Genomic DNA, 241663 nt, shown 5'->3' on the forward strand with positions numbered 1-241663 from the left:
GCGAAGGCAGGTGGCCCCGTGCCTGGTGGCTCCCCGGCCAGGCACCTAACCTTCTTCACAAAACTCCATGGACACCCACAGGCAAAATCGCTTTTCTCAGAGAAAAATGCCTGTTTTGCCTGCTTCCTTTGGACCAATGAAGTCTGGGTTCTTTGGCTGTCCACAGTTGGTACAAATATCTCGTTAACTAGTCCACTGGCAATAATAATACTATGAATAGCTAATGTTTACGGAGAACAGGCTACATGCCAGGCACATTGTTAAGTGGTCACCCACGTCATTTCAAACTGTCCTCGCAAACCCTGTGAAGGGGTTACTGTTATCTCCACCCTGCAGATAAGAAAGAGGGACCGCTCACAGAGAGACTGAGACACTTATGCAAGGTCACTTAGTCACAAGTCACCTAGTCGAGTCACACACTCTGACACCAAGCCCAAGGCCAAGTTCATAATTCTCAGAAAACACTCCGGTCTGCACGGTTTTCATCTCCTTCCTCCCCATGAACCCTGCATCGATGTTGAAAGACCTGGGCTCTTGAAGGGCTCCAAAAGGCTTTTCTTATTAAAAATAACTTTCCCCATTACCAGATGCACACACAGTATAGAAATGGTGTTGCATATATTAAAGCAGAATGGGAAAAAGCGTTAATAGTTCCACCACCACAACATGAGAGGAGTTGATGTTTTGATACATTTCCTTCCGGTTCCGTCCAGAACATCATCTTTGCTGTTGCCTCTCTGTAGTTATCAACTGCACACACACTCCACTGTGCCCTAACCGTCACCCAGATTGTCACGCAAGCATCATTTATGACGGCTGCGTAATATTCCATTGAGTGGAATGGTGCTGAATGTACTGGCCTTCCTTTTGTTGGGACAATTAAGCTGTTTTCAGTTTTCTGCATTTACAAGCACCACTGCAGCTTCTATCTATGAAGCTTTTATCTCCTGTTTAGGATTCTTTCATGAAGAAAGAATCTCCAAAGTGCAATGACTGCCACAAAAGTCATAAACAATTTAAAGACTCTGGGTATCCGCCTGCCCGCCCGCCCGCCCTGCTGCCAGCAGGGGTCCGCATCGGTCCGAGGGCCTCTGGCAACGGAGGAGTCCGGTGGCGTGTTTTCCCCTTTATTTTATTTTTTCACACAAGTAAAACACGTTCATCACAGAACAGCAGTGCGAGTTTTTAATAAACCCAAATAGAGATTTCTTCCCTGAGGTCATGCGGTCCATTTTCCTTTCAAATACATCCAATTTGATCTGCTGCCTTCTCCTGGGGTCTCACGTCCATGGACTCAACGGGCTACCACAGCAGCCCGGGAAACTTCCGGTGATTATTAGCGCTCACGAGCTCAGCCTTGTGAGACAAGAGGAAGTCTTGGGGCACCCACCTAATCAGGGCCAGGCTTTAGACTTTTTCCACGAGAGCCTCCTACTGGCTGCTCCCACTAGAACATTCTTCCATCTCGCATGGTTGGCTGTTGCAATGGCAGTGGATGCACAGAGACGCGCCAGCCCTCCTGGGGATCGACCAAGCCTACCTCGGTGCCACGAAGTCCCTGCAGACAGACCTCCAGCTTTGGTGGCTGTCAGTGCATTCATTCTTTTTAATCCTCAGTTGAAGGTATGATTATTGATTTGAAAGAGAGAGAGAGAAACATCGATGTGAGAGAGAAACATGGGTCAGTTGCCTCCCATATGCACCCTGACTGGGGATCGAACCCTCAACCTGGATAGGTGCCCTGACCGCAGGTTGAACCCACAACCTTGTGGTGCCAGGACGACACTCAAAGCAGCTGAACCACCCGGTCAAGGCCATTGTATTCACTCTTGAACCCCTACCCCCTTCCTTGCTTCCAATTCTGACCTCAGGACTAGTTTCCAGTGTATAGACCTGCCCATCTGAGGTCACAGCCCGGCCCAGAGGCCCCATCGGAGTCCTGACTCATCCCCGGACCCAAGAGAGAACTTACCCACAGCCAGCGGTTGGCCCGTCTCCTCTCACGCACATCCCTCGGAGCTGCCCCGCTGCTTCACCTGCACCTCCACGCTTGCACGCCAGCTCACCATCATCTCTCACCTGTGCCTGAGCAATAACTTCCTAATTGGCCTCCCTGCCTCTGCCTGTCTCCCTCTAGTCCATTCTGCGGGAGAGTTATCTTTTTAATGAAGTTGGGGTCAGCTCTTCAAAATAAGATTCTCTCGTCGTCATGAATCTGGTTTGCGGCCCTCCAATAATTTCCCCCTGGACTTCGAATACCGGTAAAGACTCTGGTCTTCCCTGCCTCTCCCACCGCGCCCCCTGCCATGCCACAGACACCCCGCCACCCGCAGCGGGCTCTTCCCAAGCTGCTCGCTCTGCCTGGGGTGCGCCAACTCCTCCCCGCCAAAGTCTTAGCTTCGATGTCACCACTTCAGGAAAGCCCTCCCAGACCACTCATCCAGCGGGACCCGAAGCCCCCGCTGGATCTGGTCACAGCCCCCTCTGCTTTTCCCACCTGGCACTAGCTCAAGTTTAAAACCGTGGCTTCGGGTAATTTTTAAAACTTGTAGTAAAACACACTAATATATGAAATCCTAAAAGTGATCTAAAATAACCGTGTTGAAGTGTACTTCTCAGTAGTGTCAAGGACATTCACGTTTTCCTGTAACTATTGCCAATATTCACTTCTAGAATTCCTTTTGTCTTGCAAAATTAAAACCCTACACCAATTTTAAAAACTCCCCCATTTCCCCCTCCGCCAGCCCCTGATGACCGCAAGTCTACTTCCTGTGTCTGAATTTGACTACGCTGGGTACCTCACGTAAGCAGAACCCTACCATATTCTTCTTCCTGTGCCTGGCTTACTCACATTGCCCTTACATTACGTTCCCGCCAACAGTGCACAAGGGCTCCAGCTTCTCCACGTCCCTGCTGTCGCCTGTTCTCTGGTGTTTTGCTAGCTGCCATCCTAATGGGTGCGAGGCGGCGTCTCCCCATGGGTTTGATGAGCATTTCCCAAATGACCATGGATGTCGAACACCTTGCATGTGCTCACTGGCCACGTGTGTTTCATCTTTGGAGAAGCACCTGTGCAAGTCCTCTGCCTGCTTCTTAATGAGGTTTGCTTTGGTGGTGGTGTTGACTTGTGCAAGTTGTTTGTCTAGGAACCTGTTATAAGATGGACCATTAGCCAACATTTCCTCCCGTTCCCTGGGCTGCTGGGTAGTTTTCTACTCTGTGTTTGCATCCCACAAGTTCACCAGGGCAGGGAGCATGGCGGCTCCGCTCGTCAGTGTACTGCAAGCACCTAGCGCAGCGCCTGCAGCGTAAAAGATGATCCACGCATAATGAATGAGTGAGTGGGTGGGTTGATGAGTGAGTGAATGAATGTGCTACTGTTCGGAGACCCGTCTCCTGGACTGCCTCTCAGCCCTGTGCCCTTCTTAGCCTCTGTTCTTGACAAGCCGCTGGTGGCCAGACTCCAGTTAGACTCCTAGAGGTGAGTGGAAAGCATGTCACCACAAGAGTTAAAAGTTCTTTCCTCCACTCCTCACCCTAGCTTTTCCCTGATGACTAAAAACCCTGTGTTGTGGGAAGCTGCAGTCCTTACTTTGCTGGGATTTCCACCCCCACCCCCTGCAATGAATAACATTTCAGTTCACTGCAAAGCTAGCAACGGTGCCAGGAACAAAACCTTGAGAGAATAAGAGGGAAAAATCAGCTTGGTCAGGCAGAAAGAAAGCCGGAGTCCCTGGGTAGTTGCCTGGAGCCTGAGTTTCTGCAGGGGAGCAGGGCAGGGAGCTGCTCGCTGGCTTGGCTGGGAGGCCGGCCTGATGTTTGAATGGTGTGCTCGGAATGGGGGCTGGGGTGAGCCTCGGCTGCGGCAACAAGCATTGTGGGAGAGGCATGGTACCCCAGGCCAGGCTTGGAGGGCTGACCAGGATGCCAGCAGGAGAGGGGTGGGCTGCATATGTATCCTGACAGTGCCTGAGAAGTGGAAATATCCTCACGTGTGAGGCTGAAGGTGAAACCTCTCAGAGAAGGGAAAAGGTGCAGCCCCTGAGACTGCTAGGAGTGAGCACAGGGAGTGGGGCGGTGTGGCCTTGACCTCAGTGAGCAGAGGTGCCCTGATGCTCACGGGTGGCCACAGAGCCTGCGCAGGGAGAATACAGTTGAAGACGGGATCCTGGCAGCTGGTGGATGCAGCCCCACCCTCATCCCCACCGTCAGCTCCTCAGGTGACCCCTGGCGCCTGTCTGTCTCCTCACCTGAAATGGTCTCTCTCCTTCTGACCCCTGATCCCCCAAAGCCCCTACCACGGAGGTGAGTCTGCAAGGCGCTCACAGGGCCAGGACCATATCTGTCTCACTCACCGCTGGCCCCCCAGCCCCTGGCACTGGGCAGGCACTGAATAGCCTCCCAATAAGTATTTGTCGATAAATAAGGGAGTCATGTAGCAGATGCTCAGTGAGCATTTGCTGAATGAAGGGATGTGGCTCTGGGGTCGGCTTGGTGTCTAGCACAGAACCAAGGGTAGGAGCCAGAAATTTGATGAATGAATGTGTGTGTAAACAAATGGATCACTCAGGGAGGGGGACACATAGTAAGTGGTCAATTGAAGCAGATACCGGCCTGCAGGATCCATGTGTTGTGGTTGTGAGACTGACACACACGGACTACAGAAATCCTGTGGAGAAAAAGGGACAGCATGGCCGCTCTCAGAGAGAAAGAGAGAGGGTGAGAGGGCAAGAGAGCCCCGGCCCGGACAGGCTTTTACTGCTTGTCTGGGCCCATTACATGGAGGGCAGTTCTCATTTATTATGCACAGGTTCACTGCAGGGGACTACCTTTTACAGATCACAAAGGAAGGAATGCTGCTAATTACTTCAAAGAGAAGAATGCTGTAGATCAGGGGGAAAGTGGTCCAACCGGTCACACTCCACACTGGGGAGCTTTAGCACAGACTTTAGGAAGTTACAGTAAGCGCCTGCCGCCTCAATTCAGGGTAAGGGAGTTTTAGCAAAAGCAAGTCTCACAGCGGCCTAGGTACAATGCAGCCCTGGTTCCCCACGGGAAAACCTCTCTGTGGGCATGGTCCTGCATGCCACTGACTCCCCACTGGTCTTCCATGCAGAGGCTGAGCTGCATTTCCATGCCATGCAAAGTGGTTCCCTACAGTCAATGAGTATTTGTTGAGTGAATGGATATGAATCTGTTATGGTAGCCTCAGTATCTTATACAGAACCGCAGGGAGGTAGTCAGAAATTGGATGCATGAGCGAGTGAATCTCTCTTTCATATTCGCTGCTGTGTCTCCCGCACCTACCCCACGGCCTGGTAAAGCACAGGGGCTCCGTGAGGGTTCGCCAGTGATGCACCACCTCCAGGGTACAGAAATGTGTGCAAGCCACCAGCGGGAAGTGTAGTCCTTGACATAAAAATGTATGTTTACTACTCTTTCACTCCCTAACTTGGGCGTTAATAGGCCATAAATAATTAAAGACTATTGCAGTTAAGAGATAAAAAATCTTTTAGCATATTTTTTTTGCTCTACCACTGGCCCACCCATCCTTGAGATCAATCACGCCCACCACAGAAAGGGTTAACCAGCTTTTGCGTGCGTGCGCACGCACACACACACACACACTCACACTCACTCACTCTAGCACTATGCTCCCTGACATAAAAATCCCGCAGTGCACGCATTAACCTTGTTCTCAGGTTTAATGGGCTTCTTGCTAAGGGCCGAGTTCATGAAAAGAACCGCATGTTAGGCCAGCGAGAGTGAGAGGCTGAGGCGGCTAGAATAGCCCCTTCCCCACATCTCTTTGTATGTTCCAACTTTTTAAAAAAAATGTTTATTGATTGATTTGAGAGAGAGAGAGAGAGAGAAACTTCAATTTGTTGTCCCACTTCCCTATGCATTCATTGGTTGATTCTTGTATGTGCCCTGACTGGCCATCGAACCCTCAACAGTGGTGTGTCGGGTCGATGCTCTCACCAACGGAGTTACCTGCCAGGGCTGTCCTAACTCTTACCATCCACAGCCACGGAGCTGGCTCTGGCGTGAACCCGGATGGAAGCCTGCTCTGTAGAAGTCACTGTTCCCACGCCACACTCACTCACACACACACAGGTACGTACTCCCACATTCATACACACTTCCACATTCTCACTTACCCACACTCTCAGCCACACGCTTTGGCTCACACCTGCATACTCACACTTGCTCAGAGTCATACATACTCACAAGCTCATACTTCCTTGCATGCACACACAATCATACACTCACTCATATACCCTGGATACTCACACATACCATGTCGCACTCACTCACAGAATCACACTCAAACACACGCACACACACTCATGCTCACACATTCTCATACTCTCATGCACTCACACTGGCTGCACCTTTGACCTCGAGCAAGTCATTAACTTCGCCATATTCATTTTCCCTTCCATGAATCAGTGAGTAGTCTCAGGTTCAAGACACACTTCCGGAGCGCCCACGGTAGGCCGTGTTCTCCACTGGTTCCCGGGGACACGCAAGTATAAGGTCCGGCCTGACCTCCAGCAGCGTGCGTCTCTCATCAGGATGGCAAGCCCATGTGCAAAACTGTTACAGGTTGAACTGTGCCCCCTAAAATCCCTATGAAGAAGTCTTAACCCCCAGGACCTCAGAATGTGACCCTATTTGGAAGTAGGGTTCTTGCAGATGTTATTACTTAAGACGAGGTTGCTAGGGTGAGCCCATCCTTAAAAAATAAAAAGGGGCGATCTGAACACAGACATTCACACAGGGAGAATGTCTTGTGAAGATGAAGGCAGAGATCAAGGTGATGCTTCTACAAGCCGAGCAACACCAAAGATTGCGCGCCTGTCACCAGAAGCTAGGGGGAGGCCTGGAACAGACTTCCTTCCCAGCTCCGAAGGAACCGGCCCTGCTGACACTTTGATCTTGGCCTTCCAGCCTTCAGAGCTGCGGGACACTAAATTCCCACTGTTTAATCCACCCAGTCTACACGGCGGCCTAGCAAACAAACACCATAACCAAGGGATGCGCACTAAGAATTTGCTCATTCACTCCCCAAGGCTATGCAATGGGTCTGTTTGCCAGCTCCCTGAGGGAAGCGGCCACCTCTGGTTAACCCACCCCTGGGTCCCTAATTCAGAGCGCAGGTGCCAGAGGTGCTGCCGAGGCGCAGACAAATCAATGACCGAGAGGATGAATGAAAAACTGGCACCAGGCCTCTAAAAATAATAAAGTCTGGGGGCGTCTTTTCACAGTTTAGCGATGCAGGGTGATGGATGGATGGATGAAAACACCCTTGGAAAGTCAGATGGCAGCCGCAGATGAGTGAACAGCCCCGGAAACATCAGAGAAGGTGCACAGCTTGCGTGTGTACGTGGTCATTTTCTCATATGGAGATAGAATCTTTTTTTGCTTGCCGATGTTATACCTTATTCTGACCGTAACCTTAGCAGTGTACTATTGATATTGAAAACTATATTTATATTCAAGGCTTTGTACCTGCTTCCCTCTCCCTGTCTTCCTAACAAAGGTGAGCAATCTGATCAGACCCTCTTCAGGGGAGGGAGGCAAAAAAAAAAAAAAAGACTCAGGAATCAAAGTATCGGCTTTTGAATTCTGAGGCACATTTTTGAGAATCTATCACAAAAACCACGGTATTGAAAGCCACGGATTTCAATGGAAAATGTCAAATGCTTGAACAGGGGAAAAAAAATGCCCTTGTTTTTTTTTTTTTTTTTGGAAAGCCCAAACGCTGGGTTCTAATATCAAGAGCCCAGAAAATAAGCCAGAGTGCGGAAGTGTGGGTGCAGACAAGACATCCGGTTCTCCATGGCCATGGTCTGGGGGGAGAAAACCAGCCAGGAGCCCAGGGTCCCGATCTTGAGGCAGGGGAAGAGGCAGGGGCCGCTGCAACCTCCCTAAGTTGAGACGTGTAGCCCAGGGCCCCTGGGTTCCCAGGTAAGCCAGAAGCTCCTCCCGGTGGCCCCTGGACCATAGAGTACCCATGGCCGAGGGATGTCCAGACCGGAGGCAGCCGCTCAGAGCTCCCCATGGTGCAATAACGTCACTGTCTGGAGTCCCCTCAAGAGGAGGGAACGAGAGTCTAAAGAACAATAGAAGCAACACAGAAAACAGTGACGGACCCACAGATGCACGGATACAGGGAACAGACTGATGGCAGCCAGAGCAGGGGGGAGGGGAGGGGGCTGAAAAGGGTGAAAGGATTGAGAAGGACAGACGGGCGGTTACAAACTAGTCGTGGGGACGCAAAGTCCAGCACAGGGAGCATCGTCAGGGATAGTGTAACAACTATGTAGGGTGCCAGCTGGGTGCTGGAGGTCTCAGGGCCACACCGTGAAGTGTTCTAACCACTCTGCCGTACACCTGAAACTAATACAAAATATTAAATGTCAACTGTAATTGAAAAATAAATTTTAAAAAAGAATGGCACATGGACCTGACACCTTCAGGCCTGGTCCGCTTTGGGCATCAGTGAGGGGAAGTTTGACCCCTGAGACGTGGCAGGGGTCAGCAGAGGTCAGCCAAGACAGAAGCTTTCTCTGGGTGCAGATGGCACGTGGGGATAAGGACGGGGCGAGGGAGGAATGTGCAAAATTGACCAGGTAATTGCCCCAAAAGACAGGGAACGGCCCCCACCAGCCCCCAGAAGTGGCTCAGCTGCCTTGACTTAGCAAAGCCAATGCCTGTTGTGAGCAAGGCAGCCACAGAAATCTGGGGCCAGCCCTGACTGTATCAGCTGTGCTGCCTTCGAGATTACAGCAAGCTGCCGGCAAGATATCCGTGGAATCTCTTGAGTTTGCAGCTCTTGTAAACAGATGAGCCAATAAAAACACAGGATACCCCTATTTTATCTGGCAACTCCAAGCTCTTTTTTAAAAAAACTTTTAAAGATGTTATTTTTATTTAATTTTAGAGAGACAGGAACGGAGGGAGAAAAAGAGGGAGAGAAACATCAATGCGTGGTTGCCTCTTGTGCGCCCCCCCCCGTGGGGACCTCACCTGCAGCCCAGGCATGTGCCCTGACTGGGAATCGAACCTGTGACCTCTTGGTTCAGAGGCTGGCAGTCAGTCCACTGACCCATACCAGCCAGGGCTGGCAACCTCTAAGTTCTTGACTCCCCTGCCCCCACTTTGCTGAGTGCTCAAGTGGAAGCAACATGATCTTTGGAATAAGGGATTGGGGTTCCTTTCAGGGATCTCAGGGAGCCCCTGGTTTGGGATTTGCAAATGCATAGCACAAAAATAGCTTCTGAACCCACCTACCCCACCCCATGCAGTGACAGACATCACAAATCGATTGCCAAGCCTCACAATTTTTTTCAGTACAACCCTCTAGTCAGCAACGACCGAGCAGTCGGAGTTGGCAAACACGTTGGAAAACGTTGCTTTCCTTGCCCGAACTGAATTCAGGCTCAAAGAAGAAAGGGTAACCAGCAAGAGACAGCGCCGAGAATAGAAGTAGGCACTGCTGCTCCCCACCAGGGCACTTCCTGCAGGAGCAACGCCTTTCCGTTTTGCTGTATCTACAGCTCCTCTGTGACCAGCTCCTCCGTGTCCTGGGTGTGCAGGAAAGAGGGTGCCAAAGTTTCACCCCTCTGGGCAAGTCATAGAAAGGAGAGGTGGCTGCCATGCTGGCTGACATTCGGGGACAACAGGAATCCGTTCCAAAGCCACAATCCTGAGTTCAAATCCCAGCCCCTGCATTTCCTGACTGCATGACCTTGAGCCAGCTACTTTTCCTCTCTGAGTCTCAGTTTCTGCATCTGCAAAGTGGGGACTGTTAGCATTTACCTCACTGGGTGGTGGGAGGATGAAATGAAATGGTTCATGGGAAGCCCAGCCCCTGACACATATTATTAGATGCTCACAGAATGGTCATGGGCACCATTCAAAACCCTGCAGGATAACTCTAGTGCCACTGAAATCCTTGCCTATTGCTGTGTTGTTTTTTTCCCCCTTTGCATGCAGCTCTCCAAGGAAGCATTATATTTGGAGTTTGTTAAGGAGTCATTTGCACCTCAGAGAAAACAAGAAAAAAAATGGCATAGGAGGAAAGTCAATCAGCACTGGAAGGGACCTGGAATTAAACCCCAGTTGTCCATGTTCACTCTGGGATGTTCTGCCAGCAAATTTGCCTGTCCAAGCATCCGTTTTCCCATTTGCACAGTGGCCACACTGTCAGAGTAGGTGCCCCTAGGGGCCCAGGGATGGCGGGGGTGGGGAGCAGCGTGTGGGCGCACCTGCTCCGCTGGGGCCCATGAGCTTCGGTTCCACGCAGCATCTGCTTCTATGCCAACAGTGCTCTGGCCTGGCACCTAGCCCACGGCGGGCTAGGCTCCCTGGACGAGAAGAAATGAAGTTTGACTCAGGCTTCCGTTAACGCTCCGCTGCAGCTGGCCCCTCGGCTGGGGTTTGAGACGGGGCTGAGCCTCGCTGGGCGCTGGGGGTGAAGGGAAGCGGGCTGTGCCAGGCAGTGGGCGGGAGATTCTAAGTCCCACGTCACTGCAGTCAGCGGTGGAGCCCGTCCAAAGGGAGAAAAGCCGAGATGCGGGATCCAGACGCTGCTTCCCCATCTCTCATTCCCGCTCTTCCAGACCAGGGGATGAATAGAACACAAAGTGAAAACTGCCCTCGGCTGCCCTCCAGCCTTCAGCTCCTGAGGCAGGGGGCGGGGCGGGAGGACGAGCTACCTGCCCCGGGTCTCCCAGCTAAAAACAGGAGGAGCCTGGGCTCGAAGCCAGGTCTGTTAGATTTCCAAACACAAGCTGTTCGCCAGCTACCTCCCCTCTCTGAGAAACGGAGAGGTGTGCCCCGAGGAGAAGGAGGGAAATATATTTCAGTTTGGGCACATACAATGGGTCCGGCAATGTACTGGCACCTTAGAGATTTTTTTAAAAACTTTTGACGCCAGCTGATTCTCCGATTCTCTGATCCTCCAGAACCAAGTGGGGGTCCTGCGGTTCAACTCACTTCTGACACTAGCTCCCCCACCCCAGGTTTAAGGGCTCCATCTCATCAGACTGCCATCCCTTCAGGTGCCCGTCACAAGTATTAGGTCCCCAGGTCAGGTAAGCACCCTTCTGCCCACTTCCCTACAAATTTGGGGTGGGGAAGTCCTACAACCCCCACCCCCAAGGTTTGATGATCTGTTAGAATGACTCACAGAACTCAAAGAGAGTGTCTAACAACTACTGGTTTCTATAAAGGATGTAACTCGGGAAATGCCAAATGAACGAGATGCACAGGGCAAGGGATGTGGGAAGGGGCGGAGCTGCCGTCACACCCCGCCCTCCCACCACACCCTCTCCAGGCGCACCAGCCTCCCAGCACCTCCCTGTGCTCAGCACCCTAGAACCCCACCGTTTAAGGGTTCTGTGGAGGTTTCATTATGCGGGCATGACTGATTATATCGTTGGCCAATGATGATTCTGCAGCCCCTCCCTCTCAGAAGCTGAGAGGTGGGGCTGAAAGTCCCCTCAGCTTCTAAACTTCTCCTCAAGGGTCCGTCTTTCTGCCACCAGCCCCCATCCTGAAGCTCTCCAGGGGCCCACGAAGAGTCAGTCACCTCTTAGAACAAAAGATGCCCCCAACATGCTTACCAGTCAGGGAAGTCCAAGGGTTTGGGGGGCTCTATGCCGGGAACCCAGCACAAAGACTAAACAGCTTTCTAGGCTCCCTTGTCCAGTGCATTTAGACACTAGTCCCTGGTCATTTTTTTTTAAAGATTTTATTTATTTATTTTTAGAGAGGGAAGGGAGAGAGAAAGAGAGAGAGAGAAACATCAATGTGCGGTTGCTGGGGGCCGTGGCCTGCAACCCAGGCATGTGCCCTGACTGGGAATCGAACGTGCGATGCTTTGGTTCGCAGCCCATGCTCAATCCACTGAGCTATGCCAGCCAGGGCTCCCTGGTCATTTTAACTCTAAAAATTTCCCTGGGATATCCTAAGACCAAACAATTTTATGAACATAAAGTACTTAGAACAGTGCTTAGCACAGAGAAAAACCTCCGCAAGTATTTATTAGTGCCATTATTATGATTGTTTCTGATATTAATAGTATTATTAACCAAGGCCAAATTGCTACAAAGTTGCATATAAAGCCCGGTCCATATCATTTTCCCCCATCCTCATATGCTGGCTACCAGCAATTCCCAGGCATGTGGACATCCCCTGTCAATCAAAAAAAGTAAAAACGTAGTCATAAAAAATAAAATAAAGATGGATGAATGGATGTCGTGTGTTCCATTTTCTATTTTGCCAAATAAGACATTTTATAAAAATGACTACCTTCTTTCACGGCCGTCATTTCATCAAGCAAGGACATTTTAACACCTAAAAGGGGAAAAAACAGAATCACAGCAGAGAGGAGAGCCCTTTAAATTAAATCAATGTGGCTTTCTGAAGGCTTTCTCGACAGTATTCTTCTCGCTTCTCCCATAGATCAGTGGGAAGCCCGGCAGATGTCAGCCCAGGTTTGCAGGCCAGTGTTTTGAAAGTGCTGCCTGCTCCGCCCCCCAGGAAGCCTTGGAGGGGGTGTCACAAGGAGGTTGGAGGGGTTAGAGCACATTTCAAAGATGCTGTTTCCAGAAAAAAAGTCAGCTGATAAATACCTGGAGGAAACAAATCTATATATATGTTAATATTCCATATTAAAATGTATTTTATACACCATATGATATATGGTATATAATTATTATATTATATTAATTATATATGAACTATATTCCATATTAAACTATATATATATTTGTGCTATTCCATATTAAAATATATATATAAGAAAAAATATATCATTTCTTCCCCAGGTAACAGCACAAATTCAGCAAACCTAAAAGAGGATTTATAACAATAACGTCTTAAGAGACTCGGATGGGCTTATCACACAGTTTAAAGGGGAGCCATTCAGTGGAATCCCGGAAACTGCTGGTTGGAAGACCGGGCTGAGAATAAGCCCCCAGGACTCAGATACACCTCAGTGGGCACTGATTTCCTTCTGTATCAGCCTTTCCTTCTGCATCAGCCTTGCAGAGGCGGCCAGTGAGGAGCAGGTCTTTCTGTACAGCCAGGATGAGGCAGCAAACCTGCAGGCCAAGCCAGCCCCCAGAGGGTCTGAGGGTGGGGCAAGGCTCACTGGTGACCGGAGAGAAGAGCCAGGCCCGAGCTTCCAGGGAGAAATGGAGGCAGCCACGTGCAGCTCCTTGGGCTTGCGGGACAGACCAACGTGAGTGTGATTTCCGCCACCTTTTACCTCTTACAGGTCTCAGCTTTCCCATCTGTAAGATGCAGTGACAATTGTAAATGGAATCATATGAAATGCCATTTTAATGGGTCAAAAAGCAGTTCAACATCAAAAAGATCATCGCTAGCACTGGTGAGGACGGAAAGAAATGGGACTCTTGTTCACGGCTGGTGGGGGTGAACATGGCACGGCCGCTTTGCAAAACAGCCTGGCCGTTCCTCGGAAACTTACCATATCACCCACCAGCTCGACTCCTCGCAGGCTGGCCGTATAGCCCAGCAGTTTGACGCCTAAGAATGGAGCCAAGAGAAATAGAAGCATTGCTACACTCAAGAACTTGCACACAAGTATTCATAGCAGCATTAATCATAATTGCCAAAAAGTGGAAACAAGTCGTATGCCCATCGTCGAAACAGACGGAGAAAGATGCTGTAACGTATCCCCTCAGTGGAATGCTATTCAACCATAAAAGGAAATGAAGTCCTGATCTCTGCTGCAACGTGGATGAGCCTCAAAAATAGCATGCTGCCCTGGCTGGCGTAGCTCAGTGGATTGAGCGCGGGCTGCGAACCAAAGTGTCACAGGTTCAATTCCCAGTCAGGGCACATGCCTGGGTTGCAGGCCATGACCCCCAGCAACCGCACATTGATGTTTCTCTCTCTGTCTTTCTCCCTCCCTTCCCTCTCTAAAAAATAAATAAATAAAATCTTAAAAAAAAGAAGTCAAGCTAGATTTAAAAAAAATATATCATGCCAAGTGAAAGAATGCAAAAGGCCACAGGTCCTGTGATTCCATTGATATGAAACGCCCAGGAAAGGCCAGTCTCTAGAGTGAGGGAGCAGAGGACTATTCCGTAGAGCTGAGGGTGGGAACAGGAGGTTGAGTGCAAACAGGCAACAGGCACCTTCTGGGGTGCCAGAAATATTTTAAAACTGAGTTGTGATGGGGGTGGTCCAAGACAATAAACTTCCTAAAAGTCATTGAATTGCACACGTAAAAGGGATGAATTTTATACTACGCAGATTATACCTCAACAAAGCTGTTTTAAAAATTCAAGTACAGACTTTAAAATATCCGAACCAAAACCTGATAGAACTAAAAGACAAAAAAAAAAAAAGATACATCCACAATCACAGCCAGAGATTTCAACGTCTCTGTCTCCGTCGGTGATGGAGCAGCAGACATAAAACCAAAGAGGGTATCAATACCTGCAGAACAAAACCAACCGACTTAATCTAATTGGCATTTACGGAACGCCAGCACGACCGCAGCAAACGTGCTTTTCCAGGGCGCATGGAATATTTTACCCACACAGACCATATGATCAGCCATAAAGCAAGTCTCAGTCAATATAAAATGATTCAAATGATAAGAAGTGTGTTATCTAATTACAATGGAATTAGATTAGAAATCAATAACAGATATCTGGAAAATTCGCAAATACTTAGAAACTAAAAGCACACTTCTAAATAACCCACAGGGCAAAGGAGAAATCGGAAGAGAAATGAAAATGCATTTGAACTGAATTTGTAAAACTGACAACATACGAAAATTTGAACGCAACCGAAGCAGTCCCGAGAGGGAGATTTATGACGTCAGCTGCTTACGTCAGAAAAGGAGTGAATCACCGCAGTCGCTGCCTCCCCAGACTGGAAGCACAAAATCGTGTTAAGTGTAAGTAGAAAAGGGGAAATAATAAAGACCAGAACAGAAATCAATGAAATGGAAAAAAAATAGATTTAATGGAAGGAAAGCTGGTTCTTTGCTAAAAAAAAATCAATAAAAGTAATAAACCTCTAGACAGAATGATCAGGAAGAAAAAAAAGAGAAGACACAAACTGTTAATATCAGAAGTGAGAGGGGTGGCGTTGCGACAGATACTAAAAATACTACAGATGTTAAAAAGCTAACTGGGGGATATTATTAACAATGTTCTACTAATCAATTCAACAGCTTAGGTAAAAGTGACAGATTCCTTGTGAAATGCCAAGGCTCACGCAAGAAAAAAATAGATTTCCTGAATAGCTCTGTATCTATCAAAGAACTTGAATTTGTGTTTAAAAACCTTCATAAAAAAATAATAAACTCCAGGTCCAGGTGACTTGGTTGGTGAATTCCATCAAATATTTAAAGAAAAAATAATAGTATAATTAAACACAAATATTTTTTAGGAAAATGGGAACATCCCAGTTCATTCAATGAGGTCAGCATTATCTTCATACCAGAACCAGACCATGAGATTACAGAAAACTTCAGATCAATAACCCTCATGAACGTAGACTCAAAGTTTTTTTAACAAAGTGTTAGCAAACCAGCTAACAAATCAAGTGCTGGCAATAATTTATGAAAAGAATAATAACATTGTGACTAAGTGTGGCTTATGCCGGAAATGCATGCTCGATTTAAAATTTGGAAGTTAAATGGGATTTACTATATCAAGAGTCTCAAGAAAGAAAATGAAATGACTTCTATAGATGCAGAAAGAGCATTTGACGAAATTTAACATCCACTCCTGATAAAAATCTTCATCGAATTTGGAATAGAAAGAAACTTTTTTTGATGTGATAAAGGGCACCTCCAAAAAACCTGCAGCTGACCCATCCTTAATGGTGGCAGACAGATGAGAGATGGAGCCAGGCTCTCCATTCTCGTCACGTCTGCTCAGCGTCATGCCTGATGTTCTGGTCAAGGAAACGGAGCAAAGAGGGGGAAAAAATGAGAGGTGTACAGACTGGAAAGGAAGAATGGAAATTAACATCATTTTCAGAAGGCATGATTGTCTTTGTAGAAAAGCTCAAGGATTTTACAAAGAAAGAATCCCAAGGAATCTACAAAGAAGTTACTGGTAGTAACAAGCGAGTTTAGCAAGGCCAACGTGCAAAAAAAAAAAAAAAAAAGAATTGTATTCCTACAAACCAGCAACAACCCCTCAGAAGCTGAGGTTAATACTCCTGCAATAGCATGAGGAATAGGAGCTACTTAGTGACAAATCTGACAGGAGATGTGCAAGACCGATCCTCTCAGATCTATAAAATATTGAGAGAAATGAAAGGAGGCCTAAGTAAGTGGGAAGATTCACGGGTCAGAACATTCGAGATTGCTGACCACCATGCCGGTGCTGCCCATGCTGACCTACACGGCCAGTGCCCTCCCACCCAAAGCAGCCCTTTCTGCGGAAATTCACAAGAAGATTATGTACTTCATGTGGAAGGCCAAAGAACCTAGAAGAGCAAAACTAATTTTGGAAAAGAGAAACAAAGTTGGAGGACCTACGCTGCTTGACTTTAAATGTACTATACGGCCATGATCATCATGCCAGTATCAGTGTGGTATCGGCAGAGTGATAGATGCATAGATCGGTGGAACAGAAGAGAGTTGAGAAATGGACCAGCATATATATGGCCAATTGATTTTCAATAAAGCTGCCAAGACCAGTCTTTTATTTACTGGTGCTGAGGCAATTGGCTAGCTATATGCAACAAACAGACCAAAAAAGGACCTTGACTCCTACCTCAAACCGTACATCAAAATGACTCAGAATGAATCATAATTCTAAATGTAAGAGCTAAAATTATAAAACTTCTGAGAGCAAATCTTTGTGGCCTTGGGTTTGACAGAGGGTTTTTAGAAGTAGGACACAAAAGGACAAACTATTTAAAAAATGCCACTTAGCTGAACGAGATCAATATATAAATATTTTGCCCTTTAGGCTATACTTATGAAAATTAAAAGGCAAACCAGAAGTTAAGAGAAAATATTAATAGAACACATAGCCAACAAATGTTGGTCTCTTTCGCTCTGGCTGGTGTAGCTCAGTGGATTGAGCATGGGCCTGCTAACCAAAGGGGTGCTGGTTTGATTCCCAGTCAGGGTACATGCCTGGGTTGCAGACCAGCTCTCCAGTGGGGGGTATGCAAGAGGCACCCACACATTGAGTTTCTCTCCCTCTCTTTCTCCTTCCCTTCCCCTCTCTCTAAAAGTATCACATTAGTAAAATAAGTAAAAAAAAGTAAATAAATAAAATCTTTCAAAAAGTTTGTCTCTCTCTCTATAAAGAACCCTTACAACTCAATAATTAAAAATTACCCCCAAAATGAGTAAAAGATTTGAATATATACTTTATCAAACAAGATATTACAAATGACAAATAAGCCTGTAAGAAGATACTCACCTTCACTGGCTATTAAAAAAAATAAGAAAATTAAAATCACAATGAGGTACCCCTAGACACCCACCAGGATGGCGTGAACTAGTGAAACAGACCATACCAAGTGTCCACAAGGCTGTTAAGTGTCAAGGACTCGATACTCATGGACATGAAAAGTGTTACCCCCAGTCTAGAAACCCGTTCGGTGGTTACCTAAGTAGTTAAATATACACCCACCATGCGATGGAGCCATTTCACTCCTAGTGTCCGCCTAAGAGAAATGAAAACGTCCACTCTCACTGTGACTTCCACACAAAGCTTTGCAGCCACTTTATTTGTTTTCAACAAAAAGTGGAAACCACCTGAACACCAACCGACGGGCGAGTGGGAAGACAAATGTGACACATCCATGCGACGGAAGCTTCTGATGGCTCGAGCCTTCCGATCACCTGCTTCCAAGCACGTGCTTCGGCCCGTTTCCTTCACAGCACCAGACTGTTATAGGGGAGGTCAGCCGAAGAGCGGAGTCTGAACTAGAGCTCTCTGAGGATATATTCTAATTTCCTTCCAGATCCACCCAGACCTTTGGACCCTCCTTACCTGGAACCCATATCTTCATCCTGATTAAAGGATCTAGGTCCATTTCCGTCAAGTCATGTAGTTGGATTTGTTCCTATCCTATCCTAGTCCCCAAGAACATAAGCATAATTACGTCTTTGTACCTTTGCAAGCTGAAAGAGCAGTGCTCTTTTTCTAAGCACACATAGGAAGTTTGGCATGGGCAATACGGGCATCAAGCTGGGCTTGGGTTCCTACCCCACCTTCTCTTGGTGTGTCCTGTCTCTCATTTCAGCTCCCCTGAGTCACGGTGCTGTCTCCTCCACTTGTATCTGTTGGGAAGAGGTAGCACATTATCATCTTATACAAAAATGCGGATGCAAAACCTGTTTCTTTTCCTTACTAGCTGTGTGACCTTGGGCAGATTACTTAGCCTCTCTGTGCCTCAGTTTTCACACTTGGAGAATGACAATGACCAGGTGTTGGGGACCGCTCTGTGTGGTTCCAGAGACTGTAGCCCTGTGAGAGCAAGCTGTGAAAGAGGCCGATAAGTCTCCCTGGAAAACCAGGTCATAACGCAGGTGGCAGGCATGACTCGATTCTAACACAGAGGGTCCCGTGGGAATCAGGCCTAAAATGTACATTTTTGTCCTTTGAAGCCGGCTCTGCCCAGCAATAAGCCCTGTCGGTATAACCCAGATGCTTGAGTTCAAGGCATACGGAGTGAAACCCCCCACTTCATGATATACGCCTTTACAGCCATCTGGCTCCTGCATGTCTCCCAGACCCCAACCTGAAAAGATTTCTGTGCTTCTTCAGTTGTCATCTATAGACAGTGTTAGTTTTTTATGACTATAGCCTGCTGGACATTGATGGATAAGCTATGCACGTGTGCTGTGTCCCCCTGCACTTCCCAACCCTAATAAAAGCCGTGTGGGAGAAGGGCTCAGGGCATTCTCTGCTAGAGGGAATCGCCACTCCTTTTCCCCACCGGGAGCAGCAGGATTACCTCCAGGATGGCACTTTGTTATCTGCTGCAGCCAGCACCCCTCAGCCAGGGTGCTGCCTCCTGGGGTTGCTGAGAGCACGTTAGCCCCAGGCCCGTGATAAGTGGTCAATGAATCTTTGCTGTTCTGAGTACGTGCAACCAGTTTGAGGTCAGGCTCTCCAGGTCCGATTCATCTCATCACACTGTCCGGAAACGATTAGTCTCAATAGACCATCTCCCAGGCAGAGACTGCGTTTTGACGTGATCTTGTTATAGAAAATAGATTCTAAGTGGGCTTTCAGACCTGAGCAAATTGGGCTGGGTGAAGAGGGGCTCCGGGCGAGCATTAGATCAAACTGGGTTCTAATCACAATGAGATCAGAACTACAGGAGAAACCTGAAACTCATTGGAGTGAGCATTGCCAAGGGGCAGGCCTGGGAATCTGCATTCCACAAAGCCCTTCAGGTACTTCTCCTTCCACTAGCTCTTGCTATTTCATTTACATGTTTTTTTCTCTTCAGTTTTTTTTTTTTTCTTTTTTGGAGAAGGGGAGAATGATGCTTAAAAAAAACAAAACTTAATTACTTAGAAATTCTTTTTTTTCTTCTTATTTTGTTCTCCTCAGCACTTGCTTAGTTGCATTTTTAAAATTTTTATACATCTACAGGAATGTATATGAAGAATGTTGTATCTGCATCCAATGAACCTTATACCATATGTCTTATTCCACCCTGCTGCATTTTTTCCTCGTTCCTTCTCACAGGCACCCCTTGCTTCTCTGTCCAGGTGATCAGACTAGACAGGTAGGTGCCGTGCCCACGCTCACGTTATCTTACTTAAGTATATAATTATGTACTTGAGTTTAGGGAGCTCCATTTATCTTTGGTTTCTCTTACAGTGTGGATTATATAAGCATTCTGAATTATTTTTTTTCTGAAAGCTAAATGAAAAAAAACAAGAAAACTTTAAAGGATGTGGTTAGGCCGTGCGAAGTCTGAAAGTTTCACATAAGATCTCTATAGCAGAGACGTTTGAGTTACATTAATGAGAATCATATTTACTCTGTAAGTCTCACCTGCAATTATTGGGTGAGCTGAGGTCTCCTTAGTTCATTACCACAATTAGTGCCTGTCAATAACAGGAAGTGTGCCTGAAATGCACAAATACCCGGGGAGCCTCATCTTTGCTAGCAGAGGGCAGCTCTGGCCTTCCAGGTGGAGGGCTTGGGTTTCGATCTAGGAGTCATTGCAACTTGGGCCTCTCCCTGGGCCTCGGGTGTCCTGTCTGAAACAGACGGCTGTTAGGTTAAAGCCGTGCTGCTCTCGGTGCGCCCTGTAGACTGCCTGTTTCAGAATCACTCATGCAGCAGTTACAATGCAGGTGGCTCCCCAGGCCTCACCCTAGGCCCACTGAACCCCACCTCCCACTGGGTGGGGTCCAGGAGTCTGAAAGTTGGCAAAGTCTCATAAAATATTAAAGCTGGAAACCACAGATCTTCCATTAAACATCCTGCGTAACTTCCAAATTCCTCTTTGTTCTTTCTCAGGCAAGAAAGAGTCAATCCTGCTAGCCAATGGGGCGGTCCTTACCTCACCTGCAGAAGCTACATCATGCTGCTGTGGGAAGGGGACTCACCGACACCTGAATCCCTACTTAGCTGCTGTGCAGCCTCCCACAGGTCACGGGCAGAAGCCCAGGTGGCCACAGCTGGCCTGCCCTCTATTAGCTCAGACTTCAGGATGCTACTCCGGCACCGGCTGGGCCTCCGATCTACAAAGGGGAGACTGACACCTGCTCAGGTTTCTCTTGGGGTCTCTATGAGGTCTTGTCTTGCTGCCCAGAGCCTGAGATTAAGGCTGAAATCCTAAAGCCCAGCACCTATCCAGAGCACAGTGCAAGCTTGACGAGTGAATGGAATTGTGAGTGGATAATATAAAGAGTGGGAGATGGGATCTTAAGGCAAAGCAGATAGTGGTGGACAGTAAATATTTTTAGGGCAAGTATTTGTCACTTAGCGACATTTGTATACTGGTGCATAGTAGGTATTTTAAAGGCTATTCTGGTAGATGCACTTGGTGGCCTCCCCTTCCCCATATCTAACACTCATTGTGCGGGCCCCCAGCCATTAGCACGTGCACCACTGTGCTGGTGGGCTTTCCCTGCTGGTATAAGCAGAGCAGGCCCGAAGTCCCAGGGAGTGCCCCCATGACCTCCAGCAGTCCCGGAAACAGCACCAATGGAAGTTGGTTTACAAAACCCTCAGTTCCCTCACCTCTCAGGGAAATAACTTCCAGAGGTAGGTCTCCCTCCCAGGTCCCCAATGAGATAGAGCCCCACTTGCCCACAGTAGTCATTTGCTTGGTGACTCACGCTTTTGGGGGAGGTCCCTTTCCCTTCCCTCTTTCACTTCTCCACTCTACTACTGATATTTCCCAGGATCACCCGCCAAGTCAACTATACTTCCATTCATATTCTTGCCTCAGCCTCCACTCCTGAGGGACCCCGCACTAGGATGGCTGTGGAATGGATGAATGGCACCATATTTAGTAAATCAAGGTAGAGTGCTAAACTACTATACACTTAAAAGATAGTAAGCCTTTGTAGGTGGTTGCTGAGTGACTGGCATTCAATAAAGGGACATCATTCAAGGTAGACCCTTACCCCTGTAGTACTTCAATTTCTGGTACAAGAGTGCCCTTGAAAGAGTGAATGAACGAACGAATGAGTGATCATTGAATGCAGTCAAGAGCTGGAAGTCTATATCCTGGGCCGTAGTTGGTGCTCAGTGAGTGCTTTCTGTAAGCACGGGAGGGAGGAGGAAGGCAGGGAGGATGGCTGCTCAGAGGCGTGGAGCAGCCCGGCACTGAGCAATCCTGAAGGGCCTGTGAGCTCCCACGCGGTCTGGCCCCAGCTCAGCCATCAGCCTCACCCTGCAGCACTCGGTCCCCGTTTCATAACACTCTGTCTCTGCCTCCTTTCGGCTCTGGGTCTCTGCGAGTGTTGGTCCCTTAGCCAGGAATCATCTCCTCTTAATGATCTCCTGCCTCCGGAACTGCTGAGATTCTTAATGTCTCAGCTAAGAGTTTGCCTCCTTAGAGAAGCCTCCCAGGCTCCATGTGTATATAACCAGAATAGCTCTCATTCATATCACCTGGTGTTTCTCACTTATGTCATCAGTTATTTAATGACAGACTCATCCAGTGGAATGGGAACTTGCATCCGTATTCCCAGTGCTCATCATAGGCCCTGGCACGTAGTAAGTGCTCAATAAATGTTTAATAAATGACACAGACATGGCACCTGACCCAGCCTTAACCTTAGAATGAAGGCTTTCTTGGGCACAGTCAGCATTCCAGGAGCTATCGTCACCCCCACCCACACTATTCCCATCCCTATAGCACCCCAAACCAGCCAAATGGCAAAATCTACCCCAAATCTGGGAAAAGCCTTCAACAAGTCATCTTAGAATAGTAACAGCTTCTGTCCCAGCCAGCACTGTCACAGGCAGCTTAATTATGGTAATTAGGACCAACATTAAAACATGATTATAACATAAAATTGGAATTAGCCATCTAACACATTCAAATTTTTCGGTATGCTTATTGATTTTCCTTCCCTGTTAATCAGAGGGCTACAGTAGATTCAGATAGATCTGCTATAATTAAAGCTGAACCTGTAAATGCTAGTGAAAATTCTAATTAGCATCTGTCTTTTGTTCAGGAGAGCGACGTGGGGGCGTATATTTTTACGGGGAATATAATCAGGCATTCATGCTTCTTTTCTGGATCTTAGGTGGGGCAGGACATTCTGTTCTCATTCCTTTTTAAGAACTGTTTTGAAAAATGATGCAAGTGGTGGAGAGATCTAAGAAATGCCCAAACAAGAAGTGGTGAGTTTAAAGAAAAATAGTCAGTCAAACTTGGTCGTTGGAGGTGTGTAGACAAAACAACAAATCGAATTGAATCGTTCTCTTTGTGGTGGAGCAGCTTCGAAATCAGGTACAGTTCACATTGAGTGCACATTTTCACTCTGCTATTTACTAGCTGTGGGATCTTGAAAAGTTTTGTTTTGTCTCTCTGAGCCTCGGTTTCCTCATCTGTGTAATGGGGATAATGGTAGAGCCTATCTCATAGGGCGAGTGGGGTTAACATGGAATAATACCCTAATAAATAGGAGTTTCTAGCATCTTCATCATCATCATCATCATCACCATCATCGTTTTTATTACAGCAAACATCATCATTATTATCATCATCCAGTGAGGAGAAGGCTTTCACAATGCCTTGCATGGCTCTGACAAGCTTCGAGGTGTAGTGGAAGCACCGTCACTTTGGATTCAGGTAGCCATCCTACCTATGCCACTCATTAAGTGTGCCACCTCAGACAAGTCATTATATTCTTCTTGGTTTGTTGTCCCATCTGTGATGTGAACATGATTTTCAAGGGAATGTTGGGGGGCGTGGTGAGGGGTGTGGATCATGACTGGCCTGGAGATAGACGTTTAAGCAACATTGATTCTCCATCTCCGGGATTTAGTCTCATCTCCTCAGCATAGCGCCTTGGTGGTGGTCTATCTCAGGCATACAGAATATAAAGTAAAAAATGTCCAGGTTTCTAATCACCAGCCTTCACCCAGAGGCTTTTCTGTGCTTCCTCCTCCAAGGCCGTGTCCTGCCGTCATCACTTTAGTTGCTGGGAAGTGTTTCAGTCATCTCTCTGAGCAAAGCTTGTGAAATACCTCATGTGCTCCCCTGCATTTCCCAGCATCCCTTGCAGTTAGAGTGAAGCCATGTGACTCCTTCTGACCAGTAGACTGTGAACAGAAAGAAGTTGCTTCCATTTGCCAGGAAAGCACATGTAAAGATAGCAAAACTGCAAGATCGAAGTGACCTAGATAATCAAGTCCTGAAAGGAGGATGCCTGTCCGGGAGAGCAACTGCATCCTTTTGTGAATGAAAAATAAATGGTCGTTGCATTAAACCACTGACGTTTTAAAGTGTCTTTGTTATAGCAGTGTAACCGAACCTATACTGATTAAGACAGTGATCGGTGTCTATAAGCAGGTCTACCTTTTTGTTTGCCCCTCTTCCTCTGAACACACTAGTGGCTTGTTGGCTCTTGGTCATTCCCAGACTGATGGACCGTCTTCCAGAATGGATTTTCGGGTAGACTGGAGGGAAACTGGGACTTCTGAGTCTAGAGAAGTGCCATGATGTTCAAACCCTTCTATGAAACCTGCTGCTGGTCCCTCACAGTTCAGATGGCTCAGATGGCCGGAAGGAAGAGACATGGAAAACCCATGATGTTAGGGTCCTTGCATGGCTCATTCACAGCCACGCAGCCCTCTACAAACATGAGGGAGCCCAATGTAATTGATATGTCAAATATCGGGCATCTGTTGTTTTCCCCGACCAGAACCCACACGCATCTTTATTTTAGAACCAACACCATAGTTTTGTTCTGAGAGCCACTCATTGAACACAAGCCTGGTGGGCTTGTCAACCGAAAAGCTCCACACTCCTCTGTCCAGGAGGTGGGCATGTGACCCAGAGTGATTCATACCAACCGCAGCCTCGTGGGTCTCTGGGAAGGGCTGGACAGGGCTCTGCTTCCTAGATCCCTGGGATGGCTACGGTGCTGCCCTCAGACCTGCTTTCCCAGTTCTTTTTTTGGTCTGTGAGATATTCCTGTCCTTCCAACAAAGCCCTCCCACCTTTTTCTGGCGGAATTTAGCCAGCATCAGCTCCTTTTCATCAAAGAGTCCTACGTGGTATGTGGTAATGGATTCCATCCACTATTGGCAAAGTCCCAGGCCTGTGCTGGGTGCCGTGCTGGACTCTGCTGCAGCGCTATTCTAAATCTGAAGTGAGTCCGATGATGGATGGACTGAGACAACAGCCGGGGGGTTAAGTAAAATGTGCACCCACTTATTCACTCAATAAACATGCCGCGAGTTCCAATTATGGGCAAATGCACTTTCAGGGGCTGGGGATACAGGCGTGAGTGAAACAGACTCAAATCTCCACCCCCACGATACTGATTTTCTCGCCGGAGGAGGCAGACATAAAAATAACACAAATTATACAAATAGAGAGTAGTAGTCAGGTGCTCAGAAGGGCAACGGGGAGAAATAAAGCAAGGCAGGAGGATATGGAGCACGTGGTATAAAGACAAAGAGATAAAGAGGGCTTGCAATTTTAAACCCATTCATCAGAGGAGAACTCACTGAGATTTGAGCAAAACCTGGAAGTAGAATTGTGTGTTCTCTTGTCCTTGTTTCAAATGCTATTTGGCTGGTGACTTTGTTTATAGAGCTGGTGAGGGGACAGGACCCGACACCTAAACAATACACAATAAACACCAGCTGCAGAACACGTGTGAAGGAGCCACTGGAACCCCGAGTCAGCGCTGGGGGTGTGGGGAGCCCGAGCACTCACCCTCCAATCCTGAGCCACCGTCTCCCTGGGGCTGCTGTGTCCCTGTGAAGCCAGGCGAAGCCCTGCCTCCTTCAGGCCCTGATGCTGCTGAGGCCGTGGCCTCACTGAGTGGTCTGCTGTCATCAGACTTCCAGTCCCCCTGGCTGCTCTAATCAGGGGCCTCAGACAGCACCACTACTGGCTGACTCAGCACAAAAGAGAAAGGAGGGAGGAGGGAGAAGGGGAAACAGAAACAGAGGCACAGAGATACAGACACAGAGAGATAGAAAGATGATGCACAGAGAGAGAAAGACAGAGGGAGGTAGAGAGAAGGGGAAGAGGAAACAGGGCACAGAGAGGGAGGAACATTCATAATGGAGTGAGGCAGGGGACCTCCCCTAAACTAGGTTTCATCCCCGGTGGACAGGGTGGCTCCTCCTTGCTGCCCCGTTCCACCTGTAGGAGGTCCGTCCGGAAAGAGTCCAGCCACTGTTAATATAATGAGAATGGTTTGTGTGACATCGATGTAACCTGGCAGCCCAGGCGAGTGGGCTGGAATGCCCAGGTGTGAACAATGACGACTTCACTGTACTAGGCAGTGGGGGGCAGTTGATGCCACTGAGTGAGCACGTGTGCTTCAAATCACCCAGAGACTCAGCCCCGCTGCAGCCCAGATTTGGCGCCCTGCGACTTCCAGCTTTTCCCCAAACTAAACTCACCTTTGAAAGAGAAGAGATGTCAGACCCTCAGTGAGATTCACAAAAATGTGACAGGACAGCTGATGGTGACTGGGAGACCTGTGTGGAGTCCCAAGGTGCCTACTTTGAAGGGGACTGAGGTGTCACTCTCCTATGTACAATGTTTCTTGCATCTTGTATCTTCTTCAATAAATGTTTCTATTTCTCATATTACATGGCTCGATACCTTCTGGACAGACCTCGTATATTTGAGAAATGCCCAAGGCCATAGGCTCCAGACACAGGTGGACTGGGTTCAAATCCTGCCTCTGCCGCTGCTTGGCCCTGTGAGCAGGGGTGAGCTCACCTCTCTCTGTGTCTCCACTTCATGGTGCCCGCTTCATAGCTGAAGGGAGGGTTGTGACAGAAGGCACAAAAAGCAGGCTATTGTGAGCCAAGCACTTGGTGCAGGGGTCTTTGCTCGGTCTTGCCTCTGGGTCCTTGAACTCAGCCCCCAGAAGACTCTGGTCCCACACTTTCACCCACGGTCAGGGCTCTGAATGGAGACCTTGAGCCCAGTGGCTCGCCACCCCCAGCTGCACACTGGGACCCGCCTGGGAAACTTTAAAGAAAACAGATGTCTGGGCTCACTCCCAGAGAGAGTCTGATGTCATTGACTTGGGGTGCAGCCTGGGCATCAACATTTCTACAAGTTCCCGGTGGGTCCAAGGTGCAGCCAAGGTCGAGAAGCGCTGCTTTGGCCCTGACCTTTGACTTGGGCCCCCATCCTTTATGAGAATGAGACTGAGCACTCAGACACCCCACACTGAGGCAGCCTCTCAGACCCTCTGGTTTTTCTTCCAATTTGATTCCATAAGCATTTATTGAGCACCTACTGTGTTCCTGACACATTTTTGACCCCAAATAAAGCCTGGGGGGACCATAGCACAGGTAAATGCTTTGCTTAAGGGGGTCGTCATGGGAACCAGAAAGAAAGGAATCTCACACAGATAAGGGGGTGAGTGGGAAAGATGGGGGGACTGCAGAATCACACTTAAACTTCAACTTGAAAAACTGAGTAGTGGGTGGCCCGACAGAGACACGGAAGGAAGAAGGGTGGCCCCAGTGGCAGGAACATCAGGAGCAAATGTGTAGAGGTGTGAGACCCCAAGGGTGCAAGGGTGCAAGGGTGCAAGAACGGGAGAGGCATCCAGAGAGTACAGACCTCACAGCAATGCTGAGACCCTGGGTCTTCAAATTACAGACACTGGGGAGCCTCGGGAAGCTAGACCCTAAGAAGCAGCCTTCATCTTGTGCATAAGAATTCAGGGTGAGATGCGGCTGCTTTTAAGTGCTGGGAGGTGGGGCATCCAGACAAGGAAAAGCTTTTGTTGGGCAATTTTCCCCCAAGCAATTTTATTCCATTCCCTCCCGTCACACGGAGAAACCTGAAGTTAACGGGAAAGCATCACTGCCATGGAAACAGTGAGAGAAACAAACGGTGCACGAGCTGTATAAAATGGTCCATAAAGGCTGTTTATTTTTCATACCATTATTTTAATAGGTGGGGATGGCAGGGATGGGATGGAGAACAGCAGGCTCTAATGGTGCCACTAACGTCGCCTTTTCTCCCAACGACTTGAAATGCTCGCAGACATTTAGACATTAGCGCTTAGATCATGTCTCTGGCTGGGAACTCCCGCTGGTTTGGGATCTCGCTGCTGGGAAGCCTCGCCTGCTCCCCATCACCCGGGCAGCGTGGTCCAGCGGCCACAGACTTCCGCGGGAGGTCAGCGAGCCCTGGGTCTGAGTCTCCGTTCTGTCACACTTCCTGATGGGCGAGTGTTGGCCAGTTCCATCCCCTCTCTGAGCCCTTGTGTAAGGCATCATTCATTCACTCATTCATTCATTCATTCATTCATTCAGTACTAAGCTAGACTGCATCGAAAACCTCCTATGTGCTTTGTGCTGATAAAGGTCCTTGCATCCATGAAGCTTAGACGCAAGGAGAACTCAGATAATGCATACACCTGCTAACCTGCAGTCAATGAGAAAGACAGTGTTAGGTAGTGATACTTGCTGGGAAGGATTTAAACCTGAGGGAGCTGTCTCTCTAGCTAACCACGACGAAGAGCCAGCTGTGTGTCCATCAGGAGGGCAGCGACAGCAAAGGCCTGGCGGGCAGACCTGAGTCTGGAATGTGTGCAGCTGGGGACCGCATAAAGGGACGCACAGGTGAGGTCAGAGAGGAAGGAAGGACCAGACCCTCAGGGCCCTAAAGACGGGGCTAGGAGCTGGGGTTATCATGACACAACATCCACGGCAGGGTGTGAGGATTAAAGGAGACATCCAAATGGCAAACCGTAAGCAGCTGCTTAAAAATATCAGCTTTTCTTCTCACCAGGAGAGCGGTGGAACCTGTCATCTCTTGGGTGGGTGGGAGCTGACGCCATAGGGTGATCGGATTTCAAAACAAGAGATCATGTTTCCAATTCTAGTCCCTTTTTGTGTGCGTGAATTAAAAATCAGAGAGGGCAAAGGGACACACAGACATCACACAGGAGTTCGCGGGGAAGCCTCCGGGCTCACTGACTTCTACCCAGTGTGCCTTGGGCTCCTGAGACCAGGCCCGCCCACGAGTCTAAGAGGAAATCGCTTAGCCACTGTTCCTGCTGATGCTGGGCGAGACCTGCTCCTGGGGACCAGTGTGGGGTGACGGATAAACACAGAACCGCTGAGCCTGGGGGGCACCTCCGACATTAGTCCTCCTCTTCCTGCCCAATTCTGTCCTCGGGGACCGTGGCTGGGGAGCTGGGACAAAGGACAGGCTATCAGTCAGCAGGGGCCTGACGCTGCCTGGCCTTTTCAGTATTCCACACTGAAGAGACGGATGAGGCTGGAGCAGAGGGAGAAGGGCGGAGGGTGTTTCTGCAATCGACCAGGACAGGGCTGCCTCGGTTAATTTCCAGTGAGGCGGCACACGAGAAATGGTTTGGTTGGCCCAGTCCCTGATGGGCTTGGGAGTTCTCCTTATTCTGCATCCTAAACCCCCGCTGGGCTTTCCTCTGGGTCTAGACATAAACAAATACACTTGATGAACCCTACTGCGGAAGAGTTGCTTATGGCACCTGGGCTGTGTTTCTCTCTCAGAATCTGTATAACGCAGTATAATTGCCTCTGTTTATTGAGCATCTACTACAGGGTGGGCAGTTAGTTCAGCATAAGACACGAATCCCCTCTTACCATTCCAGGAGCCCTGAGAAGTAGTTACTAATATCCCTCGCTTCGTACAGACTAAGAAACTGAGGCTTACAGGGGATACATCTAGGAGGGGGCTCTGAGTCAAACTCGGGCATGTCCGACTCCAAATAAACCTGCTGACTCCAAAGGGCACGGGTGCTCATGAACGTCTTACCAAAGCCCCTGGGTCTTTTGTGCTGATAGGCTATTCTTTGTGGTCTGGAAAATGTGCATGCCACCATTTAAGCCAACTGAGTGTGCAAATATACACAGTTTCTTTCATTGATTTGCTTGTTGCTGCTGAGGCCCAAAAACATAAACCCAGGGAGCTCTCCCAGCTGGGTTCGCAGGGACTCGGCAGCGGGGTCCCATTAGACCCCGCGTGTTTGTCCCCGTCCTCCAGCCCCCCGTGCGTTTCCAACAGCGCACGGGTTTTCTCCTCGACCGGCCAGGCCAGCCTCTGCAGAATGCAAATCCATCATGCAGGCTCACTTTGTGTTCTGTAAACTTTCCATTTGAAAGTAAAGGCATTGTCTCCCTGTCAGATTCAGGTGTTTCTCAAGAGCCAGGGCAGGTGGTAGAGATAGATCGCGCATCTCCAAGGAAACCAAAGAAGCCTAATTACTTCTGTCCAGGTGATGTGAGTGCAGCGGACAGGGGCGGCCATGTCAAAGTTGATCGTTCCCTCGTTAGCACCTGGCCAGAGCGACATCACGGCCTCGGGCTTCCTGCACAGGACTCCGTGGGCCAGGCGGGCCTGCAAGTTCTGAAGGGCAGGCTGCAAACACCATGGCGAGGTGCTGTTTCCGTGCTCTGCCTGCCCTTCAAAGACCCCGGGTGGAATCCTCCTGGGCTGTCCTGTTGCTGGGACAGTTTAAAGAAAAAACCAAAAAGTCTGTCCTTCTCTTTTAAGATGTCTCCTTTTGGATTTCATTTTTACTCCAAGACAAAAGATTCCCCCCCGCTCTTTTTCCCCCAGTGATATAAACCTTCCCGGCACCCGATGCTCCTGGGAGAGAACTGGGGTGCTGGCTTGGGTGGGGCAGGAGTGTGGATCAAATAGAAACTTCCAGCATTGTAGGCTGACGGATGAAGAGCATAATTCCTGAGTACAGACTTCCTGGGGAGCTCAAGATCAGGCCCTGGCTAATTATGATCTGCGGAGACAGAGGACGGCATAAGGGATACACAATGACAATGGCCACCGTTTAGTGCAGCCTGGCACCCAGAACGCGCTCTGCCCCAGCTCGTCACCTGGTTACCCCTGTCTCACCTTTCCCTTCTCTGTTTAAACATCTCCTAGTCTGAGATGCCATCTCTGGTCATTCATAAACAGCCTGCCTCTTTTACTCTCAAAGCATCCTAAAGCTCTCTGAAATTCTTATTTGCTACAGAGTTCACTGTGTATCTCTCACCTGTGCAAAGGAAGTTCCAGAGAGCAAGGACTTCATCTTGTTCACTTGTGTGTCCCCAGTGCCCAGAACAGTGCCTGGCACGGGACAGGTGCCCCCCAAAATATTTGTGGAAAGGATGGATGAATAGATGGGTAGATGGATAGATGTTTGGATGGATGGACAAACGGATGGAGTTTACTATATGCTATGGACACTATCCTACATGCATATAATAATTGTCTTCTTTAATCTAAATGACAGCCTCTCATTAAGACAGTTTCAGAGAGGTTAAGTCAGTTGTTCAAGGTCACACAGCTATTTGGAGAGAAACAATTCAAATTCAAGTCTGGCAGGTTTCAAAGTCTGCCTTTAATCATTGTGCTAGACTGCATCCCTGATGTGGAACATTAATCTCGGGAAGGATTTGGGCACTCGTGTTGCCAGACTTCGCTGGACTTTCAGGTCTAGAGAGCAAGAGATACAGTCTGCTGCATGCACAGCACCTGGCACAGAGTTTGGCACCCAGTGGCCATGTGATAAATAGTAGCTGCTCAAACAATATTTGTAGATTGGTTGGATAGAAGAATGAGTAGGTAGGTGGGTAGGTTAGTGGATGGATGGGTGGATGGGTGGATGGGTGGATGGGTGGATGGGTGGATGTGTGGATGGATGGAGGGAGGGAGGAAGGGAGGGATGGATAAGAAAAAAGCCCAACAGACCTGGTGATAGCCCAGCAGCATAAGAGGGATCACACGCACAAGCCCCAACCAGGGACCAGACCACAACCCAGTCATGTGCCCTGACCGGGAATAGAACCAGTGACCTTTCACTTCATGGGACAATGGTCAACCACCTGAGCCACGCTGGTCAGGGCAGCCCCCTCTTTCTAAAATGCTGTTGGCCTTACTGCCAGGAATAGAAACTTCTTGGAGCCAAGCAGTGGTTTTTGACTGGGGGCTCTCTGTCCCCCAGAACCTAACGCAAGTCCGGACTTGCAGGGAGCACCCTGTGAAAGAGCATTGAGTGAATACATGGGTGAGGAGGCTGTGGGTGGGGGTGAGGAGATCTTTCCATCCTCTGGTCCAAGGTGCTTCCTCTCCTCCCTGTCCTCCTGCACCCCACCTCACCTCCCCCGCCCGGTCTTTACAAACACTCGCAGCTCCACCACTCCCAGCCTAAGACGGCTGCTGCTGCTGCACCCCGCTCTCCATCTGCTCCCTCTGCCTGCTCAGGCTGCAGTGTGTATGTGGTGTGGCAAGGTAGCTGGGGGGTGGGGAGAAAGAGGGAAGCCTTCTAATTGGGAGGAGTGGCCTGGGAAGCTGGCTGGGGTAGGGTGGGGGGCAAAGGTGCCCACACAGTCAGTCTCCAAGCCCTTCCCCTCTAGCTCTTGGCTGGTGCCTGTCCCCATCTAGCCCTTGGCTAAAGCCTGTCCCCAAGCATCTGCCTGTCTCCTTCATCTGCTGTACCCCCATGCCCGCCACCACTGCTGCCATTTGTGGAGAAAAGTTGCTGACAATCAAGCTGGGCACTGGCACTGCTGAGGAGGGTGGGCCTTGAACTCCAGCTCAGATGGGGGGAAGGGGTGTAGCAGGCAGGGGCCAGGGGCCCAGAGGAGAGGAAGCCTTGGCGGCCTCCGGTGCCCTGTGGTTAGCAGGGATGTGAAAGATGGCTCTCAGATTGAAACATGGATACACTCTCACTCACAGTGTCTGGCCGGGCTTCTGAGAGGTGAGCAGCCCTCAGCTTCTGGATGCACAATCTTGTGGCCATTTGTATCGTTCTAGGGAGATCGACAGTCCTTGTGCGATCCACAGAGTTTGAGATTTTCTAGGTTATGGGGACTCGCTTCAGCAACACGGGAAAGCTGGCGGGGAAGACGGCAGGGAAGGGGCCCGAAAGGGCCTGGGGAGGCTGAAATGCAGCGGCGAGAGCTGGACTTGGGTCCGTCCGGAAGGCTGGACAGTGGTCAGCTCTAGGCCGCTCACAGGCTGAAGGATGCGCTGGGCGTTGAGGCCTTCATCTCACCGTCTGCAAAATGGTCCGGACGCTCTCCAGCCTCGCCTCACCAGCGCGGGGCTTCCGTGAGCATCCGCTCAGCAGCCGCGCTCGGCCCCCAGAACGCAGGGGAAATTAGCGTTAAACTTTGCGGGGCCAGCGGGCCCGCGGCCAGAGGCGGAGGCGGGCACCCAGGGCGGCGGCCCCTCTCTCTCTCTCTCTCTCTCTCTCTCTCTCGTTGCCCGCCAGCCCCCTCCCTCCCTGCGCTCGCTCGGTCCCAGCCCCCTCCCTCCTCCCGCTAGCTCCCCGCTCGTTCGTTCGCTCGCTCGCCGGCTCCTCCTCACTCGCCCGCCCGCGCCCAGCGCAGCTCGGCCGGAACGATCGCGGGGCTGAGCACGCGTCCGCCCGGGGGCTCCGGCGGCTGCCCCGGCCCACAGCCCCCTCCCTTGCTCCCGCCTTCCCCGCCTCGCTCGCAGCCTCCCTCCCTCCCTCCCTTCCTGCCCGGCTCCCGCGCTGTCCGCCCGCCCTGCAGCCCGCGGCTCCGCACCCCCGGCAGCCACGATGCCAGCGGCCCGGCCGCCCGCGGCGGGACTCAGCGGGATCTCCCTGCTCCTGGCTCTGCTCCTCGCGAGCCCCGCGGCTGCTCTGCAGGGAGGTAAGCCCCAGGAGGGGTGGGGCTGGGGAGGGGGCAAAGTTGTGGTGAGTACCGGGCGGCTGGGGGTCCCGGCTGCCCCGGGCCACTCACGCACTACCCACGACCCGCCGGGATGAGCAGCGGGGGGCAGCTGCCTGAATTCGGGGCACGGAACCGCGTCCCCTTGGCCCGGCCGACGGGAGCGTGGAGGTGGGTTGTGTCTGCAGGACTCCGGCGCTCCCCCGCTCCGGGTGCCGGCTCCGGGCTTCCGGGCTGTGGGGCTGACTCGCCTTTGCAGCCCCAGAGAACCTCCTCGGAGCAGGGCAGCCTCCCAGCCCCAGGTTCCCGGAGCTCCCCGCAACTGCACCCGGGGCTGGGTGCCAGACAGTTCTCGCCCTTTCTGGGAGAGGGTGAGGAGGGGCAGCAGGTCCGCCCCGAAACTGAGGACCGGACTCCAGCCGCGCGTCTGGGGGGCAGCGCAGCGCAGCTCCCTCCCGCCCTAGGGCCTCTTGCCTTCTGTGGGTTCGGGTCGCCCCCGGGACCCGGTTTTAGGACGGATCTCAGCCAAGTGTCTGGAAGCCCGACTTGGGTGTGGCTTTTGCCTAGAGGCCATTTGAGGGGGCTCGGGCTTCTCAGAACTGGTTGCGGGGAGGGTCGGCGGTGGGGACGGGGGACGTTAGGTCAGAGTGGAGAGCCTGGGCGAGCTCCCCACTTCTTGCTCCCCCTGACCGACTAGCGTCTTTAAACACTGGTAAGAATTGTGTGTTGGGAGGGGGTGCTAGTTTCACCCACCACGTGCTTGGCGGTCCGGAAGGGGGATCCACATTCAGTGGAGGATAGTGGCGGCTTCTTCCCAGACCTGGCACAGGACCCTCTCCTCCACCCCGCTGAGGTACCCCAGAAAATATCGGGGAGGGGCGTCGAGATGGAGAGATGAGCGCCTAATTCATCCTGAGCTAAACCCATGAGCTTGGAGGGTTTGATCGGGTCACTAGGAGACTCAGGAGTAGGGGACAACGCTGGCAGACCACCCGGTCTCCCCTTCCGAAGGGTCCGACTCCCTGTGTCAGAGAAGTGCTCCTCACGTGGGGCAAAGCGGGCGGTGGCAGGGGCTGCCCAGGCTGAGGACAGGCGGAGAGCGCGCCGCGCTCTGCCTCGTCTCCCGTTTGGACCGCCTTGACCCGGAGTTGGGGGACAGGTGGTGCCCCCTCTCCCTGGGCAGGTCCGGCCCCCTGGCGCGCGCACCTGCTTTCAGCACCAAAGGCCACGGACAGCTCCCGGCTCCCTGGGAAGGCCCCGGCTCTGGGTCCCTCTCTCTCTCTTCAACTCTTCCCCAAGGCCTGGAGTGCCCTCCACAGCATAAATCAGGCATTTTATCCCCCACCCCCTTCTCTTCAAACGTGGAGGCCGGAATGCAGAGTGAAGAAAAGAATTCACCACCTTTTGTTCAACAGAGTGTATCATTAGAGCACCCCGACCCCCAACTTATGAGACAGTCATATCCACAGTTTACACAAGGTCCGGACAGTTTCCCTGGGAAAGACGAGAGTAGTGAATTGGCTTGAATAAGTCGTTCCCACCGCAGCATGCCCTTCCTTAATTAGCTGTCTCTTCCCAACCACGGCCCAGTGGCCTTGAACAGAGTCCACACCCCCCTCCCACCTCGCTCCCCCCCCTTTTGAATCCGTGTTGTGACTGACACACCCTGAAAGCACCTAAAGCTAGCCAGTGGCTTGCTGGCTTTTTTTTCTAAAGCAATTCTGTGTCCGAGGACCCCACTCTCCAAAACACCACCCTTCAGGAAACATGTCTGCATGGCCCACACTGGTTTGGCATCCATGAAAAGGATCTCACTATCCCGTCACTGGCCTCAAACACAAAATGTGTGTGTGCTCATTTTTAAGACAGTTTATGTTGTTTCTCCAACTCTGCTCTACGGCCACCAAGCATCTTTCTTAATAAACTTCAGGCCACCACCACATTGGAGTCAACTCGTGCACTGCTTCCGAGGGTGCGTTAATAACCATGTTGTTCTGCCTCTGAGGCTCTGAGTCATCAGGAGGGAGCGAGGGCGGCCAGTGAGCATTGCCAGTTCTGACAGTGCATTTGGAAGCAACTGACCTTCCACAGTAATTCTATTTTTACCGTGGGGCCCAGTTCCACTGGTGTCAGATGGAGAGCCATCCTTCGGATTCTTTCCCGGAAGCTAGCCCTCCCGTTCGCCGCCCGTGCAGTAAGGGAATTTGTAAATACTTGAAAGGGACTTGTTGCTACATTCTCATGCAGGTCACGTGACTCCCCGGGCCATTTTGCTGTAAGGCATGAATAAGTATAAAGTGTAACTTGTTTTTGAAGAGGCTTCTTATTGTCTGAGATATGCACATGGGGAATAATTGCAACTGCGTGCTAAGACTGCAGAGCCTGCGTGTAATTTCTTTTCTTTTTCTCTTGAATTAATAAAGCAAATTGAATAGCGCGCATATTTGCTGTTTCCTCCCGTCTCTAATGTGCACTGTTGTTAGATTCACTTAAAGACCAGTTTCATTAGGGATTGGCATTCTTTTCCGCGGTGCTTTGGCTGCCCCTGCCGGGGACCACCTTACATCTAAGCTTCAGGGATTCTCCTTGTGTTCGCATGGCTAGGTTAAACATCAGAAAAATAACGTATTCCTTCCCTCTCTCTTCCAAGGCACGAGGATGTGACTACTTGATCAGAGTGGCTTGTTTTCTGGCTTTGCTCACAAGTTCATCCCTGCTATTTGAAAAGCTCCTCAAAAGGGCTCCATGTGCGGGTCCTCATATCTGGTTCACGATTTCTGCAACACGCCAGTAGTGCAGTCCTCCACTAGGGGCGCTCAAAGCTATCTTTGGTGAGGGCGGGCAGAAGAGGTGAACTCTGACCTCCGGAGCCACCGGGCGTGTGTGCAATGCCCTAGGTGAGCAGAACAGAGCTCTGACAGCTTGGAGGTGGCCCCGCCGTTGCGTCCACCCTCCCTCTCTCTGCTCAACACAACCAGCTCCTATTTCTCTGAGAGAAATTACGGATGATAGGACGCTTGCAGTGAAAAAGAGGAAGGAGAGGTGGAGGGCGGGCAGGAGGACGCGCCGAGAAAGGCATCGTTGGAATACAGAGTTCAACGGCCCTTTTTCTACTGGTGTGTGTTTCCTTCATGGAGCCAAACTCCTAAACCCCAGAGAGGACTTACAAGGCTGTTCCAGGGAGCTTGGCTGAGCTGGCCACTAGAATTGGACTTATAGGGTTCTGGTGCAGACGGTCAAGGTTTCGGAATCGGCATGGTCTGAGCCTGGGTCCAGCTCCCCTGTTTCTGAGTGTGGGGTGTTTGGCGAGACTACATCCTCTGAGCTTACAGGTCACCACCTGTGGCACGGGGGTGGGGGTGAGTGGGGGTCCCGGCCTGGAGGGAAGGTTGTGATGATTACCTGATGCTTCCTTGCAAGGTGCCTGGCACGTTGCAGATGCTCGAGTATCATTTACTCCCATTGGGCCCCTGCTTTTCAAAGAACAAATCTCCCCTCTTCATAGGTGCCAGGGAAGGAGATCCCCGAAATTAGTGTGAACCAGATGTTGCCATGGACATCTGGATGATTTAAGCCAAAGTAGAAGGGGAGGCGGTGGGGTGAGTGAGCAGCTCCAGCCCCCTCTGCTGCCTGTGGCCAGTGAGAAGTTTTCATTGCCTGGTGCAGACTCTTCCTTTCCAAACCCTCACCCTGTATCTCTTTGAGCCTCACTGTTACCATCAGGAGGCAGAGGTCACGGTACTAGAGATGGAGGATGGAAGGTTAGTGGTTGGAAAGAAGATGTAAGCAAAGAGACTTCTGGAAAAAAACATCTACTCTTCATTCATTCATTTAACCTCGGCTGAGCAGGCCACAGGCCCCGTGTGGGGTGTTGGGGACACAGAGTAATATAACAAGGTCCGTGTCACAGTCACGGCAGCCTAGCAAGAGAGGGCTGCAGGTGAGCCACCAGTGTCCATGCTGCGTGATCCGTGCTTGGGAAGCAGATGACAGAGTGCCGTGGGGTCCCACGGGTGGGTGTGTTCAGTTCCGGCCAGAGGTGGTCAGTGAAGGCAGGACTCCCTGAGTGGGTAGCATTTGGGCCGGCCCTGAGGGAGGTGACAGGGACCAGCCGCCAGAGGGGGGATTTCCACAGCAGTGAAGATCCTGAAGAAGGCTTCACTTTCAGGACACATCGCACACCCGCAGAATCGAGAGAGGGGAGCAGGAGTGGGTGGGAGGGGACAGTAGGCAGGCACACACGGTCACACCTGAGAGAGATCTCCAGCCCTGCCCGCTCTCCTTGCGCCCCCTGGACATCGTGGGCTCGGAGCTGGAACAGAGCCCTGTGAGCCGCGGTGTCGCTGTTGTCCACTAGAGGTTGCGATGACACCGAGGGAGTCCTCTCCAGGACCGCCAGGCCCAGCGGCTGAGTACAGGCTGCAGCGAGCTGCCCTGCGTAAACACCGCTTTACTGGATTTGCATATTTGCATAATCCTCTGGTTACTGTAGCTCCTCAGAAGCAGCCCCCTGGTGCTGGGGAAGGTAGGGGATGGGGAAGAACTGGGCTGCTTTTAGGGGACCATAAAAGGACTCGGAGTTCCCAGGAGGTCAGTGGACCACGTGCCATAACTTACTGTTGCCCACTGAACCACACGGAGGTTAGGGGGACTGACCTCCCCACCCCGCTGCGGTCAAAAATCCAAACATAACTTTTAACTGCCCCCAAACTTAACCGCTAAGAGTCAACTGGTGATCGATAACATACACAGTCGATTAACACATATTTTGTTTATGTGTTATATGCTGTATTCTTCCAATAATGTTATAGAAAAGAAAACATTATTAAGAAGATAATAAGGAAGAGAAAATCCGTTTACAGTACTATACATATTTACCTTAAAAATCCACATATAGATGGACCCTCCCAGCTCAAACTTCGGGGAGGTAGGTGCCAACGTGGAAGGCTGGCCCCCCAAACACCCCCAAGTGTCTCTTCTGGGTTTGTGAGGAGAGTGACAAAATGTGGCATCAGTCTTCGCCATTTCATGGGGCCTACGCTGTGCCAGGGGGTGTCCCTATGCCCACCCTGTATTCACTCATGTGGTCCTCACCCGACCTCTCAGGCAGTGTCCCTGGACCATCCGGACGAGGGAGCAGAGCCTGAGAAAGGCGTCCCGGCCTGTAGGCTGATGGAGTCAGGACTCCAACCCAAGTGCGACTGCCGCGTCTGGACACCAGGGCACGCGCACGCAGGTGTCCCATAGTGACGGCCGGAGGGAGAGCGGGCACACGCTGGGGAATCAGGGCACTGTGACTGGACTCTGAGAGGGGAAGTGTTTTCTCCTCCGGGGCAAAGGCCAAGTGTCACAGGTCAGCTCCCTGCTCAGAAAAACCGGGCATCCCCACCTTCCACACCCACTCCAGAAGACGTCTGGGCGAAACATCCTTCTCGTCTTACTCACGCTGTTCCTTCAGCCTGTGTCATCGTCCTAAGGGGCTGTACGTGGGAAGGAGTTCAGAGAGCCCTGGACTAGATTCCCAGCGGGCTGATTTCAGCAGCGCCCTCTTGCGGGACGTGCTTCGGCTCCCTGAACCTCTTTCATCCTTGTTGCCGGGGGAAGGGTCCTGTCGCCCTGGCGAGATGCCTACGACTGACTAGTCAGTGTGTGTCAACGATGTGCGTAGCTCACAGCACACACTCAGTAAAAATGTGCCATTATTGCCACTATGACTCATTGGGTGAACGTCAAAACCCAGTCCTTAACTGTCTTTTTCTGGGAGACCATCCCTGGCCTCTTTCCTCTCTGGGTCAGTTATGTGTGACCCGCCGGGCTCTCCGTCACATTTTCTCTCCCCATTATGGGTCACTTACGCCCTGAGAATACATGAGTTACTGGTTATATGCTCCCCTCCCCCCAGACAATGAACTCTTCAGAAATCTCCATTGCATCTTAGTGATCCGCGTCTTTCTTAGCCTGTGTCTCACCCAGCCTAAGCACTCAACCCGTTTGTGAGACCATGTTAAATTGCTTTTCATCTTAAGCAAAGTTGTGAGGAGGTTTAACCAGTGTCCTAAGATGCACATTTCATGTCCAGCTCTTTCTCCGACAACTCTGTAGTCTTGGGCAGCCTGCGTGAGCCCAGGTCCTCATCTGAAAAAGGGAAATGATGATAGTGTTGCTGTGAGAAACAGCCATGAGATCAGAGAGGTGAAATCACTGAAGAATTCTACCCCAAAAAGAGAGGAGAAAGAAAAATTAGAAGATGAAGAAGGAGAGAAGTACCCTTTGAAAGAGAAAGAACACACATTTGTGCAAACACAGAGCCACAAGACGGGCCATTTAACGGGTCCTTGCGAAGTCATCTTTCTTTCCAAAGGAATGTTGGCGGCACGTATTTACCCTGTGGCTTAGCTCTTTCCAAAATAGAAACTTTCTGGGCACAACCAAGTGGTAGAATCCTCCTTCTCTTGGGTCGCTGGCAGCTGCCAACAGGGCAAATGCACAGCTGAGAACTGAGAAAGTTCAGCAAAGTGAGTAAAAGCTCAGGCTTCAGAGTCGGAACAACCTGAGTTTAAATCTGTTGCTTTCCGTTAGAGGCGTGACCTTGGCAAACCACCTCGTCTCCGGGACCTAGATCTTAAATCTTGCAGGGGCAGGGGATGGTCTGTGCTCCATCCACTCCCCGGGGCTCTTGTAAGTGGGCAGGGGAGGCATTGTTACAGACAGGCTTTGCAAAAAGAGGAAGAAAGAAAGGAAGGAAGGAAGGAAGAAAAGGGAGGGGAGGGAAAGGAAAGGAAAGGAAAGGAAAAAAGAAAAGAAAAAAAGAAAAAAGAAAAGAAATAATGTACCCTTCCTGGTGCCTGTAATATTAATCAGATTGCAGTAGTTCTTCAAGTTCTTCAAGGTCCCCGGCTGCCTTGGTCCTCTCCCTGATATTTTTATTTTGTTGAGGAAAGAGACCCAAAGACAGGAAGGCACTTACTCAAGGTCCTGTTGAAACCGAGTAGCAGAGCAAGGACTCAAGCCACTGACTCCTGGCTTCTGACTTCCATTCTAAAGTGAGCCCCCTCCTCGTTTAAGAACAATGGAATCTTTGCTTTCTTTGAGGATTTCTGCATGAAACCCAAAGAGGTGTGGCAACAAAAGCCTCAAGGGCGTCTGTCTCCATGAAAGCCGCGGCATCCGTTACCACATCGGGTGCATGCGTGACGTGGCCGTGGCAGAGTGACTACGTAAAAGGAGCTTTAGCAGAGGCCCAAGTCAAGCCATAGCTCCCTCCCCTCCTGACTGGGCACCTGAATTTCTGAGGCACCAGTGAACCAGCTTGCACCTGGGAAAGGTGCCATCCAAGCAGATGGCTCAAGTCAAGCAAGCAAGAGTAAACCATGGAGGCTGGGGGAGGTGCAGGTCCCAGGCCAGGTGCCCCTCCTGTGCTTCCTTGCTCTCACGTGGGTCAGGAGAGCGGCTGATTGAGAAACGCAGCAGGAATACAGGGTGTGACAGCCAGGGAAGGATCGCGTGAGGCGTAGACGGTGTGCTCAGGGCCAGCCTTGGGCAGGAGTGGCCGGACACCAGGGCTGACCCAGGGGCTGGAGATGAGAGCAAAGTGGGTGGTTGCAGTCTAATGCATGGGATCTGGAGCTTCAGACCAGTCTTCCAGGGGAGAGAAACGGCTGTGAGGTTCCAGGTGACAGTTTCCTCATCTGGTCTCACCCCTTGCCAGCTTGGAGGTGGACACGAGCCAAAGCTTAGCATCATACACCGGTGAGTTCAGGATGCCGAAACGGAACCTTGGTCCAGGACCAAGCACCCAGCTTGGCGAGGCAGTGCAGCTTCATAAAGAACACAGGCGCTGGAGCCAGAGAGATGCCAGTCCCAGCCTAAGTGTGTGACCTCAGACAAGCCTCTTCACTCTGAGATGATGGTGGTGGAGGGTGACGGGGATGACGGAGATGATTTCCTGTTACGGTTGGTACTCTGAGCCCATGTCCCAATTCTCAGATCACTGCTGGCTTCCAAGAGAGGAACCGTGATGCCTTTTGGTTGTGTAGAGCAAAGACCCCCTCAGAATCATAGTTCAGACATAAGAAGGCTCGCTCAAAGATACCCCAAATGTTGGGTCAAGGATGCTCCAGGGACTGGTTCCTCTCGTTGTTTCCATTTCGTGGCATCGATTGCTCCGTCATCAGTTGCTTCTGGCTGCCTCGCCACTGCCAGCCTTCGGCTCACTCACCCTGAATCCCCCTCATCACCCACAGGTGGGCTGTCCCGCTTCTCCAGCGCAAACTCTGCACGTGGGCGGCCTAACACGGGAGCCATGAGTCACAGGTGGCTATTCCGTTTTAAATCTGAATTCATTAAAATTAAATGAAATTAGAATTAGAGTTGTTCGGTCCCACTAACCACATTTCAAGTACTCAGTTGCCACGCAGGGGGCAGCCCAGAAAAAGCACATTTCCCTATGGACAGGAAGTCCTCTCGAGCAGCACTGCAGTGCGACACGCCTCCCGACACGCCTCCCGACGCGCGACGTCTTCCTCGTTCACATTCCTGGGGGGTCTGTTCCGCTCAGGTAACAGGTTGGCTGTTCGTGCTGAGTCCGATCATCTGCGTGGTGCGCGTGCCACGGGGCGCAGTAGGGGCCACTCAGGTCTGTGCTCTGGGTGAGTAATCACCGCTAATGACATTTCACACGCTTGCTCTGCCGGCCTCGGTCGTTGCTTGCTCAACCCTTTTAATTTGCTAGGAGGTGGCTCCGGAACCCTTTTGCCGGTCCATCCATATTCATCAGGGCGCCTCACTGATAAACACAACCAGGAGAGCTGAGAGGAATCACAATGTGTCGTGACTGTGGGTTTTGTCCGCCTTCCACACAGCGCAGTGAGATGCCTGGGGTCAGGGGTTGACTCTTATTTCCTCTCTGTTCTCAGCGGTTTTGTTGAATGGACGAGTGAATGAACGAATGAAGGGAATGCATTCTTTGGCCATGTATGACTCAAATTTGAGGGAGGGGCACAAGACACAAAAGCATTTCCAGAAACTGCATAGTCTTTACATCATTTGGGTTAACTTGACTTAGGAGAAAATAACTTATGGTAAGGGTATGTGAGAGGGGTTGCCCTAAACTGGTATATTTAGTAGTAAAAAGGGATCCATCCTCTGTGAAAATCAGGAAGGAAAGAGGGAAGAGAAGTTTCGAGACAGGGTCCCAGGAGCCCTCCCCCCGCTGTGAATGGTCCATCTGGGAGAACAATGCGTTTAGGGGCAATGGTGGGGATCGGTGGGGGAACTGGATGTGCATTTTCACACCCACAGTTCCGGTGTGATTTTAGTCACACAGCTATTGTGTAACATTGTGGTTTCTCGAAGCTTTATTATTATGGAGACTGGGGAGGAGGTGTTTGAAAGAATGTGATTGGGAGTCCACTTGCTGAGCGGAATGAGGCAGGCCCGATGGCGGGTCCCAGCCGAGCTGTCGGTGTGCTGTGTCGTGCTCGCAGAAGTCCCCTAGCCAGCTCGAGCCTCAGCTTCCCCGTGCACAAGGAGAAGCCCATGCTCCCTCTGCCTGGCTGCACGGGGTGGGTGGCAAGGATGCAATGCACAGGCCGCCTCCCTGCACAGCTCCAGGAGGAGCCATGTTTACACGGCAGGGTGTGTGAGCGGCTGCCCCAGAAGGTAAGCAGTGTACAACCTATGCGGCCCTCTGTGGCAGCCCTGGATGGGGAAGTGTCCCCCGCCCCCACACACTCAACTGTGAGGTGATTAACAAAGCGGGGGGAGGGAGCACCTTCGACTGCTCATTCCCCGAAGTCGCCTGATCAAGCCTCCACCTCTGCACCCCCCTCTAAAGTAGGTTTACCAAGTTGTAAAGTTAATTTGGGCCAATCACCTCGGAAATTAATGCAAAAAAAAAAAATCAGGTCTCGTTTTCCAGGGCTTCAGGAAGGGAAATTTGCCTAATTTATGGCATAAATAAAAAATGATATGTTGAGTCTAATTTGCATACTTTTACTTCCATGGGGGTAAAAACACAACATTTTCTTGTTGCCTCTGCTTCTAAGGCAAGTCTCAGATCTCTTTTGTTAATCCAAATATGTACGTTTAAGCAAGTCCCTTAACCCCGCTAGGCCTCGATGCTCTCAGCTGTGACGTGAGAATGATGAATGGCCCCCCGTCACAGGACTGTAGTCAGGAGCCACGGGCTGACCTCGCGAAACTCACGGCATGGTGGGTGGGGCAGAGTAGGAGCTCCGTAATGACAGGAACGTACATAACATGATCAAATACATCATCATCATTCATTCAGCATGTGTCTAGCCCTACACTGGCTGTCATTGGCGAGTCTGAAGGGTGTGATATCACCACGCACCCAGCCCAGGACCCAGCCGCAGCCCAGCGCATTGCAGGTATCCAGTCCTGGGATGCACGAACAAAGGGCTTGTCGTCACCACGCAGCCCTTTCCCGCAGACGCAGGTATGAGAGGCCTTTCTCCCCTTCTAGGCTCTGACGCCCTCCCAGGGGGGGGGGGGGGGGGGGGGGTGGCGTATGTCTTACTTGGCTCTCAACCCCCGCCGCTCAACAAACAGTACATCTAACAGGAGCTCAGTAAATGCGGAGCGGTTGAATAAATGAATGCTGAAATGTAATTATTATTAATCCGTGTGCAGGAAATGCTTGTTCATAACGTGCCTGGTTGTCTTCCTCACAGACGAAGAACTCCTCACGTCTGTGTCCCCAACATGTGGCTCAGAGCACGGCAGTCGGCAGGTGCTCCTTGGCATAGGGCCATGGCCGAGAGCCCAGAACTCAGAGTCCCAGAGACCTGACTCCGACTCCCAGCTTTGCCCCTTACAGGCTGCCTAACGTGGGCAACTTGCATGTGCTTTCCGGGAAAAGGATGGGCAGGGAAGATGCCTGTACTTTCCTCATCTGGTCGATAGGAGACGCCAACAAGGAAGTTTCCACCAAGAGCTTAGCCCCATACCTGACACACATTAGATCCTCAATGTAGATATTACTACGAATGAATGAATGAGTGACCTTTCCCAAGGGTCTTGAGAGAGGAAGAGGGACTTGGTGTACAGGAACGAGCTGGAACAGAATTCACAACTACGGGAGCCCCACAGCTTCACATGTTCTGTGGGAGTCTGGGGAGGAGCACTGATGTTACAGCAGCCACATCTAGAAGCTGCTTCCCAAGTTAAGGTATTTTATTATCTTGGTTGGTCAAATGGAGGTTCCAAGAAAAAGGCAGGGATTTGGATGGGTGAGTCCATCCGTCACTGGCTGGTGTTTTAAGCCCCAGGTTCATCTCGGATCAGCCACAGAACCCTGGATGGGGAGCCGGGTGGGCGTGGCCTGGTCTTCCAGGGAGCCCTCTCGCTGTCAGCGGCTTCTAGAAGACAATGTGTGTTTATCTGTCTCTCTCCCGTGCTCCTTCCTGCTCCCAAAGACAGTAGACAGCTGGAAAGGCTGAGACGGAAACAAATGCCTATAATGCTCGAGAATCTCTGCGTGGCTTCATTTACAGAATCTCGCTTAATCTATGAGCAGGACTACAAAGGTGACTATTATAGTCATTTGATCATAGATAACGAAGTCGAGGCTCAGATGGCTAAACAGTCGAGGCTCAGATGGCTTAGGATCATTCATTCATTCATTCATTCAAGAGTTCATTTTTCTTCCTTCGAGAACTTCTACTTTACTTAAGGCACTTGGTAGGAGCTAGAGATAACAGAGAAGAATAAAATGTATCCTTGCTCTCAAAGAGTTTAACATCTAACTTTTCTTCAAACTCAGGTGTGACTCAAAAATGCAAATTCTCTCTCCCTCTCCCTCCCTTCCCCACTGTTCTCCTCCTTCCTCTACCCGCCCCCACCGCGCCCCCTCGCAGGGGGCACCTCTCTCCCCGCGCCCAGGGCTGTGTGTGGTGAGTGCCCAGGGCCGCTGCCTATAGTCCGGGCTGATGCCTACACGCAGCAAACTGGTTTGGTCTTACCCACCCTCATTTCTGCGGGGGGAAAAAGTGACAGTCTTCAAATAGGCCTAACAGATAGATCACTTAAAGAGAACCTTCAATGACCACCTCCGACTTCACAGGGACAGACAAGGGACACCAGCAGCGCCTGCTGAGAGCAGTGCGACTGACTGTACTTGTGGCCACCGAGTGTGGGTGCCTCCTCCTCTTTGGCCCCTGGGAAAACGCACCCGGAGCAGCACGTGGAGGGTTATGTAGAAGCACCTGAATGTGTGTGTATGGACGTGATTCATCTGCCCCCTAGTCCCACAAAGCAAAACCTTGGACAATCAGTTAACGAGGTTTGGCCCAAAACCAATGAATTCTTTCGGGTCCTGGGGTGGTTTTACTCAAGTAGTCACGAGAACCGAACTGCGCAGCCTGTGACAGAGGACACCCATTACCGCGTCAGATTGCCGCAAACGACTCCGAGGGGCTGGGGATATGGAAAATTCGTCCTGTTTTTCAGATGCGGAAACTGAGGGTCAGAGGGGTTTTGCGATGAAACGGTCCCTTGGCCTTGACTTTTCCTGCCATTGGCACTTTCTGAAGTTATTTATTTTGTGGTATCCCCCTCAATCTGGACCCATATCCTTTGAATTCTCACAGAATGGCACCACGCCATCTACACTGGTCTGTAACTTGCTCTTCTCCTTCTTCGGCCTTTTTTTCTGTGATTGGAACGCCGTCTCAGAATTTTCCCAGTTAGGCTCTCTTCCCTGGCCCTCTCTCCCTCCCCAGTCTCCAACACCTGGTACCCCTCTGGGGTCCCTTCCCAAAAGCCACTCCTCGCTCCTGTCCCTGGTGTCGGTTCTGTGGGCCTAGGCCGGCTCCCCTGCTATGGTAACGAGGCTGAGCTAATCTTTGTTTTTGTTTATGCAAGTCTTTCCCCGCAGCTCGGGAAATGGACTAATTCAACCACAGGCAGCAAATATTTAATGAGTGTCTACGGGCAGGCTGTGCTGTGGGCCCAGGAACAGACACCAGCAGGGCCAGCCCTCAAGGAACTTACACTCTCGGTGATCTTCCATCCGTTCCCCCATTCAGCTCACTCATTCACTCAACAAATACTCATTAATAAGCCATGTGCTGGGCTGGGCGTTTGCCCACAGCGTGCTGATCACTCAGTATTTGCATAATGGGGTGGGAAGAGCAGCCCACCCTTGTAAGGAGAGAGGGAGAGAAAAGGTGAAGCTTGTTAATCTGAGAGTAAACAATTGAAAGAGTTTCCTCGGAACTTCAGATGTTCTTGGAGGAGTGGAGAAGAGAGCTGGAGGGCTCTGAGAGCTGCACCGACCTCAGAGAGCGTAGGCTGAGTGCGGATTGCTCACACCACCCCGGGGGCTCCGCCAGGTCCAAGCACCTCGGTCTGACCTCGTATGACTCCTTGGTGTGGACTAGCAGAGAGATCATCTGACCGAGAGTCCTGCATGGCACAGCTGTCGAAGGTGTGCTGTGTGACCTTGGGCCCATCTCTGCCCCTCTCTGGGTCTTAGCTTTTCCCTCTCCACGTGCAGTGGCTTGTGCTGAATCAGTAGTTTCCAAAATGAACTGTGAGTGAAAATCCCACGGGGAACTTTTAAAAACACAGACACTCAGGGGCCATCTCTGCCTACAGCCTAGGGAGCTCCAGACATGCCTAGCAGGGATTTGTGATGCATCACTGAACTGTGCCTGGGCTGTTTGACCCCTAAACCGTTATCTTTTATGATTCCTTTGCTCCTGATAATTATGTTTACCTGACAACACATGCAGGCAGATGTTGAGCCCTTTGCTCACATTATCTCATTTAAGCCACATGCATAAGAGTCCTGTGGGATGCGGACAATTATTCCCATTTTACAGCAGTAGCCACTGAGGCTTGGAGATATTCAATGACTTGCTCAAGGACACACAGCTCTGGTAAGACCCAGAGCTGTGATTTGCGAGTCTCACTTGAAAAGAATTCACCACCTCCCTGTGTATGGGTGGGGGTGGAAGCCTACTCACCGTGTTCCCTACTTGGGGACAATCCGGGTCTCCCAGCACCTCTTGTCCTTGGAAATCTAATTAACTCGCCCCGCTCCCAAAATTATAAGAGAAAAGTTTATTTAGAAAGTCACAGAGTAGAAAAGGTGAGCCAGCCGGGCTGCGCGGGCCCAGGAAACGAGTTATGGAGGCAAAAGGAGGGCCCTGGAAGCTTAGGGGAAAGGCAGAGAAAATGTGTCTGGGGGAAGGCTAGGGGGAAAGAGTTGGGCACAAGAGAGAGAGAGAGAGAGAGAGAGAGAGAGGGAGAGAGAGAGAGGGAGGGAGAGGAAGAGAGGGAGAGAGAGAGAGAAATCCACCCCATGAAGTGTGAAATGGATCACATGCAGTTTTCTGTGAACTGGGCAGGGGTTGGCCAGGTACCAAGACCCGCACCCCCACTCCCCGACATGACGGATGGCTGCCATCAGCCCTCTGCTCTGCTCCTATGCAGGCAAAGCACAGGCTGACCCAGGGACGTGTTAGCACTCTGGTTCCAACTCTCAGCTTGGCCGAGGATAGGTCGCCAGAGCTTGGGGCACGTGAAGACCTAACAACCAGCCTTTGTGGCGAGAGTATCAAGAAAAGAGAAGAGAGTGGGCAGAATGAAGTCAGTCAACAGGTGGTTGAGCCAGATCCCTTAGGGCAGGGAGGCTGCCGGAAGGTGCTGAGTTTATGCTCAGGTGCTTAGAAGCCACAGTAAGCTGGGAAGTGGCTGGTTCTGGTTTGATGACAATGACTGTAAAGTAGACGGACATTATTTAGGAGGCTCTGGCAGACAGGACTGAAGGAGTTAATCCCCTCCCCTCACCTGCCTCCTGCCTCCCAGCTAGTGTCTGGAACCACTGAGTTCCAGTCGGCCCAGCCCCCCACCCCCGGCACAGCCTCCTCCCAACTGCACGGAAGGGGGGTCTGTGCTGTGAGCCTGCTCAGAAGTCCACAGTACTCTCGTCCCTTGACCCCTGGGCTATTTTTAAAACCTCCAACTTCTCCACTGACTTGCTTCCTCAAACCTGGCCCAGTGCTTTGAAAGGCTTTCTTTGTCCTTTCTGCCAGGCTAGAACACAGAGGAAGCAGCGGAGAGGAGAGGTAAAGAATATAAATTTGGACAAACGATGATTAAATCCACCCTTCCCCTCCTCCCAAACCCTGATCAGACTGTACCAAATGGATCTTATATATATTACTACTGACTCTCAGTTTAATGTAGGCCTGACATTGCTGGGTAAATTAAATGACATTTATAATACGGCTTAACTATAAAAATGTGCTTGGGGCAGAAATTAGAGACACCAAGCCTTCTCCAGCAACAGACAGCTTTATAAATGCATGAGCAACCTGAACCAATTTGGAGGCCCTGCCGCGTTGATTTAGAGCAGGGGAAGTGGGGCTGATCCCAAAGGAGAAGAAACAATTATCCGGGTGAGAAAGACTGAAAAATTCTGGTTCTTATCATGAACCTGCCTTGGACTCAGAAGCATCATGTAGAGAAGAAGGCTGGCTCGTGAGTAAGAGCTGGGACCCTGGCTCCCCTGCATAGCCCCTAAACCCCACACGCTCTCCTTCCAGGCAGCTTTCCCGGCCTCTCTAAGCTGGGTTGGGAACATTGCGTTGGAGCACTCAGATTCACTTTGTTTCAGTTAGCTATTGCTGCATAACAAACCACCCCCAAAACTGAGTGGCTTAAAATAATAACCATCTGTTCATTATTTCACATGATGCTGTGATTTGTCTGGGTTCAGCCTGGAGTTTCCTCTGGTCCCTGTGGTGTGGAACTGGGTGGGAAGGGCCAAGGGCCTCACCTGTATGTGTAGCAGCTGGAGCTGCTTATCACCTGAGCGTCTCAGTTTTCCCTCCCATGGCCTGTCCATGGGACTTGGGCCTCTGCCAGCCTGACAGCTGGATTCTTGGAGGGAGTTTTCCAAGAACCAAGGCAAAAGCTGAAAGTCTTTTAAAGGCCAGCTTCGGAGGTTGCACATTGTGTGGCATTGGTCAAAATTCATCACGGGGCCAGCTCTGATTTAAGGGGAGAGAAAACAGACCCTGCTGTGGATGGGGAGCAGGGGAGCGGCCGAGTCTTGGCAGCCACTGTGCTCCACCTCCCTCTCGTACTGACGCAGGATCTAGAACGAATTGTGCCATTATCATGCGCTTTGCAGCTGCCGTGGTGGGCACTCACCACTCTGTACTCAGTTGTTGGCTTACGCCTGTGTCTCCTTCTGCAAAGGGACCCGTGTCTAATTCATTTCAGGTGAAAGGAGGGGTTATTGGCTCAGGTTCGATAAAGAGGCCACAGTCTGTGTGGTCATTCCTAACCCAGGAAATTCTTGTGAAATACTGGAGACACCTAAGGCCCAACATTATCTTCTTCTATGATGGCAGCAGGAATCGTAATAGCAGTAGTCACGATGCTAATCCACAGTAGTATTAACAACAGTGTAATTCCTGCTGCTCTGGCACTAAAAACTATGCTACTCCCTTACACGTAAGCAGCGTCTGGCCATTATAAAGCATTTTCACTTCACCAGATCTTACTATTATCTGACAATCTTGTGAAAGGCTCCAGGAGGACTTTCGCTATAATGTCAAGTCTGTAAATGAGGACACTAAGCCTGAGAAGAGATTTTTTAAAAACTTACCATTGGCCAATTGATATGGATGCCATTTATTGAAGACCTACTATGTGTCTGGCAGTTTACATCAATGATTTAATTTCCCTCTCACAGCAATGGTGTAAGGTAGATACTGTTGTTGCCACACGATACAGGTGAGGAAACTGAGGTTCAGAGAGATGATGTTCTTTATTTGCCAGTTTCATGGCTGGGATTTGCTTGTGGACCAGTCTAACTCTTGAGTCAATGACTCCTTCCACAATGCTACACTGACTTCCTCCCAGATCTCTCCGTTTTCTGATCACAGTGAGCTGTGAAAAGTCCTGGAGCCCTGGCTGGGTAGCTCCATTGGTTAGAATGCTGTTCCAGTGCACCAGGGTTGTGGGTTTCACCCCCAGTCAGGGCACACACGAGGGTCAGCCGATGAATGTGGATAGATGGAACAACAAGCCAATCTCTCTCTCTCTCTCTCTCTCTCTCTCCCTCTCAAATCAATTTTTTAAGTAAAAAAAAAGTCGTATAATATCGTGTGCAAAATCAGAATGAGGAATTCTTCTATGGATAACTTCTAACCAGCCTCGAAGCCTACCCTTTGCAGCATTTTGACCTTGGAAGCTTTCATTCTTCATTCTGTTCTTCCTTCTTTGTAGCTCCCACACAGCTGAGGCTGCCAGGAAGTGAATGGGCAGATAAGGAAGGTGTTGTATGTATGAAGTGATATGAGGTCACTGAGATATGTAGAGGAAGTTAATTCTCACAGGGATTAAGACATTTTGAAGTTGTAAGTCAAGCACTTAATGATAGCCAACATACAGTGTTCAGCATCTGTGATAAAAGTCATTGGCTGGAGCCCTGGCTGGTGTGGCTCAGTGGACTGAGCGCCAGCCTGTGAACCAAAGGGTCGCCAGTTTGATTCCCAGTCTAAGACACACACCTGGGATGTGGGCTAGGTCCCCAGTAGGGGGTGTGTGAGAGACAACCATGCATTGATGCTTCTCTTCCTCTCTTTCTCCCTCTCTAAAAAAATTAATAAAGTCTTTTTTAAAAAGCCATCAGCTGGTATTTTCTCAAATACTAACAGGTACAATAGTGCAGGGTTAAGCATGCTGGCTTGAAGTCAAGTCACCTGGGTTCAGATCTCATCTCTGCCATATCAGCTATATAATCTTGAGCAAGATGTTTAACCTCTCTATGCCTCGGTTCCCCCATCTTTAAAAGAGAGTTATAATAGTGCATATTTCACAGGGTTGTGGAGAGGACTGAGCAGGCTAATTTACATGCCTTATAATCAGAGTTGGTTCATGGGTTCATCTCTGAACTAATCATTGGGGTGGAGTGATGTGGGACCTGTTTGGCTAGCCCTGCGTCCCCCCAACACATGACTTGACAGTGAGGAATGGGTGCTTCCCAAAGGAGAACCAGAACGCTGTCACCAAGAGAAAAGCCACAGAGAAGTCCAATGTGTTAGGGGTCCTTTTTTTTTCGGCCATGTCTGACCCTAAACCTAAAGGACTCCGGGAGGGGCGGAGTGTGTGCTAAGAATGACATGACATGAAGTGAACTAAGCAGACATGTTTCCCCACGGCAGGGTTTACCAAGCAGCTTGAGCCCAGACCCAACACGGCCATTCACCACTCTGCCTTCTTCAGGAGAGAGCAGGGAGAGAATGTGAGAAAGGCCCCGGGGCTCAGCAAGGCAGAGACCTGTGGGTTTTGCAGCGAGCTGTCATCAGCGGTGGGACACTATTCTACAGATATGGAGGGCGTCTGAGAAATGTGCCAGGGGTCTCCAAGAGGCAGGCATTTAAGCAACACCTCCCGTTTGATGAGAATAAAGGAAACGTGCCATCAGCTAAGTCCCTTCCTTCTCCTGACCCTCAGATTTTTCATCTGTAAAATGAGCAAATTGTACTAGATGATCTCTTCTGGTCTCTGTACTCAAGGTGTTGTGACAACATTTATTTTTTTAAAAGATTTTATTTATTTATTTTTAGAAAAGGGAAGGAAGAGAGGAAGAGAGAGAGAGAAACATCAATGTGTGGTTGCCTCTCATACACCCTGTACTAGAGACTTGGGCCACAGCCCAGGCATATGACCTGACTGGGAATTGAACTGGTGACCCTTTGGTTCGCAGTCCAGCATTCAATCCAGTGAGCCACACCAGCCAGGGCAGAATTGTGGCAAAATTTAGAAGGCTTTATAACATCTTGAAAGTGAGGAGTCAGGGCCCATCTGCTAACTCAGGGAGTTATATTGAGCAAGTAACTTCATCCATCCATAGCTATCCATCCATCCACCTATCCATCCACCCATCTACCTATTTGTCTCTCTGTCCATCCATCCATCTGTCCTTCCATTGGTCTGTGCACTCATCCATCTCTTCCATCTATTCATGAATCCATCCATCCCCCCAACCTGTCTACTCATCCAACCATCTTTTTATTCTTTCACCTGTTGATGAAGCCATCCATTCATCTGTCTACCTATCCACTCATCTGACATCTTTTCATTTTGCAATCAACCTGTCCATTCATCATCTCACCCTATGCAAGGCCATTTTATGACCTTGGTTTGCCCTAAGCAATCTTATTTTGGAGCCCCAAACTCATGTTATGTCATACAAACTAAATGCATTTTTATTGTAACATTTTATAGGAAATATTAAAGTTATGCCTTTGAAATTACTTTGTTACCACAGTAACTTCCTCAATTTATATTCATCTGTAATTTCTTGAAAAATGATGAAGTATACTTGGGAAGTCTTGTGAAATGAGACTCTAACCCACCAACTCTTTTCAAATATAATGAAACTTTTATGAACACTAAATTTAAAGAACACTAAGTTTGACATAATGGTATGTTATAGAGGCATTTAATTTAAGCCCTTATTGATTTTGCTTGTGCAGTTTTCTTTTACTATTTTGGAGTCAATATATTGTTCTGAGCTCTCAGATATTTTCCTGGGCTCTTTAAAAACTTGTAGGCCTCAGGCTCTAATGGGTAAAATAAGGCCACTTTCTAAGTCCTTTACTACCTTTCCTGCATTGTTTGGCTCCTAGTTGAATGAAATAAAGGAGGTCATGCAAATGAGTTATCTGGTCAACCCAAGATTACATGCTGCATGAAGGAAATGCATCATGAAACATAAAACATCACAACAAAAAATTTTCTTCACGTTTACCCTCCACCCCTTTAGGCATTTCTGTTCCAAATAGAAACAATAATTCTGGACAGATGAGAGGGAAAACTAAAGGCAGTTTCAAGCACTCATCATAAATTATAATGAATACATACTCTAGAAAGGAGCATTTTGATTACTTTCTGAAATGTGAAATAGCAGATTTATCTTTACTGATCACATCAGGAACATTTTTTTCCACATAAAAAGAGGTTTCAAGAAATGCTGAAAGGTTTAGGATAATGAAGGCAAATTGCTCTTACAACAGCAGGGAGTTGTGAGTAGTTTGTGTGTCTTTGAACATGGAAAATGATAGAATTTCCCGGGGTGGGGAAAGCCCTCAATTTGTCATCAGAAAATCCATGTGAGAAAAACATGGCTCGATGCCTTGGCGTGCATATGAATCAGAACCCTTGGTCAATGGTCTAGTCCTCTCCCTCACTTAAAAATGAAGCAAGTACAACTCAGAGAGAGGAAATAACTTACCCAAGGTCACAGAGCAAGTTTCATGTCAAGGCCAAGAGCTGACCCTGGCTTGACCTTCTTTTTCCATCATATTATAACACATCGCCTTAAAATAGTGAGAAATACATGAATTAAAAAGGTACTCTTTTGCCCTAGCTGGGCAAGCTCAGTTGGGTAGAGCATTGTCCCAATACACCAAGGTTGTGGGTTTGATCCCCGGTCAGGGCACAGGGCACATACAAGAAGGAACCAATGAATGCATCAGTAAGTGGAACAACAAACCAATGTCTCTCTCTCTCTCTCTCCCCCCTCCCTCTCCCCCTCCCTCTCTCCCTCCCTCCCTCTTTCTCCCTCCCTCTACCTCTCTCCCTCTAAAGTCAATTTTTAAAAGAGGTACTCTTTTCACAATTTCATTTTTTCTTTGACATTTTTGAACATTTAGGAGATGTGGAGAGAAAGTTAATTATCCCATCCCCACCCCACTGCACCAACCAAACCTATGTTAACAGTCAATGTGAATCTTTTTTTCCCTTTGTTACAGTTTTGAAAAGCAATTTTCTCTTTATGTTTCTATATGCTTCTTGAGTCTCTGTAATGTTTAGATTTTCTATGGCATTGAATTTTACTCAACTCCCTGTAGCTATTTGGGTCAAATTCTTTCAGGAATACTTACCATTCTGGAGATCATGGAGCTGTGTGTGCAAGTGTACCCAAGTTGGGTGTCCTTTTTGTGACAGGAACTGTGGCGGGTGTAGATGGAAAGAAGTCATCTAGAACAGAATCCCTGCCCCCAAGAGACTCAGAGGTTGATGGAAAGAATGGTTGTATAACCAGACAATTTTGACAAATAGCTATGTGGCCTGTGATAGGAATACACTACACAAGTCCAAGGATGTACCACTCTAGACCGGGGTGTAAGGAAGGAAGACTTCCTGGAGGAAGTGATTCCTGAGCTGAATTCCAAAGGATGGCTAACACTTGGGAAAATGAAGACGGGAGAGAGTAGCAAGGCAGGCTCAGAGAAGAGCAAGCTCAAAGGTTGGAGGCAAGAACTTTGGGGCTGAAAGCAACCTTAGATGCAACTGGATCATACTCCCACATTTTCTATTTCACAGATGGAAAAACCAAGGCCTCTTTGAGGCTCTGGTGCTATTACACAGGCTAGCTTGTGTTCTTGGCCTTCACAGAAGCAAATACTATTGTCTAAGATGACTATCATGGGGACTTTTGTTATAGCAAGTGCATCCTGAGGCTAAGGAGATGTGCATTAAATGTGCACAGGAACCTCTCTGCCCACCCCTGACTTCAGAAATCCTTAGCTTGCATTTGCCAGTTGGCAAGATTGGACTGCAACTCACCGACTGATCCAGTCACTTTCATCCAGGCCAAGTGCTGATATTTGAGAATCGGAACATGAATCAACCATTGTACAAAGCGATAGTTCTTAGAAAAGGGTTGGGGAATTATTATGGGGCGGGTGACCTGATGGTGGTTTGTAGGAAATAGAACACAATTTCTCAGCACTTGCACTCTGGATCTTTACCTCTCCTATGGCGTTCCAGCTCTACCACTTACAAGCTGTGCCACCTGGACCGAATGACCACATCACCCTGGTAACCCACAGAGACAGGGGTGGGGATAAGAGGAGTTTGCATCTGGAGGGACTTTGTGTGGGTGCCAATCCACGTAAAGATCTTGAACAAGTGCTCCACACATCCTAGTGCCCAACAAATGGTGCCTGTTGGCATTCTCTTATTTTAACACAAACGAAGTTCCCTCAGGCCCCCCACAATTGTTTGGGGCCCGCTACAGCCAATGACATTCCATTGAACCAAGGGCTGTGCTGGGCGTAACGCCACAGGGAGATGCCCCATGCTAGAGAACGCCTCACATGCCCTGCACAGCCTCCCGGGCACAGTCAGGAATGACTCAGTGTGGAGTTATTTTGGTTCACCCTCTGTCTGCCCTGCTCTGCTTGTCCGGATAACTGGCCTGGGTCTGGCTTTGCAAGACCAGCCAGACTGGTGTGTCTCCTCTAGTACGACCTCGAGCTCTCAAGCTGTCTCCGACATCCCTGCTGCCTGTGGGTGAAATCTCCCTCGTACCACCAAAGCTGGGAAGGCTGAGGAAGTGCTACCAAACTCCCCGAGGTATGAGGATGTCTGCCGTGCTATGAAAGCCCGGCTCTGGGAGCCCAAGTGAGCTTTGTTCAGATTCCAGCCTGGCTGCTGCCCCAGTCTCCTCGGCTCCTCTCGCTGAGCCTCGGTTTGCTCATCTCTAAGATGGGGATAGCAATGCCCACCTCTTCGGGTTATCGTGCAGGTTAAACGAGGCCAGAATATGTTGAGTGTTTGGCACCGAATTGGGATGTTTGTAAGCTCTTAGTGATGCCTAGCTATTTTACTTTTATATGTATTCATTCCTTCTGACAAAAAGAAATATCTAAACATTGTCTACCTATGCCGTGACCCTGGGTACATGCTGGTGATATCGTGGCAAACAAATAGATGTGATCTCTGCCCTTGTGAAGCTCAGCCCCCATCGGGGAAACACAATGAGCAAGTTAAATATATATAATCACAAACAGGAGTAAAACTACCGTAGGACCATCAACCAGGGGGCTGGGATCAGGGAATCCGTTGGTCCGGGAGGGTCTTCCTGAGGGGCTCACCTTTGCAGTAAGACCCAATGGAGGCAAAGGGGTTCCTCAGGCCAAGAACGAAGGTGACAACACGTGCAAAGGCCCTGAGGAGGGAGTGAGCCTGTCCTGCTGGAGTGAGAACCAAGGCCACCGTGGCTGGAGCGTGGTCAGGGAGGGCAGGTGCGGTCAGAGATGGAGGAGAGAAGTGGCGAGGCTCTAGAACACACCAGGCCCTGCGGTACGTGATTGGAGGCAATCCAAGAACAGAGGGAGGGGAACTTCGTGCGGTGTGACGCAGAGAAGCGAGGGATGGGGTCTGCGTTCCGAGGGGAACACTCCCTTAGGCTGCTGGGTGGAGAACGAGCGGTGAAGGAAGAACAGTGGGGGGGGGGGGGGGCTAGCTATTGTAGTCGCCTTGTCACGTGAACGGAAGCCGTAGCGATGGAAATGGCAGGTTCAAGGTCTATTTTGAAATTGAAGTCCATAGATTGGTTGATAGAAAAAAAGGTGGGGGAAAGGGAGCGAGCGGAATCAAGGATGTCCCCCAGGTCAGCACTGGAGTGACGGCTGCCTCAGGTGGCGCCATTTGCGGGGATGGGAAGGACTTTGGAGATGGATCGAGAGCAGCTCGAGGGCTCTTGCAGCCGCAGCACTGAATGGAAGGCGGCTATCAGCAGCAACCCCGTGCGTGCAGCTTCCGGACGCATCTTATACACGCACATCCCTGGCTGTCAATCCGGAGACACACCCCCACACACTCACTTATACTCAGGCTCCTTCTGTTACCTCCCCTTATTTTATGCCTTCAACGCACTTAGGACAGGTAGAATGATCTTGTTTAGTTCTTTCTTTTCCTAGGTACCTCCATGTCCCCAACTAGACTATAAGGTGCACGAGGGCAGGGCACTGGACTTCCTTGTCCATCCCCAGTGCCCAACGCTGGGTCTGACACAGAGTTGTCGCTCCATGAATCCTCGTTGAGCAAGTAAGCATAGGTATCGACACGGCGATGCGTGCATTTAGCTTCTATGGTTTGCCAGGTGTTCTTTTCATGCATCTTAAATGGCCAAATGGATTCTCAATGGGTTCTCTCCATGGGTCGGGGAAAGCCTAAGGCTGCCGGTCTTCCTAGGCAAGCTGCATCCTAGTGCCCATTGTCCCCTTGCAGGGGGGAGAGGACTGCGGTTCTGGCAAGGAGACAGCCAGGAGGGGTCCGAGTGTAGGGACAAATGAATGTCATGAGCTTTCTGTTATGAAAACCGGGTGGCCGGTGGCCTTCCAGGAAGACGTGACAATGTCAATTGACTGCAGGAAGAGTTAATATCTACTTCCAGCCCTGCCAACTGGACTCAGTTGCTAAGCAACTGCCTCCCTGGAGTTATATAATATGTACGAGAAACACTTTTTTTTTCCTTTGCAAATGGAACACAGGCTTTCTAGGTGACAGGGGCTGTTCACCTTGATGTTTCTGATCTCCGGTTAACTCGGGCGCATTAGACATGAGAGTCGCCATGCGGTGGCTTCCGAGCCGCCCGGACCAAAGAGGCTGGCCACCTCCGAGAAGGGACGGATCCTGGGAGAGGGGGAGAAGGGTGACCTGTTCGGTTCTTCTTTATGCCCACGGAATTCCTGGGGAGCTCTGGCGCAGTCCAGTCCCCCTCGGTGTATCCTTCAGAGGGTTTTGGTGACGGCACATCCCCCTCAACATCTGACCAAACTTACCGATGGGTTTGGGCGAAAAGGACGAAGCTACTTGGCTGGCCGGGGTCCATTCACTCGAGGATTATCCCTCTTACCGGGCTTGGAGAGTACAAGCATGTATTGAGAGTAAATGAATAAGCGACTCGTTCAGCGCTCACAAGGCGGAGGGAGAGGGGCGGAGGGGACGGCAGTGAATCACAGGCTTTGAAATCAGACTGAACTTAGCTCGAATCTGAATTCCCGTTGGGTCCATTACTTAACCACTTGGATGCCCTCGTTTTTCACCTGCAACATGGAGATGATGATGATGATGATGATGCTGATGAAACCAGCCTTAAGTGCTTTTCAGGGCTGTGGCCAAGATCTGGTGAGATAATATATGTGAAAATGCCCCAGAAAGCCCAGAAAGCTATTAATTATTACTAGAACGATGTTAAGACTACAACTCAGATTCAGGGGTTCCTCTGGAAGCTCGGTGTGAACGGTGGAGTGGAGACCCACAGGTACACACAGATGATGGGGGTGGTTAGAAGTCAAAGTATGAACGAGAAGGGGTGAGGGCAAGCGCAGGTCCTCCTGAAGGTGTGACTGTGAACTTGCACGAGAAGTGTGTCTGGTGTGTGTGACACGGGGAGTGGGTCTGCAGAGAGCCCTTCCGCTGGCAGTGCTCAGCGACTAGTTCTAAAATGCAGAGAGGCCAGGACCCCCTGCGGATGGACAGAGCCAGGGTCGGTGCCGCTGGGTTCGGGAACATTTATTGTTTTACTTCCCGGAGAATTCCATCGAATATGTATGGGGTGCTTTACCGCATACCAGGCACTCTGTGAAAGGCTTTGCATTCAGGACGTCAATTCATGTTCACAAAAATTTCATGGGGTGAGTGCAAACACCCCCATTTCTCATCAATGAAGAAAACAGACGCACAGAGAAGGTAAATGACTTGCCCAAGGCCACACAGATAGTAGTGGAACTGGACCTTGTTTTGAGCCCCCACACCCCACTCTGAACCCTACCGACATGTTGCTTCCGTGGGCACGTTAAAGATGCGTCTTAAGGCGCAATAATTCCACATACTCACACATTTCCAGAATGTTACTATTGGGTAAAGAGAGGCTCACTTTTGCATGTTGTATTAGTTATTAGTGATGTTGGGTCAGCTGCTGTAGCAGAGAAATCAAAATACAATTGTGGCTTAACCAACATGGGATCCGTTTCTCTGTCAATGAGTCCAGAGCTAACGAGGCTGATTGGAATCATGGGAGACTTCGGCCCCCTCCCAACTCATGGCCCTGACAAGCCTGACGTGGCTTCCTCCCCTTCATCAGAGAGAGAGCTGTCTGGCTCCTCGCACCAGCCTATGTGCCAGCCAGTGGGGGAAGGTGCAGAGAGGGGTGGGCACTTCTTTCAGAGGGCATTTGGTGGGAGTCTGACTCATCACTTCCCCCAGGCCAGGACGTAGCCAACTATAAGAGAGGCTAAGATTTGTGGCATATCTTAGGTGGCCATGTCTCCAGCTAAAATGTGGAGATTTTATGATTAAAGAAAAATGGAGAAAAAAGTCTATTAGGGGAGTCTCAGCTGCCCAAGCCCTAGGGGAAAATTTTGTACCGAGTCTGGACCACGGAAGGGAGCGAGGGCACAGGCCCTTCCAATAAGGTGCTCTGGCCATTGGGAGTGAGACCACTGATTCCTAGAGAAGAGAGAAGGCTGGTCCAGGTCACTTGCAAATTAGCCCTGGAGAAAAATGAAACCATTGCCAATCACCCATCAACCTTTCACCCCGGTCACTGTGTTAGAGCCTGAGCTATAAAAGATGCAGACAAAGAACCACACCCAACCCTCAGATTGCTCAGGGCCTGGTGCTGAGTAGCGACTGTGCCTCGCTCCCAACATCCGGGTATCCTGATGTGGGCATCCTGACATCACCTTCCGGGCTCATTTCAAGCCTCCTCTCCCCAGAACAGGCAGCCTTGGGCGGGAGGGGGATGTCTGGGAACTATTTAATTCGTATCTATTCATCCGAGAGGAAACGCACAGTTTGATGGGGGCGGATGCTACTTAATACAAAACGATAACTTTAGCGAGAGGCAAAGCAATCTCTTTAATTACATTGGTTTGATTCGCCAGCATGATGCTTTTTGGGAGAGGTTAATTTAGTTGGTTCTCCTAGACGCGCAGTCCCATTACCTCTGGAAGTTCCCAACACATATTTATGCAGCCAAACAAGAGAAGAGCGATACAGCCGAGGCCCGAGGCAAGGATTAATTCCAAATTGCCCGTGCAGCCTTTTAGCAGTTCGGTAAGTTTCCTGCCGCTAATCTGTACTCTCAGCAAATGGGTCAAGGCCCCTTTCAGCACACCAGGGGTGGAAGCTGTAACTTCAGAAGCCCCATGGGTCTTTACAGAATTAACTAAATGTAGGAAGAGAAGGAAAGGAAGCTGGCCCCTGTGGGGCGCCTCCCAGGCCAGGAGGTGAGCCTGACACTTCTCTTAGGTGACCTCCTTGAGACCTCACCATAGCCCTCTGAACTTGGAACTGCTCTCTCCATTTTACAGGTGAATCACTGAGTTCCAGGGGTTCGGTTACTCAGCAAAGATCACACCGAAGAAGCGCTGGGTGAGACGCTTCTCCTTCCTTCTCCCGGCCGCCAATGATCCCCTCCTCCTCACGGACTCAATTCCTTTTATCTCCCCTCCTTCCCTCTAGTATTAAGACTCTGGATGTGTGTCCTTTTGCATACGTAGTCTGCCCTCCACATCCATGAGCTCCGAGTCTGCAGACCCAACCAATGACAGACTGACAATCTCCAGAAAACAATTGTGACATGGTTGCTTACGTGTGCTGTGCAGCTAGGCTTACAATGGTTGCTTCTGTACTGAACGCATATAGTCAGTTTTCTTGTTATTATTCCCTAAGCTATACTCTGAAACAACTACTTACACAGTATGTACGTCGCATTAGTTACTATAAGTAACCGAGAGATGATTTAGTGTCTATGGGAGGATGTGCGCAGGTGACATGCACACACCACGCCATTTACATAAGGGACTTGAGCATCCGTGGACTTTGGTCTCTGCAGAGGTCCTGGAACCAATCCCCTGAGGACACCAAGGGGCAACTATCTGTGTGCACGTGCACGTGTGTGCGCATGCGTGTGTGTCTGAGCCACCCTCTCGATAATTTAGTGGAGGGCTGATGATGTGCCAGGGTTGATGGGTGGTGCTGGACTAACAGCCTCTGACTTCATGGGGCGCAGAGGCTAACGGGGAGTCAGGGTCCTTCTTCTGTCTTCTGTCTCCTGACCAGCCCTGCAGGTCAGCTGTCAGGGCTTGTGACCTCCCCATTGGCCACCACCTTCCCCATGTCACCTTCCTTGGCCTGGGTCTCCCTGAGTCTGCACCGAGGAAGCGGCCTCCTATGCAACAGGCAGCGGAAGAAAGTGAGGCAGGCGGGGTGGTGCCGTGGGCACAGCCCCGCATCTGAACGTTGCTGTGACTTTGGCAGCCAGTGTGGCACCCAGTGCCTGGACTCCTGCCGTCTTCCCAGACTCTCGTCAGTTGCTGGATTTCTCATTCTAAAAGACCTCTCTGATCCTGTCTGTCCCATGATTCAGCAGACTCTGTGCCTCTGTCAGGGTTTGAGGTAAAGTGAGTGCAGCCTTCCCGGTTTCCACCGCCTGGCCCTTGGCAACATCTGACCTCCTCTGACAGCGGCTTCCTGCTGGCGCCAAAGCGGAGGGCTCGCCATCGTCTCCAGAACCCGCTCCCGGCCCCTCCGCCTGTGTGCAGGCAGGATTCTCCTCCTCGCTTGCCGTCAGCCAGTCGGAACTCCACCCACCATCTGAGTCCCATTCAACTATGTCCCAACCTCCTGTGACCCCCCAACAGGGCCCAAGAGCCCTCCTTCTCGAAGCCCCAAGGCTCCTTGCACTTCTGTCCGTATCTCATCCGGGTTTCCCTCCATGCTGGCAAACCTGCCTTTCCTCCCTGCTGACCTGCAAGCTCTCCCAGAGGTGAGAGAGAGTGCGCTCTATTCCATCCTGAGCCCAGGCCCCTGGCAGAAAGCCCGGCATACAGTAGGCACTCAATAAAAGCTAACACAATCGATTTAAATGCCTCTGGAGGTGGTAATGGAACGTTATGTTTTTAAAAAACCACAAACAAACTCACAGATACAAAGAACAAGCTGATGGTTGCCAGATGGGAGGGGGCTGGGATACAGAGGCGAAGGGGGTTGAGGAGTACACACTGCTAGTTGTAAAATTAGTCATGGGATGTGGAGGGCAGCATAGGGAACGTGGTAAAAAAAAAAAACAACCCACTGTAGAACTGTGCCTGGTGCCCGAGGGTCGCGAGACTCACCGGGGTGATCACTTCGTAAAGCACAGAGACATCTGATCCCTGGGCGGCACATCTATCATAATGTATCATAATGTATGTCATCTATCTTTAAAAATAAATTTAAAAAATACAATGAAAACATAGGCTTTGGCAATGGCTGTGTTCAAAGCCTGCGCTGCCCCTGCTTGTGGCTGCCACCTAAATTTTTCCAAGTCCCCGGTAGCTCATCTTTAAAATGGGGAGCACCGTGTCTGCCTTGCAGGACTGTTGATGATGCGTACATGAGCTAATGCATGCAAAGCATTTTCAAAGCCCCGAGCCGGAGCAGAAACCCAGTGTACGGGGGCTGCCAGTGTCATACAGCATTGTTACGACTCCTATCAATTCCTAGAGAAGGCAAAAGCTGAGAAGTCCAATTTTCTATCTGCCCTCACACCTCTGTCTATATCCACAGGTATCCCCCTTTTTATATTGTACGTAGTGGGGTAACCTCGGTTAATCATGTTGGACACATTTCAGGTGTACAACTCTATGGCACGTGTCCGTTTCAACAAATGGTGAGTGCGGTGATTCCAGAAAGAGAATGGGGAGGTCACGGCCGCCCAGCCTCCTTAGCCACAGGATGGTGCGTCTGCACAGACACAAGGGTGCCCACGAGTTTCCATAAATTCACGATGGCACATTCTGTAACAGGCAGTGAAGGAGGCAGGGGCCGGCTGGGGAGTGTTGCTGACCTTTGAGGTTGATGGATGAGAGCGCTGCCCCGCCTCCTCCCCTCAACTGTCCCTGGAGGCCGCTGTCAGACAGAGAATCCTGAGCTGGAGGGACAGGGGGTGACTGGGGTTAACTCCGATATTCTTCTGCCAGTAAACAATTCATCAGTTTTATGTCTTACTTTTTTCTGATGAGGTTAGTGGCGGAGGAGAGGGAGCGTTTAATGACGGTGTGGGCGGAAGGGCAGATCTGCTTATTCAATCACAGCCGCCCAAAAATAGAGACCTTTCAGATGAGCGATCGGCCCCCGGGTGATTCAGAACACTCTCCGCGAACCGTACTACCGAGCTTGCGTGCGGCGGCTCGTTAATCATCATTAACTAACGTTTAATAGAAATAATTTTTAAAAAATTAACACTGGGATGCAGTAATGTTCCTTAATTGTCGTACTTTACAAAGCACTATTTAATTTCCGAGTTTGTAGGAGAGGTTCTTTATAGACCCCTTTTGTTCTTCCGCTCCAACCGCTGGACAGGTTGTCCGCGCAGCTCCCCCTGGTGGAGCAATTCCTCCAGCGGCCCACGTGGGGAGCCTCTGCCCTTGAGGTTGCTCTACAAACAGGCAAGGGGTCAGCGTCTAGATCACCCCCCTAGGACCTAGAACGCTGTGGGGAGCATCAGAAACCCCCCGAGACATCTGTTGAAGGAATAAACAAAGCTGGCGGTCACAATTTGCTCCCCGTCACCTCTCTGTCATCCACCTTTGCCGGAAATGCCCCCACCCATCTCTCACCATCACGGAGGTGGCCCAGCCTTACATCCCTGTGACACTTTCCCTGGAACCCTCCAGACTCGGTTAGGTGAGACCCGTATGCTCCCTTCGTTCCAGCATGCTGTGTAGCCACTAGTCTCTGAGGCCCTTGCAGTGGTAGAAGCTTCTGGCTCGTCTCCTAGATAGGGCAGTACATACACAGAAGGTGTTGGGGCAGGCCTCCAGGATGGATGATTCAAGTCACTTACATTTGCATCCCTTCTGTTGCCTCCCTCCCCTCTCTGGCACTGGTTTCCCTCCCTAGTGTAAGGACGTAATGACCACGGAACACTTACTAAGCACATACTCAGTACTGTGTTCTGGGCAGCATTTCCTCATCTAAACCCACCACAATGCTGGGATGTGGCCACTTTATCACGCCCATGCTCATTGCAAACCTGTGTGACCTGTGACAACCAGCACCCTGTGCCAAACAGACCCGTGGCATGTAGCCAACCAAGAGCCACGAGACCTGGTTCCCTTCCACCTTTCTTTCCCTTTCTGTTATTTCTTTCCATTGACACCATTGGCAAAGCAATCTCCGTGCCCCATCTAAAGAGAGGGGGGCGTTCGTTTATTTGGTGGGTTTCCCTGCCTCTCCTTGTTCGGGAATAGGCAAGGCCACCCTTGGCACATCCCGTAGTGTCAACGCTGCCTACCCCCGCTGCTTCGCTGGCGTTCAGGGCCCTTTCAAGTCTGGTTTCTTTTTGCTTCTCAAGGTTCTTTTCAATGGCTTCACATTGAAGGTCTTCTTGGATGGTCTTCTTGTGGCTGGTGAATAGGCACCAGTCCTGACCATGCCCCGAACTGCTCACCTGAAAAGCGTTCCCCACTCCTCTGCTTCCCCTTGAAGAATCAACTTGCACTTGACCTTCTTCCTGAAGTAGTCCTCTCTGGCTCACCCAACCAAGCCTTTGTTTCCGTCCACCCTCGCGTGGCTTTCTGAGAACTCCCTGCCTGGAGTTCTTCTTTCCTTCGACCACTGTTTCTCAGGGCAGGAGCCCTGGACCGCCTTTATCAGAACCGCCTCGGGGACCTGTTAAACATGTGGTCCCTGGTTCCCCGTCCTAGACTCTCTGCACCAGGGTCTCTGGGGAGGGGGCCTGGAACTGGCATTTTAACAGCTCCTCCAAACCAGTCACTTTGGCGTCAAAGAACCACTGTTCTGACCAAATTGCTTTCTTCTTGAATTAATTTTAATCCTCGTGAGAGTCTCTTCAAGAATCAATTTAGCAGAACCTCTTTCTCCTGAAGAAAATGAATCGAGCCTTCTTTCTTTGGGGGCATTTTTCAGTGGCTGGTTAGTACTGTCTGGAAGGATAGGAGACTCCGCCCTGTCTTCTCAACCCCCGAGGCCACTCCCCCGCCCAGGCCACCATTTATGTTCCTGGGGACCCGTGCACCTAGCCTTCCAATCTCTGTCACACCAGTAGTCCATGCCTCTAGACTCCATCTCCTGCCGTCCTGCTGGAGTGATGCCCCCTAAGATGTGTCACCAAGTATCTTGGTGGCCTCTCCTATGGAGTGAGCACTCCGTCCACAACTATGAGCCTTCACCGCTCTGCCATATCATAAGTTTCCAGCTTTATTCCCACCACTCCAGCCAGCGTTTCAGCATGTAAGTCTTTGGGAACGCTGTTACTACTGTCTGGGGGAATCTCTTTACCCCACCCACTTACTACTCACCCTTTACGGCCCAACTCAAACTGTCTTTCCTTCACGTTGACTTCCAGAACCGTCTCCCTTCCCTCAATTCTTCCCTTAGGGTAGAGATAAGAGCTCTTTCCTCAGTGGCCTGTGGCCTGCATAGCATATGATATTTAAAAACACCTAAAAGTGCTTTCTATACACCAGTCACTTTGTATTCTTTACATATATTTTCTTACCTCACCATCCAAAAATTCTGTGTAATAGGTACTACGAGTATCATCCCCATTTTGGAAATGAGGACACTAAAACCCAGAAACATGAAGTCACTTCTCCAAGGTTGCACAGCTAATAAGACGAAGAGTCCAGATTCAAAACTATAGCCGTCTGAGTAACACTAAGCTGCCACCAATAACATGCAAAAACTCAAAAACCCAGGAAGGACCAGTGGGCTCTTCTCTGTGTCCGAACGACAGGGTGGCCTGGCCATGCGCATTGCCTTGTGTCTACAGATGGGGGTAATCAGAGCACTCTAACAGACGGGAAGCAGCCCCCATCAGAGGTGCTATCCCATGACCTAGAGAGACTAGTTTCAAGCTAAACTGTCAGAGGAAGGCGGAAGCGCCCAGGGAAGCTAAGCCATCTCTTTCTGAATGGAAAATTGAAAATGGCACTGAAGCATTGGACTTAAAGCTAATCTTCTATGCCTGGTGAAGCCACAGTGATTTATTTTGAAAGCTTCAGGGACCATTTATTCCTAAAAGGGATCTCTGGAATAAGCCAGTGTTTTTTGAACCCTGACAACCCTCATTTCATTCTTAATGCATCAAAAATTTTGTTTCCAGCAAAAAGCATACACTTCCGTCTTAGCTGTATGAAGGGTTGGCGTATGAGGTCACTCCTGCTGAGGTAGACATTGGGACAGGTATTTCTCTCTTGGTGCTCATTTTTGTCTTTTTCAAGTCACTTGCACCTGCTATAGTTGTTACGGGATGGTGGGGAAGAGGGTGCATACAGTACTTCTTTCCTCTTGCTCTGATACCACAGGACAGGCAGAATGCGATAGAATTATTATAAGCTTCACAGTCAACCCTAAAATCTTGTTTCTATTAATTATTAACTTTATCATCTTAGGCAGTACTGTTGACCTCCCTGACCCTCACTTTCTTCATCATAATGAAAATGAATATTTATCTCATGAAGTTGTTATTAAGACAATGCAGGTGAAACATGGCACATAGTAGATCCTCAGGAGGTGAAACCTGGCACATAGTAGGTCCTCAGGAGTAGCTACCATCATCATATTAACATTTAATATATGTATTAATATGGGTAGATTTAAATCTTTCATCTAACTTTGAAAATTTTTTTCTCTTTTTTTTTCGTCTTCTGTCCCTCCTTTTCAGCATTCTTTTAAATTACTGGAATTTTTTACAAGTATATTTTAACTTATCTATTGATGTTCTAGTTATCTATCAATGCATTTGGGTGATTATTCTAAGGATTGCAATGCACGTCCTTGAATTTTCATTCGAGTTAATATTGTACCACTTCATATACAATTTAGAAGCCTTGCAGACATCAACCCTTGCATTGCTCATGTATGGTAGGAGGTGCTCACTTCCTCAGATGACCAAACTATGGCCTCCACTTGAATTGCCTTGTCTGTGAATTGTCCCAGAGGATGCTCCATACGGAGCAGACACCCCTTAGATCCAGGGTTGAGACTCTGAAGTCAGCTCGTGAGATAAAAATCACACAGCACAGGACCACAGCAGAGAGCTGCCTGCCTCCTCTCTGTCAGTCCAACATGGCCAGACTTGAATCCAGTCTGGCAGCCGAGGGTCAGTTCTTCATTCGGTGAAGGAGCTGATGTGTTAGTTAAGTCACGCTAAGATGTTGTGATAAACATACCCCCCAAAACCTCAGTGACTTAGAGCAGTAGAAGTATTTATCTTTCGCTCATGAAATATCTCTTCCAGACATCCTAAGTCAACAGGAAGTTTTCCTCACGGACAGTCAGGCATGCAAATTCCTTCTGTCTGCAGCATCTACCATCCTTGGGCGCTGGGGTTCGTGGGCGGGTCTTCGGCAGAGTGCACGTGGAGGGGAACTGAATGGGTTGGGCCTCGAGGTGGCGCAACCACAGACAGAGCTGAGTACCTAACTGCCAGGGAGGCTGGCATGTGTCCATCGTGCCCAGGAGGAAAGAGAAGTAAGTTTTAGTGAAAACCCAGAATCCTCTGCCATATTGTCTTACTGCCACATTTGTCTTACTTACACTGTGAGCTATATTCACTCAGCGGAGCAAGATGCTCACACCTGCAGGGGTATCAGAGCACAGACTGGCTGAGGGAGCAGCACGCCCTCACGGCCTATTGCTTGGTAAATACTCGCCTTGGAAAAGGTTCAGCCAGATCACTTAAATTCGCTTTCTTATCTGAAATTGTGTAGGTGCCTGAGAGGGAAAGGATGCTCAGGAAACGCTTACTGAATAAAGAAATGGATGGAGGAGGAGGAAGGGAGGGAGGGAAGGAGCAAGTAAGGAAGAAGGAAGGAGCGCCAATGGAAACACATGACCTGTGAAGCTGCAGGTACCGCACACCTGTGTCAGCAGAAGATATCATTTGTCCGTGAAGTAAGGAGAGAAGGAGGGAGGATAACACAGTCCCACCACCTGGAAAGACTCTCAATAAATATAAGCCATTACCCTCCCCCCACCCCCACCCCAGTGGCCGCCTTTCCCATGGGTTCTCATCCGAGATCTATCAGGACATTTCCGTTCAAGGAGAGATAAAGCAACAATACAAGCAAGAACCAAAACAAAGCCAAAAAAACCCACCCCACTTTTGTGTGGACTCATCAAAACCCTCAACCGATTCTCCGATTTCTCTCTCTGCCCCCAGAGAGCAGATTGGAGGGCTTCCATTCAGAGAGCTCATTTTCCTGAGTGGGCTCTGAAAAGGGACGGAACATTAGGTTTTTGCCTTTAAGGGAACATAGCGCTCCTTTTAGAAATTCACCGGGACATTTTGGAACACAAACAGCAGCGGAAGGCACCCGTGTGGTGATAATTTGATGTAATTCCAATGTCCGAGACTCACCACCACGCAGGTCTTACTCAGCTCCCTGGGGGCCTTCCTTTTGTGTTGCCGGCCCGGGAGAGTGGGTGGGCGCACACTCCTCCTCCCCAGCCCAGCACCCTCAGGCTCTCTCCCCCTTCCCCCATCTCCATTCTCACAGCATTTTCTGACTCCAATCCAAAGGCCCGCTGGGGAGACAAAAGAAGCTGGAAAATTGTCCAGACTCTTCATCAGAAAAGAATCCATAAGCTAAGACAAACCCACATGCATTTGAGGGTTTGGCCTGGAAATCTTTTACAACGTTTTCAATGAATTATGCCAACATTGAAAACAAAAGGGTTTTTTTTTTTCATGGTTTTAATTTTATTCCTCAAGTACAGTTTACATTCAATATTATTTTGCATTACTTTTATGTGGGCAGCAGAATGGTGAGACGGTCATACACTTTGCAAAGTGCTCCCACCGACACTTCCAGTGCCCAACTGGCTTCGAGCAGAGTGGTTACAATGTCATGGACTGTGTTCCCCGTGCTGCACTCCACAGCCCTGTCACCATTCTGAAACTGCCAGTTTGTAGTTCTTCATCCCTCCCCCTTTTCTCCCAGTTCCCTAATCCCCTCCCCTCCCGCAACCGTCGGTCTGTTCTCTGCGTCTTTGAGTCTGTCTCCATTTCATTTGTTCACTTATTTTGTTCTTTAGATCCCACATGTAAATGAAGCCATATGGTGTTTGTCTTTCTCTGACTGTCTTATTTCACTCAGAACAATACCTTCTGAGTCTGTCCATGCTGTCGCAAGTTATAAGATTTCGGGATTTTTTTTTTTAAATGGCCAAGTAATGTTTCATTGTATCTATGAACCAGACGTTTTTTTATTCACTTGTCTATGGATGGATACTTGCATTGCTTCCTCATCCTGGCTATTATAAATAATGCCACCATGAACACAGAGGTGCCTACAGTCTTTCAAATTAGTACTTTGGGTTTCTTAGGGTATATTCCCAGAAGTGGCATCGCTGGGCCAAAGGGTAGTTCGATTATTCATTTTTTGAGGAACTTTCACATTGTTTTAAAACAGAAAATTTTTGCATGGACATCCAAAGATGAGGTACCCCTAGAAAAGTCAAAAAGGTGTACGACCCAGGACCCACATCCCGGATGGGGCCCCTGTGACAAGCCTAGCACGGCGCAGGGCTCAGAGACAGGTCAGGGACGGTGGGATGACCGCCCGCCCAGGCGTGGCTGGAATCAAGTTGTGCTCACGGCAGTGTTATGAGGACCCAGAAAAGAAACTGCATGAGAACCTCATGACTTTGTGGAGATCGTCGAGGAGAGGGGAAGCTGTAAGGTCTGGTGCTTAAGAAGAAAGCCTTGGAGTAACCTGTGTTTGGAACTCAGCTGTGTGTCCTTGAGGAGCTCACTTCACCTCTCTGAGCCCAGTGCCGTCATCTGCAGAATGCAAGTAGCGATAGCGCCTCTCTCACCGAGCTGCTCCGAGGATTCCACATGCCAATGTGTGTGGAGTGCTTCCTACAGGCCCTGGCACACGGGAAGGAGTCAGTGCATTTCAGCCGTTCTTAGCTATTCACATCAAGACACGTTTTCCCAGATACGACATTTTGCAGGACCCTGGATCCAAGGTTACGGATTCCCTGATAAAAAGAAGAGGGGAATAAAAACTTTAAAGGCCTGAGGGAGCCAGAACTATCTATACAAAGCAGAAATATCATGCGGAGCATTCTTATATAGGAGACTTTGCTGGCCGGAGCTCAGACGAAATTGCAGGAAGGAAGCAGCTTGCCCAGAGGAAAGGCGTGAACAGACAGACAGCAACACCTTGCTTTTTTAACAAGCCTGAACAAAAGAAACTGGGAGCCGGCCTGCCTGGATCTGGAGGGGAGGGAGAAGTAGAGTGGGCAGCCTGCGGTGAGGAAGAGATGGAAAGGAGAGATCAAAGTGGGACATAGGATTGTGATTGGGGGAATAGACAGCGGTAGGGGGGCTGGAAATAAACCTCAGCATTGGTGTACGGAGTCACATGCCCGGAGGCCCTGAGGCTGGCTCCTAGGCCCACTTTTCTCTCCATCCTTTGCTGTGTGCCATTTGGCTGGTCACTTTTGCCTTTCTGGGCCTCAGCTGGAAGAGGAAGGGGTTAAGCTAGGTCACCTACAAGTTCATTGTGCTAGACTGTCATGAGTCGAACGCTCTAGACAGGACTAGTTGCCAACGATCTAGACAGGATCTAGGCAGGATCTGTTGACCTCCGTGTCAAGGGGATGGACACAGAGGTGGCTACAACCCGGAGAGTGGCTGAGGGCCTGGAGTCATGGGATCAAATCCTGACACTGCCGCTTTCTGGTTACGTAGCTTCACTGCCTGAGCCTCAGTTTCCCCCAAATGGTAAAGCATTTAATCAGCTCTAAGATGGCATGACAATCAGAAATGTGATATTTTATGGGTCACCACGGAAGGAAAAGTGCTGCCAATGATAGGATGCGTTCCAATTCCAGCGATGCCGCAAACGGGAATCTCTCTGCATCTGAGAACCCGTGAGATGCAGCAAGGCCTGCTCCATAGGGATGCCTTGGTGTTGAGTGATGTGATGCATTTAGAATCCCTGGCATAGCCCTTGCGGAGTAGCTCCATCAGTTAGAGCTTTGCCCTGTTACACTAAGGTTGCAGGTTCGATCCCTGGTCTGAGCACATACAGGAATCAACCAGTGAATGCAGAAGTAAGTGGAACAACAAATCTCTCTCCCTCTCCTCTCTCTCTCCTCCCTAAAAAATATTAAATAAAAAGTTTAAAAAATAGACATAGAATGCCTGGCATAAAGCAAATGCTCCAAGCAAGTTACTAGGTATTACTTAGGCAGGCACTCACAAAGTGCTTACATTGAACTAAAGACATGATTAGAAGGTGGGACTTGATTTTTAAAGGAGAAGGGCAAAGTGTTTCGAGAAGAGTGTTTCTCAGAACCGGCCTTCCCTCCATTTCGACATGGGTGGCCTTTGGTTAGAAGGGAGACCGGAACTGCCTATGTGCAAGTAACCTTTGCCATGTTTCACCCATAGCTTTAAAGTTACAGTGTTAAATGAGATGGTTGGGCAATTCACGTTTGGCCTAAGGCACCATCTTGTGTTCTTGGCAAGGCCCTGGCTTTCCTTTCCCTGCTTGGAGAACTTTCTGGATGGGCCCCTTCCTCCGCCTTGGCCATTCCTCTCTTCACAAAAGAAAATTAGCCCCTAATGGAGACGCCGGAGGAGAGGAAAGGAAGGAAGAGGAGAAGAGACGGGGTCTACAAGGAAATTGGAAAGCAGAGCTCTGAGAGTGGGGAGGAAAAGGGAACAAAAAAGAAACCCAGAAAGACGTAAATGGACGAGGAAGAATTCTTAGGCCTTTGTTTCTTCGCCTGAAGCTTACGCCTCAGCAGCCTGGGTTGGGCTTTGGATCAAGTTTCCGATTCTGGTACCTTGTCAGGGATCATTTCAAAGGCGTTCACCCCGGGGAAGAAGGGCTGACCCGAGGCTGTGAGCAGGGATTTGAGGCAGGCGGAGGCGTCTTGTCTGATTAGCCGGGCCTTATCTGCCCGGCCCAGCGAACGGCCTAATGCGATGAGCTAGCTTTGCAAAGCACTGAACCATCCCGACTTCTCGCTGATGGAAGCTGAGCTGAGGTCCCGGCAGCTCCTTATCAAGCGACAGGAGCACTTGGTGAAGCCACGGAAATTGGATGTGAGTGATTTCCATCCTCCTCTCGCCCTGCCCCCAGCCCAGAGCGTTCCGATCGGCCAGCGAGTTAAAGGGACAGCTCCCAGGGGACCTCTGCCTAGAGAACAGGAAACAGAACCGAACCGGGGAGCAGGGTGCGCTGGGGCCTGGCGGAGGCTGCTGGGTCAGTGGGTGGGGGGCAGCGCGGGAAATGGAGTCCCGTTCTTTCAGCTACACCCGTTTTCCGTCTTTCCGCTGAGTTGTCTTAGAATTTTTTCCGAGCAATCGCTCTGCACCCACAGTGCCCAAGGCAGTGGAATATTTAGTTTATTGTCCAAAAAAGATTATCTGGCAGGTAGAGGCGTTATCTTTAATGTGAATAAAATCCATGTGGCAATAATAATAATAGCTGGAATATATTGGGCGTTGTGCTATTAATTTTTATTAAATTCAAACACCACTCCCTCATAAGGCTGTTCCCCTTTGGTCCCCCAGTTTGCAGATGGGAAAACTGAGGCTTAGTGGGGGAAAGACACTCACTCGAGGCCCACAGCTGCGTGTGACAGGGGAAGTGGCGGGGCTTGTCTTGGGCGCCAGCTGCCTTAACCACTGGGCTGTCCTACCTGCCCAGAGGGCTGTGTGGGCAGAGCCAGGATTGAACCGGTGACTCCTGACTCAGCCCAGTGCTCTTGTGACTGATGATGGTGACAGTAAGTCGTTCATTATTATCCCATTTATTTCACTCAACAGTTCTAGGAACTGGTATGACACCCTGCGCTCACCCGGGGTCACGCCGCTAGCAATTTGCAAAGCTGGGACTCAAAAACTCCTCATCCTTCCCTTCCCAGCCACCCCTGTGATATTTCAAAACCCAGCCTGATCCTGTCAGCCCACTGCTCACAACCCCCTCACTCTTAAAACCAAACCTGAACTTGAACTTGGGACATACAGGATGTGCGTGATGCGGCCTTAGTGTCTTTCGTCTACATTTCTAACCTCCTCATTTCACTCTTGGTGCTTTGGCCACGCTGGCCTTTCATGGCTCCTCTCACCACAGGGCCTTTGCACATGCTGGTTCCTCTTTCTGAACGTCCTCTTTGTGCCCCCCTCCCTGTCTTGGGGCCTCATTCACTTCTCCTTCCGATCTCAGCACAAGTGTCGCATCCGCAGGCAGCTCCCTCTTTTCCTCTGGGGCGTCGATGCATTTGTCGTTCCGCATTAATGATGTGAATATTTAATGATGTAATTAGTTAAGTTCCCACCCAGCCGATTCCTGCCTGTGAGGCCTCTGCCCTCTCTGGGCCTTGCTCTCCTGACCTGTGAAATGGACCACAAGGCTCCAGGGCTCATCCACAATAGACGCCTGGGGCCCCGAGCGGGCCAGCCGAGTGCAGTGGGGTCTTCCTGCTTCTGTGGGACTTCTGCTCCCCTGGGGACTTCCCCTTGGTCCTGCCGTAGGAGCGGCTTCCAAAATCCCCTTGGCAGCGCTGTGATGGAAGGCGAGGTGAACTGAATCCTGAATGCAGAAGGCATTCTGAGGCTGGTGACGCCAAGAAGTGAACACGGACGTTCCCTTCTCCAAGCAGATCTGGGGACCCTTCTCTGTCCAGTCTCCTGGATGCTGGGGTCAGAGGTCAATCAGGCACACCGCCTGACTTTCACGAGCACAGCATCGAATAGAGAAACAGACACAGGTGTGTGTGTGTGTGTGTGTGTGTGTGTAACCGTCAGGGAGAGAGCGGGAGAACCAGCAGCAGTATCTCCCATTTATCAAGGGCATGCCGTTTCAGGCAGGGCTAAGCACTTCAGAAATACCGTTTCATTATCTCCTTTCAACCCTACCAAAGCCTTCTGAGGTGTTAGTAATAGCCTCATTTTGTAAAAGCAACATCTGAGGCTCAAGGAGGTGAAATTAGTGTCCCGGCTCCATGAGGGGCAGTGGGCTTTGCTCTGTTTCTTTGCCAGAGGATTATCCCTGGCCTTAGCCAGAATCTTCACGTGTCTTGAGGGAGGCATCGTGCTGTAATACTGGAAAGTCCTGGGTTCAAGTTCTGGTTCTGACCCCATTTAGGACATGACTTCTCTAAGCCTGAGGTCCCTTGGGTGGTGGAGTAGAAACAGCATCACCTTCCTTGCAGAGTATTTCTAGTGTTTACACGTAACAAATCTTGTGAGCTCGCTCCTGGAAAACCTCGGTAAGACAGCAGGTGGGGTGTGACATCTGCCATGGAAACGGAAGTGAGACCATTTGAGCTCAGAGTGCCTTTTTCACAAAATGTGTCCTCTATGTGGACAGCCTGAAAGAATTAAAAAATTAGAAGTTGTCTCCGAGCAAATGACCAGCTGCTGTAATTTCCATGTAGGCTCTCTCTCGGACACCGAGAACCTTTCTGACGTGACCCTACATTCGGAACCTACGTGAGCCAGTAAATTCACCACTTTCTAAACACATTTTTCTTAATCCCATGTCATGAGAAAAAAAAACAATAAAAATAATCAAGCAGAAGCCCGAGGAGGGCTTAATGGCTGTGGGAATAGGGCAGACTTAACCTTGGCAATGAAGAATGACTTGCAAAGCTCAATGCCAGCAATTATAATAAAGAGAACAGTATCTACCCAGCAAGGCGCCAGGTGGGCAATCCACTGAGATGTGATGATGAAATTAAGCCACAGGAGTTCAGCCAACAGGAAGTGGAAGGGGCACAGGTGCTGGAGAGTAATGGCTCTGGCCAGAACCCTGGGCCTTCCACCGGCTGACCGTGGGTTAGTGGCTCCACCTTTCTGGGCCACAGGTGCTGTACCTGCAAAATGGAAAGCATCCTACACGTACTCATTCATCAGACATTCACTGAGCACCTACTATGCACAAGGCACTGTTCTGGGCACTGGAGTTACAGCAGTACCCAAGGCTGGCAAGCCCCTGTAAGCGGAGCTGAATTTATATGGAACAGGAAGTCAGAAACAGTAATAATAATGAACCCACCACTGATCCCGTCTTCCTCCATCCCTCACACCGTCTGAGGCAGATGGAGCAGTTGTCGCATCCCCACTACACAGACGCGGAGACCAGGGTCCAAGAGCACACCCAGCATGAGGTTGCATGCAGGCCACCTGGCTCTTTCTACTGTACCCGCTGCCTTCGGTGAACCAGAGCTTATTGCCAAGCGACACCGCAGGACAGACACCGCACAGGCTCTGCCTCAGCCTGTCATTCATCCCTTGATGCCGCCGATGCAGCATTTGCAGAATCTGTTGTGGGAATTTCCATCCAGTCCCTCAGTCGTCTGCCTCTCTTGCCCCTATATGATTGTGAGCTCTTCCAGGACAGAGGCCATTGTGTCCCCAGGGGTTGGCATGGGGCCTAGCACCTAAGAAGTGCTCGGAGACCCCATGTCGAGTAAAAGAAGGGATGAATCAGGAGGGAAGGAAGAGAGAGAGGGAGGGAGAGAAGGAAAAAGGGGAGAGGCGGGGAACTAGGGAGGGCAGATGTCTGGCTTGCATCACACAACAGATATTGGGTGGGTGAGTGGATGGATGGATGGAAGGAAGGAAGTGTGGATGGGTGGGCAGAAGAAGAAAGAAAAGAAGGAAGGCAAGATAGAAAGAGTAGGGATGGCAGAGGGGGAAATAAGCCTTCTTTGGAAGAATCGGTGAATACTGAACAGGTGAACTAACAAAGGAAATGCAACTCCAGCTCCTCCTCCTCCTCGCCCACAGCTGACGCCCTTGCCCATCGGACTCTGCACGTGACCTTCAAGGCCCACTAAACCTCGCCTCGCCTGTCTGTTCCTGACGACAGAGACTGGTCTCTTTCTAACCTTGTGGTGTTCCCATTGTCTGGTTGCCAGTTAGCATCCTGGTTGCTCGCTCTCCCTTCCCCGGACTGAAACCAACCACAGCACTTGGTGACATCGAGCAGCGGTGAACTCACCGGGCTGTTGGAGGAAGGCTGGCTGTGACAGTTGGGACTCTGTCACCTCCTAACAAAGTGACTGAGAAAGCTTCGCTGTCCTGCATGTGAAATAGAGACACTCACCGCCTCTTGGAGGTGCTAAGAAGACTGCCCATGAGGAATTACACAACAAGCTTTTTGAGCGGGGCGGTGCATGGCAAGCGCTCACTCAAGTCATTTGCTACTATTGTTATTGTTTGGCTTTCGAACGACTGGTCTACCCAGCAACACGGGAAGGTTTTAAGAGACAGCCGCCCTCTCCTCTCCAGGGGACACACACACTCAGCCCTAACAGAAGACTAGGTTTCCGGAATGCTTCTTGGGTGAGCCCTGCATCAACCCAAGTCCAGGAAGCTCCATTTCTAAACACCTCTAGTAGGTGAGATTTAATTTGCCAGGGATTTTACTCAAGCCAACTTTTCAGAAATGTGTTTAGTACAGCAAACACTGAAAAGAATGCAATGACAGTCTTGGGGCGTGTTCCCGACAAGCCTGTGGGGCCTCTGATCCCCTCGGGTGATCAGTGGGTGAGGATGCTATTCCCAGGGCAGGGAGCCAGTACCCCTTCCGCCTGAGTCAGCCTCGGTGGGCTGGGGCCTGGGTAAAATGAAGATTTCCAGGATCCAGCCCTGTCTTACCAAATCAGAAACTCTTAAGAGCAGGGCTTGGGAGTCTGTGTTTAACCAGTTGCTTAGATGATTTCAGTACATGTTTAGTTAGGGAACTACTGCCATGCACAGCCTTGCAGAAACCTGGAGTTCAGTCCCTGGGGAGCTTTGAGAGTTCTAGTCCAACCTCCTCACTTTAGAGACCGGAGAATGTGAGAGGGTAAATGACTTATACAAGGTCACACGGCAAGACAGCCACAGGGCTGGGACACAAACCAAGGACCCCATCTCACTGCCCTTCTGGCTTCACTCCATGGCACCACCGACCACTTCCTCTGGAAGGAGTCCTTGCTGGCCGCACAAAGGGGAGAAGGCAGTGAGCATCTATTGAGCCCTTACTGTATACCAGGAACTTGACATAGGACTTTCCGGCGATCCTAAGGGCTGGGTGTTACCCTGCCCATCATTCTCGAGAAGGGAGCTGAGAATTCAAGAGAGAAAGCATTGTATTATAGTTGCTGAGAGACAAAGCCTGCTGCTGTGTAAGACACATGCCGATGTTACAGGGAAAATCAAGGGGGAGCCCTTTCATCCCATGTGGTGAAACTGATTTGAAACTGGCTTAATGTGAAAAATATCTTTCTTCACTCATGTAAACAGAATATGCTCTGGCCTGGAACCCGTTAGGAATCCCTAATAACACCGGCCCACGACTTTTCTCTCGGTTAGAATTCTACCCCTAATTGATTCTCAACTGTGAGCAATTCTGTACCCTTCCGCCGTCCCCCTCCCCCCAAAACATCTGGCAGTGTCTGCAGACATTTTTGGTTTTCACAACAGGAAAGATACCACTGGCCTCTAGTGGGTAGAGGCCAGCGATGCTGCTAAACATCTTATGATGTGTGTGACAGCCCCCCAACAACAAAGGGTTATGTGACCCCAAATGTTAACAGTGCTGAGGCTGAGAAACCCTGGCCTTGGAGCTGGGAAACTCTTTTTCCATGTGACGTCTTGTGGCCGCCTCCACCCCGGGAGGCTGGATGACTGCACCTCCCGGCCGCTCGCCCCAGACATGATAGTCCCATGACTCGGGGCCCTTCCAGTTTTCACACCCAAAATGGGCATGACGTGAGGGGGTGGCAGAAAGACAGAACAGGGTACACGGGAATGAAGTCTCTGCCAGACATCGAGGCACCGCTAAGAAGTGGGACTTCAACTCCAGGTCCGTCTAATTCCAACATCTATGATAGTTCCAGCGCTGTCCCTGGCCTCTCGGCTTTCTCACTGAAAGCCGCGAGAACCAAGATTTTGCAGCAGAAGCCACTGAATTCCTTTGCATCAAACACAGCCTGTTTTTAATTGCATTGTAGACTAAATTGAGTTTCCTCAGTTTAAGGTCAAGCATAACCTATGACGTAGGTTATCTGCTCCTCGGTTGGTCTCTGGCTCGGGGGCAGGAAACAGCTGAAGGATTAAAAATGCAGACTTAATGGGCAGCCTGCATGCGCGTCCTGGCCCTGCCGGTCCACTGGTTCACTGGGGGACCTTGGGGAAGTCCCCTCATTTCTCTGGGACTCTATTTCCTCACGTGTATTGGGGGGTCAGAACAGAACCCCCCTGGAAAGAGTGCTGTGAATTTTAACCCAGATAAAGCTTGAAAAGTGCTTAGCATAGTGCCTGACCCACGGAAGACACTCAATAAGTGTCGACAATCATACTTATTACCATTGCCACGGTCATTGTAATGAAGGTCTCTGGAGAAGGAGACGGTGGAAAATTGAAAGTCTGGGAAATGCCCGGCGTTTGTAAAGCGGAGCTGATCCAATCTGGGTCTGACAGTTTATAGCTCACTAAATCTGACCTGTCGTTTCTGCTTTTAATGAAAATATACTCGATATTGGAATTAATTACTATTAAAGTGGCCTTGTTATTAGGCATCGAGGGATTAATGGCACACTCAGTGGGTTATAATCATGGAGTAAAAGATCTCAAGGGAGAAAAAAAACAGAATGAAGGCGCCAATCCCGAATCCAATTGGAAAATCCCTGACAACACCGGCTGCTTTTGATGACCTCAGGAGGCTGAATGTTACGGGAGAGCGTTGGGGGCAGAAACGAAGGTGGGAGGGAAAGTGAAAATTTTGACTTATTCTAGCTCTCATGGACATTTCTAAACGGGTGACTCTGATCAAGGAGGATGGAGGGAGACGTGAGACACTCGCTACCCCAGCAAGGGAGGGGTTGCCCTCTGGAGCAGAAGGATCCTGGGAGTCAGGGTGGCCAGGTAGGGTGGCAGAGGGAGCGGGACAGGCGATGTCGGTGAGAGATGGGAGAACCCATCTGTCCATCATCAGGGAGAGATGACCTAGTGCCTGTGAAGCCGTGGCAAAGAGTTGGGTTGCTTTCAAGGGTGGGGATTTAAAGCAGGACTGAGATTAATATGATTGTAACTCATTCTGGCCGCTAGCTGGGGAACAGACCAAAGAAGGGTGAAGTGAGAGACTAGTAAGAAGCTATTGCTGCCACCTGGATAAAAGTTGACACAGGCTTGACAGAGGATTGGGGTGGCGGCAGTGGTGATGGCGAGAGTGCTCAGGTACTTGTACAAGATACGTTTTGAAGGTCAAGTTGGCAAGAGGTGCTGATGTTTGGATGTGGAAAGCAAGGGGCAAAGGAGGCACCCAAGGATAACTCTCCTGGGTTGGAGCTTTCGTAGCCAGGTGCACATCAGTATGTGTATCAGTCAGCTATCACTCTGGCAGTGCTGCGTAACAGGTCACCCCCAACAGAGGGACTTAGAACTACAGTGGCACGAGTCTGCAGTCATCAGCCAATCAGCAGGGCTCAAATTAAGAAATCTGTTTTAGACCTGTCATCAGGGATTTTATTACACAGCATCTTATTATTTTATTTTGAATATTTTTATTATATAACATCATATCACTTTGACATAACACCAGGGGTATTATCACAAAGGTTCTACAATGAACATATTTTACTATAGAAGCTGGGAAAAAGTTACTTAAAAATTAAGCTATTCTGACAAATGGACACCTCAATGGCTTGAAGAATTTGAGGTGGAGGGGTTCTAAAACCACCTGAAAAGATCGGTCCCGGTGACCCTACAACTCAGAGCATGGAGAGAGAGGAGGATGCTCCAATTTATCCCAGGCTTAAGCCATCTCAGATTTCTGATTAGCTCTGCACAGCTAGCGGGGACTCAGGCGGGCAGATAGCTTGTCATGCCAGACACAGGATGAGCCTGTCACCGGTCAAGAAGGTGACTCAGTCAGAAAGACTGGCTCGCCTCCCCGCAATCAATGCCATCCACGTAACACTAAGAATCACAGCCACCGCCAGGCCAGCGCCTGTCCCTCCATTACCGGTCTCACGCAGCAGGATCACTCAGCTTGTCAAGAAGCCATTAGACTCCAGGGCTGGCTGATTTTGAGCAGGAGGGTGGGGGGTCTTTTCAAGGACAAGCTGAACACATGGAAGGGAAAACAAACAGTGGCCCCAGCCCAGCATCCGTGTCTGAGGACGCGACGCCAAGAAGGAAGCGAACCGACAAGACAATGCTCTGAGCCCTGTTGGGGTCATGCGTCTTGCCTCCTACGGAGAAAGAACGATTAGGGATGTGCTTGAAGAAAATTGTCGCCATCCCAAATGGCAATTTGCAATCTGGACAGGAAGTAAGTCAATGGGACTCCGTGAGACACGCGGAGCAGCTGCCTTTCGAAACAGACAGGGCTAGCTGGGGCTGTCTGAAAGATGAAGGGCTTTGCAAAGAAAGGGTGGCTTCCAACTCCACACAACGGCAAACGCGAGCTTGGCTGGCACTCCTCTGGCCCCAATTTCCCCCATGTCTGGTCCTCCTGTAGCGGTGTCTGCTGGCTCGGTGAATGGAGCCGCCATATGCGCACTTGAGCAAGACAAAAACTTGGAAGTCACCCATTACTCCTTAGTCTCCCCCATTCCCCTTACCCAACCCGTCCCCGAGTCCCGTTAACTGTGCCTCCTACATAGCTGTCAGAGCAACTCCCTTTTTCTGCACCCCTGTGGCCATCACCGTCGTTATGAGGGACCATGAGGTATCCCCCGGCCAACTGCAGCAGCGTCCTTGCTGGTCTGGCTTCCAGCTTTGCCCGCTTCCTTTCCGTCCCTCACACGGCAGCCACAGACATCTTTTCAACTTGCAGATCTGCCAATGCCACCACCACCACCCCCGTTTTGAAACCCTGCTGTGGCTCCCTATTGCTTTCAGAATAAAGACCAAAATCATGAATCTGATGTGCCGCTCCCAGCATGGTCTGGGTCCCTGCCCACCTCTCACCGCTGCACAAGCTGTTGCACTGGCCTGGAACACGCTTCCTCCAACTTCCACCGAGTTTACCCTGTCGTTCCTCAGATTCCATCTCAGTCATCCATCAGGGAATGTGGTTGTCCTTTGCCCACTGCTCACAGTTGAGATCGGAAATGAAATTATATACGCAGAGAACTATATTCCTTTCCTTCAGAGCCCTTATCACAGCTAGCAATTATGTCTTCATTTTTCTGTGAATATCAGTTAAAATCTGCCTCCCTGTGAGCTTATGGGTGAAACTATGGATGAAGGTACTGAATGCCCAAACCACTCCCATCCTCTCTAGCCTTTCTCTACTATGGCTGAATTCCCAGGCTCCCTTGCAACTAGGAAGGGCCATGCGACACTGCCTGGCCAGTGAGCTGTAAGCAGAAGGTGCCGACTGGGAGTTCTGGGAAGGATTTTTAAAAGAGGACAGATTTGGCTTGGATGCCGTTGGTGTTTCTGCCTACAAAGCCAATGAAGACTAGCACAGTGGACACCTTTTGACCATGAAAGTAATACCACAAAGGATGGCAGAGCAGAAAGAAAAGGAACTAAGGGCTTTGCTGTCTCTACTGAGTGGCTGGCTAAGCCCTGGTTCACTTGCCACCAACCTCTTATTGCCACTGGGTTAGGGTTGTGTGTGACTCTCAGCTGCTGAGTTAACCGATACACTTCCATGGGACTTACATCTTGTTCCATGAGAGTCTCACTGGATACAGGCTCCAGTAGATGTGCCTGTGCACATTTTTGCTCTGCACACATCCCCAGCATGGTTCCTGGCACACGGCACATGCCCCACAAACATCTATCGAATGGGTGGATGGAGAGAGCCCCGCCTTTGGAGTCCAGCAGGTCTGGGCTCTGGTTCCTACTCTGTCCGTCATGGCTGTGTACCCACTTGACCTCCCTGAGCTGCGATTTCCTCAAGGGCCAAACCAAACTAATGACCTCATTTTCCGGGGGTCATTCGGAGGGCCTAAGAAGCGATGTGTAGAGAGTGCCAGCCCTTGACTCAATAAATAGTAGCTGTCGATATTCTGCGTGATTGGCTCTGTCGCCTCCAGCCACCACTCTGAGCACTGCCTGTGATGTACAAGGCTCTGTGATTGGCACTTGGGGACGAAGGTCTACTGAGCGCACTTGGCAGCTCAGCTGGTGAGAAAGGATTTGCACAAATGCAGGGAACACGCACAGTGCCTCTCACTAAAAATGTGCTGATGGCCTTGGGAGGGACACAGACCCTTGGCGGGAGTGGAGACCAGGGAGAAACCATCTGCACTGATAAAGGTGTCCCAGCGAACAGCACAGGGACAGGGAGCCTGCTGCCCCTCCATTCGCTTCGTTGGCAAGCACGTATCGAGGCTCCTCCCACGGCACCGAGTGCTGGGATAGCACAGGCGAGCTCCAGCAGAGGTGCAGAAACAACCACGTGAAGGGTCTGTCCTGCCTGAACAATGGACTCAGTGAGCAAAAGTGTGAGCAAAGGAACCTCTGAAGAGAAACGAATGAGCTAGATTAAAATAAGCATCCTTGTCCCCGAGGACATAACCGTGCTCGGAGAAGTGACAGCGTCTGGGAAGATGGAGGGCCAGGCTGCAGACGCGTGACCCTAATCAGAGGTGGGGGTGGGGGTGTGGTCAGGAGAGCAGGTGGATGAAGGTGGGCATGGAAGCGCGGGGAAGATAAGGCTTTACAACCGCCCACTGCCACCCCAGTGTCCTGTAGGTGCTGGACAATACGTCATTTGTCGCTCTGCCCATTTCCTTTGAAAGCCAAGTACGTGCCAGCATGGGGCCGGGCAAGGGGCACCCAACGGAGAAGAAGACGAGACTGTCAGTCCTTTGCAGCCCTCCGTCTCCCCAAGCACTTCTCTGTCCTTCCCGGTTCTGCGCCCTCCCCTCGGCCCACCGTGAGGACAGCGGAGGTGGCGGTGGGCCTACTGTTCACGGCAGCTGCTGCCCGCGGGGGCTTGCTCTGAGCAAGGTGCTCTGCAAACATCTCCTCTGATGCTCCTCAAAATATGGCGAGTTTGGGACCATGACAATGAAGAAACTGAGGCTCAGAGAGGGGACGTGGCTGCCCAGCAGTCCCACAGCTGACACATAGCAGCACTGGGATAGGGACCCAGGTCTCCGAAGCCAAAGGTGGGCCTCTTAAGTACTGTGCTGGGCAACTTGTGCTTTTCTCCTAAGCCAGCGAAGCTCAAAGTTTAAGGTGCGTTGGAGGAAACTTCAGGGTGGTGGATGGAGAGTCCAGTCTCCACTGTTTTGACTGCAGTGATGGTTTCCTGAATGTTTATGTATCAAAACCTATCAAACTGTGCTCTTTATAAATGCAGTTTATTGTATGTCAGTGAGACCTCCGTAAAGCTGCTTCTTACAAAGCAATCAAAATAATTAACATGCATAACAATCACCCGGGTTGCTTATTAGAAGACGTGGACTGTTAGGCCCCACCCACTGCCCACAGAGATGTTGATTCGGCCGGTCTGGGGTGATACCTGGCGATCGGTGACCTAACAGGTACCTTCCTGGTGACCCAGACTGAGCTGTCCAAGTTTCTATAACCAGTGGTCCTTAACCGCCGCTGTACCTCCGTGTAACTTGGGGGACTCTTACAGAAGACCAAGGCTGGGGGTCTCACCCCAGATCAGTCTAAACAGGCTCTGGGAATGGGGAGTAGGGAACACCAGGAAGTGATGCAGGTGACTCAAGGGTGCAGCCAGGGCTGAGAACCACTGAGCCACGAAGCTGCTTCTCCCACACACACCAGGCCAGGGTGATAATCAGCGCGCCCAGCTCTGCCAGTAAAGGCGAGTCAGGCCCTGCACACACAGGGAAGGCAAGAGTGGGCTCACAGCTGTGTGAATGGAAGAAGACACGCAGGTCATGCTTATCACAACAGCTTTAGTAACTCGGAAGCATGTCACAGTGCAGCTGTAAACCCACTTTGGCCCATCCCTATATTTTGGCTTAAACAATGTTGGTAAATTGAGCCCCCTCTCTGCGCCCTGAAATTGTTAATACACACAGCATCGCATTGGGTTCTAGTTTGCCAGGTGATGTCCCTGAAAGGCCCTCAGCTGCCACGAGGGCTTCTGTAGTATAAGAGCCAGGCTGAGCCATGGCCTTGGCAATTGGTGTCCCCAGAGCAGCTCACAGGCCGTGGGGCCAAGGACAATGTGATACAAGAGGAACCTGCCATTTCATAGAACCCCAAGTCAGAGCTGGTGGGGCTATGAGAATAGTTTCATCGACCCCCTGCTTACAACTGGGGAAACTGAGGGAGGGAAAAGGTAAACCACCTGAGGGTAATTCCTTGATCATAAGGGAGAAGAGAGAGAAATGGGGTTTTCCTCCATGCAGCCTGCCCTGATTGCACCATCTCTCACATGCTGTGGGACCTGGGGCCAGTTGTTCACTCATTCAACAGATATCTGTTGAGCATCAACTCTGTGTTGGGCACAGGAGCTAAGTGGTGGGAAAACGCGGTGAACAACACCGGCGAGATGTCTTTGTGGCCCTTATATGCTAGCAGGATAAATCCGATACTAAACAGTCAGCATGCAGCCAGAGGAACAGAAGATACAGCTGGGACTTTGGAGAAAATGCCTCAGGGAAATGAAGAGGAAACTGACCCTGGTGACCCCTGACCAGAGTGGCCAGGCGAGGCTTCCGAGAGGAGAGGACATTTAAGCAGAGGCCTGAGTAAAGGGAGGGAGGGAGCCCCGGAGAGAACTGGGGAGAATGTTCCCGGGAAGGGAGCCGTGTCCACAGAGGTCCTAAGGAGGAGACGAGTTTGGGGTGTTTGAGGAGTCAGAAGGCAGCCAGTGCCACGAAAGGGGAGGCCAGTCATCTGTGGGAAAGCCACCCGTGGGAGGCACGGGCTTGCTGTCTACGTGCCGTGGGAAGCTTGAAGGAGACCAGCTTTGGTACTGACCAGGGCAGCACCAGAGAGCATAGCCCCTCAGTTTACTGAGCAGCCAGGAGAGGGGAGAAACCACGTGGTGGGGGCATCTCAGGCAGGAGGGAAGTGTGGGATGGTGGACACTGTTGTCTGGGGTCAGGAGCAGCTCTGGGTAGAGCAAGTTGTTTAGGGGAACAGACCACCCTATTCTTAGGAGTGTTTCTCTCTCTCGTTCTCCTTCTCTCTCTCATCTTACCACAGATAACATCAAACCACTGGGGACTGGGGACAGAGTACCCTAGCAATTGAGAAATGAGGTTTCTCGGTCACGACCTCCTGGGTTTGAGTCCCAGCTTCACCACTTACTACCTGGGTGACCCTATGCAAATGACCTAACCTCTCTGACCCTCAGTTTGTCTTTCTGTGAAATAGGAGTAAAACATCATTGACTTCATAGGGGTGTTTTAGCAGCTTTACTGAGGTATAACGGGCATTCAGTTAAGTGCACATGTTTAAAATGTGCAATTTGATAAGTTTCGGGATATATATACACCCGTGAAGCCATCACCGCTATCAAGATAATGAACACAAACATCACCCTAAAAGAGTTTGTGTGCCCTTTTGTAAAAATTTATTTCTCTTATTTCTTCCCACTTCCCCCACCTTCCCCAGACTACCTTTCTCACTATATATTATTTTTTTGCATTTTCCTAGAATTTTCTATAAATGGGATTGTGTAATAGGTACTCTATTTTTTTTTAATCTGGCTTATTTTACTCAGCATGCATTTTCTTTGAGATTCCTCATGCTGTTGTGGGTATCATAAGCTCCTCCCTCTTTCTTGCTGGACAGCCTTGCATTGTACATGTGTGCCTCGTTTCATTCATCCAGTCACTCTTGACAGACACTTCCAGTCGGGTCTGCTGCAGACGTGTGCACGTCTATCCTCGGACACGTGTTCTCATTCTCTCAGGTAAACACCTAGGGGCGGAATTGTTGGATCTCATGGTGGGTGAAGGTTTAACTTTCTAAGAAACTTTCTAATTGTTTTCCAACATGGTGGCACCATTTTATATCCCACCTCATACAAATAAAAGCTCCAGATCCTTCCCATCCTTGTCAACACTTGAGACTGTCTGTCTTTTTAATTTTGGCCATTCTAATAGGTGTGTCAGGGTATCTCTCTGGGGTTTTTAATTTTCATTTCCCTCATGACTAGCGATGTTGAACATATTTTCACATGCTTATTTGCCATTCACATATCTTGTGGGGGATAGTGCCTGTTCAAATGTGTTGCCCACTTTGGGAGGTTGCTTATTTTATTACTGTTGAGTTTTGAGAATTATTTATATGTTCTGGATATATTTCCTTATCACATGAGATTTTCAAATAGTTTCTCCCCATCTGCAGTTTGTCTTTATTTTCTTTTTTAAATTATATTTTATTGATTACACTATTAGAGCTATCCTGATTTTTTCCCTTTTTCTCCCTTCACCCAGCACCCACTACACCCTCAGACCATCCCCCCCCCCACCCTCGTTCATGCCCACGGGTCATACGTATAAGTTCTTTGGCTTACTCCCTTTCCCATATTGTACTTTACAACCCCATGGCTACTCTGTAACTACCTATTTGTATTTCTTAATCCCCTCGCCTCTCACCCATTCTCCCACACCCAATCTCCCATTTCTTTATCTTTAACCTTTGGCATCTTAATTATGATGTGCCTTGGGGTGGTCCTCTTTACAGCCACCTTGTTTGGGACTCTCTGTGCTTCCTGGACTTGCATGTCTATTTCTTTCACCAAATTAGGGAGGTTTTCTTTCATTATTTTTTCAAATACATTTCTAATTTCTTGCTCTTTCTCTTCTGCTTCTGGCACCCACATGAAGTGAGTGTTGGATTGTTTAAAGTTGTCCCATAGGCTGCTTACGCTATCCTCATTTTTTTGGATTCTCTTTTCTTCTTGTTCTGATTAGTTGTTTTTTGCTTCCTTATGTTCCAAATCATTGATTTGATTCTCAACTTCATCCACTCTGCTGTTGTTTCCCTGTAAATTGTTCTTTATTTCTATTAGTATATCCTTTGTTTCTGACTGGATCTTTTATATGCTGCCGAGGTCCTCACTAAGTTCCTTGAGCATCCTTATAATTGGTGTTTTGAACTCTGCTTCTGATAGATTACTTATCTCTATTTCGTTTAGCTCTTTTTCTGGAGTGTTGATCCGTTCTTTCATTTGGGCCATGTTTCTCTGTTTCCTCATTTTGGCATCCTCCCTGTGTTTATTTCTATGTATTAGGTAGAGCTGCTTTGACTCCGTGTCTTTCCAGTGTGGCCTAATGTAGTAGGTGTCCTGAAGGATCCAGTGGCACAGCCTCCCCTATCATGCAAGCTGGGTACTCAAGGTGCGCCATTTGTATGGCTGAGTATACCCTCCTCCTGTAGTTGAGCCTTGGCTGGTGTTGGCAGGTCAATGGGAGGGATTTACCCAGGCCATTCAGCTGCAAGTCTTGGCTGTGACCACTTACCACCAACCTCAGACCTCCATGAAGGGTTAGCTGTGCATGGGCAGGATGGTGGTGCTCTGATGTTGTCTGTAGCTACCCACTAGGTGCACTGGCCCTGGGGTTTCCTGGGTGGTGCAGGTCAAGGTCAGCCCCCACCTGTGCTTTGCCCAGGGCCACCCTGCCTGAGTTATAAAGCAATCTGAGATGGCTGCTACTTGTGCTGGGCTTGGAGATTTCTAGGTGAAGCCCAGCTGTGAATCTGGGCTGCTAGTTCCAGGCCTGGGACTCACTGATGCCAGCTATTTGAAAAGATTTAGGAAGTTGTGAAGCTTGAGTCAATATCCTTCATCTGGAGATGCAGCTTGGGTGGGCTGTAAACTGGGTGGGGCGGAGTCTCTGCGGATCTCTAAGGCAGGTCAAACAGTGTTAGCTGGGTTGATGGAATCTTAGATACAGCACCAGGCTGCTGGCTTTTTGGGGAGAGGGACCAGAAAAGGGACAGTGGCCTCTGCCTGCTTTGATGCCAGACTCCTCAGCCACCCTCCGCACACCACTGGTGCCCAAGCTGCGCCATCTCACTGGAACCCAGAGGGAGTGATCCTGAGTAGGTGAGTCCACGTGTGGGTTCTTTAAGAGGAACTGCTTAGGGCTCCAGCAGTTTCTTCCACAGACTTCGGTCTCCACTGGTTTTTGCAGCCAGAAGTTGTGGGGAACTTATCTTCCTGGCACTGGAACCCTGGGCTGGGGTGTCTGGTGGGGAGCTGGGACTTCTCACTTCAGATTTATCCCTCTCAAATTTTTAATCCACCACAGGTGGGTGTGGGACCAGCCTGTTCTGCGTCTGTGCCCCTCCTACCAGTCTGGATGGATGTGGTTTCTTTAATTCCATTGTTGTTAGACTTTTATTCAACTTGATTTCTCTTGGTTCTCTGCAATGATTGCTTTATATTTTTGCTATAATTTTGATGTGGTTGTGCAAAGAGGTGAGCCGTGTCAGGCTACGCCGCCATCTTGACCAAAAGTCTTCATTTTCTTAATGGTGTCTTTCGAAGAGCAAAAACTCTTCATTTTATGAGGCGCAATTGATCATTTTTTTCCTTTATGGATATTTTCCCCTGTAGAGTGTTAAGATAATTCAGTGCCCGGCACATGATTAAGCACTTAATAAATGGTAGATGCCATTGTTATTAATACGAAGGAGAAAATGCAACACACTGAGTGAGGCCGGGAGGCCCCGTGCCTCTGCAGCCCTCCCTCCCCCTCTCTGGGCCTCAGTTTCCTCGTGAGGGCAGTGGGGGGACTGCATGGCTAAGTGATGACTGAGGCTGCTTATCCTGGACAGGCCAGAGCGTTCCTATTCTCTAAAGACTGGGGAATGGAAGCCAGGAATGGGGAAGCTCCCTTCCAAGGATCCGAAGCCCTGCCTCCCTTTGGAACTAAGCATCCTTCAGGTGGTTTTAGATCCTCGGTGGGCACTTGGGTGACACTGGCACGGACAGCCGCAAAGTCTACGTGCTTCCCGGAACTGCTCAGAAGTTAGGATTCTAAGGTGGGGAACTGAGGCTCAGAGAGACAAGGTTACAAAGTGGCAGACCACAGCCAGGTCTGCATGACCCCGAAGCCCACGCGCCCTCGGCTCCCAGCAGGCTGTGCAGGCTGCACCCTGCGGGAGGGAAATGACCAGGCAGGCGGCGAGAGGGGAACTTCAGCCAAAGAAATGTTCCATCTGAAAGTCACAGTGCATTCCCTCCGAAGCAGCTGTGAGAAAAAAATAGAGTGGGTCAGAATTAGCAGATCTTTTTTTTCCTCCTTTTTAATTCATAGCTTGTGAGTTGACGTGCTCATGGGGAGAACGTCTTGCTCTCTGGCTTGGCAGCAAAGTCAATGGCAAAGTACTGACAGCCCGGAACGGCCTTCCTCCTCCACGTCGGGTCGTGACTGGGGGGTGGGAGCTCTCCGTGCCCGTGAGCATCTCGGCACTAGTGGTCCATACACGGGTGTCCCCCAGGCTCCGGAAGGTGGGAAAACCCCGCTGCTGGCTCCATGGCTGCAATAGTCCCGTTTCGGGTTTTTATTTCCCCAGACATTTAATGAAACATTCATTCCCCAAGCACTGGAGAAATAAAGGCAGTTAGGACTCCACTCCTGTCCTCAGACTGGAGGGGAGACAGTCGCATATACAAATAATGGTAGGACAGTGTGATGGAAATTGTAGAAGCAGAGAGAAGGCACAGATGGAGCCTGGATTGGGGCATCATGGAAGGCTACCTGGAGGAGGCACTATCTAAGCTGGGTCTTGAGGGACGAGTAGAAGTTCAACAGGGCAAAGATATCCCCCCATGCCTGATAGTGTGTGTGATGAGGGAGGGGGGCGCCTTCATAAATGTTCCTGTTCTGTTTTCCAGCAGTTTCTCAGCTATTGCTCTTATGTGCCTTGCCAGGTTATAAACTTACTGGGGAAATTAGGCCTTTGCATTGTAGAATATTTGATAGCATCCCTGGCCCCTCTGTGCACTAGATGATGCCAGTAGTACTCCCTGCATCCTCCCCTCAGGTCATGACAAACAAAAAAAGGGCTCCAGACATTGCCACATGTCTCCCGGGGGCAAAATCAAACTTGGTTGAGAGCCACTGTCACAGGACATCCATGCATGCGTTCATTTATTCGTGTAATTTTTCATTTATGTCTTCAACAGACAGTTACTGAATACTGGCCATGGGCCGGGCACTTTGGTAGGCATTAGGAACACAAGGGCACTCAAGGCACAGCCAGAGCCACTGCCCTCAGGGAGCTGCCAGGCCAGAGAGGAAAGGAGACAAGCGGATGAGATGTGATAGGAACATGATGGCAGGGCAGGCGTACAAACAGCTGAATATATCCCAGGAAGGCTCCCTGGAAGAGGTAACATCTGTACTGAACATCAAAGATAAACTGACATTAGCCAGGTGAAAGGGATGGAAGGCATTCTAAATCAAGGAAGAGAGAGAAGACATTCTTAACCAAGAACATGGGGTAGGCAAAGGCCTGGCGGATGAGCCAGGCTGGCCCTCTGGGGGATTGTAGCAGTTCTCTCTGCGTGGAGCCCAGATCTCCAGGGTGGCCAGGGCTGCAGAGCAGAGGGCCACTCCTGTCACTGAAAGCATCTGTATTTATCCTAAGGCCTTGTGGGGGCCATGGGAAGATTCCGAGCACAGAAAGAAGAGACAGTCAGATTAAGAGAAAGACTGTCTGGTCGCCAAGTAACAGAGAAGCCCCACAGTGATGCTGAATGGCTGAGCGTGTGGCCCAGGCTATGCTCCTGTCGCTGCAGAGGCGCCACTGGTCCCGGCCCTCCCTGCCTCCTGCCCTCCGGGTTCGCCTTGCAGATGGCTCAGTCTCCATCTCCTCCTGGCTGCCGCCCACCAGGGCCTCCGCCCACCCAGCAGTTTCTCAGTGATGACAATCCCTTCCAGTGGACGTGGGAAAGGGTTTTCTCTACCTCTGCCGTTAAAGCTGTCACGGAGCGCCCTGATTACATTTGGAGTTTGAAGACAGCCTGCGGCACAACGGCTGGCCCATTAGGCCCCTGGGGCTGAGCCGGCCCTCGGATGGCTTGCGAACGTCGGTGTTGTTGAGGCTCCCTCCAGCCTAAATGATGTACAATCTTCGGTGTGGCTTGGGCACTTCCAGCAGCTCTCCAGGACAGATGACATTTTGTTTCTTAGACTATTTGTGTATGTATTTGGTTGGTCTGGGAAGGGAGATTTATTAAACATCGGGAAGGAGAATGGAAATGGGAGGTGGTCAGACCTTTAGAGACTGCAGACTTGATTAATTTCAGTTGTGACATTTATTTCAAAAAGGTCGTTACAGTAGTCCCTCCCCCCTCGTCTGCAGTTTTGCTTCCTGTGGTTTCAGTTCCCCACGGTCGACTGGGGTTCAAAGACGTTGCAGTCACGCACCACATAGCAATGCTTTGGTCTGTGACGGACTGCAAATACAGCAGTGGCCCCGTGGATTACAATGAGGCTAAGACAATTCTATTGCCCGGTGACGCTGTAATCATCCTAGTGTTGTGGCATAAAGATTGCAAAAAAACAATCCCAAAACACTCATTTGAAAGACTGTATGTACCCCACGTTCATTGTAGCATTATTTACAGTAGCTAAGCTATGGGAGTAACCCAAGTGTCCATCAGCAGACGAGTGGATAAAAGAGTTGTGGAGCATTTGTACAGTGGAGTGTTACTGGCCGTAAGAAAGAGTGAAATGTTACCACTTGCAACAGCACGGACCTAGGAGGGACCCAGGGCGTTACGTGCAGTAAGTGAAATAAGCCAGACTGAGAGATATATGCCCGATGACGTCACGTGTAGGTGGGATCTAAAATAAATGAACAAACACAATAGAAACGGGCTCATAGATACAGAGCACAGATTGATGGTAGCCAGAGGGGAGGGGCGTTGGGGACTGGGTAAAAAAAAAAGGCGGTGGGATTAAGAAGTGCTGATTAGTAGTTACAAGATGGGCATGGAGGATACAGTTAACCGTACTGTAACAACTATACATTTTATAAATGTAGTGTAGCCTACGTACACAGTGCTTATGACGTCTACAGTCGGGAATGGTGATGCCCTAGGCCTTCGCTCTCACTCCCCCTCCCTCCCTCCCTGACTCACCCAGCGCAGCTTCTAGTCCTGCAGCTCTGCTTATGGTAAGCGCTCAGGGGTTCCATTTTTATCTTTCCTCTGTATTGTTACTGTACTATTTCTATGTTTAGAGATGTTTGGATACACAAGTACTTACCATTGCGCTATAATCGCCTACAGGACTCAGTACAGTAGCATGCTGGACAGGCTTGTGACATAGGAGCACACCAGCGCCCCCTGCACACCATGAAGCCTGGGTGTGCGGTAGGCGGTACCACCCGGGGTTTGTGGAAGTGCACTATGTGATTCTAGCACAACGACGAATTCACCCACTAATGCATTTCCCAGGACATAGCCCGGCAGGTAAACGACTCATGACTGTAAATGGAAAATTCCAAGTGTAAACAATTCATAAGTTTTCAGTCATGCACCGTTCTCAGGGGTGTGGTGAAAGTTCACACTGTCCCGCTCTATCCCGCCTGGGGCGTGAACCGTCCCTTTGTCCAGCATGTCCGCGCTCACCCTCCTGTTTGTCACTTAGCAGCTGCCTTAGTTATCAGACCGGCTGTCACAGTGCTCGTGTGCAAACCACCTTTATTTTACTCAATAATGGACACCAAATGCAGGAGTAGTGATGCTGGCCCTTTGGATACACCAGAGCAAAGCCGTGAAGCGCTTCCTCTAGGTGAAAAGGCGTGTACAGGAAAAAGCACAGCATCTGTGGAGTTCGGTACTCTCCGGGGTTTTGGCCATCCACTGCGGGTCTTGGAACTCATCTCCCATGGACAGGAGGGACTACGGTACAAACTGCCAGTTCCCAGTCTTTGAAGGGCATGATGGGAGGGTCTGAGAGATAGGATACGCATTTTGAAACCCTAGTGGGAACTCTGTACTTAGCAAAAGTACAGCTGAACCTGCAAGCTAAAAGGTCAGGTTTCTCCAGCTTAAAATTTGTTGACACCGCCTGCAGGACTCCATACTAACCATGACCCCTGAGGCCTGGCTCGGCATATCTACCGCCAGCCACATCCTCACTATCACCACGTCCCTTTCATGTTCCTCCTCCTCTCCCTCCTGTGCAGAAGCCCATACACACCAGTCCCCTATACACACCAATCCCCCATGACACACCAGTCCCCCAGGCAACACTGGTCCCCCATGCACTCCAGTCCCCCATACACATTAGTCCTCCATGAATATTAGTCCCCCATGACCTCAGGTCCCCCATGCACACCAGGCCCCCATGACACATCAGTCCCCATGCACACCAGACCACATGTACTCCAGCCCCCCCACCACCACATATGCCAGTCCCCCATGCACACCAGGCCCCCATGCACATTGGTCCTCCATGCACATTAGTCCCCCATGAACTCTGGTCCCCCATGCACACCAGGCCTCATGCACAGCAGTTCCTCTCACATCCAGGTTCTACCAGTGACCCTGTCCCCCTTCATCTCCTGCCTCAGCCAGGACTCAGCACACTATGTGTCCCCCCAGAAACCGCCACCAACCACTCAGGCTATCTCTGGCCTGTGGCCTGTGCTCCCAGGGGCCCTCTAGAAGCCCTCTAGGTAATGTGATCTTGAGTTACCCAGACCTGGGTTCAAATCCTGGCTTGGCCACTTACTTAAAGCATGACTTCATCTCCCTGAGCCTTAGTTTCCCCACATGTCAAACGAAGATAACCAAGTTCCTTCCTCATAGGGTTGTCACGGGGATCAAACGGAATTACCATTATAAAGGTGTCAGGAGGGGTACTGGGGCCACTCACCAGCTGGTGAACCTGGGCAGGTCATTTTCCTTCTCTGGGCCTCCGTGTCCTCATCTGTAAAATGGCTATGGTGACGGTCCTTGCCCTGCAGTGTCACTGGGAGGATAAAATGAGTTAATACTTGTAAAGCATTCAGCACAAAGTAAACACTACTTACGTGTTACTCGTATTGTTTAGTTAATACAACCAGGCAAGCGAATGATTTATTCCTCGGCCAGGATGACCGACTGTGGCTGCTGAGGCGGCCCCATGTGCCCCCCGCCCCGCCCCATCTGCTCCCAAGCCTCCAAGCCGGGGGCCTCAGGGAATAAGGATTTGGAATTTTTTTAATCAGCACAGTGCAGGCATGCTATTTCACACGCCGGCTGTTTAAGTGTCTACCTAGTTACAGCTGGCTGCCTTGGATGATTGGTTGAGGGGGCTGAGTTCCCGTTTGTCCCCGATCAATCTGGAAACTGAAAAGCAGCCAGAATATTCATTTTGCACCACCAGGCCCGCCGTCTGGGGTAATTCTTGATGGAGGGGCTGGTGGGCCCGAGTGCCTGGGAGGAAGCAGAAGAGGTGGTTCTGCCTGCCTGAGGAACAGACAGGGGCTTGAGGAACCTGGGTCCCTGTCACCCAGGGCACCATTCAGAGGGGCAGGAGGGCTAAGGTGGCTTAGGAGGGGCTCTCTGAGCCCCGAGCTGTGGATGTCAAGGTCGTTTCGTTGGCACCGTTTAGCCTAAAATGAGGTGCAAGCACACAGGCTCGTGTTGCATAAGCACCTACGATGAGCTTCCGCGGGGCAGCGCCCACGAGAGAGGGAACCCGGCGGGAGGATCGGAACTAAAAATACGGGTCCCATCTGGAAGAAGCGAGAAGTCGGGGAGCCGTGTTTGCAAAGACGGCCCTGTACCAGGATGGCACGTGTGCAGTCACTCTTTCGTTTACTTCCAAACTGCGCGCTCGCACCTACGGCGAGCCAGGCGCCACCGTCCTGGTGGCTTTCAGACGCCTCGGAGAGTGAAACGCGGGCCCTGCTTCCCAACAATCGCAGCGAAAATAGTGGCGCCGGCTGTTCGCGGGGCACCGATAGTGAGCCAGGCTTCGCAGAAGCTATTCCGTTTGATTCTCGCAGGAGCGCAAGGAGCTGGATCCTATTTTTACCCTTGGTTTGCAGATGGTGAGCCAGAAGCTCCGACAGGGGTGAGTGCCCCGATGGAGGCCCATGCGGTTAGGAAGGAATCGAGATCCAGACCGGTCTCATCGGCCGGAACTCCTGTTGCTAACCATGAGGATACCCTGCTTCTCAAAAGGGCCAGACCGTTATGTTTTAACAGCTGGGTACAAAGTACAGAAAGGCCAGTGGAACTTTCTAGAAGTGGAAGTGCCTACCAACCAGGGGGTGGGGATACTGGGCAGTGAGCCCTTGGCAGTGACATTAGGATTCCCATCCCCAGCACGTACCTTAATGTCTTGCACGCAGTAGGTAGCCAATAAGTACTTGTTGGTTCACCAGGTTCACGCAAAGCCTTTCTGAGCACTGTCGGGCAGGCTTCTGCCCCTGGTTTCTTTATTGTCATTCACAAAGCATCATTTCATGCACAAGCCCATGTAGAAGGGCTTTGGTAATCCCTACTGTGCAGAGGAAGAGACTGAGGCTAGTAGGGAGTGGGTCTAGACTTGACCCCCAAGCCCTCAGGATTCTCGAACTCCAGTTCTTTCCCTCAGCCTTGGAGCCACTCAGGGGACTGACTCAGGATGAGACCTGGACCCCAGACCCCAGATCCTTCCAATGCAAGGGGCTGCTTCCTTCTCAGACCCAAGGGGCAATTTATCCCACCAAAGTGCAACACTTTTCTCTCTTGCCACCTTCCACACTGGGAAAATGCACCCCCAACCTGCTGGCGTGACCGTGGGCCTGTGCGTGCAGGCCCTCGCAGGAAGCCATCCATGTCAGGGTCATTATCTCCCCTCTCCTCCCCAACCTCCAACGGCGCCCCCAGCCCCGAAATTCAGCTCAGCTTCAGCTTCACCCAGGGGGGTGGGGTTCCCTCAGCCAGCTTGGGCTGGGATTTCTTGAGCTGAAAATATCATTGAATCATGGAAGTTATTCTACTCCTTCCTTTATTGTTTGCTGGTGTCTCCCGAGTGCTGTCCCTCCCCCGTCCCGCGGCAGCAGGGATGGGTCTCCTTTCAGAGCCTCCAGTGGGTAGGTAGGCTGGGCCCGCAGCAGACACACAGAACACACCCCTGGGCGACCCCACGCCTTTGCTCACCCTGTTCCCTCTGCCTCGTGGGTCCTCTCTCCTTCCTCGTGTGTGGCCCCTTCTTTGCAAAGGCTGCAACCAAACAGCCCTTCCTTCTTAGTGAGAAGAAAGCCCCGTTCGTTGGGTGTGTCCTACATCAGGCGCCTGGAAGACAGGACTGGTCCTGAAAAGCAAACTTGGAGCTCAGCCAAGGCAGTGTGGACTCGGTTCGTGTCCGCTGAGTGAGTGAGGGCGGGTCGCCTCACCTCCCCGAGCTTCTGTCCGATGGGAGTGACGATAGCACCTGCCTTACTTGGTGGTCCCAGGGACAGGAGATAATGCATTTAAAAAGCATCTGGTCTCGTACCCGGGAGACAGCAGACACTTCATGTGAAAATGCTTTGCTTGGAGCAATTTAAACAATAATGTATATGCTGCCAACTACTGAGCTAGTGCTCTGTCATGGGCACTAGGCATGGTATCCCTCAGACCTCATTCCTTCGACATCGATTGAGCACTTACTGTGTGCCAGGTGTTGTTCTGGGCATTGGGGATGCATCAGTGAAAGGGAAAACTGGGGCCCTACATCCTTGCCCTCATGGAGCTTGGTGGTCAGGGGGGAACCTCGTGAGGATGGTGACGTTTGACTCCGTGTCCCCCAATTCTCCAGCAAAAAGGACCCTGCCGGACGCAGACAGGGAAGGGTAGGTAGCCCGGTGTCTACACACCCGAGGGAGGGAGCAAGCCCTGGGGACACTTCAGAGAGGAGCACCCAGCCCTGCTCCCTCAGTCCATCCCCACGAGGGCACTGGGTCCTGTTGTCCCCGTGGAGAGATGATGAGGCTGATGCTCAGAGAGGCTGAGGTCCCACACGAGGGTCGCGGAGCTAGGAGGAGACATCCCTGGCTTGTCCCAAGTTCATGCACAATGGAAGGCCTGGGCCTCCTGTGGGTGGCAGCAGATGCAGAGAGGACGCTGTGAAGGCCCTAGCACGCTGCCAGACTGCAAGGCGGTGGGTGCTGCCCGCCCACCCCCGCATGCCCACAGACGCTCCACTCCGCATGCGCATCTTCGCGCTTCATTACGTCACCAAGTCCCGCTTCTGGTACTTCATGTCTCAGCTGAAGAAGATGAAGAAATCTTCAGGGGAAAGCATTTACTGTGTGCAGGTGTGCGAGGAATTCCCGGGGGTGAAGAACTTTGGCCTCTGGCTGCGGCATGACTCCCGCGGCGACACCCCCGTGGACCGCGAGTACCGGACCTGACCGCTGGGGGCGCCGTCACCCATTGCTGCAGAGACTCGGGGCTCCCACCGCGCCCACCGCCACTCCGTCCAGGCCGTGAAGGCGGAGGAGATCGCTGCCAGCAAGTGCCCCCATCCTTTCCACAGCTCCAAGATCAAGTTCTTCCGTCCACTGATTCCTTCCTCAACACAAACCACTTTCTTAAAAAATTTGCTGATTTGAGAGAGAAAGAGAAACATCGATTTGTTGTTCTACGTATTAACGCATTTATGGGTTGATTCTTGTCTGTGCCCTGACCAAGGATAGAACCCTCTCCCTTGAGGTATCAGGATGGTGCTGCAACCAACTGAGCTACCTACCCAGCCAGCGTCCCCACTACGTTCTTTTAGATGCAGAGCCTCCTGTCCCCTGGTCTGCCCAAATAGACACCCTGGGAAAACAACAAGAACAAAAAAAAGTAAGGCTTTGTTATGATCCAGAGATCGGTGCCTCACCTGATGACTAGGGGGCGCTCTTGCGCCCCTCTCCTTGCTGCCCCACCTGGTTTTGAGGCGGCCTGTGGGCTCTGTCTCCAAGAAGCTAGCGGCCGATTGTGCTGCGCGCACGTGGCTGTGCCTTATGTCCTCCAAGGGAACAGCACTGGATGGAGGAGCGGGAAAGGGACGCATCACCTTCTCCTTCTGGGCTCGACTCCCCCGTCTTGGAAAGCCAGTCTCAGAACATCTGCTCCGATGAGCCCCAGCATATTAAACAGCCGCCGAAAATGCATTGTTGTCTCCTTCAATACATAGCAATTACATGGTGTGTTTTGCTCATTAGCAAGAAATTGACACAGAGGCAATCCTGCTTTTTAAATTACCGCTAATCTCACTGCACCTGTTGGAGAAAAAGGCAGGAGGAGAAAAACAAGGTTGGTAATAACCATTTCATGATATTTTTAAAACAAACACTTTCAGAACTCCCTTAAAAATAGCTTTAGGGGCTTTCGGGCTCCCGTCTCACTTCAAGAGGGGCCCTGGTGCCTCCCGCCGCAGGTCGGCGTTGCTCTGTCAGCGTCACGGGCTCGAATGCCGCCCGTGCCTGGGCACAAGGAATGAGGGAGGCCCCGGGGGGAGCCCAGCTTCCTCGAGTTCTTCAGAGTGAGATGTCACGGTTAGCCATGTGTTAAGAGACTTGGTGCGCATCAGTGACAACCATCACACCTAAGAGGCTCGTGGAAAACTGACTTCTCTTGGCGGGGTGGCGATAAGGGGTGCTCACGCCTCCCCAGGGCTCAGAGATGGGGAGCCACTTGCTGAAATCACACAGCTCTCCCTGGAGCTGGCGTTCAGACACGCTGCCCAGGCTGGTTGGTGGGATCGTGGTGCTGCATGGTCCCACTTCTGTCTCTGTGCACAGGCCCCGTGTCCTGCCCAGGGTGAAAGCTTGCTGCACCAGCAGGCACTCCACAAATACATGTTTATGCTGCCGCCACGCTGCTTCCTGACACCGTCCTTCCAGGATCACCACCAGGCCCTGGGGTGGGTCTCATTCTGGGGCCAAGCCCCTCCCTGGCTGGGGGGTCTTGGGCAAACCTCTCCACCCCTCCAAGTCTTCGCTCTCTCGTTTAGGGAACCAAGATGTTGATTGCGTACATCTCCAGCTTGCTGGTTGGTTGGCAAGGGCCGTGGGCGATCCTGAGGCAGAAGGTGCTCACGGAACTGGGAAGCAGTTCAGGAATTAAAACTGTGACTCTGCAGTTGGTCCCTTCTTGGAGCACATGCTGGGCATAGCCTGGAGTTAATGAGAACTTCCAGGCTTAGCACCGTGCTAAGTTCTATAGGTTCTTGACGAAGAATTCATTCATTCAAGCAGGAATAAAATGCTGAGAGAATGCCTAGTCTTGGCAGACACCGGTGTAGGGGTGGGGTCACAGCAGGAAACAAACACCGAGTCCCGTCCTCAGGGAGCTGATACTCTAACAGAGGGCCCCTGTGACAAAGTACCGCAACCCGTGGGGCTGAAGACAATAGACATGTACCCTCCCCTGGCACAGAAATCTGCAGGCAGGTGTGGGAAGGCCGGCTCCCTCTGGGAGCTCTGATGGAGAGTCTGTTCCACGCCCTTCTCCTAGCTTCCAGTGGTTGGGACACTCCTTGATGTCCCTGGCTTATAGATGTGTCACTCCAGTCTCTGCCTTTGTTGTCACATGGCACTCTCCTCTCTGTGTGGGTGTCCAAGTGACTCTCTTCCCATAGGAGCACCAGGCATTGAATTAGGGTACCCCTAACCCAGTGTGACCTCACCTTAATGCGATTACATCTGCAAAGACCCCATTTCCAAGTAGGGTCACCTTCACAGGTACCAGGGGTTACGGCTTGAACATATCTTGCCAGTGGACTCAGTTTAACCGACTACAAGGAGCTAAGAGGTAAATCAATGTGCACAGATTGTATCTGAGAGTGCTGGGTGCCAGGGAGACAATGAAGCAGGGTGAGGAGGATTGCAAGCGATGAGCGGTCAGTGGAGACCTCTGGGAAAAGCTGACATTGAGCTGAGAGCACTGAATGCATGAGGGCACGAGCCAGGCAGATACCTCTGGGAAGAGCATTTGGATTGAGAGACAAGCAAGTGCAAAGGCCCTGAGGTGGGGCCGCACTCGGGCTGTGCAAGAGACAGCAAGAAGCCTGCAGGTGGGGAAGGAGATGAGAGTGGCCAGATGGGGCAGCTGGTCATCTTGGAGACCCAGGGCTTTGGCTGTTACTCGGGATAATGGGGGTGGGAGGGATGGGGGTGGCGGGCATCGGGGGCGCTTGAGCCATGCAGTGACCTAGTCGTGCTTTAGGTCATCGGGGTCCCAGTAGCTGATTGTGAAGATAGTAAAGGGGCAAAGGCAGAGGAAGCGCAACAAAAAGCTGAGGAGCGAACCCACACGTTCAAAGGACTTAGTCTGATGCTTCCGTTAGCCCCCTCCCCCCACCCCCAGAGAAGAAAAATCAGCCGAGTGGCCCCCACCCAAACTGCGGGTGTATCGCAGCTGTGAACCTTTCCGTACCACGACGTGGGTTAAGAAGCCCTGGGATGGCAGAGAATCACAATGGCCTTTGAGACAAATAAATTCAAACCATGTTTGCTTTCCAAGCACCTCATGGTATTGTGTTATTGGGGTTCCCCTACCAGGAAGCCCAGGGAGGAAGAATGCAGGCTCCCCAATGCTCAAAGGACTGACAGAGGAGGGGGCCACGCTCTGCACACCCAGGGCCCACCACAGTGAGCTCTGGACTGGAGCTGCATTTGCTCTGAATGGGGCATCAGGGAAGTCTCCCTGGAGGAGGCGGCGGCTGAGCTGAGCCTTCCAAAGATGGGTAGGGCTTGAGCAGAAAGCGTTGTGGTGTGGACCTGCCTGGCCTTGGAGGAGGAACTTTGAGGAAGGTGTTGACTTTCTTAAATTTGTTTTTCCATCACAGTTGATGGTCAATACTGTTTTGTATTTGTTTCGGGTGTGCCGTGTAGTGGTTAGACAATCCCATCCTTTACAAAGGGCCCCCTGATAGTATATCTCAGTTTGTCTCGGGGACGACTGAATCAGGGAGCCAGCCGAGGGCAGGATCAGCTGACCCCATGCCCTTTGCATTCCTCCCTCCTTTGCTTCTCCTTCCCAAGCACCCGCTGGAAGCCCGGAGTCATGCTGGGCAGCAGGGAAGCAACAATGAGCAGACAGTCCTGGTCCCTCTTGGAGCCCACGGGCTGGTGGGATTTTAATCCTCATGCGCAGCTGTATTGTGGAGAGGGTGGAGGGGGTTAAGCACCACCACAAACAGTTCGGTCTTGCTCCTTCCAGCACTGGGGAGCCATGGCGGGTTTCAAGCAGGGGAATATGATATGATTGGAACTGAACAAGAGATAATCATCTGGGCAGCAGGTACAGGAGGGATTTGAAGCATCACACCCTGCCTTTATCTGGGGCTCTGTGGTCCACCCTCTTCCTGTGTGGGGGCGAGGTAGGGGATGGAGCGTCAGGGGAGGGAGAACGGGAAGCAGGTCTGGAAAGGGATGGAGGGTTTCCATGGCAACCTTGGCTTGCCCGTCGCCAAGGTAGCTCTGCAAATTCCCCAGGCATCATTCCCATGGACCTTGAAGCCGGCATCCCTGGCAGCTGAAAGCCTGACTTTAGAAAGACTGGGATGCGGTGCATTCGGGAAGGGAGGGGGCGAGAGAGGCGAGGCCAAGCTGTTCTGCTGGAACCAGGGTGCAGGCTCCTGGGAATCCCTCAAAACGCCCCTGAACCGCTTCTGCAGGTCTCCCCCTCGCCCCCCCCCATGAGGCAGGGACCCTCCCAAGCCCACCTTTCCCCCTTGCTTTGCATTCTACACAACGGGGCCTCGGGGGCACCTGGAAAATGAGCCGATGTGGCCCCCCTCCGGGTCCCTGAGATGACTGGCAGTTCTGTTTGCCAAGGTCGCCGCACCGCGCCTGCTCCAGGGGAGGCAAGTCAGCGTGCCAGTGGTCATCATTTCCTTCAGGTGTCAGGGCGCCAGGTCCCCTCTCAGGCCGCCGCTGCCTGGCGTGTGACCTTGAGGAAGTCCCTTCCCTTCTTCTCATCCTCCCACTCCTTGCGTGCCGTGTGGGCACGCTGGCCCATTTCCTATGCTCCCCCGGTTCTTTCGCCTGATTATTATTATTATTGTTATTGTTGCCGCTGCTGTTACCATAATCACTGCTATTATTAGTAGTATTCTACTGTTCTGTAGAACCCCTATGCTGTTGATCCCCGATGCCAAGGCAAGGATAATGTGTCCCATAAATATTCCACTTAGTTGAGAATATGAAATCATTATACCAAAGTGGACAGCGTAATACTGTTTTATCTTCTCTTACATAAACATGTATGAAGAGAGATCGTGGGAATTAAACACTATATCACCCATATGCGAAGACAGGATCGCTGGAGGATGTTGAGACTTCTTAAGCAAGTTAATCCTTAAATAATATTCATTTATCTTCCTCTCAGTAACTGACCCAAATCTCCGATCACTGAGCTCCCACACCAGGCCTGGGTGGTGTGTCCGTTCCCACCCTGGGATTGAGAATCCTTGTAAGATGGAACCCCTCCTCCTGTAGCAAAGCACACACATTCCTAGGCCGGGTGTAGTCCGTGGCTGCATTCCCGCCCCCTACGCAGCTATTGGGCGCAGGGCTGACACATAGGCTGGATGGAGGGAGGGGGAGGGGGGAGGGAGCAGAGTGGGCAGGTGCAGGGAGGATGCTTTCCCGGCCACTCGCCCAGAGAAGAGGGCAGAGGCAGGCCCTCCCGTATCTCTCAGTGACAACGCCAATCTTTTCCTTCCGGCCCCAGGGTTTCTCTTCTCTGCTTCACTCCCCAACACCCGGAGGGAGAAAACACTTATCTGTGAGATGCAACAGCACCCAAGTTCCAAACCTGCTAGTGCCCCTCCTCACATCCCTCAGCGAATCCCACGATATTTCTTCTGGCCTGTTGTCATTAATTGCGTTAAATGAGATAATATTTGTTGCATTCTTAGCACCGTGCCTGGAAATGTTTATTGCGCAGAACTGAATCTGTAATGGGTAGCGCGTGTTAGCATTGTTGTGGCTGCTCTTAATTAGGATATCAATAAGCCCCTTTGTCAGCACAGCACGTTGGGACTTCCGACCCATTTTCCAGTGTGGTGCCTTGTGACACCGTCTGGGTGTCGATTTTTCCATCAGACAAATGGGGGGGGCAGTGACCATGCTAACCATGTGCAGTTATTGGAAGGCTGTGCGCTCGGTGCTGAGGGTCAATGCATGTGGCAGACTCAGGAGGGCTGTGCAAGCATCGAGAGCCTGGTATTTTGTGTTGTCTGAGTGGAAAGGCGGAGACAACTCTGTGTCACATCGGTGGGAAGACCCCGGCTCTCATCCCAGTGTGAAATGACTGCTTGCCATGCCCTTTGTGTCCCGGACCAGGTGTGCACGGGGCCCAAGTGTAGGTGGTGCACTTGCAGGGCGGAGAGGTCTCACTTATGTCATCCGTGGGCTAGCCAGGAGCACAGACTTGGGGGGTCACAGCATCTGGGTTCACCTCTGGGCTCTGCTACTTGCTCAGACAAGTCGCTCCTCTCTCCTGGATTAACAAGTCCCCTCCCCCCCCCCCCCCCCCAAAAAATAATTCATGTCTACCGGAACCTCACAATATGACCTTGTTTGGAAATTGGTTAAGGTGAGATCTTATGGGATTAGAGGAGGCCGAGATGGGATTGGTGGGACATTGGCACACCGAATGCCCAGAAAGCCGTCTGGGCTCCGTGACACTGGCTACGTCGTCCCTAAGCCACCAAGTTCTCCTCCGTAAGACGGGAATGGTGACATTCGTACCTCGGAGACATGAAGCCTTAAGTCCTTAATTAAGTGGAAACCACTATTGGTGTTTAGATTGTTGTAATCACCTCTTTTTCGCAGTTGAGAAAGTGAGGCACAGAGAGGTACAGTAACTCGCCCAAGGTTGCCCAGCACGTGGAGCACTTGATCTGGGTCCTGGATGTGGGACTCGGACTCTTACCTCATGCGTCTCAGGCCCCTCCTGGAGAAGCAACTTGCTTGCTGCTGCTAGAAGGAGATGGGATGATTGGCACTGGGGGCGGGGCTCGCAGAGCGGAAAACCATTCCGTTGAAAGTGCATAAAACGCCGATTCCCTTTTCCTTGGTGTCGGTGAGCAAGTGAAAGAGGAAACTGGTTTTTAGGCCAAGAACCCCACGTGGTAGGCCTGGCTGCAGACTCGGCACAAACAGCCCAGCGGCAGAAGCTGCTGGGCCAGGCCGCCCTGCCCGTGGCCCTGAGCCCTGCTGATGCCTTTGCGTTTCTTGCTCAGCGCTGGGCCCCAGAGGCTGCCCCAGGGCCTGCGGCGAGTGGAGGAGAGTCAGGCATCGTGAGCTGGCAGTCTGGGGGGCCGACGAGGGGGGAGGCTTGGAGTCAGCTCCGCATTCAAGCCCCACCTCTGCCGCGTCTAATTTTAGATCCACACGCTTTGCCTTCTCAAGGCTAAGTTTTCTCCGCTGTAAAGCGGGGTGTGACAGTTGCCAGCTTACCTCGGGGCTCCTCGGAAGCTTCTCCCTAAGACAGCAAAAGTGCCTGAACAGAGTCCGAGTCCCCTGCAAAGGGGCTGTCATCTCAGGGGCCACCCAGAGGCATCTGTGGAGTTGAAAGCCCACCCCAGGTCCAGGGAGACTCCAAACCGCACTTTCATTTCTGGCCTGTGGGAGCAGCGGGCCAGGTCTGCGTGAAGCCCCTCGTGCCCTGTACCAGTGGGGGTCTGTGCTCCACTCCCCTCCCCCACCACCTATCTCCTGGATGCCTTCAGAGTCCCGAGAGCACCCCCGTCAAAAAAAACCCATTTGCATCCAAAGAGATTGCCCACGCCATTGAGACCCATCGAGGCAGCGCAACTCCAGGGGGGTCTGCAGACCCACGGCAGCTTCCCGTGGGGACTGGTTAGGCATGCAGAGCCTTGGCCCCCATCCCAGGCCTCCTGAGTCTGAATCGGCATTTTAGCAAAATCCCAAGGGACCGGTGTACACGTAGAAGCTCAAGAAGCACCAAGCCAGAGAAGGAGGGCAGGGGGAGGCTGGGGAGAAAGGAACCCAGGAAAGGGGGTGATTGAGTTTTTTAGTGGTTTTTGTACTTATTTTAGGTTTTGCACCTGAAGGCCACATTCTCCCTGAGACCCTTGAAGGCCTTTGCGGGGTCAGAACCACTCCTGCCCCCCAGATGTCTGACCCCCTACAGATGGTGTTCTGGAAACGAGCGTGGCATTGGCAATGATGTCAGTCTGAGGCCCGACTCTGGGCCAGGCACCGTGCTAAGGGTTCAGGGAGCACGATCTCATTGCCTTGTTGCACCCACCAGGAGGGGCGGGTCTTGCTGTTCACCCTTACTTTATGGATTTGGAACCTGAGGTCACGTGGCTGGCCCAGCTCACAGGGCTGGCTGTAATTTACAACAAGTAAATTACAAGTTGGGCTTTGAGCCAGGTCCTTGTGCTCCTAGGCCCCTCTGACCACTAGACCACCCGGCCTTATTGGAATCCTAGGCTCCGCCTTCTGCTCTTGCTCACAAGCCTCTCACCTGCATCATTGTTTTTGCTGCTGCTGCTGTTGTCATCTGTCTATCTGGTTTTGCTTTCCCCAGACCTCACTGCGGGCAGACCCTCCCACCTCCCACTCACCATGCCCTTTCTCAACCTCCTCATCCATTTGCGTTAAAAATGGCAGAAGGCGCCAGAGGCCTGGACTTCTTGGTTTTGGAATCCACAGCAACTAGCTCATTGCTCGTATGGAATAGATGCCCAGCAAATGATTGTGGAGTTTGTGTATTTAGTGGAATCATGACTTAGTTCACGATTGTGAGCTCGGTATCACTTCGTGGAACTCTTGAATGGAATTTAACTCATTGCACACATTTTCAAGGAGGTCAGCATTGCCCCCACGGGGACGAGAATCGGTTCCTGGGCTCCTGGGTGCGTATAAAGCACCCAGGCAGGCACACGGTACATCGTGCACAGGCTGATATATCTGCAGGGTTAAATTTTCAGGGAAAAAATTATCTGGAAAGGTTGCTGGCATGGATGGTAAAGAAGAATAAAAGATTTGAGAAACAGGTTTATGATATAGTTCATTCAACATTATCATTGAAAAATCGGGTCAGGTGAATGCCTTGGAGGGCCACACTGCCCTGACTGAGTCAGCTTCACACGTCTATCCAGGGCTGTCCAACCCGAGGCCCAGGGGCTGCACGTGGCTCGGGGTGGCTCTGAGTGCAGCCCAACACAAAATTGTAAGTTTACTTAAAACATTATGAGATTTTCCGTGTGTGGGTTTGTTACTGTTTGTGTATTTAACGTGTGGCCCAAGACAACTCTTGTTCTTCCAATGTGGCCCAGAGACGCCAAAAATTTGGCCACCCTGGTGCCAGTCAGAGTAGGCGCTGGCAAGGCTGCTGTAACATGGGTGAGCTCGGATGTTGTGTCATTTGAAAGACCCCTCGGGAAAGCAATATGGCAACTCCGTTCGGCCAGGGCTATACAAATCCTCATGCCCTCTGACGAACGAATTTCATCCCAGGGAATTTGTCCTTAGACGTGGATTCCACCGTAGCCCAAGTGGTCTGCATGAAGACGCTCATTATTAGCTACAGCTAGCACTGAAGGGAAGCAAGAAGGAAGGGGTGAGGGCAGGGGAGGGAGGGCAGGAGGGAGGGGAGGAGGGAGGGGTGTACAATAAAAACAATGCATGTCAGGCAACACCAAACGGAGTGCTGCGCACGTGGCCAGCACGTCAGAGACAGAGGCACCCCGTGCATCCCCACTCCCAGCCAGCAGGAAGGTAGGAAGAAGGGAGCACCTGCCCTATCTGCGGGGATCGGGGAAGGAGGGGCGGGGCTGGGGTTACATTTCAGAAGGTCAGGAATCCAGCAAGCTAAGACCATGGCCAGCTGCTAAGTCAGCGAGCATCCTGTATGGGTGTTTAGTTTAGTTTAGTTTAGTTTGGTTTACTTAGCACTAAACTTAGCATAGCCTTCTCTCCCACTGCCCATTTGCCTCTGGCCTAGGGCAGGCATGGGAAGGCATTATCTATCTAAGGCCCCATCATCTGCATGTACACAGTTCTCCTCTGCTCCTTGCAGGACCCTGGCGCATGCTTTGGGAAGCCTGCCAGTCCCCAGTAGCCACGCCCCCCCCACCATCCCCAGGAGGCCTGAGAGAGACCTACAACCCCCTGTGATGTATAAATATCAGAAGGCTTAGGTTTTCCAAGTGTGAGGGGCGCCCCTAACAAAGACAATGAGCCACACAACCCTCCCGGCCTCTCGAACGTGGATGAGAAGGACTTCCTGTGGGTTTTGTAAACTGAGACCAAAACACAGCACTCGAGACCAGTTTGAGAAATGACCACTGACCACCAAAGGAAGCTTTTGCCATAGCGGCAGGGACTAGGCTTGTCTCCGTCTTCCTAGATGACCTCACCGTCGTCTAGGCCCCCAGGTGTTGGGAAGAGAGGTCAATCCCCAGCACCAAGGACCTTGCCAGAGGCAGACGCAGGGCGACCCGTGGCAGGTGTCCCAGCCCCCCGTGTTCACTCAGCACCGGGGCGGGCGCCCAGCTGAGCACTGGAGCCCAAGGAAGGCAACCCAGACGGGGCCCCTGCCCTACGGAGCCAAGTGAGGCAGATGAACAGGGGTCCCGTGATTTAAAAATTTAAAGACCACTGTGAAGCGACACCGGGGATTTCTGTGCCATTGTGAGACCACGCAAGGGGGGTTCGAGATAAAGGAAGTGATGGTGAAGCTGAAGCCTCAAGGAGAATCAGGGGGAGAGAGGGGAGGGGAAGAGGAGGGGGAGAGGAGGAGGAGAGGAGGGGAGGGGAGGGGAGGGGAGGGAGCACTCTGTGGGCAAAGGCCTGCTGTCTTAGTCATCCTTCTCCCGCCCTCCCCGGTCACAAAGCAAGACAGGCAAATAAATGAGCAGAGACAAAAATCGGGAGGAGAGTGAGCAAAAACGTGGAAAAAAAGGGGGGGGATGAGTATCAGACTAGGTGAAGAGTGAGAAGCAGGTAAGTGGTGGGGTACTGAGAGGTGAGAGGGAGGTGCGGGTAAAAGAATAACCGAGGCACATGGGGGCACGGAGATAGGCTGACGAGTGAGCAAACGAAGTGGGTAAGAGGCCAGCTGGGTGAGGAGGAGACCCACGGGTGAATGAAAAGCAGGTTTCCTCCCTTCCAGCATCCCCGAGGCCCAAGTGGTCCAAGGGCTCTGTCTGAGCAAAGGGAATGTAGCAAACACGGAAGAGGTGCCCACGGCTTGCTCTGCTCCACGGGGCAGAAGGTCTCAGCCTTGTCTGCAACTTTGGAATCTCCTGAGAGCTTTAAAAAAAAACGCAGGTGCCTTGGTGCCATCCCAAAGGTGCTGAGGCAGCGGGTTTGGATGTGGCCTGGGGGTACAGCTCCCCAGGCGGCTTTGATGTACTCGCCGGGGTCAGGGCCTGGACCAGCAGCATCAGCAGCACTGGGGACCCTGGGAGAAATGCCACGTTGGGGGCCCTTCCCCAGACCTGCTGAATCAGGGCCCCTGGGACCAGAGCGCAGCACTCTGTGCCTTCACAAGCCCTCCCGGGGCATCCTGATGCTGAGTCCGGTCTGAGATCCATGGCGGTGGAGGCAGTTTGTCACCTGCTGAGAGTCCTTCAAGGAGAAACCTGCTCCTGTTCCAGCAGGAAAGGCTTAGGGTAGATGCTCAGAAGGACAGGGTCTGGACTCTCAGCATGACAATCAGGGCCACCGTGGCCTGGGCCAGAGGTTCCCCGTGAGGGTGGGGAGCATCTTTTCTCCTCGAGGGCCATATGACAATGTCCATGGTCATGTTTGGTTGTCACCACTGATGGGGGGGAGGGGGGGGCTGCTGTTGGCACCTAAGGGGCAGAGGCCAGGGAGGCTGGTAAACATTCCACCGTGTGCTGGACAACACCCCACCCCCCACAGACAATGGTCTAGTCCACAATGCAACGGTGTCAAGGCCAAGAAACCCTGATCCAGGTGAATGTGCTAAGCAAGGATCTAGTTTCCCAGGAGAGGCACCCAATGTGAAGTGGGTTCTTCCTAATCCCACTCCTGTAAGTTTATAATCCGAAAACAATGTAACACTCACCTGAGGATATGTTCATTGACATTAGAGAGCAAGGAAGAAGAGAGAAAGATATCGAAGTGAGAGAGAAACATCGATTGCCTCCCATATAGACCTGAGCAGGAATTGAACCTGCAACCCAGGTAGGTGCCCTGACTGGGGATCGAACCCACAATCGTCTGGTGTAGGAGACAACGCTCCAACCACCTGAGCCTCCTGGCCAGGGCACTCCTGTGAGTTTCTAGACAACGGGCCTGGAAGAAGCCTTCCATATCCTATTCTACTTTCTCACCTTGCAGGGGAGGAAACAAGCTGAGAACAGCTGCCAGAGGCTCATGGCGCTCCATTAAGCCATCCCGTCGGTATCCGGTGAGGATTTACTATGCACGAGGTGCTGTGTGGCACAAGGGAGACAGTGGTAGACCAGGCAGGGATGACTCCTGTGCCCATGGACCTCACAGTAAACGGGACACCAGTGAAATGGTGAGGACTTCTTAATTCCTGGTGGCTGGAGAAGGCCCATTGGAGGAGATAGTGTTCATGCTGGGACTGAAGACTGAGCAGGGGCAGCCACGGGGAGGGGGACCAGGTGGCGCAGAGGGTCCCCGTCTCAGATGGTCGAGCTTGCAAAGACAGGCTGGCTTCTCCCTGCAGCTGCCTGTCTGCAGCTCGCCGATCTGGAGGGAGTTGCTGGGACTCGGACGAGAGTAGCCATTTAACCTCCAAGCAGCATTCGGAGTCTTATGTAACCCCCGGGGAGTTTATCACGTCTAAGACCCTGATAACATCTGTATTAGAAACAAGAATCCAACCGGACTGCTTGTGAAAGATTAGCTTTAGTTCTTCCAGGGGAATAAATGGCTTATCCCAACTCGGGCCTGTTTTATCCGTGTGCAGCTGCCAGCCAGCCACCCTCCGTCCCCGTCAAGATGGGCACTCGAGGGCTCCTGAAACGAGCCCGTCATCCCCAACTCAGTCCAGCTGAGAAGTCTTTTGTGAGCACCCACTGTGCCCGGGTCTGGGTGGGTAGTTGTGGGAGGGGGGCCAGCACAGAAGGTGCAGCCTCCACTTTTGAAATACAGTCAGCCTTTTGTACCTGTGGGTTCTGCGTCCATGGATTCACCCAACTGGGGATCAAAACTATTCGGGGAAAAGGGTACGTCATTGGTGATGTGTGCTGTGTGGGGAGGACTGCAATGGTTGCATCCGTATTGAGTATGTGCAGACTTCTTTTCTCATCGTTATCCCCAAGCAATGCAGTATAGCACCCGTTCACTTAACATTTACGTCGTAGAGACATTTAGCGAGGCATCTAGTAAGGAATCCAGAGATAAAGTGTATGGAGGATGTGTGTAGGTTATATGCAAATACAACTACAACATTTGCTATAAGCTACTCAAGCATCTGCAGCATTGGGCATCCGAGGGGAGTCCTGGAACCAATCCCCCATGGGTACTGAAGTAGACATCCCTATATATTTTTTTTCTATTTTAAGTGAGGAAATTTGGGTATAAGGACATGCCATGCAGCTATAAAATTGCAGAACTGGATTCAAACCCAGGCAATCTGGCTGTTGGGCTGATCTAACTAATCACTATGCGTATACCACGGATAAATGTATCTAGAAATGTATATATAGTTCTGTATATTTGGATTATTGAATTGCAAAGGATCTGGGGTGGGAACTCGGGGAGTCAAGGCTGTAAATGCCAAATTGAAGGGGTTTATACACAGTCTGTGAGGGAGTCGGACCCCAGCCTGAGGGTTAGGTCTGAAGGACTTTAAGCAAAGGGGTAATATGGTCATAGTGGAATTTTAGAAAAGTCACCATGAAAGGAGAATCTTTTGGAGGGAGAGCCTGGGGTGAGGGCAGCCAGTAGGAAGCTGTCTTAATCAGCCAGGCAAGAGATGGCGGTAGTCTGGGTGGCCAGGTGGGGGTGGAGGAGTGGTGAAGTTGAGCAAATGAAGAACCCTAAGACTTTGTGACTGATTGAATATGAAGGGGCGGAAATGGAAGACTTCCTGATTTCTAGCTTGAGCTAGGACCACCACAAGAGCTGAAGTGAGAGGAAAATGATACTTTTGTGAGGATGAAATGGGCTGGCACCAAGAAGGGCGGGAGAGTCGTTCTTGATGTGTCCCTCCATCCTTGATGATCTTGGGGAGAACTGGGGGCAACTCTCCTAAGTCCACAGGAATGGTGGTCAAACTAGAGTTGTCTTGAGGTACAGGTGAAGGTGAGGAACCCATGGGATCTCAGCAGCAAGTCCACTCTGTTCTAACTAAGAAAGGCCTACAAAGTAGGCAAAGCCTACTCAGAAAGCCTGCCAAGAAAGACTGAAACACAGATCCATAGGGGTTAGGAAAAGGCAGAAATGAGTGGAGCAGAAGAGTGCATGGCAAAAAGGAAAAAAAAAGGAACCAAGTGGGTAGAAAGAAGACTGGACTTACAGAAATACGATGAAGTGCCTTAACACAGATATAGGAGCTCTTAAGGGCTACAAGAGCCACTTCAGGAATAGTTCCTGCACTTAGGAAAGGCGCCCAAGTGGGCTGCTGTCCATTGTCCTGAAACATCATTCTATGACAGGTGTATACAGTGTACGGTGCCTTCGTCTCCTCCTGGAAGGCTGATTGTGTCTGCCATTTCTCTCCTTGTGCTCATAGTTTCTCTTAATTTCTTTATGGAAAGTTTGTGATTCCCATGCTACTGAAGAAGAGCAAATGAACCATGAGTTATGCCTGGCCGACTAGGCATCTAATCTTATGAATGTTTGATTATCTTCTGAAGGGTTACAAAATAGTTTCCCCCCCCTGGGAATTTGGGTGGGGAACTCATCCTCCCCCCTGTATCATGATTTATCATCTTAGAGATCTAAAAGAGGAATTAGATATTCACAGTGCAGAGATAAACATCAGTTGGAGACATGTATTTTGTGTCTTCATCAAAAAAACACTTACTGGTCACTCAGTCTACTGCGAGGAATCAGGAAGTAGGGTGTATGGAAACGAATCGGGTTCCTGCCCCTGTGACATGTACAATCTAATGGGGAAGATGGACATTAAACAAATAGTTCAGGTGATAGGGGCTAAGCAGTGTGGACAAAAAGAGAGAGGGTTCTGTAGAAGGTAACTTCACAGGGTGATCTGATCATAAATCCCTAAATGAGCAGGTCATGGTGGGTAGTCATGCCCCAGACATATAACTTCTTAGTGAAAGGTTTACCTTTGCCTTAAGCAAGCCCTGTCCACAGCTTCTATGCATCTAGGTTAACACACCTTTGAAATAAGACATAACCACCCTCCAGAGAGCACATAATCTTGTTAAGTATCCTGTAATCCAAACTCCAATTTGCTTCCTCCCACCTCCATTTGATTTTCCTTACATGCCCTGCTTAATTTCAAATATATAAAAGATGCTTTGAGACTATTATTCTCTGGAGCATTTGAGATCTTGTTCCCTGACATATGTCATCAGTTTGGCTCAAATAAAGTCATAAAAATTCTCTACAGGTTTGGACATTTCTTACATTGACTGTAGCATGTGCTTATGAAGCATGCAGCACTAGGTGCTGCAAGAATACAAAGTCGGCCAGCCCTGGCTGGGTGGCTCAGTTGATTGGAGCATCGTCCTGTGCACCAAAAGGTTATAGGTTCGATTCCCAGTCAGGATAGATGCAGGTTTGATCCCTAGTTAGGGCACGTACAGGAGGCAACAGATCAATGTTCCTTTCTCACATCAATGATCATCTCTCTCATTCATGTTTCTCTTTCTCTCCTTTCTTCTCTCTCTAAAACCAATAAACAACATGTCTTCAGTGAAGATTTAAAAAAAATTTTTTTAAAGACTACAAAGTCAGCCAAAGTAAAGCCTCTCCTTTCAAAGAATATAGTTGGGATGGTGGAGGAGACGCAGATAAAAACAGGTTACAACGACAAAAGAAGACACAGGCATCTCAGAGAAGTGAGCTGGAACTGGAGAGACTGGGGATGGCTTTGAGGAAGAGGTGGACTGGATCAAAGAGAAACAGCAGAGGTCACGGAAGGACTTAGATCATCCGAGTCTTCCAGGGTGGGGAGGGGGCAGCCTGAATGATTCGGAGTCAGAAGGAGATAAAATTGGGGAGCTCTGTTTGGCCCAGCCCCTGAGTGTCTTGAAAGCCTAGTGAAACCATTGGATTTTCTTCCAGGGGTAGGGAGCTAGGTTGTACTGGGATGAAAGGGAAATTCCAGGAATAGTAAACTGGTGACCAAAGAGAGAATGCTGGACAGGGAAAAAAAAAAAGGAATCCACAACCCACTAGGAGGAGAGGAAGAAGGTATGGTCGGCAGGAGGCTCAGCCACGCAGATCCGCACGGCCATCTATAGAAACTCTGGGAGTGGGGGGAATATGTTCATCTAGACGTGGCCCAGGAACCAGGAGGCAGCAGCAAAGCCCTTCCTTTATTTGTTTATTCAAGAATTTACTTAGCCTCCTGTATGTGCCTGTCTCGGGGCTGCTGGTACTAACTTTATAAAAGCAGATATCATTCACACACTCTAGCTTCTTTCCTAGGGGGAAGGACAAACGTTGGAGAAGTAATTAGAAGCACAGGGAGCTCAGGGAGCACATAATGGGGACTGACCTAGTCCAGAAATCTGCAGGGGTGATGCTTAAGCAAACAGCCTCAACTCCTAGTGAGAAAGGGTAGGATGGGGACAGGAGGACCCGCACGTGCACAATTTGATGGGAGGCTGCTGAAAGCCCAAGATGGGAAGCCCAAATTATTTCCCATGAGAAAGGCCAGTCTCTAAAGAGATAACCAGCATGAGGTCATGAGAATCCAAAAGCATCAAAAAAGTCAAGGAATTGTTGAACATAAAACAGAGGACTTTGGTTCCACTACAACCTGCAAAATGACTAAGGTCATATTTTAGATCTTTGACACCTGTCTTCCCTTCTCCCCAAAGTGTTCTCCTGCTAGACTGACGACTACTCAGTCTCAGATCTAATGCCACCTCCTCCAGGAAGCCTTCCAGAACACCCAGCCCTGGCTCCCCTGAACTCGTATGGGAAGGACTCACTACCTATCAGTACTTTCCTGCTGCCCATGGTCTCCTGGGTGCCAGACACCGTATCTGTCCTTCTCTTGGTCTCACTCTCACCACCCCCCAGGAGGTAAACATTGGCACCTGGGTACATGTCACTGCAGAGCCCACAGCCCAGGTTGCCAAGTTCCAGTCTACGGCTTAGTGTGTAACCTAGAGCGGGCACACCCTCCTCCCTGAGCCTCATTGTCCTCGCCTGGACCCCAAAGCTGATAGCAGTAACCCCGACTTGCGAGTGCACGATTGAGGGTCAAGGGTGACATGCGTGTCGGTCACTGAGCACTGTGCCTGCCCATCCACGTCTCCACGCCACCAGATCCACGTCTCCACCACCAGACGAGGAGCCAAGACTCAGGGCAGTGAAATGAGTCATCCAAGGTCACTTGGTGAGTAAGGGGCAGACTCTGGGTCTGAATCCGGGTCTCGGGAACTGCAGAAGCCACCTTCTCTGTATCCTGCCCCATGCCTGTATTGGTCCTGTCACCATCTCACACCATGCACTTAAGAAACACAGAGTATATGCTTCACTCTGCACAAATGTCATCTCACTTATTCTTCCCAACAACCAACCGAGAGAGCCGGTGTCCCCTTTCTGCAGTGACCTACATGACAAACCAGATCTTCCTCCCCAAACTAGGCTTTGCTCCGCATCCCCTTCTTGGGGAAGTCTCTGCCCTCTACCTGCTTGCTCAAGCAGAAACCTGGGCATCATGCTGACACCTCTTCCTCTCTCAACCCACCCCCTCTGCAAATCCGACCCAACCCCCAGACCTCTCAGCCCTACAAAGCTCTCGGCTGCTAGTTAAGCCTCACCGTCTTTCACGTGGACCGGCCTCTTTGCTTTCAGCCCTCTCCCCTCCCCAAGCTTCAGCCAGAAAAGCAGAATGACCTTTGCAAAGTTAGCAGTGTCACCTCTGCCACATTGCTTTTGAGGTAACTCTAAACCCTTCCACAGGGACAGCTAAGATGACCTTTGGCCATCTCTCAGAGTGGGGATTTCAATCACAACACTTACTGCTAGTAACACAAAGAACAAACTCAGGGTCATTCTGGTTCAGGGCTGTCGTCAGACCTGGGGCCCCATTGGCTGGTGCACCGCTGCTGGGGAGGATGCTCATCTTTGGTGACTGCGGGGGCACAGAGGGTGACAATTGAGCACAGATTTAGTCAGGGCTCCCTGGGAGGAGCCTCGGGCAGCAAGAGCAGTATTGTTGGAGTTGGGCTCCTGAGTCTGAGGTCTGATCTTGTCCCTTTCCAGCTGTGTGACTTGGGGTGAGTCGCCTAACCTCTCTGAGCCTTAGTTCCGTTTACTACGCAAACACAAGTGAGGAAGATGAGTGAAACAAGCTGTATAATCTCGAGTTTAACCCAAAACTAGGGCCTTCGTTTGAACCACATGAATTTCCCAAAGCTTACCTTTTTCTACTTTTCACCACTAAAATGGGAATGTCATATATTCATACTTCAAACCAGAAACTGGCGAACCTTTTCTGCAAAGGGCCATAAAGTAAATAGCTTAGCTTTTTGCTGGCCGTTCCTTCCCTGCGACAATGACTCAACTCTGTCCTTGTAACCGTAGACAATATCTAAAAGAGAAAACAGGCTGTGTTCCAATAAAACTTTATTTACAATAACAGGTGGTAGGCCGGATTTAGCTCATGGGCTGCAGTGTGCTGGCCTCTGCTTTCCACCCACAGATTTCCATTTGTCGATAGTAATTCCTGATGCGGAACTTTCACGGGACAGCTGTGAGTGCCTAGCGGTTCCCAGCGAGCAGTAAATACAGGTTCATCTCATGGCTCGTATCCTCTCCCAAGAAAGGCGCCTTATGGAGAAGCTGCATGTGGCTGTCCTACGGGGTGTGGTGTGTTCCTATGGCACAAGATGTGTTTCTGGGGCTGGAGGGATCACACAGCACTGACCCCTCCTCCACTCAGCCCCACTCTCACTGGCATCATGGACCGCGCTGAGGGACACGGGTCCTCCCTACCAAAATGCCCTGCGGGGGCTGCGGAAGATGGTGTCATCGGGGCAAGTTTTCTTGAACTGGCACCTTGTGCACCTCTCCTGTTGACCTGAGAGATCTGGCGTAAGCTCCTTCCCCTTCCCGTCGCCTGGAAACCTCCTCTGAGGCTGACACGAATTCAGAGCTGCTCGAGCACACAAGTTCTGAGCTGGGAAGGAGATGATTGCCTCTACCAAATGAGGCCAAGTAATACCCGTTTTCTCCAGGGGAAATTATTTAAATAGCATCAAAATCAATTTCCGTGCCATTAAATATTCTGGTCTGTGTTTTAATTGAGACGATTACATATTCCCCAAAAAGAGAAGAGCTATTTGAAGAATGGTGTCTTTTCTGTCTCCCTCTCGCTGGAACTGACAAGGATAGCACCTCGGAGAGCCGCAGACCGCCGGCGAGCCCGCCTCGGTTCCTATTCATCTTCTTTAGCGCTAACCTGGTTTGTTATTTTTCTTTAAGAATATAAAAATGGAGCTCCAAGAGGCACCCAGGGCACTGGGAACTCTGAGTTCTTCAAATAGAATAAACCAGGTCATTCTCTCTTCTCCGTAAGGGATCGGGTTTGTGGTTGGTTCCAAGTGGTAGGTGGCCCAGTAGCTGGCAGGTATGTTTGGTCAAAGGGGACAGAGGGATGGGGGTCTTCCCCAACCTTTGCTGCCCCAGGCGCTCGCTCTCTCGCTCCCTAAAGGAGTCCCTGTCTGGTGGGGAAGAGGCGTCTGAAAACAAGGCATTAAACCGCAGCACACCAAGAGCAAGAATAGCAACCAGGGCCCAGCAAGTGTTCCCACAGCCCTCCCCCTGGTGGCAGTTAATTCCTGTGGCATGCTTTCCTTCACGTCTGTCTTTCCTTCTAGACTTTCAGCTCCAGGGAGTCAGAGACCAAGTCAGTCCTGTTTTTGCTCTCTCCCCACTGCCTAGATGAGTAGGAGACATGGAGCAGGGGCTCAATGAAATTAAGTGAATAAAGAAAGGAAGGCAGGCAAGGAGGATGGGGGAAGGAAAGAAGGAAGGGAGGGAGGGAGGGAGGCTGGAGGGAGGAGTACTTAGGCCTTCCAAAGGAATGTGAAGAAGGCTGTACAGAGAGATGATGTTAGGGCCAAGACATTTAGTATCAGTAGAGGCTCACCCGATGGCCGAGAAGAGAACAAGGTACTTCTGACAGAGGAAATCACGTGCACAAAGTCACAACAATAGAATTCAGTTCAGAGCTGACACGTTGAGGGTCTACTGCGTTCTAGGCTCTTTGCAGACATCTGCTCATTTGAGTCTCACAACTACCCTATGAGGTTGTGCTCTTATACCCATTTCACAAGTAAAGAGACTGAGGCCGTGGAGGTTCACTCGAAGCTCTGAGAAAATGGCAAAAATATGATTCAGGGACTCCAGGCTTGCTTGTAGCCACCGTGTTTCATTGTCTGCCCTTCCAAAACATGGGATTTGAGAAATGTCAAGGCGTTGGAAATGGTTGTAGGCCAGGTGCTGGAAAATAAAATGCAAGGCTGGAAATGTATTCAAGAACCTTTCTGTGGCAAACCTGGAAGGCAGGACTAAAGATTTTGGACTTCCACATACAAGTCTGTGTTTCCCAGACTGGAATTCGGAGGAAGCCTATTATACAAGTGAGATGTGGATAAAGAGGAGAGTGGGAGGAAGGAAGGAAGGAAGGAAGGAAGGAAGGAAGGAAGGAAGGAAGGAAGGAAGGAAGGAAGGAAGAGGGGGAGGGAGGGAGGGAGGAAAGAAAGGAGGCTGGTGTGCAAACGACTTGAGAAGCATGGTTTAAACCAAGCTGGACACATTTTCTCATTGCAGTCAGAACCTTTACCTTGAAGGCGGGCATTGTAACTGTCCAAGAGGAGAAGAAAGCATCTCCAGACTTCCTTCAGGGGCACACCCCTCAATGGCTCCCAGGACAGTGCATCTGGAATGGCCGGCCGGTCTAGACCATGGAGAGTCATGGAGGGGTTTTAAGGCAGGGGACAGGTCAGAAGGGGATCACTAGGGCCGAAGGGAAGGAGACTGGACAGAAGAAAAACAGGAGCTAGAGCTGGAGGATCTGCTGAGTTCAAGATCCTCCCAGGCAGGATGGATGGGAAGGCGATGGGCTGGGGGATGGGGAGGGGGGCTGGCCTGCACCTGGCCCACAGGCATCAAAGAGAGGCTTCTACTCGCAGTGGCCTCAGTGGGGGAAGAAACTGAGTTCACACGCATGGGTATTAGCCAAACAAAGCCATGTCGCTTCTGTATAGAACAATGGACTGGCTTTTCAGGGTAATTTAATGGCAGTGGCACATTGCCCAGGCCATCAGTTAAATTCCAATCCAATTTCCTTGCAAAGCATTATCTGCCTTGGGAGTTCCTTTTTAACGTGCAGCAGATCTGGCTGATGAGGCAGGAAGATGGATCAGCCAAACTGCACAATGAGCCTGCCTCTCACGAGGGCCGGTCTCTCGGCCCTTGCCTCCCCTTCCGAAGGAGGTCACCAGCATCAGCGGGAACTTAGACAGAATCAGATCACAGAACAGTGTGAGAGCCATAGGCAGAGTCTCATGTAGCCTGATCACTGCACCCCTATCCCACCTAGGAGGAAACTGAGGCTCAGAGAGGAGGGACGGCATGATCAAGGTCGTACAACCATGAAGTCAGCTTCCTGAACTGGCCTCCCAGCACTGACTTTTGATCATGACAGTCCACTCTCCCTGCAGCAAGAAATGGGGTTAGAGCCTCACTCTGATCATATAAACCTTGTGCTGAAAATTCCCCAGAAGCATCCCGGGGGTCGCGGACGAGTGCACATAGGCCAGAGTTTTTTTGTGTTGGGGGCTGTTCTGTGCAGGGTAGGATGTTGAAGTCCTGGCCTGGTGGCTAAGTGGGTTAGAGCATCGTCCCAATATGCCACGGTGTGGGTTCGACCACCGGTCAGGGCACATACAAGAAGCAACCAATGAGTGCATAAATAAGTGAATAAGTGGAACAACAAATAGCACTCTCTCTCTCTCTCTCTCTCTCTCTGAAATCAATCAATCAATAACAATTTAAAAGGCACACTCCCTCCCAAGAGCACACCCATGCCTTGCCCTGCTCTGCTTCTTGACCCACAGGCGTGCGTCTCCTAAGCTCTCAGGGGCCCCATGAGACTCGCAACCAGGGGAGCGGCAGGCAGCAGCAGCGCGTCCCGGGCCAACCCCCTGCACCGGTCTCCAAGGCCCCCTTTTCTCTGACGCTCCAGGAAGCTGACAGCAGCGCCACCTCGGCTCGCTCCTTTCCCACAGTGGTTCTAGGGAGCCACACAGGCCTACCCGGGATCCCTCCTGCTGCTGCTTCTAGTCTAAGCTCTTCCTTGTTTCCCTGTCTCCAGCTTTAGTAAACATACTCTCAAAATAATTTTTATAAAAGGGTATTGAGGGGCATCCGTGGCCTCTGCCCACTCTACCCACTAGATAACAGCAGCATCTCCCCACGCCAGTGATGCCAACCAAAAAAATGTCTCCAGACATTTCTAAGTGCCCCCTGGAGCCACCATTACCCCCAGCTGAGAACCACTGACCCAGGAAAAAAATCCTGGAGAGCAAAATATGTTTGATGGAAGGTTAGGGAATCCATGCTGGCTGCTTTGCTCACTGGCTGAGGCCTTTGGCATGGTCCTTTACCTCTCCAAGCCTCAATTTACTCATCTGTAGAATGGGAGGTATAGTTTCTCTTCCACAACAAGATTGTTCTAGAATTGAATAAGGCAATGGATGTGATGGTGCAGTGTGCATGAAAAAGTGTAAAATGTCCTATGATTAACCATCATGGGGTTTAAGCAACTTGATGTAGTTATACGGGTATTATGGAATATAATTGACTCTATGCCCAGAAGTTTCAAAGACAACGTTCTCAAACATCAGTTCATCTGGGTACTTGGTAAAAGTGCAGATTCCTTGGTCACATGCTCCAAAATTCTAACGGATGGGGTCTGGGCTGAAGCCTGCATTTGAAAAATAAGCCTGGAAGATTCTGCTTCAATTGGTCTTTTGAAAAAACACCCATCTGAGCTCTGCTGCTATGGTGTCTCCAGCTACGTAGACTGGTTCAAGGTCTGCAAGGCCATGCACGTGCCCAAGTTCAGTGAGAGCTGCAGGCTGCACGCACCTGGCCCGTGGTGGAAGGTGCCTTGTCAGGCGATGATAAAGCTCCAGGAGAGCCTCCTGGCCGTGGGCATCTCTGGGCTGCGCACGGCGCTGCTGCAGACCTTGGGCCTGACCTTCGCTGTGACCACGTACCGCCAGGGGGTGAAGGCGGGCGCCTGCTTCAGGTAGGCTGCCCGCTTCCCGCCACCGAGCTTCACTGCCCAAGGATGTCGCCCACCCAGGAGACGACCTCGTGCCACTGCAGGCCTCTGTGCCAGCCTGGGCATGGGGGAGCAGAGGGACAGGCAACAGAGACTCCAGGACCCCTGGCCAGGCCTCCCAGCACCGTGCTGGAGGGGGCAGCTGAGCACCGGCCTCATGGGGGGCTAGGGGCCAGAGGGGCTTCTGGCACCCTTCATTTTCACATCTGTGTATTCCCCAGAGAGCAGCGTTTTCCCCTGAGACCCTGTACAGGGCAGGGGGTTGGGGCCACACATGAGACAGGCAGAGGGGGAGGGTAAGCTGACCAGGGTGCTTGGGCTGGGCGGAGCCCATCATCCATACTCCACAAGGGGCCAGGGCAGGTTCCTGGTGCATCTTCAAGTGCGTGGGCAGGGGGGAAAGAACAAAAAAAACACACTGGTCTGGAGGATGGCAGTACCCAAGGCTTTCTAGAAGAGGATCGGGAACCTCAGTGGATAATTACATCTCGAGCTCGGGGTGGAGTCGCCGGCACGGTCGCAGGGCCAGCGTGGGAACGCCAGCCTCATCGTTTGGAGGTCTGAGTGTGCACTGCTTCTTCCGTGCCCTTCGGAAAACCGAGGTTAGCCACCATCTCCGACACACCCGCCCCCACTATTGACTTTCTCTCTTTTTTTTTCATTTGCTATTTAAGCAGCGTGACCGCTTCCCAAACACCTTTTGATACTAACATCACCCAGGCTCTGATCAAAAATTATGGCACCACATTGTCTTGTCACGAGGCTAATAAAGCATGTTATCCCGCCCGTCACAGAAGCTGCCTTACCGATGCTGTGTGCGCTCCGCCAGGGCCCTGCATTAATCTCTCTTCCACTTGGCTACAGGCATAGAAACACCTGGGAAGATCAATATTGCATTACCTCGCCTACCCGTGTCAATCCAGCTGCGGCCAATGGGTTGTCATCCCTGTGTTGCAAGCCTCATACACAAAGGGAGGGAGGGGAGGGAAAAAGAGAGGAAAGAAGCGATCCAATAAGGAGAAGGTCAGAGGGTCAAGAACACAAGAAGCAGTTGAAGACACTTGCCCTGGAGTTGGACAGACCCAGAGACGTGCTCAGCCTGCCTGCGATGCTGCAGGATGGTGATGCTGTTTTCCTGAGCCTCAGTTTCTTTCTATAAAATGGACACAAACATGGGATTTGACACGGATTAAATAAGACGATGTGGGGTAAAGTGCTGAGCCCAGTTCTTGGCACGTAGTAAGGGCTAATTATTATCACCGAGATATTGTTATTATTGTAGTTGTTGTCATCATCATTACGTTCTGGGTGACAATGAACAAGCCACTCTTCTTCCCTGGGGCTCAAGGCCCCTATTATAAAATCAGAATTCCTTTGCATCTCTAAAACAAACGAATAAGCAACAACAGCCAAAGCAGGAGGCTTTTACATTGTCATAGCCGAATTAGCAAAGATTTTGGAAACTGAGATGTTGATGCCGATGGCTGGGACGTGTGTGTTGTGTGTGCACACACCCTGGCACGTGTATGTGCTTTTGTGTGTCAAGGAGGTAAGCGCACCTGGTGGAGGGAACAGCTCCAGCAAAGATATGGCAACAAAGGAAGCAAGAGGCAAATTTGCAGAATAGAAGCTGTGCATGTCTCCAGTGCCCTGCAGAGCGAAGATGTGGATCAGACCTCTTGGGGCTTTAAATTCTGGCCCATGGCAGAATCGCCCCATCGTATCTTTGCACCCCTCCTTTCATTCTTCTTCATCCGAGAGGGGGCAGGGGGCCGAGATGGCTCATGGAGGGCGCACTGCCTGCAGCTTAATGGAAAGCACTCCCTGGTGTCTCCTGGACACTGCAGCTGTACTCCCTTGGCTCTCCCCACCCTCCCCCCCACTCTCCCCTTTCTGCCCCTCTAAGTGGTCAGCCACCTTGAAACCTCATTGCAGGTGAGCCTCGCCCCCTGGGTTTATTTCACACTTAGAGAGGGAGCTACAAGGATTGATCCCCACTCAAGGATGTAATGAGGTGTCCACTAACGATCCGGGAGCCAACATGAGGAGGAAGCGTGGCCAGGCAGCCCTTGGGAAGGGGAAATTTGTTTTGGAATCATGTCTGATTGGCTTCTTTGGGTATGCACTCGGTTCAGGTTTTTATCCAGGCCATTGATGTGGTGCTTAGCATGTGCCTTTATTCCCGAGTCCTTGAAAGATAGGAACAACAGGATGGCAATTAAAATAGTCATTATTATTAGGTTGCTGTCGGTCTGGTGGTAACTGCATGGTAGGAAAGCAGCTGGATAGATTTTTTATCACAATTAGAAGCTCTGTACTAAGTTTTTGGCAGCATCTATTAAAGATGAACATGCCGTGCTGTGCAAACGGCATTCTGTTGGAAATACACCCAATGGGAATGAGTATACGCGTGCATCAAAAACACGTCAAGACAACACCCACGGTTATAGGCACAATATCCCAAACCTGGAAGCGGCTCAAGCGCCCATCAGCAGTAGAATGGGTGATTTGTGGTGTAGCCGTAAAACGGAATGCCACGCCACAGTAAAATAGGGATGGGTTACCCCTGCTCTCAGCGACACGGATCCATTCCACACACGCCATGAGTGGAAGGACCCAGATACACAGCAAACGTTGTGCCATTATCCAACGAATTCATAAGCAGCCAGAACTAACCCTCAGCCACAGAATGCAAACTAGGGGGTGCAGAGGGGAGCGCGACAAGGAAATACAGTACGTGCAGGCGATGTCTGCTTCCTGCCCTGGTGGTGGCCGGTTATAGACATGTGTCCCGCTCGAGGAAAGCTCACTGCGTGGGCATTTCTATGCATGTATTACACCCCAGTCAAGGTTTATGAAAAGCATTGAGAAGGATGTTTGGGAACAAGAAACTAACTGTGGTCTGCGTGACCGTCCTCACCTGGGGTTTTGGACACCAGAGACCTGAGCTATCTGCCCAGTGCTCTCGCCACTCAGCCAGGCCCCTCTGGGTGTCTCAGTACCGAGCGGGAAGCTGGGACTATCCGGGCAGGGGTAACAGGCAGAGCTCAGGACACCCATTGCTCCTGGCTCTACAGCCTCCGATAGGCGCGGGCACCTGGGGGGAGGGCCAGCAGGGGTTCTGGGGTGAGCTCCCCTCCCTTTCATTCCCACCCCCTCCCCCGGGAAGAGAGACTGTTCCCCACACATTGGATACCTCCTTCCACATGGTGGAGCCCAAGCCTGGCACCCAGTGGGTTTTCAGGGAGTTTGTTGAATGACAGTATAAAGGTACGGGGGAATGAATGAATTGCTGTTGCGAAAAGTAAGACCCTGTCTTTAGAATGCTTTGAAGAAATGAGGCGGGGCTAGACATGAAGGGGCCCAATGCCCAGCAGACCTGGATTCGAACCCCAGCCCCACCACGCTCTCCTGGTATATGCTGGGGTGAGTGACTCTCTCCCTCTCTGAGCCTCAGTTTTCTCATCCACGAAATGGGAAAACGAGCAGGCCTCGGACCCCAGAGTAGTTGTCAGGATTCCAGGAGGCGGCGCGTGTAAAACACCTCGCGCGTTACGAGGTTCAGGAAGTGGCAGTCGTCACTACCGTTCGGGGCAACTTATCAGCAGCCCTGACGTCACAGTCAGAGTCCAAGAGGAGATTGTCACTTCCTTCCTTCGTCTCTCTGTGCTGGTCTCCCTCACTCTCTGTGTCACAAGCCCCGTGTGAGCCGAGCCACCCTTGGCAGAGCCGGCCACTGTGTGAATAAGAGGACATCCTTCCTCCACCCCAGGGGGATGGCCCGGTGCCAGCGTGTGCGGGCACGGTGCCCGCGAAGGGGGCCAGGTGGGCACCCGGACACTGGGGCTCTCTGTGTAGTCTCTGCGGGTCAGGGGGCCGACAGTGGCCGCTGTGAGGACCCTTGACTATGCCCCCTCCGGTGCTTCCCCCAAGCCCCACACCCACCACCTGCCCAGCGGCCAGGCCTGGGAGTGAAGGGAGCCTCTGTGTGCCGCCTCGGCCCCAGGCCCACGCACACCCGAGGCGTTGTTCTCGTTGGCTGCGCGCGCTCGTCAGCCTCCCGGCAGAGGCTGGCTGGGCTCCCAGAGGAAGGCTCTGGGGCCCAGGACTGAGGGAAGGGGGAGCCTGGGGCTAGGCATTCGGTGGTGCCAGCCTGCTCCCCAGCACGCACCAAGCTCATCTGCTCAGTGAGAACCTGGAGCCAGGGAGGCTGGGGGTAGGGACAATGTGCTGTGCCTCCTGCATGTCCCCAACACGGAGCACACACTCATGCACGGTCACAAAAGGTGATGGACTGGGATGGGACAGGATGGGGGGAATGCTTCAGCGGGGGGGGGGGGGGTAGGGGGGGGGGGGGGGGATGGGACGGGAGGAAAGCGGGGAGCTGGGATGGGGGAAAACAGAATGAAATGCCCTCTCCTATTTGTGGCCCAAGTGCCCCTTGAAGTTGACCTAGAAGGCAGCCGGTGTGGGCCTGGCGCGGACAAAGTCAGCTGAGAGAGTGGGGAGAAGTGGGGTGAAGCAGCAACTGTTTCTTCCTCCAAGCCCCAGAATGCTCAGCGGTGGGTCCCAAAGACAAACTGTCCTTTAAAATCGCCTCCCCGGTAACATGGGTCAGGGAGGGGTACGAGCGACCACCCTGCCCAGCGCTTTGCGGATTATGCTCCAGTCCCAGGCCCTGCAGTTCGCTGTGTTGCTTCGGGCAAGTGGCCAGACTCCTTTGCGTCTCAGTTTCCTCATCTGTAAAAGGGGGTAATAGTATCATCATTTACCTCCCAGGGGTGTGGAGAGGAGATAATGAAATGATGAGTGTACAAGTAGGTACAACAGGACCTGGCATATAACAGACACTTGTCACCGTCAGCCTGCCTCATCCTCATCCTCATCATCATCGTCACCATCATCATTGAAGGTGGCTTAGGTTTTCAGCTCTCTGACTCCCACTCCAACTCCTGATTCAATTCTGTGGTCCCACTTTTGCTGATGATGAGGGTTCAGTGGTCCCCATGATGACCCTCAGGGTCAATGATCTGCCGGAAGGACCCACAGAACTCAGAGAAGCCATCGCGCCCAGAGGGTAAGGCTAAGGTCAGCAAAGGGAAGAGGCACACAGCAGGGTCTGGGAGAGAGCACCCGTGACCTCCTAGTTGTCCTCCCCCAGGGGGGCTGTGAGGACAGGGCGCGGTTCCAACACCCGGTGCTCTGTGACACCCACAGAGTGCGGTCACCCAGGAAAGCTCACACGAGCCTTGGTGTCCAAGGGTTTTATGGGGGTTGGTCCCTTAGGCCTAAGTGACCACCCATGTGGCTGATCTTAGTCTCTGGCCCGTCTAGAGGTCAAATACCAGGCCCAAGGTGCCCACCATAAGTCACATTGTTAATCCCCACTGTCCCCAGGGGAACAAAGAAACTTTGATACTCTATCAGGCAGGATAGAATATTTCAAGGTTTTAGAGCTTCCTTCCCAGGGACCAGGGACCTTTCTTTAGAATGTGTAGGGTGTGGACAATCCACACCTTCTGAGTGAGTTCTCTACTGCACAATTACGAGAGGGAGCCCCCCAAAACAGAATTATCTTCTGGAGGGTGGGCCCCTTGCAGTGCAGGAGTCCCCCACTAGGTGAGTGTTCTAGGAACCATCTGTAGCCATGTGCCAGCTGGCATTGTTGTGAGAGGCTGCATTCAGCTTCAGTGATTTTTTTTTTTTGAAGACTCAACGCATTTGCCCATTTCATGGTGGGTGATTTACGAACCTACCTGCCCACCCCATGCTGAGTGTTCAGCAGTTTTGGACGAAAAAACACAATGACCCCTGGGCCCCACCCTCTCTGTTCACCTGATCTCGCCCTGAGCAACTTTTTTTTTGTTTTCCTGGATGAAAAAAGTCCTCAAAGGGAAATGTTTTGCCAAGGTGGACGAGGTGAAGCAAAAAACAGCAGAAGCATGAAAAGGCTTCAAGAACTGTTTTGAGCGGCAGAAATAATGTCTCAGTAGGGTTTTGCATCAAATGGAGAGTCCTTTGAAGGTGGCTAAAGTTTAAACACGTAAGAATAAATATATAACTTTGTATAAATAAATTGCAGTTTTGGGGGTCCATCCTCGAGTATATCATCATTCTCGTTAAGGAATTATCCCATTCTACAGAGGGTAAAATTGAGCCCCAGCGAAGAGCATGGACTCCCCAAAGGCCACAGAGTGAGGTGACGAGGCGCCCTGACCTGTCCTCATCCGGAGCTTGGTCCTCCGAGTCACAGGCCTCCGTGTGCCCGTCTGTGAAATGGTGATGCCAGGCCAGTCTCCCCGCCTCCGAGGTGCCTGTGGATCCTGCCTTGGGAGAAGCTGAAATTTCACTCTTCTCCGCAGTCCAGTCCCCAAGAGGAGCACCTGGTTTTCTGCCCCCCGTGGGGCATGGTTAGTGTCCTCCTTGGTGTCCAGGGGCCTCTCTGCTGGAGTGGGTCCTGTGCTCATTTGTTTGTGGTAAGAAGCCCTCGGCACTCACCCGGAAGGCAGCCGGCGGGGGCCCAGGGAGCAGCCTGGTCGGGGGGGGTGGGAGGGGGGGAGATACACAACAAACGGAGGCACAGATGTGGGCGCCAGGCAGCCTTGGTTCAAATCCCACCCCCGACACTTCCTCAGCATTAACATGAAGATGGCAACAGCTACTTTTCAAGAAAGGAAAAAAAAAAATAAAAGCAGCATTTCAACACCGCAGATAAAGCCACGAGAAGGTCTCATTCATCCCTAACAAACGAAGCCACAGTTGTCTGCTATGACTGATGGGAGGCCTGCCCTCCCATCTGAAATGAAACAAATTAAGCCTCGAAGTTGTAAAACGGCTGTGAACATCTTAAAACTCAATCGTCCACACCACTCCCCGCATTGCCCCAGTGTTTGTTTCTTTAAGGTGGAGCAGGCAGAGACCGCCCTCCCGACTTGACGAAGCCAGAAGCCGAGGCTTCGAGAGATGGGATTCGCTCGAGGTCACAGAGAGATGGGATTCGCTCGAGGTCACAGAGCAGCTTGGGGGTCAGGCCTCCCGACTTCCCGGGGGTCCCCCCCGCCCTCTGAGCGGGGCCCAGGAGCCTCCTGGGACGCTGCGGGTCTGCTCTTCATGCTTGTCTGGAAAGCCGAGCCAACGGGTGATGAGAAATAAACTTAGGATGCGTTTCAAACTCGCTCGCACACCGTCTGGATCCATTCCCGAGTATTATATTCGTCTGTGCGAGCGCAGAGGTAATTGAATCGACAACAGACTTCCCGCCGCGGGTTTTCTCTCTGAGCCGTCTTCCGTGTCTGTCTCCCAGCCTCCCCTCAATGACTCACTGGCTCCCGCGTACACAAATAAATCACACCGTGTTCCTCTCCCCCCCGCTGCCGCTACCGCTGCCGGCAAGAAATCACCAAGTCAGCCCTGAGACATGAATGGGGTAGGGGTGGGCAGCGGGGAGGTGGGGATGGAGGTGGGAAGGGGGGCAGCGTTTAAATGTTGATCAGCTGGCAATGATGTCAGCCACAGTTCATCAGACCGTTAGACACACAGAGGCAGGACCGCGGCCCTGTGCCAGCAGCTTTCAGGGCTCACTCATGGGCGAGATGGACACCCTCCCCCAGCCTCGGCTCCGATGAGATGTAACTGGACATGAAAGAATGTTCGAGGCTTTCCGAACCCCGCATGCATTGCAAAGGAGGCCCGTTAGTGGGGAGAAGCCGGCTCACAGAGGACAATTATCGGATAATTACTCTTGTAGCCGAAAGAAACACTGAAAGAGTCCTTTCTTACCCGCACAAGCTTGTCCTTTTCACACCTGCTGCAAGCCCCCCGGGACACCCCCCCCTCCCCCCGGTTTCTGAAGCAGACTCTGGAGGGGCCGGGCTGGCAGCTCACACGTTCAGTGAGCTGGTGCACTGTTGGGGGGGATACATACCTCGCACCGACATCTCCCCTCCGTCCCTATGACCACAGCCCGTGGGGCGGTGCCAAAAGAATGAAGGCACCGCACAAAGTCACCCGCCGGGCTGCTCGTTGCCCTCCCACTGCTAAAGCAAACCATGTGGCCACATGGGGATGGGAGACCTAGGCGCCACGATGAAGTTAGGTTTGTGGTTAGAACGAGCCAGGGTGCGCATTCACCTAGAATTTCTCTCCACCCATGACATCGTGAAGCAAAGCATGCTTGTCCAACGTCCAGTTTACCAAGACTCGCCTTCATGACAGCTAGTGGTGTAGACCACCTACTCATCAACGACCCCCCCTCGAAGGGGTGGGCTGTATCTCACACACCTAATCTTGCTCTCCACCCGCGCCGCAGGCATTTCATGATTCATCACATAGATCCACCTGGAGACCTACTATGTGTCAGGCCCACGGCCACGGCATGGGCCAGGGAGACTGTGATGGAGGAAGCAATGCAATCGCCGCCCCGGGGAAATTACTCCTGGTGGGGAAGACGAGGGCAAACACAGCCACGCGTGACAGTGTGACTGATGCCGTGGCGCGTCTCTCCGGTGGTGCCGGGAGTTCAGGGAAGATGAGTAAATGCAGGGGGAGGCCCACAACATCGTGTGCAAAGTGGTGATGGTGCTGTGAGAGGGGAGAGGAGGAGAGAGACGTCGGTGGGACTTGGGAGAACTGAAATGGTGCTTTCACTGGGCTGCGGACGGCAGTGAGGAAGAGGACGGGGAAGCCTGCTGGGACCCATCACCAGGAAGTTTCCAGAAAAGGCAAGGAGTTTCCAGTTTACCAGAGAGGCCTGCGGGCCCAGGCAGGGGTGGTTTGTAAAGATCCCCCTGGCTACTGCGGATGGAAGGGGCTCAAGTTGTGCGGTCAAGCCCAGGAGAGAAGCAGGGTTTTCGCTGCAATGGCTATGGGGACGATGGAGCGTCTAGGAACGTCTTTTGAAGATACAACTCGCCCTCTTTGCTTCTCTCGTGCTGGGACGCGGGTTCTTCAGTGCATCGTAGAAATGGAAAGGTAAGCCCATCCTCGATCCCATGCGACTGTGCTGGAGACAGCCTCGGCGCCTCGACTGCCCACAGGGTCTGGCCTGCCTGGGGCGCTCCCCATGCTCTGCCTGCAACTGCGGGATGTCACCAAAGATAATCACCTCCAATGATTTTTTCAGAGTGATGTGCTCTGAGCATGGTTCAGACCACCGCTGGATGATCCCCTGGTATGGGCCAATGCCCCTTCTCCCGTGGAGGGTCACACTGCCTGGGGGAATGCGTGGGGCTTTGCTTCGGGGTCCTGAGTTCCTTTCCCATCACCAGCCACTGTGCCCACACAGTGGAGGCGGCGAATCACTGACGGTCGATCAACAGCCCCAGCCTCCTCCCTCTTTCCTGGCACTCATTCCCTGCCACTTAACTCATCTCCAGGTGCAAGGAGGAGATGGCATAGAAATCTGCTCCTTTTAGTCCTGAGGATAAGTTGGGTGAAAAGAAAGGAAATTAGAACGACTGGCCCTCGGGGAGACTTGAGGACCAGGCCACAGCCGCTCTCACCGGACGAGGCCTGGGCACTGGGTCTGTCGGTGACATCCACACCTGCTCCCTCCACCCCGGCATGGACCACTGGTGACATCCACACCCAGCTCCCACCACCCCTGCACGGCCCATTAGTGACGTCCACACCCAGCTCCCGCCCCCCTGCACGGCCCATCAGTGACGTCCACACCCGGCTCCCGCCACCCTGGCATGGACCACTGGTGACATCCACACCCTGTTCCTGCCACCCCTGCATGGCCCATGCAGAACTCTAGAATTCCTGGATTTAAATATCACCAGCTCCTAACTAAGGTGCCAAACACCCCCAAAGCGCCCTTTTTTTAAACTTAAACTTTTTAAGTTTTTAAAATTACAGCGAAGCAGAACTTCCCACCCCTGTGGGATTGTGGGAGCAGTGAGAAACCCTGAGAACGGCTGGGGTTTGTTCTCTTTCCTCCTCTGGAACTGGGGTGGCCAACCTCAGCAGGCCCATCATTACTATTAACCATCATTACTAATTATTATCGCTGTAAAATAGCATGCACGTGGCAAATTAATCGAACCATATAAAATTATGCACAGTAAAAACTGATTCCCTCTCCCTCCTGGGGTGGCAGCTTTTAGGTCATTCTCCTGAGAATTCCCTGGACAGTTGGCCAAAGATGTGTACTCATTGCAGAGTTATTTGAGAGGAGGGGCCGGAGAATGGCAGCAACATAAATACCAATAAGACCCTGGTCCAGTCACGTATCTGTTTATATTCTCAGGTAGACATTAAAAAAGGGTGAAGTGACCATTGTACGCTGACAGGAAAAGATATTAGCAATGGATCTGAAGTGAAAATTGGTGGTGGGAGACTCGTGTGTGGAATACTATACAGCAATGAAAAGTGAACCGGTCAAAACTACACTTATCACCATGGATGAATCTCACAAAGTGTTGAACAGTTGAAAAGAAAAGAGCAGGTTTCAGAATGATCCATGGAGCATGACTGTGTTTATGTGGTTTTAAAACATGCCCCACAATCCCGCATATTGTTCAGAGACATCGACGTGTGTGAAAAGTAAATGCAGACAATAAATAACAGTAAAATAATAATGCACACGGTAAATGCTGGAGGTCAAGTTCAGGACAGTAATCATCACCCCACAGGGGTGGAGAAGATGCAGAACATGGGAGGGAAAAGTAAACTCGCACTTCAGCTGCGTGGGTTCCGTTCTCTTTCTTAAGCTGAAGGTGTCTGCACATGGGTATTGGCTGCCTTCGTCTTTAACTCTTTTTGAGTGACTGCAGTATTTCAAAATGCGTTTCTTAGTAAGTGACAGAGCAACACATACCATGTAAGAACTCTGTGACCGTTCAGCTAGATAGCGACAACAGTGTTCATGAGAGCTGACAGGCTGCTGTGTGAGCGAGACGCTTTCCACTCGGGATTTCATTTCTCTCTCTAACACCTCGGAGAGATAAGGCTGGGACGAGTTCACCTTGCACGTGAGCCCAGCGAGGGCCCGAGAAGGGGCGTGACTGTTCAGGGTCTCGCGGGCAGCGAGCCGCAGGACGGCCCTGGAACACGGCGGTTCTGACTCCAGCCCCACACTGCTGCGCACTGTCACACCTTTTCGAGTAAAAAGCACTCTGTTATTTTCATATGAGTACATTTTATTTGGAGAGCAATACGATCCTACTTACGCTGATTTGAAAGGACTGAGCCCTGGCTGGTGTGGCTCAGTGGATTGAGCACTGGGCCTGGGAACCAAAGTGTCACTGGTTCGATTCCCAGTCAGGACACATGCCTGGGTTGCAGGCCAGGTCCCCAGCAGGGGTTGTGCAAGAAGCAACGGCACATTGATGTTTCTCTCCCTTTGTCCCTCTCTTCCTCTCTCTCTAAAAATAAATAAATAAAATCTTTTTTGAAAAAAGCGGCAGGATTGATGGACAGGGAGAGAGCAGGGCCATGCTTATATTCTTTATTTTATATGTTTCGGGGGTTCTTGCATTTCTCAAATAAACTGTTTCATTGGAAAACATAATTTGAGGTGCGGGAAAGAGGGAAGAGCACAGGGGACAACGTCAGAACGTGTGTAACTCTACCCCACTTGGCTCTGTGACCTTGGCCAAGTCACCTCCTCTCTTTGAGCCTTGCTCTTCTTTCATCTATAAAAACGTCACCGAACTTTTGGAGGTGAAATGCCGTCTCCGCTGGGGCTGCGTTTTGCGGGATGTCAGGCGCCATCTCTACGTCAGCGTTGTTAGCTCGGGTGCGCAGGCGGGGGCAGTAACTGGGGTAGGAGACGGAGCCCCACTGCCCCCGGAGCCCCCCTCCAGCCTCTCCCCCGTGTCCCAGGATGTCTCCCCAAAGTCCAGGTGGACCGATTGGCAGCGTTTATCTAGCTGAGGGTCCTCCTGTCCACTGGAGTGACTGAGCCCGTTGTGCTGGGTCTTGTCGAGCTGAATGAAAGGAATGGGTTGTGCTCGTCAGCCCCAGCTCTTCACGAGGGGGACCTCTGGATGCCGGCACCTGTGGCCTGGCCCGGTGGCTGGCACATAACAGGTGCTTATTGGAAGGAAGGAAGAAAGGAAGGAAGGAAAGAAGGAAGGATGGAGGGAAGGAAGGAAGGAAGGAAGGAAGGAAGGAAGGAAGGAAGGAAGGAAGGGAGGGAGGGAGGAAGGAAAGAAGGAAATGAATGAATAAATTGATGGCCAAATGTGAGTGGGAGAAGGAAGCAGACCTCATTCGATCCAAGTTTTTCTTTGTGAAGCGGGGGTGATGCCGAGACCTTCTCCAACCTTAAGATGCATGGACGCGAGCAAACAAAGCCGACCAGCTCTGAGGATGGGAGGGGAGGTCTATGGTGTTCTGAGGTCAATGCCAGGCCACCTGTTTTGTTCACTCTGCTTAACCCAGTGGTCACCAGCCAGAGCAACTTTGCCCCCCACCCTACCCCACCAGGGAAGATTTGGCCACTTCTGGAATCATTTTGTTGTTACCACCAGGAGTAGGAGGGAATTTGCTCCTGACATCTAGTGGACGGAGGCCGGCGATGCTGCCCAGCATCCTCCAGGACTGTCCCTTGCCCCCCAGCACAGGACTGTCCCGCCCAGGTGCAGAAGTCATAGAATTAACCCACCTTCCTCAGGGGGGCCCAGATGCTCCTGGTTCGGGTTTGGGTTTTGTCTGCTGTGCTGGTTTTGCTGCTGATGCGCCGTGTCCTCCCGCACAGCCCATTCTCCCTCTCTGCACCCAGGTCTCTCTCGTGCTGGGCTTGAAGCCATGAGCTCCAGGAGCCGTTGGATCTATACAATGTGGCGTTTCATTTTTGGTTCTGTCTGTGTCTGGGGCCAAGCAAACCAACCAGAGCGGGCTGGGCAGGGCTTTACTGTGGAGTGTGAAGGTACAAGAAACCACCACTGATTCAGATGTTAATCATGATGATTAGAACGTAGTTAGCATCTTGTAGAACCCTTTCCCAAAAATATATCAACCGACGTACCTGCCAGTCCTGCCTCCCACAGGTACTCACAATGAGCGGAGGGGTCTAATGAGGAAGGGATCATCCTCTCGCCAGGAAACTGGATTCCAAAGGGGCTGGATGACTCAGAGGGCAAACGAAATGCTTCTGTAATTACAGATGCGTCTGTCTGCATCTCCATCAGCCTCTCCATCACTCCGTGCTAAAGGCAGCCTTGGACCCCTGCTCTTTTTCTACTTTCTTTTTCCACTTCGGAAAGAATTAAATATGTGTCATCCAGGTTTTGGGAAAATACCAAAAAGGAGAAGGAAGAACATGCGCCCCCAGCAGTCCTGCCACCCAGAGGCAGCCAGGACCATCCCTTTGGGGCAGCTCCTTCAAGTCAACTCTCTGCGTTTCGATTTGTTTTAGTTGGCTGTTCCTGGTCATTTCCGTGCACGCCGTAGGGTTTTGCATCTTGCTCAGCTCATGGAGCATCATGGGAGAAGCACCCCCCAGTGCTGGTTTCCTCCATGTTGTGTTCCATCACTTTGCACCTGCTGGATGCTAGGCTGCCACTCGGAATCCATGCCGGTCCTCACCATTCATCCCAAGGCTGCCCGGAATTTAAGGCAGAGACCTCCAGCCCCGGCCAGTGTGGCTCAGTGGGTTGAAGCATCGTCCCATGAACCAAAAGATCGTGGGTTCGATTCCCAGTCAGGGCGCATGCCTAGTTTGTGGGTCCAGTCCCCTGTAGGGGTATCTATAAGAAGTAGCTGGTCGATGTTGCTCTCGCATCAATGTTTCTCTCCCTCTCTCTCTTCTTCCTTTCCTCTCCCTCTAAAATCAATATACATGCCCTCAAGTGAGGGTTTAAAAAAAGACACCAAACTTCAGTTTCAGAACTGTTGCAGTTTTTACTGTAATGGGATGCTTCCCAGTCCAGTTTCCCATCTCCCCATCCAAGTTAGAAAGGAGAGAGAAATGTGCTTCCCCCTCTACCTGGGCAGCAGAACAAATGCTCAGCCACCTTCCAGATTGCTCCATTCTCTGGAGAGAGGGGAGAGCAGCGGCAACACGGACTCAAGGAAAGCTCCATCTCTTCTCTTTGACACCTGTATCAGCTGCTGTTGTGTGGTGTCCATCTTCTTAACCCCCTGGGTGCAGGGGCCCCATCCTAGCGTGCCGATGCTCCCCCACAGAGGGCCAATCAGCAGAGAGTGGGTACCCGACGCTTTCACTCATTGGTTGGTGGGCAGCGTTTGAGCGGGGCACTGCACACGCATGTTCAAGGGTCAGCCAGATGTGACTGCAGCGGCGGAACATTTTAAGGGCTCTGAGAAAGAGAGGCGGATTGAACTCAGTGATCATGGGCGCCCCCCGCCTAACCGGCCCATTCAAGCAAGTTCTGAAGGTGCTGGATCTCTGGGGCCCTGGAGTCCAATTGGGACCAGTTCCCAGTAGGACTTGGTTCTGTGTGGCGCTCCTCTGGCCAGCATCCCGGCAAAGAGCAAGGCCCCCGGGCCTTGCAGGCAGCACACACTGCAGACCAGAGACACACGCCCCTCTGGCTGGAGCACGGCCCCAAGTTCAGAGCTGGCCAGGGCGGTTCCATCATATCTCAGCCCCGAGGTGGAAACACTAGGGACAGGGAGGCGAATGCACCTGGTGAATATGCAGCTCTCCTTGGCGGTCAGCCTGTCACAGGAGAAGGGCTGAGTGGTCTGCTGGACCTACTTCCTAAGAGGCTTCCAGGGTTTCACCCTGGGCACCCCCATCGACGTCAGTGGTGGCCGTGGGAGGGAGCTGGTTACGGAATCTCTCCCTCGCATTTCCTTCTGCTCTGATTGGCCGTGTTGGATCTCAAAGGGCTAGGATCGCCAAGGGAGGTCACAGGCCTTGGAAAGGGTCACCACCTGCCACACATGCTTGCCACCTGCCACCCCAGGCGCGCAGAAGGCAAAATGAATGAGGAACATGTGGGAGGTTAGGTGAGATGCCAAGTTCTGAAAATGAACTTGCGTGATAATAACAGTAGCTAGAGAAGCTTTTGAGTCTTCAGCTTTCAGGACCCACCCCTGGGGAGTCAGACGAGATGGGTCCGGCAGAGGAGACCAATGACAAGTGTTGTAACGAGGGCAGGGGTTGGGGAGTACCACCCGGGAGGTTCTACAGACAGCTCACCCAGCAGAGAGGCAAACAGAGTGAGGGTTTAGAGAGAGGAGTTGGGGCGAAGAGGCTGCTTCAAGCTGAGGAGGAGGATGTTGGTGATCACAATACCCCATAATTGGTTTTTTTATTTTTATTTATTGATTTTTAGAGAGAGAAGGAGATAGAGAGAGAGAGAGATTGATTTGTTGTTCCACTTATGCATTCATTGGTTGATTCTTGTGTGTGCCTTCACTGGGAATCAAACCTGCAACCTTAACATATTGGGATGACGCTCTAACCAGCTGAGTACCCAGCCAGGGCAATACCCCCTAATTCTTCAGACAGCTGGTAGCATGGTGTTTGACGTCAGGAAAATGAGGTTGGGAATCCAGCTTTACTCTGTAACCTTGGAGCATTAATGAATGTCCCAAAGCCTCAATTTGCTCAGCTGCAAAACAGGAATAATAATTTCTACCTAATAAGGCTGAGAAAGAATTAAATGCGTTTAAAAATGAGGAATGGAAAATTAAATGAGGACACAAAGCATGTTAGCACGTGCCTAGCACATATTCAGCACTCAATCAAATAATCAAAAATAAAATGGTATAAATATTACTATTATTACTGGCCAAGGCCCACCAACATGCTTTATGTCCTTTATAATCCTTTTATTACCTTCTTGCACACAAATTATTTTCCTAATCTCTCCCTCCCTCCCTCTTCCTCTTCCTCTCTCTCTCCTCCCCCACTTGGGATCAAGGGGACATTTTTAGGAAGGGACTAGCTGAAACTAACGTAGCCACAGGACCCAACAAAACTCACAAGCCAATGTCAGGATCAAAGCCATCACTGGGCCCTTTTGGAAACAAGATTAACAAAAGGTGCCAGGGATAACAGCCAGTGACACGATCTGTCTGGAAACTGACAGAGTCAGAGCTGGAAGGGCCCATGGCCCTTATCTGGCCCTGGCAGCCCATTGGACAGGGAGACAGAAGACCGAGACAAGAGGACGCCTACACAGAGTTACCCCAGGGGGTAGAGGCCAGGATAGGGCCACCACCGGACCCCTCAGCCCCTGGTGGCCTCTGAGCTCTGCTCACGGGAGCACGGCTAGGTCCCAGGAGCTGGATTCCCTGACCCTCATACTCCACTCTTCTTGTCCTGTCCCCTTCTGCTCACTCCAGTCTGCAAAGAGTGCCGACACCAATCTTTTGATAAAAGTGACCCTGAGCATGAAAGCCACAGCCTTGGAGCAGACCCACACTGACCATTTCCGTGAGGTAGACAGAGTATCTCTGTTACACAAAAGAGGCTTCATGGACGTGCCCAGGCTCTCGTGGCCTGTCGCTGTCAGAGGCAGGATTTGAACCCAGGTTCAACTCCGAAGACTCAGCGATTCCCACTCTCGACCAGGAAGCCTGCTTGGCCCCTGAATGCCCTTGATCTGCCCTCGGGTCCTGCGAGCGCCCTCTCCTCCCCACGTCCACACCTGCCCAGCGCCGCCGTCGGCCTGCCAGGCACACCGGCTAGTGATCAGTGTCACCCAGCAGGAACACTGGCCGGCGCCAGTTGCAAACTGTTGCAGCCCATAGAGATTAAGCCGCTGCCGCCGACTCCGCGGAAGTAAATGAGCCTTTCCGAGGGCTGCGGAAATAAATTGAAATGGCAGTGCCGGAGGGCCCGAGACTGTGGCTGAGTGAGTGTCTCCCTGCAGAGAAGTGACAAGGACAGCGATCAGTCCCGTCTAACTCGAGACTGACATCGGGCGTGTACTGACCACTCCAGCTTCCTGCTGAGGGTCAGTAAGAACGGTGGCAGGCGCTAGGCACTCACTCTGGGTAACCCCCCACGATGTACATGTATGTGTTTGTGTTTTATATGCATTAACCTATGGAAGGAGGACAACCCCCAGAAATAGGGAATTAAAGCCCCACTTTACATCTGAAGAAACTGAGGCTCAGATAAAGCCATTTGTCACCATGCAACTGGCAGAATGGGCCTCAAATAAGTTCGTGAAGCTGATTTTTCAGGCAGGTGTGATTCTGCCAAAGAGCTGCCAGGGCCAGCCCTTATTTAAGATTACTGAGTGGTTTCACTTTCAAGACGAAAATAAATCAGAAGGCGTCAGCAGGGTGTACCGGGCCGCCGGGGCCTGGCCCCACCTGACCTCCCCACCTCGCCAGCTTTCTTTGGAATTAGCTCCCACCTCTGCTCCCTGCCCCCTCGCATTCCTGCTGACCTCAGCCAGGCCTCCTGATCCCGAACCCTCAAGTCTTTCTCTGTCTTCCACAAGGTCACTTATATATTATTCAGTAAAAAAAAAAATATTCTCAGTCCCAGGAAGGCAGTTCAGCCCTTGGGGGGGCGGGGCATGGAGCCTGAAGGAGAGAGTCTGGGCAGATGACAGCCCACTCACCCTCTTAGCGGGGGTCCTTGTGCCATGAACCACCTGCCCAGCTGTGCTCAGTGGTCCTGCTGTGCAGAGTGGGTGAGGGGCCTGTCCCCTCTGTCCCGGTAGCGTGCAAAATTTCCCTCTTTCTAAGCATTTATCCCATCGAATGTGATTATTTCTACTTTCCTATTCTCTATCCCAGGTCATATACCACTAGACAGCCCCTGTGCCCTCGGTTTCTGTAGCCCAAATGCCTAGCCCAGGCCTGGCACGGTCGACCCTGCATCTCCATGGCCGGCACAAAGAGAAAGGGAGAGAGAAAACGAAGATGGAAAGGGGATAAAGGAGGAAAGGAGGCAGAAAGGGAGGAAGGGAAAGAGGCAGCCCCCGTATCTGTTAATCGGCTGTGCTGAGCCCCCACGAGCCTTGGGAGCCACCTCAGGAGGGCTCCCCTGGGAACCTGAGAGAAGGGGGAGGACCCACACCCCCCAGCCCCAAGCTAACTGGTGGCTTTTCTCCTCTCCCCAAGATGCGCCCCTGGAGGGAGACGCTGGCCCTTCTGGGACTTACCTCCTGCCCTCGGGAGCACTAGGGAGCACCCATCCGAGCAAAGTCAGCCTGGAAGAGAAAGTGACAACCGCCCCTCCGAGCCCAGCGCAGTCGGGGGAAGAGCTCCAGGACCCGGAGCTGGAAGGGGCAGCCCCCTCTGCGCACCCGGAGCCGGTGGCCCTGTCCACACGGCTTCCGGAGGAGCCCAGCACCAAGCTCACCCTCCCCCCCAGGAAGAGGCTGCCTTCGCTCAAGCAGGTGAACTCGTCCAGGAAACAGCTGAGACCAAAGGCCACCTCCGCAGCCATCCTTGCGAGGGTGGGGTCCCAGCCCGCATCCCCAGGCCTGGGTCTCCTGTCCTCGACCACAAGGAAACCTGGCCCACCGGGGGACCCCGATCCGGTGGCCTCCGCGGGTGGGGAGACCCTTCGGCTGCCGTCGGAGGAGCCCCTGTGGCTGGACCGGAAGGAAGGTGCGGGCCCCACGACGCCCGCGCCGCTGCAGATCTCTCCCTTCACCTCGCAGCCCTACGTGGCCCACACGCTCCCCCAGAGGCCGGACCCCGGGGAGCCCGTGGTGCCTGATGAGGCCCAGGAGGCTCCTGCTGAGGACGCCAGTCCGATGACCTTGATGGACAAAGGTGAGAATGAGCTGACCGGCTCGGCCTCAGAGGAGAGCCAGGAGACCACGACGTCCACCATCATTACCACCACGGTCATCACGACTGAGCAGGCACCAGGTATGCAGCCCCCAATCCTGCTTGCTGCAGCCTCCACCAGGCACCCAGGGGGGCGGGGCCGGGGGCGGGGCCGGGGGCGGGGCCTGGGGGCGGGGAGGTCCCAGCTGCACCATCCCTTACCATCTATTGAACACTGGTCAGAACAGTGCCTAGCAGCAGGTGGTAAGTGATGCTCCCGTGTCAGCGGAGCTCCTCTCGGGTCCTGACTGAAGCGCTTTCCTCCAGCTCTCTGCAGCGTGAGCCTCTCAGACCCCGAAGGGTACATCGACTCCACCGACTACCCACCCCTGCCCCTCAACAACTTCCTCGAATGCACATACAACGTGACAGTCTACACCGGCTACGGGGTGGAGCTCCAGGTAACCGCCGCAGGGCGCCCCTAGCGGCTGCCGCCTCTTCCAGCAGGAAGTCTCTGGAGGACCGTCCGAGCCAGACCTCCGTTAGCACCCGCACTCGTCCGGGCCTCTCCTCGCCCCGGCTGGGCACACGTGAAGGAAAGGGCATGCCCGTACCCTGTGAGGCATTATACCCAGAAGGAAGGAAAGCCTTCTGATGCCCTGCGTACCACACACACACACACACACACACACACACACAGGGAAGCCCCACCTGGTTCGTTCCAACCGTAAACTTTTGCCTGTAAACTCAGATGGAAAATGAAGGCGATGCCGGGTTCAGACACCTGGATTTTGGGGTCTTAGCCTACCAGTTAAAGCTGCATGGCGTTGGGCAAGGGGACTCCGCCTCTCTGAGCCTCAGTTCCCCCATCAGGGGATAAAGGTGATAATGTTACTTTACAGAGTCAAGGGGAAGAGTAGATATGACAATGCACAGGGAGCATTCGGCCCGAGAGCATACCCAATGTGCATTACCACCTACACACACTCACCCTGGCTCCAGACCTGCCCCGGCTGGCAGCCCCGTAGAGTGACGGGCCTGAAGAGACGGGGCTGGGAGCGGCTAACCGTCCGGTTCACTGTCCCACGAGGAGAAAACCGGGTGGAGCGGGAAGAAGAGGCTGGTACCACGGGGTTGAGGCCCTTCTGGGCCAAGGTCAGAGGTCTGGATATGTGCCTTTTCCGTGGCTCAGACGTGACTCAGTTTCTCTCTGTCCCCTGCCCCCACCTGCCCCCAGGTGAAGAGTGTCAACCTGTCCGACGGGGAGCTGCTGTCCATCCGAGGGGTGGACGGCCCCACGCTGACCGTCCTGGCCAACCAGACGCTCCTGGTGGAGGGGCAGGTCATCCGAAGCCCCACCAACACCATCTCTGTCTACTTCCGGACCTTCCAGGACGACGGCCTGGGCACCTTCCAGCTGCACTACCAGGGTAGGCTCGGCCAAGGCTGGCGGGATGCGGCCGTTCGCCTCCCTTTCCCTCCGGAAACTGTGGGCTCTCAAACTTTTTGTCCCGGGGTCCCCCTGGCAGTCTGGTAGTACCTATAGACCTCTTCTCCAAACAATGTGCGTAAGAGCATAAAAAAAACTATGTCAACTAAGAAGGGAACCAGTCATAGCGAATTACGGTTGTCAAAATATTGCTTTAATCTCTGATACCATAATCTGTGTACCTCCTTAACACGTTAAATACTAAAATCTCCTGGAAGCTCTGATAATCACTGTAATTTCAAAGCTCTGAGGAGCGTAAGAAATATGTCAAGCTATCCATTATGACGGGAAAATATCTGTGAATATCTGTGATCGGTGACAAAGTCAGAGGTTCTGTGGCTACGTTGCAATTCGTTCCCACGTTCGTGCCTGAGGGAAGCACCACAGTGCAGTTACATGTTCGTGAGGATGAGAAAGCCTCGCTTCCCCGTCCAAGTTCACAGCTCCTGCGTTCGATACATGAGAGTCCGTGGACTTCGGTACAGGGCCCGGCCACCAGGGTCCCTGTCCCTTTTTCCTTCCCCAGCATTGCTTTCTTGCCATTTCACCTGCTTCTGAATCCACCTTCTTGTGCTTCCTGTTCATTTCTCTCTTTTCTTCCTTCCTTCTCCCTTCCCCCTCTCTACTTCTGTATTTTCTTGCTTCCTTTATTTCTCCCTGTCCTCCTCTCCCTCTCTTCACTCCCACCCTCCATCCTGTCTTCTTTCTCTCTTGCTCTCCCTCGTTTTCCCAAGTTCCCACTTCCTGGGCGGTTCCCACAGCCTTGGCTTACTTCCCTTCACTAGGAACTCCCCCCGCTCAACTCTCCAAATATTGGAGTGGAAAGTGGGGTCAGTGGCCAGCCATCTAGAAATTGGGGACCATCCATGTTCCCATCAGACGGACCAGATATCTGGAAAAACAATTCAGTTTTAACGTCTCTGAAACAAGTGGATGGCTGGATATGGGAGCGTTCATTTCATCACAACTTTTCGATATTGTTGTCTTTGCTGATTAAAACAATGGGGAAGATCCCTTGCTGAGCCAGGCACTTGGATGCCGAGAGTGCAGGGGCCCCGTGATGCAGGGGAGAGCAGACCGCAGTGGGGGGCGGAGCTAGGAGGAGCTGAGCATCCACTTCAGAAAACCGAGGCACTCAACAGAGCCACATGCCCCCTGCTGCCACCCCGGTGCAGCGAACGCCACCCGTGTGCCAGGCACTTCCCATGTCATCCTCACCACCTCTGGGGAGGTGAGGACAATCGTCCACTCTGCTGGAAAGTTAATGGAAAGTGACGTTTAGGGCACTGTATCACTTTCTCAAAGTCACACATTGTCTAAGTGATAGGGAAGGAAGTAAATTCAACTTGGTCTCCTTCCAAAGCCCAGCCACTTGCCTCCCAGGACGATTGTTTTCAAGCTTTCCTCTCCTCCGACATTTCCCGAAGGGCTGGCTATTCTCATTCAGGTCCAGGAGTCCGCATAGTTAACAAACTTCTGAAGCATTTGTGCAGGTGGGACTCCCCCCACAAGGGCAACACTGCCCCTCCTTTCCCCGGGAGAAGGCTGTTCTAGGTCCATGTGGAGAGAGGCTCAAAGGAGGCTCAGGAGCTCATTTTGCACCCCAAACCTGCTGTCTCCGGTCAGCCAGGGCCGGGAGCTCTGGACCACGTGCTCCCTGTGTAATTGACAGGAGACAGGCATACTCGCCTCCAGCCTTCCTGGGTCCCCAGGGGCCTCAGCTTTCCTCCTCAGCACCCACTGGCCCCCAGAAGTGGGTCACGTTCTCCGTCTGCACCCTCGGAGGGGTGACCGTCTGCCTCTGCATTTCCTCCCAGCCTTCATGCTGAGCTGCAACTTCCCCCGCCGGCCGGACTACGGGGACGTCACGGTGATGGACCTGCACTCGGGCGGGGTGGCCCACTTCCACTGCCACCCGGGCTACGAGCTCCAGGGCGCCAGGACGCTGACGTGCATCAACGCCTCCAAGCCCCACTGGAGCAGCCACGAGCCCATCTGCTCAGGTACACTGCAGCCTCAGCCGGGCCGCACGGGCACGGTGCAGTGAGAGGGGAGGGACCAACCCCCAGGGCGTTAAGACCGACCTTGGGCTTAGGCTCTTTCCCCAGGGGAGAGACTGCTCCCAATACAGATAACTGCTACAAAACACCCATCACGTAACACGGACCATTAGTGACATCTCATGCACTCCCTGTACTGTGCAACCACCCCCGCTGTGTGGTTCCAGAGCATTCTTACCACCCCCCATGTGGGGACTCCGTCCTCATTAGCAACCACTCCCCATGGTCCCCTCCCCCTCAGTCCTGGCAACCACCCACACTCTTTGTGTCTCTGTGGATTTGCCCACCGTGGACACTTCCTGTAAATGGGATCACGCAATCTGTGATCTTTCGTGACTTGCTTCTTTCACTAATCGTATCGTTTCCAAGGTTCATCCTTGTCGTGCTGTGTATCGGAACTTCATTTCTTTTTTTATGGCTGAATAATATTCCATTGTTAGATAGACCACATTTTATCTCTCCATCCATTGGTAGATATTTGAATCGTTTCCAATTTGGGCTCTTATGAATAATGCTGCTATGAATACCTGTGTGAAAGTTTTTGTGTGAACGTGTATTTTCATTTCTCTGGGTTCTGAGGGGTGGAAGGATGACCCAGAAGTAGAACTGCTGGATCATGCAGTAATTCCATGTCTGACTTTTTCAGGAACTGTCAGACTATTTTCCACAGTGGCTGCACCACCGTTTTCCAGTCCCACCAGCCACGTTCAAGAGAACAAATTTTCCACATCCTCACTAATGCTTGTTATTTTCCATGTTTTCTTTGTATTATCTTTTTATTATTATAGTCATGCTAGTAGGTATGAAGTGATATCTAATTGTGGTTTTGATTGCATTTCCCTGATGGCCAATAATATTGAGCTTCACACGTGCTCTTTGGCCATTTGTATATATTCTAAGAGAAATGTCTATTTAAGCCTTCGCCCATTTTTTATGTGGTTGTTTGACTTGTTATTGCTGAATTGAAGGAGTTATATCCTGGCTATGAGACCCTCATTAGATATATGATTTGAGAATATTTTCTCCATCCTGTGGCTTGTCCTTTCACTTCTTGATAATGTCCTTTGATACAAAAAAAAGTGATTGTGACAAAGTCTAATTTATCTATTTTTTCTGTTGTTGCTTGTACCTTTGGTGTGGCTGTGGCCATGAGCTCAGTTCATATGTACTGAGCACAATGTCAAGGCTGCAGTAACTCCTCACAGCAATCCCACGTGGTGGAACCCTTCTCCCCATCACACAGACCAGGAGACTGAGGCTCGTGGAGGTGAAGGCACTCGCCCAGAGTCACCAGACACACATTGACTGAGTCCAGAAACCTGCTCCTCCCGAGTTTTTTCCTTCCTGCACCTTCACTATGCAAAACGTGGTCTGCAGACCAGTGAGATTATTAGAAATGCACAATCCTGGCCCTCATGCAAGGCCAGTGGAATCAACATATACATCTTAACATGCCCCCTGTGTAACGCACATGCACATTGTAGACTGAGAGGCACTGGGTCATTCCACCCGGTTCCTGACCAGTGGGCAAAGCCTTGACCCCTCTCGGCTACCAAGACAGCAAAGTCTTATTAGATTCTCAAAAGTCCTGATGGTGACCAGGAGGGCAAAGCTGCCATATTAACTGAATGCCTACTATGTGCCAGGCCATGAGCCACACGCAAGGAGAACACTTAGAACAATAAACATAACTCCTACTCTCCATAATCAGTGGAATCCAAAGAGCGCATGAGAGCTGATAATAAATTCTGAGATTTAATGGTTGCAGTATTGTTCCCCCAAGGCCTTTCAGAGTTTTCCTTCTTTTCTTTTTAACAAGGAGAGAAAAAAAAACCATAGGGTAGTTGGTCTCTGCACCTCTCTCACGTTAATTTTTATCTATGTGTGAAATCAAGGAGAAATTAAACCTCAATTTGTGCTAAGAAAGATAGATGGAGAGCCACGGCTGGCAAATTGAAACCAAAGAGAGCTATCGGCCGGCTTAATAAAGCAAGAAAAGGGTGGAAAGGCAGCAAATGAGGAGCAGCTCGAGGAGGACAGATGGCCAGCGCCCCCCTCACGGACAGTGTCCTCCACCTCCTTAGCTCCTGAGTCGTAGGACGCTAATGCTGGCTCTGCTTCAGCGCCTACTCTGTGCCAGGGACTGCGCCGAGCCCCCTGCATGCAGCATGTCCCTGGTTCCTCACCGCGGCTGTCTAAGGAGGGTGGGAGTATTATTGCCATTTTACGGTGAGTTCGAGGTTCAGGGAGCTTCCGTCACTCGTCCTGGAGCCACAGCAGATATGTGGCTCCGGCCAGGTGTGAGCGTCTCATTTAGGACAGACCGGTAGGCAGCCTGGGGAGCGACGCGGTGCTCTGTCCATGGTGCTGAAAGGAGAACAGGGCTCTCTAGCGATGTCTTTGCTCTAAGTCCCAGCCAAGTCCAGAGCAAAGAGAGCTGCCTACCTTCCTCTCCTACCACAAGTCCTTGTTTGCTGTACAGTCCCCCAAAAAAACATTTAATGAGAACCAAGTATCTCCTAAGAATACAAGTAGGACTACCTCTCTACACTTGTAATAATCTTCCAAGTTCATGAATCACTCTTTAATACTTATTAGATTTGTATGATGAAAGTATTATATGGTTCTGGTTGGAAAAAGCTTTCAAGAAATACAAATGTATAGAATACAGGAGCAAATCACGTTTATTATGTTCATGGTCTCAACTGACCCTTGCATACGGCTCATTGAAATAGATGTGGCAGACCACTTCCTAGCTTTTTTTTTTTTTTTTACTTAAAATACAGTGAGCATTCTCCTATATTCTCAAGTGTTCTTTGGAGAATGTGGTTCTTTAAAAGCTGCATTCGTGGAATGTCTTTATTTTACCAGTCTCCTGTGAGTGGACATTCATGTTGTTTCTCATCTTTGTCTCTTAGAAGAAGTCCAGCAATAAACATCCTCATTCATCAACTTCTGTGAAAACCCATAAACCTTTTCTTAGAGCAAATTCCCAGAACCTTAATTATTAGGTCACAGCGCTTGAAAATACTATCTAAGCTGTTTCACTAAAACTCTGTCCTGAGAGTTGATACAATTTGCATTCTAACCAGTCCTGAGTGAGAGTGGCCGTTTCCCGTCACCCCATTATCGCCGGGTTATTGTTACTTTTCCCCTTGACCAATTTGGTGGGTGAGAATAGGATACAGTTTACATTTGCATTTCTTTATTATTAGGGGGTCTGAATTTTTTAGTGCTTGCTATGTACTAAAAGTGTATTTTATCTTCTGTAAACTGCCTCTTTATGTCTTTCTTGATGACCACTGTATAATTAAGAAGCAGAGCGCAGCCAGCACCGTTGAAGCATCCTTAAATCACAGTTATTTCCTGCCACGGAACACAGGCAGCAATGGCTCCGACCGTGGAGTGAGACTTCCTGTCACACAGGGGGGCCCACCCAGAGGACAGGGCTTTCCTTTGGTCTCCCCTACCGTCCTGCTTCTCCCGTGAATGGGTAGGAGTGGGGATCGGGGAGGATGTAACTCTCTCTCTCTCTCTCTCTCTCTCTTCCCCCCTCCCCCTCTCCCCTCCTCCTTTCTCCCCCTCCCCCATCACCCACTCACCCTTACTTTCTGCCCCCAGCCCCGTGTGGAGGGGCTGTGCACAACGCCACCATCGGCCACGTCCTCTCCCCAAGTTACCCTGGAAACGCCAATGGGAGTCAGTTCTGCGTGTGGACGATTGAAGCTCCAGAGGGCCAGAAGCTGCACCTTCACTTCGAGCGGCTCTCACTCCACGAGAAGGACAGGTAAACCTCGGAGGGCCCCGGCCAGCCTCCCTCCCTCCCTCCCAGAGTGTTAGAATGTGGCTAGGGACTTGGAGTCTTGGAATGGCTGAAATTCTGGCTTGTGGAAGTTAAGAACGAAAGAGCTAGGAGGATGGCAAAAATCCTAGCAATCGTCAGCGTTGATCCTTCTTCTTACAGGTAAGGCAGCCGGGCCAGACAGAGGGAAGGGGGCTTGCCCTGGGTCACACAGCAAGATGAGGGAGGAGGCGAAAAGGGAATCAGACCACCCCCCACACGCTGCCCCTCCTCCTCATTCTTTCTCCTGACAATCACTTTTTGTAGTTGAACAAGGGGAGAGTGTTCATCCAGCATCTGCTCTGTGTCCAGTCACGTACTGGCCTTCATGGAGAACAGGAGAAAAGTAGAAGAAAGATGAGACTCATGCATGTCAAAGAGCTAGGGAGAAGTCACCGTGCAGTATCTAAGGGAGAGCAGGTCTGCAGACTCTAAGGAATATACCCAGAATCCAGAATCTTAAAACCGTGACATCCTCTGACCTTACGCCAGAGTACTCTTGGATGTTCTTGAAAACTAGGACCTTAGCTGCTTAGGCCTGCTGTCTTGAGTTTGGTTCCCTTGGAAACAGAGATGTGACAAGGCTGTGAGGAACAGTGGTTTATTTAGGAGCTGATCCTAGAAAACAGAGAGAAAGTGAGAAGGAAGGAGAGTCAGCACAGTCCGCATCGATAAGCAGGGGCCCAGGTAAGCCACTGCGGCTCTCTGGGAAACAGTGTCAAACATGCCTCGGAGTGGTCCTTCTGGAGGGGCGAGGGCGCTGGGCTACGCGTCTGCCGCCTCCCATCGATGGTTGCGGAAAGGATGCTCGTGGGCACACAAGCTCCCTAGGACCGCCATCCACCCTTGGAGCTGGTGGGGCTGGCTCACTCTCAGAGACTTTGGGTGAGAAGCCAGCAGGAAGCATCTGAGCAGTGGGTGCTGAGGGGCGCGGGTTTGGGGCTGGCAGCATGTATGCACCTCCAGAATGCCAGCACCTTGGAGTTCGGGAATCCATCAGATTCTTTTTGCTTTTTTTTAAATTTGTATTTATTCTATTACAGTTGGCCTAATTTTCCCCCTTTGCCCTCCTCTCCCCACCCCACCCCCTCCCACAAGCATTCCCCACACTGTCGTGCATGCTTATAGTGTCCGGGCTTCTTTGGATTTTCACACTTAGACCATCATCCTCATTGTGGAGAAAGGAATTCGTATAGAAAACACCAGGCCACTGAAGAACTTACCCAGCTCTTTTGTCCGAGTCCCTCCAAGCGGTGCGGCTTATCCTGAGCGACTCCACCCCAACAAACCACAGCTTTAGAGTGTGAGGTGTGGAGCAGGGCTTTCAGAACACGGCTTCCTGGTAGCATCCGGCGGACTTGGGGAACTCTTTACAACACCAGTTCCCAGTCTTTCCTTCTAGAGACTGACTCAGAAGCCAGACCTTGAACCCTTGGTGAAGGACACAGTGTAAAACTTAGACCTTGGGGCTTGGCCCCCAGGATACAGCAGAGTCGGCAGCAACCAGGACTGTGGAGAGGCCCCCTCTCACTCTTGGAATGGCTCCCGGCCTCTGCCTCAGCCCCCTCCTCACCAGAGTCACAGCGGAAACATGGCAAAATGAACAGGCAGGAGCACCAACATCTATTCATTTGGGGGACATTGGGAATGTATCCGGGCAACATTACAGAGAGCCTTTTATAGGTCACAGTAAAAAAAAAACCCTCAAAGGACTTTCAATGCCTGTTTATGACTCCATACACATAACTTATCAAATTTGTATACTCTTCTCTACTGTGGCACGATTTCTTTAAAAATACTAAGAGTAGCAAAGAGTCAAGTATCCAATGGTTTTAATAAGAGTCAAAGTGAATAGCAACATTTTGTCCAACACGTTTTATTTTTCAGGGCACTTTATCCATCAGACTTTCAAAGCCCACCTGTAAAGTAGATAAGATGCTCTAATCCCTGCCTTCGCAATCTCAGAGACTAAGGCCCAAGGCGTGTTGAGATGTGTGTAAACTTCGCGGGGCTTTGGAAACTGGAAGTCAGGACTCCTGACTCCCCACACGGTGCTCTTGGGAAGCAGTGACCGAAAAGCCTGTTAGGGGTCAACTGCTTCATCAATTTGACCTATATACCTATTCTCTCCTGGACACGTTATACTCACTGTCTATAATCCTCACACCCTGATGTAGGTGGGACCGTACCCATTTTACAGATGAAGAAACGGAGGCTCGGTGAGGTGAAGTGTCCTTGTCCAAAGCCACAGAGCTCAGAAGTTCCAGAGTGGGGATTCTGACTGTCTGGCTATCTATACCACAATTTCAGGAATGATATTAGCTCATTAATCCCAACTTTCCGATTAGTAATAATAGTTACTATCAGTTAACTAGCCCAGTTTATTCCATGTACATATCACTTCTCCTACAACCTCAGAATCAATCCACGAGTCCAGGGCAGACATTCTGCCGACAAAGAAGCGGCTTCCGTCAGGTAAAGCAGCTGCTGTGGGCACGTACAGGGCAAAGTTGGGACTCAGATCTGGGGATGAGAGGTGCTCCCTGCACATCCCTCCTGCTGCCGTGTGTCCGTGGCCCGAGAGGATGCTCAGCGGCCCTCTTCTCCTCTCCCCCCACCAGGATGAAGGTCTACAGTGGGCTGACCAACAGGTCCGCTCTTCTCTACGACTCCTTTCAAACCGAGAGCGTCCCCTTCGAGGGCCTGCTGAGTGAGGGCAACAGCATCCGAATCGAGTTCACGTCCGACCAGGCGCGGGCAGCCTCCTCCTTCAACATCCGGTTCGAGGGTGAGGGCCCATGGGGCCTCCCCCTCTGCTGGGGTGCTGGGGTGGGATCAGGGGAAGCATGGTGCAGCTGGGACTGGGTCCTGGGAGGTAGCAATCTGGCCGTCCAGGGATAAGGGAGACCCAGCGGCCAGATGGACTCTCAGACTTGCAGAAGCAGACTTAGCTTTCCTAACAAACAATTCCTACCCTTTACTGAGCACTTACTATGTGCCCAGTGTCTTACATCCAGTGTGCATTTAATGCTCACCACACTGCAATGTGAGAGCTGTTATTATCTTTGAACTGAGGAAACTAGGGCTAGGGAACCTGAGCGACTCACTCAAGGTCACTGGTTGGCAAAAAACACGGAGCTAAGACTTCTGTCCAGCTTGAGTCTGGTCCTGTAAGCTCTCCTCTGCTCTGTGGGACCCCTTAGAGTCCAGCCCCCCTTCCTCCCAGAATCACTAGCAAGGGCCTGTCCTGGGCAGTCCTGATCCTTGGAGAAAGGACGCCCTTCGGTATTATTGCATGTGCCTTGGGGAACTTTCCGTTCTGTCTTCCCTAAGAAAAGTTTATCTTTTTCTTAGACAAATTGATGGCTTCAAGTGGCAGAAATCAAGACTCCCAGTTGAGGGACATAAAAAAGAACCCCTACGGGATATTAAAAGGAATTAAACCTAAAAACTCAGGAGGGCTGGGAGGGCAGGGATGCTTAGCTCCATTTTAAATAAGAAAAAAAAATGAGACCCCCCAGAAGCCAAGTGCATGGCCCGGGGGCCCTTCCTTCAGCAGGTCAGCTGGAACCAGGTCACGGAGGCCGGTGCTTGTGTCCCTGGGGGCATCCCTAAGTGTCGGGAAGGGCCCACCTTTTGCGACACTGCACTGTGAGTGGCCCCTGGCTCATCTGAGCCACTGTCCCTCTCTTGTGTCCCCTCCCCAGCCTTCGAGAAAGGCCACTGCTACGAGCCCTACATTCAGAATGGGAACTTCACCACGTCCGACCTGACCTACAACATCGGGACCGTCGTGGAGTTCACCTGTGACCCCGGTCACTCCCTGGAGCAGGGCCCGGCCGTCATTGAGTGCATCAACATGCGGGACCCGTACTGGAATGACACAGAGCCCCTGTGCAGAGGTGAGCGACCCCACCGTCACCCCCCCAGGGGCCTCCCCCTCCTCAGATGAAAAAGCCAAGGCCTCTGTGTAGAGGCCTGTCACCAGTTTACACACCAATTCAAATATGGGGACCCTTTCCGGGACTCACCGTCCTTGGGGTCAGGTTTGCTGCTTGTCCTTGAGAAAGCTGCGGAATGCATAAATCTGAAAAGGTGCCTCTTTCTCCAGGCACAAGTCACTAGTGCGTAGCTTAGCAACAAGATCTCTGTGTTGATCTCAGCTGCTCTGGGGTCCCTCTGTAGTGCACCCTGTGTGATGCCAGCCCACCCAATAGCACGGGCAGTCCTGGGCCCAATTAGTGATAGTAATGATAATGACCGTTGTTAATGGGAATGCCAGCGCTGTGTTTCAGACACTCTGCCAAGGACTGGGTGGGCATTGTCTGATTTAATCCTCACAACAACCCTTCCTATTGCCCCCAGTTACAGATGACTAAGCTGAGGCTGTGAATGCCAGGCCTAAGAGCACAACGAGGGTAATTGGCAGAGGCGGGAATGGAACTCAGGTCTCTCTGTTCTCAGAAACCCGCACTCTGAGCCCCCTGGACAGTGCTGGCTATGTAGATCCCTCATCCACCTGGGCCCCCAGTGCCCTGCCCTCCCCATTTCCCCACTCTGAGCCCAGGTAGGCACCCTGCACCCGATGCCTGTGGAGCATGGAAGTAATGAGCAGGAGCCTCCCTCGCTCCTGGCAGCTGCCGCCTGGATGGTGGTTGGCGTGAAATAACAGCCCCGCCGTGGTGAGGGATTGATCTCTGTATTAAATGTGCTGGTTTAACAGAGCGGAATTTATTGGTGCTTTGGCCTCTGCCACGTTGAGAACTTTCCAAAGCGGTAAACACAGAGCAGAATTTAAAGGGCCAGGTGCCAGGTACGGCCCTACCTCTGCTTCCAGTTCAGAGCCGGGGTCCTTCACAGTCATAAGAACTAAGGATTACTGAGCACTTGCCTTGTGCCAGGCACTGTGCTGTGTTGGACACCCCTGAGTTCAGTTAAGCTTCAGAATAACCCAATGGCATCAGCGGTGGTATTACTCCAGCTCCACAGAGAAGGGAAACGGAGGCTCCAAGGAGTTACCTGCCTCGCAGGTAACACACACAGTGTGTTGGCGGCCAAGGCAAGCCTCGGATGCAGGTCCACCTGGCCTGAAGGTACCATTTCTTAGCCACTACTCACCCTGCACGAGAGCAGGGCAGCTGAGGCTTCATTCAGAACGTTGGGCTCTGTCCGTGGTCCTGACGGGACTACAGCTCCATCCTCACCTACCCTCAGCTACAGGAGGGGGGAGGCCAGCCCCAATTTCATCGTCCCACAGACGTGCATGGGCTTCCTGGGTGAAGGCACCTGTCCCCCCACCATGGCGAGCTGTGGCTGCGTGACTTCGTAGCCCACACTCTTAACCGCTGTGCCATATTGGCTTCCTCATAAATGAAGTGTGTCTGTCTGTCTGTCTGTCTGTCTATTCCAGCCATGTGTGGTGGGGAGCTCTCTGCTGTGGCCGGGGTGGTGCTGTCCCCAAACTGGCCAGAGCCATATGTGGAAGGTGAAGACTGCATCTGGAAGATCCACGTAGGGGAGGAGAAACGGATCTTCTTAGACATCCAATTGTGAGTGTTTACTGGTAGACACCACCCCCCCATCCAGAGTGGGGAAGAAATTAGGCCTGCTTTATTCTTTCAGCCAGTATTAAATAAGCATCTACTATGTGTCAGGGGCTGTGCAAAGAACTTGGTTCCCAATGGTGAAGAAAACAGCCTCATGCACACAGAGAGAGAGTCCCTGTGCTTAGGGAATTCCATCTACCAAGGAAGCAGGCATTACGTGAGGAAATGCACCAATAACTGCATTCTGTCACTCTGGTAATTGATGTAAGGATAGGTGTGTGGTGCTGTGAGATCATATAACGGGGATTTGATATAAAGCAGAAGATCAGAAAAGCCTTCCCAGGGGACCTGATACTAAAGCTCAGAACTCAAGGATGAGCTGGAGCGAATGCACCCAATAGGAACAGATTATGCAAAGGCGAGAGTATGCACAGCATTTTCAAAAGACCGAATGTCTAGTGTCACCAGTACTGCGGTCGTGTATGTCCTAGCTGTCTCTCTCAGCCCCACCAGAGGCCCTTGCAGTCTGGGCCTGGTCTGATGTAGCTCTGTCCCAGGGTCTAACACACAGCCTGACACATAGCAGGTGCTCAGGAAATGATTTCTAGTGAAGAAATGCTGTAGTGAATGGACTTGCTGGCTGTGCGGCTGCTTCCTGTACTCAGTGGTGGTGCTTATTACATGTGCCAATTAGAACTCCCTCCATCAACTCCCTGGGGACTGGGCACTCCCAGGGAACGGGGCCAGATGCACCGATGATAGCTCTAAACATGTGTATCTCAGGTAATCCTCACAAAGAAAAAGACCCTGCCTGGTACCCTATCGTCTGGATTAGGATCGCCCAGCTGGCAAGTAGCAGAGCTGAAATTTGAGTCCAGGCTTTTGTGGCTGCTCATTCATGCTCTTTATGCTGCCCTCATGTGAGACGGAGCTGGGAAGGGGACAGAGGCAGATGGCAGTGTCTGGAGAAGCAGAAGACAAGGCTTCCAGGCAGACCCAGACACCGTGGCTGGGGACAGGGGGAATGCCAAGTTCTAAAGAGCCTCTCTGGATGCAGCCATGACCTCTGAGGTCAGCTGGCCTCTCAAGGCTGACGTGCAAACCCAGCTGGCTGGGAGGCAGGACTTGGCTGCCTGGCTCTGCAGAGGAGCTTTGCAAATATAGAGGGAAATTATTTGCAAAATGATTAGTGACTATCTTTTGAAGCTGTCCCTTAGAGAGAGTGGAAGTGTCCTCTGAGGCTATCCCAGGACCTCCTGCTCAGACCGAGCCAGAGATTCACAGACCCCGCCTCTTGGGGACCTGAAGCCCGGCCAACCTGGGCCAGGAGTCTGTCTCCTCCACCCCCAGCCTCGGGACTGTGGGCTCTTCCCTGGCCCAGTGTCTCTGAACTGTAAGGAGGGTCTTTTAACAGCCGCGTTTCTGTGGCGTACACGCAGGAGATTTCTAGGCCAGAATGTGAGCTCAAATTCACGCCCAACTGCCTGTGATGCGCAAGGAGGGAAAAAAGTAAACAATGTGTGAATTCTCCCAGGAGGGGCCTCCGTTGATCAATAAACCATGTTTATTACATCGTAAGGAACCTGGTTAAGAAATAGCATGTTGCCTAGAAATTATCAAGTGAAGTAACAGCAGTGGGAAGACCCCCAAGAGAAGGTTTCTGAGAGTCACGGTATTGAAGGGTCTGCCTCCACGGACTTAGAGGCGGGGGCCAGAGTGAGAGGACCTCGGGGGCCCTCCAGACCAGTGACGCTCAGACCCACTGGCAGAGCTCGGGGCCAAGTGCGGGGCTGGGGGGTTGGGCAGGCCACATGTTCTTCTAGGTAGTCTGGGCACCAGGTGCTGAGCCAGAGTGAAGGTCACGTGGGACCCCAGACAGGCTCCGAGATGGGGTCAGCGGGGAGAGAACCGTCCCTCCAGGGGGAGGTTCCACGTCCCCCGTGGAGCACGCAACCTACATCGTCCAGGGCCAATTCGGTCCGAGTTCAGTCACCGTGGACACATTGTAAGACTGTGGTTCTTCCCACTGAGCAAGTTTAATTCGCTTCCACGTGTGTGTACTGAGCACCCCTGTGAAGGAGGCACCGGCTGGGAGCCAGACAGGCACAGCCTGCCCTCAGGGAGCCCATGTCGTGAGTGGGTGAGGCACAAGAGGGATGCAGGACGGGCGCCCTCGGGGCCTGGAACGGGGCAGGCGAGCTGGTGGGTGGCAGGGAGAGAAATGTCCCCAGGGAAGCAGCATCTAAGTCACCGGGAGCAATTTTGCCCACAGGGGACATGGGCAGTGTCTGGAGGCATTTCGGGTGGTGACAGTTGGTGATGGGAGTCGGTGCCACTGGGACCGAGGGGTGGAGCTCAGGGATGCGGCTCAACACCCGGCAATGCCCAGGACAGCCCCACCACAGAGAATTAGCTCACCCAAATGTCCATCGTGCGGAACTAGAGATCCCTCATCCATGCTGAGATCTGAAAGGCAGGTCCAAGATGGGCAAAGACAGAGGGAACAGTGTTACAGCCCAAAGGAATAGCCTGTGCGAAGGTTCAGAAGCAGCAAGGTGCCCTTCTCTTCCCATTTGTCCACAACATCGAAGCTGTGCTGAGCACGTGGCGCATCCCAGCCAATCACATCCCAGGCACCGTCCCTACGAGCACGTGCAGTGGGTTCCACGGTGACCTCCATTGTACAGATGCATAAACTGAGGCTCAGAGAGAGGCCAAGTGACTGGGTCATGTGGCTGGGAACTGGCTGAGCTAGGAATCAAACCCTGCTTGCTGCATCCCTAGGGTCTGGGATCCTCACCAGCCCTTGAAAGGAGGGAGCCCTGCGTCTCCGGGGCTCAGTGACACGGGAGTGACATCAGTGAGGACGTGCCGCCAGGTAGCTGTGGAGTCAGGCAGGGCTTTGAGGGGTGCACTGGGGAGTCCAGATTCGCCCAAACTGGGCAGCAGAGGCAGGGTGGTCAGCAGTCAGGGGGGCGGGGGACATGAGCCCAGCCCTCCAGCCACCAGGCCGAGGCTTCCTCTGGAAAAGTCCAGCACACGCCTGGCGGGGCGGCGTCTGGACTTGGCACCTCTCCCCTCCCACAGAGGGAGTGAAAATAGCATCTCGCCGGCGAGGGTTACGCGAGGCCCGAGAGCTGCTGGGTTTAATTTATCTCGCTTGGTTTCTGCTGACAGTTTTAGTAAACCAATTTGGGTTTGATAGTAAAAATAATTTTGTCCTCAGGGCCCCTCAGCCCTGCCTAAGTGTTGGCAATTGTTATTTATCACAGCGGCGAGGAAGAGAGCGTCCGTACTGCGGGCAGAGGTGGGCAGGTGGCCTGTAGGAGGCGCTGGGCGGTGTTTGCTGGGTCTCGGGCCCAGCCACATGGCTGTGTGGTGGGGGGCTCTTTTTCTCCCTCCTGTACTGGATGGGTCTGTTGATGCTGTGTGCATTTAAGATGAGGTTTATGAGGGACCTACTGTGTGCTGGGCCCTGAGCTGCGCAGTTCATATCCGTGAGCAATAATGAACGGGAATGTTATTATGTAGAGGTAATAATTGTGTGATTTAGAGCTAATGTGATAGAGATCATTACAGAGGGGTGATTACCCAAATTAGAGATAAGACATGCAGAGCACCGTTGCATGGGGTCTGATGCATAGTTGGTGCTTCATAAGTGGAGGTTACAATGACCAAGAATCCTTATCGGGTAGGTGTTATTATGGTGTGCATTTGGAAATGACAGCACAGAGACGTTAAGTGGCTTCGTCAGGTCGCACAGCCAGTAAAGGACAGGGTTTGCACACACACGAGAGCCTCCACCTTCATGGACTTGAACAGCCTATGGGGGGGGGGGGGCAGCTGCATGTCCGTGATGACTCAGGGGGGCTCCCAGGCCTCCAGGAGCTCAGAGTTCAGGAAGGGAAGAAGGGCCACACACAGACCTGGCAAGAGGCAAGCAGGCAAAGTGCTGTGGGTGGCGGGGGGGGGGGGGGGGGGGGACATCATGGGGCCTTGGATTTATTTCTGCGGGTCATAGAGTGTCGCAGAGAGGGTGACATCCAAGCAGTGTCTTGAAGAGTGTCAGTTGGTCAAGCTGTTATGGGGGCAGGGCTTTCCAGGGGGGCCCATGTGAGTAAAGAATTCCAGCAGGTGACAACAGCGACTGATAGGCACCCAATGGGTGCCCAGAATTGCAACATTGATTAGGACCACCCGCCTTGCATTGCTGGTGTTGGAGGGGGGAAGTGGGGTGCCTGACCTTAGGATGAGTCAGGAGCCCCCAGGGTAAACCCCCTTCACACCCCAAATGCCTAGTCCCCGGCCCGTCATGAACCTCCCGGCTCCATCAGGGATCCGCCACTTACTCTAAACCACAACCGAGCAGGAACCTTTGAAACCCTTCAGGATGTGTTAAATCTCTGTCCATCTACCTCTCTGCCCATCTACCTACCTCTATCTCTCTCCCCGAATGAAGCGTAGAAAGGCAAATAAAACAGCCAAGGAATTATCAGTGAAGGCATCAAAGAATGGAAGAGCTGAGAGGGCCCCAGAGAGGGGAGGTGACTTACCCAGCATCACACAGCAAGTCGGGTGTAGGACCAGAAAGACAGCCTCAGCGTGGCTGCCAGAGCTGAGCACGGAGGCCACAACCTTGAACATGCCACATGACGGGGAGACGGAAGAGCTTCTAGAGTCAAAAAGAGCTGCAGTTAAAGCCTGACTCTGCCGCTCACTCACTAGCCAGGGGGGGCCTGGGGTGGCTGTGATACCTGCCTCTGGGGGGTGTTCACTTCATCCCCAGAGCCTGGCACCCAGCACGTGCTCAGTAAGTGTCTGCTATGTCAAAGGGAGAGACAGCGAGTGTGGAAGTTCATCAAAAAACACGTCAAGTTCTTAGTAAGGTTTCTGACATGAAATAGACAAATAACCACAGCTCACTCTCTTTTCACTCCCATCACATGCCAGGTTTTACGCTAAACACTTAGCGTGCGTTGTGTTCACCGCCAATGTCAGCTGTCATTACCCATATCAGCGTCAAAACCAATGCCTGGTGTTTACTGAGCACCTACTAGTTGCCAGTCACTAAGTGCTTTATTCCTATTAAGCCATCTAACTCTTCAAAGTAACCAATGTGATATCACTGTGACTATCGCCTTTTGACAAATAAGAAAGCTGGGCCTTAGGGAGATGAAGTCATGTGCCAAGGTCACACAGCTGAGAAGAGGCCAAGTCAAGACTCAAACTCAGGTCTCCAGGACCAAAGCCAGTGTTCTTACCACACAGTACATGGTGGTGAGGTGCTGCACGAGGGAGAAAGCCCTCACTCCACCTTACAGCAGAAACCTGGGCTCAGGGAGCTTCCCCATGCCCCATTCCCTGGGCACTATTGCAAATATACATATATCTCTAAAAGAAAAAAATTCCAAGCAGGCTCCAGCTGGCTCACTGGGCTCCACTGCAAAGCCCAACCCTAAATCTCCCCTGTTTATGGGCTGCTGCACAGTTCCTTAACCAGGAAATAAAAGGCCCTAATAACAAACCCTGATAAGCATGTGATTGATAGCGGCAGAATGGTTCTCTTCCGCTGCTGCCAATCTGCTCTGTGCTAAGTTCATTCCAACCCCTAAAAATTAAGTGCCTTGTCCAGAGGCATTCCAGGCCTGCGGTGACAGAGCTGGTTTGGGCTGCAAGAATTCAAGGGAGAGCCCAGCAAGAAGGAAGCTCCAGAGTCAAGGGCAGCCCTGGCCCCCAGAAGTACAGACCCTCAGACACTAGCAGAAATCATGGGAGAGACAGCGACTGTAGAAATGAAAAACCTCCCAATGCATTAGCAGAGGGAGATGGGATTTCTCTGGAACCAGAAGTCTAAGGAATCCAAGAAGGAACAGCAAAGGTCATAAAGCCCAAACTCCATCGGGTTGCAGGGAAAGAAACAGGCCCAGAGATGGGAAGACACTGCCCCCAGACTACTCTATCAGTCAGCTACTGCTGCGTAACAAGTTACCCCAAACCTGGTAACATCAAACAGCAAGCCTATAGCATTGCTCGCAAGTCTACAGGTCAGCGAGGTGACTTTTCTGGTCTCAGCAGGTTCATTCGTGTCTGTGGGCAGCTACAGGCTGGGTGGTGGCTGTGTGGGTTGTAGCTGACCTTTCTTGTGCATCTGGGGGGAGGCAGCTGTCACATGATCTAGGCAGCCCCTGGCAGAGATGGTTCATCTCCGCTGCACGTGTGTCTCATCCTCCAACCACTAGTGCACGCTTCTTCCCATGGTGACGGGCCAGGGTTCCAAGACAATGAGCAGAATCATTTCCTCCTACGGCGAGTTGGAAAGCAAGGGTGCGAATACAGAGAGGGGCAGAGCTTTGAAGTCACTTTTGTACTCAAGCTGCCGTAGTCAAAGAAGAGTGGAGGTCAGAACTCAGGTCTCCTGGCTCCAGGTGGCGTTAATGTGTACAATGACCCTGTGAGTGGCCACCACTGTCCCCACTTTACAGACGAGGAAACCGAGGCTCAGAGAGGTGGAGTGACTCGCCTACCATCCCCAGCTAGGAGATGAAGGAGTCAAGATTTGCACTGTAGGCTTAGTCCCTGGTGTTTTGAACGCTCAGAAAACATACCCTTCTCGACACGGTGCTTCCATCAAGTAGGGGGACACTCTGGAGAGATCCTGAACTTTCTCAGAAAGAAGAAAAGGCCCTGGCTTGTGGGAGGAAGCCTTGGGCTCAGATCCCAATTCTTCCACTTATTGGCTCTGTGACCTTGGAGAAGCCATTTCACTTCTCCGAGCCTCAGTTTCCCATCTTTAAAGTGAGGGTGTTAATGGCACCCACCTCTTGGAGTCTGTGAGAGGACGGACACTTCACAAGCACGTGGCACATGACACGCACTCAGTAATTTAATTGGCAGCTATGGTGGTGATGACGATGAATTCCTTCCAGGGAGTGTGCTGCATTACATGACCACACACACACACACACACACACACCGTGCACATACAAAGGCTGAGCTTGGGGTTTGGGGGTGACAATGAGGAATGAAGTGGGTTCATCCAAAGCTGCTACCCCGGGATCCCCCCCGACTACTTACACCCCCTCCCCCAACATGCAAGGGACAGTCTGGTCAGCGGTGTCGGGGGCATACAAACTCCAGATAGGTTGTCCCCCAAGGCATGCTTGTTTTCTGCCCCTCGGCCACGCTGGGCTCTCAGCCTGGTGATTCCAAGAGCGTCTCTGGGAGGGCACCGGCCCCCTGCCTCGCGCTGGGACACTGGGTGGCTGGTGCACACCGGGAGCTCGTGATGCTCCGATGCAATTAGATCTGACATCCCGGGGAGCCGCGACTGCTTGCTGTGTGAATCCCTGACATGCGGTGGCCTCAGGCACTTGCGACTCGGCAAGTGTTTATCGAGGGCGAGTGGTGTGGCGGGTGTTGCGATCGATTTTCCGAGGCTCTGAGATAACAAGAACTCTGAGGACTGAGCCCTGACTGCATGCCAAACTCCATTCTGAGCAAGTTACCTCTGTTACCTTAATTCATTCTCAAAACAACCGATGGGTTCTCACAGGTATGTTCCCCGTGTAACAGATGAGGACGGGGATGCCCAGAGGGGTTCGGTGGCTTGCCAGCCGGACGTAAGGGTGCCAGGGTCTGGACCCGGCTGTCTGACGCTGAGCCACACTGGAATCACCTCTTGGCCCAGCCTCACGGAACAGAACCCACAGTATCCCGATGGCGGCCAGCCTCCCTGGAGAGCTCTGCGCAGGCTGCACTTTAGAATGTGCACCCGGGCAAGAGGCGCAAGGTGGAGGGAGGAGTCAGGGAGGGAAGCCGGGGCAGGAGCCCTGACGGGGTCCTGGGACAGCCTCGGCCCCTGGAAGCCGCTGCACACCCGTCTGCTGCCTCCAGGGGGAGCCCGGGATGCGTCTCCCAGGTTCCAGACAGTTCTCTTTTGCCTGGAGGACAGTTCCCATGTAGGGCCCGCGATCCCGACCGGGGCTTACGGGGGAGGCATTTGACAGCTCCGATGAGCCACACTGAGGCTTCCGGAGGTGATGCCTTCCAGAGGGCATGTCACGGCGGGGACTCGGAATGACAGGAGACACATGCGGCAGCTGTCAGCTCCCGCTGGGGAGGGCTCCGGAACCCCCCCTAGCAATGCAGAGCCCCGGGCCCACCTTCCTCTTCACAGGTGCATGTGCACACACACCACATGCACACCACACACAGACACACACCACACCAGCAATGCACACAACACACACCATATTGCACACGCCGCACACAGCATACCTCACGTACAAGGAACAATGCACACACAGACACGACCCGCTGAAGAGGAGGAGAGCAGGAAGCGTTTTTGGCCCGGGCCCATTGTTAAGAAATTTGTTCACAGTTCGTAGATTCTGAGATTTTCATCTGGGATCACCGAAGCCCAGGCCGGGCAAGCCATCTGTCCTTCGTCACAGAGCAGGGACGTGACAGAGGGGTGCCTCTCACTGAGGTCCCCAACACTGGGTTTCGTTGCTATACCCCTCGCCTCTCAGCAGACCATCTAGTTCATTGTCAATACTTTACAGATGAAAGGTGCCCCTTTAACTGAATTTCTGGCACTGATTATGTTATTTACAGCGCTCAACAATATTGTGCCCATTTTACAGGGGGGGCTACTGAGGCTTGGAGAGGGGAAGCCACTCTCTCCAGGTCACCCGGCCCAGAAACCAGCACATCCAGGATTTGAATCCAGAGCCCATCCTTCTAGCACTGTTTCTCCAGATGGGGCAAAAACACCAGGGTGGCTAAAGGCTGATTATCAGTAGCCAGCGCAGCCCAGACCTGTCGGGTTTCCCAGGCTGCGGTGCTGGGTGTGAAATGTCCCATCACTGACCTTGACAACCCAGTCAAGGTCAGCCCGTGGGGGATCCCAGAGGAAAAGCACATCCAGCGTGGGGTGCCTTTGCCTTCTCCTTCCTTGGGGGATAAGAGAGTTGATTGAGAAGGGGAGAAAAGCGGAGGGAAAGGAGACATGAGAAAGAAAAACAACTGTGGGAAAGAGAGCCTGGGTCTCCCCTGCACGGAAACCCCTGGGTCTTTAAGGAAAGCATGCCAGGGCCCCGCCCCCGGAGATGCCGAGGGTCTGATTGGTCGGGGGCACAGCCTGGGCATCATCTGAGTTTTGACATCTCCCCTGCGAGGCCCACAAGCAGCCAGGACCCCAGGACCGAGAATCACTGGGCGAGGTCAGGGTTCCAGTCTGACACAGACCAGCACTTGGTGATGTTGAGGAGAAAGGGAGGGAGCGAGGAAGATGAGGAAAATGAGAGGAAAACTGAGAAGGAAGTAAGAAAGCTGTTCTTTTTTTTTTTTTTTTGCTTTCAAGTGTCCTTTTAGGGAGCCAAAGAGGTTGGTTTTCTGTGTCCTCCCTGGAGTCGACATGCTTTCTTGTGCCGTCTGCCATTTTATCAAATTAAATTGAAACCAAATTAGCGCTGGGCCGGAGGGCCCCTCCGCAGTCCACGGTGCTGAGAAGCAGAAGCGTCTGGCACTGGCCGTGAGGCATCGTGAGGGAGCCCGGGGCCTTGGGATCTGGGCCCCTGGGGGCTCAGTTTGCTCCTCCGTCAAATGGGATTACTAACCTGTTCTCCAACCACTCTGCTATGTGGTTTAGGGCATCTGATCAGAACTGGACATAAAGAAACTCTGAACAGGTCTGGGTTTTTTTGTTTGTTTTAATGGCCTTCTAGAAAAACGTTTTCTGTAAAAGTTTTATTGCATCTATAACTGCATGTATAGACTTTGGTTTTTTTTTTCCCTTATTTAAATCCTATGGTATATTTAATCACCATCTCTACTGTCCTGTGGAGATCTTGCCTGAACTTCAAGATGGTATTTTCTTAGGAAAGTCACTTAATAATCCCCCTGAGCCTCAGTTTGCTCACTGGAAAACGGAGAAAAACTCACCCTAATTCACTCATGGAAACGACACTTATTTTCACCTGTGCGGGGAGCTGGGGTCAGCTTCAGGGCCATGCGAGCGAAGAGCTCGCGACTCCAGGGAGCTCACAGCCCCGTGGGAGAGCTGACCAGGCCGCGGGGTCCTGTGCGTTGGCGGTGGGGTCCTGGCGTCCACCTCCGTCGGTTTGGATTCTGGCTGTCCTGGATGACCAGCTCTTGGAGCTGCAGAATGTTTCTCTACCTCTGGGTCCCTCGGTTTGCTTATCTGTGAACTGGGTGGCAATAGTGGTTCTTACATTATTTGGTGATAAAATGACACAGTGTGTGTGAAGTGCTTGGAACAGCTCCTGGGGACCTTGGCTAGTTGTTATGTAGCCACAACCACCGGGTGGTGGTGTGAGGAGCGCAGAGGGGCCTTGAGGAGTTAGCAAAGAGCCCAGCAGAGAGGGGAGGAGAGGCATTTCAGGAAGACGGGGCAGCAGGGGCCACACAGGTCTAGCGGCCCCAAAGGCCCTGGGGTACAAAGAGGCCTGAGACGGCAAAAACGGGTGGGGGCCCGCCAGGCAGTCCCAAAAACACTGAGAAACCACACCTCATTCTGTGAGCGAATTTTTGCTCTTTCCACAGTCCGGTTTCCATTATCAGCTGCCTCCCTTTCTCCCTCCTTACGTCGCTTATAAATTGGCTTGCCTTTTTCACTCTGCTTATGCTAAGCAAAATAATGTCCATGAAATGAGAAGTTCAATGTGCAAACCATATATTTATATATTTTTCTAATTCACATTTAAATAAATACATAACCATTAGACATTTTCAAACATGTTTTGTCTACCTAAAAATCATCTTGTGAATGCCACTGGGGAAAGCTTTTTAAAGGCGAGATTTCTAGGCAAAGGTCAGACGTTGGTTTAGAAAGAAATGAAGAAAATGCAAGGTGGCTCGGTTATCATTTCCTTCTCCGCCTTCTGTGGAATATTAACCCCTGCTCCACAGTTGCAAAGCCCACCTACCACCTTCCCCCGCACATCCAGGCTCCTGATTGGTTGGGGTGAGTCGGGGGCGCCAGTCGCCTAGGGAAATAGACAGCAGCTTATCCCATGCTTTGGCATACACTGCCCTCTACTGGCCAAGAGAAGAATTGCTTTGCCAGAAAGAGCTCGTTCATCTGTCAGATTGAAATTTGCATTCTATCCTCACCTCTTTGGCTGTCTAGACCCTAGTGGAAAGCAATAATGAAGGTTCCTCCGGCTGTTTTTATCTGTTTTTGAAGAAGTAATACATTCACATGATTCAAAAATCCCAAGGTACAAAGGAGTCTACTGTGAAAATTGTTTCCTACCTTCCCCCACAAACAGCCCCGTTTCGTGTTCCACCCCCTGGGGCAAGCTTCCCATGAAGCTTGAACTAGCTTCCCATGTATCTTCCCCAGACTCTTTAGTTTTTTCACAACCATAAGAGAAATCTCATATCTACCCAAATAGAGCCACACAGACTAAGGAACCAGTTTAACAACGATTTTATTACATACTCTGTTATATACAATCGACAACAGCAACAAAACAAAACAAATTTAATTGTTACCAAGAGATGTATAATATTTAGGAGACAAGATCTTTTTAACACAGGGAGTCTGTAGAGAGAAGAAATATTATCATGATACAAAAACAGTGTTGGAGCCCTGGCTGGCATGGCGCAGTGGATTGAGTGCCGACCTGCAAACCAAAGGGTCGCTGGTTCAATTCCCAGTCAGGGCACATGCCTAGGTTGCAGGCCAGGGCCCCAGTTGGGGACGTGTGAGATGCAAGCACACATTGATGTTTCTCTCCCTCTCTTTCTCCCTCCCTTCCCCTCTCTTGAAAAATAAATAAATAAATAAAATATTTTTTAAAAAGGTTGGAAATCATGGGTTTAATCAAATAAATTTAACAACAGTCTCCTAAGAGCAAAAGACATTTCAGGATGAGGTAGGGCAGTCAGATGGGGCTTTCTCATCTTGCAGATTTTAGTTGTAATTTTTATTCACATTTTCTGATACAAGACTGAACCCAGGGACACTTATTGGAGATATACTGCTGGCTTTCATGAAACATCCTATAAAATAGCAGTCATATCTCAGGTCTTGGCATCCAGTGGACCTAGGCTTGAACCCTAAGCCTTATTTGTAGGTGACATTGGGCAAGTGGCTTCTCCCCGTTGAGCCTCAGTTTTCTTGTCTGTAAAATGGGACAATCGTGAGTTTTAGTTGGTGGCGTTGTCGTTGTTTGAGTGCTTCATACTCAGGAGGCAGCATTGTTGTTTCTCAAAAGCTAAATGAGTCTCTCACGAGACCTTTTCTCGGGGAGTCGACGGGGTCGGTGTTTTCACGGCCGAGACAGGGAGGAGTTAGAAGAGGGTGTCGGAAGCAGAGGCGCTGAACAGGGGCTCACGCTCCGGAAGGGGCCGTGGGATGTGCCTAGAGCAGGGTCAAGGTGAGGACAGAGCTAGAACCCTGCTGGCCAAGGCCAGGCAAGGGTCGGCACTGGAATGGCTGGCCAGGCACGTAGAGGCACCGTGGGATCAGGCTTGAGTCTCATGCCCTTCACAAGTAAGAGGAGTGGAGACTGCAGGCAGCAGGGGGCCCAGGAGGTGGGCGGGACAGAAGACGTCTGGGGCAGCTCCAAGCATTCAGGGCTTTTGAATTAAGCCCTGGGGAGCCAGCGCTGAAGGCCTTGGGGATGAGAGGAGTCTCCCTCCCCCCGCCCCACCAAGGCAGACACAGGTAAGGATCTATTGGGGGACAGGGCCCCCGGCAGAGGTGGAGTCAGAGCCACAGCCCACCCTGCATGAGAGCTGCTGCTGATTCATCCAACGCCCTCAGCACCCCCCTGAGACCTGGGAATACAGGGATGAGCAAGGCAGACCTGCTCCCTGGCACCAAGGAGCTTCTGTCCAGTGCCCACACGGCCCAGACCATCGCAGTGCCCAGCGCTCTGCTGCACGCAAGGGGAGAGCACAGAGGGGCGCCCAGCCAGACTCCAGGGGACGCTGGGGACCCTAGCATGAATGAATCGCAGAAGGCTGCAACTGAAGGATGGCAGTACTTACCAAGATCTAGAGAGGGAAGGAAGTAATTCAGGGCAGTGAGAACGGCGTGTGGAAAGCCCCGGAAGTACTTCTACATCCTTCGGAGAGACTGATGAGTAACTCAGCCGGCTGGAGCGTGAGGGGGATGGGGAGGCATGAGGCTGTGGAGAGGCGAAGGGGGGCAAGAACTGGATCCACAGAGCCTTGACTCGAGGACCAAAAGTTCCTCCTTTACTCTGAGATGGGGTGCGCCTTTTTAAATTTAGGTGAGATTCACATGAGGTAACATTACCCATTTAACACACACAAATCAGTAGCATTTAGTGCGTTCGTACAACCAACACCTCTGTCTCGTCCCAAAACATTTCCATCATCCCTGAGACTAACCCCGTGCTGATTAATCAGTCTCTCTCCGTTCCTTCCCGCCCTGCTCCCCAGCCCTTGGCAGCCGCCAAATTGCTTCCTGTCTCTGTGTACTTACCTTTTCTGCATATTTCTTATAGGTGGGACCATGGAATGTGTGGCCTTTCATGACTAGCTTTACCCCTTTGCATAAAGTGTTTAAGGTTCATGCATGCTGCAGCATATATTAGTACTCCGTCCTTTTTCATGGCTGAATAATATTCCATTGCATGGGTAGACCCCACGCTGCATATCCATTCATTTGCCGAGCGAAGGGGCCAGGTGTGTGTTTCAGAAGGAGTGATCCATCTGCTGAGGGGAGAGGGACTGGGGCCAGGCAAGGATGGAGTCAGCAGGCCACGCTGCTCCCCAGTCCCACTGACGGATGATGGAGAAAGGCTGGCGGCTGTGGCTGGGGGGACAGGGGTGGGCTGTAGTGTCGAAGGAGGCATGGAAGCTGAGGTCCGCCGGCAGGAGCTCAAGCCCCTGGGCCCATGGAAAGCCTCTCCCTCAGGCAGCGAAGAGGGGCTGGGGCAGGCAGGGGCTGGCCTGGGAGGGCTCCGTTTGCCTGGGGAGTTCTCCCAGACCAAACCCACCCGCCTGCCGGCACCCTTCCTTCCGGAGTCAAACTGATGTCTCGGCGCCTGCTCGGATTGTGTCTGGCTGACACCTCACTTTGGTCCTCGGCACAAAGCCTCACTCTGCCCTGTGGCCAATCTGTCTGCATTTTACATCTCAGCGGGGTGCACCGGTGTATCAAATACAGCCGGGTGGGCCAGTGAAAATGCAAGCTCGTCTTCAGATGGGGGGGGCTGTGAATTACTGGCATTTGCTATGCATCATCGGAATCAGCCTATCAAAAGGTGATCCGACATAATGTAACAAATCTGTTCTCTCTCCCCCTGCCCCTTCATGCACATCCTCAATGGTGTTCCTGCTGCAGGTGAAATCTTAGTTTCCATAGGTCTTCGGGTCGTAGCAAGGGCAGTTCAGGTGAATACTCCTGGAGCTCTAAGCGCTCTTCATCGTAAAGCTTCACCCCTCCCCCAGCAGGGCCCCTCGGCCTGGGAATTCTGCAGTGGGGAAGGGCCCGGGGGGCTGTTTCTTTCCCACAGGAAAGCCTACCTTGTCGGCACTGTTTGGGAGATACAGGGTGCTGATTTTTTTTTCCCCCTTCTTAAGGAGTACTTGATGGGGGCAAAGCCGCTGAGCCCGGCTGCCTCTGACTTTCCCCTCGGCTGGTCGCCATCACCCTTTTGGGAGGGGAACACTTTCAGGGATGCTCCCAGACGCTGCCCTCTGCAGGGGCTGCATCTGGGGCCCTGGCAACGGGACTCTTATCCCCACCCTCATCCGTGAAGGGCAGCTCACTCCCAGTACCTGCTTCCCTCCCTCCACTCTGCCCTCAAGCAGGCAGGCAGCTCCGGGCTGATTTTTATCGCCGTGTTTGGCTTGGCCAGTGTCAGAGGCGGCCACTGTTTTCCGAAGCCTTAGATGCTGGTGGCAGGCACCGCTGGCGCCCCATCTGAGCCCTGTGGCACTTGCACCCTGTACCCGTGATGACGTCCTACTGAAAGTCTTTCACCTAAAGGCTTTCCCTGATTCCGTGCGGGCAGGCCGGAAGTGCCGGGGGCTCAGCACCCCTCGGGGCGGCCCTCGGCCAACGAGAGGGGGCCGTTGGAGGATAAGTGCCCCGGCCCCCTCTCCCCCAGCTATGTTCTGCTCCGGCTCTCACAGCTGCTGCAGCACTGAGCCCAGTGCCCACAGTGGAGCTCACCGGCCCACGCACCGTGCGTCGGCTCCTCCCCTTCCTCCTGGGTCCCTCCCCCGGCGGTGCTGCCTGGGGTGGCCTCCCAGGTCACCAGACTCCAAGGAACGGTCACATGTTTGGTCAGGCTCTGCTCCTGGAGAACCCAATCTCAATCAACAGTCACACATATCCCTTTGAAGAGCAGAAGAGCTCAGTCCCTATTGGCTTGTTCTTTGCTCAGGGCACGTTTTCTGAGATTCCGGGGCAACAGAAGTTGCGCTGAACAGTCCGCTGTTTACTGTGTACAAAATGCATCCACATAAGTCAGGCTTCCTCAGCCTTAGAGCCTTGTTGGACGAGGCCATCTCGTGTGTTGTTGTAGGGTGTTTAGCAGTATTCACCTGTGGCAACCCCCCAGGTGGGACAACCATGTCTCTAGACATTGTCAAATGTCTCCGGGGGGCAAGACACCCCTAGCTGAGAACATAAGTCACCTGGTGTCATTTGATGTAAACAGCAATCCAAAAAGATGATGATAATGATGACGATGGTGGTGGTGATGGTGAAGATGATGATTGTGCTGATGGTGGTGGTGATGATGATGGTGATAGTGAAGATGATGATGATGGTGGTGGTCGTGCCCACGATAACATTGCAACATGACGTAACATTCAAACGACTTGACCAAACTTGCTCAGGTGCCGCCGTAGCCCTGGGATTTGATCCCAGACCTTCTGTAGGCCTTACCTCACTCCAGAAGCCCATGACGTTGACCGCAAACGTTAAGCTCAATTCACAGACAATGAGCTTTAGATTAACCACATATGCTTCACGAAAGTGTCGGAGCCAAGAATGGAGACAGAGCTTTCCGACTTCCAAGGCAGTGGGCCCCTCCCAGCACGCTGCTCCTTCCCACTTTACAAAGAACAAAGAGTCATTTCGGGGTTTGGAAAGAAAGCAGTTTTCACTGTTGAAGATGTTTCTGTTATTGGCCAGCAGCACTAAGCATTAGAACTCAGGCCTTGAGTTTTGGCTGAGAAAGAATTCAGAGCCACGACTTGAGTACAAGCAACAGTTTATTTAGAAAGTCACAGGGGTAGAAGAAGTGAGCCAGCTGGGCTGGGTGGGCTCAGGAGGCGAGTTCGAGAGGCAAAAGAAGAGGCGCCCCTGAAGCTTTGGAGAGAGAAAGACAAAGGAAACACACCTAGGGGGAGGAAAGGCAGAAAGGCACCGAGGAGAGAGGGAGAAAGGAAGAGAGGGAGAGGGAGAGAGAGAGAGAGAATTCTTCGGTGTTCTGAGGGGTTTTGTCTGGAGGTGTCAGGGCAGGATCTCAGTAGAGTATTCTCAGCTTCCCAGGGGCGTCCTTCCAGGGTCATGGTCTGTACTGATTGGCTGGCGCCGGGGCAAGGAGTTAACCCTCGCAGCTGGTCCTGATGTCGGCCAGGCCACCGTGTGCTCTGCCTGGTTTTGCTGCTTTTCCGGACCCGGAGCTGGAACACAAGGGAGGCCTAGAAGTCACCTCCACTTTGACCAAAGCTCTGTCTCTCTGTGGACAGCACACCCAAACCTTTGTTCCTGCGATGACTTGATGTGGGTCAGAACCTCAATACCTTGTTGTCTTCATGCTTAAGGCGGCAGTCATGCCAGGGCTTGTATGGGAGTCGATGAGACTTTTCTTGAGCCCCTTTGTGCCCCCTGCCAGGGGGTCTACTGCCTGACTAGCCACACGCCAGTGGAGGAAGGCCAGGGCAGTAGCCAAACCATGTGGCCAGCAATTCAAAAGGTCAGGGGGTCTAAACCGCGTGACCATGTGATATGCTGGGGGAGGAGAGGTAGCCCTGGTGGCCTGGCCCCGCCCTACGATGGTCTGTCGCTAGGCACCCTGGGTGAGCCTCTGCAGCCGGCCTACCGTCCCTCCCCTACTCCTGTCTCACTGCCTGTGACGTCACCGCTGCTGCAATCCGGTCACCGCGCTGAGTGACAGAATAGAGCCCAGCCGCCCCAGGTCTGGAGCCCGCGTGACCAGCAGGTCAGCTGAGAGGTCGGCGCAAGGAACTGATACCTGTCACCGCCCCGCGCACACTGGCCCCGCCCAGAACGTGCACGAGCGATCGATGTTTTCGTGGTTCTCCGCGTCCAGAGGCTCTTCCCTACCACAGGTCCAGCGCTGGCATCGGCCCCGCTATTCTGCTTTCAGACAGACTCCCCGGCGTGTTCTTTGTACCGTAGCATTTATTGAATGCCGACTGTGTGCAGGAGAAGGTGGCAACTCCAGATTCCAGTCCAATAGGAGTTTAGAGGCTGTGGCCTGGCCGGAAACCGGCAGGGGGGAGGAGGAGTCGCGGGAAGCCGAACAGCTCTTTGAGGGGAGGATGTTTTTCCAGTCGTGGAGGGGACGCTGCTAGAGATCACAGAGGCAATCAGAGCCTCCCTGCGCCAGCCCCTGGGCAGCTTTCCCTGAGGCATTGCGGGAGGGGCTGTGGGAGGTATCGGGGTGAGTCCAGTGCACCCCCTGTCCTCTGCAAGGAAGACTTCAGCTGGTACATTGTGTTTCTATTGTTTTTGCTTTGTTCTTACTAACTGACGCACCAGCGTGGGTGGTTCCCGCCCCTTCTCCCCACTCCCAGGCCGGCAGCCATCAGCGCAGCGCCCAGGTTGGATGAAGCTGTCAGCGGGGGGAGGGCTGCTGTCAGCCTGCATCAGTTCCAGAAATTTCACTCGGGGCGATTTCCTGACCCGCCTCTCTCCTCTGGCGGTGAATTGCTCAGTCAGGAGACTCCTGATGAAAACCTGGCACTGTCTGCCATTCCCAGCCTGTACTTCTCTCCCTAAGCCCTTCATGGGGGGCCTCCCGCAGGTCTCCCCGGGTTCCCACACACACTGGCCACCAGGCAAGATCCCTCAGGAGCCAGGACCTTGCTCCCTTCCTCCCTCTGCCTGGGGCTTTGCTTTCTCCCCACCCTCTGCTTATCTGCCTCATGGTCCTCTTTCTTAAGGATCAGACACAAGTGTCACCTCCTCCAGGGAGGCCTCCGTGATGCCCCCCAGTCTGAGTTAACGCCCTCTAGTGCACTTACTTTGACTGTAACTCCTACCACCATCCCAGCTTCCTGGTCTAAATATATCACTGCTCTGTGACTCCTCAGTCTTCTGAGCACAGCACAGTGCCTGGCACATAGTAGGGCTCAGAAATATCAGGGAGAAGGACACAAGAAAAGAAGAAAAGCCTAAGAAAGAAAGAGAAGGAAGAGAGAGGGGAATAAGGAGCAAGGAAGGCGTGAGGCATGCGTTAATATCTATCCACGACTGATGCAAGCCAGCGTCCTTCCTCTCAGAGATCAAGTTCACCCAGGATGCCTAACGGGGCACACAGGTCTGTGGCCTGCCGGAGGGCTTTCTGGGTTGTCACCTGCCCCTTGCAGTCCCCATATCTAGTGTCAGCCTGCCTTCTAGAGCTTGAGTCTTTGAAACGTTGCCAACCTTGAAGGCTGTGCAGAGTGACAGCAGGCCGGAGCGGCCCATTGCCTGCCCCTCCCCCGGAAACATAACAGATAAGCAGGATGATGTTGAGGAATGACCCACAGGATAAACGGAAGCATCAGTTCACCTTACACGAAAATGCAAATGATAATTAGCAAGCAGCCAGCTGGTTCGGCATCAGAGGAAAATGAAAGACCCGGGCCACGCCCCCAGCATGCAGCCCAGCGCCCACCACTTAGTCTCACCCCTGAAACGGGGGGTTGATGCCAGGGGTATTGAAGGCAATTCTACTTACAACGCAGCATCTGACCCTGCACAGGAAGGCTGTTTTGTGAGTGATGAGCCTTCCAAAGCCCGACCCGCCCACCGATCTGTGCACCAGGCTTGCAGCTTTCGGGAAGGACCCGCACGTCCCGATCACACTGGGAGCCCTGCCCACTTCCACCCCGCCCAGGCCCTGGCCTGGGCCCTGACCCTTGTGTGTCTCAAAAAAAAAAAAAAGCCGTGGCTGGTGTAGCTCAGTGGATTGAGCGCGGGCTGCGAACCAAAGTGTCGCAGGTTTGATTCCCAGTCAGGGTGCATGCCTGGGTTGCAGGCCATGGCCTCCAGCAACCGCACATTGATGTTTCTCTCTCTCTCTCTCTCTCTCTCTCTCTCCCTCCCTTCCCTCTCTAAAAATAAATAAATAAAATCTTTTTTAAAATGTCTTTTTAAAAAACTGTGTGTTGTCTGAAAAAAAAATAAATCACAAGCTGGTCGAACGTCCCTAACAGTGCTTCTCCATGCCCCCCTCTCTGCCCTCAAGCCTGAACCTGAGCAACAGCGACATCCTGACCGTCTACGACGGGGACGAGGTCACGCCCCATGTCCTGGGCCAGTACCTCGGGAGCAGCGGCCCCCAGAAGCTGTACTCATCCACGCCAGACCTCACCATCCAGTTCCACTCGGACCCGGCCGGCCTCATCTTCGGGAAGGGCCAGGGATTTATCATGAACTACATAGGTAGGTGTCGCGTTGAGCAGGGGTTTTTTTGGTTTTCTTTGTTTTTAGATATAAGTGAAGATGATGTCCTCCATATGTATCTTTCTCAGGGGGCAGTTTGTGCTACACGGGTCTTTCAATATATTGGCATGGTGAGTATGTGTAGGTTTTAAGACCTCAGTCAGATGGACCAGGGTTTGAGCCTTCGTACCGCTGTCCATGGCTGGGTGGCCTTGGGCCAGTCACACAGCCTCTCTGGGCCTCCCTTTTGTTGTCTGTGAAGCAGAAACAGTGATACGACACACTCCACAGGGTTGGTATCAGGACTCAGTAGATAAAGCCTCATCACTCCAGGACTCATTACGTTTCATCTGCTGTCAGCTGGGACTTTCTTTCATCAACACTGTCCCTGACCCTGACCCTATGAACCTTGGTTCTCCCTGAAGGACTCTTCTTCCCCTGGGTCCCATCGAGCGGAGACAGCCCTCTCTCCCCCACCCCCCAAACTTTAGGGCCAGTAGATGCAGGTGATGCTTCCTTGATCCTCAGTGTCGCTTTCAAACCATTTACCTCTCCCCAGCTTAAAAAAAATTCCTGCTAGGTTCCAGCCCAGTGCACACTTGACCATCCCATCCCCCTTATTGTTTTGTCCACATGCACTCCCCACCCCACAATGCCCCCTAATTCGTGATTGGCTCCGCCACCCTCCTCGGCTCAGCACCTAAACATGGGAGGGTCCCAAGCTCCATCCTGGACCCCGTCCTCTTCCCTGTCTAAACTCCCTCCCCGTGTGATCTTACTCGGCCCCATGGTTTTGAGCCACACCTATCTATCCTGCACCTCCAACCTCAGACTCCCCCAGCCACTCCAGATTCACCCAACTCCTTCCCGGGCAGCCTCTAATCAGCGTCTCAGAAACAGGGCCAAAGCAGAACTCATCCTTTCCCTACCCCCCACCACCGCCACCACCCAGCAGCTCCGCCCGCCCTCTGCCCACCCCGGGAGAGGGAACCGCATCTCCCCTGGGGTCTCAGGCTGCATCCTCTTCCCCTGCCTGTATCCCACCCACCCTCTCAACTCGACCTCCACACCATGTCTCAGATTCAAGCTTGTATCCCCATCTCCCCGTGGTCACGGACTGAAACAACATGAGGGGTCAGCAGATCCCAGCCCTGGAGGGGACCTGAGCGGACAGAGTGTCTGCTTCAGCCCTGCCCTGTCACAGCAGGGGCAGCCCCGGGCCATCAAGGATACCGGATGGGACTTACTCATCAGGGTCACACTCAAGGGTCACAGCCAGGCTCCCAGCTCTTCAGGTTTCTTCACCTGCAACATTCTTGGCAACAGCAGAGAACCTGGGAGACACAAGAAGGCAGTTAAAACCGAACTCCTTTTGGCATCCAGGATGCTGGAGAATTTGCCTTGAGAATCTCAACAGGCAACCTTCAGCCAGAAAGTGGGGGACATGCTGACACCTCCCAGGAACAAGGTTGTCATCTTGATTTCCAGGACAGAGAGGGAAAAGGGGGGTCTCCCTGGGCAGGCCCCCGCTTCTGCCCCCAGCACCAAAGAAACTGGCTGGAGCAAGATTCCAGGCATTTGGTTCTTTGTCCCCCTTGGCTTGAACGCTTGCTTATCTCAATTGCAGTAAAATGTTCCCCTGTGCCCCTCCCACCTCTAACATCCAGCCACTTCTCTGACCACCAGCTGCGTCGGGAGCCCCCCGAGTGTGGAGGTCAGTCCCTTGTTCATTTCCAGCCGCGGGCGTCTCTCATCCAGCCTGCCCTCCAGGCCACTGTCAGAGAGGCAAACACGAGTGTCGGTCTTCTTTCTCATGCTCTCAGGGGCCTTTTCACCCCAGACCGTGCTGCTAAGTACTCTCAGAGTGTTACTGCTGCTGCTCTGCACGTGTTCCCCACTCTTAACCAGGCGGCACCCTGGGCACGGGGGAAGGGCTCCTGCCGGCTGGCCAGGCGACATGCCCTCCAGGGTCAGCTGCCTTGGGAAGGCGAGCGTCTGGTGGCTTGGCTTCGGTCTGTCTCCTTGGACTTTTCCCCCTTTCCCTGCCAAAAGATGAGGTCACAGTTTTGCTCTTCCGTCTCCTCTGGTGCCTGAGTCAGTCTTCCAAAGCTGCACTCAGCTCGAGGCAGAAACCCGACTCCATCCACCGCTACCCAAGGGGAACTGGCAAGCCCGGCCGATGTTCATTTTGGCCACTTTGAAGAGGAGGTGCTCTCATTAACTGAAGCTGAAACGTAGACTTGTGTGAGAGCTTGAAGTTGGCAAGCACGCTGACATGCATTATTTTATTTTGTTCTATTCTCCAAGTGCATTATCTTCACTTTCCAGACACTTTGGTTCCCACAAATCTCTCGACACCTCCTGTATGCCGGGCCCTGCTCTAGGCACCCGGACCTGGGAGCGAACAGAACACCGTCGCCGCCCTTGAGCTGGCTGGTGGGAAAGGGAGAAGGAGCCTGGCCCCAGGCAATGCCGGGGTCTGGCGCTGATGCTGTGGGAGAAGCAAGCACGGGGTTCCAGAGGCTGCCTCCCAGGGGCACACAGCCTGGTAAACTAACGTGGGCAGCACACAAAAGACAGAACAGTTTCCTTGGTTCTCATTTCTGTTAAAGAAATGCACAGTTAACTTTACCGGGGAGGCAAGCAGGCCGCCGTGTTTCTTTTGGATGCCAGTCAATTGCTTGTGACCGCCAGTGTTGGAGACCACGTTGAAGAGAATTCAGAGGCGGTGGTGTCTGGAGTCAGGGGGAAGGAATGGCGGGATTGATTAGCGATGTCTGCCATGGCACGGGAGTGGTGTTTGCTATCATAGGCCTGGATCTGACCAGACACAGATGCAGCCTCCCTACAGCAGAGGCATCAGACGGAAGGGCCAGGGGTTCCTGTGCTCATGCAGAGAATTCTGGAGCTCTTGACTGATCTCCAGGCCTGAACCCCAGCTCTGGACGTCCATCAAGGCTTGCCTGCTATGGCTGCTGTCAGAACCATGGGCTTACGTGGCTCTGACTTCCCATCATTCTTTGCACAGGCCCCTTCCCATCACCGCTTCGTGTGCTTTGTGAGTGTCTTGGGCCAAGTGCATGGGAGGGAATGGGAACAAAAAAGCAGAGAGGAGTGAGCAGTGTTTCTCAAAGAGATGTTGCTTGCTTGTGTATTTATTCATCTCACCCTGGGATAATAAATAAGCTCTGTATGATAGGTCAACTCCAATCACATGGCCGCAGCTCCCTGGAGTGCTGTGTTGAGTAGGACTGGAGGGTTTCAGCTTGATCCAGTGAAAGGGATTGCTGCGATCGATTAGCAATGTCTGCCACGAGCACAAGACTAGTGAATTGGGGCACGTATTCAGTGCATTGGGGTGTTTCTTTCGCCCACAAGTTGGACCATGGTGCTGATCTTCCCCATACAGCTGCAACCATGACTTCAGATCCCCGTTCTCCTAGTATATGGGGGGTCCTCACAAAATCCTAGTCAAACAAATCAATTAATCCATGTAACTGCACATCAATGAGCATCCACTCTGCCCTTAGGGATAGACAGGGTCATGGTTTGTGTCTCCACTCTATGGTTGGGGACAGAGAGCCTCAGAGATGTTTATTGACATGACTGGAGTCGCACAGCTTCTAAAATAAAAAGGGTTATGAGGGAAGCCCTCCAACACCCGGGCCAGTTTTCTCATTCGGAGCAAACGTAAGGGCCCCCGGAACTTCCACCGGGGGTGTGTGATGACCCTGCAGATTCCTGAACCAGGGTCCCTGGGGGTGGAGTCAAGTCACTGAGGAACAGGAAGGCCACGTGACGGAGCCAAGGCCACTGACTGTGCAAACTGTGAGGCCAAGACTTAAGTCCGGTCTCTGCGACAGGGCGGCAGCAACCCAGTGGTCACAGATGTGATGAGAACCACGAAGGGGATGGGGGTCTCCCAGGAACGCATGGCCTTGTGGGCTCACGCTGAAAAGTCAGATGAGCAAATCTTTCTCAGCAAAGCCCTTTGGCACGAGGCGGCCCACCCACCCCGTATTTGCCCCCGTTTCTCCCCTTTCATCCACGATTTGCGCGTTTGCAGCTGTGTCCTAAATCCAGGGCTTGGCTGGTTCTTCAAAGACCTAAAAATAGAGGCTCCTGTTCCACACCAAGCAATTCCAGAAGCCGTCGCCTCTCCCCGCTTGGTGCAAACGGCCGCGAGAGCGCCTCTCCCCACATAAAGCCATGATGACACCCTGGGAAGAACCAGGGCTTCTTTCTCAGAAGGACTCTCCTGCAGACGGTGGAGGTGCTTTGCTTTCCCCAGAAGCACATAAGAACTGCAAATTAATTATACGGCGTAATTAGCTCTTTCTCAATATCTGTGCAGTGTGCAGTGGGAAGCAAGAAGAGTAATAGTGGGCTTTGGATTGCTATCTTAGTAATGAGGGTTTGCTAAAGAAAAACAAAATTATTCCAGAGGAAGACGCTAAGATAACGAGATGCAAGGAGCATTTTCTGGAGTGTTCACCAGTGATAATGCAGTGTGACTCGAAGAATGCACCCGTTGTTCTTATTTTAATAGTCAAGTGTTGCTCTTCATCTGCATTACAAAACTATGTATTGCTGATCCATCAGACCCATGGATTTACAGACATTCTTAGGATGAGGCTGAGTGTATTAACTATCTATTGCTGTGTAACAAATTACCGCCCCCCTCCCCGTAAAATTAGCAATAAACATGTATTATGTCACAGTTTCTGCAGGTCAGGAATTGAGATCTGATGTTGGGTGCTTCTGGCTCAGGGTTCTGTCATGAGGTTGTAGTCAGGATGTCAACAGTGGCTGGTGGCTCCCCTGCCACAATGGCTCACTCCTGTGGCTGGCAAGTTGATGCCAGCTGTTGGCAGGAGGTCTCAGCCTCTCCGCATGTATCTCTCCAGAGGCTGCTGGAGCAACCTCACAACATGGTGGCTACACATCATTGTATCGCTGCCTCCAGAGAAAGCGATACAATAGACACAGCAAAGAGCCTCCGTGCTTTTGATGAGGTAACCTTGGGAGTCACACATCATCGGGTCTGCAACAGCCTACTGGCTGTGCATGTCGGCCCGATTTGGTGTTGGCCAGGGCCATACAAGGATGTGAATTCCAGGCTACAGCAACTGGGGGATACCCTGGAAGCTGGCAACGGCAGAGAGGCAGGCATGAGTGTGAATGGCTCTTCTGAACAGCAAGGACTTTGAGACACAGAGAGAAGTGACTGTGGCCAGCCATGCTGCTGGTAAGTAGCAGAGTGAGGATTCTGTCCGACTCTAAATCCTAAAGTAACTGTATCGAACCGGGAGGATGTTTGGTAAATTCAGTGACCCACGGGGAAGAGGTCATTGTAGAAGCTCACTATAGAAGAGTTCCTACTGTTTTGAGGGGTCTGGGGAGTGTGTTTTTCCCTCTGACACTGGTGAAAGGGCCACCTCCACACTGAAGGACAATGTCTCTGTTTTAAAGAGGTGTCGAGGAACGACTCCTGCTCAGATCTGCCCGAGATCCAGAACGGCTGGAAGACCACCTCGCACACGGAACTGGTGCGGGGAGCCAGAATCACCTACCAGTGTGACCCGGGCTACGACATCGTGGGGAGCGACACCCTCACCTGCCAGTGGGACCTCAGCTGGAGCAGTGACCCCCCGTTTTGTGAGAAAAGTAAGCATAGTCTTGTTTCACTTCCTCTAGGTCAGTGGGTGGTGAGTCCCTCCCAGGGACTCCTTTTTCATGGATGCACGGGAATTACTTAAAGTAGAATCTGACCTCCCTTCTACCCCACCAGCTCACTGGTGCCGCTCACAGATGTCACCGTGTGGCCCCAGGGCAGGAATCTCAGACTCAGGTGCCTTCGGAAGCCTGGCTGGTAACGTGAATGAGTGAAATAGACTCCTGTCAGACACTAGGGAGGGGTGTGGACTGTGGCAAAGGGGGCTGCACGTAGCCTGTGTAAAAAACATCATTCAAGTTCCGGTCTTTAAAATCCCTGTAGGAGCCAAAGCAAAACAAATTCAGTCAGACCCTGGGGTCACAGTTCGAAGCCTCTGTGCTGGGTGGCTGACCCCTCCAGGCAGCATCCAGCCCAGGCTCCTGGCTCCTTCGGCCCGCTCCCCTCCGGAGTGTGGGCCGGGCATGTCCAGGGACAGCTGAGTCCGGTGGCTGGGAAAAGGGTAGAAAAAGGAAGTGCTTCTGGTTTCTTCGCTGATGCCTCCGTAGCAGGGGAGGCGCTAAATTCGGAGGTGGCCTCCTCCTCCTCCAGCCATTTGTCTCCAGCTCCTACAGAGAGCTCTGGTCTGCGACCCTCTGGCTGGGAAGCCCTGGGGGACCCCTTCAGCGTGAGCTGAGTCACCAAATGCACAATGAGCAATACAGTCGTCCCTCAGTCCCCACGGGGATTGGTTCCAGGAACCCCCGACGGACACAAAAACCCTCGGACTTTTGTCAAGCCCCTTATACAAAATGGCACAGAACAAGGCGCACAGTCGGGAAATACTGTTTTTCACCCTGCAGGTGGTCAAATCTGCAGATGCGAAACCCCAGACACACAGAAGGCGAACCTACTAAGTGTGATCAGAGAAAGAGGGTGTGGGAAGGCATGTGGGGCTCGCACATAATTCCTGACACGAGTCTCCTGACGTCAAAGAAAATTGTACTTGGGGAAAACGTGAGAGAACTTGCTAAAAATCCATGACATCAGCTACACACACAGATCTCTTTGTTCTGCAACAGTGTGTGGTGTGTGTGGTTGTGTGTGTGTGGTTGTGTGTGTGGTTGTGTGTGTGGTTGTGTGTGTGTCCCACAATAGAAAACTAAAAATGAACGTGTTCATTAGTGTGACCTATTTCATCACATGATCGACATGTATTGTCCCATGTGTTATATACATGATAACATATATAGTAGTATGATGCATGTTATGTAATACGTTTTAAATGTTGTAAACAATTATTTTCAATGTTTTAAATAATAACTTCAAATTATTCAAGTAACAAATGCTTACTTATTATACCCAAGCTGGAGTAAAATTATAAAGTAGAAAGAGAGATAAAATTCCCTTACAATCTTATTCTCTGGAAATGATGCCACTCTTAAAAGCGCATTGTACATGGTTCCAAGTGCACACGCATGTGTCAGCATGTGCTACACACAGGCACATGCATGCACGTGTGAATGTATTCTGTATACAGACATACATAGATATGCACATGGAAATAGCTACAGAAGTCTTACCGTAACGGGGATCCTCTTATACAGACTTCCTTGCAGCTGCAACTCAGAAATGCAGGCGTCTTTTCATACCGCGCGTGGTGTCTACTTCCTTCTTCTTAATCGGTTTATTGTTTTCCCTTTTCTACATTGATTTTTTAATTAAGAGGTAATGGATGCTTGTTCTACTGTATTCAAGCACTACAAAGGAAGCCGTGAGCCCCCTCACTTGGTTCTCCTTAGTGATTGCTCAGGATTTTATGAATGGCTGTTCCATATTTAACTCTTCCCCTGTAAAAGAACGTGCATTGTTTTGTTTTGGTTTGGTTTGGTTTGGGTTTTTGCCGTTACAAATAATGGTGCAATGCACACCCTTGTACATAGAGTTTCAAGCTCTGATGCAAACCTTTCTTTGGGCAAATTCCTGCAAGTGGCATGAAATCCAAATCTCCTTCTCCCTGGCCCATTCTCCAGCCCCCTTTGATGAGCCCGAGATGCCTCATCTTCCAAACCAGAAAAGAGCCGAGTTAGGAACCTTTCTGGTTCACCCTGAAATTCTCAGGAAGCCCGTGACCCTCGAGAGCCCTAACGCGCACTTGGTCTGATCTCGTCTCTCGCGTAGTTATGTACTGCACGGACCCCGGAGAAGTGGACCACTCGACCCGCTTGATCTCGGACCCCGTGCTGCTGGTGGGCACCACCATCCAGTACACCTGCAACCCCGGCTTCGTGCTGGAAGGCAGCTCGCTGCTGACCTGCTACAGCCGCGAGACCGGCACGCCCATCTGGACATCGCGCCTGCCACACTGCGTCTGTAAGTCCTGCCTGCCGACTGGACGCCAGCGCGGCTTCACCGCCTTCTCATTCCAAGCGGGGAAGGCTGGGCCGCTGGGGGAGGCCTCCGCCCTGTGGGAGAGTTTGTTACTATTCCTATCACAGGACAATAGCTAACATGCGCTGAAAGAGTGGAAGCTTCAACACTTAGGGTAAATGTACCCAGCCCTGCGCTAGCTCCTTCCCCTAGTGCCCCTCCCTTCTCCCCCGCCCTGCCCCCTCCCCTCCTGGAGCCCTGGGGGCGTGGCATTACTGCTCCCTTTTAAGGAGGTTCAGAGAGGTGAACTGATTGCCCCAGGCCACATAGCTGGAGGCTGGAAGCAAACCCAGACCCCCCTGGCTCTTTAACTTTGTAAAAGCAAGCAGTCCACCAGGTGCTAAACAGGGCCTTTTCAACTCTGGCCTCGTCCATGTATTTGGTTGGAAAAAGAAACTGGTTTGGATTTCTTAACCACAAAAACTCTAAAAAGGCTTCCCAGGTCACTCACCAAAAAGGGAGGGGTTCCTCTTCTTACCAGACAGAGGTGTCTCAGCCCTACACGCCTGGGAACCAGCTGACTCTCACTGGGGATGCGGATGCAGCTGGTCTGGGGTGTCACCTGTGCCGGCAGCAGGTTTATAGCTGCCAGGGATTCTGGTGGGCGACCAGGGACCAGACTCAGTGTTTGGGGAGAGCAGGTGGCCTCCGGGCCACACGGAGCATCTGGAGTTTAGACTCTGTGGGCAGCACGGACCGTGTGGTCAGTGTGTTACAAACGCCTTCGTGCAAGGCACAGCCACCTCGAGCTCCAGATGCAGCCGGGAGGACTGCCTCAAAATGTAGAGCTTGTTAAAGCTTTTGTTTTGTTTTGTTTTCGTGTAACTAGGGACCTCAGGCCACACGGCCCTCTGCTCCCATCTGCCCCTTCAGTCGGATTTCTAGAATTTCAGAACTCAAGGGAGTCGGGGAGACACCATGCAACTGAGGGGTACCCTAGAGATAAGACACAGCTGCCCCCTTTTTCAGATAATACCGAGAGTTGCTGTTCGTTGATTGTGCAAGATATTTTGCAAAACACATCAGATATATTTGTGAACGAATGGGTAGTATGTGTATATGAATTATATACGTGTGTGCATGTATATTAGGGAAACTACAGCTTGGGAAAAACAGGTAAAATAGTTAGTTATCATTTACTGAAAGTATAAAATACATTGCCAAACGGATTACGTCTAAAAATATTTGTGAGTGTTTGTGTGTGTGTGCGTGCACAGTATTTATATCTGTAACCCTGTGCCTGTAGAAGAAATTGAAACTGGAGGCAGGTAGGATTAAGATCTAGCTCTTCCTCACGGGGAGGGGTCGGACCCTGGTCTCCAAGTTTGGTTTCCTCTCCACCAGCCGTGTCTGCACCGTTGTTTCGCCGTGAGTGGCAGGGACGTCCCCCTAGAATCGCAGCCCTAACCCTTAACTGTGGCCACATCCCCTCCCCACTCCCCAGACCTTCAGGTCAAGTTCCTGTTACGGGTTGGACTGTGTTCCCCAAAAACAGATGTCAAAGTCCTTACCCCCGACCCCCAGTCCCCGTAACTGTGACCTTTTTAAAAAAGAGAGTCTTTGCAGATGTCCTCCAGTGAAGGTGAGGTCATACTGGATGGGGACGGGTGCTAATCCAGTGACGGGTGTCCTTACAGGAAGAGGGGGGACACCATGTGGAGACAGAGATGGGGTGCTCCACCTGCAAGGGAGGGCACACCAAGCACCACGGGCTACTGCCGGAAGCCGGGCAGAAGCGAGGCCGGGTGCGCCCCCTACAGGTTTCAAGGGGAACCTGGCCCTGCCGACACCCGGGTCACGGGCGTCTGGCCCGCAGAGCTGTGAGACCGCGCATCCCTGCTGTCCTGAGCTCTCCAACCTGTGGCACTTCCTCATGGGAGCCCGGGAAGTCCTCATAGTGATGGGTCAGGGTGAGGAATGCAAGCTGCAGAACTCCAGGCGTGAAAAGCTAAAAATCAAAGTGTATTGCCAACCACAGAGAGGTGGAGATACCATTTTTAAGAAGAGAAAAGGCACTTCACTAATGAGGCTTAGCCTCCCATGACCCTCTGGGCTGCAGCGGCTGCTGGGTGTGTGGGGAGTGAGCCTCGCTCCCTTCGGGGCACCTCTTCCTGACATCTCAGCGTCGGGGCTCAGGGGAGACGGCTTCCGTGACACCCATGCTAATGAGTTCACGAGTGGAGCTGGGTGTCAGACACTCGCAATCCTCCCAGAAGCCTGAGAAAGCAGCCAACCTGTGGTTCCAGCAACCCTACAGGCAGGTGAGGCTGGCGGGGGACGACACCTGAGGCGAGGGCGTGGTCGACTTCTTGTAGCGAGGTGCCTGGCTTGGACAGGAGGTTGCAGTCTGGGTTCTGAGGGCATTTTCCAGCATGACAGTGTCAGACAGAAGACAGTTTTAAATGTTTCCTCTCCTGAACAGTGAACAGCCCCGATTTGATGAGCCCCTTCGCTATGCCGTGGCCTTCCCCAACACAAACACGCTTAACCCTCACAAAACTGCACGAATGGTATGCATGTCCACTTAAAAGCAGGCAAAGGAGGCCCAGAGAGGGTGAGTCACTTTCCTGAGGTCATGCAGCAGGGAAGGGGAGATCCTAGGGTTTCCACTCAAGCCTGATGAACCCCCAGAACGTTATCCACCCACCTCATCACTGTAGCCCCAGCTTCCGGCGAAGTTCTGATGCTTTACTGTTGGCCAAGATCTTCCTCCAACAAGCTCACGAGACAGACAGAGCAAACCGTGTGAGCTCTGGTCATCCACAGCTTCTGTTCGGGGCCGCTCACTCAAGGCCACGGTTTGGTCCAGCTGGGACTCAAAGCGGTGCCTTCCACTCCTAGTCCAAGCCACTTCAAGAGCAGACAGTCAGGCATCGGCGGGGGAAAGAGGCAGGGACTTACAGTCAGAACACACTCCCGGCTCTGCTGGGTGACCTTGAGCAAGCAGCTTGCCCTCTCTGAGCCTCAGAGCTCTCATCTGAGGGCTGGTAAGGAAATGATACTCCCTGCCAGGCAGGGCTGTTGGAGGCAACTCATCTGGTCACTTAATAGCACTGCCTGCATGCAGGCTCAGGGCCCGGGCAGAGGTCCCCAGACTTTCTCAACTCAAGGTACCTTCAGTGTCTCAGGGATCTTCTCAGCCATTTCTCAGGCCAAAATACCTCACAATTCTATTAATCAAGTAGTTTGACCCAAACACCTTAGAAAATAACTGTGTCTGGATGATTTAGTGGCTGTTTGAGAAAGCAACGCATGTAATTGGAAAGAAAAGGTGGTATTTTCACCTCGTCCTTCGATAACTACAGTTACTGTTCCCGGGAACTGTACATCTGTGGGGCTCCACGGAAGTCCTCAGGCATCGGCACCTGGCTGGACGCTGCCTCCTGCAGTCCCTGTGCCTCCTGGATTTGCCACCGTTCTTGCCTTTTAGCACCGCAGCCACGGAACACCCAGATTTGCAAAGACACAGCCTCAGTAAAGGGAATGTTGAAAATGGGACCTTCCTGGAGCTAATAATTCCCACAGGTCTGAGACATGCCACTGTGTCGCCTCAAAGTTTTCAAAACACAGCAGCGCTGTGAGTTTGTGGTGGCACCTCAGGGTTCCTTGGCACACAGTTTGGGAACTGTGGTGGTAGGCCCTGCAAATACAGCAATGTACAAACAGACATGATCAGGCTCTCATGGAGCCTGTGGTCCATTGGAGATGATAGGAGGAAAAACCAATCAATGAATAAAATAACAATGGATAAGTGTCACCTCCTCCAGGAAGGCCTCCCTGACTGCCTATACTAGGCCACATTTCTCTCCTCTAAATCCCCATGGCACCTATAGTTACTGCTGTCACAGAAACTGCTGTAGCTTACTGAAATGATCTGTTTACATGTTTAGAGAAGCAAACACATAACTCACTTGCCAGGATTGTATGCAATTAATTCTCGCATCCCTCGGGTCCAGTATGTGTTGCTATTACTGTTGTTATTGGTAGCAAAACTCACATGGCCTTTATTACACCTTGTGGCTTCCTGGCACCTTCCCGTCCTTGCTGGTGGCACGGTAAGCGACTCCTCAGGCTCCCATCCAGAACACACAGACCACACTCCCAGAGTACTGAGGAGAGGACGAGTTCAGTGAGGGCTCTATGGATGGCTCTCCAGGGAAGCACGTGGCGACTCCCCAGGAGGCCCTGGCAGAGCCCATGCGGCCAGATGGTGGCCTGAGTCGAAGCTCCCATTGCTGAGCGGTCCCCAGGGCCCTCACCTCAGCCAGCGTGCTGCCTCTAGTTGGGCGCCTCTCCTCATTTAGAAACCCCCGTCTCTGAGAAAGCAGTAGCTCAGGGAACCCCTAGTAACTCAGGGCCTTTGAGCGTGAGAAGGGCCCTTCCTTACGGCAGAATCGTTACAAGCCCGGGATTGGAAATCCAGCAGGTCCGGGTGTGCAGCCGGCTCTGCCACTCACCAGCTGTGTGGCTTCGCATGAGCTGGTTCCTCATCAAAAAGTCTAAGAAAATGATCATGCCAACCATAGATATAGAAGCTCGTAACAGTGTGTCTGGCATATAACAAGTGCTCAATTAACACTGTTTATTGGGATACATTACAAAACAACTGTAGCAATAACTAGTGAACCTGCCCTGATAGCTCCGCTGGTTAGAGCATCGTCCCACTACTCCAGGGTTGCGGGTTCAATCCCTGGTCAGGGCACATACAAGAAGCAACCAATGAATGCATGGGTGAGTGAAGAGCAAAGTGATGTTTCTCTCTCTCTCTCTCTAAAATAAACAATAAAAAAAGTAACTAGCAAACCTGATTTTGAGCATTTTGCTCAAATGTGCTCCAAAAATACACGGTTGTTTTTTTTTTCTTATGGTTAAAGACGGGGAGAATGAAACAACAGAAGCGAGGGGAGGGTTGTGGTCACATCTGCAGACCACCAGACTAGCTCCCTGCACTCCTGGCGGAGAATGGGCAGGAGTCACGTGGCTGTGCAGCCAGAACTGTTTAAACCTCAGGCCAGCGTTTCTTGCCAGTGTTGATGTTGCTCCCCAGGAGACATTCGTGAATGCCACTCTCCAGAGACATTCTTGGCTGTCACAGGAGTGGGCAAGGGGTGCTCCTGGTGTCCAGTGGGCCTCTGCTCAATATCCTACAAGGCGCAGGACAGCCCCAGCACGGAGAATTCCCCAGCCCAGCATGTCAGTAAGGTCCAGGTTGAGAAAGCCTGCCTTAGATGATTCCTTTTCAAGGTGTGGGACATCCTCAGAGTGGGAATGGCATTGTCAGCCGTGTCCCAGCTGAGCACAGGGCCTTGGTCCCGTCCATTTACCTCACAGGCGAGAAAATGCAGCCCAGAGGCATGGAGAGCTTCGCCCGAGGTCACACAGCAGAGGCAGGCCTCCAGCGTCAAACCCTAGTCGCTTTTCACGTCACTCTGCTGCCCTCTTCTGGGAGCCGAAGACAAACACAGCCGCCTCCAAAGGAAGCTGGTTTCCGCCAGGGGAGAAACCCACATGGGATTCTCCTCCCGCGTTTGCTGATGGCTGGATCAAAATCGAACCGACACCCTTTACGGAGAATCCTGGACTTGAATCACAGCGCAGCTGCTTCCTTCTGGCGGGGGTCGGGGGGCGGCCTTTCACAGGCAGCCTTGCCCCGAGCCTCGGTTTTCTCATCTGTAAAATGGCCATAGGGTGTGTGGTGGTGGATGGTGGGCTCGGACCACCTGAAGCCTCTCTCTCCCACTAACTCATTCAGGCCGCCCATCAGTCCTGTGCTTTACTTGTCCGGATGCCCGTGGGGGTGGTGATCATGCTATCTGTGCCGTGGGGTGTTAGGGTAATCACACGAGACCGTAGATGTAAAACTCCAAGGGGTGCCTGACGCACAGGGCGCCCTCAGTAAATGCTGGCCAGTCCGGTCACTAGTGTTGTTACCTTTAAGGATTTGGGAGGGACTGGAAATAATATATATAAATCATCGGGTACGAAACGAATGTTGGAATATTTCGGAAATTAATTAAATGATTAATTTTTTGCAGTTCTAAGCCCCAAGCCCGTCAGCCCTACAGCTGTGGCTGAACTTTAGACTCACCTGGGGGACTTTAAAAGAATGTTCTGGGGGGACAAACGAAAATGCCTGGAAATGGAGACACGGCACCGAGTCACCCCGGGGGGACTGTCGCGCAGCCAGGGGAGAACGGCTGCAGGCACCTCCCCCCCACTTCCTGAACCTGCTGGCAACACCTTGCTTTGCCTCCGGATCTAGGAGTTTACTCTTCGTCCTCTTCTCTCTCCCCGGTGCCAGGGCGATTCTTGGCACGGATTGGCGCCCAGAAAGTACTTGTGGAATGCTTGGATGTTAGGTTGCATGAAGGCAGGGGCCACGTCTGTCTAACTTGTTCATCATTGTATGCCCGGGCCGAGAGCAGCGCCTGGCACATGAAAGGTGCTCAATAAGTATTTGTTGCACTCGCTTCTCTGTTCAGTTATGAAAGGAAATTCCGGGAAAGGTTGTGGGGAAACTCTTCTGAGTAACCGTTGCCACCTGCTGGCCACTTTGCTACATTGCAGGTAATACACAGCCATAAGGATCCCTTCCTTCTCCACCCACCCAGGAAGGTGGGAAGCAGCAGCCAATCAGATCAGCATCTCATCCCACCCCTTCCCACCCTACCTTCACGGGGGGCCCCCCACCCCCAACCAGCCTGAGTCCTCACTCTCCCCCAGCAGAGCCCTGGATTTCCCAGTTTCCTCTGGAAACCTCCCCTGACCTTCCCACCCGTGACCCGGTCGGCTGAGGTTTTCCTGTGCTGCCCCATCACAGCCGATCCTGGACTGAGTCACCATCACCAGACATCGCTTCTCCCTCCCGCTAGACTGGGCTCTGGGCAGACGGAAACCACACTTCCCCAGCTCATCACACTGGACCCGTCTCCCGGCACAAACCCGGCCCAGAGGGGCAGAGCAGTGTCTGCGGGACCAAAAATAAGCTGATCCATGAGCGAGCTCTAGACCCGGATTCATAAACCACGAAGTGCGGGGTGCCGGGCTGCCTTCCCCGGGGAGCGTTACTTACACCACGGTAGTACCGAAGCGGCTTGCTAGAGAACGTGCCCAGGTCAAATTCTTGGTGTTTTGTTAAGAAAAATGAAAACGGACCTTTGAAATCTGTGATTACCGAAATATTATTTAGGGCGAGGCTAAGTTGTGTAGCACTATTTCAGTGGAAAAGCAGGTCAACAGGATAAAACATATTAAGTAAACAGTAGTGCGCTTGGTGTGAAAAGACGACAGAAGTCGTCAAGGCCGCACAGGTGACCGGTGACCACTGGGCACTCATTCTGTGCGGCTCCCTCACGTGCCTGGGCTCGTTCAACCCTCATGACAGCCCTACAAGAGAACCTGTTCTACTGATGAGGAAGCTGAGGCTCAGAGAAGTCAATATTTTGCCCACAGACGTTATTTATGGTGTTCCTACTGTATATGTTGAGGTTAGTTATGATGCTCCTACTATATACCAAGCCCTGAGCTCCAGGCAAACCTTAGCAGGCTCATTTCCAGTAAGGGAAACTAATAATAAATGATTAAATATAATACAGTGTATGCAGAGCTGGGGTGGAGAAAGAATTGGAAAGACTACCAACTGATTAGGGACAGTGACTGAATCAGGGAAGGCTTCCTGGAGGTGGAGAAGTGTAAACTGAGTGTTGAAAGATGAGACTTATCCAGCCTGGGAGGGCAGGTAAGGGGAGAAGCAGAAGGAATATTTCATCATTTAGCATCACCATCCCTCATTTATAGAGTATTCAGGACATGCCGAGAACATTTTACACCATTCTCTTATTTCATCTTCTAATAATAGTAGTACCTGTGAGATAGGTACTACTATTATTCCCATTTTACTGATGAGGAAACTGAGGCTCAGAGAGTCTGTGGCCCTTGCTGGAGGTCACACGGCTAACTAGTGAGTAGCAAATACGAGATTTTAACCCATATTCCACAGCCCAGTGCACCCTCCCCTGCCCACGTGTAACCCACACCTGGAGGTGGGAGAGAGAGAGGTGCATTTGGAGACAGGGAAAGTTCCGCATGAGGCGGGGATGTAGGCAGAGAAGGTTGCCACGTGGCCACAGCCAGATCCCACAGGCTCTGAGTGGGAATCCCCAAAGGCTCGCCTCCCCTCATCAGGGCTCCTCTTGTCTTGCATTTCAGCGGAAGAGTCCCTGGCATGTGACAACCCAGGGCTGCCAGAAAACGGGTACCAAATCCTGTACAAGCGGCTGTACCTGCCAGGAGAGTCCCTCACCTTCATGTGCTACGAGGGCTTCGAGCTCATGGGCGAAGTGACCATTCGGTGCATCCTGGGGCAGCCGTCCCACTGGAATGGGCCCCTGCCTGTGTGTAAAGGTAACGGAACCCCCTCGAAACATGGGGACCGGGGCACCTGGAGGCGTCAGGACTGGCCTTCGAGGATTCTGAGTCTGTTCCAGAAAGCCTAGCTACTGCGTTTTATTAGCTCTAAGATACCGCCATTATTCTCTGCACCGCTGAGCGAGAAAAAATTACTGACCGTTAAGCTATAATACAATCCCTTCCTCTTGCTTAGCATTTTTATTTTGACTTACTCAAAGAGCTCTTTCAAGCCCAGGTTTCTATCATAAAAGAGAGCCATTCTGCTTTTGACTCGCTTTGACGACGTGGCTGGGGTGTCTCCTGCCTCCTGCTCCCCCTTTTCACAGCCACTCGGTTCCCGGGGACCACAGGGCTGAGAGGGACAAAGCACTTGGGTGAATTGAGAACGTAGCAGGAATGAACTCAAATGCTTTTTAGTGCCGTGTGATCTGGGGAATTATTTAATATGAAAACTAATTTATGTTTGATTTAATTAAAGCCGACGTGTCTGGAAAGGTATTAATGTGTCTGGCATAGCCGAACAGGGTCTGAAGTGGCCTCAGTGTTGTGGACCTGTGTCCCCGAGAACTGGGTGTGGCCCCTGCAGAGGCTCCTGTGGGCTCACAGCCCCCACGGGGCTGTCTCCCTGCCTGCAGAGCCCTCTCCGGCTCGAACCTCCATACTCTTTGGGTTGAGGTCAAACGCCTTTATTTGAGATGGTGGGAGGGGTTTTGAGACCCACAACAGTTAGTTAATTAGCTAGTTTTTTGACTGGTTTTGTTTTCATTACACGGTAACAATGAACATCGGAGGCACCAATTAGGAAGTCTTGGTATAGGTAGGGCAGGAGTGCACCTGGGTCACTGGAGGGACCTCCCTCCACCCTCCCCCATAATGCAATCTTTTTATCTAAGCCTTCGCCCTGAGGTGTTGCATCCTTGAAACCCATCCGTGCGGGCATATTTTTGTGCTCAGCTACCACGATGACTTTGGTGCCAAAGCAGGAGGGACCAGCCCCCATCATTTGGAACTTCCGGAGGGCTTTTATAGTGAAATGAGTGAATTCCAGAGAGCTCTAGTCTGCGGCAATGGATGAACGAAAACAGTTTTACAGGGAATATAAATCTTAGTCAAATAAGCATGCAATAAAAGTGAAATCAGAAAGGTTTACATAAATGTGTCTGAAAGCAGGAAGAAGGCTCTGCCTCCGGCTGATTTGGGATTTGGGACTTTGTCTTGACCCTCACCATCCATCAGCCTTGTTCTGCCTGAAAACCCTGGAAAGACGGGTGCCCTGGAGTCAAAAGCAGGTGCTAGAGAAAGTCAAGAAGCTCAGGGTTAAGTCCTGCCTCTAGCGCTAAGAAACTGTGTGACGTCAGAGAAGTCCCTTTACCTTTCTGACCCTCTGTTTGCTGATCTGTAACATGGGGCTGATACTAGTATCTACCTAACAAGATTGTTGTGAGGGTTCAACGAGCAAATATATATAAAGCTTTTGGCACGATGCCTGGCGTGTGGCGAGGGCTCAGGAATCATTCATCATGACTCTCGTTGCCCTTGTCTCCTTCACATCCATCTCGTCCTCTCTCAGGACCTTGGGAAGAAAAGCTCCCAGGAATTGTCACTAATTTCGGGAGCCCACAATAAAGAAAACGTGACCCTAACTTCAGCCAAGCGTGGTATGGCGCTTCTGCCCCTGTTCTTTTCGGCTTCATTGCCTTCACTTGACATTGACCAGTGCTTTGTTTGTCTCTTTCAGTTAATCAAGACAGCTTTGAACATGCTTTAGAAGGTGAGTTCCATCATGAAAAATCCAATAAGTCGGGCCAATAGCGACACACAAGGGCAGGCCCTCCACTATCCCAGTCCATGTGCTTAAAAAAAGAATAAACAAAAAAAAATCTTCCTCCACCCTGCTGAAGATAATTTCAAAACAAATGACACTGTAAAGAAAAAAATGACTGAATTTACAACATTCAGTCCTAACTAGGACCTGAAAGGCATCTGACGCCAGTGCTGTCCGTGAGAGAAGGAAATCTGAGAGTCCCTCTCCGTGACGGAGGCATCACTGTGCCATGAAACTTCTCGACCACGTGGTCCTCTCTGGGGAAACCAAACCCAGGGATGCCTCACCTTCCATGCCGAGCATCCTCTCGGCTCTGGAAGGGGAAAGTCGGCCCTGGGAGATGGTCTATTTTTCACTTGGTCTTTTTCTCCCCCAACATCTCGGTCCCTGTACCCTCTCCTCTGTTCTCCTTTCATCAGGAATTTTCCAGTAGGATTTGTTCATGTGCGACAGATGCTGAAAGCTCGCCAGGGTTTGTTTTGGTTCTCATGTTATGGTTCCTTCCCCTTCCAACTGCTCTCACAACTAAAACATTCTGTATTTTTTTAAAGATGTTGTTTATTTATTTTTAGAGAGAAGGGAAGGGAGGGAGAAAGAGAGGGGGAGAAACATCAGTGTGTGGTTGGCTCTTGTGCGCCCCCAACTGGGGACCTGGCCTGCAACCCAGGCATGTGCTCTGACTGGGAATTGAACCGGTGACCTTTTGGTTCACAGGCTGGCACTCAGTCCACTGAGCCACACCAGCCGGGACTGTATTTTCTATAACCTCCCTTTGGTTATAGAAACCACTCACCAGGCTATGGCACCAGAAAAACATAAAAATATATTGTTTTGTTTTGCTTAAAGTTGTAACCAATTAAGCAGCTTTCGTTATTATTTTTGGAGCCATTTAACTTTCTGGCAATAAGTAGTTCACTCAGAATCTGGGGCCGTGGCAATGACATGGCTTTAGTCACTGTTCCTTACAGCAGATGACATTTTAATCTGAGCAGACAGAGCCGGGGATGTGTTATTAGTCACTCCACTGGACATTTCACGACATTTGTGTGTTCAGGGCATCCCGTTTCTGCCTCTTGCCAGCCAATGAGCCCTGAGGATGTCCCAAAGGTTTGGGGTTGCTTGGAGACGGTAGCGCCCTTGTGATGTGTGGTGCTCACGCGTGTATTGTGGGCGTTAGGGTCACCTTTGCGGACTCTGTAAGTGGTGGTTAATGAAGTATTGATTGGCAAGCGGCTGAGCTCTGCAGACATGGCAGGGAGAATGGCAAAGGGAACCCTGGAGGCTCAAAGAGATGAGGGGTCCCCCTCAAGGCATGCTGGGAAAACACCCCCGGCCCCCATGACAGCTGTCGTGGTTCCTCTGATTTCCGTTAACATTGGAAGGGCGCAGGGGGCTCCAGGTGAGGCCAAAAGAATGTGCAGCCGTGGTCTCTGAGAGTCAAAATTGGGTCTTCACAGTTGGGGTACCATTGGGAGGTGCAGTACTGAGACCTGCCCCAGTTGCCCAGCGCCCCCTCCTGGAGGGGTTGATGGGGCAGCTCTGGGAGGGACCCACCCCCCGTCTGGGTACAACGAGCTCCCTTCTGTCCACTCCATGGAATGTGAAGCCAGTCTGCCTTCCCCGTTAGCACATTTGGGATTTCTTGGAGTCTTCCCTTGTGTTGGAGTTTAACCAGATTTCACCTGTACTCCCTCCTCACCCCCCACCAAAGTGGGCCCAAACAGCGTAATTCTCAGGAGTCCCAATGCCCGCCCCACTCAGGGATGGGTCTGGACTCAGTTGCAGCGAACCAGCACCGGCTCCGCTAGTCTCCGCCCCCTTCCCCCTCGGAGATGGTTCTCCAATGGCAAAGGCTCAGGGACGTCAGTTCTTTGGGTGGGGCAGGACTGGGAGGGTGGGTGCCCACCTGGGAGCCAGGGACCCAGGTGGGCTGAGCGAACGGGACGTGAAGGCCTCACCGGCTTGTGTGTTTAGTAGCAGAAGCGGCAGCCGAGACGTCGCTGGAGGGGGGCAACATGGCGCTGGCCATCTTCATCCCCGTCCTCATCATCTCCCTGCTGCTGGGAGGAGCCTACATATACATCACCAGGTAGGGGTCTGGGGTGGGAGGGGGCTGCCGTCCACTCAACCAGCAATGTACCAGGGGCTGGGCATTGCCCCTCTCTGAACCTCAGCATCTCCACCGGTCGCTGGAGGGCGGGGACAGGTGTGTGACTGAAGAGATGATGTAATTCAACACAGAGGTACCTGTTCCTATTGGAGACCTGCCCATCCCCCACCACAAGGGGTCTGAGCGTGCAGCTGCCAGTAAGACAGACTCTATCCCTGACCTCAAGGAGCTGTGGCTCGGTAGGAGAGAGACACATTTCCCGTCACCAGTCCTACCATTCATTCACTCATTCGCTCATTCACTCATTCACCCATTCATTCACCTGGTCAACAACACTGTGTGCTGACAATCGCATGTGTACCAGACATTGTCCCAGCTGTTTGGGGATCATAGAACTTGACTTTAGTGAAGAAAGAAGATTTTTAACCCAGCTGGGACAGCCACTAATTCATTCAAAGTCACAATCATTAAGCACCTACTACGTGCCGGGCAGTTTTCTGGACTCAAGGGACATCGTTGTGGGAGAAAACAAAACTGAAAGAAATCTTGGCCCCCGTGGGGCCCAGGCGCTGATGGGGGAAATAGACACTAGTCCATCAGAAACACAAGCAGTCCATTAGAAATGCAGGGAGGAAAAGAAAGCCAGGAAGGGAGAAAAAGGGAACTCGGATAGGGGCCATGGCTCCACCTTAAATGGAGCAGGTAGAGGAGGCCCCACGGAGAAATGACATTTGAGTAAGGACTTGAAAACAATGCAAAGATAAGCTATGTGACTGTCTGCAATAAGAGGGTCCCAGGCAGAGAACCAGCACGTGCAAAGGCCCTGGGGCAGGTGTTTGCCGCATATAAATCATCCCTGCCTGCATGCAGCTCCCAGTCCAGCATAGGGAGAGCGGATATGCACAAATTACAATACCCTGGGGCAAACGCAGTGAAGGGAAGAGTGTGGTGACCGAGGGGCCACCTTTAAATAGGTGCTCAGGGAGGGCTGCTCTGAGGCAACCCAGTGTTAGCAGATCCTCCAAACGCCCATTAGTGTTGTTACTCTTTGCATTAAACAAACAGGGACTTGAATCCCTTTTCAGGCGGAAACAAATTAAGCCCCGCCCCCTCTGCAGTCAGGGGCGCTACTGAGGCTTCAGTTATCACTGACTGGGTTGGAAGTGGAGAGCAATTATGACTTTAGCTTTTACTGCACTGGGATTCTCACCTGCAAGGAGCTGTTTCCACACATCCTCCTTGTCATTCGTGGAGGTGCCGTGCTCAAAGGTGGCACTAACTATCACCCTCAAGCAGCGACTTTTCAACTGGTGAGCTGCAAGAATTTTTAACACATGCAGTACCTGACTGTTTAGTCAGGGGCACTGGCCTCTTTCCCCTTGGAATGTCAAATGTTAAAATGACAACAGCCAACACAATAGCCCTTCAGCGTGAATGCCCTGTCTTCACCCATAAATATACAGGACATTTAACAGAGTAGCATCCTGTTGGTCCCGTCACATCATAAGGTTGCGTCTGATTGGTTAATTCTTGGTACCAGAAACCCTTACACACAAGTAGGGGCACCTGATTTTTTTAGAAGTCACTTTGGAGAAAAAAGGGTAGGTAATGATCATTTTTTAAAAAATCAATCAACATTAGACCTACTTTTTTCTCAGATTGGCAAAACAAAATATGGTTCTCGGTGTGCTGCAGAAGGTTGGCAGTTAGTTTGTGTGTGCCCTGAGATGGAGCAGGGTGACACTGGCGGCCCCAGGGTGCTACAAGGCATCTCCAAGTCCGGGAGAAGTGAGCTCTCTCTCCTTTCCTCCACTCCAGATGCCGCTACTACTCCAGTCTCCGCCTGCCTCTGATGTACTCCCACCCTTACAGCCAGATCACCGTGGAAACCGAGTTTGACAACCCCATCTATGAGACAGGGGTGAGTCGGTCTCTCCTCCCTCCCAGGTGCCTCTCTCTTTGGCTACTACTATAAATTCCCTGACACCAGAACAGAAGGTTTCATTGCCTTTTGCTCACGAAACCACTGGCAGAGAGGCGTGGCCAGTGGTCCTGTCTCATCCCCACGATGACCCTCATTGCACTAACTGCTGGGAGAGGCCCACGCACTTTGCAAACCGATGACAAGCCTGTAACGCTGTTCCCTCTGGGCAGAAGGGTCACAGGAAGAAGGGGCTGCACCAGATGCCCTTGGAGAGATGGCTGAGATGGGTCAGAGCCTGCTGGTGGTGGCCTGCTGGCAACAGGCAATGTTCCCACACATCTTACTGAGCGCCATGCCTTAATGAATGGCAGCGCGCACCTTCCCTGCACCTTTGAGTGGCAGGCCCAGTGCAGGGTACTAGGGACACGGCCATGAACCAAATACATACAATCCAGCCTTGAATGAACTTGGAGTCTTGCAAAGGTGACAGATGTCAATAATAGCAACAATAATAAAATGGGTCATGGGCTGGGCATCGTAAATGCATGATCTCCCTGAATCCTTGCAACTCCCTGTGGTAGACGCTGCAGTCATTTGCTTGACTCCTGAGGACAGCGAGGTTCAGGGACAGGAAAAGGTGGCCTGGCCGAGGTGGCACACCACCAGAAGGCGCGCCTGGAGCCAGGATGCAAACTCCACCTGGTGCCTTGAGCACTTTCCAAGAGCACTTTTCAAGCCCCCCTTGTGACCCATTTCCTTCTAACCCATTGGCCAAAGCAAGTCAGGGGCAGCGTGGAAGCCACTGCAAATGACAAGGCCAGTGTGGGGGGCGTGGGGAGGGATGAGGCACTAGCACCATCCGTGTGTCACTCTGCCACGCCAGGCTTTGCTCGATCTGCGCTTCTCCCTCTTGCAGGAAACCAGAGAGTATGAAGTTTCCATCTAAGAGAGCGACACTTGAGAAGGGCACTTTGAACGGACACAAACTCAACCAGAACCTCCTCGAGAAATCCATCCAGAGACCCGATGGCATTTGGTTGACAAACCCCGGAGTGTCGGCTGTCTTTTCTTTAGACTCTTTCTTGAAGACTTCCTGTTTTCTTCTTCACTGTATTTATTATATTTAAAGTTGAGATAGGTGTGGTTGGATGCACCGCGGCCGCGGCCGGCTGCGTGTCACACAGCCTCAGGCGATGCTGAAGGCGGGTGGAAGACCTGCAAAACGGCCACCAGGGCAGCAGAGGGGAAAAAAGAGAAAAAGCAAAAAAGCAGGTTGAGTTTCTCCCATCAGCCGTGCCATTCCGTGGCTGCCTCAGATTGCATGCGTCTTTGAGATCCATGCCCATGGTGTTTTCAGTACAAATCGATGCCCCCCGGATTAGGTTGGAAAGAGCATCTTTTTTGTTGGATTAACGGGGGTTGGAATGTCCCACAGATACTTAACCAGGTCTGCTCCGGAACAAATCCTGCGTTCGCCCTTCCAGTTTCCCCGCCCCTAAAAGGTCTTGCCCCACCCCCTCTCGCCCAGGGTCCTCCTGAAAGGCAGCAAAGGTGTTATACACACCTTCCCTTTTACCACCCCGGCCTCACTGGATGCTGGCAAAAGAAGAAAATGTTTTCCTTCTAGAAGAGTGATATATGACAAGGAAAGTTTTTCAGAGCAGATAAGAGATTGTACAGTTTGGGGTGAAGGGGAGCACCAGCTGAGGGAACCCAGTTAATAAAACGTTTTCCTTTGACGTTCCTGCAACGACAATGGAGCAGGTCACTCACTCCGCAAGTGCCAGAACCGATCCCCTTGGTCGGCAAGGCCGCCCTGCCATACTAGACCCGCAGCCCTGGGAGGCAGCAGCAGCTTCGTCCACAGAGTTAGAATGGTCGGTGCTGGAGGGGAGGGTCCTGTCCTGAAATCGGTGGCGGTGGGGGGTGGGAGGGGTGAGCTCTGTTTTTCTCCGGGGGAGCCAGAACGCTCGAGCCCTCGAAATAGGGGAGACCCGAGCGCACTGTTTCTCTGCAGGGTGTAACTTCGGACTGTATTTGCCATCAAGTCCTGCAGGGGGAGGGATCTATGAGAAAAAAACTATTTTTCTGCCCTCGGAAGCTCCGCCCAGACGTCGGACGGTGGCCTGAATGCAGAGAAACAGAAGCTGCGGAGGTTAAAACCACACAGGAACCAGCATCCTACGGTTCGAACGTCCATGAGGAGAGGAGGGATTTCAGGCAGAAAGGAATTCTTAGGACCTGGTTAACCACGTGCACATCCCTGTATTTTTCATCTGCGTCACGTCCTCCCAGCTCAGGGCTAGTGAGTGTGCAAGGATCACGGAAGAGTCTTTTCTAACTACAGGTATTTTTAAAAGGCAGGGGGTGAGGATGCATGGAAGGAAAAGTACGTGCAAGGCAGAGTCGCCTCCCTGGGACCGTCAGTCACCTCCCTACTGACAGCCGGTGGCTCAGAGCAGCACACTGGGTCGGTGATTGGGGAGCCCTCTTTGGCTCCCACCCACGTTCTCCGGAATTGTTTTCAACTGGCTGGCTTTCAAGCAAGACAAGACATTTCTGGTGGGTAGCTTGAATGGGGAACACCTGGATCGGCAGGGGGTAGTTGGCTTTGCACACACACCCTCCTCCTAACACGGAGCGGGGGCCTCGCAGAGTCTTGGAGCTCTGAGGCTGGCATAGTTTCCTTCTGCCAGAAAAGATGACGCTCCCTAAGGCACGCATGCGTGACGCACGGCAAGTGGTAACAAAAGGCCGAGTTTGCAGCTGCCCAGGGCCCACCCCGTTTTCTGAAAGAACCGGGAGCAGAAACGTTCCAGACCATTAGCGAGTAATAATCATGTTTGGAGAAAGACCAACGATGCAAATGACATCACTGTTATTTTTAAAAGGCAGGATCCCATCGTTGCTTTTACTTCCGCTTGATGATTCTAACCCTCACCCTGGGGCGCCTGGAAAGAACGCTATTAATGATCTTCGTTTTAGAACGTACTATGGCTCTGTGAAAACTCAACATTTGCCTTTCATGAAGACTGACAAAATGTAAAATCCTTATCCTAACCTTGTCCCCCAATACTGGCCAGGCCGTGGCCCAGGAATTCTTACTGGTCTTTGGACGGATAGAGAGGGTGTCGGTTTCTTTCCCCAGGATACCCATGTCTTAGTTCCGTGTTAGTAGTGCAGCACCTAGTGTAACCATATTTTAAAAGTTCGTTTTCACCTAAAGATGGATCGTGCGGGCTTGACGACGTACAGTATGATCGAAAAGAAGACAGGCCGGTGTCTATTTTTCTTTCTGAATGTGTATTTGTAACAGGTAAAGGTAAAGAAATCATCGTAATCGTGCCAAAAAAATGTACCAGGCATCTCACTGCAGTTCCTACATGTCTGTTTTTATAAGACCGATACTAAAACCCATTGGGATTAAATATTTTTGAACAGGATATAATCTCTTGAGAAACTCGAGAACGGACTGGACCTTCCTACAAGCCACTCTTTGTTTATCAAACAGCGGGGACATACGTTTACAGAGATTTCGAGCTCCGAAGAACGCATGTGATGGCGTGTGTTCCATGCTCACTTGCGGAAGCTGGACCTGTCAGCTGGCGCCCTGTACTTTAAACACACACGCACACTCCACCCTCTTCAGCTTGGAGCTCCTTCTTTTGCTATTTGTGGGGGGAGGGGTGTACAATTATTTAGCCAACATCACTCTTCGGGTCTCTCTTCAATGGCCGCCTTTACTTAGTTCCATAGACATGCTTTAAATATGACCTTTTGGAGTCCGCTCCTTGGAGAGCCTACGGAACCTCAGGCTGACAGCTTCAGGAACTGCCAAATGGCTGTGCAGGAAGCAGGGTGGTGACAGCTTCGGGACGCTTGTGTGAGCAGAAGTGACTTGGCAACCAGATGGGTACATTTAGACTGAGCATGAGCTTTGGGCAAAAAAAAAATGACCTTTTTAGGGGGTAAAGCCAAAGAGCATGACCTTCCTATGCCCTGAGAGGTCATGGTGGGTCATGGGGGGTCAGCACCCCCAAAGGCAGGCTTTCTCCTGGGATGTTTTCATTTTCACTTGATCCCCAAACAGAATAAAAAGCAAAACCAACTTTCTAAGCTAGAATAATGAAATTAAGTCATTTTCCACTTTGTATATATTGATGCTAATAAAACAGATGAAAAAGAGTCCATCTATGGGGTTTTTGTGACAAATTCCGCAGGATGGCACCCAGCGGGGGGTGGGGGGGGGCGGGCAGTGTTTCCAATTCCGGGGGGATACCTGCTGAAATGTTGAATGCCCAGACCATACTGCCACTTTGAGAATAGTTCTGAGAGCATTTGGGGAATATCTGAGACAAGACAAGTTCACGGCCATCATCGGACCTACCGTTCCCCTCCCTCCCTGTCTTAGCTCGGGCTGTGATAACTACACACCATAGACAGAGTGGCTTAACCAACGGACACTCACTTCTCACAGTTCTGGAGGCTGAGGAGTCCAAGGTCAAGGTGGTGAGCGATTTAGTTCCTGGTGAGCGCTCACCCTGGCTTGTCCTCACAGGGCAGAGAGGGACAAAAAGATCTCTCCTCTTCTTCCTCCTCTTCCTCCTCTCTCCTCCTCCTCCTTCCTCTTCCTCCTCTTTTTCCTCCTCCTCCTCCTCTTCCCCTTCTTCTTCTCCTCCTTCCCCGCCACTTCTTCCCCTCTCTCGCTTAGGACTCCACCCAAGATTTACCAGTCCTTTGTACTAAAAGGCAACATAAGATAGAAAAAGTAGTTTCTGGCCCTGGCTGGTGTAGCTCAGTGGATTGAGCACAGGCTGCAAACCAAAGTATTGCAGATTCGATTCCCAATCAGGGTGCATGCCTGGGTTGCAGGCCATGACCCCCAGCAACCGCACATGGATGCTTCTCTCTCTCTCTATCTCCCTCCCTTCCCTCTCTAAAAATAAATAAATAAAATCTTAAAAAAAAGAAAGAAAAAGTAGTTTCTATGTGAATTTCATGACTAAAGATTTTAAAGACCTCGTTTTCATTGCCTTACATTTCCAGTATGTTTTTGCACTAAACTAAGAAATTAGTTTTATCCTAAACTATGCTCTTATGACTACCGTTTGCAATGTAGCTGCCTGGCACGTAGCAGGCACTCGGAAGCATTGTTGAAGGGATGAACAGCAGGGAAGCCCTAGGTACTTGCACCGTCAGCGCCCTGAGGACGCTGGGTCTCTTTACACCACCAGATGGCGTCATCAGCACTGTTTGCTCAGAAGCCTTCCTAATCCTAAGGAAAGGGACACTTCACTTGCTCACAAGGGTTATTTTCACTGAGCAAAGTCACCGGATGAAGGGGGTTGTTTCTGATAAAGCAGAGTTCTATTTGGAGAATTCGAGGGTGCCCTTCCCTCCTGCCAGAAACAGAGAAACTGACATCACTGTCACCCCCTCCTCGCCCACGGAAGGGACCCAGGTGTAGCGCGTTCCCAGGGCACAGTGGGTTTGCCTTGGACCAGGGCTCATAGAGTGTCGCTCTCAACTGGAGTTGGACTCCAGTGCCATCAACAAGGACTTTACCGGACTTTTACTGAAGCCCTCTCAAGGGGACCGAGTGGGAGGCTATCACAGGCGAGTGGCCCAGGGAAACATCTTGAAAATCTGCCGTAGCCACTTCTGTCCCCAAGAGTCTCACATTCCCGGGGTCCTGCTCCAATCTGCCTCCCTCCTTCCCCAGACTCCAGCCCTCTCCTGGTGACAGAGCTGTGGCCCCCTGCTCACTACCCCCACCGCTATCCCAGCCTCTTGCTTTCTTCCACAGAGTTAACAAATTCAGAGAGTAAAAATAAAGGATACCCAGTTAAATTTGAAAATCAGGTTTTTTTTTTAAAAAAAGCATAAATCTTCAGTATAAGTTCTGACTATGGGTACCTTGACTACCACCACGTGGTGTGGTCCATGATTCTATGATTAGTTCAGAGATGGTCACGTGATCCCTGCTGGGCCAATGGGAAAGTGCAATATTTGGGACATAGTTATGCTAAAAATTATTCATTCTTTATTTGAAATTTTATCTACCAGCCCTACCTCCTCCTTCTGGAGAAGCGATGTCTGCCCCTCCCACTCAGTCTGCAGCCTCTCGGGGAGGGTGGTAGGTGCCTGGTCCCCGAAGAGCCCACATTGGTTTAATGCTCTGCTGTCATTGTCCGGGTACTCTTTTTAAAAAATATATTTTATTGATTATGCTATTATAGCTGTCCCATTTTTTTCTCCCCTTTACTCCCCTCTGCCCGGTACCCCCCTCCCACCAGCATCCCCCCACCTTAGTTCATGTCCGTGGGTTGTACATACAAGTTCTCTGGCTTCTCCATTTCCCATACTATTCTTAACCTCCCCCTGTCTATTCTGTACCTAGCATTTATGCCACTTATTCCCTGTACCTTTTCCTCCATTCTCCTCCTCCCCTTCCCACTTATAACCCTCCAGGAGATCTCTCGCCATTTCTGTGATTCTGTTCCTGTTCTAGTTGTTTACCTAGTTTGTTTTGGGTTTTGTTTTAGGTTCAGTTGTTGATAGTTGTGAGTTTGTTGTCATTCTATTGTTTATATTTTTAAACATCTTTTTTCTTAGATAAGTCCCTTTAACATTTCGTATAATAAGGGCTTAGTGATGATGAACTCCTTTAACTTGACTTTATCTGGGAAGCACTTTATCTGCCCTTCCATTCTAAATGATAGCTTTGCTGGATAGAGTAATCCTGGATGTAGATCCTTGCCTTTCATGACTTGGGATACTTCTTTCCAGCCCCTTCTTGCCTGAAAGGTTTCTTTTGAGAAACCAGCAGATAGTCTTATGGGAACTCCTTTGTAGGTAACTGTCTCCTTTCCTCTTGCTGCTTTTAAGATTATTTCCTTATCTTTAATCTTGGGTGATGTAATTATGATGTGCCCTGGTGTGTGCTTCCTAGGGTCCAACTTCTTTGGAACTCGGTGAGCTTCCTGGACTTTCTGAAAGTCTATTTCCTTTGCCAGACTGGGGAAGTTCTTCATTATTTTCTCTAGTAAGTTTTCAGTTTCTTGCTCTTCTTCTTCTCCTTCTGGCACTCCTATGATTCGGATGTTGGAACGTTTAAAGATGTCCTGGAGTTTCCTAAGCTTCTCCTCATTTTTTTTTTGAATTCTTGTTTCTTCATTCTGTTCTGGTTGAATGTTTATTTCTTCCTTCTGGTCCAAACCATTGATTTGAGTCCCAGTTTCCTTCTCTTCACCGCTGGTTTCCTGTACATTTTGCTTTACTTCACTTTGCATAGCCTTCACTTCTTCCTCTATTTTGTGATCATACTCAACCATTTTTTGTGAGCATCCTGATTACCAGTGATAGGTTGGCTATCTCTTCGTGGCTTAGTTCTATTTTTGGAGCTTTGATCTGTTCTTTCATTTGGGCCATGTTTTTTTTTTTTTTTTTTTTTTTTGTCTCAGCATACCTGTTACATAGTAAGGGGCGGAGCCTTAGGTATTTGCCCAGGCGGGGCAACCCACATCGCTGACTTGTGGCACTGTATGTGGGAGGAGGTCCGAGAGGGAACAATGCTACTTGCTCAGCTCTCCCCTGACTTTCAGTCACTTCCCCCACTACTCACAAGCAAATTGGGCCCTTCTGGGTGCTGATTCCCAGGTGGGTGGGTCTGTGTACATTCTAGGACCCTATGGGTCTCTCCAATGAACTCTCCCGTGAGGCTGGGAGTTTCTCCTGCTGCCTCAACTCCCACAGGTTTTTTACAGTCAGAGGCTTTGAGGCTTTATTTCCTTGCACTGGAACCCTGGGTTGCATGGTCTGCCTCACTCCCTAGTTGTTCCTCCTGGTTTATCTGCATGTGAACGTGGCAACACCAGCTGCTCTGTCAGCCACTACCTTGCCTTCTCGGTCTTCTCCACTGGGCTGCCCATCTCCACCCTTCCTCCAAGTTTGGATGAATGCTTCTTCTTTAACTGCTTGGTTGTTGGACTTCAATACAGTTTGATTTTCTGGCAGTTCTGGTTAATTTTTGTTTGTAAATTTGCTGTTCTTCTTTTGGTTGTGCGAGGAGGCAACATGTATCTACCTATGCTTCAATCTTAGCCAGAAGTCTTCATTGTCCTGATACTCTTAATAATTTTGGAACAAGGGGCCTCGTGTTTTCATTTTGCCCCACCAATTACATGCTTGCTTCTAGCTGTAGGCATTTCTCAGGGTCGTCCCAAAGTCATGTCCTATGGAAAGAGCATTGAAGACCCAGGAGAGGGGTCTTTGGGAAAGAAGCTGATGGGGAGGAAAGCTGAACAAACAGGCGTGGACTCCTTGCTAACTTGGAGGAAAAATGTGGAACAGAGAGAAATGGTGAAGGGCAAGGCACCAGAGCATCCTGACTAGTAACATCCCTCCCTCTTCCTTTCTCTCTTCCACTCAGCTTTTCTCTCCCTTTTCCTTCTTCTCCTTGCTTTCTGTCTCTTTTCTCTTCAAGCTTCCCAACTCTGGTTCCCCTGCCCCCATTTTCTAAGATCTTGCTTTTCATTCTCTTGAAGTCAACAACTACTTGAGCCCCTACTTCGAGAATCTAGGCACAATCCTTGGCATCTCTCTCTCCCGGTGGCCTTTTCCTTCTGTATGTTTGTTTCCGTTCTGCTGCGGGGGCAGGGAAGTGTGTTTGATTTCTCAGTCTCCCTTTTCTTTTTCTGTCTTCTCTCTCTCCTCCTGATCTTTGTGTCTCTGTCTCTTCCTCTTTCTCTCTCTGCCTTTCTCTGTGTGTTTTCTGTCTTACTGACTCTCTCTCTGATTCTTTTGTTTCCTTCTTCCTGTTTCTCTTTCTGTCTCCTTCTCTCTCTCTCTCTCTCTCTCCCTCTCTCTCTCTCTGCATCCTGCCACCACTGTGTCACCCCAGCACCAGCTCCCTCCCCCAGGGACCCGTTTGTCATTCTGCTCCCATCACAGGCTGTCTGAAAACCTGCCACTCACATTCCCTGGCTTGATTTTACCCGTGTCCACCTCTGTTTAAAAACAAATCTTTAACCTCTGAGATTCCAACAAAAAGAGTATAGTACAACCTCAGGGAACAGCAGCACCTGGAACAAGAACCTCATTCCTATAGCTTTATGTTTTGGAAGATGCACGGCCCGAGGGCATGGAGGTCGCTGGAGGTCCGTGGGAGTTGTCACCCCCAGTCCTGGGCTGCTCCCCCCCTCCTACGGCTACTGTAAACACCGAGGGGAATCGAGCTGGTGACAGTTTTGTTTTCCAGAGTCTCAACATGTACCACAGAGAACCCAGCAGTCGCCTGCAGATCCCGCTGAGCTGTTTGCCCTCTTTGGTCACAATGTCGCTGTGAGCTTAAGAGAGTGGCAAGAGATGGGGAGCAGAAGGAGGCTGTGAAAAGATCCCAAGGAGGTGTCAGGAACACAGCAGCAGAGCCAGACATCCTTGGGATTGAGACTGGCTGGACGCAGAAGGTCTGGGTAACCTTGGCCAGGGCGACAGCTAGCAAGTGTTTAGCATTCCCAGTGTGCCCGGGGATGTGATAAGCTCTGTAGAGATGGTCTCATTTAATCCTGCCAGCAAGCCTGTAAATGACAAGACAGTATAGACACAGAAGTTGAGCCTCAGAGAGGCTTAATAACCCGGGGCCTCCCTCCCAGTCACCCCATGGCCACCTCCATCACCCCAAAGGGAATGTTTTGTCCATCACAGACCCACTTTTGGAACTGTATAGCTGCCTCTATTGCTGCCGCCTCCCCATACTGGAGCCCATGTAGCCCCTTCAAGTTCAAGGGCCCAGAAGACCCTGATGGTCAAGGAAGATGGGTAAGTGAGTACATGGCATTTTCAGCAAATCTTGGGGGAGGCAGGGCCTGTTCCCTGGGCATCCAGCGCTCTGGCTAGTGGTCTCCCAGGCCGCAGAGAAGGGGCAAACGGGTTGAAGAGGTTAAGCAACCTCTCCCCGGGGAAAGCGCTCAGCTCTGCAGACAGACTTTTCTCCAGGAAGGGCGAGATGACCAGCGATCGAAGACTTTTTTCTGTTCAACACTAGACATTTCTGCAAGCAGGGCGTACCTTACAAAGGATGCCCTTTCCTAATCACGTGGCAGCACTTCCCTCAGTGAACAGAACAGTCAATCCTCCAGACACAGCCTCCTAGTCCATGAACTACCTGAGCTCCAGCGCTGGCTCTCATTGGCCCAGCCTAGATCACATGCCTCTCCCTGGCCAATCACTGGGACTCTGGTTGTAGTGCCTTAAGCAGGCACCTTCCGCGTCTTACGAGTGTCGCTACCAGAAAGAGAGGCTGGGGGTCCTGGGCAGGTGGACACAGCTGCCTCCTCTACCCAGAGTCATTGAGTTTTGGCGACCGTGTGACCCTGTGCCAGTGATCTCCTAGGAACTGCCCACTAGTCTAGTTTGCTCACATTATTGAAGATGCCAGGTTGGAACTTTCCCCCTGAACCTGTTGAGGCCTCTACATAAAACTTCTGATTTACATAAAATACCCAAGACAAAAGGACAATTTAAATGACACCACCAGGAGCTCCTCAGAGAACTCCAAAATGCTGACTCGGCACGGAGGGGGTAGGCAGGTGTTTTCAGTTCAGGGTTCTTCTAAACCTTTTCAGTGGGTTGGAAACTTTCCAAAACTAAAAGAATGAGTGGGAATGAGCACAGGAAAAGACACTTAATGAGATACTACTTGACACCCACGAGGGCGGACGTCATTTTAAAAACAGGAAAGCGGGAGGGCCGCGGAGGATGTGGAGAAATAAGAGCCCTTGTATGACCCCTACAGGAGCGGTGGGGCGGTTCTTTAAAGGGTTAAACCAGGGGCTATCATGTGATGCCGCCTCATCGCTCCAGGGTATGGGCCCAGATCGAATGAAATCCTGGGACTCGGACGGAAACCTGCGCAGGCGCATTTGTAGCAGCGCTGCATACAAGAGCCAAACAGCAGAAGCAACTAAACATCCACCCGTGGGCCAATGGACACACAAACGGTGGCCTGTCCACACAGCGGTATGTTCCTCCGCCATAAAAAGGAGTACAATGCTGACCCAGGCTGCAAGGGGCATGAAACTTGAAAACATTATCCTGAGTGAAAGCAGGCAGATGCCAAAGGTCAGGTTTTCTGGGATTCCATGTAGACAGCAGAACCGGAAGCCAATCTATGGAGACAGAAAGCAGATGGGTGGTTTGAGGGGGCTCAGGGAAGGGGAGGAGAGGGAGTCACAGCTTAACAGGCGCTTGAGGGGGTGATGAAAATGTCCCCTATAGGAGATGGGATGGCACAACATTGCGAATGTAGCAAACGCCATTGAATTGCTCACTTTAAAATGGCTAATTTTGGTGTTATGTGAATTTCACCTCAATAAAAACGAAATTGGTGGGGAAATAAAATAAAAATAAATATACAAAAAGCCCTCCCAGGAAACATCCATAGGTGAGTAGGGAAACGAGGCAGGGAAGGAGAGGTAGTTGATAAAAAAAAAAAAAAAAAAAAAAAAAAAAAAAAACCAGAGTCAGCAAGGTACCTGTTTGCTTAATGCAGCTCTCCCCCACTGGGAGCCCTGGGCGCCGGTGTCGACACACGGCTCATTCCCCCGTTTTCCCTGGCGGGAAAGCAGAGAAAATTGTCTCCCGGCTCCTATCTGTCACCAGGTAAGGGCTGTTCCCAGAGGCTGTTAATTCCCTGCCACCGCTGGCCTGCCACCTGTGCCAACAGATGGGACTCTCCAAAGAAAGCCCTCAGGGCAAGGGAAGTGGGTGCAGGGACACGGGTGCAGAGACAGGGTAAGGACCCAGAGGATGGGCGGCTTGTCCTGCAGATTCTAAGATGAGCGTCTATGAGAAGACGAGGGTCTTGCTTCCGTGGCCGAATGGCTTACAGACTCCAGAGCAGAAGGAATTGAACAGTTCCCTTTTCATGCATGAGAGGGGCATGGTGCTCACGGAAGCTCCCTGAGGACCCCTTTGGTTTTTTCCTAAACACGAGCCACATCCAGCTCGTTGGGGAGCTAAGAGAGGGGCCAACAGCCCTCCAGCGGCCAGCACTCCAGTCACTGGATGTCTGCAGGGGTTCACCCATCCGCCAGGAATGTGCCCCAGAACCCAGAAGAATCTCAGAGTCTGTGAAAAATGTGTGCCTCTCTCTCACCCCCACACTCAAATACGTAAACTATGACGAATTCTTGAAGCAACGAGCCCAATATGAAATTTCCCAGCAAGACACACAAGGACTCCTGGGAATTAATTCCACGAGGAAGGAAATGCCTGCCAGTGGGCAAGGCACCCTCGCCGGGGCCTTGCCACCTCCCTCGAGCTGTGATCACACGCGTCTGGCAGGCGGCAGGCACTGCGTCTGCTCCGCTGGTGGCTGAACACCGGGAGTGCTGATGAGGACTGGGAACCCTGGTGACACCGAGGATGCTAACGAGGAGTGGGAACCCTGGTGACACCGAGGAGGAGTACACAGACCCCAAACGCTGGGCTGGGGAGGGGAATGATCCCATCGTCATCATTCTGCCCCTCTGTCTGTAGCAGGTCAAGTTGGCCGTGTCAGAGAAAGCCCCAGAACATGATTAATTTGCCGTTGACTTTCACCGGTAGACTGACATGCCCTCCCCGTGGTAGCTGGTGTATGCTGAACCTGTCACCACCTCTTCAAAGACACGGCTGGTTTCCATGGAAACAAGAAAGCACTTACGGAAAGGGCTGCTGGAAATTTCAAGATGTCCACAAGCCTCCCTGCACTCCGTCTTTCTCAACCCTGATGGGAAAGAGAAACAAGAGCGAGACCTGGCAGAGAAGACACAGGAAGACCAACGATAATCAGAATGGCTTGACACCGTTTCTGGACCCCGAATTCCTGTTGCAATTCTGTCCTTTTAAGAAGAGGCTCAAGGGAGGGGACGGGTGAAGCAGACCCACGGGTGCGCGGGCCCCTGAGGGCGGGCGGGCGTGAGTTCGTTAGGCTCTGCAAGCCCAGTGCCGCTGGGAGTTTACACCTTGGCAAGACAGGGCGGCCTCGCGACTCGCGTACCTGCTAAAGGAACCCGGTGTCTCCCGCCTGTCAATCTGCCTCCCACTCTCAGAGCTAAAAAAGGGCTGCTCGGCTGGGATGATTATATGTCTATTTTTTCAGTCCCCTCTGCGAGGCGTGGACGTGAGAGGAAAGATAATGGCTTTCTTTAACAGCTATCAGGTTGCCAGAACATCAGCTGAGGTTTTCTTTTTAAACTCCTAAAGAAGCTATTCCGTGCATATTTTTAAAAGAGATTCAAAAAATAATTAGGCAAACTGGATTTTTTTTTTAAAAATGCTCTATTAATAATTTAAGAACTTGTCAATCATGCCCTCCTGTTCTGGCCTGTGAATTTGGTTTGCGCCATTAGAAGACAGTGGCCTCCTCCCCTTGGTTTTTCCCCCAGGATTTAAATAGTTGGTGGGGAACTTCTGGCTTCTCTCTTTCATATGTTGGAATCACCATCTTTCCCTCCAGTTACCCAAGGTAGAAACTTGGGAATCGATTTTGATTCTTCCTTCTTCTTTAACCCCCACCGTGGACCAGCCAGCTGAGGCTACTGTAACAAAATCTCATAGGCTGGGTGGCTTAAACAATAGAAATGCATTTTCTCTTGGTTCTGGACTCTGGACACTGAGACTGGGATGCCAGCACGGTGAGAATTCTCTTCCTGGCTTGGAGACAGACACCTCCTTGCTCTATTCTCACATGGCAGAGCCGGGGAGAGAGAAAGAAAATTTGAGCTCTCTGGCGTCTCTTCCTAGAAAGGCGCTAATCCCATCATGAGAGACCCGCCCTCATAACCTCATATCAGTCTAATTGCCTTCCATCTACAAATACTATTGTGCTGAGGGTCAGGGCTTTAACATATGACCTTGGGGGAGACACAGTTCAGTCAACAGCATCCTTACGTGCACTGATCACCAAAGCTTGTTCATTTCATCTCCCAAATATCCATCAAGTTTTCTCCTCTCCATTAGCACAACCGCTGTCCTAGTGGAGATGCTTCTCACCTCTTGCTAAGACCATTGCAGCGCCTCCTGGCGAATCTCTCCGCTCCAGATCTCGCCCTCTTCAAACCCATCCCCCACATAGTAGGCTGGTTTCCCCAAAATGAGGCCAGGTGTTACCGTATGGAAGCCAGACATGGCGGGAAGACCTAAGGAGAGCTGAGAAGTTCAAGCGGTGGATTGCATCGGTCATAATCGATACCCGGTCTCTTGGAAAGCCCAGCTACCACCGACCACTGCTGCTGAAGCCTCCGCTGCCCCACTGCTGGCTGCCTTGCCTCCTGGGAGCGAGGGTGGGGTCAGGACACCTCCACTGAAGGAGCCAGGGCAGCCATGGCATCCAGGTCCATGAGCACAGCAGACTCGTGGAGACTTCATCAGGTCTGGACTCAGCTGAAGCCCCGTGCTGCAGAGCCTGCAGACAGGCATCCATGGTATCTCCCCAAAGGGGCCTGGACTCAATGCCCTGTGGATAAATTTTGACCAATGAGGATCAAGGGCCAGGAGAAAATCCCCCCTCTTCCTTTCTTCAGTGCGCTGGTCTGCGGCAGTTTCTCCGCAGCCTGTCCAGAGACAGCCCGTGCGGACAAGCAACTGGCTGAGCCTCTCCGCGGTGCCCTGGTATTCGTCTTGCTTCCTTCTACGGCCCATCCCCTGACCTTTGGTCGTCACTGAACTGCCCGATGTCACTTTCTCTCTTTCAGTTCCCCTAGCTCCCCGTCATCCTGTCCCACAAACAAGGTCAGAGTCCGGCGGCCCTCCTCTGGGCTCCCACGGAGACCTGAAGTGCTGAAGCCATCAGCTTTCTTGGATAACGTGCGTCTCCATCGCCGTCCCCCTGCTGGACTGCAAACCCCTCCGAGAGCAGGGGCCATATTTCATTCATTTCTGTGATCCCCAACACCCAGCACTGTGTCTGGAGCACTCCATAGGGATTTGCTAACCAGGAGGAGCGATTCATGAGCACTTTGTCAAGCCTCACATGATGAACGAGATTTCTACAGACGTAAGACACAGAAGGAAGGCATTCCTGGCCCTAGAGACAGCCTCGGCCGATACCCAGAGGCAGGAAAACGCTAGCGTGTAAGGGATAAGTGTAGCTGGGTAGGGTGGGGCTCTCTTTGGAAGGTCTTGACGACCAGTCGGATCGGTGTACAGATTTCGGTGGGTAAATTGGGAGCCTTCGAAACTAGACTTGCTTTAGAAAGCAGCCGCTGTCGGTGATGTGTAGGATGAATGGAGGGGGAGGGGGACAGACTGGGGAACTCGGCAGATCAACATCGCTATGGTGGCAAAGAGAATGGGAGGGAGGCCCTGGCTGGCATAGCTCAGTGGATTGAGCGCAGGCTGCGAACCAAAGTGTCGCAGGTTTGATTCCCAATCAGGGTACATGCCTGGGTTGCAGGCCATGACCCCCAGCAACCGCACATTGATGTTTCTCTCTCTCTTTCTCTAGCTCCCTCCCTTCCCTCTCTAAAAATAAATAAATAAATAAAATCTTTTTAAAAAGAGAGAGAATGGGAAGGAGATGCTTGTGAGAGAGACAGGTCGGGCAGCGTCTACCGGCTGTGGCCAGCGCCTGGGAGTGGAGGGGATCAAAGTTGGCATCCGGTACGGTACTCAAAGCCAGGGCTCCGGGGCCAGCCACAGAGAAAGAAAAGACGGGAGGGGTTTCCGGTTGGGGGCTGGGAGAAAGGACCGAAGAATTGTCAGAGGCATTTTTATAAAAGATGAGGCTCTCACTGCAACACACACACACACACACACACACCACCACCACCACCAGCAGCAGTAGCAAGCTGACAGCCAGGCGCGCTGGTTCTTAACTTCCACTCTCCCACCGCTGCTACTGTCATCCGTGACGGCCCCACAGGAAAATAACATTTCCACCGCTTCAGAGGGCAAGTGCCATGTGCCCTGCCAACTTAATGCTTTCAGTGTAAGGCGTGTCCACAGGGGTGAAAGTGTTAGATCCCTCTCGGCTGTCCTTGCAAAATCCCGTCTCTCTGTGTCCATCTAAACGTTCATTCTGTGGGCAGGGACCTCTCAAGGCTGAGTGAATAAATTCCTCCAGGGACAGATCATGTTCGTGGGGCAGGAAGGAAAGTCAAAGAGGGAGAAAGGGCAAGTGTACGCCCTAGGACAACAGGAGAACTCGTCTTTCCTTACCCCGAGTCAGCAGTCTCCTAGAGAGGGAGGCTCGCAGAGCCTGCGTTTCCAGCCAGCTGTTCCTATCATCGAGCCTGTGGTCCTCTGTGCACCTCGGCGCTTAGCCAGTGCCCAGCTGCGGCTGCAAATTGGTCAGTGAGTGAAGAGCCCAGTGAGCATCCTTTCAGACGGGTGGCACTAGGGAAAGATGGCCCTGTCCTCCGAGGTGCCTCTCTCAAGTGGGTGATTCCAACATAGAGGCTCGTTTGGAAATGAGAGACTAGAGATGATCAAATACTCAGCAGTAAAAGGCTAAAGGTGAGACTTTAGGATTTTCACAGGGGACCAGGAAGTAGGACACTTGGGCAGGCGTGTTTGGGGAGCTGGGGAGCATCTCCTGGGATGGAACCGTCTAGAGGAAGTCTTCTCCTCCTTTCCACCGGTTATTCTGGGTGGGCTGCACCCAGGCAACGGAAAAAGACGTGAAGAGCTATCAAATCGAATGCCTGGAGACTAGAAAGTGATTCTGAGAGGAGGGAAGAAAAGTGCTTTTGGAAGTGCGAAGGGTTGGGGGAACCTGTCAATTCCTATAAGGAAAGTGCAGTGTTTCTCAGTGTGGTCCTCAGAACAGCTGCGTCAGCACCACCTGAGCAGCTGGTGAATGCAGACCCCCAGGTTCTGCCCGGGGACTCTGAGTCAGTCGGCCAAGGATGGGGCCAGCCAGGGAAGCTGAATTTGAACCCGGCCCCAGGGGAGTCTGAGGCAGCCTACCTTTGAGAACCACTGCACGGCTTTCTCCGGGGCCCTCCCGTCCCCATCCTCCCTGTAATCATTCTCGAGAATTCAGTCATGTATTCAAGCGTGTGTACTGAATCTCTGCTGTATGCCGGGGTCTGTTCTAGGCTCTGGAGATTCAGGAGAGAACAAATGAGGCAAAGTCTTGCCGTGGTTCATGTGGCTCAGTTGGTTGCGGTGTCGCCTGGTAAACTGAAAGGTTGTCGGTTCAATTCCCGTTCAGGGAACATACCTAGATTGCAGATTCAATCCCTGGTTGGGGCATATACGGGAGGCAACTGATTGATGATTCTCTCTCTCTCTCTCTCTCTCTCTCTCAGCCCCCACTTCCTCCCTCCCTTTCTCTCTCTCTAAAATCAATGAGCATGCCCTTGGGTGAGGACAAAAAACAGAGAGAGTCAAAGTCTCTGCCTTTCTGGAGTTTAGTGGAGGAGACGAACTGTAATGGAATAAATACACGATGCACATGCAATGTGGAGGGGAGCCCTGTGGTGGGGAGGGCGGGCAGGGCAAGGGTTCAAAAGGCCCCACGGAGCTTTGTTGCAGTCGGAGTTCACGGAGGCCTTCTCTGATAAATGACATTTGAGCAGAAACTCAATCATTTTAAGTCCCCTGAGACTTCTAATGGCTTACCCCTTCCCCCAGTCCATCCTCATCCTCCAAATTCATTCATTCGCCGATATTTATCAAGGGCTTGCTATGCACCAGGCAATCTCTCCCCACTCCACCCAGCCTCATTAGGGTGGCTTAGTGTCTGTCCCCTGACCTTCTCAGCAGTTCCACAGTTTTCACAGCCCTGCTGATCCCCCAAGTCTCTCCCACGCCCTCACAGTCTATGACCCTCCACCTACCCACCCCAGCACTTTCCATGAATTACTTTGCATTTGCAACTTCCGAATCAACATGGCGCTCCAAACATCGCCCTCTATCGACAGGACTCGCAGAAGCCGGGGCAGGGTCTGGATGACAGCCAGATGACGGCTGGATGACAGCTGGATGGAGGGAGTCACATGGAGTAATGAAGTCCGTGAGCAACAATAAACTCCTTTATTGATGATGCTAACTCCATTTGTGGTTAGGCAAGCTCCTGAAGTCAGCCGCTTGGATGAAAAGGGTTAAAAATGTGTGCGCTTCGGTGAGTCAGGAGGCTGCGAACAGGAAGAAACTCACACATTTGATCCCTCTGAACCAGACAAAGTGTTAGCAGTTGGCCTGCACCATCCCATTGAGTCCTGGCAACAATGCCATGAGACAGGCATTAAGCCCATTCTTGCAGACCGACAGACAGCTGAGGCTCAGAATGCTTAAGGAACTCGGGTCTAAAGCCACACAGCCAGTGCTGGGTGGAGCTGCAATGCAAACCTTGACCTGAGTGTTCATCTCCTTGTTTTCTTCCACCAAATGAAGGGAGAGTTTGGGAAGGGGAAAAAAAAATCCCAGCAGTGCATCTCAGGTTAACAGAAATCGTGATGACTTTGCCAGCTCAAGGAACTCTGAGTACAGAGCCTTCCAGCTCTAGGTAGGGCACATGTGTCAGCCAGCAGGCTGAGTGCATAACAATCACCCCAGAACCTGACCGCCCTCCTATGCCAAAGCAGCCGTATAGAACTTGGCATTACCTAAGACAGGTATAAGCACGGGGCAGATGTGGACAGAGGACAGCAAAAGGGAAATTTGCAAAAAAAAAAAAAAAAACAACTACAAGTAAATCCTAACACGTCTGGCTCAGGCTGTTGCAGACTCCCAGATGCATAAAAACCAAATTAATTAAGGAGAAATGCAAAAAGACTTAGCTCCATGAGGCTGGCCTAAATTCATGTACTGTGTCCGAGCTTATAACAGTGACCCAGGTGGCTTCCAGTTGCGGCTGGGTGGTGCTCACCCTCTCCCTCTAGAAATGTGACCTAGGCAAGGAAGAGACTGTCTGGTCTCCTCCATCCAACATGCTTCTTCCTCCTCCCTGGAATCCAGAAAATTCTGGTGACCTGTAATGTGAGAAGGCAGCTGGCCAGGCAAGGATGCTGGCGCCAGGTCCCCGAGGCCCCTCCCTGGAGGGGAGCAAATGCCTCTCAAGTTACAGCTCAGAAAGAGGGCGGAGACTGGGGGCGGGGGGGGGGGGGGGGGGGGGGGGGCAGGCGGGACAGGACAATGAGCTGTAGAACCCGTGAACTGGACATTAACTCCGTGAGTCATGCGCCTGGAAGCTTTTTCCAAGACTTACAAATTCCAGTAACTGCAGATCAGGGACATCCCCTCGGGGGAGTTTTGACCAATCCCAGGTGCGTCTTGCTCCACCTTGGCAGTTCTGAGTCCACATCCAAGTAGCTTATCTTCCAAACCAGATCCTGAAGCTTCCAGTGGTTTGGTCCCTGAGCTTCCTGAAACAGGGAGGTTACTCTGCCCGGAAGCTGGAGGAGTCTGATGATACTGATTTCCACGGTTAGGGGGCACTACACCCGGGCGTGGCCCCCAGCCCAAACAGCGGTGTGATTTTCTCTTCCCGAGTCCTGCAGGGACAACCAGGTACCTGTCTCCCTTTTGCCCCTCCAGGTCTACTCTCTAGGCCTCTCTTCTCTGTTCTCCCCTGGGGAGGGTGACCCCCATGGCCTCCATCAATGGGCTCCCTCCACTCCGGCATCCACTTGGCTGTGGCCCCAGGGGAGACCCAGCAGAAGGTAAGAAGGTGAGGGCAAAGGGAGGTCATTCCTCTCAGATCTCTCTCTGTGGGGTCTCACCGGCTGTCTTTGTCCCTTATGGGAAGAGGAGAGTTCTCTCCAAATAGTGTCTCTATATCCAGGTTGTTGTATTCACTCTCTCCCTTGTCCCTTCAAGCCTATGGGGGTAACAGCGCCCCCTATCATTAGCCCTGGGTACTTCATCATCCTAGAGGAGTCTTTAAACACTCTCTTCAACACCTTTATGAAACCCTACTCAAATGACCCAGTGGGAATATGCTGTTTCCCACTTCCGGGCACCTGGGTGATCGTAAACATTTAGGTAAAAGCCAACCTGACCTGCCTCTCTTCTCCCCTGCTGTTTCTGCTACCCTCACCTACCCTAACATATTCAATACATGGAATTCCCACAAGCCTTGTTCACAAGGAGCCTCTGCAGGTGTCCAGCAGAATGCATGCATGTCAGGCCATTTAGAATAAAATAAAACCCAAGCTCCTTACCATGAATTAAAAGACCTGCACCTGTGTCCGGAGCCAGTGTGGCTCAATTGGTTGGAGCACCATCGTATAAACCGAGAGGTCGAGGGTTCAATTCCTGGTCAGGACACATGCCTGGGTTGTGAGTTTGGTCCCCAGTTGGGGCATGTGCGAGAAGCAACCAATTGATGTGTTTCTCTCACATCAAGGTTTTTCTCTCCCTTTTCCCCCCTCTCTCAAAAATCAATATGCATGTCCTCCAATGAATTTAAAAACAAAAACAAAACTTGGGCCTGCTCTCCAAATTCATCGCCCTCGCCTGTCCCAGCCACGCGGGCTTCCTGCCATGCCTTCAACACGCCGAGCTTGTTCCTACGTTTAAGCCTCTGCACTCACTGTTCCTTCCTTCCCTCTGCTTGCCGCCAGGGCCTGTGCGGGTGAGAAGAGGGAGTTCTCACGGGTTGACAAGTGTAATCCTCACTCCCGCAAGCTCCCTGAGGCAAACGTCATCTTTTTATTTCCCGGTTGATGGCACGACCGTGTTCCAGGAGCTGCAAACTCGAGAGCCTCTGAACGCGTCAGGCAACGTCCACAAGGCCAGTGGCCAAGGCTAATAAAGATCCCTCGGCCCTCGGTCTGGCTTTTGTTCTCCCACTTTCGGCAGAAATGTGGGAGCAGAGAAATGTTTCCTTACTATGAACACACACGCACACATGCACACACGTACACACAGAAACCCCCGGGTCCACAGCGCACCGTCACACCATGTCGCACCACACCATGGCGGTGGTACGTGGTAAGTGACCACCGTCTGTGGTTGTGGGGAGCGATGGGAGGTGGGGGGAGGCTGTCACTCAGCACTGACCAGCCAATTTGCCACTTTGCAGAAATCTGACCCATGGTGGCCAGAGAGTAGTGCCCTTTTGCAAGAGAAGTAGCAATTCCAGACTTTTAGGTGGCGTCTCCTCATTTGTACACGTTGGCAACTTTTAAAAGCCCTGAGCAGGCCGCACTGAACGTGACTGGATGTTGCTGGATTTAACACGGAGGCTGCCGATACTCCATCACTGCCCCGTGTTCAGTGGGTACCTGGTATATGCTCAACCATGACGTGCTGAAATAGAAAAATAGTCCCCCCAGTCGACTCCTCAGAGTTGCGAAGTGCTTGGCAAGCAGTACAACTCCCCTCCGTTGAGACTGTAGAAAAGGTGAGTTCAGAACGGGAGGCGGCATCTCCACGCAAGCTGGCAGCTTCGCGGTGCATCTGCTCCTGGGCTCAGATGCAACCTGCCTGAAGTTTCACGAAGACGAGATTTCTCTACCACCTGGTCGGGGGCTGCTGTGGGCCGGTATGCCCTGACGTGGCCCTGCCTGTGTTTTATAGTCCTCATCCATTCTGGTGATCGGTGCCACGATGTACTGATTATTAAATAGTTCTAATATCGACCCAACCAGGCGCAAAAACGGAAACCTATCGTGGCCACCATGTGTTACCACCAAGAAAGGGTCTTGGAGGTGAGACATGAAATGTGTCGTCACAGTAAAATCTCGTTCATTTAGGGGTTGAATTCCACTCCCAGTTTGTTAGAGGGATGGTTCTCTTCAAGATCTTGGGAATCTGGCCACGCATCTCCTATCTGTCTCCACATCAGAGAGACTTAGAGGTTCTCATATGGACCTTCCATGTCTGGCCAAAGTTACTCCGAAGCTTCTGGAGGACGTGGACTGACTGGAGTGGTCCAGATAAGGAGAGCGAGCCAGAGCGCGAGTGTGGGGTAGCGAGGGGTGACCCGGTGGAAGGCTGTGGCAGAAACAGGTGATGGCTCTGGGAGGAAGTTCTAGTTCATTCGCTTACTCCAGTGTATAAAGCAGGCTCTCCTGGGCTTCCCCAGCAGCAGGCTCATCTGGTTCTACCTATTTGCATTGTAAGCAGGAAGTTCACCGTCTGTTCAGACGCTAAATAGATGTTAGCAGCACTTTATTGGATCCGTTCAAGGTGATTTAGGTTGGTTCTTGGAACTTATTCAGCATTTGATAATACGAGGGTGTGGCTCTGCTTTCTGGGTTGACAGAATCACACATTTGTTCGTGCTCACCAACCAAAGTGTATTATCCAATGTGATCAATCCATTCGGAGACATAGGCAAGCTTATTCCCTAGAATTTCTGACCCAGGCTTACCCTAATAGTTCCCGGGGAAACGCTTCCCAACTTTTACTTGGTTTACAAACTTACTTTGGTCTTAGGATCTCTCACCGCCCAAATACAGAAGGTCAACACACAAAGCTGATCGAGGGCAAGCTGTTGGGAGGGGTTGCGGGGGGGGAGGAACTAAGAGCCACAGGTGCAGGTCCCTTCCCCCCCTTCCTCTTGCCGAACCTCCGTCAAACAGCTGTGTCCTTGAATATCTCCAAGTTGCTCGTCATATGGGGAACTTGCAACCTAAACTTGCAAAATCAAAGTTCATTCTACCTAATCAAATTGGCTTCTGATAATTTATGATTGTGTAATATTTCAGATGCTCACAGAGATTAATAGGACAAACATATAAATATGCACCCAGCATTCCACTTTATCAAAGCTTAACTATTTTTGCTCTATCGCTTCAGTTTTTGTAAAAAAATAAAATGTTACAAAAATATTGTTACATTTGTCCTTCCCTAATCCTGTTCCCCCCTTTCTCCCACCTGCCCCAGAAATAACCACTATCCTAAATTTGTATTAATAATCCCCATGTAAAATCTTTACTATTAACACATATATTAGTACACTTAATATATACATTTCCCCTGAATATATACATATTTCCCTGAATAGTGTGCTGCATTGTCTATATGAGTTGTCACTTTTAGCAATACTATTCTATACATGCCAATCTGCAGTCTGCTCTTCCAGCACAACACTGTATTTTGGAGAATTATCCACATGGAAACATTTCGCTGTGGCTCATGCACTTTAACACATGTATCTGCATGAATTTATGCTCTTCCGGATGAATATTCATTGCCTCCAATTTCTCACAGAATGTTGCAATTCGTTCCTGTGCATGTCCAATTCTGTAAACTCTTCTGGGACAAAGGCTTTCACACTTACCGACTGCCACCCGCTGTCAGAGATGCGTGTTTGCACTGGGGCCTAGTGCAACACGCGCACACAGAGTTCTCTTAGGACACATGCAGAAACACTCCCATATTTCTACTGTGACTTCTTCTATTGCATTGCTTTGTGTGTGTATTTTTTTAATTCTTACCCAAGGATATATTTATTGATTTGAGAGAGAGAGAGAGAGAGAGAGAGACATCAATCAGTTGCCTCCTGTCCACACCCCACCGGGGACCAAACCCACAACCTAGTGTGCGCCCTGACCGGGGATCAAACCCACAGCATTTTGGTGTATGGGACGGCACTCCAGCCAACTGAGCGACCCGGGCAGGGCTATTTTGTTGTTTTAAATTGTGGTCACGACTCACTCTACCAATACTACAACTGTCAGCAGGACTCCCCATTTGAAGTTCAGGGCTCTAGAGCACAGACCAGGAAGCAGAACAGGGGATGCGCACCCCTTCAGCTTTGCCAAAGGCGGCCAGATTGGCCGTGTGAATTTACACTCCACCTGCAGCGTGCCATCTTTTAGCATCAATAACAGGCTTTTTAATTTTTGCCAACATGATGAATGCAAAATGCTGTTTCGTTGTGGTTTTATTTTTATTTATTGGGGTGACACTGGTTAATAAGATTAGGTAAGTTTTAACCCTCTTTACCCTCTTCCACCTCCCCAGCCCCCTTTCCCTCTGCCTGCCTGTGAGTTGTGTGTTTGCTTGTTTGTTTATTGCTTTCTGTTTTATATCTCACACGTGGGTAAAATCCTATGGTTCTTGCCTTTTCCATCGGACTTATTTTGCTTAGAATGATATTGTCAAGATGCACCCCTGTTGTTGTAAATGGCGGTACTGCGTCTTCTCCTTTGGTTGAGCAGGATGGAAACAACCCGAGAGCCCTCCCGCGATGACTGGATAAAGAAGGCGCGACGCACATAGGCAATGCAACACTACTTGTTGTGGTTTAATTTGTATCTCCATGACGGACAGTGCAGCACGCTTTCTTGTGTGTGTGTGTGTGTGTGTGTTTCCCCTGTCCGAATGGCCCGCCCTTATCCTTCGCTCCTCTTTCATTAAGTAGTTGCATTCTGTCCTTCGTTTTCCTGGCCCTTTGCTTTTCTACATAAATTGTATGATCAATTTATTTGTATGTTTCACTAAAAACACCAGATCATCCTAAAAATTGATTTAAATGTCATAGGTCATTCAGGGAAACTGACTTATTTGCGATGTTGTCTTTTTGTCTATTGAAATTTTGTGTCCATTGTCATTACCCACAATTTATTCTGTGCCTTTCAATGATGTTGTTTCACTTTTTTTTCATCTTCTCCCTTGGAGTTAAATTCATTTGTGAGTTCTGTACAGTTTTGTGGCTACTAGGAATAGTTTTTTCTCTTACCGTTCCAAATGCCTCTCCTTTCATTTTCATGCCTTGCTGCATTGGTCAGGGTGTCAGCCCAGCTCTCAGCAGGAGCGGGGACAGCAAACACCCTTGTCTGGGTCCCAGACTTTGAGGAAAGGCATTCAGTCGCTAACCATCGTGTAGGATGTTGGCTGCGGGTTTTGCGTAAATGCCCCTTATCAGATCGACAGAGTTCCCTCCTGTTCCTACTTTGCTGGGAGTTTTTAATCATGGATGGATGTTGGATTTTGTCAAATGCTTTTCCCTGCCTCTCTGAGATGATGGTGTAGTTCTTTGTCCTTCCCGTTGTTCCTGTGATGAGTTCCGCCAAATGAGTTTCCAGCATGAAACAACGCTTCATTCTTGAGAGGTAATTTTAATGGACTTTTAAATCCATTTTTAATGTCACTGATGACAAACTAATATTTCCTTTTTAAAAGTTAAGATCCTTCTGTGTGTGTACAAATGCGTAGCAGTTTCCTGGACAGATGCATAAGAAATTGGTTACAATGACTGTCTCAAGGAAGGGGATGGGGACAGAGGTAGCCCTAGTAACTCGTTGGTCCTCTTGGTGTCGTGTTCCAGGAGCGTTTAAATCTTTTGAACACGTTAAATCCAATGAGAACGTTGCAGATTACGCCACTTTGTTTTGTCCGCTGTGCCCAGTCCTCCATCCTCTCAACCCCTCCTGAGGTGACAGCTCCTGAGGCGGCGTCTCTCCGGAAAGACAGCCGTGGCATCTGCACACACTGTGATGTTTTAAGATTTAAAAAAGAGAACATGCTAGTGCATTCTCCTAGTGCTTTTCTCCTGCTTTTTCATAAAGATAAACATGCACACACTTGCATGTATATCCACAGCAACTACAGAGTTACGTATTGTGTTGTGTGTGTGTGTGTGTCATGTAGTTGAAATCATACCGCAAGAATAATTCTGCTTGCGTTGTGTTTTATTATTTGGTTAGGAGCTTTCTCCGTATTTTTACACATGCACCCAGCTCCTCTCTGTTAACAATTGTGGTTGAGCTGCGCAGGATTGTATAAAATGAAGACATAAGTACACTTTCATCTACATCAGAATTTCTCTAGGGTAGCTTTAGAGTAGTGAAATCGTTGGTTCTTAGGATATACACACTCCGTGTTGTCATAACAAATACCACCAAATCGCTCTATGAAGTGATTATACCAGGTTCTTTAATGCACCGACCCAGCACTTGCCTACTGACTTGCTGTGGGTTTGATTGAGCAAGACATGTTTTCCCTGGACCCCCAGTGACTCCATCTGTAGGAGGAAGAAAGTAGGTGGCCCCCACGAGGGTAGGAGATGGCATAATGATAGGCTGTGCAGCCTCGGAGTAGGTCGGAATGACTGCCCGGGGGAAGGCAGCGAGGGCGGGAGGACGCGGGTGGCAGCCAAGCTGAAGGCAGACAATTTAGATGCACTTGGCCCTTATCTCAACTCCTCCATTAGTGCAGCGATAATTTATCTGGATTGCTCACCCAAATGCTCCTCTGCGGGGGCTCACCTCCCAGGGTCTCCCAGAGGAAGAAACGACAAGCAAGCTTAGCAAAACGTGTGCGTGGTAATATCGCCACTGAACAAATAAATACTCTTAAGAAGTACAGAGCAATATAATTTGCACTGGCCAAAGATAATTACAGGATTTATAGACAATATTAATTCATAATGTACTACAGATGGCATGGTCCAGGAACAGAACACACATTTGTAACGATATGAAGAATGTTTTCCTCGTTCCTCCCTGTCAATGTGATGCTGTGGCTGGCTGTAGGAGCACCTTTGGAGGAGTCTGAGTTAGAGCAACTTTCTGAATGGGAGGTGGGCCAAATGCCCTGCCCCCTTCTCTGCCCTGCCCAGGCTCAACCACACCGCGGCTGGCAGTGAAAAGAGTTTGTTTAATGTTCCTAAATCTGATGCCTGTTGATTACCCACACTTGGAGCAAATCCGGGTGCATTTTATGGTTTCCCAATGTATTGTATGCATTTTGGCTTATTTCGGTAGAATAAAAGAGAAGCAGAGTTCTTTCCCCTTTGGGTTGGGAAAAGGGATGAAGTCATGGTGCAGGTGGACTCTGGACCACAGTCGATGTGGACTCTGCGCCACAATAGAGATGGGATCCGGGACAGTGGTGAGACGTGGATTCCAGGACATCGTAGAGGTGGTTTTGGGTTATGGTAGAAGTGCATTCTGCAATGGAGTGAGGTGGATTCAAGGACCTGGTAGAGGTGGTTCTTAGGACAGGGGCCAGATGGATTCTGGTACAGGGACCAGGTGGATTCTGGGAAAGCAACAAGTTTTGTGGAACAGGAACAGATGGGCTGTGGGCCCGCTGCCCCACTCCGCCCTCCCAGAACCTGCCCATGCAACGTTCCACCGGGGCACTTCCCAGGTCCCATGACCACTGTTAGCTTATTTTTCTCCCAGAGGGCCTTAGCTCAAACATCACTTCCTCAGAGAGGCCTCCACGCCCTCATGAGGTCCCCTTGGTTACACAGTCCCGTCCTCCCCCCCCCCCCCCCCCCCCCCCGGTCCCTTTCTTTCTCTTCTAGTGATTGTAGATGTGCACCTGTGATTACTTGGGCATCTATTCCTGGCTGGACAGCGACTCCCTGCCCTCAGTGGTCCTATCCGAAGCACCCCCACAGAGCACAGGGCCAGGCATAGAGAGGCTGCTGCATCATTATTCATTATTCGTATTGGGCCACTGAGTTTTCCGTGAGACTAAGGACGCTGTTTGATTCGCGGTTTCATTCCCGGCGCCCAAGAGGCCTCATAAGTCTATACTGAATCAATCGATAAAGAAAGGAGGATGTTAGGGCGGGACGAAGTGAGAGGAAAGAAGAGAGAAAGTGAAAGAGAATGAAAAGAGGAAATGTAGGAGGGAGAGACTCAGAGAGCCAGAAAGAGGGGCAGAGGGAGAGAAGGAACGAATGAATTAAAGCTCGCTGAACTGAATGAATTACTGAATTGGGATTGGGCGGACCGCACATCTTGCTGCACAGGGTCACGGCAGCTCCAGCAAAAGCCACCTGAGCGGGCGGCGCGAGCCCGCCCTCCGCTGACCCTGCTCAAGACCAGCGAAGATCAGTGTTGGGAATCGGGGTCCCAGCTAGCTGGCCACCCCCGCCCCGCCCACACCGTCCTGGCCGCGCAAGGCATAGTGGGAGTTGTAGTCCTCGGGGCCCCGCGGAGCGCAGCGCGGCGTCGGCAACGGCGGGGCACTACCTCGGCTCCAGCTCGGGCTCCCGTGGCGTGGGCCGGGCAACGGCCGGGCGGAGGCTCCGTGGCGCGGGCAGGGGGCGTCCGCGCGTCCGCGCCTTCGGGCGGCGCGTCGCTCCGGCCCCAGGAGTAGCCCCTGCCGCCCGCGCGCTGGGGCGCAGGTAAGCGGCGTCTCTGGGGGCTGCGAGGCGGGAGGGCGGCTCAGCCCGCGGACCCTGCTACGCCAGGAGGAGGCGGGGGCCGAGCGGCCGCAGGCCCGCGGTCCCCACGCCCGGCGGCGCGGCCGCTGAGGATGCTCTAAGACGTCGGCGCCTGCCTGCGCCCCGCATCCCGGCCCGGCCAAGGGGCCCAGCCGCCGGGAGCTCGCTGCGTGCTGAGCGCCGCCGCCACGCCAGTGTTCGCGGCCCCGGCCGGGCATCACCCTCCTCCTGCTCCCTGCCCCATCGCGGTCTCCTGCCTCGGGTTAATGCGCCCCTCCCCACCCGGTCACCCCGCTTCGCGGTGACCCTCCTTGATACCTTCCTTCCCTTGCTTGCAGTCTCCCTCCCCCCCCCGCGCGAGCGTCACCCACTTCCCATATTTCCTGTAGTAACCCTCTACCCCTGCCCCTTGAGTTATCACCACAATCCTTGCTGCTCCCTACTCTTTAGCTGGTCGTCTACTTTTCCTGTCAATAGTCACCTTCCTCTTTTCCCATCCCCTCCTCCCCTGACCTCCTGGTGATCACCATCTGTGTTAACCCATCCTCTGTCCCCCCTTCCCCCCCACTTCGGAGCTAGTGGATGCTGAAAAAGCTGGCCGAGAAAGTGAGGAGGACAGGTCTCCAAGGCCCCATGGGGGAGGACCGGCCCCTGGGTGGAGAGGGAGGCATGGATTACACACCTTCCCAGCACTACCTGGGGGATGACCTGGCCTCACCCTGAGAATGACCAGAAGCTCTTAAGCACGGGGCAGCCCCTTGGACTGGGAACGGGAACTGGATGAAACCAGGTTAGAGCCATTAGTCTGTCCTCCAGGTAGGTGTTGGTTGTATAACAAGTTATATTGGATTGGACTTGCTCACCATTGGCCAGGAATTTGGGCTTTATTCCCCAAGCCCACTGACCTTTAAGGTCTGGGGCTGCATATTATTGAAGGGCAGAACTGCAGTGAGATGTCCCCATCCCTAATGAGGACAGCAATGAAACAGATGAAGATGAACAGATGCGTGAAGGAAGCCGGAGGTTACTCTGGTCCCTGAGACAGGAGCTGGGGCTGGGGGTGGGGGAATCCATGCCCTCCCCACTGGGGAGATGGTGGGGGGGCTGTCACTGGGTGCAGTGGGATCAAATGTTTGAAGCAGTGTTTGATAAGCTGCCAATCACCCTGAAAATGTAAGGGCTGCTTTTAGTGTCATATTTCAGCCGGGAGCCCGCTAACTGGTCTCTGGGCTCAGGGGCCTGCCTGTGCATTTGGACTAAAAGTGACTGACAGGTCTGGAAAGTCCTCACTTCAGCCCTCAGTGCTGTTTTTGGTCTTTGAACAGCGTTGGAACCTGGAGCTCCGGGCGTCAGGATCTCTTGCTGCCTTTTGTTTATAGCTCGGTCTAGGGAGCACTGGTGGCTGTCACTGTGCAGAATGACACTTCCCCGGGGGGGAAGGGAGGATGGGGAGTGAGCTGCAGGGTGTTCCGTGGAGCGACCCCTTCACCGTCTACCCTGCCCTCCGTGTCTTCATTTTGGTGGACCGAAAACTCTCCTTGGAGTAGCAGGGCTGATGGGAACTAACACTTAACAGGTGTTTGTCACATTATCACCATCTCACTGTTAGAACATTTAAGGAAGCCTCGCTTCCTGAGGGAGGGAGTTTAATTCCAATTCGGAGTTTAGCTCAGTGTTGGGGGGACCCTTTCAGCACGAGCGAGCGCTTGTTAGTGCACAGGTGGTAGTTTCACACTGAAGCTCAGGAAGCCCGGGGCTCTCTGGGGGAGATGGCTCGCAAACAGTGCACCTTGCATTCAGGTTTTTCTTCCCTTCTCAAGAGGAAACAGCTGCCAGTGATGTATTGCAGGGCGAAGAGAGAACCCAAGGCCCAGAGGGGTCTGTACCCATTGTGGGGGGGGGGAGCCCTTCTCTTTTCTCCCAAATCTGGGAAGCAGTTGAGAACATGTGAGAACACAATTTAGCATCTGACCTCCCCACTCTTGTATTTTTCCTAGAAACAGGAAAAACGTGCATGGATATTGAGCATGTGGGGTTTGGACTTACTAAACACATTAGCAGAGTGATTCTTTATTCAGCCTAAGCTGGGAAGGTGCAGAGAGGCAGTTAGCAATCACCGAAGGTATCCGTTTCAGTTTTCGGCTTTGCACGTTGGGGACCGAAAAACATCCCTTGAGGTATGTGGCAGCAAGAGTGTCTCGACTCTTCCTTTGGCTGTTGGTGTTCTCAGTCCTGAGATACCTTTCCCTGATGGCCCCCACTTTGGTTTGCTGGCTAATCAGCCAGGGGGTGGGATGCCACATGTGGTAGCAGTTACCGGTGCACACCGAGTGCTTACTGTGACCGTGAGTGCCCGACATCCATCCTTCACCTTCAGTCAGTGAGATGAGCGTCCCCCATCCTGAGACTCAGAGCGGGGAGCAGCCTGGCCAGGGGTGGGATTGATACTCCACCCAGCCCGTCTCCAGTGTGGGTTCTTAATCTCTCTGCTACGTGGCAGGAATGCATTAGACTTGTAATAGAACGTGGACCTGGCTATTGTCATCAGATTAGAAGAAGCAGGATGCACAGAGGGTTTCAGCTGGGGGACGTGGCGGGAGTTTATAGACCCTGGCAGCCTGCCAGCGGGGCTCTGCACACACAGTACTTTTAGGTTAATCAGGGCCCCAACCGTCAGTAAAACACTCGGTGGTGCAGCCCCTCTTGTCTGGTTTGGAGACAGAGACCCGGAAGGGCTTTTATTTCCATTCTGTCTCATCGTGTCACTTTCACAACCTCATGGGTGAGGCCAAGGGAGTCGTCTCTCGAGTGGGCAGACAGGAGTGGCCCCGTGTCTGCCAGGGCTGTGACCACAGAGGGCCCACTTCCTTTTCCGGTTGGATGTAAGCCTGGCCCATGTCAGGAGGGCAAGAGGGAGTAAGGATGACGGAGCGCTGTGAAAACGGACAGTAAATGGAGAACGTGCAATTTTAAAGTGCCTGTGCCACTTTTAAAGTGCTTTTGAATCCATGTCTCTGAAAGGGCACAGAGACTGAAGGAGAAGAAGCACTTATTATGTGCCTACCATGAAAGAGCATAGTGGAATGGATAGGTATCACTCTGAGGGCAGATGGGGGTTGTGTCCCTGCCGTGGCTGCATGAACTTGGGGGAGTGAGGGGACCTCTCTGAGCCTCGGTTTCCTCATCTGCAAAGTGGGCACTGTAGCACCTCCAAGGGGGAGAATATGGGTGGGGTTACGGTAATCGTCAGAGGGTGCTTGATGCCGATGAAACGCTGCTGGTTTTGGGAAATGGGAGTGGCGGTAAAATGAGGGGAGAATACCAAGCTGGAGAAGGGTGTCCCCTGCCAACAAGGACCTTACAGAACTGTCTGTGACTTTATGTTTCAGGTGAGGACTTTTCCAGATGTAAAAAGATTCATGCTGTTTGTTTTTTTCTTTCATCCCAGGGTTGGACTTCCTGGAGAATCATTTCACGGGGACCGGCACTGCTTGCTGCTGTGACATGAGGCGGCTCCCTGCACTCTCCCCACAGTGACTTTTGCCTGGAGAGGAGCGGTGTGCACGGGTGGCCTCGGTGTTCGTCCATGCAGCCCCTGGCAGGACCCGAGGAACCGGGGCGGCCATGCCTCCCCCCGCCCCTGCTGCCCCCTGCTAACCTGCACCGCGTGGGCGCCCCTGGGACCCCAGAGGACTGACTATCTGACCTTGCTTCACACCCTCTACAACAACCGCCCCAAGATGTCGCTCGAGTGGCTGGTGGCCTGGAGCTGGTCGCTGGACGGCCTGCGGGACTGCATCGCCACGGGCATCCAGTCCGTGAGGGACTGCGACACCACCGCCGTGGCCACGGTGGCCGGCCTGCTGGTCCTGTTCGTGTGGTACTGCTACCGCGTGGGCCGGGAGCAGCCCCGGCCCTACGTCTCCGTCAATGCCCTCATGCAGGGCGCGGACGCCGACGGGCTGCAGAACGGGTACGTGTACTGCCAGTCCCCCGAGTGCGTGCGCTGCACCCACAACGAGGGCCTCAACCAGAAGCTCTACCACAACCTGCAGGAGTACGCCAAGCGCTACTCCTGGTCCGGCATGGGCCGCATCCACAAGGGCATCCGCGAGCAGGGCCGCTACCTCAACAGCCGGCCCTCCATCCAGAAGCCCGAGGTCTTCTTCCTGCCCGACCTGCCCACCACGCCCTACTTCCCCCGGGACGCGCAGAAGCACGACGTGGAGCTGCTGGAGCGGAACTTCCAGACCATCCTGTGCGAGTTCGAGGCCCTGTACAAGGCCTTCTCGAACTGCAGCCTGCCCCAGGGCTGGAAGATGAACAGCACGCCCAGCGGGGAGTGGGTCACCTTCTACCTGGTCAACCAGGGGGTTTGCGTCCCCAGGAACTGCAGGAAGTGCCCACGGACGTACCGCTTGCTCGGAAGCCTTCGGACCTGTATCGGGAACAATGTGTTTGGGAACGCGTGCATCTCCGTGCTGAGCCCCGGGACTGTGATCACGGAGCACTACGGGCCCACCAACATCCGCATCCGGTGCCACTTAGGTAGGTCTCGGGGCGGGTCTCCCAACACGCACCCGACACGCACCCTCCTGGGCGGAGTCGGCCTGGCCGCCAGCTCGGTCGGCAGGGGTGCACTTCCCTCACAGTTCCCACTGCATTTCCGTCACCCAGTGACGAGTCACATGTACACCGTTTCCGCCGGCAGGGACTGGGTCACAGAAGACCCTGGTGGTCAGTAGGAACCTAGTTTCTGGCAGAGGCCGCACCCGAAGGAGCTTTCCACAGTGGCAGAAACGGTCCCCGTGCGCACTGACGTGGCAGCCGCTCGCCCCCGGGACTGTTGAGTGCTTGGCATGTGACTGGTGCCCCTGAGGGGTCCGTTTTAACTTCCTCTAAGTTGAAATCTCAGTGGCCACACATGGCTAGTGGCCGCTGTGGGGCGCAGGGAGCTGCAGAGCCGAAGGCTGTTGCGGTGATCCCTGAGGCTTGTGGTGACATCAGGAGGCTGAGTACCTTCTGAATTTGCCGAGAGGAGGTGGTGCTTGGCGGCGATTTTACCCAGATTCTCGGGAAAGGGTGGAGCGTGCACAGTGCACGTCTCAGTGGTGTTGAGAGCAGGTTGGTCAGACTGCCTGTGTGCGCGTCCTGGCCCCTCCACGGGCTGGCGGTGTGACCAGGGGCAGGTTGCCGCACCGCTCCGAGCCTGAGTTTCCTTGTTTGGAAAGTGGAGGGAAAAGATCATCGTCTTCAGAGAATGTGTATTGTAAAGCATTTGTGCCCACAGAGTGTGACGGAGAGAGAGTACTTAGTGGAAGTGGGCTAGAAAACAGTGTGGGGAATGGGGATATTAGCCCCCAGAATGCCGCCTTTGTTCCTGGTGAGTCGTGACAGTGGCTTGGTTACCAGGATGCTGGTGCCATGGTTGGCATCCCAGACTAGAGGAAGGTCCCGGGAGCCTCGGTGAGGCTCGGCGAGGCTCTGGGAAGTTGGCGGCACTGCCTTGGCATCAGGGTGGAGGGAGGGAACCCCCGATGAGCCCCTGCAGGCCAGAGCGGGGGGCCCCAACCAGTTCTACAGAGGGGCCTCGGGGCTGCCTGGGGGAGCCTGGGTTTGACCCTGCTTCTCCCAGAGCCCTCTGCTCCTCCTGTTCTCACTCTGGGGATCCTGAATAAAGTTCAGTTTCCACCGAGGGCTTCACTGTTCTCAATAGCAAAAGGGACGAGATTAGAGCAGTTGACACCGTGAGTGAGTGTTTGAGCTGAGAGGCGGGACAGGGTCGAGGCTCTGGAGCAGGTGACCTGGCTTCGTGGTCAGCCGGGTCACTTTGGGCAAGTGACTGAGTGTCTCTGTGCCTCAGTTTCCTCGTCTGTATAATGGGGAGGTAGCAGTTATCTCACAGGATCCTTAGAGGCTTAAATAAAGTGCTCTGTCCTGTGGCCACTTGCTGTGGTGCCCAGCACATGGCAGCATTCCATCAACAGTTGTTAGTAGCCTTTCGGATCAAACACCGTGTCGGACAGTGTGACACAGAATCCACAAGCCCGGGCTCTGCCCCCTCAGGAGCGGTGGGAAGTGGACAGGCTCTGGAAGTACACACACCTGTGCTCAGACCTGGCAGTCCCGTGCACTGAGCGGCCTTGGGCTCGGCCCTGGACCTCCCTGAGCGGCAGCCTGCTCCTCTCTCCAGTGGAGGCGGTGACCCCTCCCTGGAGGGCTGGTTGGAGGGTTAGAGGTGCTCTCTGCGGAGCAGGTGGCCGGTGGGCAGCGGTCAGGTAACAGCGACTCTGACTGACCCGAGGTGTGAGATGATCACGTGATGGACGTGAGCAGTAACGTCACGGTGGGAGGCACTGGGGCACGCTCCGAGGTCAGAGGACGAGAGGGCTGAAGGTGGGCAGCTCAGGGGAGGCAGTCTGACCTTAAAGGGTCCCTGGGACCCCTGGGGTGGAGCTGGGGAGAAGGCCTCCCTTTGGGAGTCAGAGGAGCCGAGTCTGGGCCTCTCGGGGCATCCGGTGGGGGAGACTGAGCTCGCAGAGGCCAGGTGGGAGTGGACCAGCGAGGGCCCCCCTTAGGCTTCCGCCTTAAGGCTGTGGGCAATGGGGAACAATGCTGGGGGGGAGTTGCTTGCTTTTTAAATAAAGGGTTTCCTTTTCTATTTTCTAAAAACTTCACAACGACGTAGGGAACGACGTTTGAGGATGGATGTGGTAGAACTCCAGGCAGGGGTGTGGAGTCGGAAGGGCTGGTGGCACGAACACCAAAACTTTGCCCCCTGTGCGTTAATGCCTTTTGTGCGCCCGTGTAGTTGACGTGTGTGAGAGTCACACCCACGCGGCTCCTCTTTGTGACCTGTCATTCCCTCGGCCATCTAGCCACTGGCCGCCAGGGGAAGTGAGCCACGTCGTGTCCCCGGACAGCAGGACACCTTGGAGGACGGCCCCCTGGGGTGTGGCTAGTCCCTGTGGCCAGGCCACGCTCCGTGATTGGCTTTGCTCGCTGTTCCCTTCTTTCCGTGCCGTGCCCCACCCCAGAAGTAATAAAGGTGTGTTTGATTCATGTGACCTTGCGTTGTTGACAGAGGGAGTCCAGGAAATGAGGTGAGGAGCAGGGCAAGCCCGGTGTGTGCCTGGAGGCCACACCTCTGCCAGCTTTCGGGCTGAGGGTGGAGGAGGTGCCTGTGGTCCCAGAACGGTGCTCTTAAGATGCCGGCCCTTGTCCTCCTCTTCTGCCTTCTGCCCGAGTTGTGGCTGATGGCCCTGTCCCTCCAGGTGCTGCTCACGGGGCACGCATTTGCTGAGCCCTGTTCTGAGCTACCTTTATAGGGGGCGTCACTCGATCTCAGTTCCTGCAGAACCACAGGACAGTCCAGCTCAGCCACCACCCTGCACGGTGCAGGGGGCTGGGACGTCCCGACCACGCCCCCAGACCTCCAGGAAGCACGATTGCCAGGCAGGTGTCCCTGGGGAGGCCGATACCCACCCAGTGGCCAGCCCTCAGGAAAGGGTGGTTGACATGCAGGAGTGTGTGCAGCCAAGTCTCACTAAATAAGCACAGTTCGCCTCTCATTTCCCTCTCACACGTATGCTGTCGGATTTCTGGGCTGCGGAGCTAGCTACCTGGTAGCAGCAGACCAGCTCGTGTTTGCCTCGCCCACCCTGAGTGCCAGCCGCCAGCCTCCTGAAGTGGGGCTGCTGGTGGCCAGTCTTTTCTCCACCCTTCCCCTGCCTTCCGCAGTGGCTGGGGGGACAGAGCAGCAAACCCTAAGCCAGAGAGGGCCTGGGGATATGGGACAGGCCGGGGCCATGTGTGGGGCCTGTCACTGTCCCCAGGAGCCCCCTGAATTCTCTGTTTGGGGGAGTAGCAGTGACTTCAGACAACTAACCTGGTTTGTGGGCAGGTGGCAGGGATGAATGGTGGGCCACTGGGAGGCGGGAGCAGAAGCGGGGAAAGCAGAGGAAAGGAGGCGGGGCGGGCAGGCCTGCAAGCCAGGCCATGTTCCTGTTGTCTGTGGCGTGTGGCAGCCCATCATGTATCATGTTTCATGTGTCACAGAAACAGGGGAGCTTTTCTGACCCCCAAGTAGACTGCCCCTGCAGAGAACAGCTGTTCCTGAAGGCCTTCTCTCCCTGCGCCAACCAGGGAGGGCACACTCTCGAGGAGGGCGTGGTCGATGGGGCCCTCTTTGTCCCCGTGGCGAGCGGCAGCCCAACCCCTTCCCTGCCCTCAACCCCAGCTGCGGTCAACACTGGCCAGCAATGGCGGTTTCAGAGCCAGAGTGGACAGTCTCAGCCGATTCAGTGAGATATCCTATTGGGGTTGAAACTTGTATTAGCTGCAGGAAAATCAACAGTCCTTTTACTACCCCTGCTGCTAACAGAGTAACTGGCGTTTATATCATGGTGTCCAGTGTCCTAAGAGCCTGTTCTTTGGAGCCAGAGAGGTACAGGTTCAAATCCCAGCTCCCGCCAGGACTAGAGTGACAGGGAGCAGGTCCGTTACCTCCTGTATCTCAGTCACTCCACCTGCAGCGCAGGTGCGCAGTGTCTGTGAAGTATCGATGTGACACCAGCCTGCTCACAGTGAGTCTGCAGTTATTGGTAGCAAGGCCAGTGGGCATGTCGCACTTCACAGATGAGGAGACCGTGGCTCAGAGAGGTTTGGTGCTGGCCCGGAGTTGCACAGCAGCTGGGGGTCAGAGCCGGTGGTCCGGTCGCAGGGCCTGTGTCCCTCCCACCGCCCCCGGGGTCTCGGAGAGAGTGCTCACCACATCCGCTGGCGCATCCGCTGGCTCCGGGGGTGCATGCGAACACCCTGCTTGTCGGGGAGAGTCTGTTTCATGTTTGTCCCAGGGGACATCAGGCCACAGGGGAATGTCGACTGGCCCAAGGCCGTGGCTGTCACAGTCAGCCACCAAGGACAGAGGAGACCACTCTGTCCCAGCCCCTCTTCTAGGGCCACTTCATCCGGGGTGAGTCCTCCCGGGCAGTTGTCACGCCCACCCAGACTCTTCCCCAAGCATCAGTGACGGGGCCAGTGTTCCCTCCGGTGGATGGCTTGGAGACGGGGGCGTGGGAGTGGACACACAGCTGAGGTTCAACCAGAACCACCACCACCCCCCCAGGGTCAGGCACCCCGGCGCAGCACTCCCCACAAGCGAGCGTTCTGAGCATGTGGCTCCTCACGAAGGTGCCGTTTTGCAGCCAGTTGGAGCTCAGGCCTTTTCCTGGGGGTGGCCTCCAGCTCCCCCGAGCGTGGCCAGGGAAACTCGGGTCAGAAACACGCCATCCTCGGGCCTGAACATGGAGTGGAGGGTTGGAACCCAAAGAGGAGGGCACTGTGTGAGCCTCTGCATCTTCCTGGCCGCCTGAAGCAGCCCTAGAGACGGGACTGCGGGTGACACGGTTATGGAGGGGCAGGGTTCTGAACCTGGCTCCCTCCGTTTCCGGGGCTGTGCTGGGGGTCCAGGAGTCTTAGAAGTGTAGGCTAGCCCTGGCTGCTGGTTTCATCAGAAGAGTCCGTGACCCTGAAAGAGGAAGCCAGCGGTTTCCCACTGGTGAGCCGCACAGATGTCGGAATCATGCAGCACCTGGCTGCTTAGATGGGGCACTGACCTCTCTTCCCTTCGACTGTCAGATTCAAAAATGACAGCAGTGAGCACACTATCCATCCGTTGGAGGGAATGAATCAAAATTATACCTAATCTGTTGTCGGATCGCCAAAAAACCTATTTTTTGGTGTACCACAGAATATTACTAATTAGTTTGTGTGTTCCATGAGATGAAGGTTGAAAATCGCGAGATTAAGCCAGTGGAGGAATGAGTTTTTCCAAGGAATGTGGTGAGGATCCAGGTGCTCAGCCTGTGTTTGCCCTCTCACTCTAAGCAGGGTCCCGTCCCGTTCCCCCCCCCCCCCCCCCCGGCGAGGGTCAAGATCAGAAGTCAGGGCCTGCTCCCGGAGCAGCCACCCCCCACTTCCGGCCACGCCCCAACTTCCGGCCATGCCCGGTGCCACCCGCCTTCACACCCGCTGTCTTCCCTCCTCCCGCCCCCCAGGTCTGAAGACGCCGAGTGGCTGTGAGCTGGTGGTGGGCGGGGAGCCCCAGTGCTGGGCCGAAGGCCGCTGTCTTCTCTTCGACGACTCTTTCCTCCACATGGCGCTCCACGGCGGTGAGTGTCCGCCTGCCCCACGGCCGCTCCCCGAACGAGAACTTTAAGAGCGTTCTAGGTTTACAGAAAAACTGGGCAGAAAGTCCACACCACACCCCCCCCCCACCCATACACAATCCCCCTTTTATTAACATCTTGTTTTCGTGTAGTACGTTTGTTATCCTTGACGAGCTAATACCGACGCTGCGGTATTAGTACATTTGTTACCGAAAGTCAGTCGTTCACGTGGGGGTTCACTCTGTGTGGCACACTCGGTGGGTTTTGACAGATGCACGGGCACAGACACGCACCGCGACATAATCACCGGAAGAGCTCCGCTGCCCCAGACACCCTGTGCTCCCGCCACGCACCCCCCCGCTGTGCTCCCGCCAGGCATCCCCGTGCCTGGGCCTGTTCCGATGCACTCTGCCCGGAGCCCGAGGAAGCCACGGCCGCGTTTCTGATCAGCGAGCAGGAGATCTTCCAGTCTTGCCGAAGGCGCACCACGTGGGTGCCGGCGCTGCGCGGGCTCTGGCTGCCGGCTGCTTGACCCTCTCCTCTCTCTCCCCCATCGCAGGTTCGGCGGAGGACGGCCCCAGGGTGGTGTTCATGGTGGATCTCTGGCATCCGAACGTGGCCGCGGCCGAACGGCAGGCCCTGGACTTCATCTTCGCTCCGGGCCGGTGAGCCCCACTCCCGTTTCGGGCTCAGCGAGCGGCCCGGGCGCACCCGCACGGACCGTGGCGTGGCCCAGCGCCCACCGCGTCACGATGCCACGCTCAGAACCTGCCTCCACAGGAAGCTCTTTCTTGGGATTTTCCCACCACGTTGGGCCCCTCTTTCCTTTTGTTATCACTAGTGGGCAGTTTCCAGCCTGTATTTCCTTCCATTTTTTTTCCTTCCATTCATTTGCTTCTGTGGTTCCTTTCTGCCTACTGGCACATTACTTTGCTCTGTGGCCGGAGGCTTGGTGCCCGTGTTGTCTGTGTCCGTGGCTACGTGGCGTATCATTCCTCTGAAATAGAGTAATCAAGCGGTTACTTGTCTGAAAGTAACAACATACAACTTCTTGTGGTCACCTAAAAAGAAGCCTTGAAGACAAAACACTGCACGTGGGGCACTGGAGAACTTGGCCTCTGCCACTGTCACAGTCCCACGGGGACCCTCAGCCCCCCGGCAGCCGGGAGTCTGCAGTCCCTGCACCTGGCCGGCCTTGTGGGCAGGGTGGACACGATCAGGGGCGGTGCCCAGGGTCACGGCCTGGAGAAATGTCACCCTCTGCTCGCCCCACCCAAAACCCTGTCAGGCCTCCTGTGGCAGAGAGCGGTCGGCTGCTAGGACTGGAGGCTCTTTTGTGACATTTGTCCCCTTCAGAGCTGAGGCTGGTGTCCTCAAGAGCCCCACCAGGGCGCCCACGGGTCAGCTGCAGGACGCGTCCTCCACTTACCTCACTGCCTACAGAAGCCCTACTGCCACACCGGGCCGGGACCGCTCCCCGTGTTAGCCATCTGGATGACGAACTTGGACACCACCAGGCTGGCCCACTGGAGCCGTGGCGGGGTAAGACCTCACTCACCCAGTGACGTTCTGGAAAGCCATTCCCTGGCAAAACTGGAATCGTAGATGTGACCAAAGTGTTTCGTTTTGGAGTTCCATTGCCTATGATTTTCCATTTTATTTGTCTGTACATAAATGTTCAACTGCTGGACTCAGAGACAGTGAGTCAGCCCCGTGTCCTTGTCACCGCACAAGGGGTGTGCTAAGCGATGGCCACCTAAGTGAATGTGCGAGCGAGGACACTGGGAAGACCTACAAACGTGAAGGACCCAAAGTCCCAGAGCCGCCCTTTGGTCTCCAGGGAAGGCCACGGCCAGTGCGAGGCACTAAGTCTGGAAGCAGCTCCCTGTTAGCCATTGTGTGGCAGGGCGGGAGACGCCAAGCTGAGTGATGCTTGGTGGCAGTGTCAGGCCGATGCAGCCATCGGGGGTGTGGTGTGCGGGCAGGTCATGTGTGCGGGGCCAGCGTCTCTCCGAACAGAAGCCGGCGGCTTCTGTGAGGAGCGGCCGTCGGAAGGAAACACGGCCTGAGACGCACTGGGCAGTTACTAGCCGGTGTGCAAAGAAAACGTGTCTGCAGAAATTGTTTTACAAATTGTTTTACAATTTCTGCAAGATGTATTTTTCGGTGATCAGATGCAGGAAAGGGCAGACATTTCAAAAACGCCTGAAGTCTTTCTATGCATTAGTATTTGTTCAAGAACCACCGAGGTGCATGATTTCTGTACATACCGACTGCTCTACGTTTACAAAGCCAACAGCCCGCGCAGGCGCTCACGCGGCCCCTGCACTCACATGACGTGGTTGGGGAACAGGAGGCCAATAAAGGATCTTGCCGAAACCCAGAGCGAAGCGGTGAAGTCGTCTGTGGGGAAAGAGGCGTGACTTGGGAGGGAGCCCTGAGTGGGGCACACGTGAGCTGGAGGCTCTCGGGTTTGGATCATGTCACAGTAGGAGGCGGCACCCTAAAGGTGACCCAGTGAACGAAGCAAAGGGTCCTAAAATACTGGGTGTGGGGTGGAGGAGACGGGAACACATCCACAGAACATTAGGGGTTTGCCAGTGTCAGGCTGGCAAAGAACAGGCACTTTGGCTGAGGACTCGGGGCTCAGTGCCAGGCGCCCGTTCCCGTGTGCCCTCTGGCAAGTCCCGGAGCCTCTGGCAGCCTCAGCTTGCTCCGCCACAGAAAGCCATGGCGCTGGTTCCCTCCTGCCACGGCCGTGTTCTGGGCAGCTACAGAGAAGAGGGTGGGTGAGGAAGCGACGGATACACATGCCGTTGGGGCAGCAGTGGCCAGCGAGCCAGTGGCCCCCTTCTGTGACCTGTGGCCGACTACAGGCAGAGAAGCAGGTTCCTCAGTAGCTAAGTTTTGAACCTTTTCCCTTTGCCCTGGAAGAGGGACAGGTGGCGCTGGTGGCCTGGAACCCGAGGAGCAGTGGGGCTGCCGGGTGCTTGCCCTCGCAAGCCCCCTTCCAGCCCGCAGCCCAGAGCAAACCAGGCAAAAGCACCCCTGGCTGGGGACCGCGCCGTTTCCCACTCGCCTGAAGTGAGCCTCGCCAGGGACTCCATTGCTACGGTAATGTATGTGGCTTAGCTAGGGATGCTCAGGGCGGCCAAGGGGGCCAGCAGGCCCGCCCAGCTGAGACGAGAAGCCCTGCCTCTGCCTGGAAACCGCCCGCCTCAGCTCCAAGGCTGGCTGCTCAAGGCTGCCTCCCAGCTCTCCCCGGCTCCTCGTCCCCCAGACCCACCTAGACTGTCTGGCTCCCGAGCCCTTCGGTGACAGTGACCACACTCGGAACGTCAAGTACCTTACAGCTTCCAGCGGGGAGGCAAGACACTCCTCATGCACTAGTTCTGGACTCTGCACAGTACAGTCCACCTGGGGAGTTCTGGGAAACACTGAGGCCCCAGCCCCACCCCCAAAGCATCTCATTTCTCGGTTCAGGGGGCAGGGTCCAGGTCCCAGTATTTGTTTCAACCCCTTCCCCACCCTGACCCCCATGTGTGGCTGGAACTGAGGGTCACTGCCCTGAATAGCAAGAATAGCAAAGTCTTTGAAACCAGCCTGTTTGAGATTCAAGTCTGGGCTGTGCCCCCGTGTGACGATGGGTGGGTCATTTAACCCTGGTCTCCAGGGGACAGTCTGTGTTTCTAACAGGCTTCTCCACTGATACCTGATGAGCCTCCTGCAGAGCCATGACATCCTAGTCTCAGTCCTTGGGTTTCCAGAACTGGACCCAGCCCCAGCTGCAGGGCTTTGTTTAGGGTCCAGACCTGACCAATCAGAGCCTTCCAAACACCTGGCCACTTAGGGATTGGGTGAGGGCTGCACTTAGTATCCAGAACTGGCCAATCAGAGCCTTCTAAACTTCTGGCCGCTGAAATTGGGCTGGGCTTGTGATCCAAATTATTTTTCTGGGACCATTGAGAAAGAGGCAATTTTTTCACGGGGTAGAGGAGGGGGATCTAGTGTAAAGAAAACCTGTGAGTGAAACCCACAGAGAAAAAACAGGTCCCACCCTGTGGAGACCCTCTAAGCCCTAACTGTAGCTTTCCATGGACCCGACTCCTCCTCTGGACTTCAGCACATGAGCCAGTAAGCTCCCCTTTTATTCTTAAACCAAGTTCAAGGCGTGGTTCCTATCCCTTGCCACCAAAAAGTCCTAATCCATTGTGTGAGCTTCATCTATAAAATGAGCCCACTGTCTACTGTCAGACTCAAAGTGGGGTTAGAATAATAGGTCAAATTCTGGGAGGACCGGATACACTCCAGGCGTGTTTGAAAAATGTGAATCTGAGAAGCAAAGGCTAAGTACAAGGTGCCGTTTTTAAGGACCATCATGCCTGCTGCCAGCACCCGCTCTGAAACATTCATTCCCCCCCACCCCCAGCTGGCTCTGCTCACCAGATGTAAACACAGGGGACGGCGCAGAACAGGGCCACACACTCCCGCGCTGCTGACAGATGGCAGCGAGGATGCTCGGGCAGATTGCAGCGTCGGGTGGCAGGAGGCGCGCGCAGACTGATCTACTTTCTGCCTCCTCCCCAGGCGCACACACCAGGGCCCAATTCTGATCGCCTCCCCCTCCCGCACGTCCCCACACTTCCGATGCCTCAGCCACCCCGATTCCAGGTGAGGGGGCTTCCTCCCCAAGTCCAGACAGCACTGTGCACACTAGGATTCCTTCACATCCATGATTACCCCATGGATCCTTACAGCCACACTGGGGTACATAGGGGCAGCCACACACATTTGCCATGAGAAAACAGGCTCAGAGCCGGCACCAGCTGGAGGACCCAGCCGGCTGGGATCAGAAACCAGGCACCCAAGATAATGGCTCAGAGGTCTTAGGCTCTAGACATGCTGCAGGCCTCACTCTCCAGGGCACACACAGGGGCTCCCGCACAGGGGCCCCCTGGGGAGGCCGTCGGCCTTCTCGGCACACTCACACCGAACTCCCCATTTCCAGAGGGTCCGCAGCACGCCATGCCTTTAAATACACCACGTTTTCCTCTCCACTCTAATGAAGCCAACACAGTTTCAGAGAAATAAGGGGACCTGGATCCGTTTCCATAGCAGTAAGTCGCAGAGCTGTGAGTGGAGCCCAGGCCTCTGATGCCAGAGCCCACGTGGCCCTGTTGCCACAGGAGCCAGTGGGGTCGGGCTGGAGACAAAGGACATGCATTCAGATCAAAGTGCCTTCCTGCCGGCACACACGGGAGGTGGCTTGAGTCACCCGCCCCCTGCCCAGGAGGCCTTACTACGCAGTCCCACGGTCAGGGCCCTGGGCCCTTCCCCGGGTGCACTGGACCAGGCTGGTGAGGACGGCGGGGCAGGGGAGACCAGCTGGCACGCAGCTTGGACTCAGGCAATCAAGAAATGGCCTCTTCCGCCCCAGCTGGTGTGGCTTGGTGGTTCAGTGCCAGCCCACGAACCAAAGGGTCACTGGTTCGATTCCCAGTCTAGAACACATGCCTGGGCTGCAGGCTAGGTCCCCAGTAGGGGGCGTGCAAGAGGCACCCACACATTGATGTTTCTCTCCCTTGTTCTCCTTCTCTTACCCTCTCTAAAAAATAAATAAAATCTGAAAGGAAAAAGAAATGACCTCTTCTCAGCCCTTGACAGGATTCAGACGGCATTCTGGGTCTTATCTGCAGTAGAAGTACCGCTGGTTGCAGGTCAGGACATTTGGAATAGACAGAGAGGAAATGTCCTTTTTAAACCTCGGAGCCTTCAGAACCTTCAGCTTAAGTTTTCCAAGTTCAGTCAGTGTGTTAAGATCCAGAGTATCTTTTTTTTTCCTTCTCTAAGCTGGGATGGCAAGTATTGATCTTATTATCCTCTGTTCCCCCCAACCCTGGTCTCCTCACAGAGGGGCCCAGGGGCAGGGGACATGGGAGTCCCCTCTTCTGCTGTTCTTTTCCCAGGACAAGTCAACAGTCAAGAGTGGGGGCTGGATGTGGGGAGGCTGGGTATGTGTGGGGGGCTGGGGGTATGGGAGCTGGGTGTGTGTGGGGCTGTGGGGCTGCGGGGGGCTGGGTATGTGTGGGGGGCTGGGGGTATGGGAGCTGGGTATGAGGAGGCTGGAGGTGTGGGAGGTACTGGGTGTGTGTGTGTGTGGTTGGAGTGGGTGAGCATACACTCCCGTTGCACACAGCCCTGGAGTATCAGCCATCGGCTCCCAGCCACCAGGCCGGGAGCTTTGTAAGGCCAGGGGTTTCCCTGGCTGCTCCCCCATCGGAAGGCGCAGAGCCCACCATAAAGTCAGCACAGCCCTCTACCTGCCCCCAAACCCACTCAGTCCATGGCCCAGTGCAGGTACCTTTTCTCCTAAGTTAATCCTCAAGTCTGCCCATTTCTCTCCACTGTCCTGCCCCTGCCTGGTCTGTGCCACCAACCTGGACAACCACGGCCCCCTGAAAATGGCTTCCTCACTTACCTGCTTATCAGCCCTTCAGAGCCAGTGGGCTTCCTTCTGAGAACCAGGCGGAGTCCCTCCCCGGCTTCAAGGCTCTCCTTTGCCCAGCATCTTGGCAAGCTGGCACGCCCTTTGTGGTGGGGCCCCGTGGCTCCTCACTGCCCCGTGCGCTGAGGCGCCGCACTGTTGGAGGGGCTCGGGACTGCCAGAAGGACCAACCGTGATGTTTTCAGGGTGGGCATGCTACTTTCCTGTGGCTGCCATAACAGACTGCCACAAGCGCGGTGGCTTAAAACAACAGAACTGTATTCTCATACTTCTGGAGATCAGAAGTCCAAATTCGGTTTCATGGGACTCAGATCACTGTGTCAGCAGTGACTGGGCAGAAGCCTTCCCTCGCCTCTGTTGGCATCATCTGGTGGCCCGGGTGGCCCCAGGCAGTCCTCAACGTGCATCACTGCGGTCTGTGCCTCCGACTCCACATTGCCTCCTGTAGCCGAGGTCCACCTGCGTCGCTTATGAGCACGCCGAGATGGCATTCAGGGCCCACCTGGATAATCCGGGATAACCTCTGCATCTTGAGATCCTTACCACAATAACCCCCGTGAAACCAGCAGCACGTGAGGTCAACAGTTTCCGGGGATCAGGACTTGGTACTTTTGGAGGCCACCGTTCAGCCCACGACGCAGCCTGGCACACACAGCCGAGGGCACGTTGCTATTCAGTGCAGGATGGGGTTAGGGGCGCGGTGACTGGAAGGCATCCAAGCCACTCAGCCACATTGGAAAGGACACTGGGGAGGTTAAACACTCAAGAGGGACACCAGAAAGGGTAACTTCCACCAAGATCCGGTCTTCAGTGGCTACTGCTGTCCAAGCGACAGGAGCAGATGAGCCCAGATGTGCCCCTGCAGGGGCAATGTGGTCTGATGAGGCTCAACTGTTCCCCTAGGCACCAGAGATCTCCAGTGGGAATCTATTTGTTACTGTCAAGTCCTTAGGGTTCACAGGTGGCAGACGCTGAGCCTTTATAAAGCTATCTTCTTTGGTCTTATACTGGGGGGCAATGGTTGGCACCAGACGGCAAAGTGCCTGAGGACACAGCCGTAGCTGAGCCCAGAGGGCTGAGCTGGGATCATGGTAGGAGGTTCCAGAGGCTTCCAGAGGCTTCAGGAACAGCAGAACAGTGAAATGCATACCCTAGGGGCCTCAGCTACTTGACGAGAAAATAGGTGAGGGGGATTGCCCCTTGTCTCCCCACCTGCTGCCCCCCTGGGTGATTGATGTATGCATCCTAGGTCCAAGGAATGAGCCTCATCCCTGGAACCCCCAACTTCCGCCACCACGCTGCCTGTCCTCCGGTGCACACCTGCCGAGTGTCCTCAGATGCAGGGGGAGGGTCCCTGTGGCCCCAGGGCTTCCACCACACCCTTCCTGGAGAGGCTGGGGCTCGGGGGCCACACAGATGGACACCCACTCCCAGGTGAGGGTGCCCCACTTGGAGGCACGTGGAACGCTGGAGAATGAAGGGGACACAGGACCAGGCCCAAAGGACGCAGGGACCCCACTGGCCTTTAAATGTCAGGCTCTCTGGAACTGGTGGGAAGGCAGGCAAGGGGCACTCACACTTTTCTCTTGGTTGACCAGCCCAGTTCTCCGAGGCGGGTAAGGCGGCAGCTGGGCCCAGAGACCGATGCACTGTCTTGCATTCGCCTGGAGTCCACGCACCAAAGTTGTAAGGACCCAGTATGAGGACGAGACACGGGCATGCGGCTGCATTGCCCATTGCGGTGTAACAGATTACCGCAGAAGAAAGGCTTAAAACACGTCTGGAAGTGGCTTAGCTCGCTGGTTAGGGCTCCAGTTCTCAATGGAGGCGCTGTCAGGGTGTTGGCAGGCGCTGCGGGACCTGCTTCTAACAAGGTTCAGGGGCCTCACCCCGAGGGCTTCTCCTCGGGGCTGCTGGGATGCCAGGTGACCCCAACAACAGGTGAGCTGAGAGGGATGGACGCTGGGGTGCGTTTTATAATCTGCCCTCGGAGTCCCCAGGCGTTTTCCCCACATTCCGTTCCCTGGAAACGAGTCACTAGGAGCAACCCACGCTCAAGGGTCAGGAATTAGGTCCCCAAACTGCAGCAGAGAATTCTCGGACGTATGTTCAAGTGACTGCACGTGGGTCTTCATCCTGCTGCGCTAACCACGTGCCCAGCATTTCGCTGTTAAGGCTCAACGGAGGGAAGCACCTGGCTGCCCGGAGCACTGATGCCGGGAAACAGAAGCATTTCATATGAAAAGCATCTGCAGCCCTGGCTGGCGTAGCTCAGTGGATTGAGCGCGGGCTGGGAACCAAAGTGTCCCAGGTTCGATTCCCAGCCAGGGTACATTCCTGGGTTGCAGGCCAGAACCCCCAGCAACTGCACATTGAATCTTTCCCTCTCTCTCTCTCCCTCTCTCCTCCCCCCCCCCCGCTCTAAAAATAAATAAATAAAATCTTAAAAAAAAAAAAAAAAAGCATCTGCAGCTCAGCAGCCGTGGGAGAGGAGGTGGGAAGAGGTTTCCGAGTGCAGAGCGAGTACGATTAAGATCTGCTGAAGGCCTGACGTCTCGGGAAGGGCCCGGGAGAGCCCAGCGACTTTCTCCTGAAACGGGTCTCGTGTGCAGAGTCCCTGAACGCAGGCGGTGAGTCGGGCTCCCGGTGGGTGGAAGAACACGGGCCCCGGGCCCCAGCTCTGTGCCCGCCTCAACACACAACAGCTTGTAATTCCACGCGCTCGAGACTCCGGGGGCGTCGCCATTCTGGAGTGCCAGTGAGCGACAGGGAGTTTGGCTGCTT

General features: G+C 52.0%; 2 protein-coding genes and 1 pseudogene across 4 annotated transcripts; all 3 read left to right on the top strand.

Annotated features, from left to right (window-relative positions):
* The first annotated feature begins 33043 nt into the window (after positions 1 to 33043).
* Positions 33044 to 198321, top strand: SEZ6L (seizure related 6 homolog like). Of its 3 annotated transcripts, none has more exons than XM_028528061.2 (17): positions 33044 to 33347; positions 138557 to 139315; positions 139541 to 139674; positions 140451 to 140643; positions 142520 to 142705; positions 146384 to 146549; positions 149225 to 149391; positions 150311 to 150505; positions 152014 to 152152; positions 171589 to 171785; positions 177258 to 177452; positions 179620 to 179811; positions 188077 to 188271; positions 190016 to 190048; positions 192077 to 192191; positions 194031 to 194133; positions 195053 to 198321. In XM_028528061.2, exons 1-17 carry the CDS (start codon positions 33254 to 33256, stop codon positions 195080 to 195082), a joined length of 3093 nt encoding a protein of 1030 aa, XP_028383862.1. In that variant the 5' UTR covers positions 33044 to 33253; the 3' UTR covers positions 195083 to 198321. The 3 variants fall into 3 exon arrangements, with proteins under 3 accessions (XP_028383862.1, XP_035870817.1, XP_035870818.1); XM_036014924.1 differs by having other exon boundaries at positions 192080 to 192191; XM_036014925.1 differs by having other exon boundaries at positions 192083 to 192191.
* On the top strand, positions 97279 to 120521 carry LOC114509306 (annotated as a pseudogene).
* Positions 198322 to 221965: 23644 nt separating the features above from the next.
* ASPHD2 (aspartate beta-hydroxylase domain containing 2) lies at positions 221966 to 234757 on the top strand. Its single transcript, XM_028528044.2, has 4 exons — positions 221966 to 222166; positions 225654 to 226753; positions 232264 to 232377; positions 232934 to 234757. Exons 2-4 carry the CDS (start codon positions 225946 to 225948, stop codon positions 233041 to 233043), a joined length of 1032 nt encoding a protein of 343 aa, XP_028383845.1. The 5' UTR covers positions 221966 to 222166; positions 225654 to 225945; the 3' UTR covers positions 233044 to 234757.
* Positions 234758 to 241663: the final 6906 nt, after the last annotated feature.

The sequence above is a fragment of the Phyllostomus discolor genome, chromosome 13, assembly GCF_004126475.2.
Source record: "Phyllostomus discolor isolate MPI-MPIP mPhyDis1 chromosome 13, mPhyDis1.pri.v3, whole genome shotgun sequence".
Classification (NCBI taxonomy): domain Eukaryota; kingdom Metazoa; phylum Chordata; class Mammalia; order Chiroptera; family Phyllostomidae; genus Phyllostomus; species Phyllostomus discolor.

What these genes read in the sequence shown, in the direction of transcription:
- SEZ6L (XM_028528061.2), top strand. Translation starts at nt 33,254, where the DNA reads ATGCCAGCGGCCCGGCCGCCCGCGGCGGGACTCAGCGGGATCTCCCTG. An exon ending in CTTCAACATCCGGTTCGAGG is followed by an intron (nt 149,392 to 150,310) that starts GTGAGGGCCCAT and finishes TCCCCTCCCCAG; the next exon opens with CCTTCGAGAAAGGCCACTGC. An exon ending in ACCCCATCTATGAGACAGGG is followed by an intron (nt 194,134 to 195,052) that starts GTGAGTCGGTCT and finishes TCCCTCTTGCAG; the next exon opens with GAAACCAGAGAGTATGAAGT.
- ASPHD2 (XM_028528044.2), top strand. Translation starts at nt 225,946, where the DNA reads ATGTCGCTCGAGTGGCTGGTGGCCTGGAGCTGGTCGCTGGACGGCCTG. An exon ending in CCGCATCCGGTGCCACTTAG is followed by an intron (nt 226,754 to 232,263) that starts GTAGGTCTCGGG and finishes CCCGCCCCCCAG; the next exon opens with GTCTGAAGACGCCGAGTGGC. An exon ending in CCACATGGCGCTCCACGGCG is followed by an intron (nt 232,378 to 232,933) that starts GTGAGTGTCCGC and finishes CCCCCATCGCAG; the next exon opens with GTTCGGCGGAGGACGGCCCC.